Below are 221,078 nucleotides of genomic sequence, written 5' to 3' on the forward strand. Positions count from 1 at the left end.
AGGGCACAAGGAGAAGGGGACAACGGAGGACGAGATGGTTGGGCAGTGTTCTTGAAGCTACAAACATGAGACTGACCAAACTGCGGGAGGCAGTGGAAGACAGAAGTGCCTGGGGTGCTCTGGTCCATGGGGACACGAAGAGTTGGACATGACTAAATGACTAAACAACAACAACAACAAAAATTATTATGTAATCCTGATAACGTCATAAATTAGATTCATGACAGAGCTAAAATTTCAAGTCCATTTGCAACTGAGAAACCAGTGTGGTGGAGATGCTCATACAATATAGACACACATCTCCACTATCACAATGCTTTCTGCATGCAACAGAGCAGGTCAGCACAGAGATATGGAGCTGGCTGCCAGCAGCGCTTAGTTAAAGGGGAACTTAGAAACTTTCTGGCCTTTAACAGAAGTGCCCCATATGTCCATGTTCTATCGGCAGGTGCAGCCATTCCACTTCTCAGATGCTATAATTCTTAGTCCTGGGGCAAACTTTTAAGAGCGACGTGGAATATGCAAAACCAAAAACCTGTTTCCTGCTCTAGCAATGATTACCATCTGGCCAAGCAGTTGTTGGACATTGGCCATGGAATTCGAAAAGGCTAATGCTGGCAGTGTGGCTGAATTTATCCCTTTCTCCTAGCTTGGCGCTTTGCATGCTGGATGGCACAGCTCAGATTTATTGACCTCATTAAAATGGTATCCCTAAGCAAGATTTATAAGGAGTTATACCTTTATATGGAGGAGGGTCATTAAATTGTTGTGCTGCCCGTTTTGCCAGCTGACAGGCTGATGTGCATATCCCCGTAATAATGGCCTTTCTTTTTCAGCGCTCCCTTTGGAACAGTATAAAGCACAACGACCAGGATTTCCAATGTCAGATCCAACATAATCATTGCTCTTAGATCTCCACCGCACATATAATGTGATGGCGCTGTAATTAGAGCCGATTTATGACAAGGTGAAGTATTTGTTTACATTCCCATTATCCTTCCGACGTTATGAGATAGGCATCAAGTGACGGGACAGAGACGTGGGTGTCGCCTGCTCCTTTCCACGGCACTCGCTCCCTTAGGGTAGTGCAGAACTATAAAGAAATTAGGGATTAGTCTACACATGCAACAGGGTAGAAAGGACTGTACCACTTCAGGCTGCGGGTGGGGGTGTCATTTGCAAATGTTTCCCCATGGCTTGTTTGTTTTTAATCCTTCTCTGTAGGTACAGATGCTTTGAAATTCTGATGAAAACGGGAGCAGAAATTGCTGGGAGTCCGCTTATTTGTTCCGTGTCTGTAACTGGAATATCAGTGGGTATTCACTGTTGGTCAGGCATAGGCAAACTTGGCCCTCCAGATGTTTTGGGACTACAATTCCCATCATCCCTGACCACTGGTCCTGTTAGCTAGGGATGATGGGAGTTGTAGTCCCAAAAAACATCTGGGGGGCTGAGTTTGCCTATGCCTGCTGTTGGCTTTGCTTTCAGTCTGCAAATGTTACATAAATTATTACGACCCCCCCCCCCCATTTGTATAGCATGTCCTTTGGGGTGGGATAATGAAATGACAATGCAACCTACGTAATTAAGCTGATAGCGAGACAAATAATGTGGATCTTGGCAGAAGGCAAACTGCAGTGAAATGGATACGGTGCTGCGTGCAACAAATGCAGGACAGAACAGAAAAAGAAGTCTTCTTATATCCATAAAGGTAAAGGTAAAGGGGACCCCTGACCATTAGGTCCAGTTGTGGCTGACTCTGGGGTTGCAGCTCTCATCTCGCTTTATTGACTGAGAGAGCCAGCGTACAGCTTCCAGGTCATGTGGCCAGCATGACTAAGCCGCTTCTGGTGAACCAGAGCAGCGCACGGAAACGCCGTTTACCTTCCCGCCGGAGCAGTACCTATTTATCTACTTGCACTTTGATGTGCTTTTGAACTGCTAGGTTGGCAGGAGCAGGGACTGAGCAACGGGAGCTCACCCCGTCATGGGGATTCGAACCGCCGACCTTCTGATCGGCAAGTCCTAGGCTCTGTGGTTTAATCCACAGTGCCACCCGTGTCCCCTTATATCCATACTTGTAAGCAAAAAAATTTGGGGAGGAGCCCTCAAAAACAAGACTAGGACCATGGATGGAGAGGATAGGTGGCTATGCTCTCATAGTCATAGGCAGTAGGGCTTCTGAATGCCAGTTGCTGGAAACCTCAGGAGAGGAGAGTGTTATGTACTGAAGTTCTCACCCTGGGCCAGCAGGGGGATACTGTAGATAGTTATGCAAATGAAGGATTGAAAAGTGACGTTCAGTGATTGGATAGTTTTAGAAAATGGCAACAGTTGCATTGTTCTGGAGCTCTATATAAGCAGGCTGACTGAGCTCCTCAGCCTAGTTCTGTTCTGGCATCTGAATAAAGAAGAGCCGTTTAAAAAATCGCTGTGTCGTCTGCTATGTTCGCCCACAACTTAACAGAGAGTGTGGTTGTGTTCGTGTCCCGCTTGTTGTTTTCCCAGTGGCATCTGGTTGGCCACATTGGGAACAGGATGCTGGACTAGGGACTCAGCTACACTGGCAAAGAAAAACCACTTTTTATATGTGTTGTTTATGCATTCTAACACTGTGACACCAGATGGCACTGTGGAGTTCCGTTTTTGCTAACCCGATTTCTCATACAAAGTTTGCAACGCATTTAACAGAAACACTTCTTTGATGTGTCTAGATCCAGCCTAGATGGGTCATTGGCCTTATCCAGCAGGCTCTTCTGGTGTTATGACATTTTAAGGTGGGGTGGGGGAGCAGATCTCTTGTTCAATGAGCTTCCCACATGAATATTATAATTACATGCTGATAAAACTCTTATGTCTGAATTTAGCCATGTACATAAGTATAGCATTTTGGAACGGGCTTCAACAACCTTGCTTCGACCTCACTTGAAGATAGCCTCTGATTTTTCTCTGTGCGTGGTTGTGAGTGAACCAGTTTAATCTGGAGACAGCCAAGACAGGGACCCGTCAGGCAGAAGCTTTTCCAAAGGGCTCCAAACCGGAATGCTTCTGAGCACAAAATTCGGCAGTTCTGAACTCTTGAGGGATGAATTTACATAAGGTTAATCCTCTTCTCTTCCCTCTCATCTTCACACACAGTTCAGAGAGTGTCTGGATTTTAAATTAGCTTCTTATCCTAACAATGGAGAAGCTAATTTGTTTTACAACTTCCAGCAGACATTGTTTTTGTGATAGCAAACAGACTTACGACTCTCACTCTGCAATGGCTTCTGCCAGCTCCCCAAAGCAAAAGTCTGTGCCTGCAGAGGTAGGGTGGATACATGCCAGGCCTGTTTCTTTTTAATGGGAGTAATCTTAAAATTAGGCTGCCGGGTTACTAAGACCATGGGGACTAGTAGCAGCCCAGTCTTGTAGAGCTCTAGTATTTGCAAAGTGACAACTTGCATCAATGCTTGGATAGAAGACAAATCATCCCCAGCCAGGATGGCCACAAGTGATGTTGGGATGGTAGTAAGGAGATTAGAGGAGTCCTGTTGGATCTGGCCAAGGCTCATCCAGTTCAACATCCCTTTTCTCACAGAATGGCCAACCAGATGTCTTTGGGAGGCCCAGATAGGATACAAATAAATGCAAAGCCAGTGTGGTATAGTGGTTAAGAGCAGTGGACTCGTAATCTGGTGAACCGGGTTCGCTTCCCTGCTCCTCCACATGCAGCTGCTGGGTGACCTTAGGCCAGTCACACTTCTCTGAAGTCTCCCAGCCTCACTCACCTCACAGAGTGTTTGTTGTCTGGGAGGAAGGGAAAGGAGATTGTTAGCCGCTTTGAGACTCCTTAGGGTTGTGATAAAGCGGGATATCAAATTCAAACTCTTATTATTATTATTATTATTTGTACCTGATTTGCAACCTTATTTGGGTGGGCGCGGGTGGGGTTATTGGTTTGCTTTCTTGTATTTTTATCATGTACTTTGTGTTTTTATCTTGCATTTTATTCTGTGAATTGCACTGAGCTCTATGGATGAAAGGCAAAGTTTCTCAGAGCCCAACTAGATGTGGCATTAAATGTGTGTTACCATTTAAAGTAGAGGGCTTTCTGTTTTTTGGTTTTACATGCAAATGCCATCAATGGGAGGGCTGATAACCACTGAGATTGCAGCAGGCATGGGAGGAGATTCCAACCTTCTCTTCCCTACTACAGTCTCCGAAGGCACTATTTGCATGGGGATGAAATCCTCATTGGCACCCACAGGGGATTCCCACCCGCCTCCAAAGTAAATACCAACTTCAGATGAGGGATTTATTTTTTTATCAGTTCCCTAGCAGGTGAGGAAGGGGTTAAATTTCTCCTCCCGGCTGCTCATTATCTCTCACACAAGAGTTGATGCTATTTGCATTTTTTTATTTTAAAAAAAATTGCCTCACATGCATTTTTGTCCCATCTGGGCTGGCCCTCCAGCAGAAGGTGGGCTGAGGAGTTGGTACCTATCTGCCATGGGAATCACTTCAGGTAAGTACACTTTGGTTCGTAAGTGGTTTGACTGGTGTGGGTTTGCCAAGGCTAAATGTTCCAGCTCTGCTCGGAGCCTTCTCTCCTCAGCATCATCTAAAGAACTCTCCCCATTTCCCCTCCCAGGCGTATAACGAAGGGGCACGCACACCAAAAAGATAAGGCAGGAAATTAATTGTGTGCTTGGTATGAAACGAAACCTATTACGAACTTTCATTGTCTGCAGTTACACCAAATAGGCACTTGTACTTTCATATCTGTTCCTTCCGTTTGCTGAAGATTCTTTTTTCTTTTTTGATTTTTTTGTAGCTACGAGATTTTTGTAGGTATTTTTGTGAGCCATCTATGTTTCAGAGAGCCAGTCAGTTGGAGTTAAAGGGGACAGTGGCCTGAGGCAATTCTCCATTTTGACTGGGCTGTCAAAGCACTGAAATGGGGGGGGGTAGGGGGGGTTTCCTGTTTCAGTCTCTGTTCCTTTGTCCCTGGTCCATTTCTTTCAGGGCCTCTTGCAATAGACGCTTGCTAGGAAAGTGGCAGTGCAATAATAATTAACTAACTAAGGATATGTAGACTTTTTTTAAGGATAAATGGTAGATTGGCATAATTTTGACACCTACTTTCATAAAACTAAATAAAAACATTCTTGCATTGCAGAGGGCTGGACTAGATGACCCTTGGGGTCCCTTCCAGCTCTACAATTCTATGATTCTATGATTTTGTTGCAGCTTCGGTAGCTCGTGGGTGGTTTATTATCCTGTCTATTAATATCCTCCCCTACAATGTCAAGTAGAAATGCTTCTGGTTTTTTAATAAATGTATATTTCAACATCTTTTTCATCTCATTATATATCATTTCCCAGAAGCTTTTCACTTTCTCACATTCCCACCACATGTGATAAAAAGATCCTTCTTTTTCTTTACATTTCCAACATTTGTTACTTGTTTTATACATTTTAGCTAATTTCACTGGTGTAATATACCATCTGTATACTTTCTGCCATTTGCAACCATCTTCACTCTGTCCCCCATCCCCCCAAAAGCTTTGTTCATTGTTTTTCGAACTGATTACTGCGATCTGGTGCTGAAAGACACTGCCATTAGAGTGCCATTGTGTCATTTATGCGGCTTTTGACTCATGTGACTTAAAGGGCCACCACTGCCAAGACCCTGCTTGTCACTCCTGTCAGCAGGGAGCCTCCTGCAGAGGACATGACTGAGAGCAAGTTGGCTACTGAGCTGGCGACCCCAGCACCATTGACATGGAGGTGCTGGCAGGGGTGCAAACAAACCTTACAGGCCCTACCCAATCATAGAAGTGCCCGTTTCCTTGCCTAAGTCAGAGGCACCTATCATTTACCAGGCTAAGGTAGGAAGAGGGGAGGGTAGATTGTTGAGTCAACGCTTCAGCTTGCATTTACCCCCTACTGGTACTCAATGGGGCTGGCTGGGGATGGAGAAGGAGAGGTTGGGGGCAGAGAAAGTACTCACAGGGCATGGGGATGGGGAGGTGTCAGTGCATAGGAACCAGAGGAGCAGGGACCCCCATCTCCATGAACACGACAGGCCCTGGGGCATAGGGAGCAGCGGGAGGTACGCCCTATGAGGCTGAGACAACCAAGGGCCCACAGCCCAGCTCACTAGCTGTCAGGTGTGCGTGCAGGAGCCAGCCCCTGTGACCAATAGGACTTTGCAGGACTGGGGCCTTCCTAAGTTTGTTCTGAAGAGGCCTCACAGGTGAGGCCAATTGGTAACTCATAGCACCTGGTGGCAAGAGCCGGGAATGGATATAAGTTCAGCATTTCCCTTCGGCTCTTTGCCACAGCAATACGTTCCTTGCCCTACTGTGTTTGGCTTTGTGACTCCTTGCTTCTTGATCCTTGGACCCTTGACTTCATGACTCCTTGCTTCCTGACCCTTGGACCCTTGGCTTCTGGACTCCTGGCTCTCTGACCCTCGGACTCTTGGCTTCCTGACTCCTGGCTTCTGGACCCCTCTTCCTGCTCCCACCCCGCCATCTTGCCCCTGGTCCTGATGTCCCCAGACAGGACTTCGATCGCCCGTGAACCGGGCCGTGACACTAGCTGGCCAGATGGGGCTTGTTAGCTCTGGGAGGAGGTGTGCGATTACTCAGGTGGATTAGACTCAGGACAGGTGACGGTCACATGCCTGATCAAGCCCAGATGATGTAATCAAGATTTAAGGGAAGCAGAGCTGAGGTGCTGTGTCTGCTCAACTTCCCATGTTGATGAACCACGGCCTGGGTGTCTGTTGACATCTAAACAGGGTCACAGTGATACAGAAGACTGAAGAACAAGAGAGGAGAAAGATGGAGAAGTTAAAACTGGGTCTTTTATTTATTGCATTTATATTCCACCACCTGAGGAGCTCTGAGGAGCTCAAGCTGGTTCATTGTTGTTCAGCATCCTTAATGTCATGGAATTCTACTCAATATTGATCCAGAGTAGAGTAACAACTTAATCACCTTGCAGGATTCCCAAAAGATAGACCAGAGGCCATTGTATTTCATCCAGCAGAGCTTTACTGCTACTGAAGGCAAATGAGCATAATGGTCACAAATCCAATACATTCAGGATTGGCACTGTCCATAAGAAATCCAGTTGCTCAGCTTCTCTGAAGGAATAACCGAAACATCATGAACCTTTCACATAGAGAGCTTCCAGAAGCTTTCAGAATTAAGTAGAATAGGAAAGATCTCTTACGATTCAGATCAAGACTTTCTGCACCTTTAAGAAATGCAAACTGACACTTATAAATAACTCAGATGAAGGTATTGAGGGGGTTCTCGTCAACTTTGCAGATGACACCAAACTGAGAGGGATAGCCAATGCCAATGCCCTGTTCCATATCATGCAATGCATATATGCTTTAACTTAATCATATGCAGTCAAGGAAGTGAACGAGACAGAACAGGTGACTGCTCATATAACTGGGCCTAAACTTCATCTCCTCCCCACTGCAGATCCCCATGTGCCCTCAGAATTCACTTTAATAATAATAATAATAATAATAATAATAATAATAATAATAATAATAAATTTTATTTATATCCCGCCCTCCCCAGCCGAAGCTGGGCTCAGGGCGGCTAACAACAATCAAACGTCCCTCTTGAGAAGCTTTTGAGGACATGCGGGGGGCTGGGGTGGGGAGGAAGAAGAGGAGAAACCAGAAGTCCCTTTGCATTGACAGACATCATTAGATGTCACCCTTTACGGAAGTTAAAAAAATCTTGCCTGTATCAGAAATCTGTTTGCATAGAAACTACCAATTTTAGTAGAACTATTATGCTGTAGGAAGGGAAGAGACAGCATGAACTAAATTGAGCCTGTTTGCTGGCATGCACTGCACCCAACTAGCTATGTGTAGCCTTCCACCAGCCATGCCAGGTGTTTGACAACCCTCCAGTGTTTGAAGTCCTAAGCAAGCAGAAAAACCAGAGAATCGCAATTCCCTACAGAGGCTCACCACACATGGATGATGAGCTGAATACTGCTTGGTGGAAACCAGCAGCCTGGTTATCCATATTCATGGGGATAGAATGGCAGGCTGCTTTGGAAACACTGAAAATACTAATTGATGGCAGAGCCATCGTAGCAAGATCTGGGCCCTGTACAACAAATGCAAAATAGCATCCTGCCACATTTCTGTGTGAAGGATGCTGGCAGAGGCGGGGGTCTCTCAGTGTTTTTGTTTATTATTACCCCATTTGGGTTGCGGCGGCTGCTGCAGGGGGGGGGGGGAGGAAGACTGCTACCCTCTTAAAGGGATGGAGGTCAAGGCCACTCATGGGAGACAGCTGGAACTGTGTGATTGCGGTGCACTGACATTTAGGATTTATGTGCTGGCTTGGACGCTGCTGGAGTGGATCATTTTGGTTCACCAGAAATTTGCATCCAAATCCCACAATTCTGCGTCTCCAGCGCAAGTGCTCCAGATTCTAGACGGACCATATCTTGACAGCCATCTAATTAATTTGTCAGGTTGCGCAATACAGCATCCTTTAAGAAAAAAAAAAGAATTTTAAGGCACATGGGGGAGGGAAGCAGATATTTCACAGCACATGGCAAACCAAGACAAGAGGTGAATTTAAGCAAAGGCTGTGAACCACAAAGTGAGGTCACATACATACCTTTGAAGCACATGGCTCCCCTTCCCCCCAAAAAATATTGAGAACTGTAGTTTGTTTAGGGTGCTGGTAGTTGTAGCTCTGAGAGGGTACACTGTAGTTCCCAGGATTCTATGGGGGAAGCCATGTGCTTTAAATATACAGTAGGGATGTGACCAGAGCCAGTATGTTGTGCTATCTCATTAGATAGTAAAATTCATGTTAAATTGCTGTTTTAGGGGTTGTTTTTTAAAGTCTGGAACGGATTAATCCATTTTGCATTACTTTCTATGGGAAAGCGTGCCTTGGTTTTGGAACGCTTTGGTTTTGGAATGGACTTCCAGAACGGATTAAGTTTGAGAACCAAGGTACCACTGTAGTTCTTTATCTCCTTGACATCTGGTTGTAACTCCCAGTTCACAGCAAGTCTTTTGGTAGTGTTTCATAGATCCTATGTGGCTCACTATGCACTGGATTTGTCTTTTGGTAAGGTAAAGGTACCCCTGCCCGTACGGGCCAGTCTTGACAGACTCTAGGGTTGTGCCTAGAGTTTTTAATGTATAATATTTTAGTGTTTTTTGGTTTCTATGGAAGCCGCCCAGAGTGGTTGGGGAAACCCAGCCAGATGGGCGGGGTACAAATAATAAATTATTATTATTATTATTATTATTATTATTATTATTATTATGCGCTCATCTCACTCTAGAGGCCAGGAGCCAGCGCTGTCCGCAGACACTTCTGGGTCACGTGGCCAGCGTGACAAGCTGCATCTGGCGAGCCAGCGCAGCACACGGAACGCCGTTTACCTTCCCGCTGGTAAGCGGTCCCTATTTATCTACTTTCACCCGGGGGTGCTTTCGAACTGCTAGGTTGGCAGGCGCTGGGACCGAACGACGGGAGCGCACCCCGCCGCGGGGATTCGAACCGCCGACCATGCGATTGGCAAGTCCTAGGCACTGAGGTTTTACCCACAGCACCACCCGCGTCCCTGTCTTTTGGTAGTTGCAATCAAATCCTGGTTTTACATGCACACTAGGTATACAAGTTTAATTTGCTGGCCATTAGCAGGTGGACTGAAACGCATGGGGGCACTAAGGAAACATTAGGAGATAAGCACTACAGTATATTCTTGGTGAGCAGACTGGAGAAGCTTTTCAGGCCTGTAAAAGCCCATTGAGAGACCTTGGAAACCCACCAAGTTTACTGGAGATCAGTTTCTGTGAGTCTGCATGATCGCAATCCTGCCTTCTAGAAAATTGTTTTTCCATGGTTTCCCTACTTTTCTCACTAAAGGCAAAAAGAAAAGGGGGGGGGGAGCAACTGCTGTGCAGCAGCTACAGGAGAAAGTGAGCACATTTTCCAAATGACTGCAGTTGAATTCAATTACTGGTGGGTTGCATATGCTCATAAAGGGTATGAATATTAAACAGAAGGTGTATGGCAATAGATTTCTGATCAACGCATGGTTCTTGAGCAGAAGCTTTCTTTCAAAAAATAATAATTGACATAATAGAAGTAGGATTTTTCTTTTTAAAGCACTGCATATTTGGCTATGGATGAATTCATAAATTTTAGATTTTATATAAAATAAAATAAATAATGCAATTGCTTTTATACACCCTAGACTTTTGTTCCTTGTTAACTTACTGAAAGGAGAAATATGTTTATTAGATGGCTATGTTAAAGTTTGTACAGTCTTTGAAGCACCACTTTGAACTTCACATATCCAACCATTCCCCTTTTTTTAGTGAGAAGGAAGCAAATGCAAGAGGTTTATTATCAGACCCTTGGCAAATTGTTTGTTTTTTAAATAATATTTATTAATTTTCCATTAATAACATTCCAATTAATAACATATCAAATTTTAAAACAAATAATAATACATTACAAATTAAAAAGCCAATTATACATTCCAAATTGAATAATTTAAATAGGACTTCCCATGTTCTGGCTGGAAGGAGAGAATCTTTTATTCTTGTTCCTGCATTTTTCTCTGTTGTTTATTCCCCATTTCTGACCCTTAGCAAAAATTTTAATGAAGCCTCGCAAAAACTCATCAGCATTTCTTCTACTATATGCACTTCTGTATGAAATTTTGCCTAATATATCCGTTTTTGTAAGCAAGTTCCCCTAGCCAAATGCATTTTGTACATCAATAATATCTGTTGCTTTTTAATGTACGGTTTCCCCCAATATACACATCTCTTTGAATAAAACTGGCTAGAAAACTGCACTGCGAAATTTTAAGAATTTTGAAGTATAGCGGTATTTTGATTTGCTTACTGCTTTGGAAAGTGCAGTTTGGTAGGTTTTCATATAGAGGTGAACCCAACTAAAACTCTCCCAGCCCTATCCAGATCTAACCAGACAGCAAGAAAGTGAATGGGTAGAATAAACTGCTCCTTTGAGCTGTGGCAACGCACAACAAAAATTATGGGATTTTGGAGGGAAGGGGGGAAATCACCTTGTTTGGGGGGGGGGCAGTTTCAAAGCATTCAACCATCCCAGTGTTTTGTTCAAAAAAAGAAAATAAACAAATTCTAGCCAAATATGGATGGCAATAACCAATGGCGGAGGAAAAAAAGTGTTAATTTAGGCTTGCCAACTAATTGCTGGCAAGTTTCTCAGATGTATTTAATAGCTCTGAGGCAGATAAGAATCCAACAAGAGCAGGCTGGTTTGTTTTTCTGTTTGTCGAAGGTTTTTTTTAAAAAAAAAAATCCCACCCTTCCCAAAAAACAAAACCAGGATGAAGTTTTCACGGCAGATGAAAACAAAGAACGATCACTAATAAATACAAAATACTAAAAACAAATAAAAATGGTAGATCAAAGCCGCATTTAAAAAAAAACACACACACAAAGTTTCAACAGGAGTTAAAATAATTTTAGCAGCCTGGGAGACTCCAACCATAAAGCTGTAATGACAGGAAACGTTTCAAATGTTGAGTATCTCCTTGTGCAGGTACTGAAGGCCTAGGAGGCCTGTAAGGCAAGAGTTCACTATGGGCTTTTACCTCAGGATTCCATTATTTACCTCAGGCTTCCTCAACCTCGGCCCTCCAGATGTTTTTGGCCTACAGCTCCCATGATCCCTAGCTAGGAGGACCAGTGGTCAGGGATGATGGGAATTGTAGTCTCAAAGCATCTGGAGGGCCAAGGTTGAGGAAGCCTGAAGTAAATAATGGAATAATGGAATGGGGAAACCCAACCAGATGTGCAGGGTATAAATAATAACTACTTCTTCTTCTTCTTCTTCCTCCTCCTCATCCTCATCCTCCTCATCCCCACCCTTCCCACCATGTAAAACCTGGGCCCACATCAGTCACCCCCAGCATGGTCCACAAACCCAGTGCAGCCCTGTGGCCCCTGGTAGCCATGGCAACAGCAAGGGCAGCATCTAAGTTGAGAGCACTCCATGGATGCTCTTATTGCCCTCTCCTTCAGGATTCACGATTCTTGCCAGAAACTGAAGCAAAGCTGGAAAATGGACACACACACACAAACAGAGGGAGACTTCATCAGGTGGTTTCTGGAATCACCTCTTTGCTTGCTTAACTGCCATAATAAGGCCTCTTCTCCATCTTGCTCCCTCCTACATTGGCTGTGGCAGGCTCATTACAGTATCAAAACAATAATAGCTTTCTGCTCTGAACACCTTTCTTGTAAGCAGTTTTCAGTTTACGCGCTGGCAGAGTTTAAGAAAATGAAATGTGTCAGCACATTCTGTTGACACTCAGATGGACTGCCTTCCCAGTTTTAGGCCCCTTGTCAGTGGTTATACGGGGCCTCTATCCGATGTGCACCCACTCCCCTCCAAGTCATCAGGGTGCCATTTTTCAGAAACCCACCGCAATCAAGCAACAGACCCCCCCCCTTCAGTTGCTTATGTGTTTGCTTGTTACCGCACAGTGGTTGCATTCAGACCTCCATCCATAAACCACAGTTACAAAGCCATAAGTAAGCATGTTATCCATCCATATTTCAAACAGTGAAAATTCCGGCTGGAAAAGCTTTTTTGGGCCAAAGTTGTTGAGCTTATCTGGCAAAATTTTTTTGGGGGGGGGACTCCCAAGTTTTGGAGCTATTTTTAAAGAAAATCAAAAAAAACAGCACTGACGGCATGGGTTGCCATACGTCCAGATTCTCCCAGACATTTTCAGTGACTTCTGCCCTAACACTGCTTCCAATGGCAGTATTCTGGATATGTCCCTGCTGCACCATGGACATGTGGCCCTCAGAAGGTAGCCTAGGAAGAAAAGTGGCCCTCAGCTTGAAACGTTTCCTTAACCCTGCTTTAATAGGATTGACATATGACCGGAATTTCCCAGACATATCCAGAAGCAGTGGGCAGAGCGATAAATGTGAATGTTACCTTTGTAAAGTAGCCTTGTTTCTACACATTCATTCACACATACCCCTCTTGTGTTCCATCCAGGTAAACAAGAAGTATGATCAGAGATCCAGGACACATTCCAGCTCAGCAAAAACACTCAAGGTATACACAAGGCTGTGTCAGTAAAGGATGGAACCTGTGCCAGGGGTTTGTTACCTGGGGAGAATCCCAAGGGCCCACAAACTGGAGGTTCCTCATCCCTGCCCATTGGGTCCAAATTGGGAAACTCTGGCTTAATGCAAGCCACTATCTCCTTGCAGGAGCTGCTCACAGAGAGGAAAGGGAAGTCCGTGCATTCATAGGCTTGTCCACAGCTTCATAAACTGTGGTTTCTGAAAATTCAAGGATGAATGTCTGAACTTGGCCATTGTCTTGTTGGGGGTAGTCAGAAATATCTGTAATTTGTATAGGGCCCACTAGAGGGAAGTAAAGGTATATCTGAAAATCCTGGTGGAGAAAGATTGGTTGCACTTTCTGTCACACTTTCTGCCTCAGCGAATATTTTCCCTGCAATAATTTGTATCCCTTGGGCATTGTAACAGTTCACCAATGCATTATCCTGTAGCGCATGTTTATGCGTATCTATCAGGAGCTGGGGCGCAAAAAATTTTGCAAAACTTAGGAGCCCACCAGAATTTTCAGAAGCCAGCATGAAAAGAGGCAGAGATACAAACCTGAGCATGTCAGTAAGAGCAGTATACTGGATTCTTCTTAAACCTCACTTTCTTCCAGGCAGTACTTAGTTGAAACCTTTCAGGACTGGTAAGTCTAATCTCTGGGTATAGCATTACAAAATCTTAAAGCTGTCCAAAAAACCAACTTGCTCTTTTGTGGACCACAGTGAAAATTCATGAGTTTTCATAGTAGGGGTGGCTTTCATTTACTACATTTTAGTTGGGATGGCCTAGAGAGATGTCCATTTGCAAATTTTGCAATAAACCATCAGACCATAGCAATGCTCTAACCACTGTATCCTTGCTATGCAGGGTTGATTTTACTCTAAATGAAGTGACTGGGTTGGGGGATCTCTCTCACTCACTCACTCACTCACTCAGCTTAAGAAAAGGACCACAGTGGCTCTCACTGCAGACTCTGGGTCCAGAATACCAATGGGCCCATGTGGTCAGGATCCAGAAACAATGAGAAAGCAGATACTTTTTTCAAAAACAGGAAGGTGAAGTAGAAGAAAGATCCAGTGGCTGAAGGGTTATAGCAGGGTGTGAGGAACCTCAGGGGTGCGTTCTACAGGCATCTCTTTCTGGCCCTTGAAATCTCCCTAGGCTACGTCTCTCACCAGCACCGTTCTGCACTCTCCCCAGGTGCTTTTGCCCAGCTGAAATATGTCCTTGAACTGTGAGAACGCCTCTTGCAGGATGGTCTTTGTGTGGCTGGAATGCAGCCTGCAGTACAAAGTTAAGAGCCCTGTTGCCCCATTCGTCACTGGCATGTGGCCTCCAGAAGGTTGCCCACAAGGTATGAGGACCACCAGCTAAAAAAAGGAACCTAATCCTGGACTATCGGATTTGGCAGTTGCCCCAATACACCACTGCCATGATAAATAACGCTGGTGGAATAGCTGGAACAAGGCAGAGTCGTGGATGGGATATTTAGCAATACGATGGGAAGAGTAGAGTTGGAAGGGACTGCAACAGTCATCTAGTCCAACCCCCTGCAATGCAGGAATCTCAACTATGTCATCCATGACAGATGGCCATCCAACTTCTGCTTAAAGAACTCCAAGGAAGGTGAGTCCACAACCTCCTGAAGAAGACCATACCACTGTTGAATAGCTCTCACCTTCATAAAGTTCTCCCTGAGGTTTAGTCAGAATCTCCTTTCTTGTAACTTGAATCCACTGGTTCGTACCCTACCCTCCAGAGCAGGAGAAAACAAACTTGCTCCATCTTCCATTTGACACCCGTTTCGAGATTTGAAGATGGCTATCATATCTCCGCTCACTCTCCTCTTTTCCAGGCTAAACCTACCCAGCTCCTTCAACCATTCCTCATAAGGCTTGGTTTCCAGACCCTTGATCATCTTGGCTGCCCTCCTCTGCACATGTTGCAGCTTGTCAACATCCTTCTTAAATTGTGGCGCCCAGAACTGGACACAGTATTCCAAGTGTGTAAAACCCTTAAGTTGTTCCACCTCTCTAGGGCTCCTCCTGCAACTCCTGTGCTCCTGGTGTCTGTGGCTGGGTGAGAAGGCAAATTCCCCATAACATGCCTGACTTTTGCTGTGGCTGAGTGGATAGGCAATTGCTAGTGTACACAACGTGAGCTTGAGTCCTGGGAGCTCCTTCTCTTTTGCTCTTGATATTGTTGTTGTTGTTTAGTTGTTTAGTCGTGTCCGACTCTTTGTGACCCCATGGACCAGAGCACGCCAGGCACTCCTGTCCTCCACTGCCTCCTGCAGTTACTTCTGTTTTATTTTTTGCTGCATGTCAGGGGACTGCCATTGGAACAGGGGAGGAAGGCAGGGGGGATACAGAGAGCCTCTGATGCTTCTGAGAAGCAACTCCTTGTCCAGCAGTGGGAAAGCCACACCTCCAGTGGAGCAGAGGGGGAAGGGGGCAGCCAAGCGAGGGAAGGGCTTGAAGATGCTACTGAGAGCCCAAGCGCCTCACCTAGTCCGGCTGGCCAGGAAACTGATACGCTGTTTCCGTCACCCAGATTGCGCAGAGGGGTGAAACATAAGGAGGGGAGGCAGAGATTTGGGGTGTCTAAGTTCTTATGTTGGGGGAGAAACCAGAAGGGGCCACTCCTGGAATCTGCAAGTGACTAAGGCGGACATGAACTTTGTAGTTCTGCACTGTAAATAGTTTGCACCAATAAAGCCTGTAAAAGACAGGTCGGCATCCTGCCTGGTTACTCACGAGCAACCAGCACCTGACACTGCACATGCAAAAGGTGAATGGGCCATTTCCCTCTTTCCCCCTGATGGGGCTCAAAATCCCATCTCTTGTTTTTCGAACTTTGTGGAGTGAACCCCTGGAGGTTGCTGCTGTTCTGTGGCTGCCTTCATTGTCTGTCCTGGCTCCACTGCTTGGCCGTTTCTCAAAGCAGTTTTGCCTTCTCTGCATGAGTCTTGAAACTTTGCCCCACAAGGACTGTGTGTGCTATTTGCAGGCCTCCTGCCCAAGGCACTCTCGATGAGTGCTGTGCCTTCTTACTCCGCCTTCCTGTATGTATCGTCCTTATAAAACAGTCCTTGTGAGGCACGTAAGGGGATATGAACCTGCAAGGATACCTGGAAACCTGAGACCATTGCTGGGTGTGCCATTGGGGAGTGGAGGCGGTTTGGCGTCACCTTGTGTGTGCATGTGTGGTGCTCCAGGAGCATGTGCTGAGGGCGTCCCCACATCATTTTCTTCTGCGAGTGCTTCCAGATGACCTCTTTAATGAGCCATTCTCCTATTTGTTTGCAGGGAGATTAGGCAATGCTGACTACATAATGAACTCTCATTCTGATTTGTTTATTGGGAGCTTAGAGTAAGTTGCATCAATACAAGTGTTATCCCACACTGTCCAGTACATTTCCCTGTTACTTTCCTTATCACAATCAACAGTAATTGCACAAATTGAATTTGCTGGTATATGCTTGAATCTCACCCCAAAACAGCAAAAGTCTGAAAGCTCCTCACGTGTTGGAGGCATGTGTGCTAGAACCAGAAGAGAATTTCTGGTACTAGCATAATGGGAGTATTGCACTGCTCTGTCCAAGGAGGAGGAAACTGGTTAAGTACACAACAGCACACATGGGAGCAAAAGAAACCTGATTCATTGACTCTTCGGGTATGTTTTTTAGGTACCAATGGCAGCTAGGAATGTGGAGTTTTGCAGCAATGGTTGTAGATGTTTTGATTAGGAAAAATGTGTTGTCAGAATTGTCCCTGATAAATACCCTGTTAAAATTGTAACATTTAATAGAAATCATGCAGATGCAAGAAAAACGCCAGATGTTGTTTCAACACTTAAACTAATAACGTGGTGCAGAGCTGAAACAGCTGTTGTGATTTTGGGATGGTTTGCAACTCTTTTTTCTTAAGAAAATGGTCATGAAACTTTTGACCTTTGCCAGCTTCTTAAAAAGTAGTCTGTCTAAAGGGTGCCAGGTAAAATTCCCTCTGCCCCTTTAAAACTACTGGCTTAAACATGAGATGGAACTGTTGTTGCTTCTGAGATCTGCCACTTCCATTTGTCCATCCCATCTCCCACTGCAGTGGAAAGCAAGACTCCTGATAATACCACAAAGCTAATACAGTGGTACCTTGGGTTACAGACGCTTCAGGTTACAGATGCTTCAAGTTACAGACTCTGCTAACCCAGAAATAGTACCTAGGGTTAAGAACTTTGCTTCAGGATAAGAACAGAAATTGTGCGGCAGTGTGGCAGCAGCAGGAGGCCCCATTAGCTAAAGTGGTGCTTCAGGTTAAGAACAGTTTCAGGTTAAGAACGGACCTCCAGAACGAATTAAGTTCTTAACTCGAGGTACCACTGTATGGTGATAGATGGTGAAAGTATTAGGAAGGCATGGTCAGGAGAGGTCATAGCTATGGTAAAAAGGTAAAGGTACCCCTGCCTGTACGGGCCAGTCTTGACAGACTCTAGGGTTGTGCGCCCATCTCACTCAAGAGGCCGGGGGCCAGCGCTGTCCGGAGACACTTCCGGGTCACGTGGCCAGCGTGACATCGCTGCTCTGGCGAGCCAGAGCTGCACACGGAAACGCCGTTTACCTTCCCGCTAGTAAGCGGTCCCTATTTATCTACTTGCACCCCGGAGTGCTTTCGAACTGCTAGGTTGGCAGGCGCTGGGACCGAACAACGGGAGCGCACCCCACCGCGGGGATTCGAACCGCCGACCTTTCGATCGGCAAGCCCTAGGTGCTGAGGCTTTTACCCACAGCGCCACCTGCGTCCCCCATAGCTATGGTATCCCCTACTTAATTAGTAGTTGGAAAATGACCCTCCAGGTGTGGTTAGACTCCGAAATCCTATCATCCCTGACCACTGGACATGTTGGCTGGAGCTATTGGGTACTGTACCTCAGCAGCATTTGAAAGAGACATTTCAGATAAACAATCCTTTGCTACGGATGTGTATTTTATATCATTTAGGTTTGCTTTAAATGTTTCAGTTGTTTTGTGTGTTCTTAATTGTTTTTTTACTAAACAGTAGGAGCTGTTTGACAGTGGAACAGACTCCCACAAGAGGTGGTGGACTCTCCTTCCTTGGAGGTTTTTAAGCGGAGGTTGGATGCTTTAGTTCAGGGTTGCCATACGTCTGGCATTCGGCCCTCGTAAACAGAGTATGGGCGGCAATCGCTAAAACGTCCGGGGAAACCCAGGTGTATGGCAGCCCGTGTCAGAAGTGTAGATTTTGGCAAATTTCATTAAAAATAGTTCAAGAATTCTTTGGACAATCCCCCCTTTTTTGAAACATGGCAACCCTACTTTAGTTGAGGGGGTTAGACTTGGAAAGGGGTTGGTCCCTTCCAACTCTACAATTCTATGATTCTATTATTTATTTTTCTCCTTTATTGTACGTCACCTTGAAATGACTGTGAGAGGCAAAGAGGGTGTCCTAAAGGGACAGTGGCTTTCACCTCCATCTGATCCCAATACCACCTCACTTTAGTACTACAGTACTATTAAAACATGAGCGAATATAGCAAAGAGAAACCCAAATGCAGTGACAGAATCAACTACCAGCCTCCATGCATAGGTCTGCCCTGTCTTCTCTCATTTAGAGAAAGACAGTGAAAGGTTGCAGCTGCACAGATATTACACTGGCACAAAGCACCTCGGGCATGAATTGGGCACTGCCAGTGTGCAAGCAAGGGACCAAGTTTAGGATACAGGATTTGGCATCCTGACTCCCTGTTTGAAAACCAGCTATAGACGGAGAGAGAGAGCTCTCCGTTCTTCAGCCATGCAAGCAAGAGGCATTATTAGAATTCAATTACATGTTCCAGCCAGGCAAATAACTTGGGGAGGGCAGAACGCAGAGCCAGTGAAGGATGTGTTGTAGGAAGAGAAGATGTGGCCTCAGGAGGGTCCTGGGGGTCTGAGAAAGAAGCCAGAATGGCTGCATTTGGACCCCATGCCTGAGGTTCCCCACGCCTGGCCTATGACTTCAGAAAAGCAACAGCTATGAAAGGAATTATGTATAAACATATACATATGAGCTGGGGGCGCTTAGCCTAACTGGTATATAGGCATGTTGAGTCCAGAGTTTCCCCTTATCCTGTCACCACATGAGCAAATTTATTATGTTTATGGACCCATCACCAATATTTCTGGCACAGTCTGCTGGCAGAAAGGCCTAAAACCACCAAAAGGGCATGCAAAAGACTTAGTACGTGCACAGTTTTATTTCTCAGCTGTACAACTTTGTTCATTCTTCTTTGGTTTAACATCTAAAGGAAAAGAGCCAAGGGTGAAAAGGGTTTCCTTTGTTTATTTTTTAGAGCAGAACAGATGTGCATTCAAATACAATCCCTCATGTGTAATGAACACAGTTCGGCCTTGCAGCACAGACAAGATTGCATTAACAAAACCATCCGGAGTTTCAGATTTGCCTTCATGTATAGCTCGCCCACTTGGGTTGAAATATGTGCCAAACCACAGCCGACATTCATAGGATGAAAACACTGCCATCAAAATGGATGGGAATCATAGTCATTTTCAGTGTTCAGCCTCTAAGACCTAACAGTAGAAGGGTCAAGTCAAAATATAAGATGTAGGCCTGACCCTAAGATGGTTGGATGGTGCCTTGTTTGCCTCCTTCTGGCAACTCCTGCAGCCAAGCTGGTGCCAAATGTATTGCTCTGCTTTCCTTTGGACCCACATCAGCGAGGCCAAGAGTGGGGTCTTGTTTTCTGGGCACCCCAGGGCCTCCATACACACTGCCCAGGCTTGCATCCCAAGGAGGTTACTTTGGTGCTGCTAAAGCAGTGGTTTGACTCCACTCTTGGTAGTGTATGCCATTGTCTCTCAAAAACAAATGGATACCAACACCACCAACACATGTACTAGATAGTATGTATATTTACTGGCCCAGTACTAAGATGAAGGTCTACCAGGCTTGTGTGCTGAGCACTTCTTTATGGAAGTGAGTCGTGGGCAACTTAACACTCATCAGGAGTGTTGCTTCAATGCCTTCCAAATGTACTACATCAGGAAGATTATCGGCATCTCATGGCAGGACAGAGTCTCAAACCAAGATGTGCTCTCCCAAGCCCATGTTCCCAGCACGTCCTCACTCCTGTCTCAATGACGTCTACGCTGGCTTGGTCATGTACATAGAATGGAAGATGGCAGGATCCCCAAGGACGTTCTCTACGGGGAGCTGGCTTCAAGCACCAAGCCTGTTGGCAGACCAACTCTGCTTTACAAAGATGTCTGCAAACGTGATGTGGCGGCTGGCCACATGAGTCAACAGTGTGATGCAGCAGCACAGAAAGCTAATGCTATTCTAGGCTGTATCAATGGAAGCATAGTGTCCAGATCAAGGGAAGTAATAGCACCACTCTATTCTGCCTTGGTCAGACCATGTCTGCCTGGAATACTGTGTCCAATTGGGGTGTGGGGGTGTTAATTGGGTTATTGTTTTTACTTTGATTTTATATATTGTGATCTTTTGTGTGAACCACCCTGAGACCTCTGGGTATAGGGCAGTATATAAATAATAATAATAATAATAATAATAATAATAATAATAATATATTCAGTGCTTTTTCTGGGGGTACTCAAGGGTATGCAGTACTATCGCCTTTTTCTAGAATAAAAGCACTAGTTTAACAACTACATGGTGAGCACCAGCAATTTTTTATTTATTTTTGGTAGAAGAAAAGCACGGCATATACTGTATTTATGAAAACGACACATACAAATGCATTTCATTGGGAGGCTGTGCTTGCGAGAACGTTTATATCAGGCAAAGTGTCTGTTTGGAGCATTTTGTACTAAAATCCTGTTAGCGTTTTCATGAGGCCTTTTTAATAATAATGTGGAAACTGATGTGGAAATGTGGAGAACTGACCTTAAAGAGGGGGGGATGAGAAATTGAGAAAAACCTAAAAGGACATATTCACCTATTCCATGTGTGCTGGCACAGGGGCATATTTCTGCTTTCTGCCCTCCATACTGTTTCCCTGATCTAAATTGCCTACCAAGGTGCTATTAGCCCTGCAATGGAAAAACCAAACCAAACCCAAAAGCACCTGTGTTGTGCCCATATCTTTTCCACAGTCTCTTTATAGCAGCTTCAGGGACAGGAGAGAATTAAGACAGAAAAATGGATATAAACACGCACTTCCCTGGCACTGCTATTAAAACCAGAGAGCCCCCCTTAAGGTCAGTTTAAGCAACTGAGGACTGAAATGACAGGAGGCCAGTCACGGCTATTCCAAATGCACTGTGGTTACTTCAGGATAGGGTTGCTAGAGGCAAAAGAGGGCAAGGATGTTGCACCTTTAATGGATGTGCAGAAGAGGAAATCTTAGCAGGTGTAGCTGGGACTGCCCTACCTTAAAGTGAAATGAAATTTTCCCTCGGCTCCTGTTTATTATAGTTTACAGTATAATATCGGGCTATATTCCCGTATACACTTAACTAGGAGGCTGTCCTAGTGATCACAGTGGAATTTACTTATGTAGTGTGTAGTTGGGTACAGTCAGCCCTTTTGTTGCAGGGGGTTGGACTAGATGATCCTTGGGGTCCTTTCCAAAACTCTGTGATTCTATGATTCTAAGCCCATAATTTATGTGCAGGTTACCTTCCAGGGGAACACGCCCACACTGGGTGAGATTGCCGAAGTCTTTTTTTCCTGGAAGTCCGCCCCCTTTCCAATCTGTAAGATAATAATAATTCCCAAGTGCGTAACTCTGAATGCGTGCAAGTTAAATGTGCGTACGTTGCGGGCTTACTGTATCCCATATGTACTTACATATGTATTGCAAGGGTGGGGGACCTTTAGCCACTTCAGCTGTTGCTGGACTCCAACTCCCATCATCCCTGACCAGTTGCCACAGTGATGGGGGCTGATGGGAGCTGGAAGGCCTATCCCTGTTATGTACTGAAGTTCTCACCCTGGGCCAGCAGGGGGATACTGTAGATAGTTTTCACTCAAGTCCACATATGCAAATAAGGAATTGAAAGTGACGTTCAGTGATTGGATAGTTTCAGAAAGTTGTTACTGTTGCTTTGTAGTGGAGCTGTACATAAGCAGGTTGGCTGAACCCTTCAGTCCAGTTCTGTTCTGGGCCTGTGAATAAACAAGAGCTGTTTGAAGAATCGCTGTGCCGTCTGATATGTTCACCCACAACTTAACAATCCCATTCATCTAGAAGGCCTATCCCTGAACCTGATGTATAGCTCTATGCTGCAAGTTAGTTAATCCCAGCATGAACATATCCATCACACTCACGTAGCTTTCATTGCTGTTTTCATCATTAAATGAATAATAATAATTTCAGTAAGAAAACACGCATTGCTAGAAACTCTCCCCCCCCCCCCTTTCACAGTCAGGCCTCTGTTTTTTCATTGCACACTCTGATGTGGGAGTGGCTGACACTGACAAAAATGCGAAAATGCACACCAGAGAAAACTTGAGACACTAAGGTTTTAAAAAATTATGCAAGGGGCAGAGTAGGCAGAATCCAAGTGGTGGTGGGCCAAAACGGATGAAAGCAAGTCCCTGCTGGGTTAAAAGGAAGCAAAAATGAGACAAGCAGACTGAGTGGGTGGGGTTTGTACCAAGTTTTATGCATGTGGGGTGAATCTCGTCTACAGAGAATTGTGAAGAAAAAAGAATTAGGAATGATTATTATGAAACCACAGCAAAACAAGGATGGGGCAACCTCCTCCAGTTCTTGGAACAAAGCAATGACCTCTAGATTCCCTCTTGAACATTTCTGCAGAGGAAGATAAATGGAAATGACATTTATTATACATTTTGGAAAGCTGTTTGTTCACTGTGCATCTGGATTTTTCGTGGTTGTTCCTGAGATCAAGGAGCAGGTGGGTGACATTTTGAATGAAGATGGTGGACTGAACCTTTCAAAACTGCACTGAGTTGCTGGGTTTCTTAGTTTCTTAGAATCCCCCAGCAACACTGGGTACAAGGCTGCTAGCAAAAGATGATGATGATGATGATGATAATAATAATAATTTTTATTTATATCCCACCCTCCCCAGCCGAAGCCGGGCTCAGATAAACTACAATAAAACTAAAACTGCTTACAGATATAGGAAACATGATTAATGGCGCAGTCCTGCATGTCTGCTCAGTAAGCCTCATTGAGTTCAAGAGGTCTTACTCTCAGGTATGTGTTTGTGTAAGATTGCAGACTGTAATCAAATCTGAATCAATTATTGCTGTTATTTCTGCAGCGTTGCAGAATCTGGAAAGTTTAGTAATGAGGGGAGATGTTGTGTTTCCCTCAATCCATGATAGCACTTACAGAGGTGCAGCAGGGAGAGAACTGCAATGCGCAGGAGGGTCATATTCCAAACAAACCCTGCTTCAGCTTAACCAGAGTTTTAGGGTTCAGATATTATGTTAAACTGTGGCTGGCCCAAAGCAGAAGCAGAAGTTTGTGATCTCCTCACGGTTGTGTTGGAAGGTGAGGGAAAGGGAGTGTGTGAGAGCCTGAGGCTCTCCTAGGCTTTTTGTCATCGCAGTAATGCATCGCCTATTGTGATGTCTGTGTGCAGCCACTGTGACCGCAGGTAAAACACACAAGTACGAAAACATTAATCTCTTTTATGAGAAGAAATCAACTGACAGAAAAAAGGAAAGAACTAGCCAAGTGAAACTTGTCAAAATTCAAACCAAGAGACGGATTATCTTCAGAAATTCACTACTTGGGGCAGGGTAAGCCATGTAAAGAACATTCTGCCTTCAGTTTTTGCAAATTACTTTTTTCTTTAGAGAACAAAACCCCAGTAGCTACTTTGCTGTAGGATCTTCCAGGCACAGCAGGGCTTGTTCCAGAGAAAGGGTAAGGTGTACAGTATATAATCTCTGGTAGGTAAAAGGGCTGAATTACCCTCCAAGAACAACATTAGGTACTTTAGTAATATTAATGTTCCCGCATGTACACAATCCAATATTCACACACACATTTTCCTATTGGCCCTCCAGACAGTCCTCTCCCCTGCGTCCAGGTACCCCTGCAAGAGCATTTTTTGAAATGCCAAGTGACTGTGATAAGATGATATCCTATTGAGTTCTGCACAAATTACGATGCTGATTACAGGAAGCTCCTAACTGTAATGTGTTTGTTAGAGCAAAATTGAATGTTCATATTCATTTCCCCAGAAGACAGCCCAAGAACCAAGAATACAGGGATTATTTTGCTAATCAAATAGAATTACTTTTGTATAGAAGAGCTAACCATGGGAAATGGTTGTTTTTGCTACTATAAAAGATTCCCCCCCGACCCATGTTCATTGGATACAAATTTCAGCTTTTTAAAAAAGGTTATTATGCCTCATAATGTGAAGGCTACAGATCAAAAGTTAGGTCAAGTTGTTAAATTATCCACCAATTAATTGTTATGAGTGCTCAAATACAAATCAGAGGGTGGGATGATGATGATTTGATTTTTTGTACATAAATGATTAAAAAAAAGGAAGCCAGTCAGTTCATTAAAATTATGGTTTGCATGCTGACAGTTCTCAAATGGGTAGTCTCGTTTTTATGGACTGAAATGTAGCACAAGCTACTTTATTAGCATTATTCCCACCAATTTCTTCATTAAAATAGAAAGGAAGTAGGCATGATTCAACTCCCTGTGGAAGGTAGACGACGTAGGTGTAGAGACACGTGCCTAGGCTTTGGTGTTCTCACCATGTAAAGTGGCAATGAAAGTGGGATCATATAGTTGGAGAGGGCCTTGTAGACCATCCAGATCCTGCTGCATGCAGGAAATTCAAAGTGTCCCCAGTAAACCTGTTCCTTGACTTCTCATTCACGTTGTGAGATTGCCACTTACCCTGCAACTTACCCATCACCACTGGCTACACTGGTGTGCTGGCCCCGGGGCTAACCTGAGAAACATGGTCCAGGTACGGTACAGAATCTGAAGGTTCTGCTAGAAGTCAGTCTGACAGGGCCAAGGCAGGATGTGAGGCAGGAAACCAGGCAAGGACAGGTACAGGATCTCAAGCAGGATCTGACATACAGCAATGTTGCTCCCGCAACCTGGGGCGGAGTCCAACAGCCTTTTATCTTTGTCAGGGCAACGGTCGGTCCTGATCCCCCGGCGACTCACCTGTTTCGCCCGAAGGCGAGCACTCCTCCTGCGAGTACTCAGGTCTCTCCTTCTCTCAGACCTCAGTCTCTGCAGCTCGGGAGATGTCAGTGGTTTACTAGACCCAGGGGCCACCTCAGCCTCCCCTGACCCAACCGGTAGTGGAGCAGCTGTAAGTGATGACCCAGCTGAAGGCAACAAGGTAATCCACACATCTGGAGCCAGGGCAGGCTCAGGCCCCTGACTCGGCCCAGCTGGTGTTTGCTGCAGGGGCACGTGTGCAGACTGGGACTCTTCAGGATCAGGCCCCAGACTTGGTTCAGATGATGCCGGAGGCAAAAGATCCGGTGCAGACTGAGACCCCTCTGGTTCTGAGCCCGAGCCAGAGGCCATCACAACTGGCAGGGGCTGGTGGGAGTTGGAGTCCAAACATCTGGAGGGCCACAGATTCCCTATCCCTTCCATAAAGAATCTAGATGGCTTACAGAAAAGATGGCGAATTCATAGCCCATTAGCCAGACCTGGCCTGCAAAGCTGTTCTTAGTGACCCACCAACCTTTTCCGGGGGGGGGGGGGATGTCCCTTCCTGTTTCCTCTTAAGAGTTTGTAAAAATGAAACCACATCAGAAGGTACTTTTCAAAGTTAAGAAGAGACACAGGAGTTTGGAACTGCTTTCTTCCCCATCATAGTGCTGGGATAAGATGCTACGAGGAGGAAAACCACTCATCATTTCTTTATTTTTTACTTTAGTTTATTCTTTATTTATATTTAGGTAATGTACATACAGCTCCATATTTCAAAGATAATCCATAAGTGATTTACAGTGCCCTAAAATATCACAAATAAAAGTCAAATACAAAAAAGGGAAAATAATAATAATAATGTTGTGGTTTGATAAATTACAGCTTTCAGCATCACCAAGGGAAAACCGCTGAGCTGAAATAATGGGAGAGGTCTGGGCACATTTTGTGGGGAAACAATATTACCTACTACTAAACCATAAAGACTTTCAGAGTTGTGGAATATGGACATTACGTTGTCTTTGGTGGGATTTGTATGCGTGTGCGTGCCTTTTCGTCTGATAAAGCACTGAGACAATACTTCACTTAACAGCTGGAAAGGAAGTTGTTGAGTCTATATTGCTTCCTTTGGTGACTGAAGAATTCTACGCTTGCCATTAGTTTAAGATAGGAGTTTAATGCTATGGAAATATGAAAGCTTGGAAACTATAAATTGCTCCATATCTACCTATCAGATTATTTCCCAAGAATAAAAATGCAAATAAGCTAAAAATAAAAAAATCCCCCTCCTCCTGTAAAAAACATAGTTTGCAATTAGCAGCACTTACATGTGTTGAAACTTGGCTGAAAAATTACGTTGACGCCTTTCATAGCTTTCCAGGGCCCAGAAAGCAGAGGTGCAAGCCTAGCCTCTTAATTAAAAGTCAATTATAATTAAGAGGCTGCCCTTCTTAACATCTCCAGTTTCTGAGCATAAGAAGCCTGTGAAGGGAATTACAACATTAGACAAGTAAAGATGAGCATTTTAAAATATTTTTTTACACCTTCAACGTTCCAGCCTTCCGCATCCCCCTTCATGGTTGGTCAAGAACAACAGGGAAGGGCGAAAAAGAACGAGGAAGGGAATATATTGACCTGAACGCATTGTTTCAGGTACTAACGTTTTTAACAGAGGCCTGTAAAAGTAGAAGCAAGATCGACTCAAACACGTTTCTTCTGTTGCCAAGTGAATATGTTGACACCAAACCAACATATTTACATAGATACGTACAAGCCATAAACTTGCTTATGTCAGTCAGTTTCCATTGCTTTCTCTAGTAATGAGGCTCAGAGGCTTGAGAAAGAGGCTGGGCATGAAACATTTGTTTCAGATGGAGTTTTCTCCCAAACTGCAAGAATGGAAATATTGATCTGTAAAAAAAAAAAAGTTGCTGCTTACAGATCCTACCCCACTAAAAGAGGCCATGACTACTTGAAAGCCATAAAATAAAGGGGGAAAGGGTAAAGGTCAAAAGGAAAGATTTTGCCTGGTGCTGAAAATAAATAAAGATGGTGCCCTCCCCGGGGAAAGCATTCCACAAACAGGGGGCCAGCAGTGAAAAGGCCCGCTCTCATTTTTCAATCCTCTCTGGACTTTCCATGCTACACAAATACAATTCTGCACACAATAAGATTGATGTATCCCGCAGACCTATTTGTGTGTGTGTGTCTCTGTAAAGGATTTCTAACCTGACTTTCATACTGCCCTCACAAGGCAGTTTGCAAACCATTTTAAAGCACCTAAAAATGTAACGATTACAACGTAGGTAAAGGTAAAGGGACCCCTGACCATTAGGTCCAGTCGTGAACGACTCTTGGGTTGCGGCACTCATCTTGCTTTATTGGCCGAGGGAGCCGGCGTACAGCTTCCAGGTCATGTGGCCAGCATGACCAAGGCACTTCTGGCGAACCAGAGCAGCGCACGGAAAAGCCGTTTACCTTCCCGCTGGAGCGGTACCTATTTATCTACTTGCACTTTGACGTGTTTTCGAACTGCTAGGTTGGCAGGAGCAGGGACCGAGCAACAGGAGCTCACCCCATCGCGGGGATTCGAACTGCTGACCTTCTGATTGGCAAGTCCTAGGCTCTGTGGTTTAACCCACAGCACCACCCGCGTTACAACCTAAGAGGTGAATTAAAACCCAGCAGCATTTAAAAATCATACTTGCACAGCACATATTCTAAGTACAGACTGGAATAAAAGGGCCTCAAGAGTTTTCATTAAAAAATACATACATACATTCTTATTTCCCTGGAGAGTTCCAAAGGTGTGGAAACAGGTGATTTAGCCTGGCATCTAAATTATAATTGTGAAGGTGCTAGGTGAACGTCCTAGCCTGGGGAGGGAATTCCAAAGCTGGGATGCCACCACAGAGAAGGTTCTCTCTCCATCCGCTTCACTTGGAGAAAGGTTTCAGAAAAGTAACTTAAAGGGCAATCCTATGTATGTATTTGTTGTTGTTTAGTCGTTTAGTCGTGCCCGACTCTTCGTGACCCCATGGACCAGAGCACGCCAGGCACTTCTGTCTTCCACTGCCTCCCGCAGTTTGGTCAAACTCATGCTGGTAGCTTCGAGAACACTGTCCAACCATCTTGTCCTCTGTCGTCCCCTTCTCCTTGTGCCTCCATCTTTCCCAACATCAGGGTCTTTTCCAGGGAGTCTTCTCTTCTCATGAGGTGGCCAAAGTATTGGAGCCTCAACTTCACGATCTGTCCTTCCAGTGAGCACTCAGGGCTGATTTCCTTCAGAATGGATAGTTTTGATCTTCTTGCGGTCCATGGGACTCTCAAGAGTCTCCTCCAGCACCATAATTCAAAAGCATCAATTCTAGCGATCAGCCTTCTTTATGCATGTACACTAAGAAGTAAACCCCACTGATAAGTAGGAGCCCTATTGATTTCAAATGGGCTTACTCCTAGGTATGTATAGGATTGCAGCCTTAATTGAAGGGCCAGTTTGGAGAACAGCATCCTTTCCCTGCAGTCTAGGAAATGGTGGTACCCCTGTCCTTCAGAGGAATAGTCAAGGGGCTGCTTCCACTGTCCAGTATCTACCCTGCATCAGTTGTCTCACTTTGGCTAACTGGCTTACTCTTCCTCCATCACGCAACGATAAGGCATTACATCAGGTTGCAACATCATTTAAGCCAGAACTGAGTAGCACCACACAAGTTACCGTACTTCTCTGTGTCTAAGACTAGGGGTTTTTTTTACTTTAAAATTATGTATAAAATGGGGGGTCATCTTGTAGAAGTACCATGGGGTGATGTGGGATTGGCTGATGCGTGTTATTGGTGTCTGCGGCCAGTGGTGGTATTGATTGGGTGTTGGCTCGGCAATTGGGCGGGCAATAGGCTGCTTCTGCTGGCAGGCGGACAGACGTTAGGAGGCTTTTTTGAGGCTTGCGTGTGTGTTAGTGTCGGCCAGGTGGGTGAGTGATTTTCAGCAACCCCCCCCCAAAAAAAGCTCAACAACTCTGGGCAATCTTCCCCTATTTTCTTAATTCTTAGTCCCCAAAAATAGGGGGCGTCTTATACATGGGGGCGTGTTATACATGTAAAAGTACGGTAACTTTTAAGGAATATACTTAAAGCTGATGCCATAAACGGTGACTCTCTAAACGCATGTTTGCAAACTTGCTGCATCATACTGGCACACCAGTCAGTCAGAGAGCTACTGGAATGTACACTCACCAGCAAGCCTGAAATCACCTCTGCCTCATTTGTATGAAAACAATTTTCCTGTGGCATCACACCTGGCAGATGCGAACTTGGGCTGCTCTGCCAAATTGCTGGCATTGGACTGAGAAGCAGCAGTGTTAATTTACTTGCGACTTTCAAGGCGAGCGTGAAATATACCCTATTGCATGCTGGTTACCAAGTCTTCCTTAATCCCCTAAGGTTTAGGGACCAATTTGAAGCCTGGATTCTGCCACTGGTAGAAGATGCTTCAACTGCTGGCTGGAATACAGACCTGTGTAATATTCTTATTTTGAATACGAAAACATTTGAATTAGAGAGATGGGAAACCCAAGTCACCACCTCCTTTCCAAAGCATTGATTTCAGCTCCCCACTGATGGGATTCTAGGGCAGCGGCATAGCAGTATTTTCCAAATACCACCCTTTTGCAGTTGTCTACACCCCTTTGACTCTTGGGCACAATTGGTGCATTGTTGGCATGCGAGCCTCTTCTTCCCTATTGCATATAGAGCTGCTTTGTGTCCCCTTGGCCGCCTTATTTTTGAATAGCCATTGGGAAAATCCTTTGCCTCCTTTCTATACCTTTTGCCGCATAATTCCGCCACCTCCCTTATGTCGTGAGTCACTTCACTGTTTGATGGTGGTTCGTTTCCCTATTTCATTGCAAGCCATGCAACTTGTATTATTCTTATTAGAGCCCTGCAGCAATGTGCGATGGGTCACAAACTGTACTTCTAACAAGTGCCGTCCGTTCGTCAGTAAAACAGTGACCTTGACAGGCCTCCAAACCATTGCATATACAGTAATACCTCCGCGAACGTCCGCCTTGTCTAACGTCCATTCCGGCGAATGTCCGCAGCAATCCTGGAACTACCGGAATGGGTTACTTCTGGGTTTGCTGCTTGCGCATGCGCAGAACCGCTAAATCACGCATACACAGCTTTGCCCTGCATCCTTTTCAGCTAGTGGCTGGGGCTCCGGAATGGATCCTGGCCGCAAAATGAGGTACGACTGTATAACAGGGCAGGTCCTACCATTAGGCAAAGCAAGGCAGGTGCCTCAGGCGGCAGATGCTGGTGGACAGGGAATGCCAGCAAGGTCTTGCATGTGTTTGCTGCCCAGCACACCCTAAGCTAGCCTCCTCCTCCCAGGGGCAGTGGAAGGAGCCAGTGAAATAAGATTTGATTGTGAGTCGAGGACCCTCCACCCGCATAGGATTATAATAAAACGCACAGATTAATGGTTAATGGGCAAAATTAGGCCACAACTTTTATTGGTTACAGCATGTGAGTAGTATTGGCTTAGGCACTGGATGAAACAGCAATACATGACTCCACCCCACAAAGCCGGGAGTCATATCAGGGTTAACAACCGATGGGAGGAGCTTGTTGATGCAAATACAACTGGAAGCAACCCCATGACATCACCGGGGGTCGTGCCGTGGCCCTAGCCACTAGCAGGGCATCGGACAGGATCCACGACCGCCAGATTCCTTTAACGGAATACCCAAAAGAGGAAGGGGTAGATGATGGCGCATACCCAATCCTCCAACACAGCACACACATTCCAATGCCTAACCGCCACCCGAGCCAAAAGGCTCGCCACCAATACCCTCACAGCTGCAACCAATTCCTAATACTTCTGATGATGTCTGCCAACCACACGTCATTTCCTTGATCAGAAAGATGGACGCCATCATCACGAAACAAAATCGGATGTCAGGGTGTGCAACCACATGGCCATTCATATATAGCAGCTTGTGGGCCACCACATGATTGAGAAGTTTCCTGGATTTGTCAATAGCTATAGGGCTATGACTGCCACGCCACACCCTTCTTTTTAGAAGGGAGGACCAAAACACAGTTTCTGGGAATAAGACAGCCAGTTCATCAAAGTCCTTCTTAATGTGCGACAACAAGTCCACGCTCTTCCTGAAGGCAAGGTCAAAGCTGGAACAGACTGAGAGAAGAGGGCTGCCGCGGCTATTTAATCACATTGAGCCCCGCCCACCAGCCGGCCCTATTGGTCGGCTGGGAGGCTTGGTCGCGGCAGCAGAACCAATAAGGAGCAGGGAGCCAAATACGGCTCTTTGCCCCTGCGGGAGGCTGCTCCCGCTCACAACCCCTCCCCTCTGGGAGGAGGAGAGGCTTTGCCAAACCAGCATGTTGAATTTGGGAGGGGAGGTGTACCATACTGCCCTTTGTTCTGGGCAGCAAAACATTTTGAACTGCTCATGATCCTTCCCCCCATTCTGCACTCTTTAAACTGATATGATACTGATTTAAATGTATGGTGAAGATGAAGACCAGGACAATAAAGGCCGGTTTTCGCCCACAGATAATCTTCACTGGATTGAGACAAATGCTTAGAAACTTTGCTGTGACAGGATTCTGGCAGTTCATTTTTCCTCAGAATGCCTGGTAGGGAAGTTTCCTGAAAGCTATAAGCCTATGGGTCTTCCATAGGGACTGTTTTGCAAGTAAACACAGCAACTTTCCAAGCTGGAGCACTGAAGCTTGTAATTGTTTACTCACTCTCCTGCTGCAGCTTCGCTCCCAAAAAACACAAAGTCTGCATTATGTTTGCTGCATCTAGTCTCCTACATGCACATCCCCCTGATTTGAAAGAAACAACATACTGTGAATTACTGACAACAATTCAAAGCAAAGCACTTTGGCAAAAATTATATTAGGTGCGACAAAAGAATACGAAGCAAAGCAAGGATACCACGTGAGTTCTTCTTTGAGTAGATAATGATATTTTTAAAATATATTTCTTATTACTTTTTAATTGCACAAGCATCTCAAGGTGATGGACAAAATGAAATAAAAACAGTGGAAAACGTTTTTAAAAAAACCATAAACAGATGAGTTTAAAAACAGAAAGAGGAGACACACAGGGCAGAAAGACCCATTCATGCAGCTGGAAAAGCTCATTGGAACAAAAATATATTCAATTGTTTCCAGAAAGCAGATAGTGGGATTTTGAAGATCTACCAGCAATCTCAGACAATCTTCTGCCTAACCCTGCTCCATGCCTTAAGAAATGTCTCCTTAAGTCTCGAAGGAGCCACACGACTCTTTGTAGCCTCTTTGTTATCTTAATTTGGAGACAAGTTCTTTGGAAGAGCTCCAGTCATTCCCACTATTGTTTTTTCTGACCCAAGGAGTTCACTCTTTCCAAGTTTATCTTCATTGCCACTGGAAAACATCAGTTTAGGCCCTCACTGTTAAAAACTCTCATGTTTACCCAGGCATGGTTGAAAAGCTCTGCCTCTGGCAACCTTGAAATGATTAGTTTGAGGGTAGGTAATTGTTTTTAGGCGTTTCTAACAGGTTATTTTAAACTCTATTTTAGGGGGAAGAAATGGGGGGGGGGGAGAGATAACGGTAGAGGTGGCAGAAGAGAGAGAGTTCTAAAAGCAGTGGGCCTGGTGGAAAGATGCCTTCATATAATTCCACATTCTGTTTTTTTAAATGATTACATGTTTTGGTTCATTTTGATATTCAGTCTCCTTTGGGCTAGGAAAGTGTTTTGTCTCCAAGCCTCTTCATATTTGGTGTTCTGCATCCTCAGGACTCTAGAGATCCATAGAAGGAACCCCAAGGAAATCTGGTCCATACCACTGCAATTCAGGAATCTCGGCTAAAGCATTCAAGACAGATACATCCAATGCTTTTTTTTTTAGTAGAAAAATATGTGCCGGTACTTACAATGTAGGGACGCTGGTGGCGCTGTAGGTTAAACCACAGAGCCTAGGGCTTGCCGATCAGAAGGTCGGTGGTTCGGATCCCCGTGACGGGGTGAGCCCCCGTTGCTCGGTCCCTGCTCCTGCCAACCTAGCAGTTCGAAAGCACGTCAAATTGCAAGTAGATAAATAGGTACCGCTCCAGCGGGAAGGTAAACGGCGTTTCCGTGCACTGCTCTGGTTCGCCGGAAGCGGCTTAGTCATGCTGGCCACATGACCCAGAAGCTGTATGCCGGCTCCCTCAGCCAATAAAGCGAGATGAGCGCCGCAACCCCAGAGTTGGTCACGACTGGACCTAATGGTCAGGGGTCCCTTTACAGTGGTGCCTCGCAAGATGAAATTAATTCATTCTGCAAGTTTTTTCGTCTTGCGAATTTTTCGTCTTGCGAAGCACGGTTTCGGAAAAGTTTTGGAAAAGCTTCAAAAATCACCAAAGTCTTCAAAAACCTCAAAAAAAGGCTACCACACCGTGTGCTATGAGTTGCTCCTCAAAGTCAAGTCGCAACTGTATTAACGGTTTTAAGAAAAAGGAAACAAACTTGCAAGACGTTTTCGTCTGGCAAAGCAAGCCCATAGAGAAATTCGTCTTGCGAAGCAACTCAAAAAACCAAAAACCCTTTCGTCTTGCGAGTTTTTCGTCTTGCGAGGCATTCGTCTTGCGAGGTACCACTGTACTTTACTTACCATGAAGTTGTTACGGTAAGTGGCACACTTTTTAACAACAACAAAAGAGGTGCTGGTATTGCGTGCCACCGGATACTTTCATTCCTGAAACCACACCAGAGAGGTGTAAAACATGGGTCATTTATTCCAGTAAGGTTTTACCTGTTCCCCCACCTGCTCTGGGTGCTAGCAGGCTAGTGTTGCGAATCCATCCACCCTTCACATTGACCCAGGACCCACAGCAGCCTTGTAGACACAACCCTTTCTTGCCCCTCTGTAATATCAGGCTTCTGTCCTTCGTTCCTGCCACTCAGGTAGTCCCGGAAAGAGAACGTCCGTTCCCCTTCTTAACCTACGTCCTGAGGATATAACACAGATCTACTTTATTGCGGTAAGAATGACTAAGGTTGTGTATACAAAGCAGTGCAATGTAAACTGAGCTAGAAAAATATGTATATTGTGGTTACTATTATCATTATTATTAGCAATCACTATAATAACAGGATTGAAAAATGATGAATTTTATTGATCAGCTCTTGCTGGTTTTACAGTTATTTCATTGGAATTGTTGCATGGTATGTTTTCAATCTTGTTTTGATGGTGTATGTCACCTACAGAATGTATTTTATTAGGTGGCTCATAGGTACAAATAATAAAGCAAAGTAGTAATAATATTATTTTAATTTATTATTTATACTCCGCCCATCTGGCTGGGTTTCCCCAGCCACTCTGGGCGGCTCCCAACAGAATATTAATAACAATAATAAAAAAGCAATAAAATATCAAACATTAAAAACTTCCCTAAACAGGGCTGCCTTCAGATGTCTTCTAAAAGTTAGATAGTTGTTTATTTCCTTGACATCTGAAGGGAGGGCATTCCACAGGGCAGGCGCCACTACCAAGAAGACCCTCTGCCTGTTTCCCTGTAGTAAATAACAGCACCATCCATGTGAATTGTGCACTGCAAAGTAAAAGCGCTAGGCTCCCTGCTCCAACACCCCAAAATTCAACACTGGAAGGGGAATGCAAGCAATAGAAAATTAGGCACACACACACATACTTCAGTTATTGCAAAGCTATAGTTAGTTATTGTAAGGTGGTATCTTGTAATAAAGGGACGCAGGTGGCGCTGTGGGCTAAACCACAGAGCCTAGGGCTTGCTGATCAGAAGGTTGGCAGTTTGAACCCCCGCAACGGGGTGAGCTCCTGCTGCTCGGTCCCTGCTCCTGCCAACATAGCAGTTCAAAAGCACATCAAAGTGCAAGTAGATAAATAGGTACTGCTCCGGCGGGAAGGTAAACGGCGTTTCCGTGCGCTGCTCTGGTTCGCCAGAAGCGGCTTAGTCATGCTGGCCACATGACCCGGAAGCTGTACGCCGGCTCCCTCGGCCAATAAAGCGAGATGAGCGCCGCAACCCCAGAGTCGGTCACAACTGGACCTAATGGTCAGGGGTCCCTTTACCTTTATCTTGTAATAATTCCCCTCCCCCCAACAATCTACACCTGTGGTTCCCAAACTGTCTGTGAGGAACATTGTGTGCAACAGATGCTCTCTTCTTTTAAGAACCTGCAAAGTGAGGACAGTCTGGAAGTGATGGGGGAGGAGGAATGGAGGGGGAAAGTGTAACCTCCCTTTGGTTGTGTTTACTTTGGTGAGTTCCTTTGAGAAAAAGTTATTTCTTTGGCATGCAGATTTATATTGTAAACCACCCAGTGATCCTCAGATGAAGGGTGGTGTAGAAATGTAATTAATAATAATAATAATAATAACAGTCGCAAGCGGCAACCAGAGGATGACATCAGTCCCAGCTATGAAAAAAGTGGCAGTCGCTGCTCCACATCGCTGGTGTCTTCATATACTGTGTGCAACCAACAAGGTTATTGCCAAAGTAAATCCCACTGAATTCAGTGAGGCTTCTTAGCCAATATCCAGAGGTTCTTTGGTTCGGACTGTTTTTTGTTTTGTTTTTTGAACAATAATATTTAGCAATAATAATAAATAACATATAGGAGCCAATGTGAAGGATAGCGTGTAAAAACAACAACAAGAACAATAAGTTATTCCTTTTTGTTCTTTGCATTGGCTCCTGCATATTTTTACAGTATTAGTAGTGGTAATAAAGTAGTAGGAGCCAAGACAAAGCAGAGGAAAAAACCCATATTATAATTATTGTATTTAGGAGCCAAGGCAAAGAATAGAAAAGAAAGTATTATACTTATTATTATTATATGCAGGAGCCAATGCAAAGCACAGGGGAAAGTATCGTATTATATTAAATATAATATATTAGATATTATATTAAACGACGTGAAATCTTATTTTGTGCACAAGCCATTGCAAAGAATGGAAGATAAAATAATGTGCAGGAGCGAGTGCGAAGTATAGGAAAATAAATAAAAAAAAAACCTAGCTTTATCATCTTGGAAAGATGGGCGGCTTTCCTGGAGCGTTTTGAAAAAGTTAAAGGAGAGGGAAGAAACCACGTTGCTCTTGGCGTCGGCGGCGGAGCAGCAACAACAGTAAGCAGGCCTGGAGGTTGGCTTAGTAACCAGAGAGCGGCTAGACCTGCCAGGGCCCCAGAACGGGGCGGGACAGGAGGGAGAGAGCGAGCGAGCGGGAGACGGGATCCCATCGAGCTTGTGTCAGCAGCTTCCCCGAGGGGCGTGAGTGGCTGAGAGGCGGGCGGGCGCGCGGGGGAGGCTGCTTCGCGGCTGGCTACAATGGTTACAGCCCTGGAGAGGCAGCGTTAGGGACGCGCGCGCAGGCACACCGACACAACAAGCGCGCACGCACTCCGGGAGCAGCCGCTTCGGCTGGTGTCGGGAGGAGGAGGAGGGCGCAGGCAGGCGCCGAAGAAAGATCCCAAGCCCGCATCGCCTTGCCTTCCCCGCTCGGGCTCTGGAAACCGCCGCTAACTTGCAGGGAAACTTTGCGCCCTGGGCTGCGTCCTCTTTCGCCAAACCAACAAGCCGGAAGGGGGTTGAGGGGAGAGAGATGGGGGGCTCGGGCCGGTCAAAATAGCTACCCAGGGAGGAGATGCTGCCGACGCCGAAGCCCCGATCCATCGGCTCCCCCTCTCCGGGCTCCTTTGCAGGTTCCAGTTAGCGCCATCGTCGGGGAGGAGAGAGGGCTCCCCATCCCGTGCCCAGCGCTCCAGGATCGAGGTGTTGCGGTGTTGTTTTTTAACTCAACGCGGCTGGTAAGTGAAGTCGGTGTATGTTGCCTTGGACGGGTGGGAGGCGTCGTCGGCGTCCTGCCCTTTCGGAGCCAACAATTCTCTTTCAAGAGCGCTATAATGCGGGGTGGGTCTGTCCCCAGCCCCAAAATACCCCTCCCCACAAGTACTCCCGAGTCTTCAGTTCGTGTGTGCGCACTTGGGTATCTCTGATAAGGACTACTGAGACCATGATGCGGAGTTGGGCTGCGTGCTCGCGTGCTGATTGGGGCAAGTGAACGTCTGAAGGGTGGTATGCGTCGGACCCCACCTCCCCTCCCCGTGGTGTGTGCAGGAGGGGGAAGGGAAGCCTTGTTATGGGGTTGCTGTGGATGATAGGGCGCAGCAGGGGCACGGATATTGGACTACAAGTCCCATCAGCCTTAACTATTGGCCGCGCAGGCCAGGGTTGATGGCACTTTTAGTTCAGCAGCGTCCAGCATGCCGAAGGTTTCCCCACCCCTGGAAGAAATTCCTAAAGCAGACCTTTTTTGTTGTTTGCTTTCTGTACTTTTTAAAAGAGGCGCTGGGAAATTGTGATGGTGTGGAGGCATCAGCTGCAGTGAAAGTGTGTGTTGGAAGGATCAAACTTCTTCCACGTTTGTAAACCACCAAAGGGAAAAGCCATCAAAGTGGTGTGGTTTTGGAGTCGTAAAGAATCTGTTTTCTACATGGATCACCCCCCACGTGGAACATATATAATTGGACTGGGAGGTCAGGATGGAGACAAATGTCTTTGCTTGGTGTTGGGATGAGCATTTGTGAGTGTGTGTGTCAGACAGATGTGGGACTTTGGTAGAGATGGATTTGTTGGAAGGGAAAGGATAAATTGCACAGGGCACATTTTCTTTCCCTTCTCTGTATGTCTGTGTGTCTTTTTTCACTCAGCAGGCCTGCCTGCCTGCCAGTCTCTCTCCCTTTCAAATAATTGTGGAAAATTTGTGTCTCATCAGAAGAATGTAGGGGAGGAAAGAGAATATTGATGCAAGCTGTTTTGCTGCTGCTGTTAAAGTTTCCCACTATTTCCTGTCCCAAAACCTCAGCACAGAGCAGAAATTTTGAGGTTCACAAACTAGCAGATGGAGAAGACATTTGGAATAAAACTTGAGCTGGGAAAGTTAAGATGCTAGTGCCCTGTTCCATTTTTTTTCCTGAGAGAATGATCCCCAGTCACTTCTGTGAAGTTTCCTTCTGAGGACCTTGGCATGCTCGCCTTCAAAGCTCTTACTCTGGGGTAATAATCCTGTTGACATTCAGCTGAGATTGGGAGAGAGGAGGAGGAGGAGGAGGAGGAGATTTGTGGGAGAAAAGTTGGAAATCGGGGGAGAAATCTGCTGGGGAGTGCTGAGAAATAATACGGGTTTCATTTTTGATATTTATCTACCTGTAATCAACACCTCCGCAAAACCACAGCGTAATCTCTCCTCTCATATTGGCGAGTGTGTCATTCTCCCTAAATTGCATGTTTTAGAAACAACAAAGGCAGGACTTACTTCATAGAGAACCGCCAGGAGTTGCTCTGGAGCAGTCTGATTTTGGTTGGGAATTGAAACCGGTTTTGTATGTTGGGTGGATCCCGAACTAAAGGCATGGCATCCAAAACTGTGGGGCCACAGGTGGCTGTTGACAACTGGTGTATCTAAAACATCTTGTTCATGGCACGAATTGGCCGCATTTCTCCTGTTCTTGAGATATGGCATTGATTGTGATTCCAGCTTGGCTGGGTTTGTTGGAAAGAGAGAAAGCGGGTGGGCTGGGGGTAGGGTTTTCTGCTGGTGTTTTGACTGTTTGCATCTGGATAAATTTGGGGCATACTTAACCGAGTAACTACAGTATTTTTAGTCCCACAGGACTGATTGACAAGAAAATGTGGTGTATTGTCTGTCGTTCCTTGGTAGGCTTCAGATCTGCAAGGGCCAGATCCACACCATCCCATTTACAGCCCACTCACTTTCCCCAGGGACGCGGGTGGTGCTGTGGGTTAAACCACAGAGCCTAGGACTTGCCAATCAGAAGGTCGGCGGTTTCAATCCCCTCAACAGGGTGAGCTCCCGTTGCTCAGTCCCTGCTCCTGCCAACCTAGCAGTTTGAAAGCACGTCAAAGTACAAGTAGATAAATAGGTACTGCTCCGGCAGGAAGGTAAATGGTGTTTCCGTGTGCTGCTCTGATTCGCCAGAAGCGGCTTAGTCATTCTGGCCACATGGCCTGGAAGCTGTAATCCGGCTCCCTCGGCCAATAAAGCGAGATGAGCGCCGCAACCCCAGAGTTGGTCACGACTGGACCAAATGATATGGGGTCCCTTTACCTTTACCTTTTACACTTTCCCCAGAGAATCTTGGCAGCTTAGTTTCCCCCCTTCAAAGTTATAACAGGGGTGGTCTTTGGTAATCTTTCGTAATATGGCGCCCTGCGTGAGGCCAAAATCTTGCACGGCCAAATAGGTCTTATCAATTATGGATCTTCTGAATTTAAAATCCCCAGCATCCTTAGCAAACGACAGTTCCCAGCAACCTCTGGGGTAAGTCATGTGCTTTGAATGTATGGCGTGGATCTGCCAGATCTACTTTTAATTATGCATAGAATATGGGCACCATTGGTGAAATTGGTGGCCAGCTCGCTTATGGCAGCCTCTCTCCATCCAGCTCCTTGGATTCTGAGGCTTCTTGCCCATATACGCTTTTGCTTTGGGGCCAGTGTTTAATTGATTTATTTTTAAGTGGGTCTGGGTATAATGGGGACTCAGCCCAAAGGCTTCTCCGCCTGCAAGTGCCACCCCTCTCCACCCCCCTTCAAATTGGCATTACAAAATATCCCTGAATTTCCCTTGGGTGTAATTGGGGACAGGAGGAGACCATAGTTCAGAGTATCTGCTTTGCATGAGAGGGTCCCAGGTTCAATCCTGACAACTCTCAGCACCGTTAAGAAACCACAGTTCCCATAATTATCCGCCATGACTATTTAAAGTGGTATGGTAGTGCTTTAAATGTCTAGTGCAGATGGGGCCCTTATCTCAGAAAAGGTGGAGCTATGCGTTTGCCACCACAGTGTGCAATTTCACTTTGCTTAATGTGCCTCATCTGTACCTTCAGCCCAGTAGCACAAACATTGGAAATATAAATATTTCTGTCCTCATCCTAGCGTTTTGTTTACTTAAGTGATGTTGATGGGTGAGTGGAATTGTATTTGTCTTCCCATTCGGTTCAGAGTTTTCAGCCCCAACAGAACAGAAACCAGAGGGTTGAGGATCACTCAGTTTGAACTGGAAAAATGAGCAGGCAAGGAATGCTAAGTGCTTAGCCACACTTCTTATTGTCCTGCTGTGGGAGCATTCTTTAGCACTCAATCGGAGAAAATTCGGGTTTTCTCTGGATTGATGTTTGCTCCTGTTGAAAGCTAAAGCGTGTGCTTGACCTGGGAAAGCAGCAAGGCTAAGGGGAGAACGCCTCAGACTCGGGCCTAGAAAGTGCAGGTCAACCATCTTTTTTTGGACATACCTTGTTTACAGCACTTTGCTCCTTTCACATGCTTGATCGTACCTTGCTCAAGACCGGCTGTCATTTAACCACAAATATACTGCTTGCATGTTGCCAAAGTGGTGGTTGTTTTCCTTTTTCACCCAGCAGTTTGCACATCAAACAAGAGGGCAGGAGAAACAAAATGCTGTGGAATGTTGATCCATAATCATTACCATAGTGAAAACATAGGTTAGACAGTTGCAAATAAGTCACAACACTTGGCTGTTAATAATCATCTAATTTCTGCTATTAGATGAATGCAGAGTTCCAATCTTTACTTTGGGAACAAGGAATCTGTGGTCCTCCAGATGTTGCTAGGTTACAGTTTCCATCATTCCTGACTACTACTGATGGGAGTTGTAGTCCATCAACACACAGAGGGCCCATCCTTTCTTTATACTGATATTTTGCATCCAGTGTTTACGGACTCCCCTCAGTTCCATGTTCAGGAGGAATTCTAGAACTCAGGACACACTGTGCACAACTTACTTTTTGCATGACTTTGCTCAGTTTTCCAGTTTCTGTTCTGAGAACCAAAGTATACAGTACAGTGGTACCTCGGGTTACGTACTTAATTTCTTCCGGAGGTCCATTCTTAACCTGAAACTGTTCTTAACCTGAAGCACCACTTTAGCTAATGGGGCCTCCTGCTGCTGCCGCGCCACCGGAGCACGATTTCTGTTCTCATCCTGAAGCAAAGTTCTTAACCTGAAGCACTATTTTTGGGTTAGCAGAGCCTGTAACCTGAAGCGTATGTAACCCAAGGTACCACTGTATGTTCAATGCACATGCCTTCTGTTTTTTCCTGAATTTGTTAAAGTTTTGAAATGTTTTAAATATTTTTTTATTGCAGATGTGTTTCTTGCCCTCGGCTCATTTAGGAGAAAGGGCAGGATATAAATGCAAATAAACAAATAAATAAAGGCGCCAGGGGGTTATTACCTTGATCACAGCAGTGCATCCCTTTCCAGCTGCAACTGGGATGGAAACAGGGGGTTCAGCTCCATTTTGCAGCTTAGGAAAAAAGTTCCCATTGGCTGAGCAGGGACGAATTTCCACCGCGTCTCAGGATAGAGTGGATTAAACCCTTCTGCACTGTGGTCAGGATAATAATACCGTCGTGTTCCACTCCCCACCCCCTGGCCCATATAATAAAAAGCACAAGTTGCAGTTGCATACTACTTATTAAGTGGTTAAGGACATGAGCGTAGGCAGGGAGGGGCAGTCGCCCCCCTACATCAAGTGAAACAATAGAAATACAGTGGTGCCTCGGGTTACATACGCTTCAGGTTACAGACTCCACTACCCCAGAAATAGTACCTCGGGTTAAGAACTTTGCTTTAGGATGAGAACAGAAATTGCACAGAGACGGCGCAGTGGCAGCGGGAGGCCCCATTAGCTAAAGTGGTGCTTCAGGTTAAGAACAGTTTCAGGTTAAGAACAGACCTCCAGAACAAATTAAGTTCTTAACCTGAGTACCACTATACTTAACTAACTGACCAATCACGACAGTTCTGCCCCCGCAACAAAGGTCCTTCCTTCCCTCTAACAAAAATCCTGGCTATGCCCATGGTTGGGGGTGCACAATAGCTCAGTGACAGAACATCTGCCTTGCCTGCAGACGGTCCTCAGGTTCAATCTCCAGGTGGGGCTAGGAGATATTCCTGCCTGAAACTCTGGTGAGCAGCTGTCAGCCAGGGTTGATGATACTGAACTACATGGACCAGTGTCAAAACAAAATTTTAAAAAATCCTTCCAGTAGCACCTTAGAGACCAACTAAGTTTGTTATTGGTATGAGCTTTCATGTGCATGCACACTTCTTCAGATACCACCTAGCTGTACATGGATCAATGGTTTGACTTCTTCCGAAGTGTAACATGTAGTTTGGCTCCAGAAGAGGGGTGTGGTTGTTGTTTTTTGTAAGATGTGCTGTGGTGGCCCCAGATGAGAGAGAAACTCTCCTTATGGCAACAGTTTCCAGGATGGTTTTGTGGCTAACAGTTTATTATGGTATAAGCTTTCATGACTTAAGAGTCCATCAGGCCTCCTGTCTTACAAATATCCCCTTAACTCAGGCATAAGCAAACTTGGCCCTCTAGCTGTTTTGGGACTACAACTCCCATCATCCCTAGCTAACAGGTCAGGGATGATGGGAATTGTAGTCTCAAAACATCTGGAGGGCCGAGTTTGCCTATGCTGCTGAAAATAGCTGCTAGCAGTAACAGGCTACATGAGCACAGGACCAGACCCTGCAGCAAACCCAGTGGTCAGCTTTGTCCCTGTATCTTCTTATTGCAACACCATCAGCCATGTCAGGAGCTGCTTCACCTGTTCATCTTCGTCTTCCAGAATAGTATCATAGTGTTGGAAGGGAGCCTGAGGATCGTCTAGTCCAACCCTACAGGAATCGAACTAGCAACCTTGGCATTATCAGCACTACGCTCTAACCAACTGAGCTATCCAGGCTGATGCGTGCTATCACCTGCCAGCAATGCCCTTCTGTCCTACCGATGGAGGGCAAACAGATCAATCTCTGTGCAAAGGAATAAATGGACACAGATCTAACACAGCAATTGGCAGCATTCAGAAACCAATAGGAAAATATTTTTGTTTCCCAGGATCCTTCAACAAAGGAACTTCAAAAGGAGGCTCCACCATGAAATTGTCAATGAGAACTTATCAGGGAGCTTGATATTATTTGCTTAGGCCTGAATTGAGACAATGGTGTTTTTCCTCTCACTCCAGGTGTTAGACCTAGGATGATTATGTTATCTGCTGCTAATAAAGCTGTGTATATCTGGTTTACTTTTGAGCTTTGCATAGAATTGTCACAGAATACATACCTATTGCCTTTCATGGTCAGTTTGTCTCCTGTTTATATTATGTTCCCCATCTATATGCCCATTTTTTATATTTGCCGTATGAAGATAGTGACTTCTGAATGTGATGAAGTGTTCATGAAAGCTTGTGCTACAGTAAATCTGTTGATCTTCAAGGCGTCGTAAGACTAGTTTAGTGTTCTTTGCTCATGTTTTATCAGGGTTTGTTTCTGTAAACAAGTAAAAGCATGAATGGAAGATACTTTCCTCTAAAGGTGTAGTAGCTGGAAAAAAATGTGGGCAATCCAGGCTTCCCAACACATGCCCTGAGGTCAGTCAGTAGAGCATGAGACTCTTAATCTAAAGGTCGTGGATTTGAGTCCCATGTTGGGTGAAAAATACCTGTATTGTAGGGGGTTGGACTAGAGCCCTTCCAGCTCTACAAATCTATGTTTCTGTAATTTAGACATATTAGGTGCTGATACAGCTGTGGTAAACATGATGTGTGGTTTTTTTTCATAATGGGTGAAGCCATTCCCAGTAGGAAAGCATGGAGGAGTCTGGGTTGGAGTTATGACCCCCATGCATGTTTACTTTGAAATAAGTCCCACTTGAGTTCAGCTGAACTTACTGGCAAGTACAGTGGTACCTCGGGTTAAGTACTTAATTCGTTCCGGAGGTCCGTTCTTAACCTGAAACTGTTCTTAACCTGAAGCATTACTTTAGCTAATGGGGCCTTCTGCTGCTGCCACGCCGCCAGAGCACAATTTCTGTTCTCATCCTGAAGCAAAGTTCTTAACCTGAGGTACTATTTCTGGGTCAGTGGAGTCTGTAACCTGAAGCGTATGTAACCCGAGGTACCACTGTACAGACTCTGCTAACCCAGAAATAGTGCTTCAGGTTAAGAACTTTGCTTCAGGATGAGAACAGAAATTGTGCTCCGACGGCGCGGCGGCAGCGGGAGGCCCATTAGCTAAAGTGGTGCTTCAGGTTAAGAACAGTTTCAGGTTAAGAATGGACCTCCGGAACGAATTAAGTATTTAACCCGAGGTACCACTGTATAGGATTTGTAGAGGCAGAAGTAACTGACTACAAAGGGTCACAAATATGCTTATTAATCAACACTTTAGCCTTTATATATAAACTTTTTTTAGACATTACTTAACATTTGAAGGTGACCTTCACTATCATGAGGACTTGAAACCTGATTAAAAAAAATAATTACAAGGAACAAGAATTATGAAAGGCGGAAATGGCAGTTTACTAACTCCAGGCAGCTTCCGAAATAATATTGGCTCCATGGGATGCTTTGAAGCAAGTCCTGAATGGAGATATAAACAGAAAATGTTTAATTGGAGCTGCCCTTCCATTTCGATTTTTCAGGAATGCTTCTGACACGAGCATGCTGAAACAGTCCTTAGGGATGACCAGTTCAAGCGCAACATTTTCCACCTGTTTGTGCCATGGAACCAAATGTTATGCGGGAACTGGCCCTCCCTTTTGATTTTTAATGAAAATCAGTTTATTAAATTCCCATTGTGTGTTCCCAAACAGTTGTGCCTCATTTGAGGTGGGGAAATGATAAAAGAAACCTTGCAACTGCCTTATCAGTTTCTTGTATGGTATTGAGCAACCCAAGCGATATTTCTTGCAAGCAAAATGTGTTTCTTTATTCAGAGTGAATTTTATTCTGCAAGGCATTTTTCTCCATATCAGATTGTAGAGTCTCCAGCTATTTACAAATATGGTAGATCTGCCTTAAGATATAAAGCCTTAAGGTAGAAGTTGAAGCAAGGCGTTTCTTGGTCTCAGCTCTGTGCGAGAAATATAAATCGAAACTGACATGACTTGTTTCCCTGCTGGAAGGTGACTTCTGAAAGTATTTTTTTACACATTATATAGTCGCAAATTCAGGTGTGTCACTGAATAATATGGAGCCGCAGCCAGTCTTGACTTCTTGTTAGGTGTCAATCTTGTCAGGAACTGCTCATCACTTCCCGATGTGTTGAACTTTGTACCTGTAGCTTCTCTGGGAGAAATTCCTCCTGATCTGACCTAGTTCCACCTGTCCGGCCCGGCCATTGGCTCTTCATGGGTAGGAATGGGGAGGGGGAAAGGACTTAATTTTTTAGATGAACATTGCTTGGCAAAGCAAGGTCTACTGAAGTGCTAGCATACAGTAAGCCCATAATTTACGTGGGGGCAAATTTCCAGGGATTGCACCTAAAGCATATGGTCTAAGCACATGAAGTTCAATGGCGGATGGGATTGCCAAAGTTCTCTTTCCTGGATGCCTTCCACCTTATTTTAATTTTAATTTTTGCCAACAATGTAAAGCTGAATGCACACAACTTAAATGTTTGTGAGTCTTCCTCTTGGTTTTGACTCTTAGCTCAGCTCATTCTCTGACCTTACCTCCTGGTTGGCCTCATATCCCACTTTCTCTCTTGGCTCCCGGTTCCTGACTCCTGGCACTCTGGACCACTGCCCATGGCCCGGACCCTGATGCAGGTGTATGTGATGTACACCAGGGGTGAGGAACCTTAGGCCTCAGGTGGGGGTTCCAAATGTGCCCCCACAAGCTTCTCTAGCTGGCTCTCCCCAGGCCACAACCCCTCTCAGTATGGCTTTGCACCGCCCTTAAATGTTTTTTACTGGTTGCAATGTTTCCTTAGGGACGCGGGTGGCGCTGTGGGTTAAACCAGTGTTTCCCAACCGGTGTTCCGCGGCACACTAGTGTGCCGCGAGACGTTGCCTGGTGTGCCGCGGGAAAAATTAAAAAATTCGAAAGATATCCGGAGAGGCAGCCTTCAGGCGAGTTTTAATTTTAATTTTCCTTCTCCCACTTAATGCCCCACGCTCGCCCGAGCAGCTTGCAGTCCTCGGTAACCACGGCGACCCGAGGGAGGGGAGGGAACAGGGAAGTCGAGGGCGGCAGCGAGCCGCGATGACGTCAGTGGGCCGCGCCGCCTCGCCCTGGCACGGTGTGAGAGCCCCGGCTAGTGGCGCGAGCTTCAGAATAAGTGGGATCCGAGACCGAGATCGCGGGTAAGGAGCTCAGCCCTGGGCAGGAGGAAGCGGGGCCGCGCGTGCGGGCCACATCCCCACAGAGAGCGAGCCTCCCCCGGCCCACCACTCCGGGCAGGTCCACTCGCATGAGGGGGCGGCGATGGCGACAGCCGGCAGCTTGCCTGCAATGCCATCCCTCGAGCAGGCGAGGAGCCTGGAGGCTACCAGATGCGAGTCCTCTTTCCCACCCTGCTTGGGAGTCCAGAGCACTTGGTCGCATTCAGGATCTAGAGTGGGGAAGCGGGGCTTGTGTCTGGGCTGGACACATTGGGCTGCCTGTGCCGCTCGACCGGGGAGAAATCAGGGTGGGAGTCACGACCGTGAGGCAGGGCTGCCAAGTGTGGCAGAAGAGGACACGGCCGTCGCACCTGTCCTTAGGTAGGAGCTTCTTCCGTGTCGACCTGCTGCCCTAAAGTCTTGGCTTTTTTCTTGGCTTTTTGGCGGTTGGCACAGAAGGAAGGCAAGGGGGAGGGGAAAAAATTGAAACTTACACTTTCGTGCGTCCCTCCCGGCGTGACGCTGCGCGCTGACATCACGGGGCTGTAATGATGGTGTGCCTCGAGAATTTTTTCATGAAACAAGTGTGCCTTTGCCCAAAAAAGGTTGGGAAACACTGGGTTAAACCACAGAGCCTAGGACTTGCTGATCAGAAGGTTGGCGGTTCAAATCCCCGCGATGGGGTGAGCTCCCATTGCTCGGTCACTGCTCCTGCCAACCTAGCAGTTCAAAAGCATGTCAGAGTGCAAGTAGATAAATAGGTACCGCTTCAGCAGGAAGGTAAACGGCGTTTCCGTGCACTGCTCTGGTTCGCCAGAAGTGGCTTAGTCATGCTGGCCACATTACCCGGAAGTTGTACGCTGGCTCCCTCAGTCAATAAAGCGAGATGAGCGCCGCAACCCCAGAGTCGGTCACGACTGGGCCAATGGTCCCTTTACCTTTTTTAATGTTTCCTTAACCTCTCTTAATGCCTCTCATTTGACCTGGAGAAGTGTGCATAAAGTGAAATTTACATTCATTGCTCTGCCCACATCTCCCTCCCTCTGGTTCCACCCACCCCATCTCAGAAGATTGCCAGAAGGGAATGAGGCCCTCAGATTGAAAAAAGTTTCCCCACTCTGATATACACTTTTCCAAAATACAAATTTGCCCTCACTTGCTGATCACATTTACACTTGGAAAATAATTTGCTATACTTCAAATAAATAAATAAATAAATAAATAAATAAATAAATAAATAAATAAAACAACTTGGAATACCTCAGAAGAGAACGAGGGATTATGAATGAAGCTGACCTGATTGTGTGTCAAAACTGGATAGAACCTATCCTTGAGGAGAAATTCAACAAGTGCCCACCTGCCAAGTCATACAGTGGTGCCTTGGGTTAAGAACTTAATTCGTTCTGGAGGTCTGTTCTTAACCTGAAACTGTTCTTAACCTGAAGCACCACTTTAGCTAATGGGGCCTCCCGGTGCTGCTGTGCTGCTGGAGCACAATTTCTGTTCTCATCCTGAAGCAAAGTTCTTAACCCGAGGTACTATTTCTGGGTTAGCAGAGTCCGTAACCTGAAGCGTATGTAACCTGAAGCGTATGTAACCCGAGGTACCACTGTATTTTGTTGACTGTGCTGAGCTGTGGGACCTGTGGCGAGCTATTGCTGTAAGACAGTAAGCCCTCTTCAGGTGTCCAGCCTGGACATGTGAACCCATTAAGGAGTCAGATAGTGGTGGCTTGTACCATTTGGAGCTGGTACAATCAAAAGCAGGGAAACCAACAGTAAGTGGATCCATCTTACTTGCTACTAATTTGTCCCCCATCTTACTTGCTGCTGAATTCTGCAAGTGCAAAACTGGGACCAAGGAGGAGAAAGGGGACAGCTAAGGCCACTTCCCTGGGCTGCTTGTAAGTAAGAAGGCAGACAGGTGTGTGCTGGATAAAGGTAGGCTGAGGTTGCTGGGGCAGTGCCGTATCCATCCTAATGGACCAGTCTCCAGCCAAGGAAGACATGCATAGCCCCTGCCATATGCCGGGCTGCCATGTGCTTTCCTTGCTCCTTCCACTTCTGACCTTTGTGTCTGAAGGGGCTTCTAAGCTATTCAGCTGAACAGGAAGTTCAGCAGTGGCCATGCATGGGAAATGGGGGGCTGGGGTAGGTATGCGCCCCATTAAGCGCCCTGTATACTTTTGCCCTCACCTTTGTTTTGGTTGAACACCTGAAGAGGGCTGCTCTTCCATGCAGCTCTGTGTAAGGTTACAGCTGTCCAGAGGTCACTGTGAAATTAGGAGGTACTTCAATATCAAATGGTTTTTTTTCCACAAGAGTAGTTTCTAGTGGTAAGGGACGCGGGTGGTGCTGTGGGTTAAACCACAGAGCCTAGGACTTGCCGATCAGAAGGTCGGCGGTTCGAATCCCCACAACGGGGTGAGCTCCCATTGCTCAGTCCCTGCTCCTGCCAACCTAGCAGTTCGAAAGCACGTCAAAGTGCAAGTAGATAAATAGGTACTGCTCTGGTGGGAAGGTAAACGGCGTTTCCATGCGCTGCTCTGGTTCGCCAGAAGCGGCTTAGTCATGCTGGCCACATGACCCGGAAGCTGTACACCGGCTCCCTCGGCCAATAAAGCGAGATGAGCGCCGCAAACCCAGAGTCGGTCACAACTGGACCTAATGGTCAGGGGTCCCTTTACCTTTGCCTAGTTTCTTGTGGTGCAGGGAATAGGGCAGAAGGTAAATTGAGAGTTACCAGTAGATTTACATGCGTTTCTCAGCAAAACCCAAACACCTCCACTTCACAAAATTTGGCTGTTAGAATTTCTGATCTGTGGTGACTACAGCCATTTCCAGACACTTCCCTGTTTCTGGATGCGATTCAGTCACATACCAGCAAATTCAGACCGTACAATTATAGTTGATTGGGAAGCCTTGTGCAAGAAACCCACTTCCGCAAAGGACCAGGCTTTTAAACAAATAGGGAGGAGCACTTATAAGCAGGTCATCTGTAGGAGTTCTGAAATGTAGTTCTGTACCTCATATGGTTCGAGTGCAATAGGTAATTGCCTCGGACTCTCAAAGCCACTACTTTGCACTTAACCTCAGATGGTAAGGCCTCAGGTTCCTAGCCTAAACAAACCAAAGTAGATCCAGTAAGATTTAAATCTGTCAACGCTGAATATAGTAGCTAAGAGTGTGAGCTAGGAGGGCCTCATTCAAAATTCCATCCCGGTGATGTACTTGCTAAGTGGCCATAAATAAGCCACTGACCCAGTTTGGCCAATTATTGCGGGTTTTGTAAACCATGGTTTACGAAGCCAAGAATGAGCAGCAAAGCAGAGTTTTCCTCCCTTGCCCTTCCTCTTCTCCCCCATTGCCTGCTGGTTTCAGTACAAAGATCCTGGCTTGTGTTAAACCAGTGTTCATTGTTACATCCAACCAGGGGAACTCTGGCTTAATGTTGGTCTGCAAATAAAGCAGGGTGTGATTGATAGTTCCCAAAAACGTGCAATTAACATTTCCCCTGATTAGGAAAAGATATTCAGAGCTGGTTAAGGAATGGTTAGAACTGGCTTTTGCGGGGTTGGCCTGTGTCCTTTATCCGTTGTAGGTAGTAAAAGTGTGACAGCATCTCTGTTTCAGAAAGTTTGCATCAGGTTTTGGATCCTAATTGTGTGCTTTTGAGTGGTATACGTAAGCAAGTAGTACTTGGATTTCTGTGGTTTTAAGTCTGTACAGTATGCTTAATCTTATACTGTATCCCTTTTTGTGTTTCTCTGTTAATTATTCTCTATGTGAGTTCATGTGTGCAGAGTCCCTGGGAATTACTGACAGATTGTATTTGTGTGTGTAAAATGAGGCAGAAAATGCACGTTCTTGACCTGAACCTACGTTGTCTATATGTATCGGTCCAAATAGATTTAGGGTCTCACAGGCAACTCTGATGTTTTCCAATGTGCTTGATGGTTTTCCTTCCTTGGAACAGCGTATTATCAGGAGCAGGGATTCTCAAAACTCTTCTGCAGAGACTTCTGTCATGGCCCTCTGGTACTCCTTTCAAGAGAGAAGGGGTGTGGATGTAAACCCATTAACATTTTGTAAATTTATTCCCTCTAAAAGTATGTTCCATTAACACTGTTCGTCAGTCATCTGAAATCCTGCAGAGCAACTGCCAGTCTGTGTAGACATTGCTGAATCAATCCACCTGGGTTATCAAACTAAGTACAGTGGTACCTCAGGTTACATACGCTTCAGGTTACAGACTCCTCTAACCCAGAAATAGTACCTCGGGTTAAGAACTTTGCTTCAGGATGAGAACAGAAATCGTGCTCCGGCGGCGCGGCAGCAGCAGGAGGCCCCATTAGCTAAAGTGCTGCTTCAGGTTAAGAACAGTTTCAGGTTAAGAACAGACCTCCGGAACGAATTACAGTGATACCTCAGGTTACATACGCTTCAGGTTACACACTCCGCTAACCCAGAAATAGTGCTTCAGGTTAAGAACTTTGCTTCAGGATAAGAACAGAAATCGGGCTCCGGCGGCAGCAGGAGGCCCCATTAACTAAAGTGGTGCTTCAGGTTAAGAACAGTTTCAGGTTAAGAACGGACCTCCGGAATGAATTAAGTACTTAACCCGAGGTACCACTGTATGTAGTGCTCATTCATTTCCAAGGTTATATTTGCAGCCTTAAGGATCAAAAATGTGTTGCCCGTATTAAAATGAATGCAGAAATTCTGAGCCCAGCAGTTGGTACCACAATTGCAGAATTCTGGAATATACTCGAGCCTGCGTTTTGACAACCAAAATAGCTTAGTGTGAGCTTGGGAAGTTGCCATCTCTCAGTCTAGCCTACCTTACCAGGTCGTTGCGAGAACAAAGTTGAGAGAGGGTGAACCCCTCCTCGGAAGAAAGGTGAGATATAAATGTTATAAGAATAATGAATAATAATATGGGGCAAAAGCTCCTTATGGTGGTGACTCGTACTTAATTAAAAAGTAATTTGCTCATATTCAACAGTGGCTGCTGGCTTGGATGGTTAAAGTAGGGTTTCCCCAGACTTGGGCCTCTAGCTGTTTTTGGACTGCAACTCCATCATCGCTAGCTAGCAGGACCAGTGGTCAGGAATGGTAGTCCAAAGACAGCTGGAAACATAAGTTTGAGAAACTATGTTTGAGTCTTAACTCTGGGAATACAGTGCTTTCATCAAATCAGCTTTGAATGGCCAGACCTATCTTCATATATGTCAAAGTAACTCTTACTAAACCCTTACCTGTAATTTCATAAAAATAGCAGATGAGAATCAAGGAAATAGAACCATGTAATAATGGTAGTGGGAGAACTGGCATAACATAGGCTAATTGGTTCTTCTTTACTGCAGTGTAAGTAGAGAGCAGGAATAATGAAGTGGCATTCCTTAAGTTAATTGTTAGTTAACAAACAGCACACACATATCATTAACACATCCAACTGATAAAGGAAGTTGGAACTTCTCAGAAGTGTGCTTTCCTCCTTTGTAGTGGAGAGAAGTTGGACAAAGATGTTTTATATGGGCATTTTGTTCATAGAAGTGAGATTGGCAGAGATCCGTGCTCATGTGCTAGTGATGAAGAAAGTAGTTGTGCATGTCCCCTTAAACAGCTAGTTCCTTCTGCTGGTGGCCTATTAGACATTACTATGTCACCTGAGTGAGGTAGGAAAGAGACATTGGGCTTTTTGTATTCAGATATTTCTAAGCTACCTTTCAAGTTTTCCCCAAGGCAGCATATATTAAGAACAAATACACAGTTTAATTAAAAACAAGCATACAGTTCAGATCATGCTAAAACAACTAGTTTAAATAAACTTAATACAATAAAAAGTAAATAAACCCCAATGGAAAAACCCAGCAGTAGTCTGTGCAATAAAACTTTTCAATTAACACTGGAAGCTTCCAGATTGTTGGTCTATTTAGCCAGGTATTGTCCACAGACCAAGGATGGGGAACCTTCACTTCACTTTGTGAACCTAATTAAGCCCATCAGCCCTCCTCATTTGGCTTGCAAGCAATTAGGATATCAGGTGTAGCCCCTGTAAAAAGATGGCAAAGCTTAAAGCAGGTTTGCTGGCACCACCAATCAGCAAATCATGGCACAAGATGGTAGCAGTTTGAAAGGGGCTTCTCAAGATTGAACAATCATCAGTTGTGGCATCGGGTGATTGACAGGTGGGTGGTTCTGCTCAGCTGTCAGACTTGGCCTGACCAGATCCAGTTTCTCATGCCTGGTCTATACTGGCTGGCAGTGGCTCTCCGGGATGTCAGACAAGGGGACATTCTCAGCCACACCTGGAGGTGTCAGGGATTAAACCTGGGGCCGTCTTCCTGCTAAGCAGATGCTGTACCACTGAGCCCTTCCTTAAGAGCCAAGGAAAACCTGGTAAGCCTTTAAAACTTCCTTCAAAGGAGACAGCCATATATTTCCTTGAAAGGAAATTGCAACTGGGTTGGAGGGGTTTATGTGCTTCCTCATCTGATTCCCTCACTGATCATGGCCGCTGGGTCTGGAAGCTGTTGGCCAACAGGTAAGCAGATGGACAAGGAACCTCAGACTGAGACCAGAGTTGGCAGCTTTGTATGGGAAGTTAAGATCCTATTGGCTCTTTGTGTCACATGACTCTTGTTGGGCTGGAAGCTGTAGTGCCACCCTCTAGCCATCTGCAGCAGAGGCACATCAGCCCCGTAGGGATCAGACTAGCAGCTTATTTTCTGTGTGAGCTGTCATAGTTGTTGGGTGCCTTTGCTGCCATTTCCATAGTACAGTGGTACCTTGGGTTACATGCGCTTCAGGTTACATATCCTTCAGGTTACAGACACCGCTAACCCAGAAATAGTGCTTCAGATTAAGAATTTTGCTTCAGGATGAGAACAGAAATCGTGCTCTGATGGCGCGGCAGCAACAGGAGGCCCCATTAGCTAAAGTGGTGCTTCAGGTTAAGAACAGTTTCGGGTTAAGAACACACCTCCAGAACGAATTAAATACTTAACCCGAGGTACCACTGTATCTCGTTCGCCACCCCAGAATGACGTTGTCCCTGAACAGGTCCAATCAGATGATGATGATAATAATAATAATAATAATAATAATAATAATAATAATTTATTATTTGTGTCCCGCCCATCTGGCTGAGTCTTCCCAGCCACTCTGGGTGGCTCCCAATCGAATGTTAAAAACAATTCAGCATTAAATATTAAAAGCTTCCCTAAACAGGGCTGCCTTCAGATGTCTTTTAAAGATAAGATAGCTGCTTATTTCCTTGACATCTGATAGAAGGGCGTTCCACAGGGCGGGTGCCACTACCAAGAAGGCCCTCTGCCTGGTTCTCTGTAACCTCACTTTTTGCAGTGAGGGAACCGCCAGAAGGCCCTCGGCGCTGGACCTCAGTGTCCGGGTAGAACTATGGAGGTGGAGACGCTCCTTCAGGTATACTGGACCGAGGCCGTTTAGGGCTTTAAAGGTCAGCACCAACACTTTGAATTGTGCTCTGAAACGTACTGGGAGCCAATGCAGATAAAAGGCCAAACCAAACTTTGAATATTGGGAGTGGTCACTTATGAAGATGCAACCCCATGCGACTTGCTCTTAACAATTAGCAAAAGTGGCGAAGGGTGAAGACTAAATGTGTTGCTTTGGGTGAGACAAGGAAAGACTTATTAGTCGGAACGATGCGTTTCAGGAAATAACCTGAACCTGGCCTTGAATCACTAACGGCGTGGTCATCGAAAACTGAATCACAGTATAGATGGTTCATTTCTGCTTCATGGAGAAAGGGAAAGAATGAGAGAAATCAAAGCATGTCTGAACGTGTCTGGCATTTTGTATAAAACTGTCCTGTGTCGAAAGGCAACCTGGGTGGTTAGGCTGCCTGTGTACAATTACAGGTGAACTGATGATATGCTGTAAAATGGAAATGGAATACACAGCTGTTTCTCTCCTTGTTAAGTCTCTTTCCCAGCTCTGTTAAAAGGGTGGGTTGGGTGCAGAGAACAATGAAGTGCATTTATGCAATCTTATCTAGCACCACAGTTCTGGGGTTGGTATTGAAACCTAACTCTCATCTCTCTCAGTGGAGAAGAGATCATGGATGTGTGATCTGAGCATGCTTCTTTAATCTAGAAAGGCTTGTGCATTTGTAAAATGGCTAACACTTGCGTAACAAATTAAGAGCACCTATTGTTAAAAGCACTTTGGCCACCTCATGAGACTCCCTGGAAAAGATCCTGATGTTGGGAAAGATTGATGGCACAAGGAGAAAGGGATGACAGAGGACAAGATGGTTGGACAGTGTTCTCAAAGCTACCAGCATGAGTTTGACCAAACTGCAGGAGGCAGTGGAAGACAGGAGTGCCTGGCGTGCTCTGGTCCATGGGGTTACGAAGAGTCGGACACCACTAAACGACTAAACAACAACAAATTGTTAAAAGCAGAATCACAGAATTATAGAGTTGGGAGGGACCCAAGGGTCATCTATTCCAACCCCCTGCAATGCAGGAATCTCAGCTAAAGCATCCATGACAGGTGGCCATTCAACCTCTGCTTAAAAACTTCCATTGAAGGAGAGTCCACAACCTCCTGAGGGAGACCGTTCCACTGTCAGACAGCTCTTACTGTCAGAAAGTTCTTCTCCTTTCCTGTAACTTGAAGCCATTGGTTTGAGTCCTACCCTCCAGAGCAGGAGAAAACAAACTTGTTCCATCTTCCATGTGACAGCCCTTGAGATATTTGAAGATCCTATCTCCTCTTTTCCAGGCTAAACAGACCCAGCTCCTTCAACCGTTTCTCATAAGGTCTGCTCATTCCCCTCTGCACACGTTCCAGCTTGTCAACATCCTTCTTAAATTGTGGTTGGACACAGTAAATAGGCTTTACAGTAGCTAACCAGGAAAGGCTAACCAGGAAACTTTAGCATCCGCAAACAACATTACATATATGTCAAGAGCAGAGTACCTGTAGTCCTCCAGATGTTGTTAGACTTCACCTCCCATCATCCCTCACCATTGGCCATGCCGGTTGGGGCTGATGGGAGTTGAGGTCCAGCAACATCTGAAGACCTTACATGTTCCCCATCACGGTCACACACTTTTGTTGGCAATTAGGCCGAACTACTAGTCAGATGCTATATGGTTGTTTTTAAAGCGAATCTGGGAAATAGATTATTATGAGAGAAGGATAATTTTTTCTCCCAGTCCACTTCCACCACTGCATGTATAATTTTATACACCTCTATCACCGCCCCCCCACACTCCCAGTTGCATATTCTAAATTAAAAATCCTCAAATGCCATAACTTCTCATAGGGGAGCGACTCTACCCGCTTGATGAGCTCGGTTGCCCTTTTCTGAACCATTTCCAGCTCCACAATACAGTGGTACCTCGGGTTACAGACGCTTCAGGTTACAGACTCCGCTAACCCAGAAATAGTACCTCGGGTTAAGAACTTTGCTTCAGGATGAGAACAGAAATTGTGCGGCAGTAGCGGGAGACCCCATTAGCTAAAGTGATACCTCAGGTTAAGAACAGTTTCAGGTTAAGAACGGACCTCCAGAACAAATTAAGTTCTTAACCTGAGGTACCACTGTATCCATTTTGAGGGATGGGGACCAGAATTATACACAGAGCGTGTTTGCACCATAGATTTGTATAAAGGCATTTTGATATTGGTGGTGTTGTTTTTCGATTCCTTTCCTGCCTTATGAGTCAAGCTGTAACTTGGTTTCAGCTTGGCTCGTAAAGGATTTCTGAACTCGGGGACTTAGTATTCCAACCCCCGCACTTCCAAAATTTCCTACCATCACAGCTTGTGATGCCATTTCTGCTCACTTCCAGGCTAAAGGGCTCTTTAATCCCTTCCCAGGGCCCTTATGAGCCAAGCCCCTCTCCAAGTTTCAGCTCATGATGTCTAGGTGCCAGGCCTGACCCAAGGCCAACTTTCTCTGCTGCCAGTTTCCCTCTGAGCAACAGAGGCTCTGGCAGAATGTCCTTCTATATCCCTTAGTTCGAATCGTAGAATTGTAGAGTTGGAAGGTACCTCCAGGGTCATCTAGTCCAACCCCCTGCAATGCAGGAATCTCATCACGTGGTCCCCAATCCAGTTTGAAACCAGACTTAGCTTTGCAAATGTGCCAGCAGTTTTACTGTTGCATGACTGTTTGTTTCTCCTCTGCCCCATAGCCTGCCATAAGCTAGGGGCATACACATCTATCAACTTTGGTTTCTCATTTTTTTTCAATCTTACATTCAGTTCTCTTTGTTTCTGCAGCAATTTGCAATTATTGCTCAATATTTTATTTTTTATGTTTCTTGCAATGCACACATTGTTGCCTGCAGTTTTGACCAAGCCAAACTTTTTAATAACCATTTGCCCCTCCCCCAATATAATGCATTTTTTTGCATGTCACTCACTAATTTGTGCATTTTTATGCACTCTTTCCCCTAATGTATGGAGTTTTGTACACATCGGTTGGAGAGCTGCATTGCAAAATTCAGAGACGTGTGAATTTCAAAGGATAATTGTTTTAATTTGCTTCGGTGTTGGTTCGAGTACTGCAAATTAGGTAGTTTCTCGTCAAAATGCAAACCATACTGAAGTTCTCTCTGCAACGGCTTATGGGGCTGTGGATAAAGAGCTCTTTGCATGTGTCCTAAAGTGAGCAGCAGAGGAGGAGGAGGAGGAGGAGGAGGAGGAGGAGGAGGAGAACAAGAAGAAGAAGAAGAACTAAACCCTCTGCTGTTGTTTGCATTGAGGAGGTGGGCTGAAGAACTCATTGCCTGTCTAGACTTGCATCAGGACGAGATTGCAGAATGGGCTGTACCACTTCAGTCTGCAGCTGGGTGCTCATACTTTTTAATGCACCCCTGCAAACAGTAAACCAGCTCAGCAGGCCAAAAAAATTAGGCTAGGACCCGTATCTTTGCTCTGCAAGTTTCCTAACTGCAGGGAGTTCTTTATATGGAGGAGCGTTAAAACTGGAATGCACCACCTGCAGTCTGGAGGAGTGAAGTCCATTGCCAGTTCTGTACAGTGGTACCTTGGGTTACATACGCTTCAGGTTACATATGTTTCAGGTTACAGACTCCGCTAACCCAGAAATAGTGCTTCAGGTTAAGAACTTTGCTTCATGATGAGAACAGAAATCGTGCTCTGGTGGCACGGCGGCAGCAGGAGGCCCCATTAGCTAAAGTGGTGCTTCAGGTTAAGAACAGTTTCAGGTTAAGTACGGACCTCTGGAACGAATTAAGTACTTAACCCGAGGTACCACTGTAATTTTGCTTGAGGGGAAAAAAAGGATACTAGCATTGCAATGGGTGGCTGCTATTACTTTAAGCAAATAGAACGTGACTTATCTCATTATCGCCAAGATTATAGATGCTCTAATTTGCAACTCCTTGTTTTTGCAGTAGAACCTGTTCCCAACCATTAATTCTATACTCTAGCAAAGGTTTAATGCAATTATGGACTCTTCCCCACCCCCACCCCCCTTTAGCCAGAAGGATGAATCTGGGAGGCTTGCTCCAGTACGGAATACAGTATGGTATTTAGTTAAACAACAGCAGCAATAATTGATGCATAGAAAGATTAAATGATAAACAAACCGTGATCGTCAACATCTTGATACAGATGGCGAATGGGGCTAATTAACGTGGAACCTTGAATAAATAACAACCTGACAAGCCAGGAGCTGTCCTCTGGTTTGCTTTTGAAATATAGCACATTTGTAACATTTTCTGTGCTTTCATTGTTTGTTTAAGCCTGCAGTGTTAAGGGGGAAATAATGAAAGTTGTCAACCTGATTCATTGCCACAGTTACGCTCAACCACCTTTATTTAAGACTACTTCAATTGATATTTGAAACAATTTGAGGAAGTGGGCATGTATTAAGAATCTTGGTGGCTGTAGCCTGTTGCGGCTATTCCTTCGATGTATTGAGGCCATAAATCTGCCCCGTTTCAGTGGAACTATAGAAATAGCAGAAGGAGGGTGCCAACTTCTTTTTCTGCTTCTCACGATGCTGTTAAAAACACTGGAGCCTTCCCCAAAGGGATGTTGGTGACCCTAAACAGAAGGCTCCAGATGTGAGGCTGTGCCATATGAATAAAAACAGCTGACACACAGTGCTCTGTCATGTGTAGGAACCTGTATGCAGAAATGCATTGGTTCCCTCATTGCAAGGATTTTGTCTTCTCAGCAAATTTTCATGATGCATGCAAAACCTGGTTCACTGGATCAACTTGGATGTGGCCACACAAACAACAACCCAGCAGTTCCACAGTGCCCTTAAGGACGCAGGGAAGTAGGAGGCACATTCGTGCATGCATGTACCGTATTTTTCGCCCTATAGGACGCACTTTTCCCCCTCCAAAAAGGAAGGGGAAATGTGTGTGCGTCCTATGGGGCGAATGCAGGCTTTCGCTGAAGCCTGGAGAGCGAGAGGGGTTGGTGCGCACCGACCCCTCTCGCTCTCCAGGCTTCAGGAAACTCTGCTCAAGCTGCGGGAGCCCTCCCCCGGCTTGCGCAGAGCCGCCTCTTATCCCGAAGCCCCGGCACGCTCAGCAGTCGCGCCGGGGCTTTGGGTAGCTCCGCGCAAGCCGCGGGAGGGCTCCCCCGGCTTGCGCAGCGCTGCCTCTTATCCTGAAGCCCCGGCGTGCTCAGCAGTCGCGCCGGGGCTTTGGGTAGCTCCGCGCAAGCCGCGGGAGGGCTCCCCCGGCTTGCGCAGCGCTGCCTCTTATCCTGAAGCCCCGGCGTGCTCAGCAGTCGTGCCGGGGCTTTGGGTAGCTCCGCGCAAGCCGCGGGAGGGCTCCCACGGCTTGCGCAGAGCAGCCTGTTCTGAGGGCTTCCCCCGCCCCAGCCCTGCGCCTGGGGGGGAAATAATTTTTTTTCCTCTTTATTTCCCCCCCCCCCAAAAAAAACTAGGTGCGCCTTATGGGCCGGTGTGTCCTATGAGGCGCAAAATACGGTATATCACTCTATGTCTCATTACTTTTTCTAATATTTATATTTTATTAAGGTGATTTCAATTAAAAGGAATAAAGTGATGCGGAAAAAAGAAGGAAAAGTGAGAGGGAGAAAAAGAACAACAACAAAGATAGATATAAAATCGAGAATATGGGCAAAAAAGCAATATATTATATTCCCATACATTTTTTTAAAAATATTTTTAAATTTTTATTAAATGCAAATTAGAAAACATACATATTTACAACAAAAGAAAATGCAAAAGAAAAAGAAAATACATATAACCAAGGGAAAAAAATAGAGAATATTTTGTCTCTTTTCATATTTACAGTTATTTATACCTCTATAAAATGCTATTCACAATAAAGGAGTGAAATGAAAGATAAGATATCAGAAAAAAGGAAAAAAGAACAAAGAAAAAATAAAGAAGTAAAAGTAAAGGATCATAGGTGATTTTTTTTAAAGTAGATAAGTATTCACTATACATAGCCGTTTCCCATCTATATATTTATATTCAATTGTATAATTTCATCTTGTCCTTATCTACCTCAAAAGTGTTGTTGTTTTTTTAAATAAAAGAATGTATTCCCATACATTCTTGTATAAATTGGTCTCATCACTTGGTGCCATAGGAAGCTGCCTATACTGTACTGAGATAGACCATTGGTCCTTCCAACTGACTATTGTCAACAGTCCTGGCAGGGATTCTCCATGGCTTCAGACTGGGTTTCGTTTAGGCTCTGTTTGGAGATGCTGGGGAATGAAATTGGGATCACCTGCATGCAAAGCAGATTCTCTACCACTGATCCAGAACCCTGCCAGATCTTGGAGGCTGAGGACAGAACTATGCATTTAAGGTCACATGTAGTTTGGCCTCAGAGGGGACAATGCATGCTCTTTCCATGCCCTTTGACTATACTTCCTCCTCCTCTTGTGCCTCCAAAAAAGAGCTTGATATACAAAGGGTGTAGGCTTCCATGTTGTTGTCTGTGAGAGAGAGAGTACCGCATTTGATACAGCATGGAAGAATATGTTCCCCAGTCACCTTGATTTATGCCCAATTTATGCCCAAACAATGTGGGATTTTGTTATTTTAACCAGAGATCCTGTTGGGATAATCTGATTAAAAATTCTCCTGGAAATGGAAGGCGCATAAAAGTCTGTGGAAGAACTCGAGAAGAGTTCAGAGACTGGCTTAAAAGTGCAGTCTGGGGAAACCGATCCCTTCCTCACCCCTTGCGTGGGCACTGAATGTCTTGCATCTCGCTGCACTGCAATTTGAGTTGCAGTAAACAATTTAATCGTCCAAAACTCCATGTTCTGGATAGCTGCGTGCTGTGCTGTTCACCATGGTGTGCAGTCCTTTGATTGACCTGAATAATGAATTTTAAAGATTATCTCCTTATAAAGAGTTACTGGTGAGCGGTGCCGAAAGTTCACTTCATCAACTACAGAGACTCATTGTCATTTATTGAGCTGCTTTGTGGCTGGTCTATCACATGCCCTGCGCGGCCAAATCAGCCTGGAGGTTTAAACACAGGGCAGGGTATTAATGGGAAGAGCCAGGTTAGGAGAGTCAAGTATTAGAAGGGGTTGTCTGTGCCAAAGGTATCGGTTTCGAATTTTGACTCCTCTTGTTGCATTCCTGCTTGACTTCTGTAACTGTCAGATTTTACCTGATGGAATCAAAATGTTAAAAGAGTTGTCTGATGGATGGATAACTTAGGGTGGAGCAATGCCAAGGCTGGTCTGCTCAGTGCCAAAAATGGGAAAAGGCAAAGTATCTCAGATTTCTTTCGGAGAATTGCTTATTGTTAGGTGTGCAGATTTAACATGCAGGAAAATATCGAGACGTGGGTCACATCCACACCAGTTAAAAGCATATTACTTGCCCCCCAAATAACCCTGGGAACTAAAGCTTGCCTCCATAGCTACAATTCCCAGCACCCTTAATAAAGACAGGATTATTTTGGGGAAAGAAATGGTGTGCATATGTTGTTGTTGTTGTTGTTGTTGTTGTTGTTGTTATTGCATTACAACCCTATGGCCATCTGAAAGATACAGTGGTACCTCTGGATGCGAACGGGATCCGTTCCGGAACCCCGTTCACATCCTGAAGCGAATGCAACCCACGTCTGCGCGTGCGCGGATTGCGATTCGTCGCTTCCGCGCATGCGTGTGACATCATTTTGAGTGTCTGCGCATGCACAAGCAGCAAAACCCGGAAGTAACACACTCCATTACTTCCGGGTTGCCACGGAGCGCAACCTGAAAATATTCATCCCGAAGCATATTTAACCCTAAGTATGACTGTATTCCTATACTATACTCCACTTAAGGATAGTTAATCTCCTTCACCACATTGTCCAGCATTTCTTCTTTTTTTTAAAAAAAAATGCTCTTTAGGTTTTATATATGGAGGCGCTGGTTCAGTACACACAGAATGGTTTGGGCCCAGTACTTTTTTTGGACTTCTTGAATTTCTTCTCTCTTTTTGTACTGGAACGGCCATAGCTTGATGATGGAGTGCATTGTTTACAGAAGGTCCCCAGGTTCTCCAAGAAGTGTTGGAAGAGTCTCCTACCTGAGACTGTGAACAGCTGACTGTACACGGATTGGGTCTCAGTGCAGACTAGGGATAGGGACCTTGTGCCTCTCCAAAGTTTTTTTTTTTTATTATTTATTTATTTTAAATTTTGTATACTGCCCCTCTTCCGGAGATCACAGGGAGGTTCACGACATAAAAATACAAAATGAGAACACAAAATACATAATAAAACAAAAACAAACCAATAAGCCCCCCCTCCCACAAGCACATTTACAATGTTAATCAGCCCAGGACTACAACTTCCACCATCCCTGGCCGTTGGCCAGGCAAGGTGGGCTGATGGGAGTTGTAGGCCAACAACTTCTGAAGTGCCACAGGTTTGCAATCTTTGCTGTGGTCATCGCAGAGCTGGACGGATCTGTGGTCTGACTCAGTAGAAGGCAGCTCCCTACAGTCCTACATTCTGGCCTGTGGTAATTACAGGATGCCGTGACATCCAAATCAAGCAAACCATCCTTTGCACAAACCACAGTCTGCCTCCAAACCAGAATTTATTTATTTAGTGTAGAGATTTATAGCCTGTCCTTCAGTAAAATTTGCAGGGAAGTTTACAAAATCTTAACATGCAATAAAATGTGTTAAAAATACATGAAAAAAGAGCAAAATCAACAGGAGGAGCATAAAACCATAAGAAACCCAACCAAGTGGGGCGGGAGAGAACAAGGTTAACATAATTGGAGCCCCTCAAGATCAGACCAAAGAGGTATCTCACCCAGCTTCTGGGCAGCTACAAGCTAGAAATGAGGGCAATGCAACTTGCCCTTGCCTGCTGTTGTTCCCCAGAAACTGATTTTCTGAAGTTTGCCTCCTCTGAAGGTAGTACAGGGCCACCATGATTATTAGTAGGCCTTGAATTAAAAAGCCTGAAAAAAATAGAAAGGTAGTTGTCTATCACCAAATCTCATTCTGGGAGCTGTAGTTTGTTAATGGTCCTAAGAGTTGTTAGGAAGGCCCTGTTTCCCTCAGGGAAAAACATTTCTGAGTGGTTTAATAGCCAAGACCTGTTCTCGGGGAACTCTAGAAACTGTAGCTCTGTGAGGGAATAGGGGCCTCCTAAAAACTGTCGGCACCCTTAACAAACTACAGCTCCCAGAATTATTTGGGGAAAGCCATGATCGTTTAAAGTGGCATCATGGTGCTTTAATGTGTTGCCTGTAAAGAACAATACGCAGGCAGCATTTTTCCTGACTGCTCAATAAAAAGTAAACCCAGGGTCACATCCATTGAAAGTGTTCTTATACCAAGTGTAACGGTTAACATGTTCCCCGAAAGAATCCTGGGAACTGTAGTTTGTTAAGGATGCAGACACCACAGAACTGCAATTCCCAGCACCCTTAAACTACAGTTCCCGGGATTCTACATGACTCTTAAAGTGTTATGGTGTGGGCGTCACTACTCTCATTTTCCAGTCAGATTCTTTACGTCCACTGAGCGTGAAGCCACTAGGACTGCTGACAAGCACTTGGCGCAAATGTTCACATTTAGTTTTATTTGATCAAAATACTGAATATGCTGACTTTAATGTGCTGTATCATATACGCTCACATTAACCTCCCCTTCATCACCACCAGCACCATCGCACAATGTCTGGGCAGGAGGCCTGCTTTGATTTAAGCTGCCTTCTCTGCCACAGCTTTGTTTACTTAAGTTGTATTAAAGTGATGTGGGTTCTTTTTACACTGTATCAGCTTTTCTGGCACCCCCTTTTTCGCTGACCTACATCAGAGCAATGCTTTGTTTTGACTGGCCGGCTGCCCCTTAGCAAATGGGAGAGTTCCCAGCAGGTGCCAAACGAAAGAGGAAAAGCAAGGGCCTCAGGCCTTCACAGTTTATTGGGCCACACCACTGAGTTTTATCTCTTGCTGCAACTGAAGAAAAAAGCAAAAATAGCCCTTGCATAAAATTATAGTACGCATACTTTGGGGATCAAGAAATGAGAAGTAATGGAGGGATGTAACTATTGGGTCTTGGGTTGCAAGGAATTGTGGGAAAACGAAGAAGAGGATTCTGGGATATTTCATTTGGGGTGGTCCTCTTTCTCAGTGGGTGTATGAAGGAGTTGTGGGGGGGGCTCTTTAGGCTGTAATTCTGTGCACAGTTACCTCAGAGTAGGCCTTATTAAACACAGTGGTACTTACCTTTAAGTAAATATGCACTGGGTTGTAATTAGACTTCTGTATATATTATCAGTTGCACCAGACCACAAAGAAGTCACCAGTGCGTTTTCTGCGCAGAAGCTGCCGTATCATTGGCACCCAAATACTTAATAACTCTGGAGGTTTTTTTAAGGCATTTCCCCCTTTGCTACTCCTTTTTTGACTCTCTTGCTGTACTCTGAATAAAACAGAAGCTAGGAACTTCGCCATAAGCTCTTCTGCCCTTGACCGCCATTGCCACCAGTCCCTTCCCATCCCTTGGAGTCTCAGTCAGAGAAGCTTCTAAAGGAGGAAGATGATCTGTTAGTTCCTCCCTGCCCCCCACCCCGGATTTGGAAGTTCATTTAGAAAAGAGTTTGTGCTATTTTATGTCCCTGCTGCGCAGCCGAGGGCATAATGTGTCCCTTTGTCCAGTAATTCTAATAATATGAAAGGATTTATCGTCTGCACATTGTGAAAGTTCCATGAACTCTGGTTTCTGGCTGTAGCACACTTGGCTTTCCATCATAAGAGGAGGTCTTATTTCCCCCACCTCACTTTCTGGCAACACATGCTCTTTCTTGCCAGCCGTAGAGTGTTTGAAGGGCATCCTACGATTTTGGAAGTATAAAAATATCCTGAGTGTATGCAAGCAGTTGGAAAGGAAGCATCCCTTTTCTCAGAGTCAGAATCATAGATTCGTAGAGTCGGAAGGGATCCAGTGGGTCATCTAGTCCAACCCCCCGCAATGCAGGAATCTTTCTCCCAACGTGGAGCTCGAACCCATGACCAAGATGAAGAGTGTCATGGTCTACCATCTGAGCCATTTCAATTCTATATACTATCATGGCCCCTCTTTTCCAGGCTAAACATACCCAGTTTTCTTAGGACTGTTTTCCACACCAGTGATCGTATTTGTTGCCCTCCTTTGAACCTGTTCCAGTTTGTCTCCATCCTTCTTAATGTGTGGCATGCAGAACTGGATAGTTAGAAATATTCATTTTTAGGCCACAATGAGAAATTCAGCGCAAGACCTATCATATCTGATCCATAGCACTTGACCTTAGATGTCAGATATTTTTAACCAATATTTGTGCCTTTCTTAACGTAGAAAAATTAGTCTTTAATTTGTTCAGATTATTAATTAGGTTTGAAGAGATGCGTGCGTATATAGCATGTTTGTATTAAAAATCCAGGCCACTTTCAATTGCTTTTTGAAAGTGACACAACGTAACTGAAACTTCAAAAAGCAAGATGTGGGTTTGTTTGTTGTTTTTTTAAAAAGATTAAATTCAGGTTTTACACAAATAAAATAACATAAAAAGAATATATGTTCTATTAAAATCTGATCCACTTTTTTTTTTAAAAAAAGTCAATTGTATAAAATGCAAATACCCTTGTTTGCACCAGCTTTCTTCCTAACATACACACACCCCTCTCTTCCTTGCCATAGTCGTGCGAGTAGCTTTCTCAGCTAATCTGGAGCTAAACCCTCCTAATTGCAAGATTTATGCTAGACAACATAAGCCCCTCTCTCAAAAAAAGGGGGGAGGGGTTTGTCTCTCCATAAGCGAACAGTGCTTATAGGAAATGTTTGTGGTGCCGGACTAGATTGTCATTGACACTGTGTTGCAAGTATTTGAGGCTACCTGTCTGCAGTGCTGTTGTAATATCCGTCTAAAGTTAACATGAAGGTGTGTTTCCCAATGGTAGTTTGATATATTGATTGAGGCATCACAGCTGGACTAATAGTCTGGTGCAGCAAATTATAAATTGCTGTTGCAGGAAAGTATTTGTTTCCTCCAGTCCACGCCACATTTGTTCTTTTGTACAGATATATTTTTCTTGCAAATCTGAATCTGTTGATACTAAACAAAAACCACACCCCTAAGTTTATAACGAGACAAATGTAGCACTGTGGACAGAGAATTGATTTCCACCCAGGTGACAAATTGACAAAGTGCTCAGATTCACAGGTGTGTGGGAAAGCAAACGATAGCTGGTCCCATTCAGCTGTTGTTCAGCCACCTTGTGGGACCCACAGTTCTTTGAGCCATTTGTGCCTACCTGCTCCCAGGTAGGCCAAAACATCTGGAGGGCACCAGGTTGGGGAATGCAGCTTCTAAGGTGACCAGACGCAAAGGAGGAGAAGACTCCTTTGCCATCTAATTCAGGGATGCCCAACGTGGATGGACTACAACTCCCATGACACTTGGACCATTCTCCATGCTAGCTGTGGCTGATGGTAGTTGGAGTTCAGCAAACTCCAAAGGACACACATTGGCTGCTGCTAGTTGCCACCTAGAAGAAGGATTTTTGGTAGCCACTGCTGCAGGAGTGAAATTCTGCTGAAATTCTCCTTTATGCGGGGAAAGGCACCCTGTCCTCCTCTGACAGCAAGCTTGTTTTATCCTACTCTGGAGGCCGGGACCCAAACCAATGGATTTGAGTTACAAGAAAGGAGATTCCAACTAAACATCAGGAAGAACTTTATGAGCTGTTCAACAATGGAACAACTCCAACAAGAGGTGTCAGACGTCTCCTTCCTTGGAGGTTTTTAAGCAGTGGTTGGATGGCCATCTGTCTTGGATGCTTTAGTTGAGATTCCTGCATTGCAAAGGTTTGGAGTAGACGACCCTCAGGATTCCTTTCAATTCTATGATTCTATGACAGCAAGGAGACCCATCTTGAGTTGGTGGTGCAGCCCATTTGTGGGTCCTGACCCATCAATTGATGTATGTTCTAAATAAAACATCCCCAGCGTCCTTATACCAGTTGAGACCATTAAAGGTAAAGGTAAAGGTACCCCTGCCCATACGGGCCAGTCGTGACCGACTCTGGGGTTGCGTGCTCATCTCGCTTAAGAGGCCGGGAGCCAGCACTGTCCGGAGACACTTCTGGGTCACGTGGCCAGCGTGACGAAGCTGCTCTGGCGGTACCTATTTATCTACTTGCACCCGGGGGTGCTTTCAAACTGCTAGGTGGGCAGGAGCTGGGACCGAACGACGGGAGCTCACCCCGCCGCGGGGATTCGAACCGCCGACCATACGATCGGCAAGTCCTAGGCACTGAGGTTTTACCCACAGCGCCACCCGTGTCCCATGTTGAGACCATTAGCCAATTTTATTGTGGTAATTCTGCACTGCATTAGGCAAAGGTCTTTTCCATAACGTGTGACCTGGCCGTAGGAACATAGGAAGCTGTCTTAAACAGAGTCAGGCCAGTATTGTCTACACTGGCTGGCAGCGGCTCTTCCAGACTTCTACATTCCCAGCTCTACCTGGAGATGCATTCTGCATGCAAAACAGATGTTCTGCCACTGAGCTATGGCCCTTCCCCATCACTGATGATGCCGGGGAGTTGAACCTGCAACCTCCTACAAGCAAAGAGTATGTTCTTGCCACCAAGCCATGTTGGCTTAGACTGTAAAGATACAAGACCTGGCAAAAGAAGAATTTCAAAGTGGATGGAACTTGTCCTGGTTGGAAAGTCTTATGGGGATTTTTAATTTTTGCATAGCCTTTCAATGTAATTCACCGGAATAAAAAGGTATGTGTGCGACACTTTCGAAATGAATGGGAGGAAATTATATCTGAGCTGCTCCTGTTTCATTGTTTTCTTTTTCCCTTTTTGTTGTTGCATATGAGACAACCCTGTAATTAATTCTAGACTGAGACAGCTCTATCTTCAAGTCGTAGGGTTAGAAGCAACCTGAAGGTCAAACCAGGAAGCTCAGGATGCAGAGTCAGGAACACGCCTCTTGTGGTCAGGATCCTTCCATTGCAGAGCATTGTTTTCTTGTGACACGAAGTAGGGAGGGACAAATCTGTCCGTTTTGGTTTCTCTCTTTTTCCAGACTTTAGTTCAGTTCTCCATATTTCCACTTCAGATCACTATCTTTTTTTTTTAGTCCTCGGGAAAATTCACCAGAATTTTTTACATATTTCTCTTAAAATGCATATGTTTGTATGCACATTTTTGCAAAGGAGTTTTCCCTGATACAATCCAGTTCTTGTATCCTTTTTTTTACACCCCCAATACATATTTGTATGTTGTTTTATATATATATGCATTTTTATGTTGTGTGTGTGTGTGTGTGTGTGTGTGTGTATGCATTTTTATGCATATACATTTTTGTACACGTTACTTGGCTGGAGAACTGCCTTTCAGAATTTGGAGGCATGTGGATTTTGAAGGATGTCTATGTTTCAGTTCATTTATTATTATTATTATTATTATTATTATTATTATTATTATTATTATTCCCGTCATCCAAAGATCACAGGGCACTTTACAGTATGAAAACACAAAATGCCTACTGCTTTGGAAGGTCTGAGTTAAATGCCTTTAAATGGGAACTGAAGCGTATTTCTAGTGCTCAGGTTGCCTTAACGTTTATTGTGGCAAGGTGTGACAGACTTTTGTGTTGCAAAGAATAGATATCTTTACTATTCCCACTCCTGCCTCTGGCTTGTGTTGCCATGGTCTACTCGTTCTGCCTTCTGCACCCACTTGATGCCCTATGAAGTATATTACAGCAACTATAACAAACGTAGTATAGCAATTATAAGCAGTGGCTCAATAGCTCAATGGGTTGAGAGCATGCCTTGCATTCAGAAGGTCCCAGGTTGCTCAGTTTATCAGCTTATCAGAAGCTGGGTATCAAATAATAGGAGTGTTTATTGTAAGCCTGTTATTATTTACCTTAAAAGTATTGGGTTTGTTTGTTTAAATCTAACCTAAAGCATGCTTTGCTCACGTTACATTCTGATTATATTGTCTTATAGAGTACTTAAAATTAGAGAGAGAAACTCTATACTAGCTCATCTTATGCTCTCATTATTGTGAAAGGAAGGAAGGGTAGGTCAAAGGTTTAAAGAAGCTCAAGGGGCATTACTTACTGTCTTGAAACTTGAACTGCTACACATTTTTTGTGAACAGGACATTAGTGGAACATAGTCTTGTGATAAGCCTCTTCAGAATCAACACTGAGTATTTTTAAACCTAAAACATCTTGTAAATTGGTTGTAGCCTTGTTGCCTTTGAAAAGAAAGAACAGCCTTTGGGTGACTAGGCAGGGAAGGAAAAGAAAAGTTCCTATATCTGTCTTCTTTTTTTAGTACATGCATATAAGGATTTAGGCTGCATACGCAGTACACTTTCAAAACCCATGCTTGCCCCCAAAGAATACTAGGAATTATGGTTTACCCATCACAGAGCACAGTTCCCAGCTTTCTTTGGGGGTCATGTTCTTTAAATATATGGCTTGTACACAGCCTTTGTCTACATGATTTCAGCCAGTTCCTCTCTCATAGCAGTGGGTGTGTGGTGCTGTAATGGTTAAACTTGCCATACCATCCCTGGAGAGAACAAGGTTCATGTTCTGCAGGATCCACAGCTCATTTGTAGAGCAGATGTTTGCATGCCAAAGGTCCCATCTTAAATCCCTGATTCACAAGACACAGTAAACTCAATCTTTGGCTGAGCAGGTCCGGGCAAATGTGTGGGAGCTCCTAGAGGTGAGTTTGCAACCAGTTTGCTCCTCCCCAGTTGTGTTTACAGTGGTACCTCAGGTTAAGTACTTAATTCGTTCCGGAGGTCCATTCTTAACCTGAAACTGTTCTTAACCTGAAGCACCACTTTAGCTAATGGGGCCTCCTGCTGCTGCTGCGCCGCTGGAGCACGATTTCTGTTCTCATCCTGAAGCAAAGTTCTTAACCTGAAGCACTATTTCTGGGTTAGCGGAGTCTGTAACCTGAGGCGTATGTAACCTGAAGTGTATGTAACCCGAGGTACCACTGTACTCCTGCTCCATACTGAGCTTGGCTTGGTGCGTTGTCCAAGCCAGGATTTGTGGTTCAGCTCTCTCCTCACTAACTATGAGCTGTAGCCAAGGTTAGTTCTTCACTGCTTGGTATAAGACAACTTTCTATATTTTTATCTTTTATTTCTGAAGTTCATCCTTCAAAGCAAATCTTTGAACTTTTATTGTTTCTATTTTAATACCTCCCAAGTTTCCCCCCTCTTTCTTTCTTTCTTTCTTTCTTTCTTTCTTTCTTTCTTTCTTTCTTTCTTTCCTTTCCGAAAACAGTGTGTGTTCATTTTTCTGTAGTTGATGCCAGTGTGATAGGGATTGAGGATGATTAGACTCCTCTTTGAGACATCTCTCTTTTTTTGGTGACTTGCCTGTGGCTGGTTACGGATATTGAGATTTCTGTAGAATGTTCTTAGGAAAGCAGTCGTTCATGAATATTACAGAAATGCCTGTATGATTAAGCTATTAAGCTAGTTCCAACTTGCAATGACAAGCAGTAAAAGAAGAGGATGTGGAACAGAGCCGGTGGTTGGAAGCTTGGTTCCCTGGGATAAAGGGAAAGCTGATTCCACAACCGCGTCCCATCTGGTGCCTGCGACCAAGTCACTTTAAAATGCACAGTTTCCTGCTGCAAAGCTGTCTTTGTTCCAAAACCTTAATCAGATTTCTAGGGATCCCCTCTATTGACAGTGGCAACCCTTCCCTAGCAGGACCCAAAAATAGATGCACAATCCCGGGAGATTAAAATTCCACCTGTCCTTCAGGAAATCTCGGCTCTTGTTCAACCACAGAGAGAAAAGCTTTTCTTAACAAGGTAGAAACAGTTTGTAGGGCAAGTGGTCTCAAGCTGCGAATTCAAGGTTTTGTAGAGAGATTGCTGGGCTAGGTTGTTTCTAAGAATCAGCGTTGTATGAATGGTCTGTGGCTCCCATTTATCACACGATTAAGTAAAACCCAGTCAAGTCTATGCACCTAATCTTCCCTGGAAGCATGCGTGCCTTTGTCTGTGCTGTTGACTCATCACAGGTCTTCAGTGGGGAAATCTCAGACCATTGAAAAATACAAACTTTTTCTTTGTGTAAGATCTCAGACCGTATTTGCAACAGCCACACTCAAGTCTCCTGCTGTTCTTTGCACCACCCACTATTGGGCAATAGTATAGCTTCCGGTTTAGTAGTTTTCAGGGTTATATCAGAGGATCAATATAGTTCCAGGAAGGGTGTGTGAAGGGTCAGGAGAAATTCAATTTGGTTCATATTTTAAGGGCAATCCTACCTCATTCACACTGTATGAAACAATATGCGAACCGAAACTCTTCTGTTCTTTGAAATCCTCACGTCTCCGAATTTTGCAGTGCTGTTCTCAAGCTAAGTAATAGGTACAAAAATGCATATATTGTGGTAAACTGTGCATCAAAATGCATATATTTGTGAAAATTAAAATTGCATTATGTATGGGGAAGTTTCTCTGGAAAAATGTGTATCAGACCTACTTGGATTTCAACAGGGAACAGGCTTTTGCTGCAACTGACACCAGAGTCTTCCAGCTTGAATTATTTTTGAATGTGTACGTTCTTTATGAAAGTCAGTGAGAGGGAGATAGAGACACTCCTCACTAGGGAAAGCATTCCACAAATGGGGAGCAGCCACTGAAAAGTCTCTGTCACGGGTCAGCACCAGTCAGGCACCCTCAGTGGCAGCTGCACCTACAAGGCCTCACCTGCCGATCATAAGGTCCAGGATGGTTGAAATTGGGGAAGGTGCTCTTTTAGGTAGTTGGAGTCCCAAGCCATTTGGGGCTTTGTATGCTAGTTCTAGGGACGCGGGTGGCGCTGTGGGTAAAACCTCAGCACCTAGGACTTGCCGATCGCATGGTCGGCGGTTCGAATCCCCGCGGCGGGGTGCGCTCCCATCGTTCGGTCCCAGCGCCTGCCAACCTAGAAGTTCGAAAGCACCCCCGGGTGCAAGTAGATAAATAGGGACCGCTTACCAGCGAGAAGGTAAACGGTGTTCCGTGTGCTGCGCTGGCTCGCCAGATGCAGCTTGTCACACTGGCCACATGACCCGGAAGTGTCTGCGGACAGCGCTGGCTCCCGGCCTATAGAGTGAGATGAGCGCACAACCCTAGAGTCTGTCAAGACTGGCCCGTACGGGCAGGGGTACCTTTACCTTTTATGCTAGTTCTAACACTTTGAATTGGGCCCGTTAGTTCACTGACAGCCCATGCAGCTATCAGGTCTGGTGTAATTCCATTAGGCTACTCCATCTGCCTAGCACAAAGTGATAGGGTAGTCCATTTTCCTGAATTCTCTGCAAACAGCAGAAGACTTAGGAGGAGGGGAGAATGCAAGTAGCAGCTAACTAACTGGTGCTGTCTAAAACCTACGGTCCCTTGATGCGAGGGGCCTGGGAGCTGGGCCGCAAAAGATGCTGCATTCGGAGCACAATCCTGCCCATTCTTTGCTTTGCATAATACACCACAGCATTGCACTATCAGGGTGAGACCTTAGAACCTATTGAGCAACTTGGCATTTGAGTCATTCAGTGTCAAGTATTATTCGAGTTCTATGGAACTCTGTTTTGACTCAGTATTTTAGACACAATTTGTTTTCTGTTAAGCAGCCATTAAGGCTTTGAATTACAAATGTCATAGGTCAGAAAGGAAGTTGAGTAATTATTTCTGCAGCTTCTATTTTCTGTTTTTCCTACTTGGCTTCCAGAAATGTCTTGCAATACTGGGATGTCTAGAGAGAACTATGAAAGGCGATCACAGCTGAACTAACAGAAGATGATAACACTTAGACAAGATTCTGCTAGCCTCTGTATTATCAGTGAAGTTAGAAATATTTGTAACTGCACTGATATTCCTATCTCCAAATATCAAGTTAAGACTGAATAGATAGCTAACCTATATTGTCTACAGTAGGTGTAATAATCACCTTGACTAGTAGATGACATTTTATTTAATTGCTTATTTGCAGATGTTAAAGGATTTACAACTCATGTTGATTTGCCGCCTGGATGATGCTTGCATACTTCATCCCAGAGGGCAAATAGCAGCTTTGGGGGGGAGTAACTTAGATTGGGGAAATGGCTCAAACACAGGAAATTTGACAGTGCCTCTCCTCCTGTCTGTCTGGATAAAATTTAGAGATTGTGTGTGCTTGGTCAAGGAAGTCTGACTCACTCCCTTTCTTTCATTAGTGGTGCACAGGGGCAGAGATTAGTGGTTAACTAAGGGCAAGCACCTAGGGACGCGGGTGGCGCTGTGGGTAAAACCTCAGTGCCTAGGACTTGCCGATCGCATGGTCGGCGGTTCGAATCCCCGCGGCGGGGTGCGCTCCTGTCATTCGGTCCCAGCGCCTGCCAACCTAGCAGTTCAAAAGCACCCCCGGTGCAAGTAGATAAATAGGGACCGCTTACCAGCGGGAAGGTAAACAGCGTTCCGTGTGCTGCGCTGGCTCGCCAGATGCAGCTTGTCACGCTGGCCACGTGACCCGGAAGTGTCTGCGGACAGCGCTGGCCCCCGGCCTATAGAGTGAGATGAGCGCACAACCCTAGAGTCTGGCAAGACTGGCCCGTATGGTCAGAGGTACCTTTACCTTTACCTTTTAAGGGCAAGCACACAAACTAAGGCAGCCTTGGGCTTAGATTCAGGGCATGCAGGGTGCTGCTGATTTCGTGACTACCCTTAAGGAATTGGGAGCAGATGGCAGGATCAGGTACGCCTTCCTGCCACTCCATCCCTTCTGGACTGAGCATTTTTCCTGTCAGGCTTACATTTAAGCCAGCAGCAATTCCTGCTTTAAAGGTAAAGGGACCCCTGACCATTAGGTCCAGTTGTGGCCGACTCTGGGGTTGCGGCGTTCATCTCGCTTTATTAGCCGAGGGAGTAGGCGTACAGCTTCTGGGTCATGTGGCCAGCATGACTAAGCCGCTTCTGGCGAACTAGGGCAGCGCACGGAAATGCCATTTACCTTCCCACCGGAGCGTTACCTATTTATCTACTTGCACTTTTGACATGCTTTCAAACTCTAGGTTGACAGGAGCAGGGACCGAGCAACGGGAGCTCACCCCGTCATGGGGATTCGAACCGCCAACCTTCTGATCAGCAAACCCTAGGCTCTGTGGTTTAACCCACAGTGCCACCCACGTTACTGCAATTCAAAACCAGAGCTTGAAACATGGCAGTTGTTAGCCCAGTTTGGACATCACATTGAACCATGGTTTAGCATAAGACGAGTGAGTTGCAATAAGCCTCAGGCTTTCACATTCCCCTGTTTGTCCAGCATGTCTGTGGAGGGGAGTTAGGAAGCCTTCACTTACATTTTTTGCTTGACCACATCTCATTGTCTTTGTAGCAAACTCTAGTTTATGCAGGAGTGGAGGAACTGTGACCCTCCAGATATTGTTGGGCTACATAATCTCTCACCATGGGCCATTTGGGCTGGGGTTGATGGGAGCAAGAGTCCAGCAACATGTTCCCCATCTCTGGATTAATGGTTAAACAGTGGTTTCAGATTGGCTTGTTAACCGTAGTTTAGTTAGCTCAGATTCTGCAGTGACCTGCGGTGAAGCAAAAGTGGAAGCCAAAGCTTTCTAAATCACCCTTGTGACCTGAGGCTTTGTGTGGCACATTTGCATCCATCTCTAAACTATGAGTGTGGCATAATGTCTTGCCTCACAGAGCTGTTGTCACGTGGACCAGATTGCATCCCGCAGTGGGTAGTGGTGGCCACCAACTTAGATGGCTTCAAGAGCGGAGCAAACAATTTCATGGAGGATAAGCCTACCAGTGGCTACTAGCCGCAATAGCTATTCTCAGCCTTTGCTGTTGGAGGAAGTATGCCTCTGTGAACACCAATTTTTGGGAATTGTAAGTAGGGAGAGCACTGTTGCAATCATGTCCTGCTTGTGGACTTCCCATGGGCACCTAGCTGGCTGCTGTGAAAACAGTGTACTGGAGTATTGCTCAGTTGGTAGAGCATGAGACTCTTAAGTTCAGGGTCATAGGTTTGAGCCCCACGTTGGGCAAAAGATTCTATGATATTCTATTCTATGACTTGATGGGCTTTGGCCTGATCCAGGAGGCCTCTGCTTATGTTCTTCGTTCCATAAATTAACAATAATTGACACTTGCGCAATTTGGGATGAGAAAAACAGCACTTCTGATCTTGATAGCAACCTCTCCTGGGATCTAATGAGCTCATCTGCCCATTTAAGTAGGGTTACCAGTGCTAATGAACTCTTTGAAATGCTGCTGGTCACTTTCGTTTATTGGATTAGCCTTGGTTGCAGTTGCTTGGATCATATGCCAATTAAAAATGAAAGTGGTGAGGAGGGGGCAGACAAACCTAGAAAGACGTGCCGTTTGGGAGCATGCTACGCCGAGGTGGTATAAGATGGCCTGCAGAGGTGCATCCATCCCTTAATTTGAAGAACGCGATTCAAGAACCCTGTGATTACTTACAAGGGCAATTCGCTTTTACAAGAATCAAACTTGCCTTTGTAGTTGAAATTGTATAGAGTTTGTTGAATAGCAATTTAGGATAAGGTGCAGTGTGTTGGCTAAACGTGGCATTGTTGGAAGTTCAATGCTTGAAAGTGAGTGTTCCAAAATACTCCTTCCCCCTACCCTTTCTACTATTTCTTTTTTTTTTTAAGGCTGTTATTAGAACAACAGGAGTTTGGGATTAGAACGTGCCATTTGGTTACACACAAAACGTCCAGAAACAAGTTTGTCTCTTTCCCAGGTGAATCTGGGAAATAATAATTAAAAAAAGAAGTGGGTGTGTTTAATGGGGGGGAAGCTTGCCGTTCGCCCATTGTGAAATTGCTTTGGCATTAGTGAATCCACTTCTGAGAAAAGGTAATGCTCTAGTTCTGTGATCAGTGTGCAAGAGAGGAATGTGATGCAGCGCTCTGCTTGGCAGTGATTAACTGGAATGTCGTGAAGAAGTGTTGTAAGAATTGATGTTGTGTATTCCCTGCATTCACTTGGGATGCGGTCCTCATATTTCAAAAGCTATTGGCTAAGAGCAACAGGAGTAGCCAATGCGGTGCTCTCTAGATGCTGCTGGACTCCAACTCCCATCAGCCCCAGCCAGCTAACAGTCAGGGACGATTGGAATTGTAGTCCCAAGCAACATTTGAAATTAGCTGGGCGCCAGTCGCATTTCGCAACTGGCAGTTGGCCTTTTGCGATTTGGATGGAGATGTCTCTGGGAGCCCGCTTTTGGCACCTAGCATCTCCACCTACTTGGCTGCAGTCAGCTGGTCTGCCGGGCTCCGCGGCAGCGAAAGGCGCCATCTTTTGCTGCCGCACTACCCTGCAAAAGCGCACAGAATGCAAATGGAAGGAAAGCATACCCAGTTACATCTCACATGGACTGGAAACAACGGCAGCAGTGAAGACTATACAGTGGTACCTCTGGTTACGAACTTAATTCGTTCCGGAGGTCCGTTCTTAACCTAAAACCGTTCTTAACCTGAAGAAGCAGCGGAAGAGGATTGGAAGAAATTTAAGGACTATTTACAAAAACATTGTAAACTGTATGAGTGTTAAGAAGGATGCAGGATTGAGAACAACAGGGCATCAGCAAACTAGCTGAAGGGAATATGAGAATAAGTGAAATTTGAGAAGAAGATAAATTTCGGATTAATATCATGTCTAAATTAAGTATTTAAGCTTATGATAAAAATATTTAAAGTTAGAGACATAATATTGGAAAATCACAAAATAAGATTTGAAACAAGGTGATAATTTGCTGTTTAAAACTCTAGAAATTGGGAACGCAGGAACGAGAGATGCGAGGAAGTCCAAAAGCAAAGAAAATATGGTTATGAACTACTTGATTTTGTTGTTGTATGTTTTTTGTATTATGTGTTATTCTTTTTATTCTTTTGTGTTTTTCTTTGTTTATTGTATTATGGTGATGGTTTTATATGTGTTTGGTGATTATAAATGTCTAAAATCTTTAATAAATATTTTATAAAAAAATAAATAAAACCGTTCTTAACCTGAGGTACCACTTTAGCTAATGGGGCCTCCTGCTGACGCCGGTGCATGATTTCTCTTTTCATCCTGAGGTAAAGTTCTTAACCTGAGGTACTACTTCTGGGTTAGCAGAGTCTGTAACCTGAAGCATCTGTAACCTGAAGCATCTGTAACCCGAGGTACCACTGCAGATAGTAAAAAAATAATAATACCCAAAGTGTTTGTAACCTGAGGTACCACTGTATTTCCTGGATTGAATTCTGTTCCCGACATGGGATGAATAAGGAAACATTGGCAATTCCTGCTCCCATTTCTGTTTCCATTGGAATTTTCCGAGACCCCTGATTTTCACCAACCTGGATGCCTTTAAAGGGGAATTAGACAGATTCCTGAAAGATAAGCCTATCAGTGGACGATGGTCATGATGACTGGGTGTCATTAGCAATGTCAGAAGACAACACACATGGAATACTAGTTGCTGGAAACCAAGTGCTGTTGTGTTCTTGGTTCCCAAGTGCCTCTGGTTGGCCATTTTGAGAACAAGATGCTAGATGAGCCTTAGTTCTTATTCAGCAGGGTTCCCCTTAGCATTCCTATTTTGGGCACTCATGGAGACGGTTAACCCTTCCCCCCGCACACACTATAGTCCTGATCCTGCTCATCTAGTTAATGCTTAAAGAGTTTGAAAAGCGCTTATGCACATTTTAATGTCATTTGCTACTTGGTTTCCCACCAGCATAATCTTCTTATCACTATGTTCAGCCGACGCCCCAAGAACCACCTATTCGTTCTGACTTCCTTTTTCTAAAAAAATTAAAATAAAAAAATCACATTTTCATAATCACATTCATAAGTGAAAATGCATTCAGTAAATATATTGCATCATGTTTAGAAGATCCAGCAACACAGACTCCCCTTGTGTGATGCCTGATCCAGTGAAGGATAAAAGGAAGCCAGTTTTTTTAAATGTTTCTGTTGAGTCGATTCTTCTATTCCGTAATTGTTTATATCATTTTATTCAGTGCTATTAAGCCCCAGATTTTTCTCTGCCTTTGGTCTGTTGAGGGCATTCTATTGGTTTCCCATGCTTCTCTGCACCTGAAGTTTTACCTATTCCAAAATCATTACCAGATCGACTGCAAGGACAAGTTATTTTATTATTAATATTTTTGAAGAATTTATTGGTTTACAAAAGTACATGCCTCGTCTCTTTTTTTCAGGTTGTGCAATCTTTCGTACAAATCAGTTACATTTGTTGTGAGACATTAGTGTTGAGTACAGTATAAGGTGGAAGTGGGTGGCACTGTGGTCTAAACCACTGAGACTCTTGGGCTTGCCAATCAGAAGGTCAGCAGTTCGAATCCCCGTGACGGGGTGAGCTCCCGTTGTTCGGTCCCAGCTCCTGCCCACCTAGCAGTTCGAAAGCACCTAAGAGTGCAAGTAGATAAATAGGTACCGCTCTGGCGGGAAGGTAAACGGCGTTTCCGTGTGCTGCTCTGGTTCGCCAGAAGCGGCTTCGCCATGCTGGCCATATGACCCAGAAAACCTGTCTGCGGACAAATGCCGACTCCCTTGGCTTATAGAGCGAGATGAGCACCACAACCCCAGAGTCGTCCACGACTGGACCTAATGGTCAGGTGTACCTTTACCTTTTCCTTTACAGTATAAGGTTGGGGAAGAGGAGGGGAGAGAAGAAGGGTGGGGTCTTGAGGTTTACAGTGGTACCTCAGGTTACATACGCTTCAGGTTACATACGCTTCAGGTTACAGACTTTGCTAACCCAGAAATAGTACCTCGGGTTAAGAACTTTGCTTCAGGATGAGAACAGAAACCGTGCTCTGGTGGCGCGGCAGCAGCAGGAGGCCCATTAGCTAAAGTGGTGCTTCAGGTTAAGAACAGTTTCAGGTTAAGTACAGACCTCCGGAACGAATTAAGTACTTAACCTGAGGTACCACTGTATATTCTTTTATACAGTGTACATGTGGGGTTTTCTGTCAGCGTCAACTGAGTAAAAGGACAACCAGTTATAATTTTATTTACTTGCACGAAAAGTTACCTTTGGCCTTCATACATCTCCAACAACCATCTAGTATTTTTAAGTACATTTTAGATCATCTGTTTGCATTCTGACTTTCCTTGACTGACTTTCTCCTCTTCTGCATTTACTTCCAAGAGGTTCAGTACAGGCACAACACTCCAAAGCATAGCTTGGAGATCTAGCATGTGTCTTGTGCCTGCCTTCTATCTGCTACAATGCCATTGCCATTAACAACCTTCATTTGCTTTAGCTATTGTTCCTTGTATAATCATTAGTGGTTAAGGCTAACTAATATTGCCTTTTTCCCTCCTAGAGGGGTAGCTGTGTTAGCCTGTCAAAGCTTAAACAACAAAGTGTCTTGTGGCTGCTTTAAGAGTAATAAATTCACCGTGGCATAAACATTTGTGGGCTGCAGTCTACTTTGCCAGCGCATGAAGTGTAATTCCAAATTGGCAGACATATACAGTATGCGGGATAAATATCAGTCTCATATAACGAGCATGCTTAGCTCTAGTTAATGCGTGAAGGGGTTAAGACCATAGAGTAAGCAGTTCTACCAGACTTAACTAGGTCACGCCCCCTCACCTTGGGAGGAAGGGTTACCAAAGCCTTTGTTCATTCTCTTCCACCATGTGACTCTGATCAGAAAGTACTTATGGGTTAGTTGTTCCAAGCTTAGACCGTGTTTCTATAATTTGTGTTTCTATACAAATAATTAAGAAACTCTTACCTTTTTGAAACCGTTTTGCTTCTTGTCTTTTCTTGCTGCTGTATTGAAAAGCACATGAATCTGACCTTTGAAGAGTTTGCAAGTAAACATTTTTAACTGACCAAGCATGTTGTCTATATTTCTATGCCTAGGGAAGTAAGGGGAATTTTGGAAAGAATTTAGAAGGGAATATCTTAAAGGTCTATCAGCCTATATTTCCAAGCTTTACTTTCTTGCATGTTTTATGATTTGCTCTGCTGAGGCTCTCTCCCCAAGAGAGTGTTTGTCCCAAACCTGGATCTAGGCATCCAGGGAATTCTTCTTTTATTCCTTTAAACCAATTACAAACAAACACTTAAAAAACCCAACAATATATACACATAGCTGAGAGTTTGTGTGGGGGGGAACATTGGGAGAAAAATGAAATGCAAAAAGAACAGACAGTGATGTAATAACATAAAAGCAAAATAATTACAATGACCAGTTAATGAGGCTGTGCTGCTGATAACACACACTTCCTGACATTGGTAAGCTAGTTAATGCACAAGACAAGGCGAGAGCGTCTGCTTCTTTTCCTAGATCTCACTGTTGGATTTGAATAATACCTGCCATGGTATCCTCCTAGACCAGGTTTGTGGGATGGGTATTCTGGGTACCATTTTGCAGTGGCTCCACTCCTATCTCCAGGGTTGGTTCCAGATTATGATATCTGGGGAGTGCTCTTCAGGTCATGGTCAGTTACGCTATAGGGTTTGCAGGGCACAGTTTTTTCCTTTCCCTTGCTGTTTATCATCTACATCAGGGGTCTGCAACCCGCGGCTCCGGAGCCGCATGTGGCTCTTTTACACCTTTGCCGCGGCTCTGGGGCGGATACTAGCGAGGGGAGGAGGCGCATTGTGCGCCCCGACACTCTCCACTGTGGCGGGCGCTGTACTGGCTGTGACGTCGCATGGGGGCGGTGCGTGCGTTAGTCACGCACTGTCCCGAAGTCACCTTCCCACCCGCTGTCAGATCGGAGGGCAGCGGCGCGCATGTTTTAAATGTCGCAATGGTTTTGCGGCTCCCAGTCCCCCCCCCCTTCGGAAACGGGTCCAAGTGGCTCTTTTTGTCTTAAAGGTTGCAGACCCCTGATCTACATGAAGCCATTGGAAGCAGAGCTTGAATAACGGTGTCATGAACACACGAAGGACACGTAACTCTACATCTCCATAAAATTCGAATCAGGTGTGGCTGCTCAGGAGCTGTATGGGTTGGATGAGGGTAATTAAACTGAGCTTTGAATCTTAGTACAATGGAGGTTTTGTGGGTGAGTGGTTTTCAAGTCAGGGAAATTGCCTGTTTAGGATGAGGGTTGACTCTGAAGGAACATAGCTTGAGAGGTGCTCTTGGATATGTGTTTGACACTGGATGTAGTTTCATTGTCTAGGAGTGCCTTCTGCCATCTTTGACTGGTGTCAACAGTTGTGTCCGTTCCTGGATTGGGATGCTCTAGTTATGGCATTGGTCCAGGCATTGGTAACCTCCTCCAGATTGGATTATGGCAATGTGCTGCATGTGGAACATCTTTCAAGGTTGGTTTGGATGCTGCAGGTATGGCAGAAGGCCAAAGCAAGGCTGTTGAAGGGGGTGCTCTTTCAACAATGTGTGACACTGTGCTGAATGAGCTGCCAGTATCGGAAACGTGTAGGGAAACATAGGAAGCTGCCTTAAACAAATTCAGATTATTGGCCCATATAGCCGCAGCCTGTATGGGTAACATGACTGAAAACCTTTGTTTCTTTCAGTTGTGCTATATATATTTCCAACGCTAGTTGGTGTATGATGATCCATTATTTTCCATGGTATTCCTCTTACCATTATATCACGTCGATTAACTTCTTATCATGGCTTTCTTATCATGAACAGAGGTTGGGTGGTGATCTGTCTAGATCTGTTTTAGAAGACATCTAAAGGCAGCCCTGTTTAGGGAAGTTTTTAATGACTGATGTTTTAATGTATTTTTAATCTTTGGTTGGAAGCCGCCCAGAGTGGCTGGGGAAACCCAGCCAGATGGGCGGGGTAGAAATAATATATGATGATGATGATGATGATGATGGTGGTGGTGGTGATGTCTGGGGTTCTTTAGCTGTGTTTGCTGCATTGCAAGGGGTTGGAGTAGATAATAATAATAATAATAATAATAATAATAATAATAATAATAATAATAAATAATAATAACCGCCTCTTTCAGCGGGTCTGGGAATGCTCCCTCACAGAGGGAAGCATTTACCACCCCGCAGAGCCCATCGCCCAGCCCTTCCCGGCTTGCTTTTATTAGCCAGGATGGGCAGGGATCAAGGAGACAGGTGGTTGGTTTCACGCGTCCAAGCAGCCTGTCCACATCCTCAGAGGTAACTGATTGAAATTGATTCCATGCAACTTGACCAGACAGGGCTCTAGCACTCTCCCGCCCTGCCCCTGCTCCCACGGTAATGTCTACCTCCTTCCGAATATGAGCAACTTTATCTGCAAAAAACTTTGCAAAATCGAGCTTGGGATTTCTTTTCAACTCTTAAATTCTGTGGTTCTTTGGTTCAATTAAAATAAAACACCACCTGCAACTTGTTTAATTTTCTTCCCTCATCCCTGATATATTATAGCCAAATTTGCCATGTGGGGCATCAAAAGTTGTATGAGTTCACTTTTCTCAAATCTATTATCAAATCAAGCAAACACTGTCAGGGTAGTTTTATGGCAGAAATAAAGGGCTTTTAAGAAACAGCATCATTGTCAAACTGGTGGTTTTCATGTCTTCACCATTCTTTTCTCCAGTAATACATCTGTGGCATATAATTCTTGGCAGTACATGATGATGGGATTACAAGCAAGTATGAAAAGGCTCTAGGCGTACAAGTGAACTCAAGCTATTAAAACATGAGCTTTCACTTCTGTTTAGTCACAAAGGTTCAGACTTTCAACCTGGAAATACCAGCACAGGAGGACAAAACCCACGACTCAAGTCGGATTTAATATGTGCCACCTGAAGCACTATCTCACAAGTGCTTCTTGTTCAGGGCTCCTTCCAGTTAGCCACAGCCTCTTCAATATATTTCATTACATTCATGGCCCAGCAGTCATCAGATACTCTCAGAAGAATGCATGCTCAGTCCTCAATAGGCAGTTCTGCAGTTTGTCCCTTAAGCTTTTACTCTAAAAGTGTTATGTACTTCTGGAAATTTTGGTGTTGATACCTCCCTTTTGTGTGTGGATGGATCGGTTTTGACCTCTTAAGGTCCACACTTGGAAAACTGAGTGTGCTTTCATTATATAAGTTTGGCTTCAGAATACAGTGGAACCTCGGTTGTCGAAAATAATCCGTTCCGGAAGACCATTTGACTTCTGAAACATTCGACAACTGGGGCGCAATTGCCGGTCGACAAAATCCATTGAAAAAATGGAGAAAAGCGTCTCGGAATCTGTTTGACTTCCGAGTCGCGTTCGAAAATGGAAACATTTGTCACTGTTTGAAAGCCAAAATGTTCGACTTACGAAGCGTTTGACAACCGAGGTTCCACTGTATAGTATTTGCTGCAGAATATCAGCATTTCTTTTTTCTTTTCCTTTTTAAAGCAGGTTGCTATTCCTTATGGTTGAAAATACATGTTTGAAATGGTGTTTACTGTGCCTGGTGTTAAATAAAGCGCTGAGTAACTTTTCCAAGAAGTAGAGCTTCAGTATCCTGCATAGCTTCCGTGTCTGTCGTTGAGACTTCCAAAAGCAGAATGAATTGTGTGAAAGGAAGAACTCATTCAAATGTGTTGCATTTGCACAATTTATCCTGGCTGAAGGTTTTTAAATTCTTGTTGCAGAAGTTCTGGGGTTGGTTTTTGAGGCGATTCCTCATTCCCCAGCATACACAGGTCTTGATAGTGGAGGAGCTGTTGAAACTTGAAAGCTGCTTTCTTGATAGCAGCTGGCTGGATGCTTAATAAGTTCTTACCCATAAAATACCTCATTAGTAAATCACTGTCTTGGGCAATAAGATTTATAAAACAGGCGACACCACTTATGTTTAGGGATGGTTTCCCCAGAGGGAATTGCTGGTCTATTTTCGGCTGTGCTGTACCGCCATCATTACAAGTGGCTAAGTGGTGCTACTGCAGCTTCTGAGTCAGCAGAAATCAGGTGACACAAATAACCAGTTGCGTCACATTATCATTATTATTATTATTAAAATTTCTATACTGCCCTTCATCTGAAGATCACAGGGCAGTTTACAATATGAAAACCTAAACAAATATACCCCATGATAACAAACAAACAAAAACCCTTACAGTTTGAAAGGCCATGGATCTTTTTAATTAGCCAGGCACCTTAAGATATGTAATGAAAGCACCAGGCAGGCTTCCATGGGGAACGTACCCCACAAGTGGGGAGCCACCACAGAAAAGGCCCATTCTCGTGTTGCCTCCCTCTGGACCTCTCATGGACGAGGCACACTAAGAAGGGCACCAGATGATGATCGCAGGGTCTCCGTTGGTTCATATGGGAGGAGGAGGTCCATGAGGTCTTGCAGTCCTGAGGCTTAATAGGTCAAAACCAGTACTTTAAATTAGGCCCGGAAACAAATTGGCTACCAGTGCAGTTATATGTTCAAACCGTCTTGCCCTGGTGAGTGTACTGGCCCTACAGAAGCTCTGGATTTTGTCCTGACACTTCAGTCCAAGCAACTTGCAGTTGGTGAATTGCAGACAGACTGTGTTAGGGGAGGGGTTGTAGCTCAATGGCAAAGCCCCACATACTTCGCATGCAGAAGGTCACAGGTTCAATCCTCTGTGTCTCCAGGGAGAGCTGGGAAAGACCCTTGTCTGGAGAGTCAGTCAGCATAAGACAGTACCAAACATCTCCTTATTTTTCCCTGCCTGCCTCTGGGCTACTAGCCCTGATGTGTGAGAGAGGAAGATTTATACAAGCACAAAAATTAACCCTACAGTTGCAGAACTTAGCCAGGGCAGTTCTGTAAGGAAAAAGGTAAATAAATGCCGCTTAGTGCATTTAATGTGCACTTAGTGCATTTAATGTGAGAATAGAACCTATGGAAATGCCTTAGTCCCAATAAGACCTTTGGTCCGTCGAGTCTCAAACTGTCTACTCTGACTAGAAGCAACCCCTCTTCGTATGCCCTTTGCATGCAGGACGTTTTCAGGAATCTAAATATTGTGTTTTGGAGGTAGGTTTGAATTGCCCTTGTTGTTGCCTTCAGAGCAAAATTCCTCCCGAATTCTATGCAAATAGTACGCATCAGAAAGACCTGAATGGAGTCCTGGCACATTCTTGAACAAGTGTCATCTTGTCTTGATTCCTCAGATAACATGCATGTGTCACTAGCTGAAGCCCTGGAGGTTCGGGGAGGACCACTGCATGAAGAAGAAATATGGGCTGTATTGAATCAAAGCGCGGAAAGCCTTCAGGAGTTGTTCCGGAAAGGTAAGGTCCTGACTTGTAGCAGAAGCTTTGCAGAGAGTGGGGACTGTGTGGTTGACCTGTGCATAACTGGGGGTTGGTGTGTGTGTGTGTGTGTGTGTGTGTGTGTTGAACACTGTCATGGATTCCTGTATAGCAAAAATGGGAATACAGTGGTACCTCGGTTTAAGTACTTAATTCGTTCCGGAGATCCATTCTTAACCTCCAACTGTTCTCAACCTGAAGCACCACTTTAGCTAATGGGGCCTCCCGCTGCTGCCGCACCGCCGGAGCACGATTTCTGTTCTTATCCTGAAGCAAAGTTCTTAACCCGAGGTACTATTTCTGGGCTAGCGGAGTCTGTAACCTGAAGCGTATGTAACCTGAGGTACCACTGTAAATGTAGTCCAGTACATTGGAAGATATTTGGTTTATTAACTCACATCTGCAAAATTAAATTTCTAGTAAAATGACAAGTAAGTGCCGGACATTAGTCATCCCAGTGCCTCTGTATTTTTTGGGGACAAAACAGTGGGATGTTCTTAATGGAGAATGGAATAGAATAACCGGGACCTGCAACAAAACACTGCACTTCATCGTCCTAAGAAGTGTGCTTCCCTTTAGGGTGCTAGCCAGCCATGTCCTTCTTGAGGCTACTCCATTCCATCACTACTCCTGTTTTTCTTTTCCAGTTTTTTTGTAGCTAATGAGGGTGCTCAGTCCTTGTCTGTTGTTGGGGGGGGGGTTTGGGGGGGGAGGCAGGCGGAGGAATGGCACTGATACCTCTCTTATGTCCTGTCATCCCCATCACCCAAGTTTGCTAGTTGCATGGCACTGCCTGCATGTTTCTTTTTCCTTATCTTCATGAGCCAAAGGGCTAGAGACCAGGTTTGATCAATATACAGTCGTACCTTGGAAGTCGAACAGAATCTGTTCCATTTGACTTCCAAAAGCGTGGCTTCTGATTGGCTGCATTGGAAGCCGCAGAAGCCCCGTCAAATGTTTGGCTTCCGAAAATAGTTCACAAACCGGAACAGTCACTTCCGGGTGTGTGATGTTCAGGAGCCAAAACGTTTGGGAACTAAGCTGTTTGTCTTCCAAGGTATGACTGTATCATCCAAAACCGGTTTGAAATCCGTATCATGATGTTGATTTCATAATGTTTGACCTGGCAGTAGATAGCAAATCACAGTGTGTGTGTGTGTGTGTGTGTGTGTGTAACACAAAATCACAATGTGGGGAAAACCATGAAGCCAGCCCAATACCTCTACATAAGGTAAAGGTAAAGGTACCCCTGCCCGTACGGGCCAGTCTTGACAGACTCTGGGGTTGTGCGCCCATCTCACTCAAGAGGCCGGGGGCCAGCGCTGTCCGGAGACACTTCCGGGTCATGTGGCCAGCGTGACAAAGCTGCATCTGGCGAGCCAGCGCAGCACACGGAAACGCCGTTTTCCTTCCCGCCAGTAAGCGGTCCCTATTTATCTGCTTGCACCCGGGGGTGCTTTCGAACTGCTAGGTTGGCAGGCGCTGGGACCGAGCAACGGGAGCGCACCCCGCCGCGGGGATTCGAACTGCCGACCTTTCGATCGGCAAGCCCTAGGCGCTGAGGCTTTTACCCACAGCGCCACCCGCTCCCCCATACCTCTGCATAGTTCCATCCTTATATCAGACATTATGATATATTGTGATGTTCATCTGGTTATATATCCTGATGTTGAAAACCAGATATATCGCCGAGCCCTTCTAGAGACTTGCCTTTTGCTGTAATGAAAGATGAATGTTCCAGGAAGGGGTCTAGAAAATGGGTCAGGGGGAATGTTCCCATAGCCTACCAACAAGCTATGGGTCAGAGTGCATGGTGGAAGCACTAATGCTGCTGCAGCAATGTGGACCGTTGCGTCAGCCGCTTTTGATTTATCAGCATTAATGAAAAGTTGAGTTGGAGAAATGGCCGTTCTGTAAGTTCCCATCCCAAGCACTTGAAGCTCTGTGATGACACATTTGGCGCCGTGTCAAGGAGAAAAGCCTGGGGCAGTCTCTCCTCCTACTCCAAACTCCTTAATGCGAAAAATGAGTCTCAAAGGTCACGTTTTATTGCCGTTCCAAAAAAGCAACGCCCACAAGAGCCCACCGCCCTCTCTGTGAGTGCATAGCCAAGGTACTTGGGGAAAACGGTCCTTTATCTTAGTAAACCCAGTTGTGCACATCCTGTCGTCCTTTTTTCTCTCTGAAAAGTGGGGAGTTAAAGCCCATTTTCTCTTCTGCCTTTGCTTGCTCTTTTTTCATTTGTTTAAAATGCTTTCATTCTCACCGCAGGCCAGTTCACTGTTGAAGGTGGTTTGCACCAGTGGAGATAGGGGACAATTGTACTGTGTCCTGCATTTATCCTAGGAGGAATATACATCTATATATAGAGAGAGTAGAACTGTAGGGCGAGGAGGTAGCATAATAATAATCTGTAGCTGACTGCAATTCATATCTCCATCATCACTGCAGTAATAGAAATAATAACCGTGCCTAGTATTCCCATAGCACTTAAGAATGTTCAAAGCCACACATTTTTCTGTAGTTTTCTGCTTATTGCAGCTCAGCAAAGCAGGTCAGTGTTATTGTCTCGATGTTAAGGTTGGTGTGATGGCCTGGGACTCGGACTCGGAGCCAGAGGAGTCTCAGTCCACACCAGATCCTTTGCCTCAGGCGGCAGCTGAACTTTGTCTGGGGCCTGATTCTGAAGAGCCCCAGTCTGCCCAGGTTCCCCTGCAACAAGCACCAGCTCCAGATGCGGAGATTACCTTGTTGCCTCCAGCTGGGCAATCACTTACAGCTGCTCCACTACCAGTTGGGTCAGTGGAGGCTGAGGCGGCCTCTGGGTCTACTAACCCACCAACATCTCCCGAGCTGCAGGGACTAAGGTCTGCGAGAAGGAGAGACCTGAGTACTCGCAGGAGGAGTGCTCGCCTTCGGGCAAGACAGGGAGGTGAGTCACCGGGGGATCAGGACCGACCGTTACCCCGACAGAGATAAAAGGCTGCTGGACCCCGCCCCAGGTTGCGGGAGTAGCATTGCTGTTTGCCAGAACCTGCCTGTGATCCTGTGCCTGACCTTGCCTGGTTTCCTGCCTTGTGTCCTGCCTTGGCCCTGTTGGACTGACTCCTAGCGGAACCCTTGGATTTGGGACCGGGCCTGGACCGCGTTGCTCGGGTTACCTCTGGGCCCAGCACAGTTAGGGTCTTCCTGACACTTTGGGAAGAGCCCTTGCCAGTCTGGTGTCTTCCAGGTGTTTTGGACCACAACTCCCATCAGCCCCTGATGGGAGCTGTGGTCTGAAACACTTGGAAGTCTCCAAGCTGGTGAAGGCTGCTTTAGAATGCTCTCAGACCACTTCATTTGCATTATCTCAGGATAATCCTAGACAGGGATTATCCAAGACATCTGCTAGGGAAGAGGGAATGGCTGATGATCTACATCGGGAAGAAATGGAGAACAAAGATCTGCTCTGGGGACAAGGTTGAGAGGAGACCAAGCAGGGCCATGTATTTGCCAAGAGGCCGCTGTAGAGGTGGTAACATTGGCCTCCAAGGAGCATGCCACAGCTGCAGCCGCCCCTGTGAAACCTGCCACCTGAGGCAGTCGCTTCGCCTTGTCTCATGGAAGGTGTAGCCCTGATCCTAGATGCTTGGAAGAAGTCCCTCACTCTTGTTTGATTGGAAGGTTTCTACCCCAGTTTTCCTTTTTTTTTAAAAAAAAAAGGGGGGGTAGCTCAAGGCAACGTTGCATCTAGCGCAGAATGCAATGGCTAGGCTGTTCTGTGAGATACCCTACCGTACCCACAGGGACGAGGGAGAAATTCGACTTGGTTTGTCGTTAAAGGCGAACCTGCCTAATTTACACATTCCAAAACAATATGAGAACTGAAGCACAGCCATCCTTCAAAATATTCCAGATTTTGCAGTGCAGTTGTCCAGCCGAGTAATGTGTCCAAAATTGAATATCCTGGGGTAAAGCATGGTTAAGAATGCATATATTTGCGGAAGTGACATATTAAAAATATTAGGCAAAAAATAAGTATATCAGGAGAAATCCACACTAAAATGCAGGTGCTTTTTCATGAGGACTTTTTCATGAGCCTCTGTTTTGCTTTCAGATTGATTGTCACACCACCCCCAAGTTTGCTTTTAGAGGGAATGGTGATGAACACTTCTGTTCTGTGCACTCTGGGAGCTCCTGTATTATTATTTTTACAATCTGCAGTGGTACCTCGGGTTACAGACGCTTCAGGTTACAGATGCTTCAGGTTACAGACTCCGCTAACCCAGAAATAGTACCTCGCGTTAAGAACTTTGCTTCAGGATGAGAACAGAAATCGTGCTCCGGCGGCAGCAGGAGGCCCCATTAGCTAAAGTGGTGCTTTAGGTTAAGAACAGTTTCAGGTTAAGAACGGACCTCCAGAATGAATTAAGTTCTTAACCCGAGGTACCACTGTATAAAGGAAGCCTGAATTGTAAACCAGCCCTATGCACCTTCACCCAAAAAGATCCCTCGTTTTCTTCAGTGCAAGTAACTTCCAAGGAAAGCCCCCTTGCGCAGTCTGGGAATTGCCTGGGATTCATGAGATTTACTGTCCTTGAATTCTGTGATGATCTCAAGCTTGATACTGTCCTCACAAACACACAAATAAAGCCTTTTTATTGATTCGCTTGCACACTTCTGAATTGCACGCTTACTTTCGGATCCCTGCATTGTCTTCAGACCACTTTGAGGGAACTGCACAGACGATGTAGTAAGAGTTCCCTGTCCTTTCATCTTCCATAAATAGGGGTTTTATTATTAAGTCGTAAAACCAAACCAAATGGGGACTGTTAAAGCACCCTGCAAATGTTCCTTTCATTGCACATGCTTTTCTTGAAAAGTGGGAAGGAATTGCAGGTCTTGTGCAATGTTTTTGGTATTGATTAGTCATTCTGGAGACTTTTTAACCACATCTAGTGCCAGCCTGCAGTCATATATCTTATTGACAACGTGAAATCAGGAAATGTTACAACCCATCCACTTCCCTCCCCTTCAGCCATCCCTTCAGCCATTTCTTAGCATGCTCTGTTGTTGTTTAGTAACTGATGAATGGTATTTTGCATTTTTCTCAAGGTGATTTACAAACACTCCATAAAAGAACAACTAAAAACACTGTTAAAAGCAGTTGCAAAGTACGCTTTAGAAATGGTACAAAATGAACAGCTAAAGGCAGAGAGACCTTTTCATCCTGGTGGAAAATCTTGCTGAAACAGAAATGTCTTCAGCTGTTCCCATGAAGTACAGATAGTGGGTGCCTTTCATTTCTCAATGGGGATGTTATTTCTGCAGAACAGGGACACCCACTCTGAAAGCACACCTCTTGAGTTGGTGTGATTTTAAGGAGAAACTCCCTTGCACAGCACAGTGGCCTACTGGGTGATCTCTCAAAAAACCTTGCTCTTGAGATGTAGAGTCCCTTATAAGTTAGTGCCACAAACCTTGAACTTGGCCCAGTAGCAGATTGGCAGCCTGTGGAAATCCTGAAAACCAGGTATTACCATATTGCCCTGAATATAAGCCTCACTTTTCCCCCAAATTCTGACTGTGAAAAGTTACAAAGTGAGGCTTAAATTCACGACCTAACAAAAGTAGGCTTTTACGATATCGCTGCTGAAACAGACATACGGTAAAACGGAACGGGTGTGAGTGCCAGCGGAATTTTAAGAGAGCAGCTTATATTCAGGTATTGACTTTTTTTCCTTTTAATTTTAAAGGTGCGGCTTATATTCAGGTGCGGCTTATATTCGGGCCAATACGGTATATACTGAACAGGTAACAGGGCTTAGTGAGCTGGGAGAGTCTGTGGCAGAGAGAAGTCCAGAGGCAGAAGCAGAAACACTAGAGAAGGGAGGCCAAGAGGCAGAGATGAGTCAGGCTAGTGTAGAGGCATGGGTATCTCCCCAGTCTGCTGCAAAAAGCTACCCCCTCCACCGAACCAGAAGAGGCATGAAGCGGGAGGAGCAAAGGCAGGCATGTAGGCACAGTCTCCAATTGCTTGGGAAAACCCTGGAGAGAAGACATAGTTGGCTGTGTGGAGGCAGGAACATTTAGTCTTGGCAAATGCTTCATGGGGGCCAGACCTGAGTTGCTGTTCTCACTGGGCCTGTCACTCCTGTGCAGATCCTCTTTTGCCAATAAAGAGTTAACACCAGCTTGCTTGGTGTGATTAACTGCTGGCTTCCTCTGGTGATTTAATAGACATAGATCCATAAGTGGAGTTGAGATGGCAACTATTGGCTCTATCCGGTTATTGTGTCCAACTTCCGTACATGCAAGGTCATGCCTTCATTGATGCTGGTGTGTATTCTCCAACATGTTGACCTCATACTGGAGCTCCTTTCCTCTTGGAGAAGCTCACACAGTTCCACTTTGACTTGGGGCCACTTTACACATCACAAAACTCTTGCATGGAAAGTAGATTGCTACATCGAACCATCGCTTGCGCACCAGGTTCTGCTGCAATTAACACATGTGCTGCACATGGAGGGAAATAGATGCATGGCCATTTGTCATTACCTCCATTCTGTTTATGAGCATTTTCCTATAAGGAACTGTTCTGTGTGCAAGAAATTATTATTATTATTAATTATTATTAATTTATTATTTGTACCCCGCCCATCTGGCTGGGTTTCCCCAGCCACTCTGGGCCGCTTCCACAAAGACCAAAAATACACTAAGATGTCACACGTTAAAAACTTCCCTGAACAGGGCTGCCTTAAGATGTCTTCTGAATGTCAGGTAGTTGTTTATCTCTTTGACATCTGATGGGAGGGCGTTCCACAGGGCGGGCGCCACTACCAAGAAGGCCCTCTGCCTGGTTCCCTGTAGCTTTGTTTCTTGCAATGAGGGAACCGCCAGAAGGCCCTTGGAGCTGGACCTCAGTGTCCGGGCAGAACGATGGGGGTGGAGACACTTCTTCAGGTATACTGGGCCGAGGTCGTTGAGGGCTTTAAAGGTCAGCACCAACACTTTGAATTGTGCTCGGAAATGTACTGGGAGCCAATGTAGGTCTTTCAAGACTGGTGTTATGTGGTCTCGGCGACCGCACCCAATCACCAGTCTAGCTGTCGCATTCTGGATTAGTTGTAGTTTCTGGGTCACCTTCAAAGGTAGCCCCACATAGAGCGCATTGCAGTAGTCCAAGCGGGTGATAACTAGAGCATGCACCACTCTGGCAAGACAGTCCGCGGGCAGGTAGGGTCTCAGCCTGCGTACCAGATGGAGCTGGTAGACAGCTACCCTGGACACAGAATTGACCTGCGCCTCCATAGACAGTTGTGAGTCCAAAATGACTCCCAGGCTGTGCACCTGGTCCTTCAGGTGCACAGTTACCCCATTCAGGACCAGGGAGTCCTCCACACCAGCCCGCCCCCTGTCCCCTGTCTGAAGAAGCCCCAAGAGAGCATCTCACTGCCCTAGGCTGAGACCCCCTGCTCCCAAGATTCCTAGCAGGTTTCATTAGAATACTGTCATTATTTATTATATTTAATAATAATGAGGAGGAGGATGGAGATAATTCCTCAGATGTTTATGTGAGAGTGCCCTCAAGCTAGCAGAGCGCTTGCTTAATACCAGCTTCTAAGATCGAAGCGATAACAACAAAGTCACTTTTTGCTCTGGCTAGGATTCCCAGGCAACACTCCTAGACAATGGGATCACAGATACTCGGTGTATAACTATTAGAACATGGCTTCTAGCCCAGTATTGATGATGTACATCATGTTGTAGTAATCTTCCCTCTCCCCCCCCCCCCCGAGCCGAGGAACAGAATATTGTGAAATTGTTGCTCCTGACTTAGAAAGCAATCTTTAAAAGACTGTCCTAATGCATGGAAGATAGAGGTGTGCGTGTGTGTGTGTGTGAATTGTGTGTTTGGACCCAGCCACTTTTGGGTCAGGCCCCAGCCACTTCTGGAATGTGGCCCCTGAGTGCTTTCCACTAAGGTAATCCAAAAACAAAACCCACACTTCTCCACCCCTGCTGTAAGAATGGCATTTCTGAATTGATTGTCCTTGGTTTTTATAAGCAACAAAAGTAGATTAGGAGTTGTGGTCTCCTATGGTCAGGCATTGGATGTTGCTCAGCCTGGGCAGCTCAGTTGGTTAAGAGCATGAGGTTGCAGGTTCGATCCCCACATAGGACAGCTGCATGTTCCTGAATTGCAGTGGGTAGACAATCCCCAGGGTCCCTTCCAACTCTATGATTCTACTCCTTATGTTGCTTTGATAATCTGGCCTCCATAATATCATCTGTGAAAGGGAACAATTAATGCATTGACTTACAGGATAGTTGTGTAGTTCAGTAATTATCATGATACACAACCCAACAGCATTTGGGGTGACGTCGAAACTTGAAATTGAAGGGGAGCCAACAGAGCATGCCTCCTTGCTTACGTCAGTGCAGTCATACCTCATGTTACGTTTGCTTCAGGTTGCGCGTTTTCAGGTTGCGTCCCGCAGTGACCCAGAAGTACTGGAAAGGCTTACTTCCGGGTTTCGCCGCTCGCACATGCGCAGACGCGCAAAATGATGTCACGCGCATGCACAGAAGCGGCGAATCGCGACCCGCGCATGCTCAGACGCGGGTTGTGTTCTTTTCAGGTTGCGAACAGGCCTCCGGAACGGATCCTGTTCGCAACCAGAGGTACCACTGTACATGGAAGGGGACTAGATGACAGCTCAGTTTTAAACCACATTGCACGCAGAGAGTTCAGGGTTCGATTCCAGCATTGTCAGCTAAAGGGTCTCTGGTGGAAGGATTCCTGCCAAAGACGTTATAAGACCACTGCCAGTCAAGAGCAAACAGTACTAAGTTCAGTGAACCAATGGTCTGACTCGATTCAAGGCAGCCTCTTACGTTCAAGAAACATTTATAAGAACGCCAGAATTGCTTTGCTTAATAAGATCAGAGGTTCATCAAGCTCAAAATGCTGTCTCCAGCAGTTTGCCAGCCACATGCGCCTAAAACCTCGTCAGCATTACGGACCTGTGGTTTGTCACTTGCGCTTGGTAACGGGAGATGCAAGTGAGACCTGCAGCGAAGTGTTGCAGTATGGAGTGCTCCCCTTCTCTCTTCTTGGGATATATCATTCCGCCCCTGGAATTCTGTTTTTAAACTCCTTGACAGTTGGTCAGCATTCTGTACCCATTGCACTTGGCTCTTTCCCCCCTAAAGCCTTTATGTACGCGGACCTCCCCTGAAATCTTCGGATTTATGCGTGGAAGGTACCGTTCCATCTACATAAGGAGTCTTACTCGGAGTTCACAAGTACTTGAATAGGATGCTAACTGACTGCAGAGGCTACGATTTTGGGCGTTGATCGGCCTTGTCCTTTGTCAGCTCCAAAGTTCTCTAAGCCGCTGATGACCACCGCAACATGAGAAATGTGGATTCTAAGAAGGCGCATCTGCAGGAGGCACACGAGTTCCCCTTGGCAGGGCTGCAAAGCAAGCCGTTTAACACAGTTTTCCATGCCCTAATTCATAGCATTAGTCTCTGAGCAGGGAGGGAAAAGCCGGCAATTTTTAACCTCCATTTCAACATCAAAATATATGCCAGGCTAATCTGCACAAAGATCCCTATCCTGGGCCAGTCCTATTATTCCACCTGTTTAATTACCTGCATTAGCACTTGTCATTCAGAGGGTGTGTGCTGTGTCTTGTAGTCTTCTGTTGCATGCAGACACATGCTGCATCTTGTACGCTTATACTGCATGAGGTCAGAAATAACAGGTCTTTCCAGTGATGTTTCTTTTATGTGTTATGGGCATCGGTGTATGTAGAAGAGCAGGTCTTTCCTTTATTTTGTTCCTCTGAAAAGTCAATTAGGTGTTGCCTCTTTAAACAGGATAGCTTACCAAAACTGCAGAAGGCAACTCTTAATGGAGCCTTTCTGCCCTTACCGTTTATAGTGGCATTGTTGCTGTTTGATCTTAAGTTTTTAAGAGCAATTTTGCAGCTCCTTTGGTCATATGGCGCTGTTGTTGAAGAGTTGAGTGTGGGGTTTTCCCTTCCACGCTAATAGCAGGTTGTGCTTCACTTGAGAACATTTCTGTGGCTGTCATGTTCCTTAAGTACCCTCCTGTTCCTCCAGCTAGGAAATGCCTGCAGTTAGGAATGAGGGGATATTCCTTCCATGGCTTCCATGGCTTTTCTGTGTATAAGACTATGTTTTTCCCCTTAGAAATCAAGCTAAAAACATGGGGCCGTCTTATACATAGGGTGGACGTTTGACTGGTTGCTGTTGTGGCTGTCGGCTGCTATTGTGCGTGTCATTGGTTGCTGTGTCAATGGGTGGTGTTGATTGGCCAGCACTGCATCAATTGGGCAGGTGACTGGCATCTTCTGCCAGCAAGGGGACAGACATGAGGCAGATTTTTGTGATGCGTGCAGGAGAGCAATTTTTGGCCCCCCCCCCTAAAAAAGTTCAACAACCCTCGATAATCCCCCTGCCCAAAAAAGCTGAACAACTCTGTGCAATCTTCTGCAAAAAAGCTCAACAACTTTGTGCCATCTCCCCCCCCCTAAATTTCACTCCCCCAAAATAGGGGGCGTCTTATACATGGGGGTGTCTTATAGACAGAAAAGTACGGTGTGTGTCTGCCTGAGCTATGGGGAACCTGGTAATTGGGATGAAATCTTGTCAGTCTTGTTGCGTGAACACGTACAAGTGCCAGCCAACCTCGCACAACTCTGTGCCCGTGACGTGTCAGGAGATTCACTGAATCAGTAAATATTCACAGTGCCGCTTATACATTGATGCCACCGTGACAGGTGGATGGGAGGTGCCGACTCTTGTAAGGAAAGGGAGTGCTCTTGCCTTGTCCAGGACTCATATTGCGAAACAGGGAGGTTCTGTACAAACTGTCAAGACCTAGTTCGGGAACGTGAGAATAATAAAGACAACTCAATCCATCCTTTACAATTATCGGGCTTACCTAGCAACATAAAACCTTTGAATATGTTCCAGTTGACCTCTTGTACTCACTACCAGTAACCCAGTAATTGCAAACTTGTGTAAGTGAACGCATATGTATGTATAAGAAACCTAAATGAGTTGTAGCGATCATAGCATGGTGGTGGGAGCTTCCACATTTAAGTGGAAGGTTACAGTGCAGGGCTCCCTACTCCTGAAAATTAAAGAAATCAGAGGCCCTAGGAAGATAGTGGACCATCTTTTTATTTACAGTAGTACCTCGGGTTCAGAACTTAATTTGTTCTGGAGGTCCGTTCTTAACCTGAAACTGTTCTTAACCTGAAGCACCACTTTAGCTAATGGGGCCTCCCGCTGCTGCCACTCCACCAGAGCACGATTTCTGTTCTCATCCTGAAGCAAAGTTCTTAACCTGAGGTAATATTTCTGGGTTAGCGGGGTCTGTAACCTGAAGCGTATGTAACCTGAAGCATCTGTAACCCGAGGTGCCACTGTATTACTTTTCCCTCTTAGGAGCACCAGAAAGCATGCAAAATTACTCCTCCATTGTGTTTTTCACAACAACCCTATGAGGTAGGTTAGGCTTCATTGCTGAGTAAGGATTTGGGTCTGGGTCTGTCGAGGACTTGTCTGACATTCTGACCACTATACCAGTGGTTTCCAACTGTCGTCCCCACCCCAAAAAAACCTCTTGAAAATTGCGAAGGGTCTTGGCAGAATTCCTTTTCTCCATGTTGTAGCAATTACAATGCACAGTGCTAAAAGCTGCGTGATTTTTAATTGCATCTTTGTTATGTTGTGCTTTTGGAGTACATAGTTGCTTTTGTTACTGTCTTTGTTTTTGTTTCTGTTACGTGTTTTTACATTGTGACTTTATGTTGTAACCGCCCTGAGACCTGTGGGTGCAGGGCAGCATACAAATTTAAGCAATGATAATAGTAATAATACAACGTAGGAAATTAAAGGAGCAAGAAAAATGCAGTTAAAAATGAGTACGAACATTACATGCCGTGGATGTGCTGTCTCTCATCTTCAACCACAAACCCACAGACCTGCCGTGGACCACCTGAATGGAGCTCACAGACCACTGGTGGACCACAGTTTGAGAACTGCTGCGCAACACCACCATGCTGGCCCACGCAAATGCACATCCTGGCAACCTGTTTGTTGTGGTGGAGTAGATCTGTACGTGTAGAGTGATGCCGTGCTTCTAATATAAAAGAGGGAACAGGCCACCAGCACCCAAAGCATGAATATCAAGGCCAGGTGCTGTCCTGTCCACATGGCTGAGTGGGTTGATTGTGGGTTCACAGTGCCCACAGGCTGCATGTCTGGCATTGTGGTGTGTGTTCCCCGGAAAGCAAAAAAGATGACTCTGTTAAGATATTACAAGCAGAGATTTTCAGGAAACTGAATGGGTGGCCACAGGTTATTTTAGCAGAGGTATGCTTCTTGTTGTTGTTTAGTCGTTTAGTCGTGTCCGACTCTTCGTGACCCCATGGACCAGAGCACGCCAGGCACTCCTGTCTTCCACTGCCTCCTGCAGTTTGGTCAAACTCATGCTGGTAGCTTGGAGAACACTGTCCAACCATCTTGTCCTCTGTCGTCCCCTTCTCCTTGTGCCCTCCATCTTTCCCAACATCAGGGTCTTTTCCAGGGAGTCTTCTCTTCTCATGAGGTGGCCAAAGTATTGGAGCCTCAGCTTCAGGACCTGTCCTTCCAGTGAGCACTCAGGGCTGATTTCCTTCAGAATGGATCGGTTTGATCTTCTTGCAGTCCATGGGACTCTCAAGAGTCTCCTCCAGCACCATAATTCAAAAGCATCAATTCTTCAGCGATAAGCCTTCTTTATGGTCCAGCTCTCACTTCCATACATCACTACTGGGAAAACCATAGCTTTAACTATACGGACCTTTGTTGGCAAGGTAATGTCCCTGCTTTTTAGTAACTGAGGTATGCTCAGTTACTGTTTAATTGTGTTTTCATCTCACCCTTTTTCTAGAAATTTTAAAGCACCCTCACAACAACCTGCGAGGTAGGCCAGGCTGAGAGCGACTGACTCTAATTCACCCAGTTCACTTTTTCTTTGGGTTGGGGCTGGCTGAGAAGCTTAAGCAAGAGCATACTGTCTCGCTGCTATGCTGTCATTGAGTTGACACAGAGAGAGGCAAGGGGAATGGCTTTGCACCAGTAGCGTAATCAAAATAATTCCGGCTTTTCTTGAATTGTGAGATGGTTGCCTTTTCATGGCACATGCAAACAGATTGCAAAAAATCATCTGTTTTTTGTTTTGTGCCATTGCCTTGTTTGCCGGAATAATGAGGCTGCATTGCCTTCGTAAATATACGCTTTAAAAAAAACCAAACAAACAAACTTAGTTGTCTTCTGGCACTGCTTATTAAAACTCACAAGGCTTCTGTGACCAGGCTGCATAGCTCTAGAATTAGCTCACCGATCTGGTAGCTAATTGCTGAAAATGACACACAACTGACCAAGGGCCATACAAAAACAAAAAACAAAAATTCCAATGGTCCTGGAAAGAAGATTAAAATTCCCTTTCGCTGGAAGAACTCCTGCATTTTGAGGGTGGGGAGAGCAGGGAGATTTAGCAGCAACAAGACTTTGGAGCAGAAAGTCACTTGAGAGCAACTGTGCAGAGACAGAAACAGGAGTGACTTTTTTGGGGTGGGGTGGGGAGGTATTTAAAAAAGCACAACTCAACTTAAAAATCACTTTATACATGGACACACTGCATCAAAGGACTTCTGAGTGGGAGGACTCAAATGGCAAACCACTTTGTTTTCCTCCCTTGTCACTGCGGAGGATGCAACGGTACAAGGTATTTAGAAGGGGAACAACAGGAGGCTCTCGGGGCATATTATAAAGCAACTTCCTTTGTTTAATTGACATTTAGCTGAGTTAAGGAGTGCACAGCCCTGTCTGCAGTCTTCGACAAGGGACAGAGCAGTGGGTGGTTTTGCCTAGATGAGATCTGGGGCAAGACTCAGTCCAGGGCGAGAGGCCAGGCAGTGTAGGAGGCGAAAGAAGACTAGGCAAGCATGCAAGAGGAGGACCCAGGAGCATAGGCCATTGACATGGCTGCCTGCCAGCTATTCCTTTGTTAGGAATGCTTACTTGGCTGATGGGAGCCGATTGTTGGGCCGTGGTCTCATGATATCCGAAGATCTCTCTTCAGGGCTTTAAAAGAGAGCCACCCCCACCATGAACTAAGGAGAAGAATAGGATGGTGACTTAATGGGTCGCCGAAAAGAGGAAATGTGTCATCTGGGAAAAGGGCACAGATTTGCCTAAACATTGCATACGTGAAGTTCTGTGAATAGAGATGGACATTTAGAAATAATTGTTGTGATTTAAACAGGAATATACAATGCTTCTCTCCTTAATGAGGAGGTCTGTGACCAGGTCTGCTGTTTGAGTGATAACTGTTGGTGGGTAACCTCCAACGCCCTGCTCACATGCTCCTACAGTTCTTTGAGTTTAAACTAGACTAGGACTGAACAGTGTTTCCGTGCACTCCTCTGGTTCGCCAGAAGCGGCTTGGTCATGCTAGCCGCATGACCCGGAAGCTGTCTGCAGACAAACGCCGGCTCCCTCGGCCTATAGAGTGAGATGAGCATGCAGCCCCAGAGTTGTCCACGACTGGACCTAACTGTCAGGGGTCCCTTTACCTTTACCTTAGGCCTGAACAGCCTTTCAAAGAGAGCTCCATCCCTGTAACAAATGACACATGGGACCACTTACGAAGGAGTAGGTGAAGAAAACATTACTTTGCAATTTTAAATTGGGCAGAAAGGCAGAGGGAGAATGGAGGGTTAGCTGAAGATCCCTTGAGGGTTCAGAGCCTCTCTTTGACTGCCCAGGATGGGTTAAAAAAACCCAACAACACCATGCACAAATAAATAAAGCAATGAATCTAAGGGCTTGTTCACACTTACTTTTCCTCTGTGCTTGCTGACCCTGGAATTTATCAAAACATTGAGTTTTGACTATGGCAGACCAACACGGCTACCCATCTGTAACTGGAATTTATCCCTTTCCTTGAGGAAGTGAGAAATCATGCAACAATACGTAGGCTGCAGAGGATGGGCTGCAAAGGTGGAATGTGTAGCTGCCACAGCAGGGGTACTAAATTAATTGTTTGTAAAAAGTGGCTTTCTGTGTTCGTCAAATCCTTAGCACAAAGCCAGCCAGGTCAGTAGCCAAGAAAGGTTTGTTGACCATTTTACCTACAGCCACTTCCTGATTCATTTTGTAGGGGCTGGTGGAGGGCTGGTCCCGGTCAGAGCAGGGCACATTTAGAACCACAGCGAGAGAAATGCAATTTGGTCGATGTATTCTGCAGTATTATCGTCAGGTGTTACTAGAAGGGGCGTGAGAGAGATAAGAAGCCAAAGAAGGGTTGCATAGAAAGAGACAGGGCTGTTTCCATAGAGCAATAATCTTAGCGTCTATCAAGAAAGTGGTTGAGAATTGCATGTTTCATTGCTTCCCCATACCTGAAGCAGAATGTGGTGCAGCTGTCTACATAAGTTGATGAGCACATGACACATTTGATTGATGCCACACACCAAAATCTTCCTGTATGTGAAAAAGTGGCATGCTATGTCTAATGGTTCTAGCCTAGTCTCCTCCCTGGTGAAGTTCATTTTCTGCTTTCAGGGAGGCCTGTACCACTGGGAGCTAGTGTGGTGTAGTGGTTAAGAGCGGTAGTCTTGTAATCTGGGGAACCAGGTTCGCGTCTCCGCTCCTCCACATGCAGCTGCTGGGTGACCTTGGGCCAGTCGCACTTCTTTGAAGTCTCTCAGCCCCACTCACCTCACAGAGTGTTTGTTGTGGGGGAGGAAGGGAAAGGAGATTGCTAGCCGCTTTGAGACTCCTGAAGGGGAGTGAAAGGCGGGGTATCAAATCCAAACTCCTCCTCCTCCTCCTCCTCCTCCTCCTCCTCCTCCTCTTCTTCTTCTTCTTCTTCCTGTTTTCTGAATGTTGGAACTGTCTCTTTTGTGACTATCCATGCATTCTCTCTTGGAGTCTGTGAGTGAACAAGGGAGAAGGAGTTAGTTTTCATACTTGATTTTCTACCTCCCCACTCACATTTTCGCAGTTATGTTCCATTTGTGCTTGCTTCTCAAGAAGTTTGGCAAGCAGCTGCATTTGTCTGTGTGTTTGGCTGATTTCAGTTTGGCAAATTTAGCAGGCTACCCCAGAAGAAGAAGAAAAACCCATCTTCTTATTTTCTTTTTGCCGTGGTTGGATTCAGATTAAAGTCTATTCTGCAGCTCTAGTTTGATCTTCAAGTTATTGCCTTCCAATATTTTTTTGCAAGCATTGGCCTTGTGTACCTTTTCTTCTGGGCCAGCTTTCTGTGGCCTCGTGCGCTTCAAATGTTTTGGGGCAGCAACCCTCATCAGCCCCAGCCAGTGATGCAAATGGTCATGGAGTTGTAGTAAAAAAAAAAATCTCCATTGAAACCCTAGTTGTAAAGACCTTCACCCTATCATCGCAGTCCTATAGTATGTTTTGGGAAATTGCACACTCAAAATACAGTCGTGCCTTAGATCCTGAACTCTCTGGAACTCAGGACATTTTGGCTCCCAAACGCTGCAAACCCGGAATTGATTGTTCTGGTTTGTTCTTTTGGAACCCGAATGTCTAACGGGGCTTCCACGGCTTTTGATTGGCTGCAGGAGCTTCCTGCAGCCAATCAGAAGCCACGGTTTGGTTTTCAAACGTTTTGGAAGTCGAACGGAATTCCGGAACGGATTCCGTTCGACTTCCAAGGTATGACTGTACAGGGGGGAAAAACATTAGTTCATCTGTTAAAGGTGATGTTGGATCCCACTGCACTAAGTATGGCATATGAAACCCCGTCCCTGTAGCTTCTATAGCCAGTTGTCATGTTGCTCTACAACTGCCCACCCTGCCTATTCCAGATCAACAAAGAGGCCCCTCTAGACATCTTTTCTTATTGTGCATTTATGATAAGTTTTGCTTGGGATGATGCTACTACTGGGGCGGTTATATGCTCATGTGCTCTTGTCACTGAGCTTAGCCCTTCTCAGTATCGGTTATTTCTGATGGAAGAATGATACTCCTAAATGTATTTTTTCCCTTACTGTATGCAATGAACCTCTTCTGAGTTACAAGTTTTGGGGAGCTATGATTGACCACTCTGTGTGCAATCTACCACTTGGGTTTATACATGTCCTCTTCTCCTGTCATCTTATATAATGGTGATAACTCGCAGTTTCTAAAAGTGGATGAAGATGGTGTAAAAATGTCCCACTCACTCCCAAGAGTGGACAAGACAATTTCCACACCCCCAGAGGTGTTGGGTCCTTTAAGACAGGAAGTAACCTCCGCAATAACTAAAAAACACCGCATACTGGCGTGGCTGACAGTTTGGTCAAGTTCTCTACAGAGAAGTTTATTGTTACAAGGCTTGCCATTTCTGGGGGTAGAAGGTTTCCTCTCTTAAAAGGTCAAGTGTAGGCTGAATCATCTCAGAGTTTGCTTTTCTTCATGGCAACATTATTCAGGGAGCATGAATGGAAGTTCTTGTGAAGAGGGCAGCACTTTGCCTTTGCCACACAGATTCCCACCAGTACACCAATTAGGTTCTAAGTTTTGCCTTTAAGAATTAGTCCGGACAGGCACCGTTGCGATAATTTTTAGTTGACGGATTAGTTTTTCAAGCCGAAAAAGGAAACCTGAGGGAGGAAAGGTATTCCAATTTGGAGCGTTCCGCTCTGGCTTTGATGTTTTCTGAGTAATTGCGCACACAAAATGACAGGGAAAGAAACATTAGTTCATCTATTCAAGGTGGCGTTGGGTCCCACTGTACAAAATACAGCATATGAAAAAATTTCCTGCCTTCATAGGGTTGGGGAAGGAGAGCTGCGGGCTGCTAGCAAAGTCACTCAAAAAATGCAGATAAAAAGAAATCCTATTTTGGGGCAACCGAATCTGAATAAGGTAGCAAACTCCTTTGTGTAACTGGAGAACAGCAAAAACCAGGGGCAGAAGGAAAGATATTAAAACTGTAGGACAAGGATGAGTAGCTGTTGAGCCCGAACCATAGCCATTTGATAAGTGTGCAAGGGTGTGCAGCTGTCGGTCACCTGACATCGCAGTGACATCAGCTGACCTGTTTTTGCCTGTGCTATTTACCTGCCATGCAGGTAAAGGCTCAGCCTAATAACATAAGATGAGCCCTGTTAGATCAGGCCAGTGGCCTGTCTACTCCAGTATCCTTTTCTCACAGTGGTCAACTGGATGCTTGTGGCCAACCAAGACCTGGGAGCGCTCACAGCACTGGAAGTTCTCCAAAGGGAGTTGCAAGCAAGTTGGATGCACAGCAGCACTTTGCACACCCCAGTGATCAGCTGATTGGCAGTGCATACTGAGGCCCAGTTCACAGTGCTTTGCAAGCCCTGGCAATCAGCTGGTCATTGTTGTTCACTGGGGCTTTGCAGGCAATCAGCTGGTATTTGAGTGCCTGCAAACCCCCTTTGAGCCCAGCTGCATCTTACCTGCCCTGGCATCGGGGACAGGGCTGATGGGTGTGGCTTAGCCAAAATGACCTTGCGAGCCAAATAAGGAGGCTAATTAGAGGCACTAATTAGGTCTGTGCGCCAGAGGTGCCTTGGGACAAGAATGGTAATTAAATGCATGCATGAAAAGTCCTTTTTAAATACATGTCTGCTATCTTAATTGACGCTGGTTCCCTCCTTCCACCTACAGCTGATCCCACTGCTCTGGGATTCATCATTTCCCCATGGTCTCTCCTGCTTCTTCCATCCGGCAGTGTATCCTTCACAGATGAAAATGTTTCCAGCCAAGACCTGCGAGCATTCACGGCACCAGAAGTCCTCCAGAATCAATCGTTGTCGTCTCTTTCTGATGTCGAAAAGGTACTGCGATCAGATCTCTCTTCTGTAGTGTTTTAATGGTGTTTCGTGGGTGGTATGTTGCTTTTATTTATTCACTGATAGCCACCTTTGCTCCAGACTGGAAGAAGGATGGGATATGAAAGTATAAACTAAACAGATGCATGGTGGGTAGAGTAGAACATGGGTCAGCAAACTAAGGTCCGCGGGCCGGATCAGGCCCAATTGCCTTCTAAATCCGGCCCACGGATGGTCCAGGATTCGCTGTGTGGATTGCCAGTGCGCATGTTCTTTCCCTCTCCCTCACAGGGTGGCAGCAGCGCCTCCTCCCTCCCTCCTCCTGGCTTCTCCCTGCCCTGCCTAGAGGAGGAAGGGGGCTGGGCTTTGTTGCTGCCAGCCCCTCTCCAGAGCCCTTTCGCATGCCATTCATCGTCCCACCGCTGCCAGCCCCTGCCGCTCGCAAGACACAGGAGCCACGGTTGGCTGAGTGCCCCCCCTCGAGCGGCGCCATTTAAAGCAGCCCCTCTCCGGAGCCGTTTCGCGCGCCACTCATCATTCCTCCACCGCCGTTCATTCGTTTTTTCAAAATATAGTCCACGACCAGAAAATCAAGTGATTTAAAGGATTTTGACTTAGCTGGTGCATAGTAGCCAAATCATGGTTTGAACATCACAACTGTACCTCAGGCTTGCATGCCCTGTTCTTTCCTTCCCTTTCCCACTTCCTGCTTTGAGCAAACCATAGTTGGTCATTATTTACAAACTATGGTGTATGCGAGCCATAGTTTTGCCATCAAATTAGAATTGGACACTGCGGCTTGAATTGGGTTTCTGCTTCTGGTTTTGAAGCCAAACCATAGTTTGCATGAACCATACTGGACATACTGAGAAACTAGGGTTTGCTCAACCCAGGAAGGTAAGTGGGAGGCGCTGTGGTCTAAACCACAGAGCCTAGGGCTTGCCGATCTGAAGGTCAGCAGTTCGAATCCCCGCGATGGGGTGAGCTCCCGTTGTTCTGTCCCAGCTCCTGCTAACCTAGCAGTCTGAAAGCATGTCAAAGTGCAAGTAGATAAATAGGTACCACTCTGGTGGGAAGGTAAACAGTGTTTCTGTGCGCTGCTCTGGTTCGCCAGAAGCAGCTTAGTCATGCTGGCCACATGACCTAGAAAAAACTGTCTGCTCCCTCAGCCAGTAAGACGAGATGAGTGCCGCAACCCCAGAGTCGTCCGCGACTGGACCTAATGGTCAGGGGTCCTTTCCCTTTACCTAAGAGGGAGGATGGTGGAAGTGTGCAAGCCTGAGACATGTTAATGATGAGCAAACCATGATTTGTTCATTTTGTGTTAACAGAGTCATTATCTGGGGACAAGTAACTAAGGAAATCAGTTTTGTGTCTTCAGTTTATTTGCCTCTTAATTTTTTCCTCAGTTGGGAGTAAAAAAAAGATTCAGGTCAATAACAGAGCATGAAAAAATAATCTTTTAAAGCACATATTATTATTTTAATTAGAAAGCAAGTCCATCTCATAATACTGTGCTGCTAAGCACACTGTGTCTTCTAATTACTTCTGGCTTTCAATATTTTGCTTTGTTTCGGCTATAGTTCATCAAGAGAGCTTCTGAGTGGGAATCTGTTTTTATTTTCAGCTCCTGTTCCTGAAATCTGAGCATGTTCCACAAAAAAGTGCTACAAGCCAAAGCAAATTCCCATTTATGATGACCTCCTGAAATACAATGACAGGGTTGCATGAGCCTCTGGGTTATGACTTCATTCCTAAACCAAAGAAATGATGTACTCGGTGATAAATTTCTGGCAGGCTGCTGGACAGACAAAAGAATGCCTTGTTGGTCACTTGCTAAATTCAAACTAAAAAACAAACAAACCCACAACTGCATTAACTCTATTGTTGCCAGGAATACTCGGCTTTGTAGCTCATTTGAGGGATGTGCAGATTTTGAAATCCGCTCCTGCCTTGTAAAAAAAAAAAAAAGAGCCAGACATGTTTTAGGAAAAACATCTCTAAGAAATGAGTTGTTAGTTCTGTGTGCTCAGACTGAAGAGTTTTATATATTACTGCCAATTCTCATAAGAAATCACTTTCTGCAGCAGCTGTTTCACATGAAATGCATCTCATGTGGTTACAAGACATCTTGAGGTTTTTCTCAAGTGTCTTGCAAGACTCCATCTTGTATTAACTCCCTCCTTTCTCTTTTTTCCCTGCACATCGCAAGCATAATTAGATGCCTTTGCTACACCATTAATTCCACACATGTCTCTTGTGTTGCAGATTCACATCTATTCTCTCGGAATGACACTTTATTGGGGAGCTGACTATGATGTCCCGCAAAGCCAGGTGAGTAGTGAAGGGATGTTATTGGGGGCGTAATGATATGTTACCAGGCAACTTCTGTTTGCTTTTCTCGCTGCAAAGTGGTATTGGGAGGAGGCAAACGGCTGGGAAGAAATAGGAAGTGGAAGGTAGAATGCCTAACCTTTCCTCCATCCCAGCATGTCATGACCACAGATGGGAGGAACTGGTGCCAAATGGGAAGAGTATTACTTTTCTTACTTACGCTACTGCCAATGAACAAACAGAGTAAAATAATAGTCATAGTGTGCAGTACTAGACAGGGCATGTCATCAGAAGATAACCACCCACTTTGAAAGCTTGAAAGTGAAATACAAAACTCAAAGGCTTTGGTGGCTGGGAAGTCATCCTATCAACCGAGGGTGTACACCCTTGAGTGTGGGTTTCCAACAGAATATACGAGATGATCAACTAGTAATACAGGAAAAAATGTAAGCAGCTCCCAGCTGTTTGGGTGTTGTCCACTAATTACAAGACTAGGCTGGTTCCAGCTGTCCAGTCAGTTTGCTTCCTTCCTTCTGACTCTCTTCGTATCATGTTTCTGTGTTATGGCCAAGTAGATCCAGACGTACTTAGGTCCAGGTTCACACATCTGCACGCATTTCTGGTTATCTGTAGTGCCAAGTGGTATCTTCCATGTGCAAACGAACCGGTTACTGCAAATGGAACTCTTCCTACTACCTGAAGTCAGCTGGAATGCTGCACTTTGCAGACTTGCAGCTGAATGGCAGGCAGTGGTAAAACATGTCTGTGAGAACCTGCCCGTTGCTGTTCTTCAGGACAGATGTAGCAACAGTGTTTGGGTCAAGGGAAGAGCCATAGCTCAGTGGCAGACCACATGCTTTGTGTGGAGTCCCTAGGATCTCCAGTTAAAGGGGTCAAGTAATACAGTGGTACCTCGGGTTACATACGCTTCAAGTTACACACGCTTCAGGTTACACACTCAGCTAACCCAGAAATAGTGCTTCAGGTTAAGAACTTTGCTTCAGGATAAGAACAGAAATCGTGCTCCGGCGGTGCGGCAGCAGCAGGAGGCCCCATTAGCTAAAGTGGTGCTTCAGGTTAAGAACAGTTTCAGGTTAAGAACGGACCTCTGGAAGGAATTAAGTACTTAACCTGAGGTACCACTGTAGTTGTTAGATGGAGTTGTTGTTGTTTTTTGAATTTATATACCGCCCTATACCTGGAGGTCTCAGGGCAGTTCACAGAATAAAATCAAAGTATAAAACCACAAAATACATAATCAAAATAAAAACAACAACCCAATCACCTCCCATCCCACCCCACCCCACATTTTAAAAGGGCATAGGATGTCAATCAAATCAAACAAAGGTCTGGTTAAAAAGGAACTTTTTTACCTGGCGCCTAAAGGTGTATAATGAAGGTGCCAGGCAAACTTTCCTGGGGAGAGTATTCCACAGATGGGGAGCCACTGCAGAGAAGGCCCCGTTCTCATGTTGCCACCCTCTGGACCTCTCAAGTAGGAGGCATATGTAGAAGGGTCTCAGAAGATGATCTCAGGGTCTGGGTAGGTTCATATGGAAAGAACCTTGCGATATTGCAGTCCTGAGCCGTTTAAGGCTTTATAGGTCAAAACCAGCACTTTAAATTGGGCCTGGAAACTAATTGGTAGCCAGTGCAGTCATACTAGGATCGGTGTAAGATGTTTAAACCGTCTTTCTCCAGTGAGCAACATGGCCACTGAATTCTGCACTAGCTGAAGTTTCCGAACCGTCTTCAGAGGCAGCCCTACGTATAACACATTGTAGTAATCTAACCTTGAGGTTACCAGAGCAAAGACAACAGTAGTTAGGCTATCCCTGTCCAGATAGGGGTTTAGCTGGGCCACCAGCCGAAGCTAATGGAAGGCACTCTGGACCACTGAGGCCACCTGAGCCTCAAGCGACAGCAAAGGATCCAGGAGTACCCCCAAGCTACGAATCTGTTCCTTCAGAGGAAGTGTAACCCCATCAAGAGCTGGCGATCTCCCACCCATCTGGTCTAGGGAACAGTGCCTCAGTCTTATCAGGATTGAGTTTCAGTTTGTTGGCTCTCATCCAGTCCATTACTGAGGCCTGTAAGCTAGAGGAGATGGACTTGCAGCAGAAAATGATCTTGGGCAATGGTACCTGCTCACCTCTAAATCTCGGTTTAAGGCTCCCAAACTATTTGAATTCCCTAACTTCCTCAGCTCATAGATATGCCTTTGTAAAGGCAAGCTTCAACACCTTCCCATCGAACGTGCTGAGAAATAGATTCTCCAATGGACAGATATCGCTCTTATGTGATTGTAATAGTGGGGCACCGGAATCGCTGCATCACATAATCTTTGACTGTGCTTTTCACTTACCGGCCAGGAGCAAGTTTCTTGCTCAATATCTTAAGGGAATTGCCGATGATACGATTGAAGCCAAACTGAGATATCTACTAATTGATGATGACCCCCTAAAATCACTCATGGTTGCCAGATTCCTGATCAGTGTCCTATCCCTAAAGAAGAGAAACGGTCTCCTGTGTGATTCGGATAACCCCTTTAAACCATGACCTATGTTTTAGGTGATATCACCATTGTTTTAAACCATGATCTATGTTTTAGGCGATATCACCATTGATATCCCTGATTAATTTATGAGCAGAGGGCGATGTATAGGTTACAAATTTATTGTAATGTATGATGGTGGTTTCTGTTTTTGTATGATGGTGGTTTTTGTTTTTGTTTTGCTTCGATTATTGTTTGTCTTTTGTAAGTTTTGGTGATTTTAAACTTGGAGGTTTAAGTATAATATGTTGGTATGGGAAACTGTCGTGTAACGGGCCAATGGCCGTAATAAAGATCAATCCAAATCCATTACTGAGGCAAGACACTGGTCCAGCACTTCCACTGCCTCACCTGCAGATGTAAAGGAGAAATAGAGCTGAGTGTCATCAGCATACAGCTGACAACATACACCAAACCTCCAGATAATGCCACCCAGTGGTTTCATGTAGATGTTAAACAACATGGGGGATAGGATTGAGCCCTGCAGAACCCCACATTGAAGGTTCCACGGGGCTGAAAAGCATTCCCCAAGCAACACCCTCTGGGAACGACCATCCAAGTAGGACTGGAGCCACCGCAAAGCGGTGCCACCCACCCCTGGTTCAGACAGTTGCTCCAGAAGGATACCTTGGTCAGTGGTACCAAAAGCCACTGAGAGGTCGAGAAGAATTAACAGGGACATGTTTCCCTTATCTCTCTCTCGACAGAGTTCGTCATACAGGGCAACCAAAGCAGTTTCTGTGCCAAAACTGGGCCTAAACCACAACTGAAATGGATCCAGAAAATCAGTTTCTTCCAGAAATGCCTGGATCTGGTCTGTTAGGTTCCATCTGAGACCTTGGAGAGCTGTTGTCAGACAGCACAGACAATACCGGCCTATGTGGACAAATGGAAGGGCAACTTCATATTTTATAGCTTATCAAGAGTAATCACCCCATCTTATTTAAACCATACAGTTGTGGACTTAGGTAAACCGTGGAGGTGTGAACTACTAGTTCCTGATTTTTACTGGTTTACCAAAAATGTTTTCCTAGCAATATAAACAATTTTATCTGCATCATATTTCCATGACTTGCCTCCATGTATGTTTGTGCAATCATTCTTATAGGCCTTAAGATTGCAGTAGTTTTGTTTTGTTTGTGCTTTAACCATTTATATTGTGCTTTTATCCTGTATTTTTATCTTGTGAACCGCCCTGGGATGAAGCATTCTATATAAATTTAATAAATAATAATAGTCTGCCGCATCTGCAGGTAAGGCTGGGAAAGACTGAAACCTTGGGAGAGCCACTGCCTGTCAAGTGTGGACTGAGAGTCGGGTCACTATAAGGCAGATATTGGCATGATCTATTAAGAGAGAATGAAAATGAGGAGGAGGCAGATGCTAACCAGGTTTTTTCTGCTCTTTTCTTTTCACCACCAGCCCATTAAACTTGGGGATCACTTGAACAGCATACTGCTTAGCATGTGCGAAGACCTTGTTTATGCCCGTGTCTCTGTGCGGACGGTTCTGGACGCTTGCAGTGCTCACATCCGGAACAGCAGCTGTGCCCCTTCCTTCTCATATGTGAAACAGTTGGTGAAACTGGTTCTGGGGAGTTTGTCTGGGGTAAGTGTTTACGAGCATGTTGAGCAACCGTTGAAAGTTGGCAGAGCTACTGTGAAGTCACCTTCCCAGCCTCCCTTAAAGAAACATCCAACAGAGTTTTCAACACAGATTTCAGAGGAGGATCTCAGAGGGCTCGTGAGAGATTTGCAAGGGAGCTGGTGATGGGAGAGCGCGCGCACACACACACACACACACACACACGTTGCTTTGAAAACCATTCCCCTTTTCCAGGAGTTCTTTCTGAAGGCTCAAAGCCTCCCCCCCCCCGGCTTATCACACACACACACACACCCCAAATCTTTTCAAAGGGGGAGAAGCTAACCCAAAGTAGGGGAGACTTGCTAGACACAGGAAATGTATTGAAGACCTGCCTTTAAGATGTGGTTGGGATTGTCTAGAATGGGATCAAGGGATTTGTAGTTCTTCCTCCTTCCTTGGTTTAACGACATAAGACTATAGATCCCATGCTCCACAGCCGTCATTACTTGCTGAGGAACATGTTACTGTAAGCTTCAGTGCCATCTTCAGTGCCCCATGTAACGTGCCAATCCTCCTGTTACAAAGACACAGAAATACAACCCTTCTTCTCTGTCCCCTTGGCATACTTGAAGGAGACAGTTTTCTCTGCTCTCAGGCCCTCACTTGAGGGGGGAGATGATGGGGGTGCAAAGCGCCCCCTGCCTCACATCTAGGGATTGGTGAGTCTGTCAGCTTTGATTTCCCTCCTTTTCTTTTCTTTTCAGTCTTATGTTCAGTTCTCCATATTTCCACATCAGTTTGCATTATTAAAAAAAAGAAGTCCACATGAAAATTCATCAAAGTTTAAGTACAAATTTCTCCCCCTATGTGTATGTTAGTATTCCTAATATATATATATATTTTCAAAGCAACTTCCCCTAATATAAAGAATTTTTAATGTTATTTTCACAAATATATGCATTGTTATTCACACTCTACCCCAGCACATTCATTTTTGTACACATTAGTTGGCTGGGAAGTTTGGAGAATTTCAAAGGATGGCTGTGTTTTGGTTCTCATATCATTTCAGGAAGTGCTGATCAGATAGGTTTGCCTTTAAATGCCAACTGCATCAAATTTCTCCTCATCTCATGTCACCTCTACGTAGGTTAGCATCCTCCAAGAGTTTGACGGTGAAGCTCTGAAGTGGGACCCCCCCCCCCCGCCTTCACACACATGGGGTCCCCTCTCACTCACTCCCCCTCAAGTACTTCCCTCAGACTTTTCCTTTCAGCTGGCTGAGATCCAACAGATATTCTAGACTTTCTCCAGAATGGTCATGTTTGCTTTCCTTGGAACTTCCCAGGTTTGCTTCAGATGAGCACGCTCCGAATTTTCAGCTGCTCATTTTAATCAGCTGAAGTCACAGCTGCGACAGGGTGTCTAAGGAGGAAGATCTTTTGCCTTAAATTGAGATGGCCTTTAAGTTACCATATTTTTCGCTCTATAGGACGCACTTTCCCCCCTCTAAAAATTAAGGGGAAATGTGTGTGCGTCCCATGGAGCGAATGCAGGCTCCTTGGCTTCAGCGATAGCAACGTGAAGCCTCCGAAGCACAGAGGGAGCGCTCCCTCCGCGCTCTGGAGGCTTCGCGTTGCTTTTGCTGAAGCCTGGAGAGCGAGAGGGGTCGGTGTGCACCAACCCCTCTCGCTGTCCAGGCTTCAGGGATAGCCGCCTGAAGCCTTCGGAGTGCAGCGCGAGTTCCCGCTGCGCTCCGGAGGCTTCAGGTTCCTTTTGCTGAAGCCGGGAGAGCAAGACTCTGCTGGCTTCAGCAGAGAGGGAGAGCTGCGCAGCGCCCCTTCAGCGAAGCAGGAGGAGAAATGGAAGGGGCTCTGTTTCTCCTGCCGCTTCACTGAAGGGGCGCTGAGCAGAGAGGGGGAGATTTTTTTTTCTTCTTCTCCCCCTCTAAAACAAGGTGCGTCCTATGGTCGGGTGCATCCTATAGAGCGAAAAATACGGTACTTTTTCTGCACACCTACTCAGCTTAGTTTCAGCCCTGAAGAAAGTCGAGTTGACCCTGATAAGTACCTCATGACTACGCACAACCTGGCAGGCTGAGGATATGGATGTCCCTGACAGATTAATGATGCCAAACTACATTAGCCTATATCCTCCTTTGTATGTCTAAATTCTGTCCAGTAAGTCAATTCATTCATCAGGTCTCATAGGCCTGTTATTACTGTGTAACAATGCCTCAGATTTATGCTGGCAAAACTCACCAAAGATAAACTAGGATAAAAATTGCCCTGCAGCATCTTGCCTTTTTAAATTACGCTGGAGACATGCTGCTGATAGGATCAAATAATTGCACTGCTTACTGTTCTGTTTGTTTAAATGCGGGAGTGACAGACTCGCAAGAGCAGTCAAGGGATCAAACCATGTAGCAAGGAGACATTTGGGGATGTGCGATGTGTGTCATGCAGAATGTTGACAAAAGCTGTGAGTCAACGCAAGATGCAGCTTCCGCAATGTTAGCCCTCTCCTTGGCTCCTGACCAGCACGTCTCGATTTCTGTTGACCAAATAATTACAAGGCGCAAAGGGCTGTGTGTTTTGCCCTGATTACCAGCTTTCCCTGCTTGTTCAGCTGCCTCAGGAACATGGGAAGCCAACTTACACCGAGTCATGCCATTGGTCCATTTAGCTCAGTGTTGTCAACGGGACGCGGGTGGCGCTGTGGGTTAAACCACAGAGCCTAGGACTTGCCGATCAGTAGGTTGGCGGTTCGAATCCCCGTGACGGGGTGAGCTCCCGTTGCTTGGTCCCTGCCCCTGCCAACCTAACAGTTCGAAAGCACGTCAAAGTGCAAGTAGATAAATAGGTACTGCTCCGGCGGGAAGGTAAACGGCGTTTCCGTGAGCTGCTCTGGTTCACCAGAAGCGGCTTAGTCATGCTGGCCACATGACCCGGAAGCTGTACGCCGGCTCCCTCGGCCAATAAAGCGAGATGAGCGCCGCAGCCCCAGAGTCGGCCACGACTGGACCTAATGGTCAGGGGTCCCTTTACCTGTCAACACGGACTGGCAGTGGCTTTCTCAGGTTTTAGACAAGGGAGGCCTTTCTCAACCCTGCCTAGAGATGCCAGGAATTGAACCTAGAACCAAGAAATCTCTTTAGATTAAGGTCAATGACCAGTACTCAGAAAGAAACTTTGTAAAATATATGCCAAAACAGAGAACCATAGCAATAAAATGTCTAATGACTGCCTTGTGCTATAGAACACTAGGGATAGGAAGCAGAATGAGTCTTTGACGAGTTTTACATGCATGTAGCACAATAGAGAGCTGGACCATAAAGAAGGCTGATCGCCGACAAATTGATGCTTTTGAATTCTGGTGCTGGAGGAGACTCTTGAGAGTCCCATGGACTGCAAGAAGATCAAACCTATCCATTCTTAAGGAAATCAGCCCTGAGTGCTCACTGGAAGGACAGGTCGTGAAGCTGAGGCTCCAATACTTTGGCCACCTCTTGAGAAGAGAAGACTCCCTGGAAAAGACCCTGATGTTGGGAAAGATGGAGGGCACAAGGAGAAGGGGACGACAGAGGATGAGATGGTTGGGCAGTGTTCTTGAAGCTACCAACATGAGTTTGACCAAACTGCGGGAGGCGGTGGAAGACAGGAGTGCCTGGCGTGCTCTGGTCCATGGGGTCACGAAGAGTCGGACACGACTAAACAACAACAGCAGCAGCAGCAGCAGCAGCAGCAGCAGCAGCACAATATTCAACCACCCTAGAAGAGCTGGCTGAGTTCTGATCTGAAAGGAGCATAGAAGCATATAGTGCATAAAATGCTGCAAATGATTTGAAATATTGTGTATGGTTTATTCAGATCTGCTTGATTGCTTCTTCTTTTTTCTAAACAGGTGGATCAACTTCCCTGCACAGGGGACAGAAAGGTGCAGACTGACAGGAGCCAGGCCATCCGGGAGAGGCTGAGAGGGAAAGGACTTCCCACAGGTGAGTGTTTAGCAATGAAGGGAGTGTTAATGTTGGGGAAATGCGGAGTGCTTTTTAATCTGCCTTGCAGACAAGTACAACGAAGGAAGCAGAGCTGCTCCTGGTGCTGTGACCAGCTTGACAGGTTTTTACCCCTGAAAGCAGATTGCTCACCTCACACCTAGATGCCGCAGTTTAAGTGGCACACCGGTGATGTAGCAAAAATCTGAGCGCATGGTGGCAGCTTTGAGGGAAAACCTGAACGTGTATCCAAAGTACAAGGGGGGCAGAGAGGGAGAAAGTTCTGTGGCGCACGTGTAAATCCTTGCACTGATGTAACGAGTGCATTTGATACTGCCCCATAGTTCTGGAGTTGTGGAGAAGCAATTGTACTTCAATACAAGAAATGTTCACACATTTCTTTGGTCAGGGAAGCATCTTGAAACCAAACTAGATGCAACGCTAATGACATGAGTGCAACTAGCGTGTCTCGATTTTAAAGAGTAAAAAAGCCAATCAGGATAGGAGCTTCAGCAGAGAAGGTAGCTTCCCCCCCTCCTTCTGCAATCCAATTAAGACTCCCTGGAGCTAACAGTAGCTCAGAGTGGGGCGGGAGGGAACTCAGCTGAATTGTGTTTTGAGGGGAAAGTGGGGGGGGGGGGGAGAATCTCCCCATGGACATGTGTGTACTCATGCTCACACATATACACTTGTAGTGGCTAATTTATAATAGAGAAACATGTGCCACATCTAGTTTGATTCTCAGTTCAATAAGAGTCCTAGTACTTCACATGCTCCATACCAGGCATAGGCAAACTTTGCCCCCCCCCCCGATGTGTTGGACTACAATTCCCATCATCCCTGACCACTGGTCCTTTTAGCTAGGGATCATGGGAGTTGTAGGCCAAAACATCTGGAGAGCCGAAGTTTGCCTCTGCCTGCTCCATACCATATCCTCAGATGGGAGAAAAATAATACCTCCGGGTCTGTACCACATAGGCCACTCTACTGTTCTTTGGGAAGAGGAAGGCATAGAAATGTTATACATAAAAGAATAGATTAATCTGAATGCAGTTATCTCCCATAAATAACACACTTCTCTCCTCCTTAATACACCTGCCATGCTGCAGCCTGGAATAGACTCCCCCACTTCTTCGCATGATGGTTAGCAGATGTAGAATCATGTGGGCACCCCACACTTTAACCTGAGTCATGAGACTCTTAATCTCAGGTCCATGAGTTTGAGTCCTACATTCGGCAAAAAATTCCCACATTGCAGGGGGGGGGGTTGGGCTACAGTTCTATGATTCTGTGAGATTTGTCCCTAGCAAATAGCTCCTGGAAAGGCCTGAAAGCTCAAAGCTAGTCAGGATTAAACACAACCCATGGTTTGGCTTTTGAGTTTGTGAGACTCATAATTCGGTATCCTAGGAAGGCCGAATCTGATCCTCACCTTGCCCAGTCTGGCCTAGCATAAGCTAGGTCTTGAGAAGACCCTGTTTGGGGTGTGTGCCTGTGGGTTTCCTTTTCTTCCACCCTGAACTAAATCCACCTTGTTAATTCCCTCCTCTTACTTTATGTGCCATCTATCTTCAGTGTTTAACAAGTATTTCAGGGCTCTTCTCCCTTGTGAAGATTAAGCATCCAATAAAAAGCAGGATCTATTTGGCTGTTCTGGTGGTGTAATGCTTGTAACCAAGAGATGAATAGTGAGTGGTTTATATGCTAGCTGCAAATTTCTTAGACTGATACTCAATATGAAAATATATATATACACACACTTTTCTTCCAGAGTGAAGCGGTGCTAAAATATTTATCTAATTCTTTATGGTGAATTCCTTAACAGTGGGACCCATGTGTCTAAATAGCAGAATTTGTACCAGGGTGTCACTATTAAAGTAGAGCAATAGTTACAATTACTTTTAATAATGTACACAGAACTTAATAATTTAATTCCTCTGCTGTTTAGTGAAAATCGTATGAGGGACTCCATAAATAAGACCCTTCGAAGTATAATCCCCAAAAATTGGCATCTTATTCTGGGGGGGAAAGTGTGGACCCACAAGGAATTGTGGAAAGGAAGGGATGAAAGTGGGAAAAGGTTATGTTCCAATTCCACTTTCCACTGTTTCTACTTGTCCCAATTCCCACCCTCCACCCCACATTCAACCAACCCCGTTTAATCCTCCCTCTCATGTGTCTTTACAATGTGTCTGCTTAGCCTGTTGACAGCCCTTCCTTCTACCCTCCAAAACACACCTCCATTCTCACCATCTCCCCTCCTTCTCTCTTGGAAGCAACTGGTGAGAAGCGAAAGAGGGATGGAATATTACGCAGCAACCAGGCTGGCGACTGGGAGCGGCCGCCGATACCATATAACACCAGTCTTGAAAGACCTACATTGGCTCGCAGTACGTTTCCGAGCACAATTCAAAGTGTTGGTGCTGACCTTTAAAGCCCTAAACGGCCTCGGTCCAGTATACCTGAAGGAGCGTCTCCACCCCCATCGTTCTGCCCGGACGCTGAGGTCCAGCTCCGAGGGCCTTCTGGCAGTTCCCTCACTGCGAGGAACCAGGCAGAGGGCCTTCTCGGTAGTGGCACCCTCCCTGTGGAACTCCCTCCCACCAGATGTCAAAGAAAACAACAACTACCAGACTTTTAGAAGACATCTGAAGGCAGCCCTGTTTAGGGAAGCTTTTAATGTTTGATGTATCACAATATTTTAATATTTTTTTGTAAGCCGCCCAGAGTGGCTGGGGAAGCCCAGCCAGATGGGTGGGGTATAAATAAATTATTATTATTATTATTATTATTATTATTATTATTATTTCAAAGGAGCCTAGAATGTTCAACTGACTACCTAAGTGAAACGAGGCTGGTAGTGATGCCCTTTTGGCAGCAGCTGAAAACCTTGTCTGTTTCAGCATAGAGCACTCTATTCCTCATGGGCAGTAGGTGGCTGGTACGAGTGGAGTGGTGCTCTGAAGAGAGCATCTGGAAAGACCTATGGGCAACTAGATCTAAAAGAGAACTCCAGAAACTGAAGCCAAACCCAGAATTAAGAAGAGACTGGCTGACAGTATTAAAAGCAGCTGCTGTAAACTGCAGACTCAGAGCCTTGATGTTTTTTGTTAAGAGAATATCGTTAGCAGCTTATCGTTGAGAGCAGTCAAGATAATGAGGGAAGCTGGATTCAAAACCACAGCTGTGGTGAATGAGGAGTAAGGTTTTCTGCAGGGAAACAGAGAGAGTAAATGTTAAAGACATTTGGCAGAAAATATAAATTAAGGGAAATTGGATGGTGATGATTAGGCAGGGCAGAGAAGATGGATCAAGAGAGCACTTTTGAAAAGAAATCAGGAGTTGACAGACAAAACAATCTCATGTCAAGGAAGTAAAAAGTCCCAAGAGCATCAGAAGAGAGAGGGGTTAGACTTGCTCAAGTGTAAATCCATTAACATCAGTGTGACTACTTTGAAACTGGTCTGAGGTTTAAGGCCATGGCTTGCTGGCAGTGCGATTGCATCAGCGATGACAATTGATTGAGTATTATATAACTGCGTGTGCTGTTGATGTACTTTATCTTTGACAGTTTGGGGATAGAGGCTATATTTATCTCTTGGACTGAATCTAGTCCCGTCCTTCTAATGCACCCTTTGACCTTTTTCTTTTTGTTTCCATGTGGAAACAAGATATATTTTCCTGCTGCTCACAACACAAAACTTCCATTGAAGTTTCCATCTCTGTGAGCCATTGGCAATAATCAGGAGGCTGTCCCAGAATAAAGTTCAAGACTGTGGTTTGTGGTAGTGCTTAACTGAATTTTTTAAAAAAACTGAATCTACCACTGACTGGTCTCTGTGGTCACTTTGTGAGGTACATGGGCAGGATTTTATAGGGAAGTTGCATTTTTTATTTCATGACAGGAAAAGACAATGAGCTAAAGTTGAAACAACCGAAGTTTCCCTGTATTGCCGTCAGGAATTTAATATGTCTATATGTGTCTTTGAGAAGTAACTGAAACTTTGGATTTCTCATGGGAGAAGAATAGGGATTCCTCCGGCGGGGGGAGAGATAAGAGATAAAAATACAATTTTCGTTGTGGCATATTCGAGGCAATTTAGTTCTTTCTGAGAGAACACACCTGTTTCTGCTATTCAGAATATGGCAACTTATATATGCAACCAAAGTGTCCATCATACTGCATGAGCCCCTGTGGGGTACATTGCACCATAGTTGTGTTGTTTTTTAAGCAGACATACATTTCATGCTAATACCTGTAGGATTCCTGGAGGTGGGTAGCTGGGCTGCTAAGTCCCAGTTTTAATGGCAGAGGACAGATTTACGAGATTTATCAAGGCAGAGGTTAACTTTTGCTCCCTGTTCACTACCGCTTCATCGTCTTGAGAAAAATGGCAGATACAGTGGTACCTCGGGTTAAGAACTTAATTCATTCTGGAGGTCTGTTCTTAACCTGAAGCACCACTTTAGCTAATGGGGCCTCCTGCTGCCGCCACGCTGCCGCTACGCGATTTCTGTTCTCATCCTGAAGCAAAGTTCTTAACCCAAGGTATTATTTCTGGGTTAGTGGAGTCTGTAACCTAAAGCATCTGTAACCCGAGGTACCACTGTATGTCAAACTCTTATCTGCTGCCCATGAAGCTATGTTTTAAGTCTACTTCTGCAGAAAATAAATGCAAAATATAATATTGCCATTTCTTTCCATTGAATTCATACATTATATAAAGCTGTCACACTTGCCTTGTAAAGAAAACATTTCGTTGTTACTCTGTCCAACCTTTCAAAAACCAATTAAAGCGTCGTTGTTTGTTGAAAAGCGGAAAAAGCTGTACATATCCAAGATGGATTCTTCTTGTTCCAGGGAGAAGCTTAGTGGCTGATGGCCCAGAAGTCCTCCCAGCTCCGTTCTTTGAACAGACCATGCTTAGCAAAAGGCTTAGTAAGTCCATGGGGTTCTTGTCTCTCAGAGGTCTTCAAGGCGAGGAAGACTTTTGCCAGGGCGCTTCCTCCGATTACAATTCTGGCCGTGAAGATGACATGGATGCCGGCTGCCCTTACCGGTGTAGAGCTAGTGACTTGGAAAGGAAAGCGGATGCTGGCCCCAAGCGGAAAGTCTGGGCTTCCTCCTCAGATCTGCTCTGCTCAGCTGACAAAGTTGCCGAGAAAGACCATGCTGGGGATTCCCGCAAACACTATCATCACGCAGGGACAATCCCAGTACGGACTTCAGCAGCTACGAGAAACAAGGAGGGCAGATACTCTGACGGGAGCATAGCCCTCGATATATTTGGCCCTCAAAAACTAGATCAGGGGCGCTATGTGCCAGAGACGTCAACATCAGCAGCCTTATCAAGTGCCTTTGACAGGATCAAAGAGAGGCAGAAGAAGTTGCAGTTGCTGAGAGGAGCCATGAATGTTGAAGGTCAGTGAATCTTGTGCCATGCACATTTGAAGCTCCACCCGCACTTTTGAAGCAGTCTCAAGCCGCTTTAAGCAATCATGGCTTTCCCCCAAAGAACCTTTGGGACTGTGGTTTGTTGGGGGTGCTGAGTGTTGGGAGATCCTTATTCCCACCCCAGAGCTATAATTCTCAGAGGTTCCTTGGGAAGAATGATTGAATTGATAAACTCTTCCTGGGAACTGTAGTCTGTTATAGGTTCTGAGGGTTGTAAGGATTCTTTGGGGGAAGCTATAACACTTAAAAGTTGGTATAAGAGTGTTTTAAATGTCTTGATGTAGTTGTGACCTTAAATATGGAGTCTTTCCCTCTGTAGTTTTGCTCACATTTGCTTCCTTGTTAGTGCAGACCAGAGGAAGAGAGACATTTTCCGTTTCTGTTTGTATTTGAGCCCAGTCTTCTTCAAACCTGGATCCCCAGATGATGTTGGACTACAACTCGAATCATCTGGAACCATTGGCTAAGCCAGCTGGGAATGATGTCATCCAACAATCCCTGGGGACCCAAGGTTGAAGAACACTGCGCTTAGCCATTTTAGGTTTCACATTATGAGGCAATTTTGGCAGCTTAAGCTTTGTGTGTGGAAATGCCATAAGCCAGGAAGTCCCTGATTCAAATCTCAACCAAGTCATTAGCTCGTTAGGGGGCCTTAGGGAAGCCACAGTTACCAATCTCCCACCTGCACTATGGAGCTAGGCCACTGGTTGTTTTAAGAGTTGCTGAAATAATCTGTGTTCAGTTGTTTGAAAGAAGTGGTGTGGTAACACATAAGTATGAGTCATGGTCCATCTTAGGCTTATTCCTGCCAGTCCAAGATCACCTCTTTTCCCTCTCCTATTATTCTTGTGCCCGCACTGTTTGTGGAGCGAAAAATCCAACCTCTTCCTGTATTTCAGCTTCAATGAAATGTGTGATTGTTGTGTACACAGGCAACAATGAAATGTGTGGCTGTTGTGTACACAGAGAGCCAGTGTGGTGTAGTGGTTAAGAGTGGTAGACTCGTAATCTGGTGAACCGGGTTTGATTCCCTGCTCCTCCACATGCAGCTGCTGGGTGACCTTGGGCTAGTCACAGTTCTCTGAAGTCTCTCAGCCTCACTCACCTCACAGAGTATTTGTTGTGGGGGAGGAAGGGAAAAGGAGATTGTTAGCCGCTTTGAGACTCCTTAGGGTAGTGATAAAGCAGGATATCAAATCCAAACTCAAATCCAAACTCCCGATTTGCATGCGAGTTGTGTTCCGTGCCATTGCACGCAGCCAAAATACCCCGTTCCACCCTACCCTTTCAGTGACGTCTCTTATGATGTTTCCAGGTAACTTCCAGTTTGGCTTCGTGCACATGTGTGCGATTGTGCACACATCAGTCGCATGAAAAGCAGGTTGCCTGTAGTACCATACTTGCAAAGGGAAAAACCAAGAGGGGAAGAGTATTATCATTCCTACTAACTGGAGTGTTTGTAATACCGAAAGCACATGGTCACATCTGTTTCCCCAAAACACTCCCAGAATTATCCTGCAGAATTATCCACCCTTCATCAAGGCAAGCGAACAAGAAGGATTTTCACAGTTCCTGGACACATCCCAGCCAGGGGGAAATGGCCAAGGAGGAGCCTGAAGCAAAACCAGTATGGGGTGCGGCTTGGAGATAGTCTTTCTGGTCAGATAGGGTAGGGAGACCTGAAGGCTGAATTCAACCTGTGGACTGGAGGTTTCTCACACCTGAGAAAAAATAATATTTTATAATCTAAGAGACTTAGGATACAAAAGGAAGAAAGAGTATACACATTTAGGTGCAACACTTTGGTTCTGTTACACAAGGGGTGTTTTATAACAAACAGGTAGAATGACCTCTTTAAGGAATGTTTTGGAAGGGGAGGAGCCGAGATGGCAATTGTTCATATAATAACTACCCCACAGGATACTGCTTCCGTTCTGAAATATTAAAATTAACAATCAGCTGTCACACACACAGGCAGCTGATAATTTTGGAATCTTAGTACATTCTGTGGAGGCAAGCTTATGATTTGAGAAGCTTCTTCCTTCTTATCAACACCCTCAACAGTTTGTGCGACTTAACTTGATTCTTTTCCAGGAAATTAAGAATTGCAAAAGTTGCCTATAGAAACTGGGCTAAGTTACATAGGATAATTTATATTGCAAAACTTTCGGTTTTGATTAGAAAATTTCCTGATCTCCTAGAGAGCGGTCCGTTTGAGCATGTTTTTTGTACTCTTGTTTAGTAAACAAAGCTAAAAGCTTTGAAGCTTGCCAGCCCTGCTTAATATTTGTTTGCGGCTGGCGCACATTCATTTGTAACTAATGAACTTTCAAAATGAACTTACAACGGCCCTTCTAGACGTCCTTTTTATTGTACTCATGATGCTATCAGGGCAATCAAATGAGATTCTGCTTTCATCATGTTTGGGCTGCAAATGTTTTAGGGTGGTCACGCTGCTTCATTTTCAATCAGTGCATATCCCATAACTTTCTGCTGAAATTCCATAACTTCTCATGTTTAAGATGTGTGTGTATAGGCGGCGGCCATTTTGTTTGGGGGTGAAGAGGGTATGTGTGTGCCCCATTCCACCTCACCCCACCCCACCCCTTCCTCCCTTGTTCTGCCTTCTTCCGGGTCCAAAAGGACCTGTATGCCAGCGATCATGCGTCAATTGGACATTCCTAAAATGGTCCCGCCCTATATACAGTGGTGCCTCGCAAGACGAAATTAATCCGTTCCGCGAGTCTCTTCGTCTTGCGGTTTTTTCGTCTTGCGAAGCACGGCTATTAGCGGCTTAGCGGCTCTTAGTGGCTTAGCGGCTATTAACGGCTTAGCGGCTTTAAGAAAAAGGAAACAAACTCGCAAAAACTTGCAAGACGTTTCGTCTTGCGAAGCAAGCCCATAGGGAAATTCGTCTTGCGGAACGACTCAAAAAACGGAAAACCCTTTTTTCTAGCGAGTTTTTCATCTTGCGAGGCATTCGTCTTGCGGGGCAGCACTGTATGTGTGTGTGTGTTCCACTTTTGTTGCTCTACAAGGGTCAGCAAACATTTTCAGCAGGGGGCCAGTCCACTGTCCCTCAGACCTTGTGGGAGGCCGGACTATATTTTGAGAGAGAAAATTGAATGAATTCCTATGCCCCACAAATAACCCAGAGATGCATTTTAAATAAAAGCACACATTATACTCATGTAAAAACACCAGGCAGGCCACACAAATAACCCAGAGATGCATTTTAAATAAAAGGACACATTCTACTCATGTAAAAACACGCTGATTCCCAGACCGCCCGTGGGCTGGATTGAGAAGGCGATTGGGCCAGATCTGGCCCCCAGGCCAGGCCTTAGTTTGCCTACCCATGCTCTATAGCCCTTCCAGACAGCCCCAGCATTGGGGAAGCATCACAGAACAACTAATAAAGCAGAATAAGTCCACCGCGAATGCACTATTACTGAGTCAAGAAAGCATTGCAGAATACACCCACGAGAAAACACCAGTTGGGGAATGGGGTAGACCAATGATTCTCAACATCTGGAATTTGTCAGTATAGCATGTTTGAAATCGGATGCCATTCTAACATATTTTCTTCTCCTCAGTCTTTGTGATGCTTGCTCACCACCAAAAATTGCATTTTCTTCAAGTAAAAGTTGCACATGTGGTTAAGATTGCGGTGTTGCAGTGAGGGTATCTGTAGAACAGGGGCACATGTTTCAACTACTACTGCTTGAGCTGTAGCTGTGTTATTTCCTGCGTAAAATAGAGTGACTACCATTTCTCCCAATAAGTTTCTGTTCTGTGTCGTTTTGAAGGGGGAGTGCTTTGCTCCATGAGTTTAACATGGGTTTTTCATGCATGAGCAAGTATGGCACAGTATGCAATGGTTACTGGTTAAGAGACACACGATCCCTTTCCTTTAAATACAGTCATAAATCTAGCAGTGGTCCAAGCATATTTTTTTGTGGTTAGTGTGGTCTTTTGAACTGGGTTAATTGTATTTTGCTGACTGTGGAAGTTGGCGACGCAGACTACTGTTGTTTCAGGGACAGAATGGGTTTGATAGAACATGAGGAGATTGGCTTTCAGGGCAAGCCACTCCTAGCTCCAAATATTAGGATTTCTAAATGATACTGGCCAGGAACTTCAATGTTATGGTTTCTTAAAAAAAGCTTTAGCTAATGTCATTATATATTTTGACCAACATGGGGAGGGGGAGCAGGGAAGGTAACTGATCTTTTTAAACCTCTCCTTTAAAAAAAATAAATCTAGAACAGTAGGGTAGCCAATATGTCTCTCTCCAGATGTTGTTGGACTCCACTTCTCATCAGGCCCAGTCAGCTACTTGTTCCCAATCTTAATTTAGATCCAAAATTCCTGCCACTGATTATTTAAAAAGATGGGGTGGAGTGGGAAACCTCAAACATTTATTAGCAAAATTATTAATAATCATTATACAGATATGAACAACTGTTTCACAAAAACATTTACCTTGTTTTGTTTATGTATTTATGGTGTTTGTATGCCAACCCCATAGCATAAAGTTATTCTAGCAGTTAAAAATAAAGAAGCAAAGAAGCAAACAAAATCCAAAGTAAAGCATGAAACCATAAAACATGGGGCGGGATGTGGGTGTGTGGAGGAAACCAGCATAAATGCAACAAAGCAGAACTTGTGGCATCTCAAAAACTAAAAACAGGTTTTAGAGAACTGAGGCACAGACTGCTTTAGTTATTTAACAGGCTTGGGTTATTCCTATTTTTTAAGAACAATTCCCTCCCGCCCCTTTGGTATTGCTTGTTTTAATTATCTTTTTTCCTTACACATATACACACTTGCAGTGCTGGTGATTTGTATAACATCATGTTTTTGAGAACTTCTGCACAGATCATTTGAACCTTATTAAACGTAGGCCTTGTTATTTCTGCTTTTGCTCTTGATGTTTGGCGGCACTGAGCTCTTGTCCATATTACGACTTTGGAGCTTACATCCATTGCCTTCAATAAGTGATGTGTTCTGTTAGTTTTGAGCCGAGGTTGTTTCGTTCTGGGAGCACGTGCTTTCCTGATAATGACAACCAGGCAGAGCAAGCGCAAATTCAGTATAGATTGGCACACACATTGATTTTCCAGCCGCATTACTTGGTCTATGTCAGTCCTGGCCAGCTAAAAACACTCTGTAGGTTTAATTCACAGATTCAGTGAGCATTTGCTAGTTTTAACTTGATCCTAAGAAATTCTAATTCAAGGTAGATCCATACCAGCTGAGGAAAGGTTGAGATGTCCTACATGTTACTAAGCTCCACCCTAGACGCAATAATAAAGGATAAACATAGCAACAGAAGGAAGATGTCAGTGTACACTCTGTTGTGTTCGATATAATGATTGGTGTTGTTCATTCTTTGTCGCCATACTACAAGCTTATTTCTACAACAGAAAGAAGTGTAAACCTATACGCCATTGTCAAGATTTACTTGAGCATAAAAGAGTCCTACTGGATCAGGTCCACATTCTGTTTCCTATAATGGTCAACCAGAGGCCTATAGGTGCTCACAAGAAGGCCATTAGAACAATAGACCTATCTTAACTTGATTTGTTTTACTAGACCTTTTTAGAGAAGGCCACTGAGAGTACGTTTTCGATATTTACTGAAACAACACCTTATCTGTATTCTGTTAATAATCGTCATTGACTGCTTGATGGATATAGCAAATGCTTTCCTCTGAGTTCATGTCTCATCTTCTTCAGTCAATGCATCAATTATAATTAATGACATTTGGGGCCTGCGTTGATGCTAACCATGGCAGAGCAATTTGGGAGCAGGCTGAAGGAGTTCATCCTTCCCCAGGCTCCACCCCTCTCAAGCTTGATTATGGTTCTACAACAGGGGTAGTCAACCTAAGGCCCATGGGCCACAAGTGGCCCATGGGGGTCATTTAACTGGCCCACGAGCCGCCCACTTGGCGAATCCCTGTACGCTGTGCTAAACCGGTGCAGCACGGCTCAGGGACCTGCTTCCGCGGTGCTGGAATTCACGTCTGTGTATGCTCAGATGCCAAAAATCGCATCTGTGCAGATTCCGGAAATCATGTTTGCACAGACGCCGGAAATTGCTGGAGTGAACCAGCCCAGGCAAGGTAAACCTTGCTGCCCCCTATTCTACATCATGTCTGACTGCTGCTAACTACCTTAAAGGGAATTCCCAAATTCTAGTACACATACCATGTTTTTAAACTTAGTTTCTGAACTGGGGGAGCCTTAACCATGGCCAGAGGAAATGCCATATCTTGAACAGGGGAGATTTAAAGAAAGATTTTGAGCATCATCTAGTGACGACTTCTTTTTCATAAGCCTGTTTACTCTGTTCTGGTAAATTGGGTAAATTGGACTGCAGAATTAAGATAATGTTTTGCAGAACCGTTTGTGCCTCGACAATTTTCTGTGGCGACAAGTTCCACAACAGCACATCGATGGCCAGCATTTCCCCCCACATCTTATAAAGCATGTGCCATGGTCATATGATGTATAATGGGTGCCATATCCCTGTTGACTGTTCATACCCTTCTGTGTTTCTTCAAAAAATCTTTCAGAGCATGTGCAGAGATACAAATCGTACCACAGTGACATATACAGCACAGAAAGTGAGACCCCATCGTTCATTTCTTCAGAGGCAGATTTCAGGCAAGGTAAGAGCTATATGAAGGCCAAAAAATGGCGTGTAGTTGGGTTCTTCAACTAATGGGCTGTGACTTGAGCAAAAGCGTCACTGCTTTTATCACCAAAGGTGTCAACATCATATTTAGTGTTGAAGCTCCTTCCACCTCATTGCAAACCATTGATTTAATACTACAGTAGTACCTTGGGTTACATACGCTTCAGGTTACAGACTCTGCTAACCCAGAAATAGTGCTTCAGGTTAAGAACTTTGCTTCAGGATAAGAACAGAAATCGTGCTCCGGTGGCGCGGCAGCAACAGGAGGCCCCGTTAGCTAAAGTGGTGCTTCAGGTTAAGAACAGTTTCAGGTTAAGAACAGACCTCTGGAACAAATTAAGTTCTTAACCCGAGGTACCACTGTATTGTCTCTGTTCCTTCCACATCATTGGTTATGGGGAAAGTACTAGGTAGGCTGCACGGGGAAATAAACAGCAGAAAAAGAGAGAGAAGAGACAAGAAGGGCCTCCCTCAGACAACTTGTTTATTGAGCATTCGTTCTGATTTGCTTGCCCACAGTTGAGGTTTCACAATGTCTGCTCTTTGTTGAGAATTTCTGATTCGATGTGAAAAAGTTAAATGACAATGTGCTTTCCTCCTGATTTTTTGTGCAGAGGTTATACATTATCCCATCAGTTGATGGTCATGCAACCCTTTTTAGTGAATCACTTTCTGAACTGCAAAAAAACAAGGGAGGAATATTTGTTGCAAAAGGGTGCTTTAATCTGCAATGCAAACTGGCTTTATTCCAGTTCAGCTGTCAAGGTTTTTCTGTTAATTGTAGCTTGATGACATTGAACTACCTGCTTAGGTCCTGTAGTTCCCAAAGCCCAAATGTTCCAAATCCCAAAGGTAACCACATGGTAACCACAGAGTAATGGCAATCTCTTAAAAATATGACTGATGCCAGTTTCCAATATTACCATGCCTCTGTAGATGTAACATGGATGTACTACCTCCTTGAAAAGTGGACACCTTCATCCAGTGAAATTTTTGATGCTGCAGTAAGATTTCCTGCACAAACTTAAGGCATATTTTTTTTGTCTTGTTTCTTTTTCATGTGCCAGTGAGAAGGTTTGAAGCATTGAGAGATGACTCCAGTGGCCCTTCCCCAGGAGCAGATGATCTATCTTCATCAGGTCGAATACATGGACAAAGGCTGAGGTAAAAAAAACGCATGAGAGTCTTAAGAGTCTGCTGGATCAGGCAATGGCCCATGTAGTCAGCCATCTTGTTCTCACAGTGGCCGCTCGAACAGATGCTTGTGGAAAGTCCAAGAGCAGGAGGTAAGCACAATATCACCATTCCTACTGCTGACTCTCAGCAGCTGGCATTTAGAGGCATAGACTTCCTTCAGTTGCCGATCAGAAGGTCGGCGGTTTGAATCCCCGCGACGGGGTGAGCTCCCGTTGTTCGGTTCCTGCTTTTGCCAACCTAGCAGTTCAAAAGCACGTCAAAGTGCAAGTAGATAAATAGGTACCACTCCGGTGGGAAGGTAAACGCCGTTTCCGTGTGCTGCTCTGCTTCGCCAGAAGCAGCTTAGTCATGCTGGCCACATGACCCGGAAGCTGTCTGCCGACAAACGGCGGCTCCCTCAGCCTAGAGAGCAAGATGAGAGCCGCAACCCCAGAGTCGTCCACGACTGGACCGAATGGTCAGGGGTCCCTTTACCTTTACCTTACTTCCTTCAGTAGTGAAGGTAGAACATAGCCATTGTGGTTAGTAGCCATCGGTAGCCTTATTCTCCATGAATTTTCCTAATCCTCTTTTGAAGCCATCCGAGCCACATGCCACTGGATCATGTGGGAGTGAATGCCATAGTTTAAATATGTGTTGTATGAAGAAGTACTTACTGTGAGAAGAATGGAGCAATCTTAAGTTTCAACAAAAACCATACAGAATCTCCAGGCCTAGTTCAGAAGTAAGCCCAGATAGTTTGACCATGAGTAAGCAGTCACCTTCCTGCCCACACCCTCCTCTCATGCACCCGGTTGTAGAGGGAAATTCCTGGTTTCTTAGTTTCCTGGTTTGTCATTTTGGTTTTGTAGGGAGAATGGATGGATTTCCAATTCAGGTGAATTTCACATAGCTTCGTTTGTAAGTCTGTTCCATCCCATTTCTGCACTAATACGTGGGGTTTTTTAAAAAATAAAAATACAATGGTATGAAAAGGAGTACTTTTTGTCACTGTATGTTTTTCTAAAACATACATTTTGGTACATTTTTTGACGTGAGAACTCTTATTGCAAAATTCAGAGAAGTGCGGAATCCAAGCAGTAATCCAAGAGGTGCAGATTAGGGTTGGCTCACTTGAAAGTGCAGGCCAAACTAAATTCTCTCCCATCCTTCATGACAGGGCCTTGAACCTCACTTTTCTAGTTTGTTTATCATGGGTTACTGTGATTTAAGAGATCATGGAGTCTCTACCAAAGTCAACCATGTGAGGAGGTGGCTGGAGAGTATAGTTCAGAAGCTCATCGGCCTTTCAAACTCAAACCATGGTTTATTGAGTGACCTCATTATATCTGGACTAATGGGTCACAGTCAACTAAGTTTCATTCAGCATAGATCCATTCAAATTAACGAACATGGCGACATTAGGTCCATGAATTACGGTGTGTTTATTCTGAGTAAAATTTAGTTGAGCACCATCCATTTTGTCTTAGTGAATTTGAAATGAGTGAATTTCTTCCCTTGCCCAATGATTTATAGTCTGATATCCCACCTTTGCCCAAACTTGGAACAGTTCAAGGTTTCATCTGTTTGAGGTAAACTTTGAGGCAGAATTATTTCTGACTAATTCCCCAAGAAACGTGTGGGCGTACATGAACTTTTCTGCAACTGTTTAAATAAAAAAAATGGGGGGGGTTAAGAAACTTATCTTCCCACTTACAGGAAAGAAATATGTGTCTGGAAATTTGTGAGCATGTAGGTGTCGCCTTGGGTCACCTCCCAGAAAAGTCAGAGGATGTGTAGGATTGGAGACACTAAAGCAAATGACCGAAGGTCATCACCTGAGTACACAAGGCTGCCATATACCAAGTCAGACCATTGGTCCATCTAGCTTAGTATTGTTTACAGCAGGGATATCCAACCTGGTGCCTTTCAAATACTGGCAGGAGCAATACTTTCAATTGGCAATACAGGCTGGGGTTTTGACAGGTTGGAGATGCTGGGGGGTTGAACCTGGGACTTTCTGCATGCAGTGATCCTTTCCACTGCTTCATAGTGAAATCGGTCTCACTTGAAATCCATGTAGACATCAGGAACCAGTCTTGCACTTGAGTCTTGAATTGGAAACTGGAGAGAGCCAAACTCCAGTGGCGGTAAAATCTTGGCATGTGTGCATGCCAAATATATATATGATTTTTTGTAAATCTGAACATTTCACAAATACAGTGGTACCTCTGGTTGCAAACGGGATCTCTTCCGGAGGCCCGTTCACAACCTGAAAAGAACGCAACCTGCGTCTGCGCACGCGCTGGTCACAATTTGCTGCTTCTGCGCATGCGCGTGACCTCATTTTGCGCGTATGCGCGAGTGGCGAAACCCAGAAGTAACCCATTCTGGTACTTCCGGGTCGCCACGGGATGCAACCTGAAAACGCTCAACCTGAAGCAAACATAACAATCCATATACCTCTTAACTTATTGGAGCTCAATTTATTAATGTGCTCATTAAAGAGGTGCTTGCTGTTGAGCATCACCCCTTGCACTGTCTTGGGCCAATATGCCAAGGGACATGTTTCCTTGGGATTCAACAAGTGAGCTGCTGTTCTTTTCCCTACTGTGTGCCTGTACTCAAGAAGAAGCACAGCAATGAATCCTTTTGAAGAGTGCAGTGGTTTACTGTCCCTCCGATAAATTGATTCGGGAGGAGGTACAGAGGCAGGTGGTGACTGATGAAGCTATGTGAAACTATAAGAACTGCAGCTGGGACATAAATGATCATCGGGGGCAAGGAGGACCACATTGTTGTCAATTTCAGTGCAGCAGGCATGGACATGGGCATTCCCTTAAGGATGACAGTGTCAAAACATGTTTTCTGATTCCTCCAGCACTGTGATCACTTTTCAGAGGAGAAACCATTTTAACATATTTATAATAATCTACCTGTTGAAATTTCAGTACCAACAAAAACAGCTTTCAAGTGAAGCTGTAATACTTTTTCTTTTTAAAGCAAGCTGCTGCGCCCTATTTTGTTGTAAAACAGCCCCACCCTTCTTTATCCACCCACAGGAAAAAGTCCTATTGACTGCAACCTTTCCTCCAGTTCTTAATCATTTCTTTGCCGTTCAAGTTCAGGATGACTACAACCGATGGCCAGTTCTGCCTTTTTTTAATGCCTTTGAGCATCTGAAATGATCCCCCCCCCTTCCAGTTACAACCCTTTGAAGATATTATCACTATGCCTGGATTAGCTGCACCCCCTTACCTTAGTATATTTTTGAAGGAGTTCTCCGAACTGGAAGAAGTCTAGTTATAAGGCAGAGAAAATGAACAGAAACATTTGATACTTAAGCCAGTGTTTTTACTGCTGTCAGTCTAAAATATGTTTGGGTTGTGTCTCTCTTCTTAGCGTCAGTCTGTTATGGGGCCAACCAGTGAGGGAAAGAAATAATGGATTCAGCACACAGTATCTCTGTGTGGTTTGAGAGCTTCTGCTCAGAATATGCCTGTTCCACAAGCAGCAGCGCTGTTTTCAGCTCTGGTGGTTCCCTATGATAACAGTGCTGTGGTGGGAGAGGCTGGACCTGTGAAACTTCTGTCTTCTTCAGTGCTCCTAAAGGGGCAGAAGCATTCTTCCTCAGCCCCATTGCGGGATATGGTCACTTCAGTTTTATTACGATAGGTTGAATTTTCAGTTCTGCTCGCTTCCCTCCTTCCTTGACCCTGGCTTCCCTCCCTTCATCCTAATGCGCAGCAGTGCCTCTGCAAGTTCAGCAGGTGAGGCGTTGCTGCAGCTCTTACCTTCACCACAATCCCATTTTCCAGTTGACTGGTAATCCTACCAGCGCTAAGTTAATAAGTAATTCCTATGGTCTGACTTCGGAAGCTAAGCCAAAAAGTTCAGAGGTAGCATTATAAATTTAGGTCTGACCTTGAGGCCATAGATGGTATTGTTATGGAAGAAAGTTGAAAGTGGGGGTTTCTTCACAGTGGGTGCTTTGTTCTTAATACTGAGAGACTGCTTCATGTGTTACGAGATTCCTACACAGAAGGTATCTTGGTGTAATAATTTATATGCCGTCTGGGTGTAGCCATCTGTGATGATTTTATGCACTGACATAGTGGTTGGCATGTTGGGCGAGGACCTATAAGAGGCCAAGTTTCTAATCCCTGCTCAGCCGTGAAACTCACTGGATGACCTTGGGCCAGCCACCATCTCTCGAACTAGCCTACCTCACAGAGTTGTTGTGAGGATAAAATGGGGAGGAAAAGAACCACGTACACCACCTTGAGCGCTTTGGAGCAAATGAACAAGTTATTGACAAATGTGTCAGGAGCCACAGTTGGCCGCATGTGTCGTAGTTACTAAGGGTGGACGGATTAGTCCGTTTCTAGTCCATTTGAATTTTGCATGCGTCTCTTTACAAGTTCATCTCTCTGTGTTTGTGCATGCATGTGTGTGTTTTCCTGTATGAAGACCTAAACGAAAGTTCATATTTAAAAATGTACTTACCTATTTATTTATGATAAATATGTAAGGTAAAGGGTAAAGGGACCCCTGACCATTAGGTCCAGTCGTGACCGACTCTGGGGTTGCGGCGCTCATCTCGCTTTATTGGCCTTGGGAGCCAGCGTACAGCTTCCGGGTACATAAGATAAATACCTATTGTGGATTCACAATTAAGTACAGTGGTGCCTCGGGTTATATATGCTTCAGGTTATATACACTTCAGGTTACAGACTCCTCTAACCCAGAAATAGTACCTCTAGTTAAGAACTTTGCTTCAGGATGAGAACAGAAATCGCAGGCGGCGGCGGCGGGAGGCCCCATTAGCTAAAGTGGTGCTTCAGGTTCAGAACAGTTTCAGGTCAAGAATGGACCTCCGGAATGAATTAAATACGTAACCAGAGGTACCACTGTATTCATTTTATCTCTGTGCTTAAAAACGTACACATTTCTAAATATTTTATCCTAAAATGTGCATTTTTAAAAATGCATCTTTGGTGCTGAATTTTAGAAGATTCAGGGCAAACAAAGTGAAGCATTTCTTCAAACATTGCATCATTAAACTATGGGATTTGCTCCTGCAAAAAGTCATGGTGGCCACCAACTTGGATGGCTTTCAAAGAGCATTAGACAAATTCATGGAGGATAAAACTTATCAGTGGCTACCAGCCCTCATGGCTGTGTCCTGCCTCCAGTAATGGAGCCGAGATGCCTCTGAATGCCTGTTGTTAGGAGTCACAAGTAGGGAGAGTGCTGTTGCGTTCAGGTCCTACATACAGGCTGCCCATGGGCTTCTGGTTGGCCACTGGGAGAACAGGATGCTGGGCCAAATGAGCCTTTGGCCTGATCAAGCTGCTCTTATGTTCCTAGCATGCCTGATAAGTGTGTTTCTTCGTGGCCAATCAACTTTCCTCCCCCACTTCTTCTTCCTCATCAATAGACAGTACGAAGCGCCACTTGAAGGCAACCTGGTGAGCCAAGAAGTAATGCTAAAGCGCCAAGAGGAGGAGATGATGCAGCTGCAGGCGAAAATGGCTCTCCGTCAGTCTCGACTAAGTCTCTACCCTGGAGAAGTGGTGAGGTCGCCGGTGCTTGACATGACAAGGGACCCCCTGAGAGAAATTGCATTGGAAACAGCCATGACCCAAAGGAAACTAAGGGTAATGTTTAGGCATCTGTACTGTTGAGGGAACATCAGGCGCATAAGTCACTGTTTTGTTTTAATTATTTACTTCTGTTTCTATCTTGTATTTAATACTGTGCACTGCCCTGAGATCTTATGATGAAGGGCAGTATATAAACATTATTATTATTATTATTATTATTATTATTATTATTATTATTATTATTATTATTACAGTGGTATCTCGGGTTACATACGCTATAGGTTACAGACTCTGCTAACCCAGAAATAGTACCGTGGGTTAAGAACTTTGCTTCAGGGTGAGAACAGAAATCGTTCTCCGGCAGCGCGGCAGCAGCAGGAGGCCCCATTAGTTAAAGTGGTCTTCTGGTTAAGAACAGTTTCAGGTTAAGAATGGACCTCCGGAACGAATTAAGTACTTAACCCGAGGTACCACTGTATTAAGTACAAATCTCTGGCTACAGAGTACCAGTATTTCTCCTCCTGCTTTGTCCAAAGTCACTAAAAATGCACACAGAGAGACTTCCATTTCACCACTTGTTTTGACTTCAGGTTGAGCTACAAAGTGATTGTTTGCTTGCATGGACAGCAGCTCAGTCTTCAGTGGCCTTTTTCAGTAACCACGTCTCCAGTGCTCATGCTTATACTCTCTCCATTCTTTGAATTAGATGTGTTTGCATAAGTGCTTCACATTTAAGAGAACATACGCTTCTTTAAGAAAATGTGTTGGTGGTTGGTGACCTTATGTTCTCTTAAAGTTTGTCTGTAAAAAAAATCTAATTCATACAGGCATTCCTTAGATTCTTACTGGGAGGCCTGCGTGTCCCAACAGCAATGGAGGTGATTAAGCAAATGGGTTGGGACTACCGTGTCTGGTTTTTTTGACACCGGCGTGTTGAGAAATGGGGAGAGCCATTTAGTCAGTGTTTTCCTAGAATGTCTCCAGGCTGCCTACTGCCTGTTGCAGCTGTTGATTCAAGTTCCTTCCAAGGCAACTCGTGAGACAATGCAAAGGATCCTGAGAGCACAGTCTAAATGACTTCCTGGTATATTAGATGCATGACTGCATATGGTTTTCAAGCCTCGATTCCCCCCCCCCAAAATAAACACACCTTACCAGTAATTCCACAATTAGGAGATCAGTAATGACACCTTGATGGCAGAAAGTGGGGAGGAATTAAAGAACCTTTTAATGAGGGTGAAAGAGGAGAGCGCAAAATATGGTCTGAAGCTCAACATCAAAAAAACGAAGATCATGGCCACTGGTCCCATCACCTCCTGGCAAATAGAAGGGGAAGAAATGGAGGCAGTGAGAGATTTTACTTTCTTGGGCTCCATGATCACTGCAGATGGTGACAGCAGCCACGAAATTAAAAGACGCCTGCTTCTTGGGAGAAGGGCAATGACAGGCCTAGACAGCATCTTGAGAAGTAGAGACATCACCTTGCCAACAAAGGTCCGTATAGTTAAAGCCATGGTTTTCCCAGTAGTGATGTATGGAAGTGAGAGCTGGACCATAAAGAAGGCTGATCGCCGAAGAATTGATGCTTTTGAATTATGGTGCTGGAGAAGACTCTTGAGAGTCCCATGGACTGCAAGAAGATCAAACACATCCATTCTTAAGGAAATCAGCCCTGAGTGCTCACTGGAAGGACAGATCGTGAAGCTGAGGCTCCAGTACTTTGGCCACCTCATGAGAAGAGAAGACTCGCTGGAGAAGACCCTGATGCTGGGAAAGATGGAGGGCACAAGGAGAAGGGGGCGACAGAGGACGAGATGGTTGGATAGTGTTTTCGAGGTTACCAGCATGAGTTTGACCAAACTGCGGGAGGTAGTGGAGGACAGAGGTGCCTGGCGTGCTCTGGTCCATGGGGTCACAAAGAGTCGGACACGACTAAACGACTAAACAACACAATGACAGACAAGGGACGCGGGTGGCGCTGTGGGTAAAAGCTTCAGTGCCTAGGGCTTGCCGATCGAAAGGTCGGCGGTTCGAATCCCCGCGACGGGGTGCGCTCCCGTTGCTCGGTCCCAGCGCCTGCCAACCTAGCAGTTCGAAAGCACCCCCAGGTGCAAGTAGATAAATAGGGACCGCTTACTGGCTGGCTCGCCAGATGGAGCTTTGTCACGCTGGCCACGTGACCCAGAAGTGTCTCCGGACAGCGCTGGCCTCTTAAGTGAGATGGGCGCACAACCCCAGAGTCTGTCAAGACTGGCCCGTACGGGCAGGGGTACCTTTACCTTTACCTTTAATGACAGACAAGCTTATCTGAAATACAACTTGCCTGCTCCTATTATTTACTTATTTATTGACTGCCTGCCCTTTACCCTGAGGTCCCAGGGCGAGTTAGAGCATTAAAACGCAACTTTAAAAACAATTTAAAGCAACTTACTACTGATACTCCACCATAAAGAGGAACATTGGGTGTGTTCCAAGGATGTACTGCTAAGTTCGCACAGAGTGGTGGTGAGCACGAAAAGTCTGGGCAGTGCTGTGTGTGAACTGAGCTGTATACCTTACATCGTGCCTTGGAGTCCTCTGCAATGCCCAGGCTTTCCATGGCAGACAGCCCAATGGAATCCTCTGCCTGGGTTTTACATGGCAGACAGGTCAATGTGAAAATGCTTCCTCGAAGGTAGATGGTTTGAAACACCACTGGGATGTTAAGGTAGCTCAGCCAGGCTGTTGGTTCTCTACGTAAGCATTTGTGGCAACTTGGAGACAAACAGAAAGCTTTGTCAGATACATAAATTCTCAAATTTGCAATCCTCGCATATTTCCAAATAGCTGCTGGTATCTCTGCTACCAAGTCTTTAGTTTTGCCTTGTTAATGCCTCTTTCTTTAAAAAGAAAATTACAATTTACTAATAATAAATTCTGTGTTTTGTAGAATTTCTTTGGTCCTGAGTTTGTGAAAACTACTGTTGATCCATTCACCTCCTTGGACCTGCCAAAGTCAATCTTGGTAAGTTAAAAACAAAAATAACACTTAACTATATTGACATATTTGTTTATTTATTTAACTAATGTGTAGAAACCATTTAAACCAGAAGCCAATTCACCAAAACATGTTGAATTGCTTAGTCTACCGTAAAATGTCCTCTTCTGTTTTGGCACCCAAGAATACACAGTCCTTTGCAATTTGTTTCATGAAACACAGAACAAGAAAGGGAAGAATGAAGACAATCGCCGGAAAGTAAATGTTATGCTTTTAAGTGGGCAGAGGCTGGAGCTGACTTGCGACACCAAGACAGTATGCAAAGACGTGTTTGATATGGTAGTGGCCCATATTGGCTTAGTGGAGCATCATTTGTTTGGCTTAGCCACTTTAAAAGGTAAGGGCATTATTTCACTGAAGGGGGGGGCGTGTAATACATGTGTGCACTCATCACTTGATGACAGCAGCAGCAAGTGGTGACTTGCATGTGCGAATGAGCAACCACAGACCAATAATCACAAATGGAATTTCTGTATTATCTCAGAGCCAAACTACACATTATAAAGTACATGAGTAAGAGCCTCTTAACATAGCTGTCAGCTTTTCCCTTTTCTTGCAAGGAATCCTATTCGGAATAAGGGAATTTCCCTTAAAAAAAGGAAAATGTTGCCAGCTATGCATCTTAAAGGTAAAGGTAAAGGGACCAGTCGCGGACGACTCAGGGGGTTGTGCGCTCATCTCGCTCTATTGGCCGAGGGAGCCAGCGTACAGCTTCCGGGTCATGTGGCCAGCATGACGAAGCCGCTTCTGGCAAACCAGAGCAGCGCATGGAAACGCCGTTTACCTTCCCGCCAGAGCGGTACCTATTTATCTACTTGCACTTTGACGTGCTTTCGAACTGCTAGGTTGGCAGGAGCAGGGACCGAGCAACGGGAGCTCACCCCGTCGCAGGGATTCAAACTGCCAACCTTCTGATCGGCAAGCCCTAGGCTCTGTGGTTTAACCCACAGCACCACCCACATCCCCTAAGAGCATCTTAGCCTCCCCCTAAAACAGTGGTTTTCAACCAGTGTGCTGTGGCACTTTGGGGTGCCTTGAATGATGGTCAGGGGTGCCATGGACAACACTGGCCTCTGTCCCTCTTCCCTTCCCTCCCTCCTCTGATGCCCTCTCATGTCTCTGCCTCCCAAAGGCTTGCACAGCTGTTTATTGCAGCAGCCCTGGCTACAAAATCTCCAGGTGAATGGCACCTCTTTTTGGGGCTGTGTAGCTCAAGAGATTAGGGACGGCGGCAGCAGCTGCTGCTGCCCAGAAGACTCGCAAGGAGAGGGGAGAGGAGGCTGGGGGAACACTCCATAAGGGAGGGTGTTAGGAAAAGGGTGAGAGGCTGCCAGCTCTGCAGGCAAGGGGTGACATAATTGGGCTCCTGAGCCCCAGAGGGGTGCCTCAGAAAGAGTGTAATTGGTTAAGGGAGCCATGGACTCAAAAAGGTTGAAAACCTCTACTCTAAAAGATTCCAGTAACAGCCGCTGATCTCAGTTGAGACCATAGTGCAAAGGCAGGGGCTAATTTTCTCCTGCACATTTTTTTCTGATACAGCTCAATCCATGTGCTGATGTTACCAAGACAAACAGGTTCAGGGGGGACAATTTCTGTAAGGTGTGATGCCACAAGTAAAAATTTTCCCAGATGATCTAGGTCAAAGGGTGGAGAACCTCCAACCCCCAAAAGACAGTCTTGGCCTGCCAGAGGATCAGTTTGGCCTCTTGAAGCCTTTTCCCCCACACCACGCCCACCTGTCAATCAGCTGATAGTGATGACAGCTGATAGACGGGAAGGCAGAGTTCAATTCTGAATGGGCTGCGGGTGCTTATTCCAGGCGAACACAGCCCAAAGAAAGCCTGTAAAATGCAGGCTTCATTCATATATTTTATTCAATGACCATTCAGAAATTGTGTAAACCCAATGCGAGTTCTGTAAAAGGAACAACTGCCAGTGAGAATAATTCCTTATTAATTATTTTGGGGTTTCCTCCTTTTTCTTATTCTTTTTTTGATGACAGAAAATGAGTTTTTCTTCATCGACCCCGAGTTGAAACTGACTAAAATAGCTCCTGAAGGCTGGAAAGAAGAACCAAAGAAAAAGAGCAAGAACGCCATCAACTTCACTCTGTTCTTCCGCATTAAGTTCTTTGTGGATGATATTAGCTTGATACAGTGAGTGTGACCCACACTGCTATGCATGCATTCTCCTGAGGGATCCAGTGTGCTTCTAAGTGCATCTGCTCTCTCTGAAAACCTTGCACCCCTCGCCCAGGCAAACCATGGTTTCCTGTTACATCCAAACCGCCCTCCAAACCAAGAATTGAAAATCGGTTTCAGATCTTGATTTGCCATTCTGGCTTTGAGGTCGAACATGAAGGCTGGAGAAACTCTTTTCAGCTTCCCAATGGTGGGCAGGGCCAGAGGCAGAAACGGGCAGAACAACTTCTATTTCGTTCCTTTCCCTTAGAAACAATAATGTTTGATGTGCAATGGCTTGGCTACAAATTATAATAATTATAACATTGATTTAAATCTTGAGAATGTTTTCAGATCTTAAATTTCCTACAGTAGGCTGGTTTCTGCACGCCCCTCTCTATCCTCCCATCAAAATAGGCAAGAGAGGTTGTCAGAGTCCTAGGGCACATTTCAGCTGCGCAAAAATACCGTATTTTTTGCTCTATAAGGCTCACTTTTTCCCTCCTAAAAAGTAAGGGGAAATGTGTGTGTATTTTATGGAGTGAATGCAGGCTGTGCAGCTATCCCAGAAGCCAGAACAGCAAGAGGGATCGCTGCTTTTGCTGCGCAGCGATCCCTCTTGCTGTTCTGGCTTCTGAGATTCAGAATATTTTTTTTCTTGTTTTCCTCCTCCAAAGGTCTTGTCGTCTGGTGCGTCTTATAGAGCGAGAAATATGGTACTCAGAATGCAAAGCTAGGGGTGTGGCCTGGGGAGAGTTTTGAGGGCCGTATAGCGAGGCCTGGAGGGCTGCACTTGACCCCCCCAAGGCCTGAGGTTCCTTATGCCTTCCATGCACCAGCCATAATTTGCTGCTGTGCTTTGCCCAAACATGGAAGTGGCAAAGTGAGCTCACAAAGAGATGGCATGAACACAAAATTTGTTCGCAGTCCTCACAAGTTGCGGCTTGGAAGCATTATGTGTGAGTTGAGCCTACATGTGTGGTGCTGCAGAGCATTTTTGATGATGGGAACCCTGGTTAGCTAACTCACTGGACCCGACTCTGATATCTGTTAAGCAGGTGGTTAAGATGCTTTCATTCCAACAAACGTTTAGTGCAGGGATGGGGCACCTCAGGTCCTGGGGCTGAATGTGGCCCTTGAGACCCTTTCGTCTGGCCCTCGGGACTCTCCCAAGGCCACACACCCCCTTCTCTCCAAGCCACCGCTCTCCAGCCCTATTTAATTCCTTGCTTGAGTGCTCTTGTCAGGCTAGGGTGCAGCCTTGAATTCTTGCTTGCCTGGATGGAAGATAGAAGGTGTGCGCATAGATTAACACTGATGTTCCATGTACTCTTGCTTCTGGCCCTGCCTACCCCTGGCAAGCGGCCCCCAGAAGGATACCTAGAAAGGAAAGGGGCCCTCAAACTGGAATAGCGCCCCCATCCATGTTCAGTGCAATTTAACATTGCCTGTTGCAGATCTGGGTTTTTAGAAATGCACTCTTGTTTGAATTGCAATGAGATTTTTAATCATCGGTGGTGGGTGAGGTGTCTTCTTTAGAACCAAAAGGCAGTGTAAAAGTGTGCTTATAAATAAATACAGTATTGTTACTGTACAGTTCAGGGAAGTTTTTAGTGTGTGATATTGTGTTGTCCTTTTACTGTTTTTTGTTGGGAGCTGCCCAGAGTGGCTGAGGCAACCCAGTCAGATAGGCGGCATATTAATAATAATGATGATGATGATGATGATGATATCATCATCAGAATGGAGCCTTACAGAGAAGACTGTGCGTTGATCGGCATACACTGATCTCCACACATAAAACAAATTCAAGCACAGACATCTTCCCAAAAAACCCCACCCCATTCTTCTTCTTCTTCCATCCACACTTTTCCTTTTGGCGATCTTGGGACCCCTTTTTTGGCTGAAAGGGGATATGCAAATAAATTCTAACAGTGTGTGATATTGGTGAAGGCTTATCCCATTTCTTAACCATCTTCCATGCACATCTCTCTGGCTGTGTTCTATGAACTTGCTTATGCTAAAGTTACCAGACATTCCCGCTTTCCAGGGACAAGTCCCCGGATTTACAAATCAGTCCCCTGACCAAATCCATCTATTTAGTAGGATGTTGAAAAGTGTCCCCGGATTCATTGAAAAAATCTGGTAATGTTAGGTTACACTCTAAAATGTGAGTTAGAGAAAGGACTCTGCTCAAGTGCCCCTTCTCCTTTTTCTTCTTCCACTAGGCATACTTTGACGTGCCATCAGTATTACCTGCAGTTAAGGAAAGATATCCTGGAGGAGAAGATGCACTGTGATGAGGAGACAGCCTTGCTTCTGGCCTCGTTGGCCCTCCAGGCAGAATATGGAGATTACCAGGCTGAAGTAAGGATCATCTTTCATTTGGGAGCAGCCTCCTGGTTCTGTTTTGCAGCTCTTGAGCCTGCTGTGTAGATCGATGCATCTCAGTTGTTTTAGAATCTAGAAGGCTATATAAATGCAGATTTTTACTGGTTCGGTTGATCGGCTGTTTTGAAGCGCAGGGGGAAGAACGCAAACAAGCTTTCAGGAATGAACCGTCTGTTAGCCATAGAATGGAGGATTAGCAGCTAGAAACTAGAGCTGGCTGCATTAGCACCTAGTGCTGAACCATGGTTTGGTTGCAAGGGTGGCTAGCCTGCTGGCTGCATCCATCCTGTCAAGCATGTGGAAGGGACCTGCTATGGTTGGCATCCCGTCTGTCTAGGGAGACAGTGAAAGACTGCACCCAGGGGTGAAGTCAAACTGTTGGAGAGTTACAGTGGCTGTAGAGACCAATAAAGGAGAGACCTGTTTTGTTGCAGCTGGGGCAGATGAAGGCATCCGGATTTGCTGATGCAGAAACATCATGGCATTTTTTCTCTCCGCACTCCTCCCAGCGGTCATTCCTCCTCTGGTCACTGCTGTGGATACACAACCTGACTTTCCGAGCACAATTCAAAGTGTTGGTGCTGACCTATAAAGCCCTAAACGGCCTTGGTTCAGTATACCTGAAGGAGCATCTCCATCCCCATCGTTCTGCCCGGACACTGAGGTCCAGCGCCAAGGGCCTTCTGGTGGTTCCCTCACTGCGAGAAGCCAAGTTACAGGGAACCAGGCAGAGGGCCTTCTCAGCAGTGGCACCCGCCCTGTGGAACACCCTCCCATTAGATGTCAAAAACAACTATCAGACTTTTAGAAGACGTCTGAAGGCAGCCCTGTTTAGGAAAGCTTTTAACGTTTAATAGATTATTGTATTTTAATATGCTGTTGGAAGCCGCCCAGAGTGGCTAGGGAAAGCCAGCCAGATGGGCGGGGTATAAATAATAAATTATGATTATTATTAATGACTGTCTCCGGGCACTGCGGTCGTCTGCAAGGGACTCCCACATGGCAGGTTTGATGTTGCCAGCCTTCATGTCACATTTACAGACATCCTTGTGATGCAGAGTTGGTCCGCCAGTAGACCCAGTGCCTGAAGCCAGCTCCCCATAGATCACATCATTGGGGATCCTGCTGCCATCTTCCATTCTGTGAAAACGACCCACCAACCGGGAGATAAAATCCCTGTTGTTTTGGAAGCAATGATCTTTAGGGTTTGCATGCAAATTGGGGCCAGTGTCTTCTCCATTCAAGGCTCAAAGTGATCCAATTCTTTTTTGGGTCTTTAATTCGGTGCTAAAGGCAGAGGTGGGTTTCCTGTTGATGTCACAGGAGGACAAACTTGAGGCCAGATCCGACTACTAGGACTACCATTTCCCAAATCAGATGTTGCTGATAGGATGGTCGGGAGGCAAGCCCAGAGCAGGGGTTCGAGCAGAAACACAACATGCCATCTGAGGGTGGGCAATCATGCTGTATCTCCATCCTGGATTGAACAAGTCCATCACCTCAGATGCTCAGGCACAGCTGGGTTGGACGATTCTGCTGCTAGAGGAAGTACTGTGGTCAATCTCTTCTATTTAGGGCTCTTGGGAGCATCCAGTTATTTGGCATTCTTATTTCTTTGGCCCACTAGCAGTTCTCTCACTTTGCAGTGGCATATCCTGTCTTTCAGTTTAAAGCAGGCTTACTCAACCTCTGCCCTCCAGGTGTTTTTGGCCTACAACTCCCATCATCCCTAGCTAGCAGGACCAGTGGTCAGGGATGATGGGAACTGTAGTCTCAAAACATCTGGAGGGCCGAGTTTGAGGAAGCCTGGTTTAAAGGTAACTTCAATATGTCATCTTCACGTAGGTCTTGAGCCAAGGGCAAGGAACCCTTATCTCTCCAGGGGTTGCCGAACTCTACAACTGCCATGCTTGCTGGGGCTGATGGGAGTTGTAGTTCAGCAACCTTTGGAAGGCCAACGTTTCCTGCACCTGGTCTTATGTCTTCTGAGGGTCAAGGTATGCATGAGGGTCAATGGGGTTACATTTGCCACATTCTTTCCAGCTGGATTCTGTGCTTCTCGGTCAATGTTTTTATGAATAGGATCGCTGCTAGCAACTAGGGAGGTGTGTCACAGCGTTCCTCATCATCCACACCACTGCTATTCTGGCATTACCAGGGTGGCACATCATCCAGCCTGCACCCAGGTTGGGTCTTGCCTGTGGATCCGTACCTTGCTCTTACGCTTTTTCCTTTCTTTCCCTCTTTTTCCGTAGGTGCATGGCCTATCCTATTTCAGAACGGAACACTATTTACCAGCTAGAGTGCTGGAAAATCTGGACCTGTCTAATGTGAAAGAAGAATTGCCAAAACTGCATAGCAACTATGCAGGTGCTTCTGAAAAAGAGGCAGAACTTGAATTTCTGAAGGTTAGTACAGGAGTCAAGCGTGGAGCCCACCACACTCGTTTTCATTAGAGGTTTCCAAGCAGATGAAACCCAAGTGGTGAAAAGAAAAGTATGTAACGAGGTTGGGGAACCTCAGGCTCTGAGAGCTCAGTGTGGCCCCCAGCTCTTTCTGTCTGGCCCTTAGAATGCTCCCCATAGGTAAAGGTAAAGGGACCCCTGACCATTAGGTCCAGTCGTGACCGACTCTGGGGTTGCGGTGTTCATCTCGCTTTATTGGCCAAGGGAGCCGGCGTACAGCTTCTGGGTCATGTGGCCAGCATGACTAAGCTGCTTCTGGCGAACCAGAGCACCACATGGAAACACCGTTTACCTTCCCGCCGGAGCGGTACCTATTTATCTACTTGCACTTTGACGTGCTTTCGAACTGCTAGGTGGGCAGGAGCAGGGACTGAGCAACGGGAGCAAATCCTAGGCTCTGTGGTTTAACCCACAGCGCCACCCGTGCTGAATGCTCCCCATAGCACACCCTATACTGGTCCTGCTCATCTCCTTCCTCGATTTGCTTTTGAGTGACTGGAACGTGTGTCCCTGAGTGGTGCCAGCAGCTTTTGCACCTGGATGGAAAGAGGTGCGCATATAAACCTCTGGCTTTTGTTTAGCAGAAACACAGCCTGCTGTACAAGGGTAAGGGTCACAACTGTTGCTCCGCCCACTTTTGCCTCTGGTCCTGCCCACAACTGGCATGTGGCCCTGGAAGATTGCCCATGAGGCAATGTGGCCTTCAGGCTGGAAAAGGTTAAACACTCCTGAAGTATAGGAAAGCCACATCATATGTTTTGGAAAATCCTTTCTGATTTTTGGTGACGTCTTACACGTAGGTTGCAGCTGGCCAGAGGTAGCCATAGCAATTACTTTTCAGAGTAACAGCCAAGAAATAAGATGTGTTTAAAATATGTGTTTATTTATCTATTTAAAGTGATTTGTTGCAGATTCAATATGCATTCATTGGTGTAGAACTAAAGTCACACACACATACATACAGTTTTGTTGTTGAACATGATTAATGTACAATGGTGTATGTTCGCATTTGTTTTTATGTGAAATAAGTAATGAAAACAAAGGGTGAATCTCATCGTAAGGCCAATATCATTTTTACACTCGTCAATGTCCTCAAATTAACTTTTCTCACAAACATTTCTCTCTTTCTGTGCCTCCTTTCTCGTTGTGCAGATTTGCCAAAGGCTGACAGAATACGGCGTTCATTTCCACCGTGTGTTGCCAGAGAAAAAGTCTCAGACTGGGATTTTGCTGGGAGTTTGCCCCAAAGGAGTTCTCATTTTTGAGGTCCACAACGGAGCCCGCACACCTGTCCTCCGCTTCCCGTGGAGAGAAACAAAAAAAATATCCTTCAGTGTACGTTGGTAACATTTCCTCCTCCCACCTCCACCAGTACAACCACAGACTGGACAACTCCATGCCTGCTCACCCACCCACAAAACTCCAGTTACCGTATTGTCGTGAATATAAGACGCACCCACAAATAAGCTGCACCTTTAAAATTGAAGGAGGGAAAAGAAATAAAGACAATACCCGGACTGCTTCCGGGGGGGGGGGGTCGCACTGCTTTGCTGGCGGCCTTCCCCCTCTTTCTGGCGGCTCGGGGGAGGCTTGGGAGTGGCAAGCGGGCTGCGCACTGCTGCCACACGCCCCTGGGCTGCTCTGGGGGGGGGGAGGCCACTGGCAAAGCGGCCTTGCTCCCCCCCCCCCCCAAGAGAACAGCCCGGGAGTGTGGGGCAATGACGCGCAGCCCCCCTGCTGCTCCCAGCCCTCCCCAGAGCTGTTGGGGGGAAAGGGAAGGTCTCAAATATAAGCCGCACTTTTAACTTTTCGCTGTCAGAATTTGGAGAAAAAGTATGGCTTACATTCAGGCCAATACGGTATCTACAGTGTCCACATGACAGCATGCCAGAAGGGAACAAGAGGGAGATACCATGTGCTCCATAGTGTGTGGCAAATAGTTTAGTAATAAAAGCTAAATGAGCAGCAAGCCAGGCCGTATCATGCTAGAGAAGTTGAGGATATTTGCTAGCCGATCTGTCACTGTGCTGTTGGAGGCATCGCATCCACTGAAGACCGATAATGGAGTGGGAGGAACCTTACGGTACAGTCCTTCTGAGACTGTACCACTTCAGAATGCAAATGGGGGGGGGGACGGGGGTTGCATGCATAATTGCTTCCTTTCCATGATAGGCATTTAGACTGACCTTTCTCTCCCCGCTAAGCTACCATTCTATATGCAGGGAAGCTTTTCCCTTTTTCTTTTAACAGGAGGAGCTCTCAGACATACAGGCCCCCCCTCTGTATTCTGAGGTGGCGGAGTCTCAGGAGGCTTGTGTCACATGGTGTGTGTTTTTCGCCCTGAATCTGTAGGTTGACTCTCACTCTCTCTAGTGTAAAGAGCAGAATCCAACTAATATTACAGCACTTTCGAATCCCATTTATTTCAAGCCATGGAGTTGAAAAGATGCTCAATTTAGTGTAAGCTTTTAGTTCTTCCGTTCCTCATTCCGAGCACCAAATGGTGAATACTGAAAAACAATACCTGTGGGGCCGAATTACATGTGATGTTAAGTTTGTGTAATCATTTGGAGATTAGCCTCAGAGATGGGTGGGTAGGAGCAGGAATGTGTCACACGAAGGGAAGAGTAGTCTTTTCCCTGTACACTCCAGTCCCCCCGGGGAAAAAACCTGTTATTAGCATCAGTATAAGCTTCACATCTGCAGCAAATAGCAGATTTGGAAAAAGAGGATTGGAGGAAAGGACTAAGAATCCCTCCAAACTGGTGTTTTACGCAACAGGTACTTTCTGCAACATGTCATCAACACAAAAATTGTGGATTTATACTGGGCCCGTCCACACACCATTCCACTTTAATAATAATAAGAATAATAAATTTTATTTATATCCCGCCCTCCCCAGCTGAAGCCAGTCTCAGGGCAGCTAACAACAATAAAATAGTACAACATTCTAAAATCAATTCATTATAAAATTAATTCAAATCAAATTGATGGCAACCATTGGGCTAGAGCTCTGTCATTGTTCTAAGATACTTCCCCAGGGTTTTTTTGAGTTTGGATTTGATATCCCGCCTTTCACTCCCCTTCAGGAGTCTCAAAGCGGCTAACAATCTCCTTTCCCTTCCTCCCCCACAACAAACACTCTGTGAGGTGAGTGAGGCTGAGAGACTTCAGAGAAGTGTGACTGGCCCAAGGTCACCCAGCAGCTGCATGTGGAGGAGCGGAGACACGAACCCGCTTCCCCAGATTATGAGACTACCGCTCTTAACCACTACACCACGCTGGCTCTCTGGGTTGCCTCATTATTGCCATCTGGTGGGGCCCACATTCCCTGTGGCGCAACGAGAGTGGAACAAAACCCAGAACATTAGTGGTATGAAATAGGAAAGGAATTCAGCAGTCACCAGCTGAAAACAAAGCAGTGTGTCCACGCTGAAACCTTTCCAGGCGGAAATGATACTAAAAGTGGAATTGCATATAACTTCCCTGATACAATTATGAGCACAAAGCATCATGAATGCACAATAAAAAAGGACCTCTGGAGGAGAGCTAAACCTCCACTCCACTCCATGATCTTGATCTTGCTTGGCCTGCCCTTTGAATACTTTCACATGCAGTATAACCCTTGCATAATATCTAGCTGAGCTATAATTGCATTTTCTGCACCTCAGGTTTTGTAGTAATGTACAGTGTCGCTACAGCAGTCCAGTCAATTGTTTGCTTCTTGCAAGTTCTGTTCTTGAATAATGATTTGCATCGCCCCAAAGCTGGAAAGTAGCTCATATATCTGTGTCTGCCTTTTACCTGTTTTTCCTGCTACAGAAGAGGAAGATAACTCTGCAGAACACATCTGATGGTATAAAACATGCCTTCCAAACTGACACCAGCAAGACCTGCCAGTACTTGCTGCAGCTGTGCTCTTCGCAGCATAAATTTCAGCTCCAGATGAGAGCCAGGCAAAGTAACCAAGATGCTCAGGAAATAGGTAAGCACAATGGCTGCCCTCTTGCTCCTCCTCCTCCTGCTGCTGTTGCTAATCTGTATGCCATCTGTGTGTTGGACCTCAGCTTGCAGAAGAGAGAGCTACAGTGGCAACTCGGGTTAAGAACTTAATTCATTCTGGAGGTCCATTCTTAACCTGAAACTGTTCTTAACCTGAGGTACCACTTTAGCTAATGGGGCCTGCCGTGCCGCCGCTGGGTGATTTCTGTTCTCATCCTGAAGCAAAGTTCTTAACCCGAGGTACTATTTCTGGGTTAGCAGAGTGTGTAACCTGAAGTGTCTGTAACCTGAAGCATCTGTAACCTGAAGCATCTGTAACCCGAGGTACCACTGTACTGTGAATGGAAACAACAGCACTTAACTCAGATGTCCAAAAGCTTGCATTAGGTCCCCAGGCCAGGTACAAGGTTCTTGCATTAATTTAGAAGGCGCTTAACAACTTGGGGTGTTTGCATACAACTGCCATCAACTACAGCTGTTAAATTTAATTGCTTAAAAAAATGTAGGGAGCAATAAAGCATATATGGGCAAAAAAAATTTAACATGAATGTTAACTGCTAATAATAATAATAGTTCTTGCCACCTGTGTATATAGTACATATGTTGTGAGAAGCTGACAAAGAGACAATAGCTCAGTGGAGAATGTTCAGCCCATGGTGTCTGCCAGAAACCCAGCTAACAAGGTCTTACGGTTAAGGAGGAGGAGGATTAGTTACAAATGGAGAGATAATGGTTTCTTTCATGTAAAACCTTTGTAAGGCGAGTCTTGTGTACAGCGCTGGGCACTGAGCTTAAATACAAGAGATTCAAATTCTTGAACGAGTGCAAAAGAGGACTGGCAGAGATTAGACGAAGATTAAGTGTTACATCGAAAGGCTTCAAAGAGCTGAAGACATTTCATGCTAGATAAAAGAGAGAGGCGACGCAATGAAAGGTGTGTGCATTTGTAGAGCCTCACGACACATACCTCTGTATGTCAGAGGTTGAAGTCCCCAAGGAAAGTATGCACAGGAGTTTTGGCCTCAGCCAGAAGTCCTGTCTGTCCTAAGAGTTTGGATTTGATATCCTGCTTTATCACTACCTTAGGGAGTCTCAAAGCGGCTAACATTCTCCTTTCCCTTTCTCCCCCACAACTAACATTCTGTGAGGTGAGTGGGGCTGAGAGACTTCAGAGAAGTGTGACTGGCCCAAGGTCACCCAGCAGCTGCATGTGGATGAGCAGGGAAGCGAACCCAGTTCACCAGATAACGAGTCCACCACTCTTAACCACTACAGGATGGCATTGTGAAGTTTGGTTACTTTAGGAGCGGGTGCTGAAAGCTCAGCTCAGATTTGGGGAGAGGGGTTTGGAGGCAAAACTGCTTTCCCTCCTTTTGCATTTCAGGAGACTTTGCAAATTTAGGTGTGGCAGTGTTCTGGAATCTTCTGGAGTTCTTGAAACTGCCATTTTACATCTCCCAGTGTACCCCATTGAGAGAATGGTAGCAGCCACAAAAGCATGGAAACATCTTTTTTTTGTAGCAGCCATCGCTAACCCTCCCTCTTTAAAAAATAAACAAACCTTTGAGAGTGAGGCATTTGGGGTAATCTAAAATGGCAGCCTCTAGCCTAAAAGGGCAGGGGTGAAAAAACATGGAGAGGGCGTTCCAAAGGTGAGGTGCCACAACCCAAAATGCTCTGTTCCTTGTTTCCTATATTACTACCTCAAAAGAGAGAGCCAGTCAGAGCAGGTCCTCTGAAGAACATCTTAAACGTCAGACAGGCTGATGTGAGAGCAGATGGGCTTTCAGATACCTTGTCCCCAACCACTTAGAGCTTTGAAGATTCAGACTAGTGCTCTGAATTGTGCCAGACACAAATTAGCAGCCGGTGTAGGTCTTTTAAGTACGGACAATGTAATTATTAGCATCACTGTTGTTTGTACTGGTGCACATCCAATTTTCAGATGGGCTTTGATGGCAGCCCCTCTCCCCCTGGATTGTGGGGCCCAGTGACTGGTTTTTGTCCTGGAAAAAGACAGCTCCCACTGCTAAGTGCTATTTTTAAAACATTAACTCAGTGTATGTGTGTGCACATAGGGCTGTGTGTGCACCGTGCATTTAAAGTGCATGGCATCCCTCTCCAAAAAATAATCCCAGGAAACTGTAGCTTACACCTCACAGAGCTACAGTTTCCAGCACCATTAACACACTGCAGTTACAAGGATTCATTTGGGGGAAGTCACACTCTTTAAATGTATGGTCTGTATGCACCCTAAACATCACCACCCATCTACAGTTACTGTAGGATTGTGGCTTCTGAGTGTATTGAATTGGTAAACATTGGAGCCCCGAAGAGCTTTAAGAGTCACAGCTGCCATATTTATTTCTTCTAGATTTCCCAGTCTACACAGAAGGCATTTTGAGGCGTGCTTCTTTTATGTGCATAAACCAGTTTTCCATTTCCTTGCAGAGAGAGCATCATTTAGGAGCCTCAACCTCCACACGGATTCTGTCAAAGGGTTCAACATGGGGCGTGCCATCAGCACCGGCAGCCTGGCCAGCAGCACACTGAACAGGCTCGCGGTCCGGCCGTTGTCGGTGCAAGCGGATATTCTCAAGAAGCTCTCCTACTCTGAACTCTCCCTCTTCCAGTCTGCCCAGAGCTGTACTAGGGACAAAAACGAGAAGCTGCCCTGGGAGGAAAGGCCCAGAATCATGAGCAAATCCTTTCACGACCTGACCCAGAGCCAGGTGTCTGTCAGTCCGCGTCGGAAAAACGTTATCACCCCCGTGGACGCCTCTTCGCGGAGAATGGAGGAAATGATGGGGAAGATCTTCCAGCAGGTGCCAAAATCTGATGCCGAATTAGCGACTGGAGGAGCAAAGCTCAACAAGTAAGGATCTCTTTTACGGACTGGTTTTAACATGGCCGTTCCCATAGGAAGTACATCCCTTTGAAGGTGCTCTGTGTAATGTTTAAAGCAGAAATTGATATCATGTGGCCCACCACATGCTGTGGGACTCCAGCTCCTATCAGCCTCTGCCACCTTGGCCCGTCAGTCAGGGGTTGGTGGAAGTTGTGATCCATCAATATCTGAAGGGCCACAGGTTTCCCACCCCTGGTTTAAAGTCTCTCTTGCATAGCCTGAAACACAGGCAGTGCCACCTGTGCGGGAGTGAAATCAGTGTGTGCATCTGGGACAAAGCATGGGATAAGAGGCTTTTCATTTTTGCACTTGCCACTGCCATAGGTTAAGCATTTCTCAGTGGCATTTGCATGGAGGTTGCAGCATTTAAAGTGGTCTTTTTTCTGTTGCTGTCCTCATGGGAAACTTTGGTTAAGTGTGTACACCATTTTTAGGGAGGGTGGTTACCATTGCCACAGAAGTTCTCCAAGTCCTCTCTTGTATTTACAGCATTTCCTAATGCCCTGCAGTCAATAGCTGGGATTATTGGGCTATATTAAACAGTTGGTGTCTTCAGGCCAAAAGTAAGCAGAGATCCATTTTTAGAATTGTTTTGGATCGAAAGTGAATTCCTGAGCATTTTTGCAGCACTTTCACCTTGTTACAGTGGTACCTCCGTATAAGTCCGCCCCGTCCAGCGTCCATTTCAGTGGACGTCCGCGGCAAACCGGAAGTACCAGAACAGGTTACTTCTGGGTTTGCCGCTCGTACATGTGCAGAAGTGCTAAATCGTGCTATGCGCAGAAGCGCAGCAGCGCAGACCGCTCCATGTGCATGCTCAGAGTGGCGCTTTGTCGAGCATCCTTTTCGTCGAGCGTCCGGGACTCAAAACAAGGTACCACTGTATTTTCCTAAGCTTTTTACAGTTCAGTGACCCATGCCTCAGATGTCTGGAGCCACCGTCTGTTAGGACGTACTGCAATTTTGCAAAATTGCAGGATTCGTTTTCATTTCCTCATCCTAAAATCTCTTCGCGGCCAGCTGTTTCATACTTATTCCCATGGAGCTCTGATTCTACACACACAGAACAAACATATCCATGTTCACTGATTTCCACTGGTGCATTCTTAAGGCCCAGAAGTGGTGCTACCTTTACACCAGTTTGTGTTTTGTTTGTCATGTTTATATCATTATCATTTTTTTTACTTTTTACTTTGTTCCCTTCTATGTTCTGTTTTCCTCTCCACTCCCCTTTCACTGCTTCTCTTTCGCCGTTTCCCAACCACCTTTAGTTCACACTCTCATGCAGGTTTAAATTCCAGCCTAGAAAGAAGGAAAAATGAATCTGATTCTTCATCCGCTGAAGACACTGGCCAAGCCTATGTTGTAGGTCAGCATTGTTTGATTCAGTACTTTTTTACGATGAAATTTAGACCTTGTGACTGGATTTTTAAAGGTCCATTAGTAATTAACTTGAACCATGTACAGACTTAATCCTGGGATAGCTCAGTCGGTAGAACATGAGACTCTTAATCTCAAGGTCGTGGGTTCAAGCCCCTTGTTGGGTGTGTTGCAGGGCATTGCACTAGGTAACCCTCGTGGTCCCTTTCACCTCTGCAATTCTGTGATTCTATACTGTCAATTTTGGTGATACTGATTCCCCCCCCCCCCACTGAAGCACTTAAGTACCACAGCTCCTCTTTATAAAAAGCAGATAGCTTGTTCCTAGATAAACATTGCGACAGGAACAGTTGTACTGCAATGGTTAGGAATGTAAGAAGTTGTCTTGATAACCAGTTGGACAACTGGACTGTCTAGCTCAGTGTTGCCAGCACTGACTGGCAGTAGCACTCCAAAATCTCCAGCCTTACTTGGAGATGTCGGGGATTGAACCTGGAGCCTTTTGCGTGCAGAGCATGTGGCTCTCCCACTGAGCTATGAGTCCTTTAAAAGAGAGATCAGGGGACTTCACACACAGGTCCAGTCACTCATCTTGTGCCCCTGTTTAATATAGTTCCACTACATTATGGAATCTCCTGCCAACCTAGCAGTTCGAAAGCACATCAAAGTGCAAGTAGATAAATAGGTACCACTCCAGCGGGAAGGTAAACGGCGTTTCCATGCGCTTCTCTGGTTCACCAGAAGCGGCTTAGTCATGCTGGCCACATGACCCGGAAGCTGTACACTGGCTCCCTTGGCCAATAAAGCGAGATGAGCGCCGCAACCCCAGAGTCGTCCACGACTGGACCTAATGGTCAGGGGTACCTTTACCTTTATATTATGGAATATTATGGAAGCAGGCCCATGCAGAGCTGGTCTGAGGCCCAGGGCAGGAGTCTTGTTAGAATAAAGTTAGAAAATCTTGGCATGACAGTGAAAGTCTAGCAGCGGGGATGGGATGGCCGGCTTAGCCCTTCAGGGCCCGGGGCAAGTTGACCCAGCTGCCCTCCCCATGCATGGGCCTGGCTAGTTCTTCCACTACATGAAGCCCCTGTAGCATGGCATCACTGCCAGAACTATAAGTTGTCTTGCATGAGGAATGTCTGACTCTGGAAGACCCTGCAAAGGCACTGAGTTAGATGGAATCTGCATGCATTAATGTACACATATTCAAAACGGGGGCTGATTGCTTTGTGGAGATAAAATTGTTAAATGTTCATCAGATTACATATCCTAAAGGATGCGTTTCATGTAGGAAGGAGAAGAGCTTCCTTTCCCCAAAATGTTGAAGCCGTGTTGAGCCCTATCATTAATGCCCCTCTTGAGATGCAAGAAGAGCTGTTTTTAATTACACAGCAAATTCAAGTGAAGCTTGACTTGAAAGGTTTCAAGTCCTTCGTGTTATGTCATGTTCCAAGAAATAAATATACCCTGCTGTATCTCAGTGACTTCCCCACCTCCCTTTCCCTACAGACATTCTACAAACGAAGCAAAATCCACTGTCGTTGCCAGAAAGGGAGATCAGCTTGGTAAACTTGAAAAAAGATGAGAAGTATGGCTTAGGTGAGTTGATGTCACTTTGAAAGTCCTTATTCAAAGACAGAAATGAACAAAAATCGAGCATACAGCTTGATTAGGTGGAGCAGGTTGTGGTGGAGTTCAGGCTGGAAGATGCCTTTGTTTTTGAATGAAATGTCCCCAGGTTTAGAAAGCTGTCAGATATTGGAACAGACTTAACACTTGTTGATATAAAGTCATCAGCATGGTCTTATGTCTACCTCTAGATTCCCCATTGGGGTAAACTGACCATTATCCTTATCTAAGATATTGGAGGACACCCAATATGGAATTCTTAGTAAACCATGGTCAATGGGTCTCTCAAAATCTCATGAAACATTGCCATGAATGTTTTACAAAATTTACTAAATGACTGCTTTAAACAGGGTTTCAGATCACTGGTGGGGAGAAAACTGGAAAGCTTGACCTTGGGATTTTCATTCACTCGATAACTCCTGGAGGACCAGCAGATTTGCAGGGATCGCTAAAACCAGGTAAATCTTAGGCTTGCTACTGTATGTTGAAAGAAAGCAGTAGAAATACTGCCAGAATATTAAAAACACTGACTTAAAAAAACAAATATAATGAACAAAAATTACTGCATATGTATTAATGTTGAAATACTGAATGTTGCCATTGGCAATGACATTAGAAGTGATTGGAAGACACGCTTGCCGCTAATTTTGGAAAATGAGATGCATTGAATGGCCCTATCAGGCAATTACACTTTTTATGTAGGCGAGCTATATTGCTAACCGTCTGCAAGTGATGGCTGCCTGTTGTTTGGTTTGTTAGTTTATAGCTTAACAGCTCATCTTGGAAAAATAAAGTTTCAGTGCTTCTTATCAGGACCAAACTAGACGGTGATGTGAGAGAGATCCATTATTCTTTCTCTCCCTTTGTTGAAACACCCCTCGGAGTGGGGTCTAATTTGCTTGGGGAAACATTGTAGGGGGTGGGTTTTATCTCCTGTCTCCCTCCCTCCCCAGAACCAATGGGGCTAATAATAGCAACTTCAGAAGGGCGCTGTGTAGATCAGGGGAAGAGACAAGGAAGAAAAAACTCCTTCTCTGGGAAAATGAACAATGCCACACAGCTGCTTTGAAGTTTTTTATTTAGACACCAACAACCAGCAACAACCAAAACATAACCACAAGGGGTATCCTAAATACCCATCACTCTTGTTTTATCCTTATTATATTTTCATCCCACCTTTCCCTGCACCCATTTTAGCCAAATGACAACTATGTGAGGTAGGTTAGGCTGAGAGATAGTCACTAGCCCAAGATAGTCGCACAGCAAGCATTATGGCCGTGTGGAGATGATTTAAATCTGGGTCCAAAAGAACCTGTGATACAAGACTTTCCCATTCAAGGCAATGTGATACAAGACTTTCCCATTCAAGGCATCATGAGAGCCATTGCTTGGGAAAATGCATATGCTAAGGGAAACTGCATCCATTTTTTAAAATATTGGTGAAAATGCTTATGAATTTTCATGCAGACTGTGTGTGTGTGTGTGTGTGTGTGTGTACGCAGGTGGTGTTGTGGTCTAAACCACTGAGCCTCTTGGGCTTGCCAATCGGACAGTCAGTGGTTTGAAGCCCCATGACAGGGTGAGCTCCCATTGCTCTGTCCCAGCTTCTGCCAACCTAGCAGTTCGAAAGCACACCAATGCAAGTAGATAAATAGGTACCGCTGTAGTGAGAAGGTAAACGGTGTTTCTGTGCGCTCTGGCACTCGTCACAGTGTCCTGTTGCGCCAGAAGCGGTTTAATCATGCTGGCCACATGACCTGGAAAGCTGTCTGTGGACAAACACCAGCTCCCTTGGCCTGAAAGCGAGATGAGCACCACAACCCCATAGTCGCCTTTGACTGGACTTAACCATCCAGGGGTCCTTTACCTTTTTACCATATTTTCACGCAAACATAGGCAGAAATGAGCCAAACCAAACTTAATATTGGAAAAATGAGAAACTGAAATTGCCAGATTTGTCCATCGTTTGCATTGCACCAAGCACTAAATGGATGTTGAACATCTGCAGCAGTCAGTGGATTGCTCCATGGCCCCTCTGTAAAAGCTTGAAAATGTATTGTTTTGATCTCCGAATCAATCTCTCTCCATAGGGGACCGCTTGATATCAGTGAACAGTGTGAGCTTGGAAGGGGTCCACCATCACACAGCGCTGGAAATTATTGAGCATGCTCCAGAAGAAGTGACCCTTGTCATCTCACAGCCTAAGGAGGGGCATACGAAAGGTATTCCGCTAAGTGTTATCAGCAGTGAGGAACCTTTCTTTTCCTGACAGGCCAGATTGCTATCTGCCCCCACCCCCTGCGGGCCAACTTTGACAGGTGGCTGGGACAACCAACCTGTCAATCAAACAGCATTATCCCGCCCACCTGTCAGAGTCCCTTGTGCAGCACTTCCTAAGTGCCTAACAGTCAGCTGGTTGTTGGGTGCTTGGAAACCACAGCACAAAGGGACTTGCTAAACCTATTCTTGCCAAAGCACAGAGCAGAGCTCTAGCAAAACTACTTTCTGCAGGGATCAGCTGTGTGATTGATCCAGCTATGTCTGTCACACCTGACATCACATATGAGGTAGGTGGGCATGGTTCAGGGAAGACAGCCATGCTGGGCCAAATTTGACCCACTGGCCAGAAATTCCTCACCCCCCTGTCTTAGATAAATAGTTGGTGTAATCTGCAAATTCTGCTTAGTTTTTCTCCTTTCGTACATCTATACACAATAGCTCAACCCAGTTGCAGTTGTTCTTGTTGTTGCAATTAGAAAGTAATTTCCATGTTCCCCTTAAGGCAGGCACTGTTACACAGCAGGTTTTAGCAGGAATTGGCTACACCTTCGGCCACATATCCAGGGGTTCTGCAACACTAAAACTTGCCAATTAATACCCAGCTAGCATAATTTATCATCCGATAAAATTAGCTTGTGGGTGGAAGGAAAGGGACAGCTTTGGAGCATAGTTGCAGATCGCTGGGGGTGGATGGAATTGATAAGCTGACATAGCTCATTAAATCAGGGTTGTTTGTTTGTCTGTCTAAATATTTGTACCCTGCCTTTCAGCCCAGATAGGCCCACAAGGACACTTGCAGCCATTAAAAGCAGACAATAAAATTCCAGAAGCAAAAGTCCAACTTATAAGTAGTAAAAGCAGAGAGCTAGGAGTCAACAAAAGGCTTCGCATGAGGGGAATCCAGACTAAAGGCCTGTTGAAGCAAAAATGTTTTTATAACCTGCTTAAAAGGCCATTAAGGAAAGGGTCAGTGTGGCCTAAAGTTTCCTGACCTGGGTGCCAATTAGGGATGGAGGAGAAATTCAGTTCAGTTTGCATTTAAAAGTGAACTTAACCTGATTCGCAGTTTCCAAAACAACGCACAAACTGAAATTTGACCATACTTCAAAATTCGCACTTCTTGGAATTTTGCAGTGCAGTTCTCCAGCCAAGTAATTTGTACAAAGAAATGCATATACTAAAGTGTGCATCTGAATGCATATATTAGTGAAAATAGCATACCAAAATATTAGGGGAAATTGCTTTGGAAGAAACCACGTGTATTAGGCAAAATTGCTTATAAAAATACAGGAGAAATCCACACAAAAGTGCTGGATCCACACACAGGGGCACTTCAAAAATAAATTCGCAAACTGAAGCAGAAATGTGGAGAATTAAAGCTTAAGACTGAAGAAAACATTAAGAACTGAGAGAAAATGAAATTGACATGGTCATCCGTCCCAGGGCTGATGCTGGGCCCCGAGATCCTCGCATCGGCCATGTTTGGTTGGAGTTCTGTCTTTCATTTGTTCTTGGGCCTGTAAATCCTCTCAGCGTTACCTTTAATGCTGGCAGTTTTGAGTACTGAAAGCTAAAAATGTGAGGTGAAACTGAGGCCCACACAGGCTTTCTGTACCTGCACATTCCATCCTTGGACGAGCCTTCCTTCTTCTCATCCTGATGCGTTGTGGTTCCAACACTTCCTGCATCAAGAATCCATTGCTCCCTGTTATATCTGAAGTGGGATTACCAAAAGCAGAACAGATAATGATCTTAAATCCAGCTTCCAAGCATGATTTAGGATCTTGGTAATCAGATTCTCAGTTCAGATGTAATAGGAAATTGCATAAATAAAATGTATTTTATTTATTATTTATTTGCTTGTTCACTTGAAATTTTATTTCCCACCTTTCACAACACAGTGAAAACATACAATATAGAAAAATTTAAAACTAAATTAAACCTCCAAAACTTAAAATTTAAATCTCCAAAGGAAATAAAACATGAAACATCTGAGAAGCATTCCAGGTGCAAGGGCCTCATGAAATAAGACAGTTTTTTACCAGTTGTCTGAAACTCAGTAGGGTTGGCACGTTTCTGATTTCTTGTGGCCCATGTAGGGCTGAGACGGAAAGAGGGAAGGATTTGGCTGGAGCACCCAGGCTCCAGACCTGAGCATATTTTGGATTATTAAGCTGAGATATGTATGTCTCAACTGACCAGGGTACAGTGGTACCTCTGGATGCGAACGGGATCCATTCCGGAGACCCGTTTGCATCCTGAGTAGAACGCAGCCTGCGCATACGCGGGCCGCGATTCGCCGCTTCTGTGCATGCGCGTGACGTCATTTTGAGCGTCTGCGCATGCACGAGCGGCGAAACCCGGAAGTAACCCGTTCCATTACTTCCAGGTCGCCGCAGAGCGTAACCTGAAAACGCTCAACCTGAAGCATGTTTAACCCAAGGTATGACTGCAATGTAGGTCGCAGGTGGTGCTATGGGTTAAACCACAGAGCCTAGGACTTGCCGATCAGAAGGTCGGCGGTTCGAATCCCCGCAACAGGGTGAGCTCCCGTTGCTCGGTCCCTGCTCCTGCCAACCTAGCAGTTTGAAAGCACGTCAAAGTGCAAGTAGATAAATAGGTACCGCTCCAGCGGGAAGGTAAACGGCGTTTCCGTGTGCTGCTCTGGTTCTCCAGAAGTGGCTTAGTCATGCTGGCCACATGACCTGGAAACTGTACTCCGGCTCCCTCGGCCAGTAAAGCGAGATGAGCGTCGCAACCCTAGAGTCAGTCATAACTGGACCTAATGGTCAGGGGTCCCTTTACCTTTACCTTTACCTTTACCTTTACCACTGTATTAGGTTATTTAAATAATGCTTACTATTGGGAATTTCCCTTTCTCCGTAGCACCATCAAATCTCTTCAGTGGCACAAAGGGGTATTTTAAAAGGCCGCCACTGACACTAGACCATGAGGCAGAGTCGTCTTCAGAGGAACACAACCGGCCGCTGAGCCAGCAGAGGCCTACCTCTGGGAGCTTATCTGGCCTTGGCTCAGGTAAACGGGACGGAAGCCTCAGCTCCCAAGACTCCAGGACCGAGAGCGCCAGCCTGTCCCAGAGCCAAACAAATGGTGGTTTTGGCAACCATATCGGCGACAAGCCGCAGCCGGAATACCAGAATTGCATCGATTCCCAGCTTCCCCTTTCCAAATTCAGTGAAAGAAGCGGAGCATCTTCGGAGGCAAACACAGCAAAGGCCAAAAAGGCTGGGACGGCGGAGACCGTGGAGTATTCTGACCGAGGAGATTCTGACATGGATGAAGCCACTTACTCCAGCAGCCAGGAACCAGCAACAGCGGCCGCCAAAAAGGCATAGTCCATTTCTATACCACTTTGCTTTTCTTTTACCTCCGTCCCATCCACACCATACCTTTAAAGTGCCATGATGGTGCTTTAAACAGCCATGGTTTCCCCCCAAAGAATTCTGGGAACTGGTTTCTTAAGGGGCTGAGAATTGTTAGGAGACCCCTAGTTCCCTCACGGAGCTGCCGGTACCCAGAGTTCCTTGGGAAAGAGGATTAATTGCTCAACCTCTTCAAATGGGAGCTTTGTGAGGAGAGATGGGGTCTCCTAGGAACTCTTAGCTCTCTTAACACTTCCCAGGATTCCTTGGGGCAAGCCACTGTTGTGAAAGTGGTATAAGAGTGCTTTCAATTCATGGTGTGGATGAGGTCTTACTGTAATTACCGGTTTGTTTCGAAATTAAAACAAGGGAGTGAGATGGACTGGGTGGGGATCGGCCACCGTCGCTTCCATTGCTTAACCGCTCTGGCACCTTTTACTAACGCTTTGGGGGCTTATTTTCCCAAGGAGAAATTCCTTGCAAGCGTATATTAGCCTATGTGATCAGCAAAAGATAATACAAGAGCTTGGTTTTGGTTCCAAAAGAACCCTCCGGAAAGCCCATTTCAGCACGCTTGCACTATTTATCATGAGGTTCCCCACTCCGGCAAATCCCCACCTGCCTGGGAAATGGACACTTGAGATGTCTCTGCTTATTGAGGTCTCTCTCTGTTGTGGGTATGAATCATTTTAACAGGGGGGTTGCTGGTAAACAGGACAGCGGCATGCTAAACGCTTTATAGAGGGTTAGATGCTGTTCCAGGTGGTGACGGCAGCCTTATGGGATAATCGTGGCGAATTCAGTAGGCCAAGACATGAGTCATTTACGCAACATTTATTTTCTCTCATTTTACTTCTCCCCCACCCACTTTGACTATTAGCCCTGCTGCAGTCCTATCAGGGTAATTTTCGTTGCCTCTATAAGTCACAGAATTTGTTTACAGGCAAGGATCATTTTTTGTGATGGAGCTATATTCCATTCAGACATGAACACCCAAGGGTGCAAAGTCCATGTGGAGTGGGTGTGGTCTGGGCAAAGTCTTTCTTTGGGCAACATAGAGAATTTCTCCATCCCCAGTGTATGGCGTACCCCAGAGATCTCCTTGATTTATGCCTCCTTCCTAGGCAGCAGAAATAGGAGCTTATTTACATGCGCTGTGGGTTAAACCACAGAGCCTAGGACTTGCTGATCAGAAGGTCGGCGGTTTGAATTCCCGCAGTGGGGTGAGCTACCGTTGCTCAGTCCCTGCTCCTGCCAACCTAGCAGTTCAAATGTATGTCAAAGTACAAGTAGATAAATAGATACCGCTCCGGTGGGAAGGTATACGGTGTTTCCGTGCACTGCTCTGGCTCTCCATGCTGGCCACATGACCCGGAAGCTGTACGCCGGCTCCCTCGGCCAATAAAGCGAGAAAAGCGCCGTAACCCCAGAGTCGGTCATGACTGGACCTAATGGTCAGGGGTCCCTTTACCTTTACCTTTATTTCCCTCTTAGTCTGACCCTGGAATATCCCGCCCCCCTCAGCTCAAGGCAGTTTTCACAAAACACTTTTTTAATCCCATTTTAACATCCTTTATCCTACCCCTCCTGCTCCTTAGCCAAAACCTGCCCACCTGGTGCCTTCTGTGACTGGGTCACATGAGGGTCCTGTAGGTCAGCTGACCGCTTGCTCAGGCACATAATACTTTTATAGATCAGCTGCCCACACATGGCTGCATCACGGCGAGCAATTTTGGCAGTGTATCTGACCCAAGCAATTATTGGCATATTGATTCCTTCATTCTGGGAGATCTGTCGCTGCAGACGCTTTGATCCATAACATCATGAATGTCACCTGAAACACTGCATCAAATGGTAGTTGCATTTGGATATATCTGCTTAGATTTCGAGAGTGCTTCCCTGTTTTTTATTTGCGTTGTGTTTATGCATGTGTAAATATTTATGTACGTGTAATCTCATTTTACCCCCGTTTCAAACCTTTGGCTATCCCTGCTGAATATGTAATACAGTCCTAATCACAAATCACCTCTCTAACAGGGTATACTCTCTCTTTTTTTTGTCTTTTCCTCTCTCTCTGTTTTTTTGTCTGTTTTTTGTAAAGGAGCCTTACTTCATGAATTTGGCCAACTCAATGAATTCTAAAAAGTTTTCTTCACCGCCTCTTAAACCTGGAGATATCTTTGAGGTCGAACTGGCCAAAAATGATAACGGCTTGGGAATAAGTGTCACGGTACTGTTTGACAAGGTTTTTACCTGTTTTCTCTTTTTTCCCTCCACTCCATGCGACCTGTTAAAAATGTATGGTTTACAGGGTAGCAGTGGACCTTAAAGAGGCACTGTCAAGTAGTTAAGCCTGCTGCTAATATTTAACTTCTCTCAGCAACTCTCAAGGCTGAGGTTCTGCATGACATTACATGCAAAGGGGAAGGATTCAGGGCAAGTTCTGCACAGCAAGAGAAACCTGAGTGTTGTGTTTTGTTCGGGGGGAAATGCACACACAGAGTGACTTGGTTCATACATTACAGTAAAGCAAACTCTGTTGTGCATCACATATTGTTGGACTCCAGCCTAAGTTTGGGGGAGCAATTCAACCAAGTTCTCAGTTAAAGGCAAACCTCCCTGTTTTCACTTTCCAAAATGATACAGGAGCGCCATCCTTTGAAATTTGCAGTTCCCCAACTTTTGAACTTTTTTTAAGGGACGCAGGTGGCGCTGTGGGTAAAAGCCTCAGCGCCTAGGGCTTGCCGATCGAAAGGTCGGCGGTTCGAATCCCTGCGGCGGGGTGCGCTCCCGTCGTTCGGTCCCAGCGCCTGCCAACCTAGCAGTTCGAAAGCACCCTCGGGAGCAAGTAGATAAATAGGGACCGCTTACAAGCGGGAAGGTAAACGGCGTTTCCGTGTGCGGCTCTGGCTCGCCAGAGCAGCGATGTCACGCTGGCCACGTGACCTGGAAGTGTCTCCGGACAGCGCTGGCCCCCGGCCTATAGAGTGAGATGGGCGCACAACCCTAGAGTCTGGCAAGACTGGCCCGTACGGGCAGGGGTACCTTTACCTTTACCTTTTTAACTTTTGAAATGCCATGTAATGTGTACAAAAACGCATACACTGGGGTGAAGTGTCCATAAAAACGTGTTTATTAGGGGAAATAACATTTCACATGCATTATTTGAGAGGAAATCGCCTTTCTATTATTATTATTATTATTATTTTAATTATTTAAAGTTTTTTATTTATACAAGAAGAAAAACAAACAAACAAAAAACACAAATACCAAATTATACACAAAATACAAAAATAACCATAGACACATAATATTCTTAGCAAACATCTATTGGTCTTAACACTAAAGACCCAACCTCCCGTCTATTCCATACTTCAAATTCATATTACTTATTGCCAATACACATTCTTTTCATAATTAAACTTATTCTCATTAAATCTAATTTCTTATATCTACCTTACAACTATTACTGAAGTTCCTCGAATGCTGCAACAGAATTTAAACTACTATATTTATTTTTCAGATACTCTTTAAAAACCTCCCATTTAGAAACAAATTCCTGTTTTGGGAAATCGCCTTTCTAAAGCGTATACATTCAGCAAAAAATTATTCCAACATGTATATTAGAAGAAAATCTCACAAAAATAGTGGTGAAAGTTCATGATTTTTTTAAAAAAATGCGAATTTATGTGGACAACTGAATTTAGGATTGGAAAATCAGAAACTGAGAAACACCAAAATTGCCAGATTCTAGGATGATGGGAGTTGCTGTCCAACAACGTCTGGAGGACCACAAGTTTCCCACCCAGCATTATTGCCACATGCTCACGTAGGGCATCTACATTTTATGTATTTCCTGTGTGAAACCCCAGTATTTCCCACAGCACTCATGATGTGCAGGGCTGCCCTAATTCATGCGTAAACTATGACTGAGATCAGAATCGAGTTTCCTAACGTATTACTATGCGTACCATGAATGGAAGCAACAACAACAAAAATGTGTACTTTCCCTGCTTGTATTTATAACACTGCAGAATTGCAGTTGTGACTCTCCTTGTCCCTGCAGAAAGACTGCTGGAAATCAGTGAATTATCTCTCAAGCTTAACTCTTGACTTTGTATGTGGTTCTGTTGTCACTTATTGGCACCTGAGTCGATACAGCCTTCTCACACATCCTCTGAGCTCCCTCTGCTGGTTACGAAGCAGAATACTACCGAATATTTATATTTATGCACAATTTCTCTGAGTTGTAACTCATGGATGCTTTTAAAGTGCTGAGGGAGGTGGCACAGCTATGCCTTCTTTCACCTTATTCTGCCTCCATCCCTTCATTCGCGCAAACCCCCCACTCTGCCTGTTGTATCAAGCAGAATTTTAGTTGCACCCCACCCCAGTAAATTTGGGGAGGGGGCAGGAGGAACAGGGTAGAAGAACCTGCAATTGCATTGACTCTTGACTGCTCAGCATATTGACCATTTCTGCGTTAGAAGCTGGCAGCAGTAACCTCACTTTTTGGCATGCCTTTTCAATTTTATAAGAACGTAAGGTGAGTTCTGTACATGATCATTCGTACTTAATGGGCTGCAACTACTTGACAATGTCACTTTAAAGATAAAACTCCGAAAGCGGGTATACAATGCCGTGTCCTTGTGTTTATTGCTTTTTTGTGGGGGTGTCTGAAAGTGCTTTTTTAATGGCAATCTTCGGTTCACTTTCCAAAGATCAGATTGAAGGATTGCATCTCAGAATTTTGGAAAGCAGTTTGGACAAGGAGAGTTGAGTAAATGCAGATCACTAGAAGAGGTATTTGTGGCTCACCCAAGGAGATCAGCTCAGGCATATTCCCCTAGGCATTTGTCCAAATAATCTAGAGTTCTCATCCTTTTCAAAGTAAATCAGTTTGCCATAAAAATTAAAACACATTTCCTGCTTCCCTGTAACACACTTTAGAGTTGCACAGTATTGTGAGCACGTTGGTTGCAATTTCTAATCTGAAACAGAAAGCAAATGTGTTTTGCTGGCCCTGTACTAAATACTGTCTGCTTGGAATCCTATTAACACCTACATAGGAGTGAACCTACTGAGCACAGAGAGATTTACTTCCAAGTAAGCATACGTAAGGGACGCGGGTGGTGCTCTGGGTTAAACCATAGAGCCTAGGACTTGCCGATCAGAAGGTCAGTGGTTCGAATCCCCGCAACGGGGTGAGCTCCCGTCGTTCGGTCCCAGCTCCTGCCAACCTAGCAGTTCAAAAGCACTTCAAAGTGCAAGCAGATAAATAGGTACCGCTCCAACAGGAAGGTAAACGGTGTTTCCGTGCGCTACTCTGGTTTGCCAGAAGCAGCTTAGTCATGCTGGCCATGTGACCCGGAAGCTGTATGCCGGCTCCCTTGGCCAATAAAGCGAGATGAGCGCTGCAACCCCAGAGTCGGCCACGACTGGACATAATGGTCAGGGGTCCCTTTACCTTTACCAAAGCATATGTAAAATAAACCTGCTAGTTTAAAAGCTTAGGAAGTGGACACTCTTAAGGAAGGAGTAGCCTTTTGCTTAAAGCAGAGATGGAGAACCTGTAGCCCTCCAGTTGTTACTGAGCTACCCCTCCCATCGTCATTGGCCGTGCTGGCTGGGCCAATGGGAGTGGGAGGCCAACAATTCTGAAGAGCCTCAGATCCCTCCGGTTTAGGGATCCATAGACCCCTTCTTGCTCAATAACCACGTTTCTTAAAGTGGACAGGTTCCCCCTCCCCCGATTGTGCTTTCTGCAATGTTGTGCAAAAAGAAATCCAACAATTGAGCTTTTCCCTTTTTGGAGATGCAACAGTGGGGGAAGCTTCACCTGTTAGATTCTTGCCTGTCGTGCCGCAGTTAAAGGCACAGTAAACTTAGCAGGAAATGGTGACCAAACTGCATTTTCAGACATTAGAAGAAACCCACCATCTAGCCTACCGAAGTTTGCTTCCCCCCCCCCCCAAATGAGCTTTCCATAACTCAAGAGGGAGAAGTGCATCTTAGTTTTCCCCTCTCTGTGTCTGTCTATATCTGAATGGCTGGACATGCATGATATACCCTCAGACTCATGCTTTGTTAACCTTCACACATATTCTCAATAGTTCTGTTACCAGAACTTTAAACTAGAATTCTGTACCCAGAAGTAGCCTTGGGAACCATCTCTTTGCTTGCATGGGGCTCAAAAAAGAAAAGAAAAATAATAATTCCTTCTGGGTTTCATTTTCGGCTGCCGCTTGTCCTTGCTGATAGCCTGCATGAGTATGTTCTGGGTTCCTTTAAAGGATTGGGTTGGTGCCTTTGTTTTCGGATATCTGACTTTCCATTAAGGTCGTGACTTTTGTCCAATTTATTAATCTGCAGGGTGGTGTGAACACCAACGTGAGGCATGGAGGCCTGTATGTGAAAGCTGTTATTCCTAAGGGAGCAGCTGAAGCTGATGGTAGAATTCAAAAAGGCAAGTATAATTAACCTTTATTTTCATGTTGGGGTTTGCAGCTTCCTGAATAGCCGGGATTCTTGGAGAATATAAGAAAGGGGGGGCACTTAGCTGGGCCTATCAAGACCCTATCAGCCTCGGTAGCTGTTTAGGACGTCAGTGTACAGAGGCCGCATATTTCTGGAGATCAGATACTGGGGATGGGGATGGCTGGTCAGATTCAGGGACATCTGGCTGCCCACTATTGGAAACAGGACGCTGGTCTTCACGGACCCTTGACCTGACCGAGAAGGTTCTTTTCATGTTTTCGTTCCGCTGGTGTTTTATCCCGCACAAGTCTTTCTCAAATGAATGGCTATTGACTGGAGCTGAGAGAGGAGACTTATTTCGTTGGGTTGTGCTTAGCCTCTGCTTACGGAATTCCTATAACCCTTCGTTGTTGGTTCCTAGGTGACCGTGTGCTTTCTGTCAATGGGGTTACTTTGGAAGGAGCTACCCATAAACAAGCTGTGGAAATCCTGAGGAATACTGGCCAGGTAGGAGGTTTACAGCCTTGTTTCTCTGGGGCCAATTCCTATGTTGCATTTCTAAGTTGCAGGAAGTCCCTGGGAGGAGGAACAACTATTGCTTCTGCCACCATCCACCAAGCCATTCTCAGTCATAGCAGAAGTGGCTTGCTTATTCTGATGGCCGCTGCTCTCCCCCGTGTGGCAAAAGCAGCAGCTGCCAAAGTATTCCCAGGAACCGTGGCTTTTGAAACGTTAGGCTGTGCTGCTGCTATCTTCAAAGATATGGTCAAGTATGTGATGGCTCTTCCAGAACTGTGTGGCAAAGGTCAAGCTAATCCTGGAGCCGTCCACATATTCTGGCTGCTGCTGCAATGCAGGGATACTTGCGTATTTGAGGTTCCATACCCAGTAGTGATGTATGGAAGTGAGAACTGGACCATAAAGAAGGCTGATTGCCGAAGAATTGATGCTTTTGAATCCTGGTGCTGGAGGAGACTCTTGAGGGTCCCATGGACTGCAAGAAGATCAAACGTATCAATTCTGAAGGAAATCAGCCCTGAGTGCTCACTGGAAGGACAGATCCTGAAGCTGAGGCTCCAAGACTTTGGTCACCTCATGAGAAGAGAAGACTCCCTGGAAAAGACCCTAATGTTGGGAAAGATGGAGGGCACAAGGAGAAGGGGATGACAGAGGACAAGATGGTTGGATAGTGTTCTTGAAGCTACCAGCATGAGTTTGACCAAACTGCGGGAGGCAGTAGAAGGCAGGAGGGCCTGGCGTGCTCTGGTCCATGGGGTCACGAAGAGTCGGATATGACTAAACAACAACCGGCAGAGGCAAGACTCAAATGCAAGCATTCATTTCTCAGGAGATTCGCGACGTGAATTGGTTATCCATTCAAGAAAATTATTCACAAATCATTTCATCTGCTGATACCCTCATCCAGGAGCTAGTCAGAAGAGTTGTGTCTTTTCCTGTTTCCTAAAAGGAAACAATGGCGCGGCGACACGCACCTCAGTAGTGGGGAGAGCATTGCACAGGTGTGGAGCCACCACTAAAAAGTCCCTGGTGCTGCATACTTCATCCTGTGCAGGCCTTTTCTTTTATTTCCACGGCTAAGTGGCTATACGCTTGTTCCTACAGGAGGTTCGCCTGGTGTTGGAAAAGGGCCAGCCTCCAGCCGCCAGAGTCCATGCTCCAGTTACGCCACAGTGCACACCTCCAAACCAGCCCAATCACGCCGGGGCCCCAGAGAGACCTGTGAAGAAAATGACGCATGCCAGAGACTACAACTTTGTCACGGACGGTGAGATTCTATCGGAATGCAAAGTGGGCTTGAGCCTAAATGGGTTATTTTTATCTCTAGAATGGCAGGCCAGTGGACCGAGACATAACATGACATTAGAACGACTGCAGTGTCAAGCCCTTTGAGTAGAACTGCCTGATTGATTGATTGATTGATTGATTGTATTTCTATTCCATTTCCAGTCAAATGAATACCAAAGTGGCTTACAAGCAACAAATAAATAACAATAATAGAATATCACAAGTACAGTGTGAATCATGATCATATAATTAACAGATTATCATTAAAACAATTGCCATTTATAAAACACTATTAACAGATCAGTAACAAAAAATAAATAAAAAAGCTAATATCACACTTACAGTGTGAGTCATAGTACAGTGGTACCTTGGTTTTTGAGCGTCTCAGAAGCCGAATGTTTTGGAACCTGGACTTTCAAAACCCGGAAGTAATTGCTTCCATTTTCGAACACGCCTCAGAAGTCAAATGGCTTCTGTATTTTTTAAAAAAAATCTCCATTGGCTTTGCTGACCGCCTTTTGTTCCTCAGTGGTCGAACGTTTCAGAAGTCGCACAGTCTTCCAGAACGGATTACGTTTGACAGCCAAAGTACCACTGTTTATGATTAACAAATCACTATGGCATTTAGAATCAATATTAACAAAATAACTTAAAAAATCAACTAAACACTATTAAATTTACACACACACACACACACACACTCCCCTTCTTCCAATGACTCATAATCTTTCACTCTATTCAGTTCATTAAAATAATAGTGGCCCTACAGGGCTGGTCCATGAGCTCAATTAAACTATTTGGACGAAACAGTAATGACCATAATTATTATTAGCCCGCTTCTCCTTCAAGCAAGAATCATCGCTTACTTGCTTACCTAACCTACCTGTTCTCTGTTTTCATCACTTCCAGTTCTCCTTTCCCCCCCCCCTTCCTATGCCCCCATTTGCACTGTACTTTTAAAGCACTATGACACCACTTTAAACAGTCTTGCCTTCCCCCAAAGAATCTTGGGAACTCAATAATAATAATAATAATAATAATAATAATAATAATAATAATTTATTATTTATACTCCACCCATCTGGCTGGGTTTCCCCAGCCACTCTGAGTAGCTCCCAACAGAATATTAAAAACACGATAAAACATCAAATATTAAAAACTTCCCTAAGCAGGGCTGCCTTCAGGTGTCTTCTAAAAGTCAGATAGTTGTTTATTTCCTTGACATCTGGTGGGAGGGCGTTCCAGAGGGCGGGTGCCACTACTGAGAAGGCCCTCTGCCTGGTTCCCTGTAACTTGGCTTCTCGCAGTGAGGGAACCACCAGAAGGCCCTTGGAGCTGGACCTCAGTGTCCGGGCTGAACGATGGGGGTTAAGGGTTTGTTAAGGGTGCTGAGAGTTCTTAGGAGGCCCTTGTTTCCCTCACAGATCTACAATTCTCAAGAGTTCCCTGGGAAGGATTGCTTGTTAAAGCACATTGTAGCTCTGTGGGGGAGATGGAGGACTTCTTAACAACTCTCATCAACCTTTACAGACTTTCCAGTTGTCATTACTGATGTTCATTTCAGTTTTCCTGCTTGAGGCTTTGTTGCCATTGGAAGTCAACCAGGCCCCTCGTGTGAAGAAAAGAATTCCTATCTATTAGTGTGTTTATTCATATCCTGGGTTGTTCGGTTTGGTTTTTCGTTATCACTTGCCCTATGTTCCAGTGGAATTAAATTATGAAGGTTTGTATTTGTACCATTTCTCCCAGATTCAGTTATTGTTCACGTTTGACACCCTCCATTCTGCACTCTTCCACATGGCGTCCATACCTATGTTTAAAGCACTATGGTACCACTTCAACAGTCATAGCTTGCCCCCAGGGAATCTTGGGAAGCTACAATTCCCAGAGCGGTTTTGCAGTCAACCCCTCCTTCCAGAAAATTCTTGGAATTGCAGCTCTGTGAAGGTAATAATGGTCTAACAACTCTTGGCATCCTTAATAAACTTCAGTTCCCAAGATTCTTTGGGTGAACCCATGGCTGTTAAAGTGGTATCACAGTGGTTTAAATGAATGGTGTGGAAGTAGCCTTGTCTAGTTAATTTCTGGAGTACTGGCTGCTTTCGCTTGATGGACAACTTGTCCCAAGTTTCTAACGAGTGGTATAAAAATGTTCTGTTCTCATACTTCTGCAGCAACCAGAGCATCTTAGGCTGCGTGAGTATCGATTTTTCTGCTTTCCTTTTGCTGTGGATGTGTACTTATGCATCTTGGTGCCTGAGGAGAGTGTTTGAAGCATGACCTGCGAGTGAGATCAAGCGTCTTCACGTGCCGCAATGACATTTGCCTTTCTTTTCTGCAGACAACACGTTTGAGGTGAAGCTGGTGAAAAACAGCTCGGGCCTAGGCTTCAGTTTCTGTCGAGAGGACAGCGTTTCTCCAGAGCAGCCAGGTTCCAGCATAGTCAGGGTTAAAAAGCTCTTCCCAGGGCAACCGGCTGCAGAAAGCGGACAGATCGAGGTTGGGGACGTCATCCTGAAAGTGAACGGAGCGTCTCTAAAAGGACTGTCCCAACAGGTCAGCACCTCTTTCTGTTGGCTTGTTTCAGTTGTAGACACACCTTCCTGTTCAGCGATTGTGCCTGATTTTTGAATCTCTTCTACATCTAGGAGGTTATTTCAGCTCTTAGGGGAACATCTCCCGAAGTCACCCTTCTCCTCTGCAGGCCACTTCCTGGGATACTGCCCGAAATTGACCCTTCCCTGCTGGTAAGAATGCTAGTACATTGGGTGTTATGAGTGACTTTTTATGAAAAGGTGCATCAAAGATTCCATTACAGTGGTACCTCGGGTTACATACGCTTCAGGTTACATACGCTTCAGGTTACTGACTCCGCTAACCCAGAAATATTACCTCGGGTTAAGAACTTTGCTTCAGGATAAGAACAGAAATTGGGTTCCGGTGGCACAGCAGCAGCAGGAGGCCCCATTAGCTAAAGTGGTGCTTCAGGTTAAGAACAGTTTCAGGTTAAGTACGGACCTCTGGAATGAATTAAGTATGTAACCAGAGGTACCACTGTAGTATTATTATTATTATTATTATTATTATTATTATTATTATTATTATTATTAATTTGCATACCGTCCTTCATCCGTAGCTTTCAGGGCGGTTTCCAACATAAAATTACAATATAAAAAACACAAAATATAGAACAAAAACAATAACAGACCAATAATCCCCTCCTCCTGCAATCACATTTAAAAGGGTATAGGGCAGGCATGTCCAAAGTCCATTTTGGGGGCCCAATCCTGCCCGTCAGTCAGTTTAATCCGGCCCCTGTGGCAGTTTAACAACTTCAATCCTAAAAAAAGCTCAGCAACTTCAATCCTAAAAAATGGTTAACAACTTTGGTCAGCCCCCACGGCCCTTCATTTCATCAAATCTGGCCCTCTTTGAAAAAATTTTGGACACCACTGGTATAGCGTGATAATCAGCCCAAGGCCTGGTTGAAGAGGAACATTTTTGCCTAAAGATGTATAACGAAGGCACCAGCCGAATCACCCTGGGGAGAGCATTACTCAAACGGGGAGCCACTGCAGAAAAGGCCTGTTCTTGTGTTGCCATGAGACCTCCATGAGACCTCTCATGGAAGAGCCACTAGAAGAAGGGCCTTGGATGATGATCGCAAAGTCTGGGTTGGTTCATATGGGGAGAGGCATTCCTTTTAAGCTTCACCCAAACAAAAAGTGTGTTTTTACTAATCTGGTGTAGGAGTCTAATAGCCTCCAAAGTACTTTATGCAAACAATGAAAACCTGGATGGGTCACTGTCACACATGACAGTGACACCCGCTCTCTGAAACCGCAGCCGACATGCTTGGTCCTGTTTCTGCCATACTTTCTTCTCCTTTTTCCTCCAGACTCCTATCCATTCCCCTCAGCAGATTTTCCCTGATGTCAGCAAAGGCAACCCTCAGCAACCTAACGGGGAGCAAGACGACAGCTCTGACGAAAACGAAGCCACGGACAAGGGCAGGAAGCGGATCAAGTCCCCCTCTCGAAGGGACAGCTACAGCGACAGCAGCGGGAGCGGAGGGGAGGAGCTTCCTGCGAAGGCGGCCCAGATAGCGAGCACAAAGTGGAGCTCCGCCCTATACCAAAACCCCAACAAATCGGCAGCGGAGGCAGCTAGTCCTTATGAAACGCCCTGCAGCCAAGAAGAAACTATTCGCACCATATATTGTGCTCCGCATGAGACACCAGGGAAACCAGAAACTGAGAACAGGCATGTGCTGTTGGCTCGTTTCGTTAAATTAATTTAGTCATATAGTTTGGTTTTTAACATAAGTTGTGAGTCCTGCTAGACTCGAAGGGGGAAACCATGTTTGCTGTGCACCTAACATTCCCCATTCATGTCTAAAATGGGGTTTGAGGTGGAGTCCTAATTTTTGCATCTGTTTCAGTTGAGGGTGGGGTTGTAGTTGCAGCAAGAGAGCAACAAATTCCTCTCTGTCCTCCAAGCCCTGTTCTGATAACTGAAAAGGGACTGACTTAAGAGAAAAATACCTGGGCCGATTAACTGCAGAGAGGTAACTCTAGGGTAGGGAGGGAAGGGAAATTTGACTCCTTTTGCATCTGAAGGCGAGCTTACTAATTCATGCTTTCCAAAACAACACACAAACCAAAACACGGTCACCTTTCAAAATTCGTACCTCTGAATTTTGCAATTTTGCAATGTCTCCAAAAGTACATATACTGACATACACAAATGCATTGCATGAGGGGGATTTGGTTTGCAAGAATGTGTGCATTAGGTAAAATTGTGTATAGAGAAGTGTGTAATTTAGGGGTTATTTTCAGGAAAACGCTGGTGAATTTTCACAAGGACTGTTAAAAAATAAATTTGCAAACTGAAGTGGAAGTATGGAGAGCTGAACATAAGACTGGAAAAGCTAGAAACTGAGAGAAACCAAAACTGACATATTCACCAAACCCTAGCCTTGAGGGTTCAGCTCCCTTCACCCACACACCACTTTTGATTGAAAAATAATGTCCCAGTTCTGCTTTTCATTCAGAGCACTGACTTTCCATGCAGAGGGTCCTGAGTTCAATCCCTGCTATCTCTAGGTATGGCTGGGAGAGACCCCTGCCCAGTCAATGCAGACAGCACTGTGCTAAATGGATAATGGTCTGACTCCTACATTTCCATGTAGGTGAACAGGGCAAACACATGACTACAATGTGGCTACCTCCATCTCCTCTGCTTTGGCCATGTGAATGGTCTTTTAAAACAGTGAACTGCCCTGAGGATCCCATTTCAGAATCAAGAGATGGGTTAAAAATATAATCAATAAATTGCCACCTTTGCAATTTCAACCCTCCTCCAGAGGCACTGGAGCCAACCTAAATTTTTATTCCTTTCCTCGTCTTCTTTTCCTTTTCCTTTAGTAACCCACCGTCTCTTCTCCCAATGGATTTGCCGCCAATATCAAGATGTCGAACCTTCACATCTGGTTCAGCGGACGAGAAATACAGCTGCTCCGTCTCTGAGCTCGTGGCAGCGCCAGGAGGCCTTGCGTCGCTTTTGAGCCAGCTTGAAAAACACGCTGATGAATATGAACCAGTAATGTCCTACTTTTCCTTCTCAGTAGTTGGAGGGAGGGTTGCGCGGTTTTTTAGGTTTGTGCAAACACGGCAAAACGCTACAGTTTACCCAGTTGCAGCCCAGTGGACTTTTGTGCCGTCTGTGCCAATTTGCAGATCAGAAATCTACCCTACTTCGTTCTGTGTGGACCGTACCATGTTGTTTTATTTTTATTGAGATACTCTGCTGCTGCTCTGGTCAGTTGGGACCTCCCCTACCCCCTCACAGATGCTTTTAGGTAAAAGTGAAAACACTGGGTGATCCGAACAGGGATGTTTCCTTGCCTGTTGGATCTAATTTTCATATTTAAAAAGAAATGTCTGCAAGTAGATTTCAAATGGGCTCCAGGTACAAACTGCAGAAGCTATTTTTAGTGCATCCGCTTAGAAACTGCCCAAAAGACACCTGTGACCTGCATACCTGACCTCAATTATCTCCTCCTTTGTGTCATGCTATCTTGAACTATCCTTGTGTATTGGGGACGAGTGGATCAGTCTATTTCTGTCCCATGTCAGTTTTGCACATGTTCATTCATAGATCTTCTCCATCCTGTTTCCACACATTAATCTGCAATTTTTTAAAGAATCCAAACAGAAACCCATATTTAAAAATATTGGTTGGTTTTCACAATACATGACTAAGTTAGAGCCATTTGTTTCAGTGGGTATTCTCTGATTAAAGACTAATACCATCCAGTTTGTCTCAATTTGCATATTTCTAAACATGCTTTATGCTTAAAATATACTGTTTTTAAAACATGGCAGAACATTTTTGAGCCAACAACTGTGTTGCAAAATTCAGAGGAAAATCCAAGGGAGAGTTATGTTCTGATCTGCATGTTAGTCCAGGAGGTGCAAATTGGTTTGTTCACAGAAATTGCATACCTCAAATACCGCCACATAGATAGATAACACATACAGATCTATGTAGCTGTGTATGTGTATTGTGTTGCTAGTTCTCAGTCTGATACGTGCTGAAAATGTGCTTCCTTCCAGGAGGTGGAGCTCCATGTTGTCCTGACTAAATCAGAGAAGGGTAGCCTTGGTTTCACTGTGACCAAAGGCAATGATAACGTTGGCTGTTACATCCATGACGTCGTTCAAGACCCTGCCAAAAGTGATGGGAGGTTACAACCCGGAGATCGACTGATCAAGGTGAGTTGGAATGAAGCAGAAGAAAAAGGACCGCTTGGTTTGTTTCCTGTTATGTTGCAAAACAAATCCACAAAGGGTCCAGAGGGTGGCAACACGAGAACAGTGGCTCTCCATTTATGGAATACTCTCCCCAGGGAGACTCACCTGGCGCCTTCATTACATATCTTTAGGTGCCAGGCAAAAGCATTCCCCTTGTTATTATGCTCTGTGTCTTGGAAGGGCATGGGACGCAGGTGGCGCTGTGGGTTAAACCACAGAGCCTAGGACTTGCCGATCAGAAGGTCAGCGGTTCGAATCCCCGCGACGGGGTGAGCTCCCGTTGCTCGGTCCCTGCTCCTGCCAACCTAGCAGTTTGAAAGCACGTCAAAGTGCAAGTAGATAAATAGGTACCACTCCGGTGGGAAGGTAAACGGCGTTTCCGTGCACTGCTCTGGTTCACCAGAAACGGCTTAGTCATGCTGGCCACATGACCCAGAAGCTGTACGCCAGCTCCCTTGGCCAATAAAGCGAGATGAGTGCTACAACCCCAGAGTCGTCCGCGACTGGACCTAATGGTCAGGGGTCCCTTTAACTTTTATCTTTGAAGGGCAGTATATAAATTGAATAAATAATTAAAATTAAAAGATAAAATTTGGGGGAAAGGCAAAACAGCAGCACTGAGGCTGCAGCAGACTAAAGATGTTTGCAGTGGGCTAAAGGATTTGCAGTGGCCGTGCATATAGCCTGGTCTGCTGGAGAGACATCTCAAACCTAAAGGTTTCCACGATAGCCTTGTTAGTTTATATTTAGCTACAGTGGCTGTCAGTGCAAGAACAGTTTACTTAACGATAGCTTGTGACAGCCGCATTGGTTGTACACATCCTTTCTACGGGCACATCGCTGGTTCCTTTCAGAAGTATTATTCCAACAAGCATTTAGACTTTCTCAAGGTGATTTGCCTCTATGCATTTTTGATGTTATCCTTCTGAGTGCTTGCTTTGATGTTGGTTTTTATTATGTATTATTTGGTGCTGTTACATACTATTTAGTGCTGTGCATCTCTTCTCTAATTTTGCTTCTTGCAAGTTCCTTTGAATGTGTTTCATGAGGGAAAAATGGGATATAAATTAACTGATTTTCACCGAGAAGATGCTAGTATCCTAATTCAAACTGTTTGTAGTTCCCTCTTCCAATCTTCAGTTTTTGTATCTTGCGCTGTGTGTGTGTGTGTGTGTGTGTGTGTGTGTGTGTGTGTCTCATTACCTCACCTGAAGGGGTCCTTGTGCAAATCCCATGTGTTTTTGTAAACAGCTTTAAATCTACAATCAAGTGGTATATAAAATTTGTGAAATAAGTAAATAAATAAAATGTCTGCCCCCTCTCCCCCCCCTTCCTCAATCACCATGACAGGCATCTGAAGAAGTGTGCATGCACATGAAAGCTTATACCAAGAACAAATTTAGTTGGTCTTTAAGGTGCTACTGGACAATTTTTTTATATATTTCAACCATGCCAGGCATTCATAATAATAATAATAATAATTTATTATTTATACCCCGCCCATCTGGCTGGGTTTCCCCAGCCACTCTGGGCGGCTTCCAACTGAATATTAAAAACAATACAGCATCAAACATTAAAAACTTCCCTAAACAGTTGTCTTTTAAAAGTAAAATAATAGTGTCAGACAATCATTTCACTGTCTGGAAATGCTGCTTAGGTTGTTTAAATCATTGCCACCTCTCACATCTCTCTCTTTGATATTCATCTTCACAGGTTAATGATACAGATGTCACTAACATGAGCCACACAGATGCTGTCAGTTTCCTCCGAGCTGCTCCAAAGACAGTCAGGCTGGTGCTTGGGCGTGTTTTGGAGTCGCCCAAGTTTCCCATGCTGCCACAGCTACTGCCTGACATTCACTTGACATGCCATAAAGAAGAACTGGGTAATCCAAACTTTCGTGGCATCTGCCCATCCATCCTCTTTCGTTTGCAAAAAGCAAAATATGTATGGTGCTATTTCTTCTCCTTTTCCCTTCCAGGCATCTCCCTTGCAGGTGGTCACGACAGCCTTTATCAAGTGTTATACATTAGCGATATCGCTCCAAAATCTGCCGCAGCCGTAGAAGGGACTCTTCGTGCCTTGGATGTCATCCATTACATTAATGGGATCAGCACCCAGGGCATGACTTTGAAAGAAGCAAAGAGGACGCTGGAGATGTCGCTTCCAACAGTGGTGTTGAAAGGAACAAGGTACTTCTTAGGAATGGCTAAATGCTGTACTATTTATTTTCTTTATTCCTGCCTTCCTTCCATGATGCAGCTGAAGGTGGCCTACATGCAGTCTTCCATCCAGGCACCTGACAAGAGCCCGGTCGGCTTAATTTCAGTAATGTACTGTAGATTCTGGCGTATTAGGCAACTGGGCATATAAGACGACTTATACACCCAGTCTTATACGTGGCAGCTTCGCTGGGCAGTGGCAGTAGGCGGCGGGCTCCGCGCCGGGCGGAAGATGCCTGTCAAAGCTGCCCAGCGATGCTAAGCCAGCTTCACTGGGCGGCTTCCTCCCGGCGCAGAGCGGAGCCGGCCACCCACTGCCGCTGCCCAGCGAACCCATACCAGGCGTATAAGACGACCCCCGACTTTTTTTTAAAAAAATAGAAGTTTTTATTAATTTTCAATACAATATACATATAATACCATATCTAAAGTTTATCACAAATTATATATTATGGACTTCCTTCAGCTTATCTGCCAATCATCCGTAATTAAATTTTAGTTACGCATTTCCTAAATTTAATACTGCCTTTTTATATACCTTCCCAATCTTATTTTCTTTTTTACAATACTCCTCAACCTTTCACAGAGCTTCTTGAAATCCCACAAATGTTGTTTGTTCATCACATCTATTTTTCAGATACTCTACAAATTTTCCCCAGTCCTCGATGAACTTATGGTCTCGTTGATATCTAATCTTCCCAGTTAATCTGTAGGATTTTCCGGTGTTAAAAAGTCTTCTTATACGCCGGAATCTATGGTACATATATTTTGAGCTCAGATTAAGACATGCTGAGGCCTTAAACTGTGTCATGTTTCAGAGGCCCCATAACACAATGTCCCTTTTTTGTAGTGCTAAGAGAAAAGGGTAACGAAAATAAGAATAACCAAGTTTCATATTTGCATATGTACCAGAACATAGGCAAGAATGCAACTAAAAGCGAACAATCAAATTAAAGCATGTATATTGACAGTTTTGGTCACTCCAGCACAGAGATCACATGTGATCTCTTTCCAGTTAATAATGTGGTGAAGAATTGCACGTCTTGACTACAGACAGATTTCAGGTATATTTTGAACCGTTTGTACAAACTGTGCTTAAGAGTTTCTTATTTTCTCAGGGATGGCCATCCAGTGTTTCCAAGGTCCAAAGGCCCCGATAACTCAAGTCCAAGGTCAATAAAGCATAATGGTAAGGGCATAAGTGTATACAAGTTTTACAAGCTGATTTCCTATTGTGCTGTACATAGTTTCTCAAAAGTGGCAACAAGAGAATGGGCCTTTTCTGTGGTGGCTCCCTTGATTGTGGAATGCTCTGCTCAAAGAGGTTCACCTAGCGCCATCATTACGTGTCTTTAGGCGCCAGGTAAAAACATTCCTCTTTACCCAAGCCTATGGTTATTAAATAGTCTATGACTTGTGAAAATGCGGGGGAGAAGAGTGTTATTATGATGACTATTTTATTGCTAGGCTGTCCATCAGTTTGCTTTCTATTTTTATTATGTTTTTATCATTGATGCTCTGTAATGCGTTTTTAATGATGTACACCGACCACTGGGATCTTCTGATAAAGGGTGGTATTAAAATTGAAATAATAATAATGATGATGATGATGATGATGATGATGATGATGATGATGATGATAATAATAATAATAATAATAATAATAATAATAATAATAATAAAAAAAAAATAGCAACAACAGCAACATCCTCAAAATTACATTTAAGAAAGATAAATAACTTTTAATCGCAAGATGGCTAAATTTCAAGTTATAATTTGAAACCTATTAGTTTGTTGGAAAATAACAAATCATGCAATTTCTACACTCTTCTCATAGGTCATTTACTTGGAGACCCCTATGGCAAAGCAGAAATAGGACCTGAGGCATATGCACCGAAAGTAAGTAACTGAGAACAGTTACTCTCTCCCCTTGTTGCTGCAGCAGGAGGAATTGTGCCGCACAATGAAATGTTTGTGTTTTAAAGGGGAACAGCTTTGCGCAGGGCAAATTTACATCAGTGGTGATCTTGGCTGTTCACATGGTCTTCATCTTGTCAATAGCTGGAGCTGGATCCAGCAGATTTCCTTCCTTTTGAAGGAAGGGGATTCTTCTGGCAGATGAAATCTGTTTCTGACAGAGGAAATTCCTTCTGCCAGTGGGAGAAAACCTTCCCACCCAGCATTTTTAACTGTTCATTTATTAATAAATATTAAATACCCAGTATTTAAGCAGAAGTAGACATGAATCAGATAATGCCATTTACTGGATTTAAAAAAATTATTAGATTAGTCAAGTTTTGAAGTGTCTGGAAAAGTTTATTTAAAATTTGCATGTTTGATGATATCAGACTAGCCTCCTTCCTCTGTCTTTCTGTAAGCAGAGTCAATCAATTGTTTAGCGTTACCTAAAAGTGCAGCTTCCCTCATTTCCTTGAACTGTCCCTGCTTTTGAATTCAGAGAGAAACCATAGTCGACTCTTAGGCCTGAACTAGGCAGGTTTTGCCTGCAAACCAGAACTGGAAACCACTATCAAACCATGGTTCCCAATTCTGGTTTGTGGATATAGGCTATGGTTTGTACGAACCACAGTTTGCCTAGTTCACATGTTAATAGCAAACCATTTTTAATTGGTCAGTCAGCAAGTCAGGGTGGGAAATGGCACATGTGATTGGAGAAAGGTTGCTTCATGTAATGCCAAACCATGGTTTGGCGCTGTCTGAACCATGTCATACCTAGTTAGACGATGACAGGGGTTGAATTTTGGGCCTTCTGTGAGCTACGCATGTGCTCCAGCAGCGAGCTGCATACTTCCCTGAATCGTGGGGCCAAAACACCTAAACCCATATTGCCAGCAGTGCTGAAAGAGAAAACTGATTTATGATTCTTGGTTTTGTTAGGTTAATGGTGAAATGAACAACAGCCACTATCCAAAAGGGCCAGGGAATGTCACCGTATCTAAAGACGTTAGTAGTCAGGCCTCTGATTTTTCCAGCTACAGTAACAACTCAGGTAAGGATGACAGAGTGGGACGATTCTGTATCTCTCTTACAAAAGCTTTTAGGAGTGCTCTGAAACAGTAAAATGAATGAGGGTGCTGTGCCTAAGTTGTATTGTCCGGCTTCAGTATAATGTTCTTGAACAATAATGTTGTTAGAACTGTATATTTATTTGGATGCTATTCAACCAAGTCTTATTTAGCATTGACCCGTTGAACTTAATCAGTATGGCTAAGTTAGGTCCATGATTTTCAAAGTGCTGTGGTGTTTTGCTGTGAACAGGCCTCTTCCTCAAGCAGCTTTCAATATAGATTTCCAGATTACACCAGAGGAAGGGTGTGAGAAACATGGAGAAACAGAGACAAGGGTAAATTAGATGAACGCAAGCAATGGTAGCTGAGTAAACTTGCGTAGATCGCACAGTCCTATAATGATTTCCTTCTTTTCCAAGGAAGGGGAGGGGAGATTGAGTCTGCTTGCTTCTTTTTCAAGGATTACCTAGCACTGAGAAACAAAGAAGAGATTATCTAAAAATTGTATTGCCTTTCAGCAAGGGGAGCGGGGCTTTGCAACTCCACATGTTCCTCATTTTCTTCTCCCTGGCAGCAACAGCTAAGTGACATTGTTTTATTTAAAGCAGAGGTGCAAGACGATGATTCTTATGATGTGGATGATCACAACGAAGTCATTCAGTACCTTTTAGATGTCGTAGATGAAGAAGCCCAGAACCTGCTAAACCGTAGTAACGCCGCATCTGGGAACCACCTGCCAGGTACAGTCAAGTAAGCCATCGGTGAAAAAAATCCCACTAATAAGAGACCGTTCCAGAGTTGATGTACTTCACAAGATTGAATTTTATTAGGCCTGCAACACATTTCTTATTAGGTCGTCGCTATCTGTGATGCAAATACCTTGTTAGTGCTAATTCGGTCTGCACGCTCATTAACTTCCAGGGAAGCTTTCTCAGCCAGAAGTTGCTGATAAGCATTGCTTAACCGTTGGCAAAATCGTTGATCTTTAACAGTTGCAGAGTTCTGTCTGATGTAGTTTCAGGCTCAAAGCTGGAGGCTCCCATTTCAGTGTATCTTGGAAAACAAACACCTGTGTGTTGTGTATTTGAAATGTTTGTGTGAGTCTTGCTAAACCGCAAAAAAAATTTCCTTGAGAGAAGGGGCTTTTTGGTGGTGGTGCCTCAGTTGAGATGATGTGTCATGGACTGGCTGGATGCCAGTCATGGACTGGTGGGAGACACCAGCTGGGGAACCCCCAAGGAAACCCCCAGGGGAAGAAGGCTCGGAGCCAGGGGATTGGTGGTGGGACAATGATGAATGGTCTGAGGGAGAAGAGGGAGCAGGCTGGAAGGAAGAGGTTGTGGCGATCACACAGGGTCCCCGGACATTTCACTGTCTATTGATCCCTGTGCCACCACTTTATTTCTTGCTGCCACCACCCAGGCCCTACCTGGTACAATACTGAGTCCAGTCAGGGTTAAATTGGAACATAAACTTTTGTTTATTTATTGCAGTTTAACAAGCGTGTGGTTTCATAAATGGTATCTGTCAATTACAGTCATGGGGTGCCTATCCAGACCTATAACTTCCGTTACCTGCTCTCACTCACTAAACCACCTCTCAGATATTTACTTGTCTGCCTAGCCCCTAACTGTTCCTAACTCAGCTTATTTCGCTACACTAACTCCACCTACCCACAGACTCTATCCCAATTCACTCCCATTCCAACCAACCACCCAACTCCCAGCGAACTCCTCCCTTCGCCCCTCCCAGAGCTGGTTTTATAGTCCCTCTGACTCCACCCCCCTGGGTTCTGATTGGGTAACCTGTTTAACTATTTCACCTCCAGCACTCTCATATGTTAACGTCACATAGGTGTCTGAGTGCTCGTGTGTGTGTGTGTGTGTGTGTGTGTGTGTGCGCGCGCGCACGCGCTCAGGCCAACATCTGGTGACAGCAAACAAGCAGAAAAACTAACGAAGCATAATGAAAGTATAAAAGGCTCAGAAATAGGAAAGTCAGAAATAGATCCCTTCAGCAAAGTTGGTAGCTTATTTCCCTTCAAACGATTTGCTGAAGAAATAAGTGGTTCCTTTAGTGTCTGTGTTTCAGCTGCTGATAGTTGTTTCTTACCCTTAATTATTGTGCTTGGCAATACTATTCGGATAGCTAAGCATTTAAGGAGCAGCAGCTGGACCTTTTCCAAGTTAGCCCCATGGATGTAGTAAGGAATTCTTCTTTTTTTCTGGCAGGTCTCCTGTGTCTTTTATTAGTTGTGTGGCAGGCAGATGTTCAACAGGGGGAAATCTCCAGCAGCCCCCTCCCCTCCCCCACAGCCCTAGCCTTCATGAGCTTTTGTTAAATAGTGGCACATGCTTGCATTTAGTGAGTGATTAAAGCCTATCAGCCCTGATCATTTGTGTGGGTTTTTTCTTATTTTTTTAACGCCATGTTTCTCTCCCTGTAGAGGCAAATGGGAAACTTGCAGAAGAGAAATCAGAAGACACAGACTGTGATGGGTCATCGTTGCCTGACGATTTCCCAGAGGTAAAATAAATATGGTAGCAGGATTTTTTTTATTAAAAAATTGCACTGGTTTTATATGTGGAATTGTTGCATATATGCAGCTATTTTTAATAATTTTCACTTTTTTATTTTTGCTTTGTCTGTAACTGTTTTATTTGTTTTCATAATTGTATATTTTACCTCCCCCCGGGACCTTATGGTAAAGGGCAGCTTAAAAAAGAAAATATAAATGATTAAAATTGTGAAACCTAATCTGCTGATATGTGATTGAAAGCCATCCAAAATATTGACTGTATGGCAATTGGCATAGTGTTTTTAAGTATTATAGAAACTATCAGCATCTTTGGCTGGTGTTGTGGTTGTCAGCACAAAATGGTGGCTGTAGGCAGCAAAAAGAAAGAGGTGACACTATTCTATATTCTCCCATCGAAAAGAAAAGAACGGAATAGAATAAGGCACAGAATTTTTTACATAAAAGTTTTCTACCTTGCTAGTTCCCCGCTATGTAATTATAATTTGTTTTACAAATGGTCTTGTTCTGTTTCTCTCCTTAGCCACCCCAAATAAATGGCTGTGAAGAGTATTGTAATAACAAAAGGATTTCTGAAAGGTGAGGTTTTTAAAAAAAATGGAGATATACACAAGGCCAGTCCTCCTTAATTTGGCTCATATTTACTGGTTTTGACAGCTCAAAAACTTGAAATAAAAATACTGTGTGATAATATTGTCTTATCCACACTTAGCGATATACTTGAAAAGGGTGTTTCTTGCTGTTGCATGGAGCCCAACAGCTTGGGCTCCATCTGCACTGTGCTTTTAAAGCAGCATCATACCACTTTATAAACAGGCATGGCATCCCCCAAAGGCTCATGGGAACTGTAGTTAGTTAAGGTTTCTGAAAGGTGTTAGGTAAAGGTAAAGGGACCCCTGACCCTTAGGTCCATTTGTGGCCAACTCTGGGGTTGCGGCGCTCATCTCACTTTATTGGCTGAGGGAGCTGGCCTACAGCTTCCGGGTCATGTAGCCAGCATAAGCCACTTCTGGTGAACCAGAGCAGCGCACAGAAACACTGTTTACCTTCCCGCTGGAGCGGTGCCTATTTATCTACTTGCACTTCGATGTGCTTTCGAACTGCTAGGTTGGCAGGAGCAGGGACTGAGCAACAGGAGCTCACCCCATCGCGGGGATTCAAACCGCCGACCTTCTAATCGACAAGTCTTAGGCTCTGTGGTTTAACCCACAGCGCCACCCTTTTTCTGAAAGGTGTTAGGAGAACCCTATTCCTCTCACAGAGCTACAGTTCTCAGAGTGGTTTAATGATCAGTTCCTCTCCCCAGGAAACTCTGGAAATTTTAGCACTGTGTGGGGGTAGACAGGTCTTCTAACAACTCTCAGAAGAAGCCTTAACAAGCTGCAGTTCCCAGAATTTTGTGCGGGAAGCCACCCAGTGTATAGTGCGGGTGGGGCCGGGTATAATGGGCACATGTTTCCATGTTCCATTCCATATTTCATGTGGCATGCCGTGAAGGGTCAGGCTTCCTTTGCCGTCTGCAGATTATGCTTCGTTTTCTGTGCCCTCGTAGAATGTCGAATAAGATGGCCATAAAAACACAAATGGAAACTACCTTCCTCACATGAATCATACTAAGAATTGGCACATATAATCTAATTAAGTTGGTAATTCCTACTTTCATTTGAACTTCCGTTGCCTGGAACGTTTTGTTTCTGAAGATTATTTTTTGTCCTTTGTGGTGGGGAAATGCGGACGCAGTTTTGGGTCTTTTTAAGGAAACGTTTGTATTTTTAAGATTACCCCAACGACCTCTGGCGGGTCAGGGAGACGACGACGAGATTACCTGGGGAAGTGACGAGTTACCGATTGAATCAATAAACCAGCAGCAGTCTGTTAAAGGTAAGCAACCAAAGAGAGAGGGGCCAATTCACAATACTTTTGGTCTTCTGCAGATTACCTGTTAATTCAGTATTCATTCTGATTTGCTTCCACGTAGTTTATACAGAGGTTAGATTTTGTCCCATCTTTATTGAACAATTGTTCTGACTCTTATACGGGGCGGTTATAGAACAGTGATGTCCTTGCTGAGTGCTTAAGTCTTTCTGTCATTCAGTCATCCCACACTTAGCCTGTCACTTCCCTAACCACAAAGACCTGGCTTTCTTTAAAAAGTGGGTTGTTGTTGTTGTTGTTATTATGATGATTAATTAAATTTGTATACCACACTTCCTCTGAAGATCACAGGGTGGTTCGCAACATAAAAATACAAAATCAGAACATAAAGTACATAATAAAACAAACAAATAACCCGTCCCCCCCTTCCCACAAACACATTTAAAAGGCCATGGAATGTTCAATCAGCAGAAGGCCTAGTTATAGAAAAACATTTTCGCTTGGCGCCCAGAGGTATGTTATGAAGTCAACAGGCGAGCTTCCTTAGGGAGTAAAAGGTAAAGGGATCCCTGACCATTAGGTCCAGTCGTGACCGACTCTGGGGTTGCGGTGCTCATCTCGCTTTATTGGCCGAGGGAGCCAGCGTACAGCTTCCGGGTCATGTGGCCAGCATGACTAAGCCGCATCTGGCGAACCAGAGCAGCAGACGGAAACGCCGTTTACCTTCCCGCCAGAGCGGTACCTATTTATCTACTTGCACTTTGACGTGCTTTTGAACTGCTAGGTTGGCAGGAGCAGGGACCGAGCAACGAGGGTTCACCCTGTGGCAGGGATTCGAACCGCCAACCTTCTGATCAGCAAGTCCTAGGCTCTGTGGTTTAACCCACAGCGCCACCCGCATCCCTTCTTAGGGAGAGCATTCCACAAATAGGGAGCCACCACAGAAAAGGCCCATTCTCGTGTTGACACCCTCCAGACCTCTTGTGGAGGAGGAACACAAAGAAGGGCCTCACATGATGACCACAGGGTCTGGGACGATTCATATGGGGAGAGGCTGTCCTGAGCCAGTTAAGGCTTTATAGGACAAAACTAGCACTTTGAACTGGGCCCAGAAACTGATTGGCAGCCAGTGCAGTAGGCCCGGATTGTGTTACATGCTCAAGACATCTTTCTCCGGAGATCAACCCTGGCTGCTGAATCTCTGTACCTGCTGAAGTTTCCGAACTCTCAAGGCAGCCCAACATATAATATGTTGCAGTTATCTAACTGGTAATCTCCCAGGCCTTTGACTAATTAAACAATCTATAGCCTGTTAAACTGGGAGGGGTTATTGTTTTTGTTTGTTATTATGGTATGTATTTTTGTGTTGTTGTTTTTTGCGAACCGCGCTGTGACCTTCGGATAAAGGGGCAGTATAGAAATTTAATAAATAATAAAAACATTTAAAATACATAGCTACCCCTAAAGAATCCTGGGAACTGCAGCTCACCTCCCACAGCACCCTTCGCAAACACGGTTCTTGGGAACCTTTGGGGTAAGTCATGTGATTTTAAAACACGATGTGCTTGTCTCTTCAAGAACTGCCCCTCAACCTCTCGGCACCAATGTTTGAGCTGTAAGACTATGTCTTACAAACCAATAATCTACCTTGTCTACAAAACACAGCGGATTTGCCTGGCATAAGGGATCTGCATTGTACCCATTTTGCAAGGAACGTTAACAATGCAGATGGTTATTTATTAGTTTCTGTTAAATTTGAGCCGACGTTCACAAAAATCTGAGAAAAGCGCTGTTGGTAGCAACCTTTGAAGCACCAAGCATGGAGGGATAATGAGGAACGGGGGGTTGTTTACCACCCAAGTTATTTACGGGGAGCCTTTACAAAAGCAATAATCATGATATGTTTTCATCAGCCGCTGACAACTTGAAAGTGGCACGTGATGCCATGCAGGCAACTGCTGCTATATTTCATGGGGTGGCAGCATAAGACTGGATTTAGGTGGATTTTTATAGGCGCTCATAAATCCCATCTCCTTCCTGTGCCAGATTGCCCTTTAGTCACCGATGAAGAGCTTGCCGCACTTCCGATCGTCCAAGTCCTTCCTTCGGGCAGATATACAGGCTCCAAATTGAAGTCAACTATCCGGATGCTGCGAGGCCTATTGGAACAAGGCGTCCCTTCAAAGGAGATTGAGGTGAGTGTACACTCTCTTGCGCTGTGGGCACAATCCTAAGAGTTGGAATGGATCCCAAAGGGTTCTCAAGTCCAACCCCCTGCAATGCAAGAATCTCAACTAAAGCATCCATGACAGATGGCCACCCAACCTCTGCTTAGAAACCTCCTGTTCAGGAGAAACCACAACCTCTTTGGGGAGACTATCCCACTGTCAAACAGCTCTTAGCGTCAGAAAGTTCTTCCTGAGGTTTAGGAGGAATCGCCTTCCTTGTAACTTGAAGCCATTGGTTCAGGCTTTCTCCATCTTCCATGTGACAGCCCCTGAGGGACGGCTGTCATGTCTCTTCTCGGAATATGAGAGGAGATAACATGGGAATGTAAACAGGTCTGCGTCACTCACCTCTGATTCTTAGTGGGCATTTCCCCTCCGAAAACTCAGGTCGTTTGTTTTTGTTTTATTCCCCTACATTCTTACATGTTTTCTTACACGCACACCATAAAAACTAATTTGCTTACACATACAGTGGTACCTTGGGTTACATACGCTTCAGGTTACATACGCTTCAGGTTACAGACTCTGTTAACCCAGAAATAGTGCTTCAGCTTAAGCACTTTGCTTCAGGATGAGAACAGAAATCGTGCTCCGGCAGCAGCAGCGGGAGGCCCCATTAGCTAAAGTGGTGCTTCAGGTTAAGAACAGTTTCAGGTTAAGAACGGACCTCCGGATTGAATTAAGTACTTAACCCGAGGTACCACTGTACTTTAAGCCTGGTTCAGTCTGGGTTTTTTTAAAAAAAATAATAATTCATGTACATGTATTGTTAAATGATGTTAGTCAACTACGCGTCTCATTACAGAATCTTCAAGACCTAAAGCCTTTGGATCAGTGTTTGGTGGGCCAAACGAAGGAGAACAGGAAGAAGAATAGATATAAGAACATACTGCCTTGTAAGTCCTGATTTCCAAAAGGCCATTTGTAGTTTAATTTGTCTCTTTATCCTTTCCTGAAGGGTTTCCCTCAGCTTGGTAACTGCGCGTGAATTCTCTGTGCTAGGAGATAATCTGTATTGATTGTGTCGATAGAGGTGCGATGGAGGGTTCCCCAAGGTGGGATTTGGTGAACTGAGGATGAAGGGGAAAGTGGGTGAGTAGGGTGGCTCCTTTGTGGCACATGGGCCTCGGATCAGTGGCAGGCATGCCAAAATGGTTACCCAACCAGTTAAAACATGGTACACCAGTCCTGCATAAGTAGTAGCCCACCTGACACTTGATAAATATCTCATTTCACTTCCTGCTTGGGGTTTGGCACCCTTTCTGTGGGACGTACCAAGGCAGCTACGTGAACGAGAAATATTGCTGCCCTCATTATATCCAGTTTGGCCCTGGGGTGCAAGCACTGCGTGCCTAGTATTAGGTGCTTGGGTGGTAACGGCGTTCTGTTTGACACCGTCAGTGCCAAGTAAACTCTCTTGAGACTGAATCCCATGCAGCCTATTTCCTGAGAGCAGTTAATATGTGCCACTATATTCAGATATATTTAAAAGATCTCACTTGAGACAATGCCCCCTTTAAGAAAAGGACTCCCAAAGAAAACATAAGGCTAGGTCACTGTGACACATGCACAGACTGTACAGCAAATAACTGTACAGTTATTTGTGCGCACCAACCCCTCTCGCTCTCCAAGCTTCAGCGAAAGCCTGCATTCGCCCCATAGGACGCACCCAGATTTCCCCTTCATTTTTGGAGGGGAAAAAGTGTGTCCTATAGGGCGATAAATACGGTAATTATTCTTCCCATGTTTACACCTCCCTCCCCTGTTGTCCCCCCTGCCCCCGTGTCAAATTAAAGATTGTAGACTCTTGCAGACAGAGTCCTATTCTGTTGAACTTCCTAAAACTTCATGCAAATAGATGTCATAAAGGTAAAGGGACCCCTGACCATTAGGTCCAGTCGTGACCGACTCTGGGGTTGCGGCGCTCATCTCGCTTTATTGGCCGAGGGAGCCGGTGTACAGCTTCCGGGTCATGTGGCCAGCATGACTAAGCCGCTTCTGGCAAACCAGAGCAGCGCAAGGAAATGCCATTTACCTTCCCGCCTGAGCAGTACCTGTTTATCTACTTGCACTTTTGACGTACTTTTGAACTGCTAGGTTGGCAGGAGCAGGGACCGAGCAACGGGAGCTCACCCCGTTGCGGGGATTCGAACTATCGACCTTCTGATCGGCAAGTCCTAGGCTCTGTGGTTTAACCCACAGCGCCACCCGCATCCCCTAATAGATGTCATAGCAGCAGCAGTAAGAGAAGCAATGATAAAACACCTTTTAAATTCCTGGTTCTTCTGTTTTTGGAATTGCAGACGACACCACAAGGGTACCCCTGGGGGCCGAAGGTGGCTACATCAATGCCAGTTTTATCCGGATGCTGGTGGGGAGTAAGGAATATGTTTATATTGCTTGCCAAGGACCCCTCCCCACCACAGTGGCGGACTTCTGGCAAATGGCTTGGGAGCAGAACTGCACTCTCGTCGCCATGATGACCCAGGAAGTAGAAGGAGAAAAGGTCAAATGTCAAAGGTACTGGCCCGACGTCCTCGGAAAAACCACGATGATCAGCGATAAGCTCCGTCTCGCTCTGGTGAGGCTGCAGCAGCTTAAAGGCTTCGTCATTCGAGTTATGGAGCTAGAGGATATTCAGGTAAGGGAACAGGGTGTCACACTTTGCAGAATGGCTTTGTGGGAGAGGGGAACTGAGAAGTCAGGGAGTGCGCGAGGTGCAGATTGGCTGTTTCAGTTTTTTCCTAGTATTATTTATTGAACATGTTAGTTGCGTGTTACCCGAAGGTATCCACCGCAAAGAAAACATACATAATACCACAAGGGAAGGGGAATTTAATACATTAATATTCATGTAACATAATGTCCATGGAAAAACAAACAAACAAAAACCCCAGCTGTATAAATAGTAGTGAACAACATTAACAATACTCAAATAGAGGAGGGAGAAACTCTACATGAGATAGCTGCCTGTTGGGTTTTCAAAAAATGGCAGTTTTTTGCATTTGCTTAGAGACTTGTTACTCTTCACAGAAGCCTCAATTCTTTCTCTTTCTGGGGTTTTTTGCTTTAATTTAAAATCTAGACTGGCGAACTCCGGCGTATTTTCCACCTAAACTTTACTGCCTGGCCAGATCATGACACACCTTCTCAGCCAGATGATTTGCTCACCTTCATATCCTACATGAGGCACATCCACAAATCAGGGCCGATCATCACTCATTGCAGCGCAGGCATTGGACGATCAGGGACGCTTATTTGCATAGACGTGGTGTTGGGACTGATCAGCCAGGATCTTGAGGTGAGTGACTATCCATTCTCCTTCCTACAGTTATTTGGCTAGCTTGCTTATTTTGCATCCACCGTTCTTCTAATGCAATGGGTACGAAAGATACAACATCCCCATGGAAAGTAGAGTTTCAGTATCGATATATACTCAGAGAATTCACAGATTAACTACCCTAGGTGGCATTTTCTTCTGAGCTTTTAATGTTCCATTTACATTCGCTGTGGGTTAAACCACAGAGCCTAGGACTTGCCGATCAGAAGGTCGGCAGTTCGAATCCCCGTGATAGGGGGAACTCCTGTTGCTCGGTCTCTGCTCCTGCCATCCTAGCAGTTCGAAAGCACATCAAAGTGCAAGTAGATAAATAGGTACCACTCCGGCAGGAAGGTAAATGGCGTTTCCTTGTGCTGCTCTGGTTCGCCAGAAGCAGCTTAGTCATGCTGGCCACATGACCTGGAAGCTGCACGCCGTACACCGGCTTCCTCGGCCAATAAAGCGAGATGAGCACTGCAACCCCAAAGTCGGCCACGACTGGACCTAATGGTCAGGGGTCCCTTTACACTTTACCTTTAGCTTACTGTTCCGGTCTCTCTGCACTTCTGATGTGTGGAAAATAACCACGTGCATTTGTGTAATATGGTGCCTCACACCCCTGGGCAAGACTAGCTGCATATCCTTAGCAGAATATGTATCTGATTGAACATGTTTTCTCTGGGGTCAGAGTTAGATGTTCAGCAGTGCACCCAGGCCTACTGTCATCTGTCAGGGATGCGGGTGGCACCGTGGTCTAAACCTCTGAGCCTCATGGGCTTGCCGATCAGAAGGTCGGCAGTTCGAATCCCCGTGACGGGGTGAGCTCCCATTGCTCTGTCCCAGCTCCTGCCAACCTAGCAGTTCGAAAGCATGTCAGTGCAAGTAGATAAATAGCTACCGCTGCAGTGGGAAGCTAAACGGCGTTTCCGCACGCTCTGGTTTCTGTCACGGTGTTCCGTTGTGCCAGAAGCAGTTTAGTCATGCTGACCGCATGACCCGGAATACTATCTGCGGACAAACACCGGTTCCCTTGACCTGAAAGCGAGATGAGCGCTGCAATCCCACAGTCGCCTTTGACTGGACTTAACTGTCCAGGGGTCCTTTGTTGTTGTTGTTGTTGTTTAGTCGTTTAGTCGTGTCCGACTCTTCGTGACCCCATGGACCAGAGCACGCCAGGCACCTCTGTCCTCCACTACTTCCCGCAGTTTGGTCAAACTCATGCTGGTAACCTCGAAAACACTATCCAACCATCTCGTCCTCTGTCACCCCCTTCTCCTTGTGCCCTCCATCTTTCCCAGCATGACTTCTGCCAAACATCTGCAAAGAGCAGGGCGAGGGGGCAGCTTACAGTGGAGAAGCAGCAAATGGGAAGAGGGATGCTTAATCATTCCCCCACCTGTAGATGTTCACCTGCAATCACCTGCCCAACCCCGGGGTTACTGGCACATTTCTGCATTATTGAATTGGAAGGCGGCTATTTAGAGTGCCCTGTTCTGGGCCCAAGGAGCAGCACATTGGGGCACATAAAAGCAGGCCAGTTGCCACAGCACCATGGAGAGTTCCAAGTGAGCAGCTTGCTCCAAAAAGGACTGAGGCCTTTGCCTTCAGCCCACCTCTCCTATGTTGGATAACTGCAGACTCTTAAAGGGCCAGCCTTTTGGTTTGAAGGCAGACACTTCCTGTTTGCTCCATAGCCCTCCTGCCTAGCGTATTCCTTGGACCACTCTGCTGGCAAGGCAGTGGGGGGATGCTCTTAGTTCTTCAAGGGATGGTGAGGGTCACGGCTCTGGTTCTATAGACTCTGATGATTTGGAGATCTAACTCAGCAGCCTCCTGCCAGCCCTTGATCACCACTGGCTGCCTCAGAGTCAGAACCCTAATGGAAGTTCTCATTAGGGTCCCTGCAGCCATTGATTCAGTGCTTGGTCACTGTTTAGAGTCTGGGGTCATGGCAAAGAAGGGGTTTCTGTGGAGCTTAAGCATCCACCTGCCACTGCCCTGCTGCAAATCTCCCCCCTCACCCTAGAGCTGTTTTGCAAAGGCCCAGAGCCAAGACTGCTGCTGAACATGTACAGACTGCCTTGGAGACAGAGTTTGTTATTAAACCGCTGTGTGAGTGCCTGGAGCCGGTTGGAGGATGGATGGTGGCTAACAGATTGAGGTTGAATCCTGATAAAGGTACTATTTGGGGGGGACAGGGGGCGGGCAGGTGTGGGCGACTCCCTGGTCCTGAAAGGGGTAACTGTGCCCCTGAAGGACCAGGTGCGCAGCCTGGGAGTCATTCTGGACTCACAGCTGTCCATGGAGGCACAGGTTAATTCTGTGTCCAGGGCAGCTGTCTACTGGCTCCATCTGGTACGCAGGCTGAGACCCTACCTGCCCGCAGACTGTCTTGCCAGAGTAGTGCATGCTCTAGTTACCTCCCGCTTGGACTACTGCAATGCGCTGTACGTGGGGCTACCTTTGAAGATGACCTGGAAACTGCAATTAATCCAGAATGCAGCAGCTAGACTGGTGACTGGGAGTGGCTGCTGGGACCACATAACACCGGTGCTGACCTTTAAAGCCCTAAACAGCCTCAGTCCTGTATACCTGAAGGAGCGTCTCCACCACCATCATTCAGCCCGGACACTGAGGTCCAGCTCCGAGGGCCTTCTGGCGGTTCCCTCACTGCGAGAAGTGTGGTTACAGGGAACCAGACAGAGGGCCTTCTCGGTAGTGGTGCCTGCCCTGTGGATGTGAAGGAAATAAGCAGCTATCTTCTCTTTAGAAGACATCTGAAGGCAGTCCTGTTTAGGGAAGTTTTTAATATTTAATGCTGTATTGTTTTTAACACTCGATTGGGAGCTGCCCAGAGTGGCTGGGGAAACTCAGCTAGATGGGTGGGGTATAAATATATTATTATTATTATTATTATTATTATTATTATTATTATTATTATTATTATTATTATTAGTGCTGGGAACTGTAGCTCTGTGAGGGATAAGCACCCGTTCCTAAGATCCTTTGGGGAAAGCCATGTACTGTAAATGAGGTTTATTTGTATGTCATGTGTGCAGTCCTAGTTTTAGCCCTTGCACTGGTGCACTTTTCTAGAACACTTCAGCAGGTTCCTTTCCAGACCAGTGGTGCCTAACAGCTTCTCCTCTTTTTCCTTTGTCAGTTTGACATCTCTGACGTGGTGCGCACAATGCGCTTGCAGAGGCACGGCATGGTGCAAACGGAGGTACGTGTGTCCTAACTCAGTTTCGCATCTGGTTTCTTCGGGAGCTTTTCTCCCGCGTATCCCTCTGAACGGCAGATCAAAGAGCGGGAAGGCGAGGAAATTTCAAAACAAGGAACTTGGATACACTGCATATTTCTGCAGGCAGGTTTGTCACCTACGAGTGCATTTGCACTTTTGCAGGTGCTGTGTGTAATCTGAGCCATTTAACCCATGAGACCAGAATGTGGAGGGAATTAAGGATCACGATGCATTCGTAAGGCCCAAGTTCTATCCTTAGCATCGCTGCTTGAAGTATTTGGAGCAGTGGTGCTGGAAACAGCTTCCACCAAAGTAACTGGAGAGCTGTTGATGCAGCTTGTTAGAATAGACAGTCTTGGACTGGCTGGCTCAGCCTGTTTCCAGACTTGCTCTGTTTTGCAAGTGGGATTCAATTGCATACAAGCCAGTTTTGGCTTTTTCCAATCTAAGCATTCTTGTGCAACAAAACCACTTTTTTAAAAAAACAACCAGGTAAGGAAAGTGACAAAAAATGCATGAAGTGAGGTTACAGGGAACCAGACAGAGGGCCTTCTCTGTAGTGGCGCCCATCCTGTGGAACACCCTCCCTTCAGATGTGAAGGAAATAAGCAGCCATCTTATCTTTAAAAGACACCTGAAGGCAGCCCTGTTTAGGGAAGTTTTTAATATTTAATGCTGTGTTGTTTTTAACACTCGATTGGGAGCCGCCCAGAGTGGCTGGGGAAACTCAGCCAGATGGGCGGGGTATAAATAATAAATTATTATTATTATTATGACAGTCAATTGATAGGAAGTTGTATAGCCTTCATGCAGACAAATCCAGATGGATGCTCAGTAACAGTCATGCAAACAAATCAGAATGAACACACCATAAAGAGATTGGCTGGAAATGACTTCAGTTGAAGGAAGATCCTTATACAGTCATCTGCGCAGGAAATTCCTTGAGAAAGGAACATAAAGCGCCCAGGGTGATGAAAACAACTTCAGGTGGCTGTGAAAACAACCTTTCTGAAGCCTTGGAGAGATAGTGCTAATTCATTTAGACCAGGAGTCACCAGCCTTTTGGGGTTCTAAGAAAATGTTGTGGGTGGGCACCACAAAAATATATATATATCCATTTCATGGGGTGGGGAGGGGACTGCTGAGGGACAAGCCCTCCCCCCCATAGAAAAATCAGCAAAACACCTACAAAGGCACCTCCCAAAAAAACAACAGGCAAACAAAGAGCAGGCGGTATCCCCACCCCAAAAAGAAAACTCCCGCAACCAGCAAAACCAGAAGACCAAAAATTGGAAGCGGGCCCAAGCAGGTAACTGTGGGTAATGTGGGGGTTTGGGGTCCCAGTTACCAGGCTAGATGGACAGAGTAACATAGAAGCAGAGTCAGCTGTGTTATAATGAGTCACAGTATTAGTACATCTAGCTGAGCATTGGTTACTTTGATGGGCAACAGCTCTCCAGCCTATCAAACGGGTCTGTACTAGCCCTGCCTGGAGACACAAGGAATTGAACTTGTTCTACAATTGAGTGAGGTCCCTCCCCCCAAATTGCTTCCATACAAAACGGCATAAGGCCTTCATGGTTCCTATTCTCTTGGTTTGGGCCCTGACTGAACAAAGCAGGCTCCTATTTGTTTGTTCTTGTTGTTTTGTGGGGGGTTTTGCACTAGATTAATAATGCTGGTCTTGCAGTGTTCCCCTCGAGCAGCGTAGATGGTTGGTGACAGGCAAAGGGTGCGGATGGTGGGGTTGGATTTGTGACTTCAGCCCCCTTCCGAACCAACTGAAGGTTGTGAGAATGGATGGGAATTGAAGAAAGAGAGCAAAACTCTACGCCGGTGTAATCTGTGGGGTGAAAGATTAGGATGCAGCTGTGGTTAAGTGGACTCTTAATAATAATAATAATTAATAATAATAATAATAAATTTTATTTATATCCCGCCCTCCCCAGCCAAAGCCGGGCTCAGGGCGGCTAACAACAATAAAACAGTACAACACAACACTCTAAAATCATTCATTATAAAATTAATTCAAATCAAACCAATGGTAACCTTTGGGCCATAGCTCCGCGAAGATTGCCAAAGGAGGGAGTCAGGCTGTGCCCTGGCCAAAGGCCTCTTCTCTATTACAGCCGCTTTTTTGCAGTTCAGAATTGGTGTTCCCGTGAGCTTACACACCGTTTCCTCCTTTTGCAGGACCAGTACGTTTTCTGCTATCAAGTTATCCTGTACGTCCTAAAACGGCTCCAAGCGGAAGAAAAGCCAAGAAGCAACTAAGCTGTTACAAGTCAAATATGCATTTAAGGGGGGAAATGAGGTTCTTGAATAATTTGGGCATATCTACACTACAGAGTTAAAACAAGTTAAATGTCTGTGTGAGGTCTCCCTGGGGGAACAGTAGTTTGGTGACAGACTTGAGACTGGGATACTCAGCGCCCTCATCAAACTACAAGTCCCAATAATTATTTGGGGGGGAAGCCATGGCAGTTAAATTGGTGTGAAACCAGTACGTGTGTGTGTGTGTGTGTGTGTGTGTGTGTGCGCGCGCATGTGTAGTGTAGCTGTGCCCTAGATGAGCTCTGCCAATAGGATTCCAGTTCCAATCTCTATTGAGTACCACTATAACCCCCTCTTTTTTCAACAGGTTGGGGGGTCTTTGTGCGCCATATATATTTAATAACACTGCAATTTTTTTGCAGCTTTTTTGAACTATGATAAGCAATTGACACATTTTTTAAAAAGAACAAAAAACCCTTCTTCCTATTTTTAAAGAAGTATTACGTTTTCTCTCCCTCCCAACTATTTTATAGTATATTTCTGATGCAAGGGCTGGGCGGTTGGGAAATGAAAACAGTATTTTATCCTGGTGGTCTTTCTTACTGGTATTTTTTTATTAGTCTGTTTTTAAGCGTTTTGTTTATAGCAGAGCAGTCCTTTCCCCCCAGCATTTTTAATACAGTAGAGCTTTTTATAGAAAATACTTGAAATCAGTATTTAAGCTTTACAGAACAACTTAACTAGCATAAGGAAAAATAGCAAACGTTTACTGTATTACACAATGTTTACTTTATATAGAGTCTTGTGTATATATTTATATACTTTTACAAAAAAAAGTTCAATTATCAGATGTCTAAGCTTATAACTGCTGGGACGTCTCCACAGTGTAAATAAAACACTTTTAAAAGAGAGTTCATTTTCATATGTCTTCTGTCAATTTGACTTGTTTTTCTCTTCAGCCTCAGATCCTTCTTGCTTTGATCAAGTTTTGGGTGGGTGTGGCATCAGACCTTACAGGCCGCCCGTGCCTAGATGACACTCTGCTCCCTTTATGGCTTTGCCCCACGGAAGCTGACCTGATAAATATGCAAACTAACTCTGACTGTTAACTTTCCAAGTTTTTCTGCGTTTGAAGCCAAAATGTCTGAACAAGCAAACCAAGCATGAAAGACTTGGAGAAACATACAGAGAGAACTAGCCAGCCTAGGAAAAATGCTGGAAGTGACCTTTTAAATGGCATGTTTTTCGTTAATCATAACTGTGAAAGGAATCATTGCACACTCTGGCTTATGGCAACCATAATTTTATACATATATAAAATTGACATCCTGGACACTTAAACAAAAGGACAGGGCTTGGTAGATGCATTCATGTGCCTATGTAGTACCGCAGATCTTGTTACGGATATGTACATACCATCCATTTAAAGCACGTAACTACCCTGGGTCCAAGAATCCTGGAAACTGCAGTTTGTTAAGGGTGCTAGGAATTGTGGTGGACTTGCAAAAGGGTATTGGGAAATGATCCATAATTAATTGAAAAAAATGTTTAAAAGTACTTTCCCAAAAAACCAGAGTTTTGTTAGCCCAAAAATGGAAAACATGCGCAGTTCCAACCAAAGAAGGGTGGCAACTTAAGTTGACAGAATATGTGCCGCTTGCAGACTTAACATATAGAATAAGAGAACAAGAACATACGTTTAGAGAAGATTGGAAAATGTTTATTGAATATCTGGGAAATAACTGTGTACAGCTGAAAACAATGGCAACATTAAGATAAATTCAACAGTGTAAATAAGTTGTGATGGATGTAATAATGGAATACTGATTGGTATAGTTTTTGTAAAATATGCAGGGATTTAGGATATGTAAAATGAACCATGGAAAGAGAAGAAGGGAAGTCATTGATATCTTAAGGATGTAAAAATGCGTACTTTAAACTGTAAAACAGAAAATTTAATCGTGCTTTAAATGGATGGTACGTACATAGGATTTGAATCACACACCCATCACACATAGTTTCCTGATGAAGCTAAAGAACTTTGAAACTATTTTCCATTTTGGAATTGAGTTCGTGCTCCATTTCAAATCACAAGTTGATTTCACCACCCAAATTGCCTGACATTGTGACCTGAGGATCAGATGGTATCTCTTCTGCTGCTGCTGCTTCTCTTCCCAGACATTTCTTATAAATCTGATAACCTGCGTGCAAAGCAAATGAATAAAATGACTTAAAAGACTGCTTGAGTGATAGTCCAGGACGGAAATACTCGGTGCCCACCCACACTGGGCTGGTTGTTGTTGGGGGTTTTTTTTTGGGGGGGGGGCATATTCTGCAACAACATGTCAACATTCATGCTGGATTTATTCCGGACCCACCCACCCATGCATAATTCCACTTTCTTCGTTGTGCTGCAATGCTTGCCCAATGCATTTTGTCGTCTGAAGGAGCACTCCTGTGCTGTAGAGCAGCAAAAGCGAGATGCACACACCTCAGAACCATAGCTGTCAACGTTTCTCTTTTTTTAAGGGAAATTCCCTTATTCCGAATAGGATTCCTCGCAAGAAAAGGGAAAAGTTGACAGCTATGCTCTGAACATTTATAAAAAGTCACAGGTTTTCAAAGTTACAAGATGTGCACCGCTTGGAAATGAACCCGTATGTTTGCCCAAAACCTTTTGCAGGCATGAACAGTATTGAAAAGGTATAACCACCCCCATACCATCATGGGCAACCAGCTTCTAAATACTGGGGAGCATGTGGAACCAAAGAACTGCAGAGTTGGAAGGGACCCCAAGGATCATCCAGCCCAACCCCACAAGTGGGCAGAGGGCTGTTGCACGCACATGGTGCTTTCGGGGCTTCCCAGAAGCATGTGGCTGAGAACAGGATGCTCTACTAGATAGACCTTTGGCCCAAATGAGTAGCTTGAGGTCTTCTTCGGTTCTCACAAAGGACTTCAAAATAAAAGTTTGCGCTTTTAACTCCGCAGTGGTTTTCCCTGTTATATAGAGGAGCACCTGTGTTTGCTACCAAATGTAAACTCGGCATAGGTAGCTGTGGCCAAAACTATATGCTTATACAGCCAGTAATATATGTGTTAATCACATCTATACAAAGGTAAAGGGACCCCTGTCTAGTCGCGGACGACTCTGGGGTTGTGGTGCTCATCTCGCTTTACTGGCCGAGGGAGCCGGCGTACGGCTTCCGGGTCATGTGGCCAGCGTGACTAAGCCGCTTCTGGCGAACCAGAGCAGCGCACGGAAACGCCATTTACCTTCCCGCCGGAGAGATACCTATTTATCTACTTCTACTTTGATGTGGTTTCAAACTGCTAGGTTGGCAGGAGCAGGGACCGAGCAAAGGGAGCTCACCCCGTCGCAGGCATTCAAACCGCCAACCTTCTGATCGGCAAGCCCTAGGCTCTGTAGTTTAACACACAGCGCTACCTGCGTCCCAATTACATCTATACTTTACGTTAAAAAATGTAATGTGTGAAGTCTTTCTAAGGGATTTAATTAAAGGGGGGGAACACTAATATAAATGTTCTTAATTGCATCCCTCACCAATTATTTCATCCGTTTGAGCACTTATTTAAACATTTTGAATCAGCAATAAAATAAGAACATCTGGACCTCATCCAAGAAAACAAAACAGTAAACAAGAACTGCCCTTTTCCTATTCTGAATACTGCTTCTCTATACATTAGACCTGTCTTTGGTACTCCCCAGTTGTTTTCGCTTTCCTCGGGGCACGTTTTTGAATGGAATTACCTACCTGAAACCATAAGGGATAAATTTAGCAACTGAAACGCGCTATAGATCACAATGGATGGATATATCTGGATGAAATGCTGGAAACTGAAAGGCAGCTGGAACACAGTTCAAGTTCAAGTTCTGAGTTCCTGTCTCCACAGAAATCGTCCGACACCTGGAAGCACAAAGATTTTGAAATTCTCTAAAGGTCACTTCGGGGAAGATTCGACAGGTTCAAAAAGGTCCGAAAACTTTCCTCTCCCAAAATTGGCCAATTCCAGTCAATCAGTCCAGGAGGATACCAGTCCATGAGGTATCTGAGTTCCTGTCTCCACAGAAATCGTCCGACACCTGGAAGCACAAAGATTTTGAAATTCTCTGTACACAGAGTCACTTGGGGGAAGATTCGACAGGTCCAAAAAGGTCCGAAAACTTTCCACTCCCAAAATTGGCCAATTCAATCAGTCCAGGAGGATACCTTGGTCAACGGTATCCAAGGCTGCTGAGAGTTCAAGTAAGCACAAGATTGCAGTCTCCCTGTCCTTCTCCTGCTATAGGTCACCCTCTCAAGTGACCAAGGCTGATTCCATTCCAGGCCTAAACCCAGACTGAAAAGGATCCAGATAATCAGTGTCATCCAGGAACACTTTTAAGTACTGTATCCCTGCCACCACCCTTCCTGCCACCTTTACCCAAAATGGAAGGTTGGTGACTGGTCAATAGTTGCTACATTGCCTCCTTTCTAAGGAGCAACCCACACCACCACCTCTTCAAGGGCAGCTGACGACATCTGAGCATGTGATGGTGTGTTCACAGCACCCCTGGAGCCACCAAGCCACCCCACATCAGCTTGGAAGCCCAGAAGTCCATGAAGCATGGTATCTTGCCCACACCATTGGGCTGCGTTCTTATTTCTTGCACCCTGGACTGGTCTCTTGTGTTGATCAAAGGGCAGGCTATAAGCAGTTCCTGCAAATAAATAATCAAGTTATTGGGTACCTTTGCCAAGACTGGCAGGTGAGACGGGCCAGCAGAAAGCCACCAAGGTAGCCAGTCACTGGGAGCACTGCTGCAACTATCAGAAGAGAGTAGTCCACAATCCAAGAACCGTGAAATGTCAGTAAGTAGGCTACTGTCAGGACTACCCATAGAAAGCCTCCAGTGGTGCTTCCAGCCTGTTACAAATGGACAAAGAGAAAGGTGGAGCATGTCGTTCCATTTGGTTTTCATCACTTGGCTCCTCCTTCCTCCTCCCAGAACCATCTCCATCAATAGTCATTCTACCCTCATCCTTACGTAATCATACAGGAAGAATTGGCATCTGAGATTGAATTAGCATTTGCCATCCCGTGAGGTTCTTGGACAAGATCCAGGCACTCTTGGAGAAAACTGATTTTCTATATCCATTTCGTTCAGGGTCTAGGCCCGGTTTTGGCACAGAAGCTGCTTTGGTTACCCTACAAGGTTATCTCAAGAGAGAGACAGGGAAAATGTGTTCCTGTTAATTCTCCTCAACCTCTCAGCGAATTTAGATACCACTGGCCATGGTATTCTTCCGGAGTAGCTGTCAGAGTGGTTGTTCCAGAGCTACTTGGTTGGTTGTTTCCAGAGTCTGATGCTTGGAGAGAGCTGTTTGGCCCCATGGAGCCTTCAGTGTGGGGTTTCTCAGCAGGGCCGGTTCAAGACATTTGGGCACCTGAGGTGAACCACAAAATGTTGCCCCTCCCTGCCAGCAAAGAAGGGACGATCCTGCCTCCTGAGACAGTCACCTCACCTTGCCTCGTCCCCCATGCCGTTTCACATCTACATGAAAACACCCCCTGAGTAGGGTCATCCAGAGGTTGGGAGTAAGTTGTCAGCAATATGCCGATGGCACACAGCTCTGCTTCTCCTTTATATCTGCAGGTGGGTCAGCAGATGTGCCGGACCATTGTCTTGTCTCAGTAGTGGACTGGATGAGAGCCAACAAACTGAAGCTCAACCCAGGTTAGACGGAGGCCCTGTTTGTGCGTGGTTCGCTAGATTGGATTGATGGGAGGTTGCCTGCTCCTGATGGAGTTACATGTTGGGAAACTGTGTACGTGCAGCTACTCACACAGAGTCAATTAAGGTTTGGCAGACAGCCAGAAGGCAATCTGAAGGAGTAAGTCTGCCTGGTGATAAGAGACATGGAGACCGCTCCCTGATTGGTCAAGCTCTCTGAAGCGAGTGATAATTAATTGCCTACTAACTGGAATGTGTGAGTTCGTGAGTTCAGTGGTTCAGTGTGTCAGTGTAGGAGTTGTGAGTCGTGTCAGAGAGAGCTAGCAAAAGATCCGTGTTCTGTTCCTGTAAATAGTCCACTGTATATAATAAACACCTAACTACAAGTTAGGTAGTTCCTGCTTCGTCTATCCTGATTCCTGCTTCGTCTATCCTGTCTACAGCCAAGTCGCCAATTGCTTCTGTGGATTCTGAATGTACTCTACTAGGTCTGGCTAAGGTCCTGCAACTAATCAGAAAGTTGCGAAACACCAATAGGTTTTGCCAATACTACACACCCTCTGAAGGAGCAAGTTCACAATTTGGGGCTCCTCCTGGGTCCATTGCTGTTGCTTAGGGCTCAGGTAGCCTCACTGGCACAGAGTGCCTGCCTTCGGGTGACACAGCTGCGCCCCTATCTGGGCAGGGATAGCTCAACTTCTGTCATCTATGTTTTAAGACGAGCAAGAAACATACCTATGGCCTGATATGGAACTGCGATGTCGCCTTCAGATTCCCAGGTCCGTGTGCAGATAAAGAGGCATCATTCCGAGTGCAGCCATATTAGAGAGGGCCGCCATGCTGATGCTGTAATAGAGTGAAAGAGACTTGGGTGGGAGCAAGAGGTGGTCTGTAGGCAAGTTAATGATGTAATCTATTGTGACAAGCTCCCCAACAGCATCAACGTGTGTGTGTGTGTGTGTGTGTGTGTGTGTGTGTGTGTGTATCATTCATATTATCTTATTACAGTGGTACCTCTTGTTACAGACGCTTCAGGTTACAGACTCCGCTAACCCAGAAATAGTACCTCGGGTTAAGAACTTTGCTTCAGGATGAGAACAGAAATCGTGCAGCGGCAGTGGGAGGCCCCATTAGCTAAAGTGGTACCTCAAGTTAAGAACAGTTTCAGCTTAAGAATGGACCTCTGGAACGAATTAAATTCTTAACCCAAGGTACCACTGTACTTATTTTTTCCAAGTTATACACCACTTGATTGTAAACATACACACACACACACACACACAACCCTTCAAAGTGGTTTACCAAGAGATGGGTTTCCTACACAGGAGTTGTAGCTAATTGTGGTGGGCAGGACCAGAGGCAAATGCTAGTGGAACAATGCAGGGGGTTCTTTTCCAGCCGGAACTTGCCGGAACTCAGTTCCTGCACCTCTCAGGTGGGTGCCATTGCCATTATAAGAGAACAAGGAAGGCATTTGTGGTGAGTTCCAGCACCTTTTTTTCTAGAAAAATGGTACTGGGTGTGATTTGCACCATTGTTCAACAGAGAGCTGTGCAAAAGTCTCTCCACACACAGACCTCTATCCTGGCAAAACTCTCCTTTCCAAAAGGCATTGTAATGACAAAAAAGGGTTTATACTTCTGGGGGTGCAGTCTGTGTATTGTGCAAGCAGATATGGATTGCAGTCCTCTGAGGGCAGTATCACCACCCAGAGGCCAACAGTAAAAGCTTTTGTCCACCTTGCAATATTTTATGAGTATTTCGCTTTCCCTTATAGGCGTGAGTTGAAATCATTCACTTATATGGGAGAAAATAAAGAGGTGTACTATTGAGTAAACCTGCTTTTCAACCCTGGTGGGGTGGCGTTAGTCGCTGAAAACTAATCCTAGCTTCATTTGCATCTTGAGTTCTGTTTCTTGGGCACACAATAGTGTGACGGAATGTTGGAAAGTGGCTTCTAGAGAAATAAATGAATAGATTGAGAAAGGATACAAACCCAAAGAAAGAGAATTCCCTGGTATTTGCCATGGTTGTATTTTTATACATCAATGACATTTATTTATTTATTTATTTATTATTTATTTAATCAATCAATCAATCAATCAATCAATCAATCAATGGCATTAATCCCCACCCCCGGGCATTTTGTTTGTTTTTGGTTCTTTCATTTTTACAGGCAACCTGCTTATAGGCAAACAGATACCCTGGTTATTACACTACAAAACAAACAGTATCTAACACACTTCTGTGAATCAGTTGTGAAACTATAAAACTACTACAGAAAGACTGGTATGTACAGCCAAATACTCCAGAATCATTTAGTGTCATCTCCTGATTATGTGGTACATAATCTTAAAGTCACTTTTCTTGGATTGTGACACTTAAGCTTGCAGGTGCAAGACTGCACATTTGAATGCTCCCCAATGAGGAAAGAAAAGAAAAAGAACATTCTGTGCTAGATCCAGGGCCAGATTGAGTCGGGTTGGAATCCACTGTTGAAATCAATGGGGCAAATTAGGCATGGTTTGGATCCAGCCACTTGTACATGGCAACCAGCCTGCCAAGAAACAGAATTGCTAAGTTATGCTTCTCTCCTTCACTATGTGCAGAAGAAATTGTATTGTGTTGTCCTACCTGAGATCCAGATCTCCATCCACCCAGTAACTGACGAAGTTGGACAGGGAACCTCCAGGGGAACAGCCAATGATAAAGGTGGCAAGTGTGTCGATTGACTTCGCAGGGAAGTTGATAGCCAAAATATAGGCTGTCAAAGGCATCAGCCCAAATTGGGACATCATCCCCACAGCGATGCCCAATGGCCTCTTGATGTGGCCCCACAGCTTCTTCATATCTGTAGCACAACCCATGGAGAACAGAATAAAACCCATGATAATTGCTATCACTATGGAAAAAGCCAGATCATATATTGTACTTCCATAATCTTGCCCGTCTGTATTGCTGCTTGTTCCGTTGTTAGTATATGGGATGCCACTTGAGTTGTTTGCCTTCATCTTTCCACGTTAGTCCCAGTCTTCTCCTTTGCAGTTGAGTGCTAGGAACTGCTGAAGTTCATCCCATCAGGTTACCTTCACTGGGAATTGTTAATAGGTAACAACAGCACACAGAGAGAATGCCTGTTGCCATTGACTACCTCAGCAAGCCCTTACTAATCAGATTAACTAAGGGCCAAATGAGATTTGACATTTGTCATATAACGACATTGCATAGCTGATTTTTGCGAAATGGTGAGTGCTGAGGATTCTAAGCTATCTTCTTCTTCTTTGGCAATCACTCATAGGCAAGTAAGATTGTCTTCCATAAACACGGTTTTAACAATGACTGTGGAGGCCAATTCTGGATCCACACATCCTTCCACAGTGGAGACATTGGTTTCCGGGTGGGAGTTGATCGTGGTGTGGATTTGCCAAGCGTGCCTTCCTCTTAGCACGTTTCTCCCTTGCATCCTAAGTTTGAGTGTCTTAAAGCCCATAACACCTTCGGTAAAGGCTATTCTCCCATTGGAGCTCGCAGGCCAGTGTTTCCCAGTTGTCAGTGTTTATACTACATTTTTTTAGATTTGCCTTGAGAGAGTTTGAACCTCTTTTGTTGACCACCAGCATTACACTTTCCATTTTTAAGTTCGGAATAGAGTAGTTGCTTTGGAAAACGATCATCAGGCATCCGCACAACATGACCAGTCCAACGAAGTTGAAGTTGAAGAATCATTACTTCAACACTGGTGGTCTTTGCTTCTTCCATTACACTGATATTAGTTTGCCTGTCTTCCCAAGTGATGTGTAAAATTTTTCGGAGACATAATAATAATAATAATAATAATAATAATTTATTATTTATACCCCGCCCATCTGGCTGAGTTTCCCCAGCCACTCTGGGCGGCTCCCAATCAGTGTTAAAAACAGTACAGCATTACATATTAAAAACTTCCCTGAACAGGGCTGCCTTAAGATGTCTTCTGAATATCAGGTAATTATTTATCTCTTTGACATCTAATGGGAGGGCGTTCCACAGGGCGGGCGCCACTACCGAGAAGGCCCTCTGTCTGGTTCCCTGTAGCCTCACATCTCGCAATGAGGGAACCGCCAGAAGGCCCTCGGCGCTGGATCTCAGTGTCCAGGCTGAATGATGGGGGTGGAGACGCTCCTTCAGGTATACAGGACCGAGGCCGTTTAGGGCTTTAAAGGTCAGCACCAACACTTTGAATCGTGCTCGGAAACGTACTGGGAGCCAATGCAGGTCTCTCAGAACCGGTGTTATATGGTCCCGGCGGCCACTCCCAGTCACCAGTCTAGCTGCCGCATTCTGGATTAATTGCAGTTTCCGGGTCACCTTCAAAGGTAGCCCCATGTAGAGCGCGTTGCAGTAGTCCAAGCGTGAGATAACTAGAGCATGCACCACTCTGGCGAGACAGTTCGCGGGCAGGTAGGGTCTTAGCCTGTGTACCAGGTGGAGCTGGTAGACAGCTGCCCTGGACACAGAGTTAACCTGCGCCTCCATGGACAGCTGTGAGTCCAAAATGACTCCCAGGCTACGCACCTGGTCCTTTAGGGGCACAGTTACCCCATTCAAGACCAGGGAATCCCCCACACCAACCCGCTCCCTGTCCCCCAAAAACAGTACTTCTGTCTTGTCAGGATTCAACCTCAGTCTGTTAGCCGCCATCCATCCTCCAACCGCCTCCAGGCACTCACACAGGACCTTCACCGCCTTCACTGGTTCTGATTTAAAGGAGAGGTAGAGCTGGGTGTCATCTGCGTACTGATGAACACCCAGTCCAAACCCCCTGATGATCTCTCCCAGCGGCTTCATATAGATATTAAAAAGCATGGGGGAGAGGACAGAACCCTGAGGCACCCCACAAGTGAGAGCCCAGGGGTCTGAGCACTCATCCCCCACCACCACTTTCTGGACACGACCCAGGAGGAAGGAGCGGAACCACTGTATGACAGTGCCCCCAGCTCCCAGCCCCTCTAGACGGTCCAGAAGGATGTTATGGTCGATGGTGTCAAAGGCCGCTGAGAGATCCAGCAGAACTAGGAAACAGCACCTTTGTCCCTAGCCCGCCGGAGATCATCAACCAGCGCGACCAAGGCAGTTTCAGTCCCATGGTGAGACCTGAATCCCGATTGGACGGGATCAAAATGGTCCGTTTCCTCCAGGCGTGCTTGGAGTTGTTCAGCAACCACCCGCTCGATCACCTTGCCCAAGAATGGTAGATTTGAGACTGGGCGATAGTTGGCCAAATTGGCCGGGTCTAAAGATGTTTTTTTAATAAGCGGTTTAATGACCGCCTCTTTCAGCGGGTCTGGGAAGGCTCCCTCACAGAGGGAAGCATTCACCACCCCGCAGAGCCCATCGCCCAGCCCTTCCCGGCTCGCTTTTATCAGCCAGGATGGGCAAGGATCAAGGAGACAGGTGGTCGGTTTCACTTTTCCAAGCAGCCTGTCCACATCCTCGGAGGTAACAGACTGGAATTGATCCCATGTAACAGGACCAGACAGAACTCTAGCACTCTCCCGCCCTGGCCCTGCTCCCACGGTGGAGTCTACCTCCTTCTGAATCTGAGCGATTTTATCTGCAAAAAACTTTGCAAAAGCATTGCAGGAGATCTTTTTTTTTTTTTTTTTTTTAAATTTTATTGGTTTTACAAAGTTTTTAAAAGAAACAAACAAACACTAAAAATGACAAACATACACGTATAGTTTCAAACATATTTTCATAAACCTCTTTTCTTGGACTTCCCCATACCCCCCCTCTCTGCATCCCAATGACCATAGTTCAACTAGCAACTCCCCATTATTACTTTCCATTCTGTCTCATCTTAGTCCTCTTTTATAATTCTAACCTTATATCCTGTACCCCTTTGTTTCTGGGAACCACAACATTTTAACATTCATTAAGTTTATAGTAGTCCTTAAGATAACTTTTAAATTTTGTCCATTCTTCTTCCACCGTCTCTTTTCGTTGGTCACGGATTCTGCCTGTCATCTCGGCCAATGTCATATATTCCATCACTTTCATCTGCCATTCTTCCAGAGTGGGTAGATCTTGTGTCTTCCAATACTTTGCGATGAGTATTCTTGCTGCTGTTGAAGCGTACATGAAGAAAGTTCTATCCCTCTTTGCCACCAATTGGCCGACAATGCCCAAGAGGAAGGCCTCTGGTTTTTTAGAAAAGGTACATTTAAGTACTTTTTTGATTTCATTATAGATCATTTCCCAGAAGGCCTTAATCTTCGGGCATGTCCACCAAAGGTGGTAAAAGGTACCTTCAGTCTCTTTACACTTCCAACATTTGTTATCGGGCAGATGATAAATTTTTGCCAGCTTGACTGGGGTCATGTACCACCTGTAAATCATTTTCATTATGTTTTCTCTTAGGGCATTACATGCCGTAAACTTAACACAGGAGATCTTGGGGTCCCTACCAGGCCCCGGTGGTACAGGTGGTTCCGATAGATTGCGAACCACCTGAAAAAGTCTCCTGCTGCTGTTTTCTGCAGATGCTATGGAGGCGGCGAAGAAGGCCCTCTTCGCCGTCGCCATTGCCACTTGGTAGGCTCGACGTTGAGCTCTAGCCCGTGTCCGGTCTGATTCAGAATGAGTTTTCCGCCACCGGCGCTCTAGCCGTCTCAACGATTGTTTCATCACCCTCAGCTCCGGGGGAAACCACGGGGCTGTCCGGGCTCCATGCAATCGGAGAGGGCGCTTCGGAGCCAGACAGTCAATAGCCCTGGTTAACTCCGCATTCCAGCGTGCCACCAGGGAATCAGCTGAAAGGCCATCAACTTGGGATAAAGCATCCCCTACCACTCTCTGGAAGCCAATTGGATCCATTAAGTGGCGGGAGCGGACCATCCGAATTGGTCCCACCTCCCTGCAGAGGGGAAGGGTTGCGGAGAAGTCCAGTTGCACCAGGAAGTGATCTGACCATGGCACTTCTTTTGTTTCGCTTTTAGTTAGTGACTGTGCTGGTCCCGGGGGTAAGGTACCTTGGGTGTAGCAGAGTCCACACGAAGAGGGGCAAGGTCCGAGGCAGAGAGCCGGGCGGTGAACAGGAACGCTGGAACAGGAGGCTGTGCAGGGAACAGGAACACCGGATGGTCGGGAACAGGAGGCCGAGCAGGGAACAGGAGTACCGGATAGTCAGGAACAGGAAGCCGAGCAGGGAACAGGAGTACCGGATAGTCAGGAACAGGAGGCCGAGCAGGGATCAGGAACGCAGGAAGGTCCGAAGCCAACAACGACGTTGCTCCCGCAACCTGGGGCCGGGCTGACTGGGCTTTTATCCTCTTCTAAGGCCAGGGGCGGTCCCGGCCCCCAGGAGCCCCGCCTCCTCTGGCCTTAAGGCGAGCACTCCTCCTGGGGGCAACCAGTTCCCTTCGCCTCTCTGCTCTAAGCCTCTGCAGATCAGGAGAGGCCGAAGGGTTACTGGGCCCTGGAGGAGGCTCACCTGTGGCCACTGAGTCGTCAAGCCTCTCTGGGGCCAGAAGGGCTTCACCTGGGGCCAGCTCCTGATGCACTGCCACAGGTGCAGGCTCTTCAGCATCTAGGCCTTGCCCCAGTTCAGCCGGCCCTGGAGGCGGGGACTCCTGTGCAGGCTGGGATTCCTCTGTTTCATCCTCCGAATCGGAATCCCAGGCCATCACACCATCCCCCCTCCCAGGCCCCCCCCTCAACCGAGGGTCCGGACCCGGCTTGCCAGGGTACGTCGCATGGAACTCTCGGAGGCAGGCAGGTGCGTGGACGTTGGCCGCTGGTTCCCAGGAACGGTCCTCCGGTCCGTACCCCTTCCAGTCAATGAGATACTGCAGCTTTCCCCTGCGGTATCGGGAGTCCAGGATGCGTTCCACCTCGTACTCAGGCTCTCCCCGAACCAACACTGGCTGCGGTCGGGGACGGTTCGGGTGGAACTCGTCGGGTGGGGCCACCGGACTCAAAAGGGACCTGTGGAAGACCGGGTGAACCTTCAGGGTTGCGGGTAACCGGAGACGAAATGCCACAGGAGAGACTTGGTCTACGATAGGGAACGGGCCGGTGAAGCGGGCGTCCAACTTCCGCGAAGGTCGAGAGGGGTGGAGGTGGCGAGTGGAGAGCCAAACCAGGTCACCGACGCGAAGTTCCGGCCCCACCTGGCGGTGGCGGTCGGCCTGGGCCTTGTACGCTTCCTTGGCCTGGTGCAGTTGCTCCACCAAAAGCTGTTGCTGGGACTGGAGCTCTTGAAGCCACTCCGTCACCGCCGGGACTGCGGATGTCGGCAGCACCTCTGGAAACAGCCGTGGATGATAACCATAACTGGCCTGGAACGGGGTCTGCTGGGTGGACGCATTCACCGCGTTATTGTAGGCGAACTCCGCCAATGCCAGGTGGTCGACCCAGTCATCCTGCTGGTAGCTGCAGTAACACCGGAGGTACTGCTCCAGCACCGCGTTCGCCCGTTCCGTCTGGCCATCGGTCTGTGGGTGGTAGGCTGACGAGAGGCAGACCTCCGTCCCGAGGGTCTGGTGTAGTGCTCGCCAGAACCGGGATGTGAACTGAACGCCCCGGTCGGACACCACGCGCTCAGGTAGGCCATGCAGGCGGAAGACATGCTGAAGGTACAGCTGAGCAGTTTCCTTGGCTGTGGGTACAGATGGACAGGGAGCGCAGTGCACCATCTTGGTGAAATGGTCGGAGAAAACCAGAAGGCAGGTACAGCCACGAGACGAGGGTAAGTCCACTACAAAGTCCAACGAAACCGTGTGCCAAGGGTGCGGTGGAACTGGCAATGGCTGAAGTAGGCCGGGGGGTCGCCCGGTAGGTCCCTTGGCGCGCCGGCAGACATCACAACCAGCAACGTAGCGAGCCACGTCAGCCTTCAGGCGGGGCCACCAAAACTCTCGACTGACCAGATGGGTGGTCCGATACCGTCCAAAGTGCCCCGCTGCTGGGGCATCATGGGCCATCCGGAGAACCTCCAGCCGTAGTGGCCCTGGCGGGATGTACAGACGACCGTGGTGCAGCAGAAGGCCCTGATGCAGGACCAGCCCCGGATACTGTGGGCTGGACCCTTCAGCCAGCTCCCGGAGTCGTTCCTGGGCCCAAGCGTCGACCCGCTGCTGTTCCCGCACCCGAACCTGCAGTGGCTGCGCCTCCTGGGTGGCCAGGAATGCAGCCGGAGGTAGGATCGTGGTGGGTTCTGCTTGCTGTACCGTGTCTGCGTTGTCTTCAGGTTTCCGGGACAGGGCATCCGCCTTCTGATTCTGAGAGCTAGGGATGTAGCGGATCCGGAACTGGAACCGGGAAAAGAACAACGCCCACCGGATCTGTCTTTGGTTCAGCTTGCGGGTGGTCTGGAGGTACTCCAGGTTCCGGTGGTCGGTTCTCACCTCCACCGGATGTCGTGCCCCCTCAAGATGGTGGCGCCAGACCTCAAAGGCTACCTTGATGGCCAGTAGTTCCCGCTCCCACACAGTATAGTTACGCTCCGCTGGTAGGAGCTGGCGGGAATAGAAGGCACAGGGTAAGAGTGGCGCTTCAGGACCAATCTGTTGAGACAAGACGGCACCGAGAGCCGTACTGGAAGCGTCGGTCTCCACCACAAAGGGTCGAGAGGGGTCAGGATGTTGTAAGATTGGTGCCCTCTGGAAACAGGCCTTCAACCCCTGAAACGCCTCCTCTGCCTCCTTGTCCCAGGAAAACGGCGTCTTTGGGCGCAGTACCCGGGTCAACGGGGTGGTGCGATGAGCATAATCAGCGATGAAGGTCCGGTAGTAATTGGCGAACCCCAGGAAACGCTGTAGGTCCTTGCGGTTCCGGGGTGCCGCCCATTCTTGAACCGCCGTCACCTTCCCCGGGTCCATTTGCACCCCATCTGGAGAGAGCCGGTGACCAAGGAAGTCCACAGTCCGCTGATGGAACTCGCACTTGCTGAGCTTTGCGTACAAACGGTGCTCACGCAAGCGCTGCAGCACGGTCCGGACATGTCCCTCATGGCGAGCCGGGTCACGGGAGTAAATCAGTATGTCATCCAAATACACCACCACGTACTTGTCTAACAAGTCCTGAAACACGTGGTTGATGTAGCGTTGAAACACAGCAGGCGCGTTGCACAAACCGAAAGGCATAACCAAATATTCGAACTGCCCGTACCGGGTCCCAAACGCTGTCTTCCACTCATCCCCGGCTCGGATCCGAATCAAGTTGTAGGCCCCCCGGAGGTCCAGCTTGGTGAACACCTGTGCCCCTTGCACCCGCTCCAGCAGCTCCGAGATAAGGGGCAAGGGGTACCGGTCTGGGACGGTAATTTTGTTCAGGGCTCGGTAATCATGGCAAGGGCGGAGTTCCCCACATTTCTTCTTAACGAAAAGCACTGGTGCCGCGGTAGGCGAGGTGGAAGGCCTAATGAACCCACGCTCCAGGTTCTTGCGCAAGAAGTCCTGCAAAGCCTCGCGCTCTGGCTCTGTTAGGGAATATAAGCGACTCACTGGTAAAGGCGCTCCGGGTTGGAGGTCTATGCCGCAGTCAAAAGGCCGATGCGGCGGCAGCTGGTCTGCCCCCCGTTCCTCGAACACGTCCTGGTAGTCCTGGTACACGGCTGGGAGCGTGGGTGCTGCCTCCTCTGAGGGCGCGGCCGCCAGCGTTCCGGATTGAGCATGGGAACATGGGTCTGGGAAGTGCACGGTCCGTTTGACCCAGTCAATCTGAACGTTGTGGGCTTCCAGCCAGTCCATCCCGAGCACCAGGGGGAAGCGGGGCATAGAGGCAATGTCCAAAGTTCGCAACTCCCGGTGCTGCTGGAGACACAGGACCAGGGGCTGGGTCTCCTGAGTAACGGCACCTGAACGCAGAAGTCGTCCGTCAATCGCTTCCACCTGGACCGGTACTGGCTTGTTCCGAAGTGGCACCTGATGATGGGCAGCAAAAGCAGCGTCCATATAGGAGCGGGTTGCCCCTGAATCTACCAAAGCATGGGTGAGGATCCAGGGCCCACCTGGAGGGTATAAACGTACCGAAACCATAAGATGTTGCAAGTCCATTGGTGCGGGCCCATTCTGTACGGTTTGGGACCCCCGGTAGCTAGGGCCATCAGCTACTGGGGTTGGCGGTTTCCCTGCGGCTGGCGTTTCTCAGGGCAGGACCGAGCGAAGTGTCCCCTTCCGCCACAGTAAAGACAGAGATTTCCCTCCCGACGCCGCGCCTTCTCTGCGGGGGAAAGGCGTGGCCGCACTGCCCCGAGCTGCATAGGCTCCTCCGTTAAATCAGTTGTGACCGTGGGGCTGCCGGAAAAAGCTGGTGCCGTGAACTGGAAGTGTCGGCGACCCCGGGCCTGACGACGATCCTCCAACCGGTCGTCTATTTGTAGACTCCGTTGAATGAGAGTGTCCAGCGTGGTGGGGCGTTCCATTGTGGCCAACTGGTCCAGTACCTCGTCCGAAAGCCCTTCGAGATACTGGTCCCGCAGTGCCGAGTCATTCCAGGTCAAGTCCTGTGCCAACAGCCGAAACTCCGTGGTATATGTGGCCACCGTGGACTTGCCCTGTTTCAAATGCCGAATCGCCCGGTTGGCTTGACTCTCTTTCTGGGGGTTGCCGAACGCGGCCTCCAAACGATTGCAAAACCCCGTATAGTCTGCCAGCAAGGGGGAGTCTTGCCTGAGTAGCGGCAACGCCCACTTGGCCGCCTGGTCCTTTAACAAACTAATCAAAAAGTGCACCTTGGTGCGGTCGTCAGGAAAGTTCCGGGCTCGCCCCTGAATATACAGCTTGGCCTGGGCCAGGAACATGGGAAAGCTGGCCGGGGCTCCATCAAATTTCTCAGGCAAAGCCACTGGGTACTTGCCCGGAGCCGGGGCGTCGGCCCCAGGAGCCGGTAGGGCTTCCAAGCGTTGCTGAAGTGCCACAACCGCGTCACTGAGCTGCTGCACGGTGTGAGACAAGGCCTGGTTCTCCTGGGCCAAAGCCACCAGTGCAGCCGCCTGTCCAGCCATGGCCTCTGGCTCTTCCCGAACGCACCCCTACGAAGGGGGAGTGCGGGTGTGGCGGGAGCAAACTGTGCTGGTCCCGGGGGTAAGGTACCTTGGGTGTAGCAGAGTCCACACGAAGAGGGGCAAGGTCCGAGGCAGAGAGCCGGGCGGTGAACAGGAACGCTGGAACAGGAGGCTGTGCAGGGAACAGGAACACCGGATGGTCGGGAACAGGAGGCCGAGCAGGGAACAGGAGTACCGGATAGTCAGGAACAGGAAGCCGAGCAGGGAACAGGAGTACCGGATAGTCAGGAACAGGAGGCCGAGCAGGGATCAGGAACGCAGGAAGGTCCGAAGCCAACAACGACGTTGCTCCCGCAACCTGGGGCCGGGCTGACTGGGCTTTTATCCTCTTCTAAGGCCAGGGGCGGTCCCGGCCCCCAGGAGCCCCGCCTCCTCTGGCCTTAAGGCGAGCACTCCTCCTGGGGGCAACCAGTTCCCTTCGCCTCTCTGCTCTAAGCCTCTGCAGATCAGGAGAGGCCGAAGGGTTACTGGGCCCTGGAGGAGGCTCACCTGTGGCCACTGAGTCGTCAAGCCTCTCTGGGGCCAGAAGGGCTTCACCTGGGGCCAGCTCCTGATGCACTGCCACAGGTGCAGGCTCTTCAGCATCTAGGCCTTGCCCCAGTTCAGCCGGCCCTGGAGGCGGGGACTCCTGTGCAGGCTGGGATTCCTCTGTTTCATCCTCCGAATCGGAATCCCAGGCCATCACAGTGTCAGATCACCAGCATCCATAGAGGTGAACACCAAGTCTAAGGCATGTCCATGGCTATGAGTTGGGCCAAACTTATTCAGGGACAGCCCCATGGAGGCCATGCTTTCCACGAAGTCCCGAGCGGCCCCTTGTAAGGTCGTGTCGGCATGGATGTTAAAATCCCCCAGGACAACCAAGCTAGGTGTCTCCAGGAGCATATCCGCCACGACCTGAAGCAGCTCAGGCAGGGAATCCTTGGTGCAGCGGGGAGGTCGGTACACCAGTAGGAATCCTGTACTTCCCCTATTGCCCAACTTCCAGAACATGCACTCAGAGAACTGGGTCTTCCCAATAGGACACCTGGTGCAGACTAATGACTTCCTAAAAATCACTGCAACCCCCCCTCCCCGCCCACATGACCTGGGTTGCTGTGCGTAAGAGAAACCTGGTGGGCAAGCAGCGGCAAGGACAGGCCCATCTGCTTCATCCAACCAGGTCTCTGTCACACATGCCAGGTCAAATCCTCCATCCACAATCAGGTCGTGGATGGCAGTGGTTTTATTCATCATTGACCTGGAATCTTTCGAGGAGTTGGAGATGGCGTTTATAAGTGGTCCATGTTTCACAAGCATAAGGTTGGTAGTACGATAGCTTTGTAAACAAGCATTTTGGTTTCCCTGCAAATGTCCCGGTCAGGATTGTGACCCAGCTGGAGGTTACTTTAATCCTTTACTCCTGACATGATCCTGATTGAAATGGGAGGCTCCCAAATTGTTATGCACAATGGGAGGAAAACTTGCATTGGCACCAGTGGGACCTTTATTCCCATTGCAAGTAGCAGATGTCTAGTTTCCATTATTGTAGGGGGTCCATTTTTAAGCCCCTATCCCCTATCTGGCTCAGGCTCCCCAAGACAGCAAATTATTTTAATGTTGGTCAGCTGTGCAATGCTAAGCTATGGGGGAAATGTCACATCTTGTTTCCCCTAATCATGATTGCAAGATCTGGATCTGTGGGGTGGGCTTCAAAAAATGGATTTTTTACTTTTGGCTGCAAATACCATACTAGAAAAAGGTCATGACTGGAGGACAGGGATGGCTGGAAGAGGAGGTGGAGCCCACACAAAGCAAATGCCTCATTTATTTGTATCAAAGGTAAGACTTTTATATTGCCCCCACTTTGTCCCAGGCCCTGCCCATTTGGCCCTTAGAAGGTTGAATAGAGGAAAATATGGCTCTGTTTTACTGCAGTTCTCGCTGTCTTGTAATATTTTGAATATCATTATTAGCCTGTTTTAAAAGTATTGCTATCTAAAGTCACTGATATAAGAAAAATTGTTTAAATCAAAGGCACAGCACTCCTAGCTAATAAAATTATGGCAATATGGTGATGGTAAATTCTGGAGCTTAAATGGTCAAGTGGGTAATGTTTTCATGGCATCCCTGGGTCACCCCCCAACCCTACGCAATTCTTCTGAGCAGACCAGATCAACTTTCTTTACGGTGTGCAGTTTGCTGTTCCAACAGGGGTAAGGAGTGTCAGGCCTGGGGCCAAATCTGACCCTCTACTTCTCTTCATGTGGCCCTCAGAACTTTCCCTAGGACACTGGCTCCATTTTGCACCCCAAGTGCTTTTGTCTGGCTGGGATGAACTCTGATAACGACTCTTGCCTGTCTGGATGAAGGGGGTAAATGAGTATTTGTACAAACTAGGCTATTCTCCAAAGGCAAAATTCACACCTGTTGCCCCGCCCACTTTCCCCTCTGCCCCGCCCACCATAGCCATATGGCCCTCATAAGGTCACCCAGATGGGAATGTGGCCCTTGGGCTGCAAAAATGCCCCTGCCCATCCCTGCTGTTGAAGATTGCATGAAGCAGCCCATTCCACTAACTGTGGTTAGGGAAAATTGTACGTGAAGCCTTCCCATCTCTTCCTTGCAGCTGGAAGAGAAGCGGAAGAAGGAGCAAGTGAGCCAAAAGCTCATGCATGCATTTATAAACCATTACTTATCATTACATCTGACCAGGACCATAGCATCGTTCTTTGTCTTGCCTCTTCCCTGCATTGACCACCATTAGGCATTCGAGACTGGTTTCCCAACTCTGTTTTTAATCATTTGAATTATGTTACTAGATACACATGATCTTAAGGCTGCAGAAAGCCCTTTGTTATCCTGCTCACTTTGTGCACTGATGTGGTGAATAGCTTCTCTACGGTTGATATAACCACCATAAACATGAGTCAAACCTAGTTGGGACCACTTGGTGGCAGTGGTCTCCTTGCCAAATAGATCCTGCGTTTCAGTTCGGACTCCACTTGCTGCGCTAACTTGCAGTGAAGTTCAATCTTCTCAAGTCTTTGGCATTGCAAAATCCTGTTGAATTCTATTGCTAAGATTAGGAAACAAAAGAGAAGAACAGAATAGGATTCTCATAGAAACACAATTCTTTAGACATGTAGACCAGGAGTAGCCAGAAGTTGTTGGACTACAATTCTAATGATTCTTCACTATTGGCTATGTTGGCCACAGGGCTGATGGACCAGCCCCTGCTGAAAAAGTTTGCTGACCTCTGCTCTAGACCTCTTGTGCACACAAAGAAGGACCTCAGGTGATGAATGCAGGATCTGGGCAGGTTCATATGGGGAGAGGCGGTCCTTGAGGTATTGTGGCCCTGAGCTTTTTAAGGCTTTATAGGTCAAAATCGGCACTTTGAATTTGGCCTGGAAACTAACTGGCAACCAGTGCAGAATTGACCATCTTTCCATGGTGAGCAACTTGGCCGCTGAACAGCGGAGCAGGAATGCAGGAAATGGCATCTCCAGTTCTTCTTTATAACAGCAAAAGTGAGCTAGAACCCTATTTGCCAGTGTTGCAAACCTGGGGAGGTCAGGTGTCTGTCCTGGCACATGACCCCTTTGTCTGTGAACAGAGCTAATCAGGGATGTGAGCCAAGGTCTCCCCAGCCCAAAGTACATTACACCAGCTGGTAGCCAAGGTGGCACATGCTCCTATCGCCCTAGATCACTAGCCATGCTTGCTAATCCTCAACATCTAGAGGGTACCACAATGGCAACCCCTGCAGTAGACCAGTCACCAACTTTTGCCAGGTCATGCATTTCCCATTTGGCCCTGGTCGTGAGGCTATGGAAAAGCAATTGCGCAGGGTGTCATGCTTGAACACCCCTGTACACTTCAGAATTTACCACTGCACCACTTCCCAGTTCAATCTATTGTAGCATTGCATACAAATATGTATGTCTACACCCTATGTACATGTTTGATACAAACTTTGCAAACTTAAAAAAAGAAGAAGAATTTGGTAAGACCCAGATGAAAGTGCCTATCCCTAATTTAAGATAAAAACACAACTTTGTTTTCTCACCACTGCCTGTAACTGAATATTTAAAGTTCTTTTGCAAATGAATATGGTACAAAATTAAGGGAGAGGTCACTGAATGTGTGTTTAGATTAAAGGTAGGTCCATAGACTATGGAATTAAACCAATGGCCCTCTCCTAGCAGTAAATTCCACATATTAATTATGTGTTGAGTAAGCAATTGAAATAAGGAAGCCCCAGCACCCTCAGCTCCACAAGTCTACATATGTACCTTGTACAGAAGGGATGGGCGCTTTCAAAATAGTTTTCACGGGTCTCAGGTGGAAGGGAGAGCCCCAACAGATGTCATAATGGAGAGGGTTGCTGATCTTTTCTGCAGATGCTAGCAACAAACGCCTTGTTAGTTCAGCAAATTCAAAACGGTTGTGCCTGAAATGTCAGCATTACAATTAGAGGTATGCATTTGGCAAGGGAATCCCAAAAAAGTGCATATAAAATTGGTTTTAGAATACTCCTCTTCCTCTGTTGCTTTCGCCACCAGAGTGGAATCCCTGCCAGTTACCTAATATGGCACCTGCAAAAGGCTTCACTAAATATCCCCTCAAAAATCCATAATGCACAGGACGGAAAGACTGTTTGCTCTCCCTGTTCCATTCCTGTTTGCTTGACTTTGTCCACACTGAACACGTCTCCTTAAAGCATACGCACATTTCACTGAATGCCAAGAATGGACACCCATACTCCCTTCTGTTCCAAGCAGAAAAGCTTTTCTGTGTGTGAGTGCAACAGTGACTGACCTAGGTGTCTTTTTCCCATTGATGGAGGTGTGTGCTAAAGGGAGGGATATGCCCATATCATTTTGTGGTCCTGTCTCTTTCTGCTTTTTTAGGTGTGCTGCCCATTTTGTGTTGCGTCACATCCTCACAGCAGCCAGTTTGTGACTGGTGCCCACAGACATTTGTCAAGATTCCAAAAGTGTCCAGCAGCCCAGAAAGGATAGTGATCCTGTTCCAATCTGTACATGTCTCTGAAGATTTTAAGATAGAAGGAACTCTATTTGAACAATGCAGTGAAAAATACATACACTTTATAACCACTGTCTTTCAAGACAGATTCTCTTTTCTTCTTCCTGTGAAAATCAAATTCCATGATGGGTGGATGGTGCTGTGTGTTTACACCTGCACTTCAGAAACAGCTGGATATCCTATTGTGCTCACCTGTAATAGAAAAATAAGCGGAACATCTATCCATGCAAGGGCGGGAAAGACGCTGCTACTAGCTTTAGTAAGTGGTGATTATAGCGTTAATGAACTGCCAGAGTCACCCAACTTCCTTGCAAATGAAAAAGCTTTCAACAAATTGTGTATTGGGACTTGGCAGGACCTACATGGTCTGTCCATCTCGAGGTGAACCATAATTTTCTCAGAGGCAAGTTGTAGGGAAGCTAGCATTGTGCTATACAATACGTACAAGAAAGAATGGAAGTTAATATATAGGCCAGGCACTTCAAATTCCCGCTTGGCCATGAATCTCACTGAATGATATTGGGCTAATTGTTGCCTCTTGGCCAAAGCTACCTCACAGTGTTGCTGGGGATATTAAATGAGTTGGGGGAGAATGGTGTGTCTCAACTGTTGCCCCTCTCCCACCCCAGCATGAGGAAGTGTGGCTCTAACACTGGGAACAGTTTCCTACTCCTGTTGTAAGGCAGCATTGTAGGTGCCCTATACTGCAATCCTAAATATATTTACTCAAAAGCAGATCGTGCAATTGTTATAAGAATTCTAAGGTCTCAAATATAGAATAAATGTGCACAAGGTAAAACACACATACATTAAGTATCTAAACCACATGTCTCAAATAGTGCAGGAGAGCAATCCTGAAGCCATCTTGATTCTTCATGACCCCAAACATTTCCTCTGGGAAGGAAATATCTTGGAAAAACCTTTCCCAGTAGTTCTTTTCACTTACAAATCCTTCAAATCCTGCCTTAAGAGCATATTTTGTGTATGAATAGGGTAGGCCTGTGACCTGGATTCTAGAACTAAAGTAATTACCATCTCAAAAGGTGGCCAGGTAATGCAATCAGTAAAACATTGTCAGTTATCTTGGCAGACAGGAGACATGTGTATGACTCTTTGACTGGTCTTTGGCTAAGGGGTTGGGCAACTATTAAAAAGTTCTTCTCTGACTTAGGGGACTCAGTCCCTTGAAGAGCTGGGCAGCAAAAGCCAAACCCCATTTTTCCTATAACACTATATTCAGTGGAACTTGCTCCCTAAAGTGTGTTTAGGATTGTATTTATAAAGGCACTTGGGGTCTGTATAAAACAATGAACAAAAGTCTGTCATTTATTATAAATAGCTTAATTAATTTTCCTGCTGGATTGGCAATAATGGTTCCCTGTTGTGTTTGCTACTCACTTTTTTCATAATCGATGATGGCCAGCTTAGTAACTTTCTCTTCCCCCTCACAGGTCCATTTCTCGTGAGGATCTTAATTTTTGCCCTCAGGCCTGTCCTGTTGCCTTTGACATTTCCCACAGGTTTGCTTCTGATGTAATAAAGAGTATTGTATTTGTAAGGCATATGGCTGAAGGCAAATATGCTAAAATAAACTGAGGCGATACTACAAACTGGTGCATTTATTACTTTGTCATACATTTCCCTAGAAAACTGGGGCGAGGTTACCAAGATTTATTTGAGACTCCACTTTGCCAAACAACATAAATGGAATCAACTGATGTTTAGTGACCAATGTTTTATAGTGTTCTGATGTTAGTAAGGTAAATGGACCCCTGACCATTAGGTCTAGTCGTGGCCGACTCTGGGGTTGTGGCGCTCATCTCGCTTTACTGGCCAAGGGAGCCGGCATACAGCTTCCGGGTCATGTGGCCAGCATGACTAAGCCGCTTCTGGTGAACCAGAGCAGCGCACGGAAACGCCGTTTACCTTCCCACCGGAGCGGTACCTATTTATCTACTTGCACTTTGATGTGCTTTCGAACTGCTAGGCTGGCAGGAGCTGGGACCGAGCAATGGGAGCTCACCCTGTCGTGGGGATTCGAACCGCCGACCTTCTGATTGGCAAATCCTAGGCTCTGTGGTTTAACCCACAGCGCCACCTCTGTCTGATGTTAGTATTGCTTGCCTACTTGTTTGTTGTGGATTGTTATGAAGAAAACAGTTTTCCCTCCGAGCGGCTTTGCAAACACATAAAAGCAATCGATACACGAACGATAGATAGACAGATAAAAATATATACAGCACACATTTCAGATAAAGGCAGCATGAAATTAATTACATCAATGATTAGGAATTTAACAAAAGTCTTGGGATAATAAAAAGGATTTTGCCTGGTGCTAGAAAGATAACAAAATAATCGCTTGGCCAATCTCCCTGGAGAGAGCATCCCATAGTCTGGGTTTCCCACCAGACATTTTGGCACCTGAGGTAAACTATGAAATGGCTTTTACCCCACCAGGGAACAAGTGGGGAGTGAAGATATACTCCAGGAATAAGAGGCAGGTGGGAAATAAAATCAATCTTACCCAATAGTTAAAGTGGGAAGGCTGTACATGGGGCAGAAAGGGGCCTGCTCTGAATCACAGAGGGTGGATTCCTCTGCCATTTCCCCCCTCCTAGGGATATGAGGAGGCCATCAGCGCCTCCATATTGGCTTTAGAGGTGCCATTGGGGAAGGGCTGCTGAGGAGGCAGCAAATCTGGACACCAAGGAGTGTGTGGCAGCCATTGCAGCCACAGTGGCAGCAGCAGGCGATACATTCCATGGAGGCCGGACCTTCTGCCCCTGTAGATCCTGCCGCCTGAGGCAGTTGCCACCTTGCCTCATGGGTGGGCCAGGCCTAATGTCACCACTGAGAAGGTCCTGTATCTCATTGCTACTCCCTTAACATTGGAGGGAGTGCAGAGGCAGAGCTGCATACGCAGCGTTGGGGTGCAAAAAACTGCCCAGCACCCCCAATTTTGGGGAGCGCCCGCAGCAGAAAAGCCTGCGGCGCTCTGACAGGCTCTGCTCCACTCGGCAGCGACTGTCGGCTGGCCTGGCTCTTCAATCCCCGGACTCCAAATCTAGGCCCTGGACTCTCGGCCTGGCGCCCCTGAGAGCCCGGCGCCCAGGTGCCCCACACCCCTAGCCCCTATGGGTAAGCCGGCCCTGTGCAGA

At 45.6% G+C, this 221,078-nt stretch overlaps 1 protein-coding gene across 6 annotated transcripts; it reads left to right on the top strand.

The window, feature by feature from the left end:
* The first annotated feature begins 36,620 nt into the window (after window positions 1–36,620).
* On the top strand, window positions 36,621–196,017 carry PTPN13 (protein tyrosine phosphatase non-receptor type 13). Of its 6 annotated transcripts, none has more exons than XM_077933803.1 (47): window positions 36,622–37,152; window positions 85,191–85,310; window positions 104,049–104,218; window positions 106,481–106,546; window positions 110,523–110,708; window positions 114,588–114,681; window positions 119,543–120,103; window positions 126,720–126,815; window positions 127,909–128,005; window positions 133,458–133,677; window positions 136,553–136,627; window positions 136,823–136,997; window positions 138,663–138,816; window positions 141,069–141,207; window positions 143,487–143,639; window positions 144,849–145,031; window positions 147,519–147,681; window positions 150,150–150,573; window positions 151,878–151,975; window positions 153,499–153,588; window positions 153,969–154,076; window positions 155,709–155,840; window positions 158,785–159,248; window positions 161,383–161,526; window positions 165,654–165,747; window positions 166,180–166,265; window positions 167,382–167,544; window positions 169,906–170,120; window positions 170,213–170,311; window positions 171,463–171,827; window positions 172,991–173,165; window positions 174,182–174,340; window positions 176,093–176,264; window positions 176,361–176,571; window positions 177,720–177,790; window positions 178,439–178,500; window positions 179,500–179,611; window positions 180,236–180,370; window positions 182,077–182,156; window positions 182,690–182,745; window positions 183,944–184,047; window positions 186,088–186,236; window positions 187,075–187,165; window positions 188,573–188,910; window positions 189,355–189,570; window positions 192,752–192,814; window positions 195,026–196,017. In XM_077933803.1, the coding sequence occupies exons 2-47, from the start codon at window positions 85,196–85,198 to the stop codon at window positions 195,104–195,106; spliced, it is 7,404 nt and encodes a 2,467-aa protein (XP_077789929.1). In that variant the 5' UTR covers window positions 36,622–37,152; window positions 85,191–85,195; the 3' UTR covers window positions 195,107–196,017. The 6 variants fall into 6 exon arrangements, with proteins under 6 accessions (XP_077789932.1, XP_077789929.1, XP_077789931.1 ...); XM_077933805.1 differs by having other exon boundaries at window positions 161,383–161,511; XM_077933804.1 differs by having other exon boundaries at window positions 36,623–37,152; window positions 180,239–180,370.
* The last annotated feature ends 25,061 nt before the right edge of the window (window positions 196,018–221,078 follow it).

This window comes from Podarcis muralis, chromosome 9 (assembly GCF_964188315.1).
Source record: "Podarcis muralis chromosome 9, rPodMur119.hap1.1, whole genome shotgun sequence".
NCBI classification, from domain to species: Eukaryota; Metazoa; Chordata; class Lepidosauria; order Squamata; family Lacertidae; genus Podarcis; species Podarcis muralis.

Bases quoted from the DNA above. Each gene is read 5' to 3' on its own strand.
- PTPN13 (XM_077933803.1), top strand. From the start codon at position 85,196: ATGCATGTGTCACTAGCTGAAGCCCTGGAGGTTCGGGGAGGACCACTG. The intron at 165,748-166,179 runs GCAAGTATAATT...GTTGGTTCCTAG, and splicing joins TGATGGTAGAATTCAAAAAG to GTGACCGTGTGCTTTCTGTC. The intron at 187,166-188,572 runs GTAAGTCCTGAT...TTGGAATTGCAG, and splicing joins ATATAAGAACATACTGCCTT to ACGACACCACAAGGGTACCC.